General features: G+C 51.9%; 5 protein-coding genes and 1 long non-coding RNA gene across 12 annotated transcripts; 5 read left to right on the forward strand and 1 right to left on the reverse strand.

Annotated features, from left to right (window-relative positions):
* The first annotated feature begins 3179 nt into the window (after positions 1-3179).
* LOC123782404 (uncharacterized) lies at positions 3180-18251 on the forward strand. 2 transcript variants are annotated; one of them, XR_006776970.2, is made up of 5 exons: positions 3183-3339; positions 10515-10793; positions 11807-12800; positions 16978-17161; positions 17495-18251. It is a non-coding gene; the product is annotated as an uncharacterized LOC123782404 (long non-coding RNA). The 2 variants fall into 2 exon arrangements; XR_015722686.1 differs by lacking the exon at positions 10515-10793 and having other exon boundaries at positions 3180-3386.
* A 27115-nt stretch (positions 18252-45366) lies between these two features.
* CAPZB (capping actin protein of muscle Z-line subunit beta) lies at positions 45367-174522 on the forward strand. The gene is made up of 10 exons (XM_045782503.2): positions 45367-45488; positions 103884-103973; positions 132686-132807; positions 138455-138568; positions 156512-156653; positions 156961-157077; positions 168832-168897; positions 169582-169658; positions 170769-170881; positions 173703-174522. The coding sequence occupies exons 1-9, from the start codon at positions 45486-45488 to the stop codon at positions 170869-170871; spliced, it is 834 nt and encodes a 277-aa protein (XP_045638459.1). The 5' UTR covers positions 45367-45485; the 3' UTR covers positions 170872-170881; positions 173703-174522.
* A 2148-nt stretch (positions 174523-176670) lies between these two features.
* Positions 176671-193419, reverse strand: SLC66A1 (solute carrier family 66 member 1). 4 transcript variants are annotated; one of them, XM_045782471.2, is made up of 8 exons: positions 193350-193419; positions 190184-190352; positions 183134-183263; positions 182442-182529; positions 181785-181927; positions 181551-181643; positions 180871-181056; positions 176671-180296 (listed from the first exon to the last, which is right to left on the reverse strand). In XM_045782471.2, the coding sequence occupies exons 2-8, from the start codon at positions 190345-190347 to the stop codon at positions 180225-180227; spliced, it is 876 nt and encodes a 291-aa protein (XP_045638427.2). In that variant the 5' UTR covers positions 190348-190352; positions 193350-193419; the 3' UTR covers positions 176671-180224. The 4 variants fall into 4 exon arrangements, with proteins under 4 accessions (XP_045638427.2, XP_045638426.2, XP_087714861.1 ...); XM_045782470.2 differs by having other exon boundaries at positions 190184-190349; positions 193350-193390; XM_087858735.1 differs by lacking the exon at positions 193350-193419 and adding an exon at positions 188928-189177 and having other exon boundaries at positions 190184-190310.
* A 169-nt stretch (positions 193420-193588) lies between these two features.
* AKR7A2 (aldo-keto reductase family 7 member A2) lies at positions 193589-202110 on the forward strand. The gene is made up of 7 exons (XM_045781992.2): positions 193589-193971; positions 197478-197665; positions 197820-197924; positions 198617-198713; positions 198944-199043; positions 199658-199787; positions 200772-202110. Exons 1-7 carry the CDS (start codon positions 193635-193637, stop codon positions 200931-200933), a joined length of 1119 nt encoding a protein of 372 aa, XP_045637948.1. The 5' UTR covers positions 193589-193634; the 3' UTR covers positions 200934-202110.
* An 11887-nt stretch (positions 202111-213997) lies between these two features.
* LOC123782118 (aflatoxin B1 aldehyde reductase member 4-like) lies at positions 213998-222074 on the forward strand. 3 transcript variants are annotated; one of them, XM_045781993.2, is made up of 7 exons: positions 213998-215135; positions 217184-217371; positions 217526-217630; positions 218323-218419; positions 218655-218754; positions 219604-219733; positions 220723-222074. In XM_045781993.2, exons 1-7 carry the CDS (start codon positions 214922-214924, stop codon positions 220951-220953), a joined length of 1065 nt encoding a protein of 354 aa, XP_045637949.1. In that variant the 5' UTR covers positions 213998-214921; the 3' UTR covers positions 220954-222074. The 3 variants fall into 3 exon arrangements, with proteins under 3 accessions (XP_045637949.1, XP_045637950.1, XP_045637951.1); XM_045781994.2 differs by lacking the exon at positions 213998-215135 and adding an exon at positions 215169-215703; XM_045781995.2 differs by lacking the exon at positions 213998-215135 and adding an exon at positions 215731-216468.
* Positions 222075-237493: 15419 nt separating this feature from the next.
* LOC148107232 (aflatoxin B1 aldehyde reductase member 4-like) lies at positions 237494-243533 on the forward strand. Its single transcript, XM_087858534.1, has 8 exons — positions 237494-237752; positions 239804-239991; positions 240146-240250; position 240859; positions 240944-241039; positions 241274-241373; positions 241988-242117; positions 243104-243533. The coding sequence occupies exons 1-8, from the start codon at positions 237539-237541 to the stop codon at positions 243332-243334; spliced, it is 1065 nt and encodes a 354-aa protein (XP_087714660.1). The 5' UTR covers positions 237494-237538; the 3' UTR covers positions 243335-243533.
* The last annotated feature ends 9133 nt before the right edge of the window (positions 243534-252666 follow it).

The raw sequence follows: 252666 nt of genomic DNA on the forward strand, positions 1-252666 counted from the left end.
TGTGTGTGTGTGTGAGATTAGGGCAGGGGGACTATTGACTTGCTGCGGGAGGGTTGCATAAAGGAGGGGTTGGGGGTGTGGGCTTTGAATTGACCGGTTTGTATTGGAGAGGCATGCTGGAAGGCTAGTTGTTTACTGCCTCTAAGAATTAGCGAGACCTGGGAGGGGCAATCGCTCCAGGATTTGCAAGGCCCTAAGACGTGAAAGCATCGTAAAATACAGAAAGCGAAAATATGATTGATACACGAGCCTAACTCTGAACTCCAGCAGATCGACTGCTGTGTGTGTCGTGTCCCGTACACCCTGCCTGCTTTCACAGAGTTGTCGTGAGGACTCACGTTGGGTATGTAATACACATGTAATGCTTAGCACATTGCCTGGCACTTGGTAAGTTCTTTATAAATCACCGAGACTATTATGCAAAAGCCAAGAAGTAGGAGAGAGAACAAGGCATATTTGGACAACTAGGCAATGTAGCCTGGCTTTACTAAGGAATGCTGGGGAGTGTGGGGGGTGGGAGAGGCCAGGTCCTGGAGGCCTTGTTAAGGAGGGTGGAATTTACCCCGAAGGCAAAGAAGAACAACCAAAGAGTTTTAAACAAGGCTCAGCCTTTCGGAGGGCCCCTCTCCGCCTGTGGCGTGGAGAATGGATTTACCCCAGGACAGCACTGGAAGCGGTGTGACCACCGGAGCGGAGTGTTGTCTCCCCAGCAACCATTCAGCACTCCCAGTTTCCTTAGGGCTTCTGCCTCTCTCCTTCTCTCCGGCCCTGTGTCCGAGAGGGGGGGGTGGGGCTCTAACCCCCACACCTCCAGGGAGCACTTGAGCAACCCAGCGCAAAGTCCATCAACTCAGCCCACTTGCTGGGTCACTGTGATCGGGTCAATGACAGGTCCAAAAACAGGGACTGTCAGAACTTTGGCTCAGACCCCTAGAAAACGTGCTTTTGTGTGCAGAACTTGAACCTGAGAGGATAGGAGAGGGGGAGCTCCTGCAACCGCCGTGCCCCTAAAAGGAGAGAGCCCTGGGGGCACCTGGCTGACTCAGTGGGTGGAGCGTGCGGGGACTCTTGATCCTGGCGTGTGATTTTGAGTCCCACGTTGCGTGTAGAGGTTCCTTAAAAATAAAATCTTTAAAAAAAAAAAAAAAAGGAAAGGAAAGAAAGAGGGGGGAAAAAAGGAGAGAGCCTGGAGCTGCCGGAGGCATGACCTAGAACAGAAGTAAGCCAACCCCGTGGGAAACAGAAAATGAGTTCCAATGGCAACATCTGAGCCCTGAATCCAGCCTTGCCTGAAGCCATTTACCTCATAAAGTCAACTTTTGGCCAAATCAATTTGAGTTTGGTTGCTGGCTGACATGATGGAGATGAAATGAAAGGAAATGGCTCACTGCAACGCATTCCTGATGCTGACTAGGTCCTCAAGGAAGAGAGCAGCACAATCCTACCGCGGTGACTGAATGTTTGTGTCCTCGTCAAATTAATAGATGGCGATCTAATCCCCGATGGGACAGGACTTGGAGGTGGGATCTCTGGGAGGCGGTGAGGGCAGAGCTCTCCATGATGGGATTAGTGCCCTGATGACACATCTCAGGGAGCTCACTTGGCCCTCCCAGTGCAGGAGGGGGGCAAAAAGACAGGAGTATGTGAACTGGGAAGCAGGTTCTCACCAGACGCCCAGTTCCCAGCACCTTGATCTTAGACTCCCAGTCTCCCACCATGAGAAATAAATTTCTGTTGTTTATGCACGGCCCCCCCCCCCAGTCTATGGTAGTTTATTCTAGCGGCTCGGACATATTAAGACACCTACTGATGGTTTTTATTAGTGAGAAAAAAAAAGTTTACCAACCAAAGCACCCTCATGCGTTATCGGTAAAAGCCGGTACAACCTCCGCAGAGAATAAAAGTTAGGCCCTCGGTATTAAAACGTTAACGATGGGGCGCCTGGGTGGCTCAGTCCGTCAGTTAAGTGTCTGCCTTCAGCTCAGGTCATGATCCCAGGGTCCTGGGATGGAGCCCCACGGGGCTCGCTGCTCAGCGGGGAGCCTGCTTCTCCCTCCCCCACCCCCTGCTCATGCTCTCTCTCTCTCTCAAATAAATAAATAGAATCTTTAAAAAAAAACTTTAACGGGTATACCTTTTGACCCAGCAATTCAACATTTAGAGATAAATTCTACATACTTCCACAAGCAAGCCAACACAGAAAGATGCAAATAAAGCGTTACTAGAGCAAACATTCGAGATAACCCGAATACCCATCAAAAAGGCAGTAGAAAAATAAACGATGGAATTTCGATAAAATCAGAACTATCACATGCTGGCAACTCAGACAGCATGCACAGCCCTGTGCACAATGAAATATGATGCAAGCCTTTAGAAGGGCATATGAAGACAATGGTGGGTTGTCCATGACCTATCAGAGAAAAAAGTCACAAACTATGTATGTGGGATAATCCACTGGGGTCTAAGAACTTTATGTTTTAGTATGTGTTAGAGTACCCAGCACCCTGTCAATCTGGCCATCTCTAGAGAGTCACATCGTGGGGAAATTGACGTACCCTGTGTTATATATTCCTATAATGTTTTATTTTTCTAAGACATTTCTCACTTCCGGGGCGCCTGGGTGGCTCAGTCGTTAAGCTCAGGGCGCGATCCTGGAGTTCTGGGATCGAGCCCCACATCAGGCTCTTTCGTTATGAGCCTGCTTCTTCCTCTCCCACTCCCCCTGCTTGTGTTCCCTCTCTCACTGGCTGTCTCTCTCTCTCTGTCGAATAAATAAATAAAATCTTAAAAAAGAAAAAGTCATTTCTCACTTCCATAAGAAAAAAAATGATGAAGGTGAAATATTTTTGAAAAGTCCAGATATGTGTCCACCTCTGTTCTTATAACATTAAAAAGATACAGTCCACATGTGTCTACTTCTATTCTTCTAGCATTAAAAATGAAAAATAGCTCAGAATGCTCTAAAAACAATGATGTCTTTGAAGTAGATTAAGAGGAGGCTGGACAAATAGTTCAGCGAATGTATTTAGGGTCCTTCTCTCCAGGTTCTGCGCAAATGCTAGTTACGTCCTACAGCTCTGAGGAGAGCATGAGAATCAAGCCCTTTGGCATTGACAGAGCTCCAGAATTACCAGATCAAAAGCAAGAAGTCTGTTTGTGTGTTGACAAGCATCCAAATGTTTGGAAACAGGGGGAAAATGGACTGACCTTGCCCCTTCTTCATCCTGTTGTTTTGGCTTTGAGCAGGAAGTGCTTTTGTGTCCCATTTCAGGGCCTGACGTCTGACCGAGAGATACGGCTCCTACTAGCAGGAGAGCAGTCCGAGGGAATGAACGGACGGTGAGTTGGGAGGAAAGAGTGAATAAAAAGGGAACCATCTCTTGGCGGTAAGTAACGGAAAACGCAGCTCGAGCTGGCTTAGGCACCATGGATTGGCAAGTCCACTGACTTCAGATACGGCTGGATCCAGGGTGTTAATGGTATCAGAACCAATCTCTCTCTCTTTGTGTGAAACTTTATAGACAAAGGAAAAAAAAAAAACTTTATATAAGAAGGCTCTTCCCTAGCAGTGGCAGTGGCACCAGCAATCCCAGGCTTACATCTTGTTCTCTCGTAAAACCGCCAGAAGGGATCCCTGGGGGGCTCAGCTGGTTAAGTGTCTGCCTTTGGCTCCGGTCATGATCCCAGGGTCCTGGGATCTAGTCCCACAGTGGGCTCCCTGCTCAGCGAGAAGCCTGCTTCTTCCTCTGCCTGACGCTCCCCCTGCTTGTGCCCTCTTTCTCTCTGACAAATAAATAAAATCTAAAAAAACAAAAAAACCCACACCCCAAAAATGGCAGAAAAAAGATGCTCTATTTCTCCAGCAGTCCCATTGACTTAAATTGGTCCTGATTCTCTTTTGTCTCAATGGGGTCACATGGCCATTCTCAAAGCAGTCACTGCAGTGGGGGGATAAAACAGACTGACTAGTGTGGACTTGTCTGCGTGCCCCTTCTTGGAGCTCTTGAGAGTTAGGCTAACCAAGTCATTTGAACTGAGGGAGTCGGGGATGAAGGGTGGTGACTCCCAAGGAAAATCAGAAGAAAGAGAGTTTCAGAAAAACAGACATAAAATACAGAAGCAGCCAAGTGTCTGGATGGGCCTTCAGCTCGGTTTCAAATGCTATGAAGAAAAATAAAGCAGGGTCATAGGGACGAGAAACAGAAAATTGTTTTGACCCTGCTGTAGGACTCATCCCCCTTTCCCTGCTCTTGAGGCTTTTGGGGTTTAAAAAGGTCAAGGCCTTCAGCTTTTAGTTTTATAGTCTGGAAATTCCCCCAGTGTGAAGTGAGGGAAGTCAAGATCAACATTCCGAGGGTGGGGAAAAGAGGGTCATTTTCACACTCTCGGGGGCTTCAGGGCCCAGAGCTTCCCAGGGTTCGAGGGAAGCAGTGGCCCTTCCTGGGCCACGATTCTTCCATTTAACATCTATTCATCGAGTGCTGCTGTGTTCCAGGCCGAGCTCACGGTGACACGGTGGCCCTTGTGGAATTTACTCTCCGAGATGACACACGGACCACAAACGAATGAACAGTCGCGTATAACGTATCTGCTGGTGAGAGATGTTAGGACAAGAGAGGACAGGGTGAGGGAGATAAAGGTCACAGGGTAGTCGAGGACACCCTCCCTGCTGAGAAGACCTTTGAACAAGGACTGGGGGACTCGTGGGATGAAGGCCTGCCGCTATCTGAGGGAACAGAATTCTAGGCAGAAGGAAGGGCAAGATCAAAGGCCTTGAGGCAAGACAATGCTTGCACAATTGGAGGGATGGCCAGGAGGCCGGTGTGGCTGGAACAGAGGGAGTGCGGGGAAGAATGGTAGGAGGTAAGATCAGAGAGCCTGTGCGGTATGGGGACAGATCTCGCCCTGGTCGGCCATGGTGACAGTTTTGGCTTTGACAGAGTTGCATAGGAAGCCACTAGACAGCATGAACAGAGATATGATATAACCTGACTTGGAGTTTACAGTGAAATAAACAGTAGAAGGAATATTCTGAAAGCTGTGTGGAGAACAGACTGCAGTAAGCAAGGCTGGAAGGAGGGAGAAGGATAAGATAGCAGCTGTTGCAATGATGCAGGGGAGAGATGACAATGACATTGGCCGGGCTAGGGTTGCAGCCAGGAGAGAAGATTCTGGGCATGAGGCATGACAATGAATGAATGAGACAGCCGTGTCTACCTTGATGGGTCCTAAGACAATGATTGTGCTGTTCGTATTTATGAAGACTTTTGTAGACTTTGAGGCGATCAGCATCCAGCTCCCCCTTCCTCCTATTAGGACCCGAAGCCCCCTGTCTAGGAACCCACTTGGAGTCTTATAGGAGGGCTATGCCTGGCACCCTTGCCCACCCTTGTATATGAGGCCAAGAGAGCCCAATCCTTCCACCCTCTGTCCCACAGCATAGCGATGGGTCCAGGACTCAAGCTCGGCCAATGGACTAAGGATACAGAGAATGGAAAAAGGGGTTGGAAAGTGCAGACCCATCACAGAGGCAGCATGCGAACCTGACCTGTCCTATAGCATGACCTTAGCTGTGGTTTCTGCCACCCAGCCTCCCCCCAGGCAAGGCCACCCGTGCACTATACAACTTTGGGGGGCGTTAGTTCATTCTATCCTATGTTAGTCTACGGCAGGGATCAGCAAACATCTGGGGTAGATATTTCAGGCTTTGCAGGTCTTATGATCCCTGTGGAAACTAGACAACATGTAACCTTAAGAGTATTCTAGGGCCAGTTACTGTTCTCTGCAGTTCTGATAGAAGAAACGAGCGATGTGGTAAGAAAGAGGTAGTTCAGATGACACTTTATTTGCAAACGCATGTGGCAGGCAACAATCGGCCAGCAGGCTGGGGGCCCCAGGAATGGTACCAACATGCCCGCTGGGCTTCTGGAGCTCCCTTTGTTGCTGCTGATTTCCCAAGCCAGCCCTGCAGCTTCCTCTGGATTCAGCGAACCCCCATATCCTGTGTCTCAGTCACCTCAGGCTGCCATTACTAAGTATCATAGACTGGGTGACTTAAATAGTAGACATTTATTTCTCACAGTGCTGGAGGCTGGGAAGTCGAAGATCAAGGTGCTGGTAGGTGGGCTTCATTCTGAGGCCTCTCCTGTAGCGGGCTGGCATCTCCCCGTGGGCTCACACGACCTCTTCTTTGAGTACACTGTGGGTGGGAGGGAGCGCTAGGCATCTGGTGTCTCCTCTTATAAGGGCACAAATCCCATCATGAGGGCCCCACCCTCCTGACTTCATCTAACCCTAATTACTCCCCAAGTGCCCCCTCTCCAAATACCGTCACATGGAGGGTGTGGCTTTCGGCATATGAAGTTTGGGGAAACACAAGCATTCGGTCCCTAACATCTTTCTAATGTATTTTGGTTTTGCCTAAGCGAGAGTGCAGTTCTGTGGCTTGCAACCAAGAACCCTAAATGACGCAGCACTTCCTCCACTTGATTTAATTCCACGAGGCCCTCCGCAAAAGGGATAGCTCAAAGTCCCTCACTCCCACTGCTGGAGAAACCACTGGAAGCAGATCACAATGAGCAGGACTCATTAGTGTCATCTTCATTCATGATACCTCTGCGTGTTTAAAAGTCTCCTCACTGCATAGTTTTAACTTCCTACCTCTTTCTTAGAAGGTGGCTGGTTTCTTCAATTAACTGCAATGAACAATCACTGCCCCCAGAACGAGTTGGTTCAGGAACCAGCCTTCCTCCCCACCTCCTCCTCCCATCAGCGGCTTGGCTGTGCGAGCAGCGTGCTTCCTGTTTACAAAGAGATATGAAATATATTAGTTAAAGAGTCCACCCCTCATGCTTTGCTACTTCCTTCTGCTTCGCAGGATGAATTTCACTTGGCCTTGGAATTTTATTTGTCTTTGGAAGTCGTGGACTTGATGATGTTTGGAGATTTACGATTATTCAAGACCATCTCTGTAAAGTGCTCAGTCCACATGACTCATTTGTATTTTACGTTTCTTGACCCCACCATGTTCCAAAGAGGATTTCCTAAACATATATTGTGCAAAAGATTAAAAAAAAAAAAAAAGTAAGCAATGAAGCTGGGCCAAGCAAACATTAGGGGAGGGGATAAATCAGATGAATTAAAAGACAAAATAAAACACGATTTTCCTACACACATATCGCCTCAAATTCTGGGTAGAGGTTGCCTGCCTGGCTCAGTTGGTAAAGCATGTGACTCTTGACCTTGGGATCGTGAGTTCGAGCTCCACATTGGGTGTGGAGCCTACTTTAAAATAAATTTAAAAAAATAAAGTTCTGGGTAGAGGTTAGAGATGTGTTACGAATCTTGTTCTGAGCTTCCTGGCCGTCACAGCAAGTAAGGAAATACTTCTGATGTGGTTTTCAGATTGAAAACAAACTAATTACCCAGACAACATGGCTGGTTCTTTTTTTTTTTTTTTTTTTTTTGAAGATTTATTGATTCATTACTGCTGATGTGGTTTCAAGATTGAAAACAAACTAATTAACCCAGACAACATAGCTGGTTCTTTTCGTTTTTTAAAAAGATGTATTTACTGGAGAGAGAGAGCACGAGCGGGGTGGGAGGGGCAGAGGGAGAGGGAGAGAGGTTCTCAAGCGGACTTTGCCCTGAGCGCGGAGCCCACGCAGGGCTCCATCTCACCACCCTGAGCTCACGACCTGAGCCAAAACCAAGAGTCGGACGCCGAATCGACTGTACCACCCCCGTGCCCCAGCATGGCTCGTTCTAATTCTTTATACAGTAAGGGGAGTTGAATAGCTGCTTTTTTTTTTTTTTAAGACTCAGAAAACTGAAAGTTTTTAAGCCCAGGAAATGCTGTATATTTTTGATGTCTTCCAGAAAACCCAAGAAGCAAAAATTTCACTTTTCAAATCTGATAAATTAGAGCTGGCTGCTCTCACTGCAAAATAATCATTTTTCCCCCAAACAGTCCCTTTAAGACACTTAAAAGATACTTAGTATTTAAAACTTAAATAGCAGTAACATGACATGTTTAAGTATTTGCTTACAGATAGATTTCTATAGGGTCTGGTGGGACCTGAAAAGCCTTCCAGTTCATCCTTCCAGTCCAATATGGAAAGATCATTAACATTTTTTCAAATTGTAGTAGAAATCACATAGCATTAAATTTATCATCTTGATCGTTCTAAGTCTAGAGTTTAGTAGTGTTAGTATATTCACATTTGTTGTGCAACAGATCTCTAGAACCTTTTCATCTTACAAAACTGAAACTCTATACCCATTAAAAACTTCCCACTTCCTCTCCCCCTCCCCAGCTCCAGGCAACCACCATTCTAGTTTCTATTTCTACGAGTTTGACTACCCTAGGTGCGTCGTGTAAGTTAGAATCATACGGTATTTGTCTTAGTGTGACTGACTTATTTCACTGAACATCATATCCACCCCCGTTGTAGCACTGACCGGATTCCCTTTTTAAGGCTGAATAATATTCCATTGTATACATTACCACGTTTTCTGCGTTCATTCATTTGTCTTGGACATTTGGGTTGCTTCCACAACCCAAATTGTCAATAATGCTGGACTAAACACAGGTGTGCAAACATCTCTTTGAGATCCTGCTTTCAGTTCTTTGGGGTGTATACCTAGAAACGGAACTGCTGGGTCAAATGATAATTCTAGGTGTGCTGGGTTACACGTCTGCCTTCGGCTCAAGTCCTGATCCCCCGCATCCTGGGATCGAGCCTCTGTGGTGGGCTCCCTGCTCAGGAGAGAGTTTGCTTCTTCCTCTGCCTCTGCCCCTCCCCCTGCTTGTGCATTCACACTATTTTTAATGCCTTGAGGAAACTGCACACTGTTTTCCGTAGCAGCTGCACCATTCGAAACTCCCAACAGTGTACAAGAATTCCAGTGCCTCCACATCCTTGCCAACCCTTGCTGTTTGCCGTAAGACCATCAGGTTTTGAGGAACAAGGGAACAGAGACTAACACACCCAAGATTTTGTATGTGATGGATGGCAGAGTGCCTCAGCACATCGGCATTCCAAGGACCCTTCCGAGGTATCCTTCAGTTGTTCAAAGGAAACATTTCCAGGGGCCCCCGGCTGGCTCGGTCAGTAGAGTGTGCGACTCTTGATCTCAGGATCATGAGTTCGAGTCCCACAGTGGGTGTGGGGATTGCTTAAAAATAAGATCTTTAAAAAATAGTAAACATTTTTAGCAAAATAATACATTCATGGAATAAAAAGTGAATGGGATGAAATTCACAGATTGGGAAGGAAGAGATAAAACTCACTTTGTTCCCGGATGGCATGATTGTGTATGTAGAAAATCCCAAAGCATTGACAAAAGCCTTGAGGACTAAAAAGCAATTACAGCAAGGTTATAGGACACAAGTTAATACATACACACCAATCGCCTTCCTAGACATCAGCAACGAATAATTGGAATTTGAAATTTAAAATAGCACCATTTACATTAGTACCCCCCAAAACCAAATGCTTGGGCATAAAATCTAACAAAATATATGCGAGATCTATCTGAGGAAGATGACAAAACTCTGATGAAGGAAATCAAAGAACAACCAAAGAAATAGATATTCTTTGTTCGTGCATAAGAACGCTCCATATTGTTAAGATTTATCGGTTATTCCCAACTTGGTCTGTAGATTCAGTTCAGTCAAAATGCAAGCAAGTTACTTTGTGGATAGCGGCAAACTGAGTTTATATGGAGAAGCAAAAGAATCTGGGACTCGCCAACACAACATTAAAGAAGAAGAAAATCGGAGGATTGACATTGCCCAGCCGCAAGACCTACTATGAAGATACAGTAATCAAGACAGTGTGGGAGGTCCCCGGGTGGCTCCGTCGGTTAAGCGTCTGCCTTCAGCTCAGGTCATGATCCCGGGGTCCTGGGATCGAGCCTCGGGGAGCTGCTTCTCCCTCTTCCTCTACCCCTCCCCCCTGTTCGTTCTCACAAATGAATAAATAAACTCCTTCTTAAAAATCGAGGAAATTGTGTGAGGTAAGGGGAGAGGGAGTATATGGAAAAACTTTCTCTACTTCTGCTCCATTTGGCTGTTCACCTAAAACTGCTCTAAATAATAGAGTCTGTTAATTTTTACAAAGTGAATGGTCTTGGGGCGCCTGGGTAGCACAGCGGTTAAGCGTCTGCCTTCGGCTCAGGGCGTGATCCCGGCGTTCTGGGATCGAGCCCCACATCAGGCTCCTCCGCTGGGAGCCTGCTTCTTCCTCTCCCACTCCCCCTGCTTGTGTTCCCTCTCTCGCTGGCTGTCTCTCTGTCAAATAAATAAATAAAATCTTAAAAAAAAAAAAAAAAGGGAATGGTCTTGCAGCAGACAGTGCTATGTGTCTTCCCGGGAAGATCACATTTCCCTGTTCTCCGAGAGTTTGTTGGGCCCCTGTGTCTGAGTTCTGGGCGGTAGAATGGAAGCAATGCAGGCCATTTCCAGGCGTGGCCCTTCAAAATGTCCCTCTAGCTTTTTCTTCTTTTTGCAGTGAACTTGCTCCGAATGATGGGGCTACAAGACCAAAGAGGGCGAGCCAACCCACACTAGATTCTGGAAGAATGAGAAAAACACCCCACCTGTTGTTGTGTTGAGCCACAGATGTATTATTGCAACATAGCATAATATAACTGGACCAAGACAACCACCAAAAGGCTTACAACGAAACAAACGACAACAAAAGTAGCAGGTCCCCTGCCTCACCTCTCCTCGTTCTCCCTCCTAGTCCCCAGATGACCACTTGCAATGTTTCAGCAACTTCTTTGGGCATGTATGTCCTCACTTCTAAATATGATTTTACTTCTAACTTTGTATTTACCAATTTTAGGTATTATCTACGGACTTCCTGTTACAGCAAATGAGTTAGCATTCTTAAATCGTCAACAACCCTGATCGTCCCCTTCCCAACTTTGCAATGTGATAAATATGCCATTTGGGGTTAAATCTACATTCAATTTTTACATTATGCAGAACATGCAAATAAATGTAGGACACTGATGAGCCAGACAGTATAGTGGCATTATGTTTCCTTTCCTTTTTATTTTTTTTAAGATGTACTTACCGGGGCGCCTGGGTGGCTCAGTCGGTTAAGTGACTGCCTTCGGCTCAAGTCAAGATCCCGGGATCCTGGGATAGAGCCACAGATCAGGGTCCCTGCTCAGCGGGAAGCCTGCTTCTCCCTCTGCCTACCATTCCCCCTGCTTTTGCTCTCGCTCTTTGTCAAATAAATAAATAAAATCTTTTTACAAAAGGTTTGTTTATTTATTTATTTTAAAGATTTTATTTATTTATTTGACAGAGATAGAGACAGCCAGCGAGAGAGGGAACACAAGCAGGGGGAGTGGGAGAGGAAGAAGCAGGCTCCCAGCGGAGGAGCCTGATGTGGGGCTCGATCCCATAACGCCGGGATCACGCCCTGAGCCGAAGGCAGGCGCTTAACCGCTGTGCCACCCAGGCGCCCCAAAGGTTTGTTTATTTATTTATTAGACAGACAGATCACGAGCAGGAAGGGCAGAGGAAGAGAGAGAGCATCTCCAGCAGACTCCCCGCTGAGCGCTGAGCATGACATGGGGCTTGATCTCACGACCCTGAGATCACGACCTGAACCAAAATCAAGAGTCGGGTGCTTAACCAACTAAGCCACTCAGGCACCCCTACATTTCCTTTCTTGAACAAACTTTAATTTTATTTGTATCTGGGTTTATATTTGTCTCATTTTATTTTTATTTGCTTGTTGTTTTTTTTTTAATTTCTGTGTCACCAATTTTTTCCATACTTCTACAGTGGCTGTTTGTCATTCTTCCTTGCTGCCCAGATGTTAAAGCCTTCCTGTATTTGGGGAATTTCCCCTTAGGAGACTTGTGAGAAGCAGAACCTCCACCAGAGAAATGGAAGATTCTAGAAGCTCATTTTCTCAGCCTCTTGCAGCTAAGGCACTTAACTTGGACATCACCCATCAGATGCACACATCTCAATGGGTAACTGCTGGGTGCAGAAGCAGAAAATGCAAGGACCGTTTTCTTTCTTGGCAGAAGAAGTCACAGTGGGGCCGCCTTGCACGACAGCGGCAGTGACCTGTGCCGGGGACCCATCAGTGGCATCTCTGCAAGCTGCAGTGCCTGCTACTTGGGGACAACAGCGGCGTCATCCTCACTACACGAGCTGACAGCCTGGTGGAGGAGCTGTTTCTAGTCGGGTAGCTATGATGGACGTTCTCCAGCCCTCGTGGGATTTTACGAGTCACCTAATCCTCTTTTAATAAATTCCCTTTCTCCTTAAGTCAACTAGAGTTGGTTTCTCTTGGCTTACAGAGAAGAACAGCTAGCAAGACAGTTTTCCACACAGTCACATGCAGGGCCACCTTCCTGGGCGTGTGACCTGTGCAGGAGGCAGGGGGCCCCATTCTCAGAAGAGCCCACCCACTGGCTCGGCTTTCACTATTTTGCAATTCTTAAGTTTTAAGCAAGAGGCTTCTTCGTTTTTGTCTTGCACAGGGCCCTGCAAATTAGGCAGGCAGCCCTACATGCATGGAGTAGATAATGTGTGAATTTCCCTATTTTCCGGGAGATCTCAAACCCGGAGTCTTCTGCCCTCCTGGTCCCATCTGGAGTGATGCCCCGCACGGGGGTCTTGCTGAGTCTTGCTCGGGCCATCAGCTTGGAAGCTTCCCTTGCCTTGCTCCTGGGTGGGAGCCACTGTCTCCTGGATACTTTCTTGTTTTTCTCTCATCTGGGCGGAGCGCACCATCAATCACTTTCTGAGAAAAAGTGCATGCGAGGTAAGATGCTCCGAACGTTTGCGTATCTGGAACGATGTTGATTCTCCCTCACACCTAACTGACAGATCGGCTAGTTGCCGAGTTTTGTGGTAACGGTATTTTGCATGCAATATTTTGAACGGCTGTGTGCCTCCACCATCTAGCTTCTAATGTTATTTTTCCGAAGCTCGGGCCATTCTAATTCCCAAGGTTTTCAATGTGGCATGCTTCTGATTGGTTTTTTTTAGTCTCTCTCTCTCTGAAAGCTTTTTGCCCACAGATTTCCTAGGGATGGTCCTCCAACATCAAAACATATTTCTTCATACTTCAGAAGGTTCAAGCTGGGAATAATAATTACAGAACTTCCCTCTTTCTTTCTTTCTTTCTTTCTTTCTTTCTTTCTTTCTTTCTTTCTTTCTTTCTTTCTTTCTTTCATCCCACAAGTGATTTATTGAGCGCTTACTGAGTGCCGGGTAGTCTGCTGGGCGCTGGGCTTGTGAGGGTGGCCAGGGCAGACAGGGCTCTTGCTGTCGGTGGAGCTCGTGTCATCGTGAGCAGATAAGAACGTGGAAATAGATCATACAATTGCATATTCTGGTACTTCTTACAAAGAAAGGAGAGTGTTGTGAAAGTGAAGTATGAGGGTGGTCAAGGAAAGTCTCTCTGAGAACTGTAGGATGGGAAAGAGCCAGACAGGTAGAGTCAAGGTGGAATGTTCCAGGTGGAAATTTCCACAGATGCCGAAGTTCTTAGGCCAGTCTGGTGTTCAGGTGAGTCTGATTAGGATTCCTGTTACCTCTCGAGTCTCCAGTCTCATCTCTCGCTCCCCTCCAGCCCTTCTGGCTTCCTCGCTGTTCCTTGAACAAACTGGGTGTGCCCCAGCCTCAGGCCCTCTGCCGAGAAGGCTCTTCCCCCACCTATCTGCATGGCTTGTACCGTCCCCTCTTCAGGGCTCAAATAGCACCTTCTTGAGTGCATCTCTGGCTCCAGCGTCGAAACTGCAAACCCATCCCCCAGCATCTCTGCTCCCCTCTCTCTGCTTTTTCTTCCCCCTTAGTACTGATTCCCATCCAACATACTATGTTTATTTAGTTCTCTTGTTTACTGTCTGCCGTTCTTCACTAAAATATAAGCTTCCCAAGGGCAAGGGTTTGTGTGCATTTTATTTTATTATTATTTTTAAAGATTTTATTTGTTTATTTATTTGACAGAGAAAGAGAGAGAGAGCACAAGCAGGGGGAGCAGCAGGCAGAGGGAGGAGAAGCAGGCTCCCTGCTGAGCAGGGAACCTGATGCAAGACTCGATCCCAGGACTCTGGGATCACGATTCGAGCTGAAGGTGGACGCCTAACCGACTGAGCCACCCAGGCGCCCCTCTGTGCATTTTATTCCCCACTATATCTCCAGCAACAAAAATAATGTCTGGCACACAGAAGATTCCTGTTAAATATTGTTCTAAGTGAACGAATGGCTCTGAGTGGGAAGAGCTTGGCGTATTTGGGCACAGTAGAAGGTCGGTGTGTGGGACACGGTGAGCAGTTTGGGCACGGCCGGAGAGGAAGTTGGAGAGGTGGGCAGAAGGTAGCCCCATGGCCCTGGTAAGCCATGGGAAGGAGAGTGGATCCGAAGAGTAACAGAAGACCTTTCAAAAGAGTCGAAGCAGGGGAATAACATTATCCAATTTGAATTTTTTTTTAAGATTTTATTTTTTTATTTGAGAGTGCAGAGTGAGAGAGAGCACATGAGCAGGGGTGAGGAGGAGGAGGAGAGGGAGAAGCTGATTCCCCGCTGAGTAGGGAGCCCGACTCCGGACTCGATCCCAGGACCCCGGCATCATGACCTGAGCTGAAGGCAGACGCTTAACTGACTGAGCCACCCAGGCGCCCCAAGTTCAACACCTGCTATGTGCCAGTCACTGCAGACAAGGCCAGCACACAAAGATGAGTACACAAGATTGTTGCCCTCAGGGAACTCACGGTCTGCTGGGGAAGACAGGCAAACAGGCAAACCAATCAGTAATTAGAATCCAGAACAAAAGCAGAAGTTTACCCATGAGCCAGGTGAGCCAAGAGCACATAGCAGAAGAGAACAAGGAAAAGTTCCTTCCTTGGGGTTGGAGAAGATTGGACTGATTCAAGAACTACTAAGAAGTAGACTCAGCCGTGAGCCAAGTACAGAGACGAGAAAATCCCAGGTTGAGGACTTGGAAGAATTCCTCCAAGCTCTTGGTCATAACTTCTGAGGACTGGTGGGATCCAACTTATCCTCCTCTGATCCCTCCTGGAGTCCAACTGGAACAGTAACTACCAAACTGGACTTGAAATTTGAAGAAAGAGCTTACAAAAAGAGGTCAAGGCCCGTAAACCCATGCTCAGTGGGTAGCAGGGATCCTGAGACAAGAGTCAAGTGCAGATTTGTTGTCAAATCAGGAATCTTTTTACATTCTCCATCTATGCCGCCCTCACGTGGGTCTTGGCCACCATCCCCTCTTGCTTGGACTATCGCAGTGCCCCCCCTTCCCCAGCTCATGCGCACGTACTCTCTCTTTCTCTCTCTCAAGTGAATGAATAAAATCTTAAAAAAAAAAACAAACAAAAGACTGTTGAACTTGAGGGCCATAGCCACACTGGCCATGCCCTCCGGACAGCCTGATTGCTAAAGTCCTCGTCGTGAGCTAAGAAGAGCTGGCTTGTCTTTATCAACCTGGAGTTCTCGGTCTGCTCAGGCACAGACACTCTTTCCAGGCACTTTCCCACATTAGGCAGAGGCTTCCCCGAGGCAAAGGACTATCAGAGTTCTCTCCAGCGAGTGCAGGGCCTTGGCTAGGCAGGGGAAGGATTCTGAAGTTCTCTCTAAAAAAGCTGAGAGGGTTAGTTGCTGTTAGAACAACATGGCAGCTGTCAGTAAGGAAATCGTTTCTCTGAGATGGCTCCTCCTGAAACTGATATTATGTTTCTTCTAAATATGAGCTACTGACTGGCCTCCTTGTCACAAAGCCTGACTCTTTCTTCCCAGCTGGGGACCTGGTGGTGTCAATGCCCCTGAGGACTGGTGTGCGACACATACCACGATGCATCCCGCCTGGGATCCTAGGGAGGAAGAGGACCTTAATTAGTTGGCAGGCATGGTCTGGTCATAGCAACGTCACAGGGAAAGTGGGGATTCAGGCTTTCTGGAGACTGCTTGAACAATATGGAGAATGAATTGTCGGACGTTTCCATGAGCCAGGTGTTGTTAGAAAAGCATTCGTTCAACCTTTTGTCAAGAATATTCATGCAGGGACGCCTGGGTGGCGCAGTCGTTAATCATCTGCCTTCGGCTCAGGGCGTGATCCCATTGTTCTGGGATCGAGCCCCTTATCGGGCTCCTCCGCTGAGAGCCTGCTTCTTCCTCTCCCACTCCCCCTGCTTGTGTTCCCTCTCTCGCTGGCTGTCTCTCTCTCTGTCAAATAAAAAAATAAAAAAATAAAAAAGAATATTCACGCAAATGTTAGTATTAGTTATCTATCACTGTATAACAAATTATCCCCAAACATAGCAACTTAAGACAACACTTTTTATCCCATAGTTTCTGTGGGTCAGAAAATTGGGAGTGACTCAGACAGATAGTTCTTGCTCAGAGTCTCTGATGAGGTTGCAGTCCAACTGTTGGCTGGGGTAGCAGCCATCTGAAGGCTTGACTGGGTCCGGAGGACCTGTTTCCATAACGGCTTGTTAACAGATGGTTAAGCATCTGCCTTCAGCTCAGGTCATAATCCTGGAGTGCCAGGATCGAGCCCCACACCGGGCTCCCTGCTCAGTGTGGAGTCTGCTTCTCCCTGTGCACTTCACCCCCTCAGGATTTTTTGCTCTCTCTCCAATAGATAGATAGATAGATAGATAGATAGATAGATAGATAGATAAATCTTTAATTAAAAACAAAAGAAATGAGTCACTAAATTCGGCTCACAGTCAAGAGGAGGAAGGGAATTAGGGTCCACATTTTGAAGGGAGGGTCAGAGTTGGGGACATATTTTTCACCGCTTTATCCAGTCAAGAAGAAACAAGAAAATTGAAAGTCTTGAGGCTGCAAGGATTCCCACAGCCATTAGATCAAGGGAATTTGGCCTGAAGAAGTTCTGGATTGAGTTCTGGATTGCGAAGGATGGCAAGTCTGTTCCTTAATTCACTCATCCGTTCTTTCATCTTTTCATTCCACAGCCGTTCATTGAACATCTACTGTGTGCAGTTGGGAAACTGGACAACAGGCCAAAGGCTCATGAAGAGGCACATTTATAACTAAAGCAGTAATTGCTGACATTTATAGAGCACTTAGTGTGTACCCAGTGCTGCAAAGAGCTTTAGATCTACATATCTCATTTTATCATCCCAATAACCTTTTGAGGTGGGTACTACTATTATCCCCCATTTTATAAATGGGAAATCTAGACTCAGAAAGGCAAGGTCAGGTGCTGTCAAAGGGTAGAAGCTTATTCTGGTGGAGCTGTGGGCTGCAAAGCCAGTTCCTGGGAGCTCCAAGTCTGGGCTCTTTCTTCTAGACTCGCATAAGACTGAGACCTTTCTGTCCTGCTTCCTGCAGAAACAGAGTTATGATGGAAAAGGGCCCAGGGGAGCGGGGAGGGCTGTGGGAAGGGGAGAAATGATCGCTGGGGCCTGGAAGCTTTTATAAGCATGGATCTGCCCTGGCTGGTTGAAGAACACGTCCGAATCTCTCCAGGGGCTGCTGTGAAGATGCTCTGGAACTCCTGGTGAGCCTGATGAAGTGTTGCCGCACTGAGCCTGTCAGCCATCCGGCTCTTCCAGGGACGGCCCTCGTGGGGTCTGGACGCTCTGGACCCCGAGGCTGCAGCAAGTCAGTTCAGCCATAGCTCGTCGGTACGGGAGTCCTTACTGAGCATCAGTCACGTTGCTAAGGTTACTTGGGGCATCCTCCCGGCTATAGACAAATCCATACTATTTATCGTTCCCATTTTACAGAGGAGAAACCCGAGGCCGAGAAAGGGTGACTTGCCCGAGCCCACGCAGGTATCCAGTCTTAACGTGGGGTTCAGATTGTTGGGGAGCCCTAGTGGTTTAAGCCCAGTGGCCTGGGGTTATGGGATCCGCAGTGAGAGGTCCTGATTTTATGGGCACTCTTGCCTTGTGGGACCCTTCCTTCCATAAAAGCATATTAAACGTGATATTTTATAGATATGTTGGAATAAAGGTGAATCTAATCCAGACTGAATTCATTATTATATACTCTTTATCATTATTTTCGTTTCTCTTCTGATTGTAAAATAAATGAAAACGAAAACAATTTTGTGGACCCTCGAGGCATTACGGGCTTGACGCACTATGCGTCTTACGGCTGATGGAGAAGTGGGCGCTGTCTGGGCACGAGTCCTGCTTCCCTCACCTTGGCAGAGCTCCTGTACCTCTCCGTCCCCCGCTTTCCCTCCCTGGAATACAGCAATAAAGGGTAGCTCTATTATATACGGTGATAATGAAGATGAGGTGAAGTAATACTTGTAAAGCACTCAATAAATCAACGTTCATTGACGTTTTAATGGAAATATATTTGACATATAACATGGTGTAAACTTAAGGTGTGCAACAGGTCATGTACATGTCATGTACATTTATATGTAGGACTAGGATTGTCATGGTGGCGATCATTAGCACCGTTATCACGTCCCATAGCTGTCCTTTGGAATAATTAACTTCTAGTCTCCGAGCAAGTTTGAGGATTACAATGCAAGGTTGTTGTCTCTGTTCACTGGACTGTGCATTAGACCGTGCATCTCTAGGACTTATTTACTACTCATCGTAAGTTCGTGCGCTCAAACAATATCTGTCCACTCCCCCATGTTCCTTGAGATTGCTATTATTTTTTTTATTTGAAGATTTTATTTATTTATGTGACAGAGAGACAGCCAGCGAGAGAGGGAACACAAGCAAGGGGAGCGGGAGAGGAAGAAGCAGGCTCATGGCGGAGGAGCCTGATGTGGGGCTCGATCCCAGAACGCTGGGATCACGCCCTGAGCTGAAGGCAGACGCTTAATGACTGCGCTACCCAGGCACCCGAGATTGTTATTTTTAAGTACCTTGTGGTTCCACAGCTAGCAAGTGGTAGGGGTAGGAGTGTAGCCAAGTTTGTCTGATTACATAACCCCTAAACTTGGGGCATCTGGCTGGCTCAGCCGGAAGAGCGTGCAACTCTTGATTTTGGGGTTGATCTTCATCTCCGGCCCCACACTGGGTATAGAAATTACTTAAAAAACAACAACAACAACACAAAAAACCCCACTAAATTTAACCTTCTCAATGTAGCACAAAGGGATTTTTTTTTTTTAAAGATTTTATTCATTCATTCAACAGAGAGACAGCCAGCGAGAGAGGGAACACAAGCAGGGGGAGTGGGAGAGGAAGAAGCAGGCTCCCAGGGGAGGAGCCTGACGTGGGGCTCGATCCCAGAACGCCGGGATCACGCCCTGAGCCGAAGGCAGACGCCCAACGACTGAACCACCCAGGCGCCCCACAAAGGGATATTTTAAAGAATAAAAATGAACAGCCAGGGGCGCCTGGGTGGCTCACGCGGTTAAGCGGTTAAGCGGCTGCCTTGGGCTCAGGTCGTGACCCTGGGGTCCTGGGATCGCCCAGCATTAGGCTCCCTGCTCAGTGGGAGCCTGCTTCTGCCTCTCCCTTTGCGTGCACTCTCTTGCTCCTTCTCAAGTGAATAAATAAAAATCTTAAAAAAAAAAAAAATTGGACAGCCAGATGAAGAGACACATAGGGCAAAGTCTGGTAGGGTCTTGAGCACGGAGGCTTCTCCGGCCCCTATAGAGTCTGGGGTGCACTACTCTCCTGACGCTGGGATGCGTTCTGCTGGGAAGCTGTCCTACCTGGAGCTCTCTGAATCCCTTGGGTTAAGGGGGTTTTAATGGAGGCTTCATTACATAGGCACAATTGATTAAATCATTGGCCACTGACTGTTGAACTCACTCTTCAGTCCCTATCTCCTCCCCAGAAGTTGGGGGCAGGGCTGAAAGCTTCAACCCTCTAATCACGTGGTTGGTTCCCCTGGCAACCAGCCCCCCAACCTTAGGGGCTTTCAAAAGTCACCATATTAACATAAACTCAGGAGCCGCTGAAAGGGGCTTGTTATGAATGACAAAAGATGTTCCTTTCACTTTTATCCCTCTGGAGCTATTTCAGGAACTGGGGACAAAAAGCAAATATTACAATAAAAGATATTTCGATTGCTCTTATCACCTAAGAAATAACAAGAGATTTTGGAGCTCTGTGCCAGAGACTGGACAAAGACCAAATTTACTTCTTATTATATCACAATATCATAACATGTGTCTAGTTTTAGCCATGAAGCTCAACTTGAGGTTAGGAAAATGTGCCCTTCCCCCGGGGTTATGGGGTATGAGTAAAGAGGCAAAAGCCAGAAGTCAGAGTCCGTGGGCTTCAGCTGAAGTGCGCTGGGATAAGGGGTCCCAAGACTCCTCCAGGGTCTGGAGAAGAGCCCTCTCTCTCCATCACTTCCCAACCACCCCTGCTCCTTGAACCATACACGGAATTCTGGAGGCTGAACAATGGAATTCTTTTTTTAAAAATTATTATTATTATTATTTTAGATTTTACTCATTTATCTGAGAGACAGAACACACAGCAGAGGGTGGGGAGGGGCAGAGGGAGAAGCAGACTCCCTGCTGAGCAGGGAGCCCAATGCAGGGCTTGATTCCAGGACCCTGAGATCATGACCTGAGCCAAAGTCAGACATTTAGCGGAATGAGGCACCCAGGTGCCCCTGAACAATGAAATTCTGCTTTGAGGAAGTCACAGTGCTGAAATAAGCAACAAATCAGATCGTTACTCGTAGATTGACAGACTTGAAGACTGGAGGGGATCTTGAGCACTACCTACTCCCTGGAGTCCCGGGGCTTTCAGGAGATAGGAAGGAGGATCGGAGCTGGATTGTCTTGGGTTTGAATCCTAGCTCTCTTACTCTCTAGCTGTGTGACTTTTGACAAGTTACTCAACCCGTCTGGACCTCGATAGCCTCATGTAAACAGTGGATCATAATAACGCCTACTTCATAGGGGCATTAGGTGGCTTTAAATGAAATGTTAAATGAATTCATGCATGCGAGGCACTTAGAACAGAGCTGGGCATGCCGTAAATGCAATATGTGTTAAATTTAAAAAAAGAATGATGCAGTGGCCCAGCCAAGGGAGAGGCCAGGTCCCTGTCCTCGCTGCAGGCCGAGAAGCTCTGTTTTTATCTGTTTTCTATGTCGGGCTTCCTTGTAAAATGTCATTAAAAGGGAGAACAAAGGTGGACCACCCCTGTTGTCATATAATCCCATATTTTACAAAGGGAAACGTAGCCAGGACAGCTAAGTGCTCTGCCTAAGTTCCCGCGACTAATGAGAGGCGGGCGGAGCTGATGTAGGGGCTAGGGCGGGGCTGTTTCATCCACACTGCGCGTAAGAAAATGGGATTTGGGGGTTTTGTTTCCCTTGGAGAGTCTTCTGGATCTGTGTCAACAGCTCAACTTCACGCTGGCCGGCTGGAAAGCAGATTGTATTCATGAGCTTTTTACCCCTTTGTGGCAAAGGTCATTAAAGATGCCACATCAAGGAATTGTGTTCTCTTGTCCCTGAGTAGTGGGGAACGTTTTGAGCAGTCTGCGTGGTATTCCTGGGTGCTAGACCCTGCGCTAATATAGACTTTGGGCTTGGTTCCTCCACGGCCATTACATCCCTCTCCTGCTGATTAATAGCCGTGAGACTCAGGGAATTGATGCCAGCTCCAAGCCTCTGATTACTCTATGCAATCACGGCAATCCTGTGCCCTTTGCCAATGATTGGTTCCAGGACGGCAGGTCTGGGGCGATGCGGGTCCGTGAGACATCTGAAGGTGTTTGCCAGGTTCTCAGTCCTACTCATGGTGAACCAGAAACACCTCGTTCTGGTGTCAATGGGCAGCCCTCATGCAACCACGAAGAAGCCAGCCCAAGAACTAGACCACGTATGTGAAGTAGGGTAGAGAAAAATCCCAGAGTCCTGAATGCCCAGTCTGTAAGCCTCCACTGTCCAATATGGTGGCACCTAGCCCCATGCGGCTATTGGGAACACTTGCCATGTGGCTAGGCCAAATTGAGATGGGCTGTCAGTCTAAAATACATGCCAGATTTTAAAGACTTAGGATGAAAAAAAAGAGTGTAAAGTATCTCATTAATCATTTTTATATTACATGTTGAAAGGATAATATTTTGGAAATATCGGGTCAAGTAAAATTGTTACTAACATTGATTTTACTTGTTTCATTTCACTTTCATTAATATGACCTAGAAAACTATAAATTACATCTGTGGTCTGCATTCTGTTTCTATGGGAGAATGCTGGTCTCGACTTGCAGTTTTGTGAGCTGGGAGAATCTCACTGATGTTCTCCTTTACAAGAAAGTAAGAACATAGAAAAAGAATGTCTACGCTCCAGAACAGGTAATTCTTGTTCTCATTCTTTTAGCTGAAAGTAGAGGTGAAAAATTGGACGTTTTAATGGAAAATTTGAAACACACACAGAAGTAGAGAGAATAATGTAATGATCCCCCATCCCCCAGCACCAACAGTTGTCAACGTATGGAAGACCCTTTTTTATCTATACCCCCTCGAAATGTGCCGGGTTATCCTAAAGCAGAGCTCAGATGTCAAACCCTTCCATTTGTAAGTGCCTCACTACATATTTCTAAAAAACAAGACCTCTTGTTTTAGAAAATATAACTATAGGGGCGCCTGGGTGGCTCAGTCGTTAAGTGTCTGCCTTCGGCCCAGGGCGTGATCCCGGTGTTCTGGGATCGAGCCCCGCATCAGGCTCCTCCACTATGAGCCTGCTTCTTCCTCTCCCACTCCCCTGCTTGTGTTCCCTCTCTCGCTGGCTGCCTCTCTCTCTGTCAAATAAATAAATAAAATCTTAAAAAAAAAAAAGAAAATATAACTATAATACCATTAACACATTAGAAAAAACTTTGATATCAACTAATATCTAGTTAGTGTGCAGATTTCCCTGATTCTCTCATCAATGTCCCTTTATAACTGGTTCATTCAACTTGGGATCCACACAAGGCCCACGCATCTCATTTAGTCAATAGGCCTCTCAAGCCACTTTTCACCTCTCACCATTCCTCGATTTTTTTTATGCCATTCATTTATTTTGTACTGGGTTGGATAATCGCCTTCCCATAGTGTCTTTTACTATGTTCCTCCATCCCCTGTTGTTCATGTAAACTGATAAATAGATCTAGAAGACTGAGAAGATTCAGTTAGATTAAATTTGGGGGCAAGAATGCTTTAATGGTTATGCTGTCTGAAATGGTTCATTTTATACGTCAACTGTCAGTTTTGTTTGGGATGTGATTAACATTTTAATCTTTGAGTAAACAGATTGCCCTCCATAGTGTGGGTGGGCCTCGTTCAATCAGTTGAAGACCTGAACAGAACAAAAACACCAGTCTCCCTAAGCAAAGGGGAGTTCTCCAGCAGACTGCCTTTGGATTGGAACTGTGCCAGCAACTCCACTGGGTCTCCAGCCCGCCAGGCCATGCTGCAAGTTTGGGACTCACCAGCCTCCCTAATTTTGACAGGTAATTCCTCATAGTCAATTGATTAATACTATTGATTCTGTTTCTCTGAAGGAAACTAATACAGTGTCACAAAAATTTTTAAATAAAACGTTTTCTCCCATAATAAAAACAATACTTGCCTATTAAGGAAAACACCCCAAGACAACCACTGCTAACGTTTCAGTGTATTTTATTTCTGCGTTTTCAAAACTTTTTTTTTTTTAATACAGTTGAGGTCTTTCTATGTAATTTTGTCCTCTGCCTTTTAAATTTAACATTGTAACAAATTGCATTGCCTTATATTATGACTAACCTTGTAAACATGATTCTTTCCTGATTGTAAAATAAAAAATAATACATGCTTATTGTAGAACATTTGAAAAATACAAAAAAGTGTAAAGAATGCATGAAAAGTCTCCTATAACCCTACCACACACTATATGTTTTTGTAATATATTCTAGTCTGCTTTCTCTTCATGGAAACCATTACAATAATACATTTTTTTCTACTTTTTTTAACTTTACAATCTCATTAAGTATTCTTCAAAATCTGATTTTTAGATAGCTTCATAGTAAAGTATCATATAAATGTACCATGGTTTCTCTTACACGCACATTATCCTGTTTTTGAACTGTAAACATAATTTAAACTGTAAGTATATAACATACCCTAAGCAGAAATTTCATACGTCACCATTCCTCTCTGGTTGGACATTTAGGAAGACCCAGGAAATATTAAAAATGCCAAATGGTTTCTCCTTCCTACTGGGTTCCTACAAATCTGGTTCTTTTGTCCAGTTTACCCCCAACCTCTTTCTTTCTAATCCAACATTCCATACTCACTTAGCTATACTTGTCTTAATGTGCAGGATGTGTGAACGATAACAGCAGGGGATAAGTTGGACACTTGCCTGAAGATCTCGGGTCTCAGACTTTATTTTACAGGCAATGGAGAGCAAGCAGAGATCTTTGAATAACAGAGGGCCTTGAGCAGATCAGATCTGTTTTTCAGAAAGTTCGGTCTGGTAGGAAAAGCACAGGAGGTGCAGACAGGAGGTGATGAAGGCAGGAAGTCTAGGTGAGAAGTTTTTCCATTAAGTTCAATCGAGAGTCAGTGAAAAGTGCAATAGAAATAAGACAGATGGGAGAAAGACCTTGCAGAGAAGGAAGGGACAAGACTTGGTCATCAATGAGGAGAGAAGAATTTGGTAGGGAGGCCCCTGGCAATTGAGGACGGTGAAGCCATGTGAGTAAAACCCTGCCCTTACACCCAGCAGCCCCTGAGGGAGACAGCTAAAGTCTGCTCCCAGGAGGTTCCCTACCTTACTGCAGCCAGAAAATCACAAACAGCTGCACAGTCAAGGGGATGGTGTAAGACATCTTGCACTATTTCTGTGCTCTCCATGTGTACCTTCTCTCCCACTTGGCCTTTCTTTTTCATCTTCTAGCCCTCAGCTCCATCTGCCTAACCCCTTGTGATTAAGCCTAAGAGACCTATTTCTTTTTTTAAAAAAAGATTTTATTTATTTATTTTGAGAGAGAGAGCACGTGAGATAGAGAGTGAGAGCATGAGCAGAGGGGAGGGGCAGAGGGAGAGGGAGAAGCAGACTCCCCACTGAGCAGGGAGCCTGATGCGGGGCTTGATCCCAGGACCCCGAGATCAGGACCTGAGCTGGAGGCAGATGCTTAATGGGCTGAGCCACCCAGGCACCTGAGACTTATTTCTGTCCAACCAATATTGATAGATTCTTGTAGATCTTTGGGGCATTATGTTAAAAGACCTGCCTTCGCATCTCTTTCCAGGGTTGACAATGGGAAGGAGCAGAGAGAGTGCCGAGCCCGGAGAAACCCATTCCGCCACATACCCAAGAGAGGAAACTTATAAAGGACCAGGTTTGAAATTCACAGTGCTAATTTCCAGTCCATGCACTGCCCTTTTAGTGACATAGGTCTTGTCTGCTGTTGGACAGAGGGTGGCGTGGACATCTCAGCAGGTGATATCATTGTGGTGATCCAAGCAATAATGGGAACGATACTTGAGTCTCTGTTTTTTCTACCTATAATGGGGCCTGAGGATTACCAGTACTGCTGCAGCTCTCCTGAAGGTAAACTTTCTCTTCAAGATCAAGTTCTGCTTTCTGATTCAAGCGGTTGTCATCTTTGCCAAGAGGCTGTGTCTGGGGTGGGGGGGATCCTTGACCAGGTCCTCATCTTTGTCAAGGTGTCTGTTGGTGGAGAACATGCTTTTCTCTGGCTTCACGATTCCATGTGGTAGGACGTCCACTACACCAACCTCTCAGGTGCCCTTGGTCCCGTCTTACTGTTTCCCAGAGGAGGCGGCTTCCTTGATCGGTGGCTTTGGGAGAAGACACAGGGAATGCTTGGCTCAGTGCCGTCCTTCCTTTCTTCCCTCTGGCAACACAGGCTTTCTTCTGTTCCTCCACGGGTCTCCCCCAGTGTGGCACTGTCTCACATTGGGTGGCTAAGTCAGCCTCGTTCTGGAGGGAGGAATTAGACCCGAAGTCATACACCTAAAGCCAGCATCTCCATAATCAGCTCTATTGATCCTCAAATGATGATTTCATCTCTACCTACTTGATCCCTGTGTCTTCCCTTCCTTTTGTTCCAAATTCAAGCAGGGAAAAGTGGCATGTTATTTCTTGGGCTCTTCCCAAACCCCAACAGTCCCTGTAGAGACACATCTAAGATAATCAAATTAGAGAATTGGACCTCCCAATAAATAGAAATAACACATAATTCATTTTAAGTCTAACAACAGAGACAACACATAATTCATTATAAGCCTAGCGATGAAGTGATGGGATTTCGAAAAAAGTTGTGTTCTTCCAATCTGTAGCTAAAATATTTACATGGGGCCCTGGTGATATGCAGGCGGTGGTTTACAGAGCACAGCCTGTTCAAACCAAACAGTTGCTCTCTTCCTGATTTTGGAAACTCGTCAAGGAATCAGTGTTTACTTAGACAACTTGGGCCCCAAGCGGCTCTTGTGTAGGCTGGATTCTATCCAAGGAGAAGCCATGGCCCGGGAACATTCCTCCTTCTCCCCTGACCATTGAAACTCAGACCTCTCAGCTCTCCAGGGCCCTCTGGAGGGCATCCGGTCCAGCCTCCGGTCAACCATCCAGCCCCTCGGCTGGACTGTGTAGATGGAGTTCTGTTTTAGAATTGGCCCCTTGGCACCCAACCTAATGAGGAAGCCTGTGTGTGAATGTCTTATTCCTTTAACTCTCAAAGGATTCGACGTTTAATACATGGATGCTTTGAATTAGTCCGGTGCATAATGCAGGGGTGGGCCAGCTGTGGGAAACGGACCACGGAGAACTTAGGAGGGTCACGTCTGAGTGTCCGGGAAATCAAATCTACTATTTCTACCCAGAGTAAGAAAACGATAGCAACATCATTGAAGAACAACGTGTACAAGTATAAGGATCAACTGTAACGCACGGGAAAAGCACATGGCACGTTACCTAGGCTCTCGATAAAAGTAGTAATTGTTATCGATGCTCCCATTGAGATGATTCTGAAAATGAATGAGATCAGTATGTGGGTAGGCCCCGTGGCAATGATAATGGTGGGGTGAAAGTAGCAAATAGCAATTGTTTCTGTGTGCTCCAACCTTCTTTCTATTTGGCAACTACCTTTCCCCAACCTTAGACGGTTCGATCGGATGGTCACTCGCCCTGCCAGTACAGTGGTGGGCAATGACTGAGGCCAGGCCAAATATGGTACCGATCTTTCCTTCCAACGTGATTGGTCCCAGGACAGACATGTTACACAAGCAGGGCCAATGAGAATCCTCTGAGATTTGGAATCCTCCTCTCCCCCAGAGGTACATTGGTGTAATAGAAAGAGCGTGAACCGTGGTGTCTGAAGGTATGGATTCTGGCTCATGAAGTTGGGCAAGTTGTTTTTTTTTTTTGTTTTTTTTTTACTTCTTTGAGCCTCAATGTCTTCCTCATAGTATATAATGGAGTAAAACCTATCCTGCAGGGTTGTGAGGATTAACGAGAATAAAATACATACAGCGCTTGGCACATAGTGGACATTAATAAATGGCTCTGTTGAGAACATTCATAATGAAAAGCTATACTCTAACCATCCCCTCTCTCCCACCCTGCCTGATCGATCTTCACTCTGTAAAGCTCTTCCAAATAACTATAATTGGGAGACCCCCACCTTTTAGCGGGGAGGGGCCATCCTTAATTTTCCCTGACCCTTGAACTCTCTGGAGAGTACAGATGGAATGAGAGAGTAAAACCTTAGGATGAGAAAGTCATGGTCCAGCCAGTCCACTGATAGCAGGTGACCGGGGTTCAGAGTTCAAGAGATTGTGTTCAGTCCAGATCAGTGCTACCCGATAGAACTTTCTGCTATGTTAGAAACATTCTCTATCTGTGCTTCCCACTACGGGAGCCACTAGCTGAGTGTGACGGTCGAGCACTTGGACCATGGCCAGGAGACCAAGGCACCAAATTATTTTATTTAAGTTAATTTAAACTTAAACGCCCCCACGTGGCCACGGCTACCATGTTGGACAGGACAGCTGTAGATGGAAGCTGGCATTGGCAGACACCGAGGTGGGTGAGAATGATACCCGGCGCTTGTGTGGGCAGGAGCTCGAGCGAGAAGGGCTAAGACTTGGGAGCAGGTGGGTCTCCAGGGTTGAAACAGTTGGTAAAGGAAAGTCATCTATTTAGTTAGCAACTTGAAACCATGCATGCTGGTTTCTGGGCTCTGTGTGCCAAATGACAGGACTTCGGAAAACCGTGTCTGATAATTGTTTTGCTAATCCATAAATTACAAAGTAATTTAACCACATTGCAGAAAGATTAGTCGCTAGAGGGGGGAAACAATCCTTCCAAATCTCCCCACACAGTGATGATCATATTTATAGGTTTCCTTTCAGTTCTTTGCACCTGCACGTTGATAAGTTGTAATCTCTATGGACATATATTTTGTAGCCCACATCTTCTGTGTATCATAAAGACTTTTCTGTGTCATGATTATTCCTTGTATCATTTTCAATATTTGTAAAATATTCGACTGGCCATACTCACTATAATTCATAGGACCATCCCCTTATTTTTGTATTTTTTAGGATGTTTCCAATTTCCTTCGGAATGATGCTGGGACAGGCGTCCTGATGCACGTAACTCCCCAGTGCTCCCCATGTATTTTTATGCGGCAGGGGAGCATTAGCTGTGAAGGCAGGGGGACCTGGATTTAAATCCTGAGCCTTCACTGCTTGGTAGCTACGTGACCTCCGATGAGATCATCCATCTCCCTGGGCTCCAACTTTTTAATCTATTAAATGGGAACAATAATATCCACCTTTCTGGGTTGGATATTTGCAAATTGCCTCCCATACTGCCTAAGACTGAGGAGATGTTCAAGGAATTACAGCACTGTTATATATTTTAAAACTTATAAATAAATTTATATATATATAATGTATATATAAAATTATAAATAAAATAAAATTATTAAAAATAAATAAAATACAATAAATTCTAATTATGTTTGGGGTGCCTGGGTGGCTCACTCTTGATTTTGGCTCAGGTCGTGATCTCAGGGTTACGAGATTGAGCCCCATGTCAGGCTTCATGCTGGGCGTGGAATCTGCTTGAGATTCTCTCTCCCCCCTTCTTAAAAAAAAAAAACATATATATATATATAATTATTTTTAGGAAGTTCAATTACTGGTAGTCTTTATAGTCTAGCCAGAGGACCTCCAAATTTCGAGAAGTTTCCTGATTTGTTCATACTAATGAGTCTTTTGGCCCATCACCCTTGATCGGACCAGAATCCTCATCAGCTTGGATACCAGGAGATTATGGGACCCTGAGTAGGAACTGTGGGAAACTTGGGGAGGCGCTGGGGGAAGTTGCAGGATAAGCTAGGGAGGTGGGCGGGAGGGAGATCTGTCCCTTACCTACTAACCAAATGCACAATCCTCCCCTTCAGCTTACTTCCCAGAGCTCTTTTCTTCCCACGGCCATGGGTGGTGTGACAACTGAAAACAGGAACGTCAAACTGAGGGCAGAGGACGAATTCGGAGGTGCTGGTAAGTTGCACTTTCCTTCCGAAGTTGGCAGCTGTGGGCATACAGATAAGGCCCCTCCGGGGGGTTTTAGTCCCACCTGAGCTACCGAGAGCAAATCTTTCAGCCTCTGTGAGCTCCGTTTTCCTTGTTGGTTAAATGGCAAATAATAATAATGTCCATGTGGAATTATGCAGCTCAAATAATAAAGAAACAAGTTTTCCTCCCCAGGCACAGAGCACCTGCTGCGTACCAGGTTCCAGGGCGGGCGGTTAGTGAGCATGTCCTTATCCAGATGTCACAACAGTTCCCAAAGGTAGGCGTCATTATTTCCACTTTACAAGGAGGCAATCAGGAGGGCGAAGGCCCCTGCTTACCCCCCGGACTCCCCCTTGCTTTATAAACTGTAGAGCCCTGGACTGTTGTAATTTGTTGTTATGATTCTCTGGAGTTCTTCTCAGCCCGTTCCCTGGAGATTTCTGCTAGAAAGTTCTAGAGGACTGCACAGTGCATTGAGCACATTGATTTAACTTATATTTGTGGAACACCTGCTGTGTGCTAGGCATGGTGCTGGGGATTCAGCAGGGAACACCAGAGACAAATCACCCTCGAAGAGGATACATTTTTGTGTGGGAAGACTGATAAAGAAACCAAGAACAGATATGCCCTCTGATAAGTACTGGGAAGAAAAATTAAACAGGGAGTGTGATTTTATGTCCAATGGTCAGAGAGGGCTGTGTGATAGGGTGACGGTTGTGGTCAGCTGCAAGGGATTAGGGTCTATCTACAAGAACGTAATCCGTGTAAGGACAGACCCTGCGCTCTTGCTCATCCCTGCAGCTCCAGTCCCCCGCAGAAGTTCGGGTTCCTGGGAGGTACTCAGTAAATATTTGGTGAATGAGTGAATGAACAAGCAGCCGTTGTCTCAGATGTGCTGGGGAAATATCCACTTTAAGGTAGGCATGGGCTTTTCAATTCGGTTCCTACCAGCTGGTGCTTAAGGAGGACCTTCTGCGTGCCAGGCACTATTCTTGCCTCCGTAGCTGCACAAGGACCCTTTCCCTTGGAACTTCCCGTGTAGCAGAAGGGGGAGGTGTGGGGGGGAGAGAGGGAAGGAGAGGGAAAGAGAAGGCACCAAAGAGAATAAGGAAGAGCAAGGGGTTAAGTGCAAAGAAGAAGAGTTTCAGGGTCAGAAAGGAGTCAGCAAGTGTACTGCCTGACTTTTTTTTTCTTGGTGCAAAAAATAGCTAGTTCTGCTTTTTGGACTGGGACTCGCTGAGTCAGGGGTTCAAAGAGAACAGCATGAGGATGGGAGTGGCAGATGTCATCTGCGGCAGATGGTGATGCCCCAGGGACCAACTGTGGCCTTGAAGATGCTTCCCTCCACCCCCTCTGGCTCAGAAATCAAGGTCAGGGGCAGACAACCAAGCTCAGTTCCCTGGGGTCCCGATCCCAGCCTCTCAACCAGGCCAGCCCTTCCTGACAACATCACCCGTGTTCCACCCTTGGACTCCACACCAGGCTCAGCAGAGTCTCAGAGGCCAAGGGTGTGAGAAGAATCATCCCAGCATCTGTTATTAACCATTATTTCCATTCTTTTGGCCGAGCTCCCCCCTCGGCCCCAAAGACTCTGGGTCAGCGTTTCTTTCAGCACAAACGACCGATTTGCCCAGGCCTTTGTTCAGCCTCACAAAAGAAGAGGATGATTATTAAAAGAACAGATTTTGCATTCCATCTTTACCCCAGATGACATTGCCTTGATCCCTAAAATAACTCCAGATCTCCTGGGTGGAACTGGTTCGTTGCTTTTCATCTTCGCTATTTTGCAACTGTTTATGGAGACCATCACCATAGCGATATTATCAGAGCAGGTCAAATGAAACTCCAAACCCTTGGGTTGTTATTGGTTTTTCCTTTGTACCTCGGAACATGACTTTTTCACCCCAAACCAGCTCTTTCATTGCTTATGAGCACTTCAGTTCTCAGCTCCAAGTCAGGAGCAGCCCCTTCTGACCGATTCACAGAGGTGGTCCACGCTGGGACGAGGGCTGGAAGTGTTTGAGCTAAGTTTCCAAACTGGAAAACACATTTACCAGAAATCTCCTTTCCTTCAGATAAAACTTGGGTCAGAGATTCAGGGTGTTGAAAGAGGCACTAAATAAATAAGAATCTGAAGGACCTTCAGTGTTTGGTCCATGGAACATGGCTACAGAGTTCAACAAATAAACACAGCTGGTGCGGGGTGAGCCCGTACAAATGCTTATCTTCGCGATTATTTTTTTTTTATGATCATGATCTTGGGCAAAAGCCTTCATTATAGCATTCTTATGCCCTGCCGGTGGGGTTGTGAATTTGTATGACTTTCCTGATCGAGAACTTGGCAATGGGTAGGAAAGACCTTGACCATGTGCCCGTCCTTTGATGCTCACTTCTACTTGTGAGTTCTAAAGAAATAATGAGAGATGTGACCAGAGCAGTACACACAAAGACGTTTGTTGCTAATAATGGAGAAAAACTGGAAATGACCTAACTGTACAACGTGAGGGGGCTGCTTTAAAAAGAAATCATGATCTGTCCATACAATGGATACTAAGGCACCACTAAAAATCATGCCGTAGGAGAATCTTTAATAACGTGTAAAATATTCATGATGTGGTATTAGGTGGGGGGAAAGCAGGTTACAAAAATATCCCATTTTTTGCAAAATATTTATATATGTGCAACAGACCCCAAAAAAGGTTCGAAAGGATACCTTCTAAAAAGACAATGGCGATGGTTTCTTCGGTATTTTTCTTTCTTTTGTGCTTTTATCTGTCATTTTTCTACAATAGGCAGGTATTTCTGTAGCCAGGTGTTTAAAATGCTGTTTTGAAGAATCATAAGCCACCATACCTTTTCAAATCATCTCTCTGATGGTCCTACTGGGCAGACACAGAGTCTTATTCCCGGAGCTTCCTTGCATAAAGCTCATGAGATAGGAGGTCCTCAATGATCTCTTACTGTGATTGGAATAATGAATTCACTGTGTGGTCATGGAATCCACAAATCTTTAGCAACCATGGGTTTTCTGCCTACTTGGAGTTTAAGGTCGCAGATCTACAAGGTGACATAACTAGGTGTAAAATGTGTGGACACCATAAGACTGGCAAATGTGTTTATAAAATACCAAGACTCGTTTGATGTTTGGTGAGAACAGTGAAGATTGTTGCGGGGTGGGGGATAAAAACGAATAGTAGAACTCTGAATAACATACTATATGCCACGAGCTGACTGCTTATCTTATTTAAATCTCACAACAATTGTATGTGGTAGGTATGATACCCCCCTTCTCATATCTGCGGAAACCAGGATATGGACGTTCAGCCGCCTGACCTGTCAACATCACAGGGAGAAAGAAGCTGCATTTATTCCACAGAGAGCCCAGTTTATGACTGGAATGGTGGAGGTAGAAAGGGAGAAGTGGATGGAGAAGGAAGACCTCTACGTTTATGGCGTGGTCCCAAGAGACTTTTACCAGACTGGTTAACATTTAGTTTGCTGGCTAGGGAAATGGAGAATGATTTTAACTACCCACCTTTGGGCCCTTGGGGATGACGTTGCTATAAAAACAAGGATTCTAGGGTGTCCTTAGAGTGAACCTCACTGGCTTGTGTCAAGTAGTGGAAACTTTGCGATAATATATAGCACAAACGTGCCAGAGAGTAAATGATACAGAACCCTAGGGTCTATCCTTGTTATGATCACCACTCAAAACTTCTAGACACCTCTTTGTCTTGGGGTGATATGGAAGAGGGAGAAAGGCATAGGCTTTGGGGTGAGACAGAACTCTGTTCAAACCCTGGCTCACCATCCGTGTAGCCATGTGATCTTTGTCCCGCGCCCTGGCTCTACCTTGAGATACCGATGGAACCTTCCCACTTTCAGGGAAATCCTGTTTCAATTGGTCATCCCAATCATTTCCTGCTATATTGAAAGCTATCACGGGCAGCTCTTTAGACCTGTATTAGTCAGGATAATGCTGGCTGCTGAAACAAACAGCCCCCAACTCTTAGTGGCTTATGACCACATGGGTTTGTTTTCTCCCTGAGACAGTCTGATCGGATGTTTCAGTGCACTGTTCTGGGAGGGGATGCTGGCTTCTTCCACGTTGGCGTCCTCCCTCACGTCCTCTGCATTCGGCTAGCAGATGAACAGAGAGAGATTGAGAGCATGGCACAGGTCACCGGCGGCAATTTATGGCCGTGGCCGTACCTGGAGGTGGCTCAGGGCATTTCCTCTCACGTTCCATTGGACAAAACCCAGTCACATGACTGCACGCTCCCTCAAGGGGTGCTGGAAAACACAGACTATGTATGCACCCAGGAAGAAGAAGTGGAAAAGGTGAACGCGTGGCCTGCACATGCAGAATACATGCTGGGTACACATACACACAGGATGTACATGCACACAGGGTACATGTGCACACAGGGTGCACATACACACAGGGCACAAGTGCACACAGGGCACACATACACACAGGACATACATGCACACAGGGCACACATACACACGGCACACATACACACAGGGCACACGTGCACACAGGGTACACATACATGCAGGGCGCACATGCACACAGGGCACATGTGCACACAGGGCACACATACACACAGGACGTACATGCACACAGGGTACACATACACACAGGGTGCACATACACACAGGGTACACATACACACAGGGCGCACATGCACACAGGGCGCACGTGCACACAGGGCACACGTACACGCAGGGCGCACGTGCACACAGGGTACACATAAATGCAGGGCGCACATGCACACAGGGCACACGTGCACACAGGGCACACATACACACAGGACGTACATGCACACAGGGTACACATACACACAGGGTGCACATACACACAGGGTACACATACACACAGGGTGCACATACACACAGGGTACACATACATGCAGGGCGCACATGCACACAGGGTACACATACACACAGGGTGCACATACACACAGGGTACACATACACGCAGGGTGCACATGCACACAGGGCACACATACACACAGGACGTACATGCACACAGGGTACACATGCACACAGGGTACACATACACACAGGACGTACATGCACACAGGGTACGCATGCACACAGGGTACACATACACACAGGGCACACATACACACAGGGTGCACATACACACAGGGTACACATACACGCAGGGCGCACATGCACACAGGGTACACATACACACAGGGCACACATACACACAGGGTACACATACACACAGGGTACACATACACACAGGGTGCACATACACACAGGGTACACATACACACAGGCCGCACGTACACACAGGGCAGAGGGTGAAAAGTCATCCAGGTGAAGCCCAACAGAACTGTAATGGCAGCTGTCCAGGGAGTGCCGTCTGACAGAGAAGTCTGACAATCAGAGTTTCCCAATCCATATAGGTTTTAAATGGGGCCAGACCTTGTGGCCTCAGATCAAGTATATCTGATCCTGTCTGGCTGTTTTCAGCTGTAAAACAGGCAGCACCAATGAATGTTGGAAATGGACAACATCGCTACCGGCATTGCTCTGAGCCCCTGTGTCGAATCAGCCTGACGCACTGTGCCCTCTGCTTCTCTCCCTTGTATTTTGTTCCCCATGGACCTGCCTTCAGACTTGGTGATTCATTTTCCCTACTTTCAGTCACTTTACCTGCTGGGCCAGATACTTGCCATCACTTCTCCGCCTTTGAAATTTTTGGCCAAAATCTGGAGTCTTTCTGCCTATCATGGCATGAATTGCCTTAGATAAATAGGTCACCAGGTCTAGCCTGGTCCTAGGCGTCAACAGTCTCAGTAACGGTCCTCTTATGCTATGCACTCCATTGATTCCCTTGAACAAAAAAGAAAGATAACATTTGTGTTTGTTTATTTAGAAGGATTGAAGCTTGTGTTATTGAAGAGAATGTCATTTTTTTTTGAAAAAAATTTAAAGTCCTATATGAGGTTAAATAATGCTTCACGTGGCTCTGAAATTCTTTTCTTAAATGGTATCTTTGGAAAAGCAGGATTGTTTTATTTTAATCAGGTCTGATTTATTGGGTCTTTTGTAGCTAGTACACTTTGTAATCCTAAAATACTTTTGCCTACCAAATGTCATGAAGATTCTCTCATGCTTTCTTCTAGAAGTTTGATACTTTCAGATTTTTTTTTTAAAGATTTCATTTTTAAGTAATCTCTACACCCAATGTGGGGCTCAAACCCACAACCCTGAGATCAGGGGTTGCACACTCCTCCAACCGAGCCAGCCAGGCACCCCAGGTCTATGTGCATTTTGAGTCTATGTTTATGTATGGTGTGAGGTATGGGTCAAGGTTCATTGTTTTCAGGGTGCCTGGGGGGCTCAATTGGTTAAGTGTCCGATTCTTGGTTTCAGCTCAGGTCATGATCTCAATCCGTGAGATGGAGCCCCATGTGGGGCTCCAGGCTTAGCGGGGAGTCTGCTTGAGATTCTCTTTCTCCCTCTCCCCCTGCTTGCACGTGCGCGCACGCTCTCTCTCTCTCTCAAAGAATAAATAAATCTTTAAGAAAACGAAAAAGATTCATTTTTTTTTTACATGGATCTTCAGTTGTTCTGACATCCTTTATTGAAAACACTGTTCTTCACTGGTTGAATTACATTGGCATTTTCGTCAAAATTATTTGAATCTGTTTGTGTGGGATCTAACTTTGGACTCTTCTGGGTCATTGATCTGTGTGTCTATCCTCCTGCCAACGACACACTGTTTCAATTTCTGCAGCTGTATGGTAGGTCTTGAAATCACGTAGTGTACATCCTCCAACTTTTATTTTCCTTCCTCAAGATTCTAAGATCTTTGCATTTCTATATACCATTTTTTAAAAACCTGGTTGATTTTTTCCCTTATTTTTTAAAAGATTTATTTATTTATTTTAGAGAGAGCGAGGAAGCAAGAACGAGTGCAGAGAGGGGCAGAGGGAGGGGGAGAGAGAGAATCCTCAAGCAGACTCCCCATTGAGCATGGAGCGGGGCTTGATTCCTGGACCCCAAGATCATGACCTGAGCCAAAATCAAGACTCAGATGTTTAACCCACTGACCACCTGCGTGTCCCTCCATATACATTTGAAAACTGGCTTGTCAATTTCTAGGGGGAAAAAAACCTGCTGGGATTTTTAATTAGATTGCCCTCAATCTATGGATCATTAGAATGAACATCTTAACAATACTGGGTCTTCCAATCCATGAATAGGGTACATCTCTTTACTTAGCAACTTAATTTCTCTCAGCGATATTTTCTAGTTTTCAGGGTACACAGAACTTGTGCATCTTTAATTAAATGGATCCCTAAGTGTTTTTTGTGTTTTGATGCTATGGTAAATGTTCTTTTTAAAAAGATTTATTTATTTATTTGAGAAAGAGAGTGAGAGCGAGCATAAGGGGAGGGATAGAGGGAGAAGAGAATCGTAAGCTAAGCAGACACTGCACTGAGCATAGAGCCCAACGTGGGGCTCCATCTCACAACCCTGAGATCACGACCTGAGCTGAAACCAAGAGTCAGTTGCTCAACCAGCTGCACCACCCAGGCGCCCCAGTAAATGGTTTGTTTGCCTGTTTATTTATTTAAGTAATTTCTATACCCAATATGGCGCTCGAACTCACGACCCCGAGATCAAGAGTCATGCGCTGTACTGTCTGAGCCAGCCAGGTGCCCTGGTAAATGGTATTTTTAAACATTTAATTTTCAGTTGGTTGTTGCTCTGATTCATTATTCCAACATTTCACTAGCCTGGTCCCGCAGTCCTGCCACTACACCAGCTCCTACGTCAGTTCTGTGTCTAGTTTAGTTTTATTTGCAACACTGCAGTGTCTGATTGGAATGGGGGATGAGTGCTTTGGAGGAGTTGAGGTTTGCAACCGGAACAACTGCTTGGAGGTTCTCTGGCTCACCGTCTGACGGGCTTCATTCACAGAGTATCATGTCTCAGGTACTATGTATGCTAGTTGTCAGTGAGAGGACTCACAGCCTCTGCTTCAAGGAGCCCAGAAAGTAGGGAGGGCAAATTGCAAATATAAAAGCATTCAGAGTACAAGGTTTCCAGAGGAACACAGAGCAGGAGGCCCCAAACTCGGCTTTTGAGGGGATTCTCAAGGAAAACTACATGGAAGAAGGGTCAGCTTCAGACACACTGTAGAGGTCCATCCCAAGCATGGTGGGCGGCTGGCTGGCCAGCTTAATAAACTAAACATGAATTCTCCCAAATACGCATATAAAAAGTCCAACAGCTGGCCCACATGTGAGAGGCCTTTCTGTAACTCTGAGCAAGACCCCACAGATGGTCAGAATACAAATAGGTCTGGTCCAGCAGAAGGCAGCTGTGAGTTCTCCCAGGTACCTACTAGAAAAGCCAAAACAAAAGCCCTAAGATGATGGCGTCTAACCTCAGACTAAAATATCCTCTTGGCACTGACTTTGGGGATGTGTTAAAAAGAAGTGGATTGCTAGTGTCTGTTTACCTTCCCAGTTCTTGCTACATGTTCTTTCAAGATGCTAAGGGGTGGAAAAAGTTGATCTAAGCTGTCTAGCCAAGACTGCCTCCTCTATAAACCACACAGTGTTCTGTCTTCAAAGGAAATCAGGATTTTGTTTTGCCTGTTCCCAGTCCTGCTTAGGGTTCCAACGACAAGAAATCTCTGAGACCCAAAGGGAGCCTGTTTCACTGCTTGGCATGAGCTTACCCAGAATGCGTGGCTCTATGACCATCTTTCATTGTTGTTGTTGTTGTTTTCCTATTCCCCAGTATCCCTTTCCCTCTCTTTCTTTCTTTCTTTCTTTCTTTTTTTTTTTTAAGATTTTATTTATTTATTTGACAGAGATAGAGACAGCCAGCAAGAGAGGGAACACAAGCAGGGGGAGTGGGAGAGGAAGAAGCAGGCTCATAGCGGAGGAGCCTGATGTGGGGCCCGATCCCACAACGCCAGGATCCCGCCCTGAGCCGAAGGCAGACGCTTAACTGCTGTGCCACCCAGACGCCCCCCTTTCTCTTTCTTTTTGTAACAGTACCCCAATTTTCCCCCATCACCAGGGAAACAGTTCCCCTCCCCCATGATCAGGTCCCCATCCCTGCCAGCTTCAGGGGTGTGCTCATGACTGAGGCCAGGAGCATGGTTGAGATTGTCGAAGGAGAGGGCACAAAATAAGAGGAGAGAGCCCACAGTTGAGCCTCAAGGGACCCTGTCATTTAGAGGTTGTGTAGAAGAGAATGAGTCTGCAAAAGAACAGAGAAAGAACAGTCATAGAGGTAGGATTAAGACCAGGAGAGTTCCGAGATGTCATGGAAGCCAATGGAAGAAGGTGCTTCAAGGAGAAAGAAGTGACCAACAGTATCAAATTATCCTGGGGAGTCAGAGGGGGTGAGGATTGAGCAAAGTCCACGTGGTTTTGACATGGAGGTATGGTGACCTTGGGGGCATTTCAATGGAGGAGTGATGGAAGAGAATGGAAAGTTAGGAAGTGGGGAGAGGAAATCCTGACAGCTGTGTAGCTGTGGGAGGCAGGAGATGCTCGATAGGCTAGAGGGGGTGTGGCATTCATGTAGGCTTTTTCTTTTCTTTTTTTTCCCCCTTAAACATAAGATGGGAGACACTTAGGTATGTTTAAAAGCACAGCAATCACCTAGTCGAGAGGGAGTAGCTGAACAATCCGTGAAGAGACACCATGATTGAAGTGTAAGGTTCCTGCGAACATAGAATCCCCAAGAGGAAATATTGTCTACAGCATTTCCCAAACTTACTTGATGGACCAACTCCCTTCATGCAAGTTTATCATGATTATTGTTCTGCAGAAAGCACTGTGGCCCAACTTAGGGTAAGGGCCCATCTCCAAATTGATAAGTATGGCCAAAGCCAATCCTTTGGCTTCAGCCAATCAGGATTTCTCCCCTCTGGAGCAGGGAGTGGGCTCAACTCTACCCAAACTAAAGGTCTGAGAATGAGAAAGGGTTGAGTTGTAGAAAAGAGAGAGTATACATAAGTGGGAGATAGCCCAGAAGTGATCTCTGAGCCAGCTGAATGATGGGGAAGGTGGAATCACCAGGCGGAGTTCCTTCCTTCTGATACTCTTGGTAACAAGATCCTTGAATCCCACTGAAACTGTAGGATATTCAAAGAATGGGGTTTACCCCCGTTGTCTATAGAATTCAGCATAGTGAGGGGTTAAAAGCTGACTAATTCTAGGGTTCTCTTGTGTCTCCAAAGACAAGGTAAAACATCTAAAACCACTGTTAGTAATCCAAGAAGATCCCCAACTCAGGAAGCACGCCCAGGCTTGTTAAATCGGAGGTGATTTAGTTGCTGAGTGAGCCCCAGCCCCCTAGGATCGTGTGCCTTTATGAGCCTAACATTTCCAGCTGTGGGAACTTAATTGCAGAAGGAAAAAGAGAAGCCGTGTTGGGCAAGCTTCTGGGTAATACCTGCTTTCATGTGTCCCGATGAGTGTCACAAAAGATTCAGCATACAGTGGAAGGCAGTTTCTCTGAGATTCTCAGGATTGTTTCTTCTTTCCCTGGGTGATGGTACAATTTGGCTCGGGGCCTCCCTCCCACCCTGTCTGAATTCAGCAAACCCTCATGGACACCTACTATGCGTAAGTTGCCTTGCTATGTGCTGGGATGTAGTGGCATCATCTTTTGGCACCGACAAAGCACTTTCCTACGTATGACCTCAATTTAGTGATTCTCAGAATAGACTCTGAGTCAGAAAGACCAGAGCGAGGACGGATTCATCCATGCATTGTCTGTGTGACCTTAGGCAAGTCATTTCTGAGCCTCCACTTCCTTTCCTATAAAATAACAATAAAGGATTGTTGGAAGGAATCAGTGAGGCAATACATGGAAAGAGCTTAGCCCATAGTAAACACTCATTTAAAAGTAACCATGCTTTATTGGTAGTTCTTGGTCCATGTATTCACTCAATAATCCATCCTATGATGTCAATATGATGATCTCATTTCTTTGACCTCCACCGAACACCTATTATGTTCTAGGTGCTGAAGACCCATAGTCACCAAAAGTGCATTTAGATACAGAAAAGGAGGCATCAAAGGAAACTCAGAGGAGGCGAGACCACCAAGAGACGTGCATCAAGGAGAGTGGCCAATGCAGCAAGCACCAAGGGGTCAGCTGTGGGCTGAGACCGCATAGTGACCACTGGCTTCCGCAACATGGAGTTTCCAGGCGGCGGGTGGAGGCAGAAGCTGGACCCAGACTGATCTGAGAAATTGAAGCTGATGTGTGAACAGCAGACAACTCTCACAACGTTGTGATGTGAAGGGGAGCAAACAAATGGGGAGGTGGCTGTAAGGTGACTTGGGATCAAGGAGATTTTTGTTGTTGAAACTTTTTATTATCTTTTTAAAAAGATTTTATTTATTTATTTGACAGAGAGAGACAGCCAGCGAGAGAGGGAACACAAGCCGGGGGAGTGGAGGGGAAGAAGCAGGCTTCCAGCGGAGGAGCCTGATGTGGGGCTCGATTCCAGGACCCTGGGATCACGCCCTGCGCCGAAGGCAGACGCTTAACAACTGAGCCACCCAGGAGCCCTGAAACTTTTATTTTAGAATACAAGATATTGGGGTGTGTTAAGTGGGTGGGAATGATCCAGTATAGAGGGAGAAACTGATGATTAAGGAAAGAGGAATCCAGGGTGCGAGTGGAGACATCAGCTCTGATAGGTGCACAAACGCTTCATTCCAAAGCCGGAAGGCAGAGAACGTGGGTAAGGGGCAGAGCGGTTGGTAGAGCAGAGGGTTCTGATTGATTCTCTCGTGTCTGTGAAGTATGAGGCAAGCGCATCTGTTTCGAGTAAAGCATGAGAAGGGGACAGGGTGGAAGACTGAAAGGTCACCCTAGCAGAGGAGCAAGGGGAACTGAATATGGAGGGGAAGTCGAGGAGGATTGCTAGCCAGGGCTCATTTGGAATCTGTGGACATCAAACTAAAGTGACACTGGTCACTTTCCATTTCCCAGCAATGTTCAGATGTTCCGATGCAGGCCGGGTGTAGGAGAATAGCTGGGCTTAACCAGAGTTGCACAAGTTAGAGGAAAAGAGAGGGGCAAAGGCTTTCTGGTTTTTGCAAGGAGGCGAGTGAGCGATCATCACTAAGCTGGGTGAGGAGGGAAGTGAGCATGAGAGGGAGGATAAATACAAGGATCTGGCAGAGTCAATGATTTGCAGGGCTTGACGAGGTTGAAGAAATGTCTGCGTGGGGTACTAGAGTAATGAGGTTAAAGTCAGACTTGAGATATTTGAGATTGTGTTTTCTGAGACAGTGCAATTATGGGTGAGAGCAAGGCCAGGGTAAGACCATGGGAGTGGGTACCCGGGGTGGAAGGAAGGAAAAACTCATTGGTAGGGAAGAAATCAGTGAGGAGTCAATACTATTTCTGACGGATTATGTGTATGGATGAAGTCATAAAAAAATGTACAGGAGGGGAGAAGGTTAGTTCATGAGAGCAAAAAGGAGGAGTGGCAGGTGGAAAATACCATAGCATGAACTTCAAGGGGGGTTGGGTTTTTGAAAGAGGAGGGGAGGAGAAACAGTACTAAAAATATTTATGGTGCCTATCTGCCTACCCACAGCCCCTGGTAGGCAACCATGTTTAATGCCCATGGTCCCCGTGCGCGTGGCAACGGTTGAGTGGTCATGGGTGGCATCCAACCTGTGGGGACCCATTCTGTGGACCAGCCCGGAACCTTTCCAATGAGCTGTCATCGTTAACACATGAGATGGGGCCATTGGATGCTGTTGGGATTTGAACTACGAAACACAAAAATAATTTGCCGGTTAATAGAGCAAGCTGATGCAGAGAAAGGGACAGAGACCACCGGGATGGACCCCACGCAGGCTGAACTGTTGAGGGAATAGTGCTATAAGCAAGCTGAGAATGCAGGGCCACAAAGAAGGAACGTAGCAGGTGCATCCAAAGAAGCAGAAACGGGGCTGCATGAGAGAGATGGTGTAGCCTGCCCCTGGGCCCTAGTCTATAACTGAACTTTCAGAGCAGGGAACTTAACATTTCGAGCAGGGAAACAACGGGATCAGACCTAGGGTTATGCATGTGGGCTTTGGCTGGCTTTGAACTCATTAGTTAAGTGATCTCGAGCAAGGGACTTAACCTCTGTGTGGCTCAGTTCCCTCATCTGGGAAATGGGACGAATAGCACTGATCTCACAGTGAGGATCAGATGAGAATATACAGGTAACGCATTTTGAACAGCAAGGTTTCCTGTCAATCTTATTTTCTACAAATAAACGGTTCAAGAGTTCTTTCTTTCCCAAACCCTCATGCCCTGATCCCCCGGCTTCAAGGGGGGATACTATCTTCTCTTGGTCCTCTTCCTACCTCCCAGGTCATGCCTTCTCCATCTCCTCGCTGGTTCTTTACCACCTTGACCTCTTCTCTCTCCATTTACCTTCTTTTTTTTTTTTTATAAAAGATTTTATTTATTCGACAGGGATAGAGACAGCCAGCGGGAGAGGGAACACAAGCAGGGGGAGTGGGAGAGAAAGAAGCAGGCTCATAGCGGAAGAGCCTGATGTGGGGCTCGATCCCATAAAGCCAGGATCACGCCCTGAGCCGAAGGCAGACGCTTAACCGCTGTGCCACCCAGGCGCCCCTCCATTCACCTTCTAAGTGATCTCATCTAGATGTCTTGCACCCTTAAGTACCTTAAAATTATCATTAGCTGACAGTTCTCATAGCAACTCCAACCTCTTCCCCAGCTACAGACTTCCGTGTCCGATTACTTACTAGACATTTCCATGCCCATCTCCAATAGGCATCTCAGACAGAACTTGCCCCAAACTGACACTTATCCTCCCCCACCAAAACAAAACCAAACAAAAACAAACCCTGCGTCTCCTATAATCTTCCACAGACCAACAAATGGCAAATTCTTTCGGTGTTGATCAAGCTAAACATCTTCGCATCATCCCTGACTCCTTCCTTCTCACGCCCACCACCAAGCCATCAACAAACATCCAGAATGGGATCTTCCCTTGCCACTTCTGCCCCTACTACCCTGGTGTAAGCACCTTCTGCTCCCTGCTGTGTGACTTTCGGTGTACCGCTTCCGGCCTCTGTTTTCAGGATTAAATGAATTACTATTTGTAAAGTGCTTAACAGTGTTCATCACATAATGAACCCCATTTAAGTGCTTTTTAAGTAATACATGCCTTAAATAGCTTTCTACTGGCCCTACCCCTTACAGTCCCTTCGGGACACAGCAGCCTCCTGATCCTTCTCAAGCCTAGGCCTGATTCTGTCACAGCTTGGTGTCTTTCTGACCTTGGCTTCTGCTGGTCTCCTGCTCAATTTGGGCCAGCCACCTTGATCTCCTTGGCCCATGAACACACCAGGGACTGTCCCCATTGGGTCTGTGCCCTTGGCTGGTTCTTGTGCTTCCCTCTGATCAAATGTTACTTTCTAAAGTAGCCCTCTGTGGGGCCCGACTTCCCTAATCTGCCTGCCAATTCCCTCACCCTGAGTTTCCTCCACATCTCTCATCACCACCTGACACTATGTTTACTTAGTAGCTAATGGTATCCTCTCCAACTGTTGAAGCTCTGCAAAAGCATGGACTGGGACTGTCAAGTTCACTGCTCTCTCATTAGAGCCCAGAACAGTGCTCAGTACACAGCAGGTGCTCAATAAATGGTTACCAAGTGAAAGAATTCCTAAGTCCCACTCTCTTTTCTGAATTCCCATAATACAAGCCTTAAACACGTACTTGTACCGATTTTTATGCCAAAGGCAGCTTTTACTTGACTATGAGCTCCCTGAGGTTGGGGGCCTAGGACACGGCCCTGTGTGTGGTCTAATTCCGCCATTTGTGCAACCCTTTACAGTTTACAATCCCCTCACAGGTGACCTGATTTGATTCTCACGAAAGAGAGTGAGCAAGCCAGGCAGGGCAAGTATTATCAGCAAGGTCATAATCCCGGTTCTCCTGCCTTCTAGACCAAACTCAACAGCTATTTGTTGAATGGAGAGAGAGAGAGAGAGAGAGAGAGAGAGAAAGGTAAAAAAAAAAAAACAAAAAACACAACTTTGAGTCACTCTGTGGAGTGGGCAAATGGGCTGGTTCTCTGTAGCACATCTCGCAAACGCCTAGCATTTACTAATCCAGTTTTCTCATCTCTACCTGCGCGGTCCACACAGCTATCCTGCAGCAGGTAGTCTGGGAGCATCTTCCTGTGTTGTGCACCTCTGCTTTCTTTCGGTGCCTCGAACAGGGCCTGGTATATAGTGGGTGCTCAGTGAGGGAGTGGTGTGGCCCGAGACTCCTTTTTTAGAGATCGGGCTCAGGTGCAGCGACTTGCTCCCAGTTCCCCCGCAGCGCCGGGGACCCCCACCTTGGATTCGCGCTGCCGCTCTCTCCGGGATGGGCCGACCCGGCCCGGCGGCAGCATCAGTTCCGGGTCCGCGCGGGAGAGCGCGCGTGCACCCGGCGGGGCGGGCAGGGCCTGACCCCTCCCAGCCCCAGCGCCTTCCGCGTCCCCGCCCGGGAGGTCCGCGCGCACGGTCCCTCAGCCGCCCCCGCCTCCGCAGCCCCAGCGCCCGAGGTGGGGCGTGGGTGCGGGCGGAAGCTCCCCCTCCCCGCCCAGTCCTCGCGTCCCCGGCCGGCCCGCCCACCCCGCCGGCCGCCGCGCCGCGCCCCGCCCCGCTTGCAGGCCCCGCCCTGCACTTCCCCCTTCTGCGCTCCTCCCCCCGCGCCGCGCTCCATACTTGGCGATCGCCGCGGCCCTGCGCGCTCATTGGCCGAGAGCCGGCCGCGTGGGGGCGGGCCCGGGCCCGGCCGGGGCGGGGAAGGAAGGTGGCGGCGGCCCGGCGCGGGGGGAGGGGGGCGCTGACCCGGATGTTCACTCCTGGACACCCGGGGAAGTGGAAGCGCCGGGCCCTGCTGCGGGGGGGAGAGCCACAGACGCCGGGACCGGGACCGCCGCCGCCGCCGCCACCATGGTAAAGGCCCGACGTCACTCTCTCCTAGCCCCGAGGGCCCCGCGGGAGCCCGGGTCTCCTCTGCCCCCGCCACCCCCCCCACAGCCCCGGCCCGAGCAGGGTGGGTCCCCCGGGTGGGGGAGGGGCGGGGTCCCGGACCCAGGTGGACACCATCGCTGCCCAGGAGGGGGCTGCCGGCACGGGCAGCTGGGCTGGGCAGCGACCCTGCCTCCCTCTTCCAGCCCCCGCCCTTGGCTCAAGCTGGAGTCCCACTCTCCGCTTCTCGGTCAGGCGAGTCTCCCCCATAGCCCAGGCTAGACTCTCCTGGACCGGTGGTCCAGGCCAGGCACCCCCTCCGGTGACCCAGGGGTGGTCCTCCTTCCTCCTGCCCACGACCCGGGCTAGGTTCCTTTTCCCCATCCCCACGGCCGGGGTAGGCCATCGTTCCTCCCTCTAATGGCCCAGGCTGGGCTCCCCTCCCTGTGGTTCGGGTTAGGCCTCTGTCCCTCTCCGTCTCTTCTCCATGGTTTCAGTCTGGACCCCAGTCAACCCCTCCTCCAGTGGCTTCAGTCTAGATTCATTTCCTTGCTCTTCCGTGGCTTCAGCTCGAATCGTCTCTTCCCTCCTTGGCCTTAGTCTGGACCTCCCCCTCCTCCGCCCGCGGCCCTCGCTTGGACGCTAACCGCCCCCGGCCCTTCCTCAGACTTCTCAGCGCTCTTAGCGTAGCCTGCGTCAGCCCCTCTCTGTCCCGGGCTTTACCCTTCCAGGGCCCTGCTCCCTGCCCTGCCCCCGACCCAGGTGGTCCCTCCCCTCTACCCGGGGAGGACCTTTGCCGCCGGGAAGCGATGGGAACTCTCCTGCCCGGGAGGAGGGGGGGTAGTCCCGGGGCTTTCCCTTCGCAGGTGGAGGGTTGCCTCCTTCTGGGGAGGCCGCCTGGAGCGAGCGAGTGAGGGAAGGGCGGGCACCTGTGTGCCCGGAAGGCTGGAAGGCAGCGCGGCGCTCTGCGGGCCCTTTCTGTGGCCGCTGCCTCCTTGCCGAGGGTGCGGCGCCTGCGGGGCGTCGTGCAGGGGCCTGAGTGGGAGCCGAAGGATGAGGGTGGGGGGAGCCGACAGGACAGGAATGAACGCACAATCGCCCTTGTGAGGCTGCAGCCCTTGGGGGGGCCGCTGGGCCGCGAGGCCAACATACGGCCTGGACACGATGCACCGCAGCAGGCGCAGTCTCCCTTTCCCCCTGAACTGTCAGCTCGTGAGGGTTGGAACTGCTGATTATGGAGGTGCCTCGGATCAGGTGAGCCAGGCTGAGAGCGCGACGGAGCCAGCTAGTTCCAGTCGTGGTGTTTGTTTTGATAATGATGGCAGGTGCTCTAGGTTCTCTGAGTGGCCTGAGGTTTCATTTGGGCCTCCTAAGTAAGCCTGCCCTACCTCCACTTTGAGACTTTTGCAGGGCAGGCTCAGCACCCAGATTGGAAGGGCCAGAGGGCTTCTGCCTTACACAATCAAGGAACCTTTGGAGATGGGCTGACGGAGCTGGGACCATCCACCTGCTTCCCCTGCCCAGTGCTGGCAGGTGCCTGCATGTGAACTTTGGTCCCCGACGTGTTTTGAGGATCTCAGTTTCTTGTTTAATGAAGTGATGTGGCTACGGAACCAGAATGACTAATTGGGTGGCTAAGTTTTTTCTTGCTGCCTTCCTGTATATTGATTAACTGTGGCTTAGGCTAATGTTAGTGCTCTTGGACTTCTCCAATGTTTGTGTTGCCCGGAGGTGGCCCCGCCCCAGGCCTGTGTGGGGAAGTACTGTTCCGGCGAGGACTGTGAAAGCTGAGTGAGGTTTTATAAATTTGCTCTCAGGACAAAAGCGGGGGAACGTGGATCTGGCGGCTAGGTGGGACTGCTCAAGGCAGCATATCTGGCAGGGAGTGGCATCTTGGCTTAGCTCCCATTCTCCAAAGGTAATGGGAAATGCCCGTCATGACCCAGGAGGGGCACAGTGACATAGCATGCTTCTCACGAGTCCTGCATTTGGGTTTTATTTGGCCATTCTGAAAATTATGGAAGTGATGGAGGAAAAGGGCTAACATTTCTTGAGGACTGCTAGGTGCCTGGCACCGTGCTGAGCCGTCCACCTGTCCGAGCTCCTTTAATCGGCACAGAGCCCTTGGAGGTAGTTGCTATCCTCCTTTTACAGGTGAACAAGCTGCCGCTCAGGACCTGGAGTAATTTAAGGTGTTGTGCTTCCACCGACCAAACATCTGGCCGGCTCTAACCTCCATCCTCCCCATTGTCCCAGGCTGCTTCTGTGGAGGAAGATAGAAAGGACACTGTTTAGAAAACAGAATAATGGGGTACTCAGAGATGGCAAGGGAGCAGCAGCATTTACTGACTATTGGTTGTGTTCTGGGTCCTTTACGTAAGAGACCTCGCCTAGCAGAGCAATAGTTGGGTGGTGGTACAGGCATGTCTGGCCCCAGGCCAGGGCATGAGCTTGTTGAGGGCAGGGGTTTTTCTCTTGTGTTTTCTATGGCTGCACCCCTGGGGCCTAGAACATCACCTGGCATTGAAGGAGATGGCTTGGAGTGCTCTCTGTTGGGGTGTGTCTGTGTCGGTGAACTCAGCCACTTGGATTTGAATACCCATTCTCTCAGTAACTTGTTCTTAGTATCCCCTAGGCTTATAAGTAATTTCTGACTGCTTATTGTCAGATTGATCCCTCACATGGATACTGTAATAATCCAGACTAGACAGTTGGACTAGGACATGAGTGGTGGTGTGGGGTTGTATAATAGGTAAATGAATTAAGGCCACTGTGGTTTTTATTTTCAGTAGGTTTGATGGTAGGAAGACAGCTAGCTCTCCGTTATCCGTGGAGGGAAAAAGCAGTTTGAGAATCTGAAATTCACTGGACTTTGGAGTAAATTCCATGATTTTTGTTGGCATCAGTTAAGTGCACAGGCAAATGAAATTTATTTCCGTGCATTCCCTTAGTAGGTAACAGTGTTACCGCTGTCAGCTCTTTATGGTTTCAGAGCACTTTTCCTTACACAGCTGTAGCTTCTAACTCAGGAATGATTGTTCTAACTTACCAGTTCTGATTCCAGTGCCAGCTGATGGGGCCATAGCAGTGAAAGGACAGGCAGAGCCCCCTCATGAGTTGTCCCTCCAGCTCACAGATGGTTTCGCCCGACAGGCTGATCGGAGAGGCCTGTCACATTGTTGCAAGGTGAAACAATATAGCTGACGCTAATGTGTCTTGGCTGGGCTTCTGGTGTGGATGAGACACCGTTCAGCCCAGACCCTACACTACATACAGTCCTGTTGATTTAAACCCAACTGGCCTCTTTGGTGGAATGCTTGAAAAAGGTAGCCAACAATTGATAGCTTGAGGTTGAGATGATAAATCAGTTTGAATTCAGATAGTTTGAAAGCAGATATTCCTATTTATAGCTCGGAAGTCCTGTGCTGCTGTCACATTCCATGGGGGAGAGAAGAGGACCGGTGACTGACAGCCCAGGGAGGTGGAACCCGGGCAGGTACATAGACCATCGAGACTCCTGCTTCCTAGGCTGGGAAATGCTTGCCAGTAGGCAAATACAGAGGCGACTTAGGGTGTACCTGAAGCTATAGAAATATGTTAATTCTGTGTATATTAAGTGTCTTTTTTGCACAGCTTTATGTGTTGAGGACACAGTGATAAGCAAGACAAGGGTCCATCCCTCACAGCTTACATTGTTGGGGGGGGGATGTCACTTTTACCTACAATTTAAGGGGTAAGAGCCTTGTTTGATATGAGGGCAAGTCATTTGCATGAGATGTGGCAGGAGATTTAAGAGAGAGTGGGGGCTTGTGCCAGGTTTCACTCCCAGACCTTTGGGAGCGTGTCTGTTCTTCCCTCTGCCATAACCGTGGAAGCGAAGTGCACTGCACACCTGTTTGTCCCTTTGCACACCAGAAGCCCTCCTGCCTGGAAGTGTAACCTTGTGGTGCTGCAGAAGTCCTGCCCTCCTGACCTGGGTAGCTGCCATTGATGGAGGATCCACTGTGATCCAGAAACACGGCTTAGATGATAACCTGCTCCCCCATTTTACTTACACGGAACCTGAAGCTTGAGAGGTTGAGTGACCTGTGTGAGTGGCACGCCTGGGACTCAAAGCTGGGTCCATCTGACTCCTGTGTTGTACACTCACTCTGTGTCTTAGAAGCTGTGAGCAGCAGGGCCCGTAGTACAGGATCTGGGCCCATTGCTCTTTGCAGCACACCCCAGCAGTGAGAGTGGGGTGTGGAAGGCCAGAGGATGCCTTTGCAAGGTCGCCCACATTAGGACCAGCTGGAGCAATGCCATTTCTAAACCTAAGCTCTTGGAGAGTCGTGTTTCCCCGTAAGGAGGTGGAGATGTACGTTTTAGGGCACCAGCCCCGTGCGTGAACTCTGCCGGGGGCTTTAGCCTGCTGGATCTGTGCTTCAGCCCCGCCAGAACGGCTCAGCCTTAGGAGGGAGGCAGCACAGTATAAGCAGTTAGGACGTAGAGCCAGACTGCCTTGGGATAATAACAGGACCTCCTCGTAAGGCTTGTTTTGAGGATTAAATGAGATAATACATGTCAAGTCCTTCCAGCCTATCTAGCACATAATTATATATGTACTCACTGTTATCATCATCATCACCATATTACAGATGAGGTTCGAAGGGGTGTGTGGTGAGTCCCTCTGTAGCTGTTAAGTGGGAACTGGGTTTTCTGACTTCAGAGAGAGACTCCTTTCCTTCACTCCTGACTGCCTGCTGGAGTTTGCTTGGCTTTGGGCTGTGCCTTGAATGAAGAGCTTCCCTAATAGAGCCCGAGGCTCTACTTCACCGCCCCCCCCCCCCCAAAAGGCTCCCTGTACACGGGACACCGCGTGTTGTCACAGCCTGATGCTGTCTGTCTTTGGTTTGGATGCCTTGTCTGTGTCTGGTGGAGCCCCTTACGAACTGAGTCTTGGCCTCTTCCCAGGCTGGAAGAAGAGGGTCAGGACTGGGGACAGAGCATGTGAGCTCGGTCTGTTTGGTTCCCGCTAAGCACCCCACACCTTGCACTGGTCGCCTGGCGCTTGGTAGGTGCTTCGTCAACGCCAAGTGACTGCGTGGTGAGAGCTGAGAGCGGTTGCCCTTTGCTTGCTGCCTGCTCCGCGGAACATGGGCTTTGGAGCTGGGCGCGTGTGGGTTGGAGTCCTGCATCTGTCGCTCAGCGTGTGAGCTGAGGTGGGGGTTCTCATCTCCCTTGGCCTCAGTGTCTTGATCTTGTCTATCCTCATGAGGATAACATTTTTCAGTGATACCGGGAGAAAGATGGGGAAAATTGTAATGTACTTAATCCAGTGCTTGGCACACAGTAGATAGTAGCTATGATTATTATTCGTCTCATTCTGCGTACTGGAGAGCAAGGGACACAAATAGAAGCCATAATCCCTGTCCTCTAATCCAGAAAGGGACACAGGATGCATCCAAAAAGTTGAGTGCAGCAGGAAGGACATACTGTAGAAAAGGCTTCATTAGCATGGGGAACGTGTCTGCTTGGCCTGCGTTCCACTTCCTCCAGGAAGCCCTGCAGACCACTTCAGCCCACAGGCAGCTTGGGTGGGGGCTGGGTGTGAAGCCCTGGGAGACCTTGCCGAGGCAGAAGGACAGGGTGGGGTGTGCAGTCAAGGAGAGGCCATTCTAGGCCCTGCCTGGAACAAAAGCAAAGTTCAGGGGTACGGTCAGCCTTGTGAGTTTGGAGCCCAGCCACAGAGTAGACAGAGCGTGTGGGGGTGCCTCAGTCCCGGGAGTCCGTTGGGGAGCACCGGAGTTGCTAAGCTAAGGAGTTTGCATTTGATCTGGGACAGTGTGGAGCCAGTTAAATATTTGACGGGGCAGGTAGAAATTTGAGGAGGCTGGCGGAGTTGTGGTATTTCAGGAAGCATCATCTGGCTGTGGTGTGCACAGAGGCCCCAAGAGGTGAGAGGTGGGAGGGAGGCATCCGCCAGCACCGGCCTGTGGGGTTAGGGGGGTCCCAGCCACTGTGAGGCCATGGGTACGAACAAGAACACGTGGTTGAAAAAGATAAAGATAGGAAAGCAGAGTGAGATGCCATGATTTACCTGCTCTGGGGCTGAGGGGGACGCTTCTGCCTCCAGAGCTCCCTGGTTAGGCATTCTGATAGGATGCTTTATCATTGATGCAACTGCTGTTTCTGGTCGGTTTCAATCCTAGATGGTAGTGTCTGCAAAGCCTTGATATCCTAACAGCCGCGCAGGGATTTTAGTCTGGTTAGCCCGGCAGTCCGTCTGTATCAGTGGGTGGCACCCAGTTCTGCTCCGAGTACGCGGCCTTCGGCTCTGGGCAAACCACCGCCTAAGACTGCCCGTCGGCCAAGGCGGGTGGAGGCTCTGCGGGGTGGCTGGAATGAGATCAGGAGCTAGCTTTTATTGACTACTTTTTAGTACCCAGAGCAGTCCTTTGAGGCAGGTTCTCGCGTTAACCCAGGCGCAGGTGAGCGAGAACTTAGGCCTGCCTCCGTAGTCTGACCCCAGAGCCCTTGCTCTGGACCCTTGGTGCGCTGCCTCTAGGGTTTTTTTTTTTTTTTTTCCATCCAGCCGTTCTTTCCATGGATGCTCCCAGAGGCATCAGACCTAGTAGAGTATGAGTTTTACGTGGAGGACTCAGATGGAGACAGGGAAATCTAAGATTCTGACGGCCTGGGGCACAGGTGCAGACCCAGTGTGGTGGAAGTCCACAGCAGAAGGGCGTAAGCTTAAGGGAGCCACTCGCTTTCCCTTCTCTCTTCCTCCTCCTGGTCGCACCCCACGTCTTCCTGACATGTCTGGAAACCTGTGGAAGGAAGCCTTCCTCTGCAACTTTCTAGTGATAAGTCTCCAGTCCAGTAGCCCTGTTTCTTCCAAGACAGCAGCCTCAGTGGCTACCGTCGACCTGCCCCAGACGGGTTATTGTGAGGTTGGAGTGAGTGTGTGTGTGGCAAATGCAGCAGGAGTGTTGGCCATGACCTATTATTTTGTGAATCTGGGTGCTTGCTAGGTGGTGGCTTACAGAACCTCCCAGCCAGCCTGGAAGGCAAGTGTAGCCCCCCGTTCTGCTGAGAGCCCAGGGAGTAGAGTCCCCTGATAACGCCTGGCAGTCTTCAGGGCTTGCAGCCGGGTGTTTCTGGCCACGAGGATCTTACCACAGTGCAGACTGCCCCCGGCTCAGCCCCTGAACGTTCCCACCCACTGCTTGAACTGCTTGCGAAGGCTTCCTGTTCCAGTGCTGAACTCCTCGGGGGCCCTTCGAGCCAGGTCCTGCTCAGGGACGGTTGTGTTAGTATTATCTGGGCTTACTGTCACAGAGGCTTCGCTAAGATTCAGGCAGAGGACTCATTCAACGTTTACCATGTGAAATATCTGTAATTTAAAATATTCAGGTTATGAAAAGATGCTTTTTCACGTACTCTTTCTGTGGGGCTGCGTAGCAAGCAGCCCCCCCGTGGAATTGTGTGTTTTCTGGTGGTACCAAATGCCCTCCTCCTTATCTGTGGCCGTGGTCAGTGGATGGAGGGGAGGGTTCGAGGTCGGCTCGCTCACACCGATGTTGCTACACAAGGTTCTCCACGGTGAGGCTTTGGCCCTGAAGGGGTATGTCTGATTTCACAGGGACGGGCTTCCTGCAGATGTAGTTTTGTGCCAGGAAACTGGAAGGGGGAGCCTTGATCCACCACACCCTCCTGGTGAAAAATCTGATTTTAGGCACTGTGGCCACGGAAGGCCCCTTGAATTCCTCTCTGTCTCATCTTTGGCTTTGATTTTTTTTTTTTTTAAGATTTTATTTTTAAGTAATCTCTACACCCAATGTGGGGCTTGAACTTACAACCCCGAGATCTAGAGTCGCATGCTCCACCGACTGAGCTGGCTTTGTTTTTATCAGTCCTTTCCTTCTGTGCTGAGCGCAGCTTGTCTCCTCACCCCCGCCCCAGGCAGCAGATAGTCGCTGGGGCTCCATGTGGACCCATCACTGAGGAATGCACATCCCCCCACAGCAGGGGTTGGACTTGGCCCCTGTATGTGCTTTGGTCCTTGAGAATGTCCAACACAGCCTGTCCTTGCTTCCTTGCGTATCCTCCTGACAGCTCCTGTGTTCAGTCTCTTTCAGCCGAAGGGGGTGTGGACCTCTGGTCGCCCTGAGATTTGAGTCCTCCGCCTTGGTCTTCAGGAGTGTCCTTGGGCAGCGGGAATTGGAGGTGCCCGAGTTCGCAGTCTTCATCCCTTGGGTTATCAAGTGTTCCCTCCTGGGTTCTTCCTGAGTCTGGAAAGTGCCTGCCTTCTGCCGCTGTCTCTGCTGGATGCATACAGTCACCACCTTTAATTCTCTCAACCCGAACCCATGAGATGGTTTCCTCATTGCACAGATGAGGAAACTGAAGCTCTGAAAGGGTTACGAGCTTGCGGAAGGGCCCCCACCAGTTAGTGGCAGAGGTAACGTCCCGATGCGGGCCCTTCCCACTCCAAAGTGCGTGCTTAATGAATTCTAGAGTGGTCGGTAGGTCTTAGCCTGCCATCAGTAGGGTCGCGTCTTGGCATTTGGGGTAGGTCAGTGGTTCTTTGCGCATATCCTGGTGATTGTGACAGCCTCCCGCTGACCGCTGCTGGTGGAACAAAACCTTGCAGGATTTCCTTGGTGTTTTCCTGTGGAGCCCCGGCCCAGCCCTGGGCGCCGCACACAGTGGCAGCTTGCAGGGCCTCTGAGGGGAAAGAACGTAGTGGCCCATTTCAATAATTATTTGACCTTGCAGCTTCAGTGGGTGGCCGTCACGAAGCCCCAAGTTGTTTCTTATCCTTAGGAAGGAAGATGAACGATAAGTGCCCCTTCGGAGTGTGAATGCAATCTCAGCGTTCTGCTGTCCCTGGCACGCGGGCCATTGCTCCGGGGTGTTTGTTGAGTGGATGAATGTCTAGTAGGCCCTTAGTAAATGTGAGTGCCCCTCCCGCTTCTCAGTGTGAGACTCTCTGGCCACGCGGAGTTAGTGTTGGGCTCCTGCTTGTCAGTGTCACTGTAGGTAGAGGTGATGAGAGCGGAAGGAGCCGAGCAAGGCCCGCCTCCGAGATCAGGTCAGTGCGCCCTTCAGCTCTCCAGGCTGCCCTGGCATTGAAGGTTGTCTGGAGGTTGGCTGGAGGGCATGGTGGGAACCGTGATCCTAATGGCTCTGACCTTCGCTGGCGGCTCAGCACGTGGTGGGCGCTGAGCACTTGCCGCAGAGTCACACGACTGGCCTGGAGTTCCGGAATGATCCCAGGCAGTCAGGGTTCCCGAGTGCGGGGTGGTGAAGGGCAGGGTCTGGAGCCCGAGTTCTGATCCAAGCCTGCAGACTTGGGCAGCTCCCTTTCCTCCCTGCCTCAGTTTCCTTGTCTGTGAAATGGTAAGAATGAAAGCATTTCTGATGGATTTTACGAGGGTTAAATGAGTTAATACATGTGAAGCCCCACACGATAACATTATGGCTGTTATTAAATTAGTAACAAGATGGTGGTGTTATCAGTAACGTGGACGCTTCACGGGCTTTTAGAGCCAGAAGAGACATCAAAGTGGAAACTCTCTTTGCTTTGTGTTGGAAGGAGTGTAGACTTTGTGTCTCGGCTTATCTGGCAGGGAAGTGTTCCTTCTCCCATAGCTCACTGGAAACTCTTGTCAGTTATGGGCCTTGCCCTGACGCATCTGACTATCCGTGAACAAGTTGTTTGAAATGGCGCTTTTGTTCCAGGTGATAATAAAAGTCACTCTTCTGGAAAATGGCTGCGTTTTGTTTTGTTTTGTATTGTCTTATGGCACGAGTGGCTAACCCTGGAGTGCTGGTCACATTTGGTATCCAGGGCCTCGAGGGGAGCGGGGCATGGTGCTAATGGTGATGCTTGTCATTCCTACCCTCCTGCACCCCGCTCCCCCCCCCCCCACTGTGGTTATTTTCTGAGCCATTTTCTTCTCTTCTGAAGACGGCAGGGGTTCATGGGTGCTCCGAGCTTCTGCCAACCAAGGCCGCATTTGTGAGCTGCCACAGGCCTGCAAGACCTCACTGCCTCAGGGGCTGAATGTTTTAAGGGCAAGTGTTGATTTTAAGGTAGAGTGTTGGGGTTGAGGGAGAAAGGAGGCAAGATAAAAGAAAATGGGCGAGAAAACACTTGTTGGAAGGCAGCCTGGTAAGGTATGGTGGAAGGAGACTCCTGGCTCTGATTTCTGCTGTGGCTCTGAACTATGAGCTTCACCTAGTCACTTCATCGCTCTGAGCCTCAATTTCCTGATCTGTAAAATGGACATAAGAGCTGCCTCTTCGCAGGGTAGCTAGAGGATTAAGTAAGAGCAGTGTACATGAATACTGTAGCTCCGGCCGCCTGTGTAAGCATTTAACACAGTACTGTCTATAGGAACGTCATCGTTCATCATTAGCACCATTCCGTGGGGAAGAGAATTGGATCTAAAAATCCCTGTATTGAGGAATACCATCCATCTAAAAAGCAGTTGTAACGATCACACTGAGGGGAGGCCTTGACTTTCCGGCTGCCAGGGGCCTTGCTCTTGGACCGGACAGGCCTCTGCTCATCGGCTTAGAGGATTTATCATGCAGCGGACTTGTACTGGGCCAGCCCATGTGCTGAGCACTGTGGATACCATCTCATGTAATCTATACCATAGCCCCATTTTGATCGTGGCCCCCAAAATGCTTTGCAGATGTGGAAATAGGAGGCCTAAGAAAAGAGATGTCTTGTACAAGGTCACACAGCCAGTAAGGAGCAGAGGTGGCCTTTAAACTTGGTCTTCTGGGGCGCCTGGGTGGCTCAGTCGTTAAGGTCTTCTGGGGCGCCTGGGTGGCTCAGTCGTTAAGCGTCTGCCTTCGGCTCAGGGCGTGATCCCAGCATTCTGGGATCGAGCCCCACATCAGGCTCCTCTGCTGGGAGCCTGCTTCTTCCTCTCCCACTCCCCCTGCTTATCTCTCTCTCACTGGCTATCTCTCTCACTGGCTGACTCTGTGTCAAATAAATAAATAAATAAAATCTTTAAAAAAATAAAAAATAAATAAACTTGGTCTTCTGATTCCAGCTTCCAGCCGTCAGTACTCAGGGAAGGATGTTGTTTTTACATACAGAGGGAAGTCTTTATGTTGATGGTTTTAACCAATGTTCTTTAGTGCTTTTGTACATTTTGCAACTCTAAGCCAACTGTGTGTTAGATGGCTGCCCCTGGTTCTGCTTTGAGGACTTGGAGCGCTTCTTAAGATGCTACAAGAATGAGGGGCACCTGGGTGGCTTAGTCAGTTAAGCCTCTGCCTGCGGCTCAGGTCATGAATCCTGGGTCCTGGGGTCAAGCCCTGCGTTGGGCTCCCTACTCAGCGGGGAGCTGCTTCTCCCTCTCCCTCTGCTCGTGCTTGCACGCGGTCTCTGTCTCTCTGTCTCTCTCTCCCTCTCTCCCTGTCTCTCAAAGAAAGAAAGAAAATCTTTAAAAAAACAAAAAACTAAGGAATGAGCATGGAGTGGTTGTGGTTCTTCATTTAAAAGGGAGCCTTGTTTCCCACATAGTAACTGCTAACCTGTAGTCAGGGTTTGGAATCACTTTTGAGACCCTGAGCGCCCTATAGTCTTTCTTTCTGCCTGTCTCCTCTGTTTTGTGTACATCCAGGTGGACTCTGAAATAATGCAGTATGGGGATATAATAGCTGTTAGATATACGTATGACCAAGCTAGCATTTGAATTCGGGAACAACGTACTCCGTACCCTGGCTGTGTTACACCTGCCGCGAGGGCCGGAGATGAGCAGAGAGGCTGTTCTCGTCTGCCTACCAATAGAACCGATGGAATTAGTCCAACTCCAAGAGGTAAAAGATACTGAAAGAGGTTCTTGGCTTCAGAGAGCTGAGAGCGCTAGGCTGTGGATGGCAGCACCTGTCTGCAGGATGGGCAGGGTCTCCGTGGCCTCCGCTCGTGGTAGCCTCTATTCCTTTTTGTCTTATTTTGCGTTAGGTGATATGCCTGACAATGGGTCTAGTCTTCATGTTCTCTCAACAACCTTGATTTCTTCCTTCTTCCTTTAAATCGCTTTCTCCAGAAGTGATCACCCAGCGGTGCGGTGGAATCCCCTTGTCCTGTTGCCTCCCGTAAAACTGGTGCCATAAGGCTGTAAGGCTTTCTCTCCTCTTGGCCACAGACTGTGTGGTTTCTGAGCTTTCTGAATTCCAGATGGAGAGCACACGGGAGCATCCTGGGAATTTTCCCCAGGATCCTGCTTTTATTTTGATTCTGCAGTGTCTGTTTGGTACATATTGATTGTTGGGGAGGCATTTCTTGAAATAACAAGCAAGAACCGGTTGCCATGGTCCCCAGGGAAGGGCCCTCCCATCTTGTGACTCATTGGCAGAACATGGACACATAAATAGAGTGTTGGACCTCCATATGATGAGCTCAGAGTACCTTGTGAGCCATTGAATTAACTGATAAAATCCCAGGAATTGAATTCCGTAACATGCCGGAATCTCTCAGGAAAGGAAAGAAACGATTTCCAATCCTCAGGTGATGGGCTGTGTGTTGTAACAAGTACAGGCAGACTCTGAGTCAGCTGAAGCGTTCAGCAGGCCCTCAGAGTCCATAAGGAAGGCACTAGCATCTGCTACCTAGTTTACTTAGCACTTAACATGCGTTACCCTCTTTAGTTCCCAGATTTCTCCTAAGCATGGCATCCTGTGAATTTAGGACTTTATGTAAATCATATTTACGGAAAGTTAGAGACTTCATGTGAATTGCTAATAAATGACAGAGCCGGTATTTGAACCTGGCTGCTCTGACTTTAAAGCCTTTGCACGTAACCTCTGCCGTCGTGGAATTTTGCTGCTCATACAGGGCTTGAGGCTTGCCCAGATCCTACAGTAAACCACTAGTGCAATTGGGACGAGAGTCCTGTGTCTGACATGCTGGAATGTGGACTCTACCAGTAGGCTCTTGTCTTTTCTGCTGCAAAAACTTCACATTTGGAAACTCATCTTTGACCTTGCTCCTCCAGTGATTCGTGCAAAGATCCCACTTTCCAACATGACATTGTGAGAGAGCTTCATGGCAGTAGGGTAGACCAGCCCACAAAGCCAGTGCCCTTTGGACTAACACCTGGGTCCCTTTGATGTTTAGCTCCTACTTTGTTGCCATGTCGTAAGGGACCATGACTGCAGTAGCCAGGCTTGGGGCGGGGGTGGGGGGGGATGTCCAACAGTTGGTTGAAAAATGGTGGTACAGCAGCATAATGGTATATAATACAGCCATTAAAATGTGTGTGGGGATGTTTGGGTGGCTCAGTCCATTGGGTGTCTGACTCTTGATCTCAGGTCAGGTCTTGATCTCAAGGTCATGAGTTAGGGCTCCATGTTGGGCTCCACACTAGGTGTGGAGCCTACTTAAAAAAAAATGTGATAGTGTTGAGTAAAGCAAAGCACTGAATCGGTCTGTTCTGTCTGCCTAGCTCTCTAAAATGTTCACGTTAGAATTACCTACCTCCTTGGGGTTGTGAGGATTCAGTGAATGACTGGTTTGAGGGCCTTTACTGTACTATGTTAGTTGCTGTGAATAGTGATTATTTATCTGTATACACACATACGTATGTATGTTTTCCGCTCCTTAGAGTCACTTCCTTACAGTAAATCCTCCAGAGTGGGTTGTAGGGCTAAGGAGGAGGACAAGCGTTTTTCTCCCCACCCATTCTTCCTGTCACTTGGCCCTCCCAAGTGCTATCCCCACAGCCCCTAGCTGCAGGCTGCCCTCTGGGCGCTCAGAACTGACCCGTCGTCCTCCCTGCCTCACCAGCTTCAATTCCTCAGCCTGGCTTCCCGTTCTGGCTAAGCAGAGAGAGCTGCTTGCCTTCCTGCAGAAATGTCCTATCTAGGGTTAACCTCCCTGGATTTTGCTGCGTCCATCTCCATATTTGATCCGTTAATTAATTTTTCTTTAAATTGCCTCTTTTTTTCCTTTCTTTCTTTTTTTACCTGAAGTTATTTAAGAGGGAAACTGTCGTTACCATAAATGGAAAACCAGTATCCGATGCCCCAAGTAGGAGGTATACATGGAAGTAGACTCTAACTTCTGATATAAGAGGTGCTTACCTGTGGACCACCTAAAATTGGTGGCTGCCAGAGTCTGGCTGTTTTCTGCCTCTGGGCCTCCGCTTGCAGCATCCCCCACCCCCCCTTGCCTTCCTCCTTCTTCCAGTCCATCCCTCTTACCCTCCGGGGCCTGGCTCTGTCCCCTCTTGGCCACCCAGCCTTTTCTGACTACCACAGTCATCCTGTCTGCACACCCATTCATCCGTCCGTGCAGGAGTTTAACAATGCTCTGTGCTCTGCTTGGAGGTGGGCATCATTAAGGTACCTTCCGTATCTACACGGAGACCATTCAGAGAAGGGGCACAGTCTCTCAAAAGAACCTATTGAGTGGAAGATAATCATTGTGTAAGGGGGTGTGTGCACGTGCAGTGAAGAGAGTGTCTGGGGGGGGAGCACCACAGGGGTCTAGGGAGAAGCTTTTGCTGGAATGGAGATGAAAGGACTGATTTGCCAGGAGGACAAGTGGCGGGGACACAGCAGGCAGAGAGAACAGTGTGTGCAGGAGAACGTGGCATGTTCAGAGGAACTGGCAATAATTTAGTCGTTGGAGCCAGAAGCATATGGGTGGGAGGGTTTGATGCCACCCGGCAGGGGTCACTCGTGAAGGAGGCTCCAGTTTCACCCTTGTCCATTTCTGTGCCCTCTCCACACCCTGACCTGACTTACAACACGACATTGCCCTGTGTGGTTTACCAATAGTCTTTCCACCCTTGAGTAGAATTTGCTGGCGGTTCATTGCCCATCCCCCTCACCCATCATTATTAGCTGAGTGCCTCCTGTGCTCTGTGCCAAAAGGGGACTCCGCCTTAAAGAGCTCTCAGCCTGGTGGGGGAGACACATGGCCATCTAGTTGGGCATGAACACCAGTGGCAGGAGCCCTGGGAAGTTTCCTGAACCCGTTCAGGGATCCCTTTGGAATGTGACAGTATTATTTTTTAAAGTTCATAGTGTTTTTCCTTGTATTACGGAAGTAATGTGTTCATTATAGAAAAGTTGGGAAATACAGAAAGGAAGGGAAAAAGGTGGCCTGCTAGCAGCTCCGGTTAGCCTTTGGTGTTTTGCCTCAGTGTCTTTGTCTCTGCATGATTTTTAAAGGTTTCTCATGTATTGCATTCATACTTCTGTGTTATTTATAGGTCATGCTGTTTTTTCAATAATTTGCTTGTTATAAAAATGTCATGAACGTTTTAGATGATAAATATTTCAACTGGTTAAGACTGTCATTTGCTTAACCATTCCCCTATTGTTGGATAAGTAGGGGTTAATTTTTCCTTAATGTTGAGCTGCAGTGAGGGTCTTCATGCAGGACTTTTTTTTGGCCCTCCTTATTTGCTTACTGCATGCTATGACTTTGTTCCTGTTGGCGTGTCGGAGGTTGGAACGCTCTCCTTGGCCCTGTGATTGTATCTTGAGGTATGAACTCTCCCTTCGCGTGATTGTGTCCTGAGGTATGAAGTCTCTCCTTGCCCTTGTGATTATGTCCTGAGGTTTGAGCCCTCTTCCTACCTACGTACATACAGTCTGTTGCCGTTGCTTGCAGTTGTCATTCTGTGAAGTCACCATGAACAGTGCATTAGCAAATCCTGAACCATTGCCCCGGGAGAAATGCAGGCCTCAGTTCCTGGGATCCTCTGGTCGCAACATTTTCGTCATCTGATCAGTGCATAACCGGAAAGACAGATACTGCGTGGTATCACTTAAATGTGTCATCTAAACGAATAGAAGTGAAACTTAGTCGAACAGTGTTTGCCAGGGGCTGGGGCCGGGCGGAAATAGAGTTTAGTAAAAGGGCACAAACTTTCAGCTACAAGAGGGATGAGGTCTGCGGATCTAATGTGAAACAAAAGAAAAGAAACTTGTTCTACGTGTGTTTCTAGTTAAGGACACTTTTTTTTTTTTTTAAGATTTTATTTATTTATTTGACACACACAGAAAGCACACAAGCAGAGGGGAGGGACAGAGGGAGAGGGAGAAGCAGACTCCCCACTGAGCAGAGAGCCCCACGCGGGGCTCAATCCCAGGACTCTGGGATCATGACCTGAGCCGAAAGCAGACACTTCACAGACTGAGCCACCCAGGCGCCCCAAGGACGCCTTTGGATACAGTTGGTTCATTGATGTTGCAGTGACGACCAGCAGCTTGATAGCTCACGTCTGGGTGAAGCCCCTCCAGCGTACGCAGCCTCCTTGTGCACTAGGCTCGGGGGCCGTTTTTAGACAGCGACATCAACAAAGAGCAGAGAACTGTGGGAAAGGTGACACAAAAGAGACCACGAGAGGGACTCCAGCTGACGGTGCAAGAGCTGAAACCGGGAGGCAGAGTATTGCCTCGTTCTGCCATAGATCGAGCGCGTTGGGCAGCCCAGAGTTTTGCCATTCTGTGCATGTCTGGGAGTGACTGGAGGTGCCATGAGTAGTAACTTGGGAGTTACAGGTAAACTTCAGTGAGTAGGTGAATTTGCAAACTGGAATCCGCAGATAGCGAGAACCAGCTGTACGCACAAAATGTCGAACAAGCCTAGTATGTGGCCGTGCCGTGTCTACTTGGCGACATAGAGGTGGTTACAATGATGATGTTTTACTTTATTTTTATTTTTTGAATTCAGTTGGCCAACAGAGTACATCATTAGTTTCGGATGTAGTGTTCAGTGATTCATCAGTTGCGTGTAACACCCAGTGCTCATGACATCACGTGTCCTCCTTCATGCCCAACCCCAGTGACCCCATCCCCCCACCCACCTCCCCTCCCTTCTGTAACCCTCCGTTTGTTTCCTGGTGTCAAGAGTGCCGCATGGTTTGTCTCCCTCTCTGATTTATTCCCATTCAGTTTTCCCTCCCTTCCCCTATGATCCTCTGTGCTATTTATCTTCCACATATGAGTGAAACCGTATGATAAAGTGATGATGTTTTAAAAACAAGATTTTAGGGTTGCCTGGGTGGCTCAGTCAGTTAAGCGTCTGACTCTGATTTTGGCTCAGGTCATGATCTCAGGGTTGTGGGACCGAGCCCCACATTGGGCTCCATGCTCAGCGCAGCGTCTGCTTGGATTCTTTCTCCCTCTCCCTCTGCCCCTCCCCACCGCACTGATGTGCACGCTCTCTCTCTCTCAAATCTTTAAGAAAAATTAAAAATAAGATTTTAATAGAATTCTTCCACAAATTTTGATTTTTGTTGTTGGGAGGGGAGTTGTGGCGGAAAGCATACTTCCCGCAAGTATTAGATACATACTTTTTTAGAAATGACGGAATCTTTCTCAAAGTCTGAGAAGATTTGCGTGCTTGGTTGGGGGCTTCTGCCTGTTGGAGCGAGTCTGACTCCACTGTGATCATAAGACCCTTTATATCCCTGGTGATGTTAGATGAGCGTCTCATTCCTAGGACCTTTCGGGGTGGGTGGGTGCAACTCTGGAGAGCCTTGCTGTCCAGCAGTGTCTCCCAGCTCCACATGCAGCCTCTGACGCTGGTGTGGAAACAGAGGAGGGGAAGCATAACGAGGTATTTCGTGAACCCAAATTATACTTTAAACTAAAACAACCCTGGTAATTTGGGCTCTTAGCAACTGGGAGGCTCTGAGGGGGACTTCTGCCCCCGCACCCCGGGGAGTTTAATGGAAGCATGTGGCAAAACCGAAAGGAGGGTTTCTCTGAGGCCAGAGCCCCGGATTAAGCCTTCACGACGGGCTCAAGTACCAGGAGCAGAGCAAGGCTACCGTGACCACAGTTCTGGGTGGGAAGGCGGTTCGCTCCGGCTGGATGAGCTTGGGAGTGGGGGTGCGGCACGTGGACGCCCTCGGCTGCGGGCGCTCACTTCCTGTGTCAGAGCTGAGCTGCCCGCGGGGCTCCACACCTCTGTTCCTCTCACTGTTTCACCTTTTCCTCTGGTTGCTTGCGTTAGCCTGCTGCCACGGTGAGCCCGGGGTGGTGTAGGTTGGCTTTCCCTGCTTGGCCATCTACCAGCTCACGGTATTTTTATGCTACCTTGATCATTATTTAATGTTTTTCTTTAAATTGGCTGGAGCCTAACACCTCAGGCTTCTTTCGCCTCTTTCTGGGCAGAAACATCTCTAAGGTCATGTTTGAGGTGCTGGTTTCATTTTTTCGTGCGTGTTAAGAATCGGTAAGCACTGGATCCCATTTGTCCTTACCCCTCTAAAACCTTTCTCAGACCCTAGGGATCTGCACTGCACACGGGAAACGGTGTGGGGTATGGGAAATGGTGCAGGGGCAGAGGGCACGGCTCCAGGACTGTGGAGCCCTGAGTGCAGGTCGCGTCCTGGCCCCTGATGGGCTGTGTGATCTCCAGCAGGGGAGTTTTTTTCCTCGCTGCTGCTTCATATTGGACTGATGAGCACCAGGGTCCCTCCAGGCACCGTTCAGTGGTACCCCTGTGGTCTCCCAGCCCCTCAGACAGCCGCTCGGGACTCTGACCTGAACCCATAATTCATTTGCTCAGAGAAGGAGAGATTTAAAAATATTGCAGCTCAGGAACATTTTGTCTTTCCACGTGCTTCTCATTTTTATTTGGGTTTTAGCCCTCATGGCTTGTTGGCCAAGGAAGCAGCTTGGTCTGGTGCAAAGAATAAGGCCTTGGGGCCTGGCGGCATCCTGAACCCTTCCCGTCCTTCTGGCCTCCCTCTTGAGCATGGGAGTGGATGGCCCTTGCGGTAGGCCTGTCACATTGCGGAGGAGGCTGGGAGCGCAGAACACTGTGGTGTGTGATGTGGGTGTCATTGGTTAGTGTCACCTCTGGCCCAGGAACAGAGTTGTTCTCAGACACAGATGTCCAGGCCGGCTCCTGGAGCCAGACCACCTGGGTTTCTGTCCTTCCCCCTCCATTTTCAGCAGCGGGGCTAGTGTCCTATCCTAGTGTCTGTTGGAGGGTACACTAAATAAAGCAGGTGACATGCCCGCTGTCGTACCTGGCATGTGGTGAGGGCTGCAGGCATGCTGGCTTGGCGCCGGTGTTATTAATGAGTGACACCTGTCAGATGAGCTGCAGCACCTGGGGTATAGTAAGCACTCAGTAAATGGTCACTGTTATTTTTCTAGTAACACAGTGGCTGGAGGGCCGGGACAGGCAGTGCTGGCCTCTGGGAGGAGAGGAGATGCTGATTTTCTACATTAGACTCTGGTTGGACCTAGAGACTCACCACTCCCCCGCCCCTTCAAGATTTCCTGCGTGTAGCACACCGACAGTATATCAGCCCGACCCAGCAGAGCCAGTGCCCAGAGCTCTCCTCTGAGTCTGACCTTGAAAGAATGGTAACTCAGCTTTGGAATGAGCAGTACAATCCCAAGATTAAAAATAAAAGTCCTGCGTACAGTACTGTGTAGTGAACAGTCTCCCTCCTGTCCTTGCCCTCATGGGCCCGTCTCTTCCAGCCTGCCTCTCCTTCCCCGAATCCGTGGTCCCACAGCGGTGATAGTTCCAAGTCTCTCTCTGTTGTGTTGTGTTCATCAAGGCGTTATTTCCATGCAGTGAAACGCACCAGTTTTAAGTGTGCGATTTTATGAGTTTTGGTAATAGTCACGTAGCCACCACCACATCACGTTCCCTCCCCCTAAAAAGCCCCCTGTGCCCCTTTGCATCTCTCCCCCTGCCCCGACCCCACCCCATCCCTGGACAACCACTGGTCTGGTCACTTTGGTTTTGTGTTTTCTCTAAATTCATAGAAACAGAATCACAGTATGTTGTCTTTTTTTTTTTTTTTAAAGATTTTATTTATTTGGGGCGCCTGGGTGGCTCAGTCCGTTAAGCATCTGCCTTCAGCTCAGGTCATGATCCCAGGGTCCTGGGATCGAGACCCGCATCGGGCTCCCCGCTCAGTGGGAAACCTGCCTCCCCTCTCCCGCTCCCCCTGCTTGTGCTCTCTCACTGTCTGTCAGATAAGTAAATTTTTAAAAAATCTTAAAAAAAAAAAGGTTTTATTTATTTGAGAGAGAGTGCGCACAAGCGGGTGGGGGGGGGTGCAGAGGGAGAGGGAGAAGCAGGCTCCCCACCCAACAGGAGCCCAACTCGGGGTTGATCCCAGGACCCTGGGATCATGACCAGAGCCAAAGGCAGGTGCTTAACCAACTGAGCCACCCAGGCGTCCCCAGTATGTAGCCTTTGTATTTGACTTCTTTCACTGAGCGTGACTTTGTTGAGATCCATCCACGTTGTTGCGTGTATTGAGATTTTGTTCCTTTTGATTGCTGGGTAGAATCCTGTAGTGAGTCCATGGTGTGGGTACATCACAGTTTGTCCATTTACCGGTCCGTGAACATCTGGGGTTGCTTCCAGGTTTTTGATGTTAAGAATGACTCTGCTGTAAATCTTCACGGGTAGGTTTTTGTGTAGATGAGTGTCTTGTCTTAACTCATTTTTTTAAGCATTAACGAATGAATACAAGTAAATTCTTTCCTCCCCCCCTTTGTAAATGTAGAGGGTGGCGTATTGTAAAAATGCTTCTGCACTCTGGGTTTTGGTTTTAAAGGGCCTCACTGCCAGGTGGAAGGCTCAGATGAATCTTTAATTATGTCATATGTCCTAGCATCCCAGGAGCCGAGGGTGCCAAGTGGCCTTCCCGGCTCCTAGAGGGGGTGCCAGCTTGCTGGGACCTCAGAGAAGGTGATGGAGAGGGGTGTAACTGCTGAGAGGGGTCGCTTTCTGGGTCTTATTCCACGTTGCAGGTCCTCTTGCTCGGTGGACCATTGAAAGGGGCGAGTGGGAGGCTGTGCTGGGCTTAGGTGGGGTCACATGAGTATTTTGGCATTAGAATTAAATTGTAAAAGAAATTAGCTTATGCACTGAGCGTATCCTGTTGCAAAACTGCAGGCACTTAGCAGAGGCAAACTAACTGGGCTTTTGATGGTCCTTCTGTGTAAGTGAGCCTTGGTGAGTGGACCACTGACCTATTTTGAAGCGTGTTCAGTTTACTGATGTGGGTGGAGGACACTGTGCAAGTTACGTGTTTGCCCAGAACACATGTAATTAAACTGCTATTTACTTTTACCTGTCGCTGGTCCTCATGGCTGTCTCGATCCCAACACCCTCACTCCCGCAGTAATATATTGTTTGTCACTGTTGGAGGGAGATTAGGCTTGTTAAGAATATGCAGATTTGCATTAAAAAAAGAGAAGGCTAATGAGGTCTTTTCCTGATCTCCTGGTAGTGCTCTTAGCGGGCAGTAGGATTTAGGAAACCAGATCCACTGCGTGAGAAGTTAAACAGTGCTTAAGGATGTCTTCTGTCTTCTCAGCCGTGCTGTCCCCTGAAACTTTCCGTGATGCTGGAGATGTTCTGTATCCGTGCACCAGACACATGTGGCTCTGGAGCACTTCACATGTGGCTACTGTGATGGAGGAACTGCAGGTTTAGTTTTATTTAATTTCTAATGAACTTATATTTTAAATAACCAGGTGTGGCTAGTGGCTGCGGTATGGGGCAGTGCAGGTCCAGCGGAATGTTGACTCCCACTGAAACATTTTCTTTAACTTAAGACGTTATTCTAGATTATAGCCATAGGGCATGCCGTTCAGTGATTTAAGTGACTCCAGAGCAGATTGGGTGAGCACGTTGTTTCGTACGCGGTACTGCTCCCATCTGTGCGCCGTGCGGACAGCACCTTGGCGGCCGCCCTTGGAGGTGCAGTACTGGGCAGTCAGAACTTACCCAGCTCAACGGACCTTCCTTAGGTCTGTTTCCCCCTCTGCACTGGAGGGTGTTGGGCCGGATGGACTCGATTTTATGATTTGATCTTCGATAGCAATAGTGCTTATTTATTGACCAGCCCTGTGTGCCGGGCGTGGGATTCGAGGCACTAAATAAATGCGTTGTCTCATTTAAATGGAGCGATTTAATCTTTCTCCCAGGGAGACTAGTTTCTACGAAACTATCCTAGTTTCATAGATACGAACGTGGAGGCTCGGCGAAGTCGTTTACCTGGAGCTGTGTCGCCAGTTGACTAGAGTTCAGACTCCCACTCAGATCTGCCTCCTTCTAAGCTCGTTTTCAGTGAAAGCTTTATTTATGCCATGGCTATGTTACAAATAGATCTGTTTTCTTAAACATTTAAAACTTTTTTTTTTTAAACTCTTGTTTTAAATAAAAATTCCATCTGGTTTTTTAAGAGAGAGGCTTTCCAGCAGTGCTGAAGGTGGGGGTCAGTGGCTCTGAGTGTGTAGGAGTGAGGTGAGCAGGTGGTGTGGGCAGAGGCCCGCCCATCTGGCAAGCTTGTGTCCTCCTCCACGCATATCCATGAAAGGCTAGCTTTGAACACACTCCCACTGGGATCCCCGTGCTTAGCCCAGGTCAGGCAAAGCTCAGCCTCAGCCAGGGGCTCCAGGGAATGACTGCGGCCTGTGGGGAAGAGAGGAAGAGGCAGAGCTTGGTCCTAACACCCCCCCTCCCACCCCCGCCCAGGGTGCCATGAAGCAATAGAGACCCATGGCAGGGCTTGCTGTTGTAGAGTTGAAAGCTGACTACCCATCTGTGTACTGGCTGGCAACCTTGTTCAGGTCACTCCACCTCTCCAAGCCTGTGAGGTTTCACTCCCACACCCACCAGCAATCCTTCTGGAGGCTCTCCCGTGAACCACGCTGTTCTGGGTGCTGAGGACGCAGCAGGGGATAAAGGTCTGCCTTCATGAAGCTTGCATTCTGGTTGGTGGTGAGCTCTCCCACTCATCCTTGAAATAGGAGCGCTGATCTCCGTAAACTACCTCATGGGGTGGTTTTGAAGAGTAAATGAGATACCGGACTGACAGCTCCTGGTGCCTGTCTCCAGAGATGACTGGGTTTCCTCGAGGATCGTTAGCTAGGGCCTTGGCTGCCTGCAGACAGCCCTAGTAGCTATTCTGAAGGGCCAAACGCTCTTCAGCTAATCAGAGGGGCAGGTGAAGTGGCTGAAGTCCCCAGCACAGTGGTGGGCCTGGGGTTTCCCTCCAGGATATGCTGTGGCTTTCTCCTAACCCCTTTTCCCTTTTTTGGATAAAGAAATTCTGCCACATGGGAACTCCAGAGTAGAGGCTGGGAGGCTGAGTCAGGAGTGGTAGGAAGTTTCAAAAAGAAGGACATCAAAGCGTATCTCTCATTGTCTCTTTTTAAAAATACTTTAATTTCCTATGTTTCTCACTACAGAAGTAATATTCTATTTAAACACAGAAGCGTGTGACTTGGAAAGGGGAACCGTCCCTTAATTCCATCCTCCGGTACTGTGTGTTTGTCTAGATATCTTCTGCGTGTGTCCTAAAACCATTTTGAAAAATTGTGGCACGTCTGCATATGGCTCTTCAGTCTGCCTTTTTCAGTGTGCCTTCCTGTCCTTCAGATCCTGTTTTCTGGGCACAAGGGATCAGGGCACTTCGTTGAATAGCCTTGGTCTTGAACCAAGGCCAGGAAAGGGGAGCAGACATCCTCTGAGACACTGGCCTGAAATGTGGGTCCTGCTTGGAGATGGAGGCCTGTAGAAGGCTGGGCAGAAGTAGGGGAACCCAGTAGGGGTAGCCCTGTCCCCCCACCCCACACCCACTCCCACACCCTCTACAGAAAGCCACGGCACCTGACTTTGCATCCTGGGTGTTTCTGACCTACTGGAGGCTTCCTGCCGTCTGAATTTATAGCTTAAAAGTGCCATCTCCATGTGGTGGTAGGTGGAGAGCCTGCTGCGTCTTTCAGAATTGAGCTTAAATACGGTGAAATTGATGTTCATTGGCTGTTTTCTCTATCAGCTTGGCACGTCCTCTTCCAAGGATCTCTCCACATTTTCGGATTACGGCATTGTACAGATAGGCTGTCAGACCCATCAGCCCATTGGCCCACATGCGTGGAGGTGTTTGTTTCTTTACATGAAGAGGGGGTGGTGGCATAGAATAAGGACAAATGCTGTGAATGCCTGAAGTTATTAAAACTTAATAATGAAACTGTTAAGCTGAACCATATGAAATTGCCGTCTTTGTGGACCAGCAGTGGGTGCCTATCGGCAGTTTCATATGGTTCAGTCTCCTGAAGTTTCATTGTGAGAGGTTTGGATCGTAGAAGGAGTAATCACTTGTTAACAGTCTCGTTTTTTAGAAAGCCCTTTCATTTTTCTTGTGCATGTGGATTTTGATTAGTGATGGTCATAGGCCACATGTAGTGTTTTGTCTTCCTTTTTTAAAGGTTAATATGATCAGTGAGCTGCCCCCTCTCCCCCAATCTGTTAGAACAGCCCAAATCCAGACCACGGACAACACCAAACGCTGGTGAGGGCGTGGGGCAACCGGAACTTAGATTTGTTGCTGGTGGGAATGCAAATGGTGCAGGCCCTTTGGAGGAGCTCAGCGGGTTTTTACAGAATGAAACATACATTCCAGCAACCACGCTCCCTGATATTTACCCGAAAGAGCTGAAGAATTAGGTCCACACAGAAACCTGCACATGGGTGCAGCTTTATTCATGATCGCTAAAACTTGGAAGCCACCAAGATGTCCCTCAGCAGGTGAATGGCTAACAGACGGTGGTCCATTCCCATGGAACAGTACTCAGCGCTAAAGAGAAAGCAGCTGTCGGGGCACGGACAGACAAGGGAGCCCTCCATGGCACGTGTCACTGAGTGAAAGAAGCCAGTCGGGAAAGGCCGCGTTCTGGAAAAGGCACACTGTAGAGACAGTAAAAATGCCAGTGGTTGTCAGGAGTTGGGGGGCAGGAGAGGCTGAGACGGGGGAGCACAGAGGCTTTGTAGGGCAGTGGAACGACTCTGGGTGGCCGATACCTGGAGGTGAACTGTGGACTTCGGGTGATGACGATGTGCCGGTGCGGGTCGGTGCACTTAGAACTGCTCTGCGGGGCGTGTTGGTAAGGGGAGACTGTGCGTGAGTCAGGTGGGAAATCGGTGCCTTCCGTTCAGTTTTGCTGTGACTCGAAAACTGCTCTGAAAAGTGAAGTCCATTAAAAGTAACTTTGATGACCTAAGACCTTCCCCCCAAGAGCAAGACGTCTTCACAGCCATCCTTCCTTAATGGCGCCTTAGAGCAGAGCAGATGGACATGTCCGTCTTTAGGTTGCTTTCAGTTCTTTGCATTCTGAACGGTGTTATAGGACTGTGGTCCCTTATGCAGTTTTCCTCGGATTTGGATTCTTGTGTAGGATGGACCCCCAGGGGTAATATTAGTGTGTCCCGAGTGGGAACACTTTCCCAGCCCTTGACAGATACTGCCCAATTGTCTTCCCAAGGGGTCAGACCGAGTCATAATGCCACCAACAGTTTGCGGCTCCGTGTATTGCTTCCTTGCTGGGCTTGGGTGTTTTTCTCCCTAAATTTCTGATTTCATAAGCAACGAATTGTACCTCATTTTTCATTTGTTGGTTAGCAGGGTTGACTGTGTTTGCTCACACGTGTTTGCTAGTGGTGCGCTCAGTGTCACTTCTCCCCGCCAGTGAGGGTGTGTGTCTGCATGCTTACACCGAATTAGAGAATTACCGGTAAGGAGTAGTGTCAGAGCAGAGCCCCCCGAGTGTACACGGTGGCTTACACAGTGCCCTCCGAGCCGGCCTCCAAGCCATTGGTGGGGGATTAGAGGTGCCTAATTAGTGCGGATCAAGCTGGAAGCAAGCGCTGCAGCCTTGTCTGCAGTCCCTGGGGCCCAGTGGTGGTTTCAGTGGCATCTTCCACCTTCAGCTGTTCTATGAACTCAGCTGAAATTTGATCACATTACAGTATGGCTAAGGGGCCTACTTAGCCGGAAACCTCAGGAAATTCGAAAATTAAAGAGTCCATTAATCCCAAGGCCCCTCCTTTGGTGAAGGGCTCCAATTCCCCTTTGGTTTGCTTGATTTTCCTGCTGTGCTTTAGGTCCAACAAGACTTAGAGTGACAGCCTTTCTGTTGGAACTTCCTGCCTTTCTGGGGTTACATGGGACCCTTTAAAACTCCCCTGTTCCCTCCCCACACGACTGAGCTAATCACCAAGTAATAGTCTGGAATGCTGGTCATTGTTCCATTTCCTGGATGAAAATCCTCCTGAGCACCCAGTAAAGGTGAGTGTAACGACCCTCATTAGGGCCTCCTACCCTCCTGTGACCTGGAGGAGGAGAGATGACCTGTGCAGTGGTGTCCCTTGCCCAAGTTGTGTCTGAGACTAAGCACTCCCATTCCTTGTCCCTTTGAAATGTTAGCGGTTCTGTGCCATGTTTTAGATTGTGGTGGTCTGAGCAGTTCGGTGCTGTGGTAGACTGCTCCCTCCCCCTCCCAGGTTGCCCTTGCGGGCAGCCCCAGTGAGATGCTCTGAGGACGCCACATGGTTGGATGGGCTGATGCTTGGCCAGGCCGGGCCTGTAAGTTGGAGTCTCCTTTCTGTACCACGCCGTGGTGGCTGGCAGGGCGGGTCTGTGTTCCATTATCACCTCGGGGCGCCTGCTTTCAGGGGGAACTGAGGACTGGGATCTTGAGGCCGATGTCGGAAAGATGTTCCCCTGTGACGGCCTCTGCATGAAACGGAGATCTGTCGTGTGTGTGCACACGTGGGTGGCATTAGCTTCCTGCAGAGTACCTGATCCTGCCTCAGGTTCGCAGCTTACCCCCCTCTCAGAGGTTTTATTAGTGTTCAGAGATGATTTTTGTATTCCTTTTGTTTCTTTCTCAAAGCTCTTCTTTCTCCAGCCTGTTCCATTTACCGTGGTAGCAGATTATTTGGTTGCTCTTAAAGTTATGAGCCTTGCATTTAAGAACCCTATAAAATGCAGGAAATTGATCTTTAGTTTTCTCATGTGAACAGTCTGATACTGTGCTCTCTTCACGGCTTGGAGAGAAAGAGTCTGATAGCCTCTGTCAAGCCATGTCCGTGGACGTCGGAGTCATCCAGCCCTTCTCGAAGGCTTCAAGATGAGCGGCACATTCAGGCATCGGGGCTGCTTTCTCTCTCTCTTTCTAGCTCCTTGGAGAACAGGATGGCAAATCCAAAGGCCCTCTGTGGCGAGTGGATGATAGGAGCGACCTGCCAGGCCGAAGAGACCCAAGACATGGCAGGGCTGTGACGGGAGGGCACATGCTGTGGATGTCCTGCTTGTAGCGATAGACCGGTGTAGCGCAGGAGAAGCCACATGTGTCAACAGACAGCGGTCCCGGCCTGACACGGGCAGTGGGGATCACGGAGGGCTTCCTGCTCGTCTGGACTCCCGTTACCTGCTGGGCAGACCCGTCGGTGGGCACGCAGAGGTCCTTTGAAATTGGCCTCTTTCGGAGAATAAAGTTTGTTTATTGAGTTAGATTGTAGAAATGGGAGCAGACTGTCACCGAAGTCTCGGATCCATGAGACCCTGGGGGCCCCAGGCGCCCTCATGGGCACTTGCTGGCTGGTTTTGGGTGCTTTTGCCATGCTCCCCTCTCCTTAGCCGGGATTCAGCCCAGCTTTGGCCTTGGCCATTTTTTAGATGCCACCTGTTTCCTCTCTGCTCCGGGGTAGCCCTGCCTGCTCGACGCTCGGGAGGCGGGGTCGCCTCCCTCTGCCACTCTGTTCCTCGGAGCCCCTGTAACTGGCCCGTGAGGCTCGGGCGGGTGGCTCCTGTGGGCCCCGGGCTTCCTGGCTGCTGGGTCTGCAGTTCGGCTTCCTCTTCGGACCAGTTCCGTGAATTCACAGTGTGAACTTGGCCGCTCAGGCCCGCCTTCCTGTAGCGGGGCCTGTCTGTTCCTGTGGCTGCTGCTGACGGCTGCACTTTCACGCTGACGGAGCTTGCGGTGGGGGGCGTTTCCACCATCCACTTAGAAGAAGTGCTTCACCAAAAATGGTCTGCCTCTGCCTCGCAGTCTCTATGCTCCACTACTTGAGCGGTCACTCTGAAGTCACTTGGAGAAAACTGGGGTCGTTTTCCTGAAACACGTAATTGAAGGCTTTGGCGGTATGGTGAAGAGGGCAGGTTTGCAGCCCGGATCCCCCCTGGCGTGCTGCCGTGTGGCCTGGGGCAGCTTCTCTCCAATCACTGAGCCTCGCTGCTCACAGGGAATCACCACGTGTGCTCCACAGGGTCAGCAGGATAGAGCAGAGATGGGGCGTAAATGTGTAAGGTAGACAAAACCGTTAATAGTAGTTCTTAGTAATCTAGGATAACTTTCCAAAATAAAAGCAGTAGGAAACCCCCTCCAGATGTCATTTGCATGACATTTTGTGGAAAAGAGTTTCTGAAGATGAGGGTATGGCTATTATAGGGTGAAACAGGAGACTGTCTAGGACCAACTTGCTCTCTGGGGGGCCCTCTCCTGTGGCCGGTTGCCTCATTCCTTGCCCACCTGCGGGAGGCCTCCTCCTTGAGTGAGGGTGTGAGCTGTGAACATGCTGTCTTTTGTCCAGCTTTCCTAGCCACGGCTTCTCTGATTCCTTCATTTGTTTCTGAGCTTTCCTCTAGGACCTCTCGTGAGAGTGCCTGACCCTGGGGACACGGGTGCCACGAGCTCTCCGGGAGCTCCCCTCCACTTGGGAGACAAGTGTGCAATCCAGGGAAGCCGAAAGAGGCAGCACGTGCTGGGTAGTGGTCCACAGTGCGGGTGTTGGAGCTGGCTGCCCAGGTGTGAATCCCACACCGCCTCTCTGTTCCTCACTCTCCTCTGTAGAATTGGAATGGGGTGGTGATTTGGAGGACGAATTAATGCATCTCACATGCTCCTTGCTCTGGTCCCAGGAGGGGCACAGTAATTGTTTGTATTAGCATTGTAAGAGACATTGATTCAGCAAATAGTCACCCACGAAGTGACCAACACATAGTCCCTGCTTTGCTGGGACAAGACAGCTCATAAACACGAGCCTTTCCAGTCCTCAGTGCTGTGAAGAAACAGCCGGTGATGTGCTGGGCGGGCAGAGGCGGCGGGGCCCCCTCCTGTGGTGCCCTCCAGGTGAGGTGGTGACCGTGCTGAGAGGGAGCCAGCCCTCGGGGACGTGAGGGGGACAGCCGGTGCAGGGGTGCCGAGGTGGAGGAACAGAAGGCGGGTCGCTGCTGAGCTGAGCCAGGCAGGGCCTTGTGCATCAGGTTCTAGTCTAATGGTAGCAAAGCTTAGGGTTTTAAGCAGGAGCATGCCGTGATCTTATTTATGTTAAAAAAGGATATTTCAGCTGCTGCACAAGTGAAGGACTGTGAGAGGCAAGGGGAGAAGCAGGGTGACCACAGCTGGGAGGAGGCTCAGTGAGAGAGAGGGTGGTGCCATGGAAGTGGCTGGAGCTGGGGTTGGGTCAGGGTCCCAGGACGGGTAGGTTGACTCGATGCCAAGCAGAAGGCAGCTGGGGTTTGCCTGCATATGAGTGATGTTCACTCCCAGGGCTCACCCCCATCGGGACATGCTGACTGCGCATGCAGTGCTCTTGTCGCACCTCCCTGCAGCTTCTCACCGTCCAGGCTCCGGTCACAAGGTGGTGGAAGGCTCACTTGAGCCTGGGAGCCAGCTTGCAGCCTTTTCTGTTCTTGGTGCTCAAGCAGATAGTCATCAGTTGGTTCCGTGACTGTATTTGCCGACCGCGAGTCCAGTGCGGTGCCAGCCCTGGGCAGTACAAGAGTGACCAAGAAGGACGTTACCCTTGCTCTCTTGGAGCCTAGAGCCTACAGCCTAGTGAGGGAGACAGACACCAACCAGGTAGTCATGGTGCCCAGGAGGCATGCTGTCATCAGGCTGCAGTAGGGTTCTTGGGTCAAGAGGGTCAGGAGAGGCTAGGCCTGAGCTGAGGGAACAGCAGACCAGGCAGAAGGAACCATAATGTGCAAAGCCCCCTGGCAGGAAGTGAGTATAGGGAACAGAAGGAAGACCGTGGTGGCAGGGAGCAGGGTGGGAAATGAGAATGGAGAGGTAGGCAGGTCTCTCCTTTTAGCCGCCAGTGGGGGGGGGTTTGTCCTCTTCCTCGGAGACTTTACTTTGAAGGGTGTAGGCCATTGGGCTGTTTGCTTCATAGCCTTATTACTGGCATATAGTAAACGCTCAGGAAATGTTCACTCAGGAGAAGATAGGCTTTGGGGCGGGGGGGAAACCCGAGGTTCGATTTGGATGTGTTGAGGCCTCGTACTTGAGAGTCCTTCAGAGAAGTGGAGGCAACAGTAACCGGCCGATGGAGGGATGCGTTATTTGCTCATCTTCCCAAACGGTCATGTGCAGAAGTGTTCTCCCCTCTGGTCCTAGCCTGGTCACTGAGTAGCTGTGTGCCCTGGGGAGCAAGCGCTAGCCTCCCAGAGCGTCCAGGTCCTCTCCTGTAGAGTGGGGATGGTGTTGTCTGCCTTACCGCTTTGTCGGAGGGTCCGGTGACTAAGGTGGGAGCATGTGGCAGGCTCTTCGGTGCTGCGCACACGTAAGGTGGTATTAGTAGTGTTCTATCCAGTGTTAGAGATTCCTTTCTATCCTTCCACTGCATGTTAGTTGGGAGTGGGGGGAAAAAAAGCTTTCACGTTTTGCCAATTACAGGATTGTCCCCTCGCATTCTTAAAGGCTTCTTGTATGCTGTCTGTGGCAGTAAGTTCTTCTCTCTTCCATAGTCTTCCCTTCCCTGTTCTTTCTGTCCTCTGCACCTACTGCTCCCCCTTTTTGTGCCATGGTCCAGCCTACAGATCTCGTGGTGGCTTGTCCTTAGGAACTCGTGCTGACCTGGTGGGCATTTCTGAGCAGCTCAACTGCTGAGGTTGATGAATTTTCGGCTTGAAGTGTCGTTAAGGCTTTAAAGTGAAACAGGAACCGCTGGTAATAATGAAAGAAACTATCGTAGTCCCTCCGCATGGCGGATCTGGGGCCTATCGGCCTGCCCTGCGGGGTGACAGGAATTGAGAGTGATCATTTTTGCAAACTTGATGGTTCAGCAGGGTCTGCTGGGCACCAGATGAGAGCAGTCCTGGCATGCAGCACGAGGCGTGTACTAGCAAAGAGAGTTCTTACAAATAATAAACATCCCTTTCTGTGATCCAAAGATAAACATTAGAGGAGGTGTCAGTGGGGTTTTTCATAACCTTTTGTGGACTCTTGACTGGTCTCTTCCAAAACAAATGTGATGACTGCATTGGAGACACTTCTATTCCCTTGCCCCTTTATCCTGCAGAAGTGTGAGATTTTCCAACACAAGCCTCAGCATCAGCCGGCATTGCAGAAGTGTAAAAGCATAGTTTTTAAGGGTGTTTGCTTCCAAAGGTTCTTGTACCAGCTTGTCTTTTTCTGAACTCTGTTTTCTTGTTTGTGAAACAACCGAGTTGAACCTCGATAATCGCCCACGTGATCTTCCTGCTGCTTCAGGGTGCACCCAGTCGAGGCTGCAGAGACAGCCCTGAAGCGTATAGTAAGTACAATGGGCTTTCTGTATATCAGATCCACACTTTGAAGGACCATATAATGACCTTTTAAAATTTTTTTTAAGAAGTAACAATTCCTTGTACCTGTGATTAACCCTGGCAGGAAGTCTGTTCAGAGGCCAGGAAGGACTAGAGTGCTCCCATGTTTGGTCAGTCGGGAGGCACCATCAAATATGGCCCTGCTTCGAGATGCCTTGCTGTCGGCCTCTTTGGAAGCGCTCCAGCCTCGTTTTGTGAACGCACACTTGTTCTGCGCTGGTCCAGACTGTAATCCACAGCAGAGCCATCACTGTTACCCACCTGAAGTTGAGCTCTGGCCCACTTGGGAGAACTGGGACTAGTGTCCCCTGGCAGAGCATATGTTTGAAAACCGCCATGCCACTCTTGTTTGGAATCTGGGATGCCAGAGTGGCGACCACAGTCTTCTGAAGTCAGTTCCAAAGAATGGATTGCTCCTAGGTATGGCTGCAGGAGGAGAGGGCAGAGGCTTGCTCCCGGACTGTCAGCATCAATCTGTCTATGAACTTGGACTGAGTTAGGGACAGCTGGGGGGATAAATTGAACCAGGTGGATCAGGTTTCAAGTTGTGAACAAAGATACTGAGAACTGCCTGGTAATCATTTCAGTGTGAGGCACGCTCCCTTCTCCCTGGACCTCTGAGGAGGCCAAAATAGTTGAAAGGGGGCAGCTGAGAAAGAGGAACATGGTGATACCCTGTCTGTCTTCACCTGGAACTTGATCTGAAAGGGAAGTGGGGATCGTGGAAGGAGCTTGGGCCCTGGAGTTGGGCAAACCTGGTTCCAATCTTGGGTCGGCCTCTTCCAGGCACTGTGGCTCGGGGGGGAGCTCCTGAACCTCATTGTGTTCCTTTCACCTACCGGGGAGTGAGAAAGAATTGGCTCCGTATATGTTACGTGCCTAGTGGGGTGGGTGTCTAAAAATAGTAGCGGCTGTGGTGAATGAGACTTTGGGCCTCCCAGAAAGGGTATGATCGTTTTGAGGCCAGTCCTGTGCCAGGAGCGCCACCTGGCTCTCCTTTCATCCTGACGAGTCTCTGAGAGTGGTATTCCCATTGCATAGGTGAAGAAACTTGCATGTGTGGAGGGGGGATTTAAGTAACTCGAGTGCAAGTTTCGTTAGAACTGCCGGGGCCTGGGCCGCCTGGGTGGGTCAGTGGGTTAATCGTCTGCCTTCACCTCAGGTCATGATCCCAGGGTGCTGGGATCGAGTCGTGCATCGAGTCCTGCATCGGGCTCCTTCCTCAGCGGGGAGCCTGCTTCTCCCTTGGCCCCTCCCCGTTTGTGCGTGCACACACGTGTGCTCTCTCTTTCTCTGACAAATAAAATCTTTAAAAATAAATAAAATTTAAAGAGCTGCCGGGGACTGATTACTGGCGATCCCTAGTGCTAGCTAGCACACGGAAGATCTTTTTTCTTTGACTCAAAAATGATAATAGTCGTGGTCTCCTGATTTAGTAAATTGTAGAAAATTAGAAACAATAGCAAAGTATAGAGAAATAAGAATCATCTTAATCCCACTACTTAGACAAAATACTTGTTATTTTGGAGTACTTCTCTCTGGCCGTTTACAAGTGTTATTTCGTGTTCTAGTGGGTATATAAATAGATAATGCTGTGTTTCTATTCTGTTCTCTTCTGGGTGGCAGGATAGCATGGCAGTTAAAAACCTGGCTTCTGGAGGCAGGCTGCGTTCACCTTCCAGCTCTGCCACTTACCAGTTTTGTGCCCCTTGATGAGTTCCGTAACTTCTCTGTACCTCGGTCCTCACGTCTGTGAAGTAGGATTAATAGTGGAAGCTGTTTTATAGGCCTGTTAGGAGGAGCGAATGAATTAACACTAAGCACTTAGAACAGGGTCTGGCCCACAGAAATCCTTTGTCAGTAGAACGGTGGTTAAAATCATAATCACCGTTCTTGTGTATTGTTACGTTTCCTTTATAAACCTGATCTTAGCTGTTTCCTGACACGTCGCGTAGACCTGGCATGACTCGCACTGAAGACGTGCTGCTCCCTTCATGACTCGAGCGTGCTAGTGAAGAGCTCAGGCTCTTCAAGGGCCGGTGTCCCGGCGTCTCCAGTCCGAGACCAGATGCCAACACCGAAGCATCCCCTCCCCGTTTCCTCAGCTCTGGGGCCAGATTTGATTCACATCTTGTCAGACCAGGGCATTTCTTTTTCTTGGCTGTCATCAGAATTTCCAAGCCTCAAGACCCCACTTTGCTCTCTTACCCCTGGTTCCGGCCCTGGAAAGTGTGGCCTTTCAGTCCTGCTCAGTGACACACAGGCGTACTTTGTGCCTGTCGGCTGCACCTCGACTCCAGGGTCAGGAGGTGTGTGGCGGTGGAGCTGCTGGGGTTTCATCTGCAAATGAAAACCACCTGGCCAGCTGCTGGGGTCAGATGGAAGCCAGATGGGGGAAGTGAGGAGGGGGCCGCGGGCGGCCTGGAGCAGCGTCCGAGTGTCGTGGCATCTCGGCTCGGCTCGTCAGGGGCTTGTTTGTAACCCGGCATCTCTCCCGTGTCCACACGGGTCCAGGGGGCAGGGTTCTCCCACCCGGCCCACCGCCAGCCCGGAGGATGTGACCCCGAACCTAGAGAGGTGACACTCATGTCAGATCGACAGAAGAAGAGGAGCAACAGGTGGCTAAGTGGCCATCGGGCTGGAAACTGTAACTGTCAGGCTGAAGGGAGGCGGCAGGGAAAGTAAACAGCAAAGTTAACGGACCCCACATGGCACACGGGCGGGAGAGGTTTTTAGATGAGAGCAAGGCCAGTGATTAAACCGAGAGACACTGGAAACAGCCCCCCAGGAAATGTGTTGGCCAAGTAACAACGTGCTGCAGACGAGGGAGTAAAGCTGGTCTGGTCTCCAGGCCCCTTCTCGCGCGAATCATTTGCAGTCGAATGAAGGGGGGAAAGCATTTATGGAAGGCAAGGGATGGCAGAGCACCTCGCAGCATCCTTCAGTCTGAGTTGTCCCAGTTGCTACCTGGATTTGATTCGTGGTTCAGAGAGGAAGGAAGGGGGTGTTTTTACCTCTGGGCCTTGTGAATTAGGGAGGTTGCCGGAGTGGAAAGTGATAGGTTCATTTCATCGTCTAAACACTTGTATTTGGGGGCAAAAAGAGTAGAAAAATATTAATTAGACACCCTAACGGGAGGATGGGGGAGAGGCAGCAAGCCTGTTCAGACTGATTTACAGCCAAGGGTAGAAGTTCTGCCTCGCAAAGGAAAAACCCCCTCGGAGCTAGAGAGTGCCGGGAGAGAAGGGTGTTCTGGATGTTTGGAGCTGCCCCAGCGTGCCTTTCCCTGCCAGCCGCGCGGCTTGCTGCTGAAACCACGGGCCCTGCAGCCCCAGTCTTCTTTCTGTTTGATTACTTGGACATGATTTGGCTTCCCCTGTCTGTAGACCCAGGGCCCCTTAACGCTCGATTGGCTGGTAGGTTGGCTGGCTGTTAACTCGCTAAAAGAAAAGCCCACCCACACCATCCATGCCTGGGAGGTACTCCTGCGCCCACCGCTGTGGGATTGGAGTCTGCCTGTGTTAGCTCTGTCTCCCCCCCCCCCCCCAATTTTCCCCACTTTGAAGAAAGCTCTAGGATAAGCCAGTGACAGTGCCCTAATTAGAGTGCTAACATCACACCTGTTCTAACTCTGAAACGTAAAATGAACTTTGTGCTGTAACTGCAGTTAATCTCGCATTGTTTACGTGGCACCAGCCCATCAGCGCGGCACAGCATTCTGGTTGAGGCCACCAAGCAGAGGAGCAGAGGGCTTGTGAGCTCCTGCCTGAGCTGTGCCCTGGCCCGCCAGTTCTCAGCTGAGCTCTGCGTGGGCTGCTCTGCTCCTGACCTTGGGGTGGCATCCCGGGGGCATGTCTCTTAAAGGAACCTGCCAGCTAGCATCCTCTAGCTGGGCTGCTGTGTCTGCAGAGCACTCTTGGGAAGGCACGACGGTCTCGTGGCTCCAGCTTCCTTCTAGGTGGTGTCGGGCTCTCTCAAGGTCCTGTGCACAGTGACCCTGTTGAGGCTGAGGTTTAACTCTCCCACTTGAAGACAAAGCAGCAACAGCTATAAAATCCTTCTTTCTCAAAGGGCGATAGAAGTTTTACATGCTCTGAGCAGAGATTACTCCCAGGGCTGGGGAGGTTGGCACATCTCCTGGGGGGCCTGCTGTGACCTGGAGTGTGGTGGTTGTCATTTTTTGATCGGTGGGGTTGTCATCCGGAAAGCAGAGTCAGCATTAGAATTTTATGTCTGGAGAATAAAGCCTAGTTTCTACACAATACAGCCCCTAGAGGGTAAAAGCTAACGAAATCCACTTGGTGGATGGATCATGGATATTTTAGAGATTGAGGAATACCTCTATAAAAAATTTGGGAAGTTCAGAAAAACAGGTAAAAGGAGAAAAGGAATGACGTACTTTCCCTACCCAGAGAAAAACACTACTAACATTTTCATATAGTGTTTCTGTCCAGGATTTTGGCATTTTTTTTCCTTAGTTGAGATTAAATATTTATATCCAACTGTGCTAATTTAACACAGAATACGTCATTTTCCCATGTTTTAAAGGACTTTTTCTACAAACGTTGTAATGGCTACAGACTATTTGATCATTTTCCTGTTGTCGGCAAGGTTATTTCCAGTTTTTTTGCACCCTAACAGTGGGCATCTTTGTGCATACATTTGAGTGATTTCTTTAGGGTAGATTTTCCTAGGAGGGAACGGACACTTTAAAAGCTTTTGACACATAATTGCCAATTACTTTCTAAGAGGACTGTGCCCATTTCCACCCTTCCTGACACCCAGACCGTTCTGTTCTGTAGTCATTGTGCCTTTTACGTGATGCGTGCTCCTCTGCTCAGCTTCTCTTCCGCGTGGCTCATCGTCCTCTTACTCCTTTTCACTTTGGCCCGTTTCTGTTCACCTCTGAGTACTTCCAGGGAGTAACATCTTGTCGTGGCCGCTTTCACGTTTCTGTTGGATGAGAGCAGTGTTCTCAGTTCTCGTGCACACAGCACATCCTGAACCTCGTGTGGTGTTTGGGCCGTTGGGCCAGCGGTCCGGCCCAAGCCTCGTGAATAAGCCTCACGAATGGCTTCTCGGGGCCAGTTCTTCGCAGCACCCTGTGCACGGGGGAACTGACCTTGGCCCCCCCAGCTCTCGGTCTCACACATTCTCAGAGGAGCCTGTGTGTGCGGGAGGTGAGTGCCGTGATTCCTGAGAGGCCGCCAGCTTCCTCTGCTCCTTCCACGTGGTCGTGCCAAGTGCGGGGTGGGGGGGGCAGGGTGCGGAGCTGCGGGCTCTTCCCCCAATCCCGGCAGAGGCGGGGCCCGCAGTGGGGGGGACAGACGAGCCCCGCAACACCGTTGGCGCCTCTAGATCGGCCGCTGCCGTGTTTCGGGTGTTTGCAGCTGCTTTATGGAGGTATAATTTACATATCCAGAATCTCCCTGGTTTTGAGTGTGCGGCTCAATTTTGTACATTTTTTAGTAAATTTACAGAGTTGCAGAGCCATCACCACAATCCAATTTAACAACATTTCCATCACCCCCAGAAAGATCCCTTGCACCCATTTGCGGTTACTCCCCGTCCCCCCTCCTGCCCCAGGCAACCACTAATCTTTCCTCCTTTTTGGATGTTTCATATATATGGAATCATATGGATTGTTTTCTGAGGAAATTATTTGATTCTTGAAGTATGCGTGTTCTAAAACATCTGGAAAAAGGGAAGCTCCATGATTAGGGTTAGTTACCTTTGGGGAACGATGTCCTCTGGGTGGTGGGATCGCAGGGGTGCTTTGCACTTTCTGTAATGCTTGAATTTTTTTTACGGAGAACCTGTATCCCATTTACAGTCAGAAGAAAATGGGAAAGGGGCAAAAAGCACAGATTACAATTGTGGAAAATGCTAGAAAGTATAAGGAGGATGAAAAACAGTCCTGAGAATGCCCCCCTCGGGGATAAAGCTGCTTTTACTTTGGTGTGGGTTTCCCCCCAGTCTTCTCTGAGCGTATTTTTAAAGTCTAGCTCCCATATTTCCAGTGTCGTGTTCTGCTTGTCCGTACTGGCATCTCGGGGGCTCTTTTCTCACCTGACTGAGAACGCCCTTGAAACTTCTTGGTGGTGGTGTGGCGGTTCATTTCATGTTCACCATAATTTAAGTACACTGAGCACTGAGGTCGGTTTTCCTTTTGGCTACTGTAAATAATGTGGAGTGAACGAATGTGTAAAAGCTTCGTGTCAGACCTTCACAAAATCCCTGGGTTGGGGGTTTGCACCTGAAAAATAAAATTGTTTTTCTCCCAGTTTGCAACTGTTTTTGCAAAATTGCTTTCTAGATTTCTTCTCTGATTTTCACCTATTCCTTGAAGTTACTTATTTGGCTCCAGGGATGGGGTTTCGATTTCCAGGAGATGGCCCCTTTATGTCAGGTTGGGGTGTGAGGTGGACGGGGCAGGGAGGTGAATAGAAAAGCCAAACCAGGGCCTCCGAAGATGGCAGTGCCCTGGGGAGCCAGGAGGTAGTTTATCTTAGCAAAATCTTGTGTTTATAATGTGGATAGGGCTGAGGCACCTTGTGTTTTCTGTAAATAATCCCCTTTTGTTCATTTTTAGTTTTCAGTAAAGGTTTGCATGTGTATATGGGTGAGAAAATGTCTTAGTTGTTTTAAGAGGGTCGGTCCAGAGAGATTTTGGTCCTATTCAGGCCAGAGTTGCCAAGGGCTGAGGGGGGGTGGCACGGGGCAACCGTCTGTGAGGGCAGCTCTGGGAGCACACGGACTCTAAGAGAGGCGAGGCGCAAGTCCTTTGGCGAGCCGGAATCCGCACGGAGGTTTTTAACCTGGGGTGTTTGGGGATGGGAGGGTCTGTGAGCCCACCAGCTATCTCACGCACCCTGCCGCTCTGGGGAGGGGGGCCTTAGCTTTCATCACTTCATCTCTGGCCTCGCGAGGGGCGGCGCCGTGAGTGCCCCAGAGGGACTGAGGTCTTCCTTGACAAGGGACACCCACACTGCAGCCCCTGCATCTGCGCTGTGTGATCTCGCTCACAGGTCACCCAGCCTCTCCGCACCTCTCCTTGCTCCCTGTGAAGTGCCGGGCATGTTGGAGGCACTCAGATTCACGGGGGAGTTCTTATTTGAATTAGGGCTCCCAGAGTTTTTAAAGGAGCCATGAACCCGAAATTGACCCGAGCCACCTCATCTGTCTCTTCCACCCTAGTTGGGTGAGGTTAATGTGGTTTTCTGTTATACCGTGTCCTGTTTATTTTAAAATAAAAGATTAAAAAAAAATCCTTTTATAAGAGTAAGATGTACTTGTCGTAAAAAAGGGTGTAATTATTAGGTTTTTTTTTTTTTGTTTGTTTGTTTGTTTTTTGAGGGGAGGAAGGCCATGAAACCAAACCAGTGTTGGCTGGCTGGTTTGCAGGCATTTACCCTTCTGTGCGCTGAAGAAGATTCTTCCAGTGCAGTTGGTGTCGACTTAGTGACTGCTGCACAAGGGAGCGGTCGGTATTTTTATAACGTGGAAGGAGCCAAGCTAAAGGCAGAAGCAATGGAGCTTTCCTCAAACAAACCAGAGTTGCAGATTCTAGAGCGCCCGGTGGCATCTTTGCAGGAAACCAGTGAAAGCAGAGCTTACCAAGTTGAAGAGTTCTGGTGATTTTTGAGGACCCTGTGTTTTTTCAGTCCTTGAAGCGCCTGGCTGCTGCAGAGTTTCATGTAGGGCTTCCTTTTGCTTCTCCCTTGGGGGAGGGGAGGAGCTTCTCTGGCCTGAATGCAAGTGGGAGAAACTCGCCTCATGTCCCATAAACAGGCCTTGAAGCCTGCAAGAGCCTGGCTTAGTTGGCAGCTGGGGCTTTAATGCACGGGGGTGTTACCTGATATAAATTTGTAAAAAACAAAACACACAAAAAAACCCTTTTATTATGGAAAATTTCAAGCATATTATGAACCTCCATTTACCTGTTGCCCTGGCCAATCTTGTGTCCTCTGTGCCCACCCACTCCACCCTCCCTTAGCTTAAATTAGTTCGAATCAGATTATCTGGTTTAAGTTTAATGAGCAATCTGGGCAACCATTCTGAGAACAGAATTTTCCTACACTCTGTACTGAAGTCGGAACGAAGAGCGAGTGATTGCTGGCTTTTGTGTGTGTATGTGTTTTTTTTTGTCAGTTTAAAACCTTTATTTTATTTTATTTCAAGTTTCAAAACTCTCTAGCTCGGTGGCTCAGTCGTTAAGCGTCTGCCTTTGGCTCAGGTCACGATCCCAGGGTCCTGGGATCCAGCCCCACATCAGGCTCCCTGCTCAGCGGGGAGCCTGCTTCTCCCTCTGAATGCAGCTTCTCCTGGTCCTGGGAATATATCTGTCTCCCTCTCTGACAAACATAGTATCTTAAAAAATAATTTTAAAAAGACTTTAGTTTTTTTTGTGATGAAAAAATAATGCATGCCCCTTATAATTGGCAATCACAGAGTTTACAAAGCTAATAAAGCCCCCGACAAGGCCCCTTCTGGAGAGACCCACCGTGATGGTTTGGGGGGGCCCCTGTGCACGCCTCGCTTGCACTCTTGCACAGCATGAGGCTGCCACGTCCTTTGCCTTCTGCTCTGGGGCCCCCGTCAAGCCACCCCTCACCCAGCGTCCCCATTGCCTCTGACATTTTGGAACCTGAAGTGGGGTCTGAAGTGTGCGTGAGTTCCTAGTGTGTGGGGCAGGAGGGGTGAGCACACCTGTCACCACCCTCTAGTTGGTGGCTTGTTCTCTAAACACGTGATGGGTGCCCACCAAATGGAGTTAAATGACTGTGCTGCACCCCATTCCCACTGGGTTCACAGAGCCTTCCGCTTCTGCTTCAAACCCTGCCTCTCCCCGGGCTGGCTGGGCGAGACAAAACCGAGTCCCGGGGGAAATGTAGTGCTCCTGAGTGCACCTCCCACACTCCCTCTACTTCCAAGAAAAGCCCCCAAGCGGATGAACTCCTGCCCTCTGGATGTGGGGGAGGGGAGAGACCCCAGATTCTGGCTGGGACACACAAGCTGCTCGAAACCAAGAAAATGCATGACGAAGTACCTGGGATTCAGTCTTTCAGAGTTTCCAGACCTGCTTATTATTTATATTACATATATTTTTAAAGTTCATTAACTTTGTTGAAAGCATGGTTTTGTTTTGTTTTTTTTTAAAGATTTTATTTATTTATTTATTCAACAGAGACAGAGACAGCCAGCGAGAGAGGGAACACAAGCAGGGGGAGTGGGAGAGGAAGAAGCAGGCTCATAGCCGAGGAGCCTGATGTGGGGCTCGATCCCACAACGCCAGGATCCCGCCCTGAGCCGAAGGCAGACGCTTAACCGTTGTGCCACCCAGGCGCCCCGAAAGCATAGTTTTTAATATAATGTAAGAAAGTAGCCTGTCTTAAGGTTGACCTAGAGTAGAATTGGATGCAGTAATACCTGTTGGGACACTAATTCAGAGTCACTCTGCCGAGGGGACCTCAGCATGGATGTCTGTGGCCTTTTCCTCCTTACAGTGTTCATTGGTGTAAAAACCACGTGTCCTAGCAACGTGGCAGCTTGGATCCAGTGGTTGCCATCCGGAACAGCTGGCCCCAGGCTGGATTGGAATTCACCCTTGCACTGTGAGGAAGGCGGGACTGAGCTGCCAGGGTTGGATTTCAAGAGAAATGCTCGATGTACAGAAAAGAGCAAATTGTTTTTACATCATCTTTCCCAGCCTCTGTTTCTGACACGTACTCAGGACAAACGTATCTTTTATTAAAGCGTTTCCTGGATGATTATACCTCCAAGTACTTCCTAAGTGGTTTATTGGACTTGTCAGTAACGGCTGTGTTTTTTTACTTCAGCTGTGGGAAAAGTTGGTAGCACCCCCCACCCCGCCCCGCCTGGGCCTGTCGTGCTCTCTCCTGTCTGGGCACAGGCTGTGACAGCAGCCGGAGAGGCTGCTGAAGTACTTGCCGTAGGGCCCTGACTCCCTCCACCAACACCAGCACAATAAAACCGCTCCAGGTGCTGCATCTAACAGGAGTAAGATGGGGAGCGAGTGGCACACAGTGACCGCTCCCTGAGTCAGCGTGGCGGACCCGGGAGACGGCGGGTGGGGGTGGGGGTGGTGTCAGAGCTGGGCCTCGGGCGGAGCTGGCCCCGTGGAGTCAGGGCGAGCTGCCCTGTGGGCGAGGACGCAGGCGTGTGAGGGCCGGCTTCAGGGGTTCGAAGGGACGTCGCGTGGCCCGGACCTGGCGTGGCCTTGGCCTGTGGATGGGTAGGAGTTGCAGGTGGAAGGGCCGCTGTGTGAAAACAGGCTGGTCTGGGGCGGTGAGTTCTGCCCTCTGGTGAGGATCGGGCAGAGGCTAAAGGGGGTTTTGTGAGGGGCGGGGGACTCTGGGGTCACTAAAACTCTGACCTTCTGGATTCTTGAAGAACAGACCTTTAACTCAAAGGCTTTTACTGGTTGATGCCATCGTTTTCCCACATTAATACAGATGTGGATGGTTTTGCCGTATGGGAAAGAGGTTGTCTAAGGTTAGTTTTATAACTTTTATTCCTGTGGAATGGGGCAGTTTCTTACTTTATCTCACTTTTCCGATGTTTCCTACCTCCAGTGGGCTCCCCCAAGGCCAGAAGACCTCTTTCCCACAGGACTCTTACCGGGGATGTGACACCGTGTTCCCTATGTCTTTGGACTTCGGGGGTCTTGGGCGGGACGTGCTGATTTTTACGTCCCGCGGGAATGCATCCTGGCTGCTGAGTCGATCTGTTCTCCATCCCTGCTTGGAAACGGTTTCTACCCCTGCCCCCTTGCTCTGCATTTAAGGTTCCTGTGAGAATCAGCTAAGCCGTTTTCCCCAGTCGGAGGACATCCCAACGTTGACCAGCTGCCTGCGGGTGGCTAAGGGAAACTACGAGAAAGAGAGCGGGCAGTTCTTGCTGATGACCTTGAAGGCTGCTGAGGGCCTGTCAGCCTCTGTTGGGGGGTCGGGCAGACATCCGTGTTACTCCCTTCTCTGAACAACGCTGTGTGCTTGAGAGCTGACGTCCTCATCTGGACGGTCTAGGAGGTCCCTTCTTGTGCTGAGTGTCACTAGCGTAGGGCACAGAAAAATGGAAAAGGGAGCACAGCTCTGGGTCTGGGCCCTCGTTCTGTACGCAGGTGTGGGTGAGCCGTGTGCCCTCTCTGAGCTTCACCTCCCCGGAGAGCAGTGCGAAGTGTCGATGGTCACTTTTCCAGGGCCCTTGCTGCGCTGTTCGGCCCTGGGACGCCTGAAAAGGTCTCTCTTCACTCGGCCTGCTCTGGGTTTCCTTCAGCTTACTTCCTAATTGAATTTTCTCATTCAGACCTGCTTTCCCGAAGCTGTTGGGCAGCAGGGTACTTTTGAGGTGGTAGAAGCGTGGCTGGCTCTCTATTTTTTATTCTTTTCTCCCAACCTGATTGAGGTAGAATCGAAGTAGGCTAAATGGCACGTAAAGTGGACAGTTTGATCATTGCCGTTTGTCCTATAACACATAACATCTGCCTCCCCGCGCTTGCCTTCCTCCTGTGTCCGATCCTGCACTCCCGAGCTTTCCAGAAACCTCTTAGGAAGCAGGGATTCCAGCTGGCAGAGCTGTAACAAGTGTTTCCATAAGCATTCCCACGATCCTTTAAGTGAGGAGCGTGACCTCAGAACCATGTGCCCGTTCCCCTCCCCTGACGGAGGAGGAGGTGGGAGGTAAGAACAATACTGGGATGGCTGGGATGACTGTGCTCCCCGTCTGGGGCACGGCCGGAAAGCTGAGCATTTGTAGGCCATCCAAACACTGTCGTTCTCCTGGGATTCCAGGGTTAGGAGGGGAGAGTGAATTGATTTCTACCTTCACGTTAGAGCAGAGGGAACTCACAAAACAGCCCCCTCTGCTTTTCTGAGCTCTCCTGCGGTGCCTCCCATTCATTTTGGGTGTGGAACTCACGAACTAAGTATGAGAATTGGCAAACGAGGGGCACCTTGGTGGCTCCGGCGGTTAAGCATCTGACCCTTGATCTCAGCTCAGGTCTCGATCTCCGGGTTGTGAGTTCAAACACCACATTGGGCTCCTCTTTCTTGAAAAGAAATTGGCAAACTAAAGCAAAGATGCTTTCTCTTTGTGTAATGAAACTCTCACCAGTGAGTGTTCACGCTCGCTTTGCTGGGGCCCCTGGCAAACGGTTCCTTCAGTTTCCCTGAGCTGGTGGGATACAGGGGATTCCTAGCTTTCGAACACTGGAAGGGTGTCTTGCTGTGACAGTGCGTGGACTGAGTTCCACTGCCCTTGGGTTCAGTTCCTAATCGCTTCTCTTCCGTTCCGTACCAGGTTTTCGGAAGCCCGTGCCGAAGGGGCACACGCTTCTTAGGCTAGCTGACTCTGCATTCTGTGTTTACTCCTGTGACCAAGGGACAGGCAGTGACTGACATTACCGTTTATTTTCTTAGAAATTAGCGAGCACCCCACTGGAAACCTTGTTTAGGAAGGTGTGTCCCCCGGGCCTCGGGCGCACACCGTGTGGCTGTGATCTTTATCTGCAGGTGAGGAAGGGGCCGGCGCTGACTAGCGGTGACGAGGGCAGCTGCACCCCAGCCCCCCAGTTGGTCAGCACCCTGTCCTCAGATTGCTCCCTAGCCTGCTCTGAGGAGCAGGTTGTGAGGGCCTTTGGCCTGAGGCACAGTGACATTTCTTGTATTCATGAAGCACTTACTGACTTTAGGGTTTTTATGATAAGACTCTGCTTGTAATGAAAGCTCACGGTCGATTTATACGTCTGGATGAGAAACAGCTTTATCTACCACGGGATGGGAAGACCGTGTTCTGAGAAATCGAGCGTTCAGGTTCATAAAGAGCTGTCCTGTAACCATCCTTGGGTTTCCACTTCATGGGGGTCTGTGTCGAATTAGGCCCCAGCATCAAGCCTGAGCCAGCCCTGCTTTGACGTGAGGGGGAGGCCATGGGTCTGTGCAGGCCAAGCCCTGCCTGGTCCTCACGGTTGCCGCCGTGCTCGAGAAGCCCAAAGTCCAGCACTGTTTTCTAGAGGTTGGCAGAAGGCCAGAGAGACCTTGATTTTGAAATTTTAGATGCTGTCCTTTTATTTTTTTCCCCCTTCCTCTTCTCCGTTGACTTAACCTGTAAAGTTTATGGAGCAGTGACTATATCCCATGTATGCGCTAAGTGCTGTATACGAAATACGCCCACTTGATCCTTCCAATAACAGTATGGGGGATGTGACGTGACTGCCCTCCTCTTACAGCTTAGGAAATCTGAGGCCTGGAAGAGTTTGGTAGCTCGTCCAGGGTCCCGCAGCCAGAATCTGATGTGTGCAGAATTTGAATGCAGACCGCCTCCCCCAAACCTGCATCCTCAGCTGGAGTGCGACACCGCCTCCCTCGCTTGCCGCCCAGCTGGCAAAAGTGGGTGCGAAATAACCAGCTCCTCTTCTTTTGGAGACTTGAGAACCAGGAGGTCGCAGGGGTCCTTAGGCCGCAAAGAGAGCGTGGGGGCAGCAGGTGCCTGGGTGCCCAGCAGTCCAGGGTGGTGCTTAGGCACGCCTGCTTTGGGGTCCGAGAGACCTGTCTTTGCAGCCCTGCTTCAGCACACTTGCACGTCCCCCTCAACACGCTCCCTGGGGCACAGTTTCCACGTCTGACAGGAAGGCCAGCAGTGGCCTTCTGGGATTGGGTTTTCAGATTCAGTGAGATACTGGCATGTAATTGCTGAGAACAATACCGTAATGCGTGTTAGCCATTCCTGTAGATACATTTGAAGCCCACGGGTCCGAGCCCGCCGTGGTGTCACTGCCCAGGGGAGACTGGTCGTTGCCACTAGGGGTTGTATTGGTGGGCTGTGGGGGGCGGAGCCTGCTGGCGGTGCTGGCGCGGGGAATGGCGGTCACAGTTGCGCATGCTGTTCCTGGTCGTCAGAGAGAGATCTGGGATCTCGAAGTTGCTGCTTCCCTTCCTTTCATTCTTTCTGCTCATTGAGGGACGTTCAGCTCCTTACTCATCCACCACGTTTCTTGAGACGGAGCGTTGGGCCTTCGGTTGAGGGTGGAAGAGAAAGAAGATTTGAGCTTATGAAAATGTCTTGCTGGCAACAGACACACAAGCTCTAAGGAAACGTGTGTGTTGACGGAGGAGTAGTTTTCACTCCTACAGATCACTTTCATCTAGTCCAGAAGAACCAAAAGGAAGAGGCCTGGCCGTGATTTGATTTTCAGGCTCTTGTTCCAGGCTACCGACTTGCAAGCGTGCGTTTTCATTCCATTTAAGAGCGTTTGATTCTCGTGCGCTCTGGAACGAAATGCTGTGTAAAAGGGTGGTGATGGTCTCTTTCTTGATGAAGTACTTAATACATCTCAGGAACTGTGCTACTTTCTTCTCAGATACTTTCTCATGTGGTCCTAAAAACGGTACTGCAAGGTAGATACTAGGAATATTCCCATTTAACAGGTGAAGGAGTTGAGCCTCAGGGAAGAAGGACTTGTTCAGATCTTCTTTGCTCAGAAGAGGCAGGTGAAAGATTTACTCTCTTCTGTCTTACTTCCAAGGTCCTTTGTGCCAGCCACTGACTGGCAAGGTTATCTGTTGTAGGTCTTAGCTGTTGAAGCCAGAAGGACCTCGTTTTTAGGCATCTCTCTGCTTAGCTGGTCCTGACAGCCAGAAGGGAGGAGCTCTGAGACCGGTTCTAGATTAGATTTGCAAACTTAGCGACGCCTGGGTGGCTCAGTTGTTAAGCATCTGCCTTCGGCCCAGGGAGTGATCCCAGGGTCCCGGGATCGAGCCCTGCATTGGGCTCCCTGCTCCACTGGGAGCCTGCTTCTTCCTCTCCCACTCCCCCTGCTTGTGTTTCCTATCTCATTGGCTGGCTGTCTCTCTGTCAAATAAATAAATAAAATCTTAAAAAAAAATGATTTGCAGACTTATCACAGGCTGGTAACATGTTGCATCGTGCTTCACGAAGGTCACGAAAGCACGTGAAAGCCTCGGTGATGTGTTTGGGAGTGCTACGGGGCCAGCCGGACTGTTGTTGCAGGACTCTGTTGTGCTGTGTTGTGCCCGTGTTGGACAGGGTAGAGGCTGGTACCCTGATAAGAGCTGCCCTTGAGTTGCATAAGATAAGCAGAGGTTGGAGAGTCTTCCATTTTTATTCACCTCTGAAATTGGACGCCGGGAACCCAGGACAGAAGTGGGCCGAGTGCTCTGCTTGATGGTAAGCATCGTGTTCATCTTTTCCTCAGGCCTCCCTTTGGCTTAAGACAGAAGGCTACACTGCCCCCTTTCAGGTGAAATTCTTGGATTGGTGGAGCCTTTATTTTTTCCAAATCCTTTAAATCTTGCTTTTCCATCAAGATTTGTCTGTTTGCACCATTTGCAGGTCAGACCCAAGGTCTCCCCCACACCTTTGGAAGCCATGTATTCGTGTCATTGGTACAGACCTCATGGCGGAATGTTCAGTTTCATCCGGGCCATCTTAGAAATCAGTGTAGGAGAAGGTTTATGTGAATTGGCTGCTTCTGCTATGAAAAAGGGAATCTACTTTTCTTAGCCTTCATCAGTGAACGTGTGAGTGATGTTTTTCCTAAACTTCTCTTTTTTTAATTCGTATTTGGAATACCGTGACATTCTGCTTTAATCATCTTCAACTTTCATGAAAGGTTTCTTGAATTTTTTGTGACATCGAGGTAGAAATGGACAGCATGTATGACTTCCATTGAAGATGTCTCGGGATTGCCCCTAATTACGTGTCTAACTACTAGCTGACAAAGTAGAAGGATTAGAAGCTTGTTACGTGACACCAGTCAGGACTGTGCAGAGGCGGCGGCTGTAGACATCTGTGAAGCATTAGTGATCAGACAGTAGGTAATGGCGCCTCGCACATCTTCCGAACGGGTCCAGGAAACCATCAGCCAGAGAAACGGTCTGAAAAACCTGTTAGTGTTTTCAAGAAGTCCACCCATCGGTGATAGTGTTTGTGAGAATAGAGTCTATAATTTGAGGTGACAGGAGATTTCAGAATTTGGTTGTAGATAGACTTGTTCATAATTGGCCCGGCCTGGGAGAAGAGACTCACTCTAACTGATTTTGTGAGCTGGCAAGCCATCTCCACAAGTCAAAAAATCAAAATTTGATTTTTTTGTTTGTTTGGGTTTTTTAACATTCTCTAGAGAATGTTAGGTTCTGGGAGGCAAACTGGTGTGTGTGTGTGTGTGTGTGTGTGCACGCGTGTGCTGTCCTTCTCTTTAATTCGGTGCTTGGGATCTGGGACCAGTCACTTAACTTTTCTGAGACTTGATTTTACCTATCTACAAACCTGGGATGAGAGCATCTATCTCATGGAGCTGTGGTGAGGCTTTCCCAAAACCCACAAGTGCAGTAAGGCCCCTAAGTTTGGGTTCTTACTGTTCTTGATAAAGATGACTAATTTGGAAAATTATATGGATGATATAAACACCAGTGGTTTAAAACACCAGTGGTTAAAACACTAATGGTTTAAAACACCATTGTTCTAATAATATAGAATGGTATTAAAAGTAGCGATCTGGGGGGGTGAATCTATCCCCACTCTTGAATTTTGATTTAGGGTTACGCTGTAAGCAGACAGCACTAAACTGTAAATGAAGAGACTTGTTTTCTGGTCCTGGTTCATTTGCTTTTTAGCTACGTGATAAGTCTGAATTAGTTTTTGTAAGTCTGGGCCTCAGTTTTTCTCATTTTTTAAAAGAAGATGCTGATTAGATGGTTTCTAAGGCTCCCTTTAGCTAAACATTTCTCTGATTCTGTGTCTTAAACAATTTGGAGAGGTAGAGGGAGGCACACCCGAGATAAAATGCTCCACTTCCCCCAGCTGGCTCACCAGCAGAGCCAAGAGCCGTGCGTAAGGAATCTGGCAGGCCGCGGTCCTGTCGATTGTCATCTGACCTGGGGCGTTTCCCTGCGTAGACTCACTCCCTCTGCCGTGCGGGGCAGTCTGGAAGAGCAGGCAGAGGCAGTTGCCTTTGAGTTGTGTGTGGATCGGGAGCCGAGTGTCCGTGCATAGGAGAGCGGTCAGCAAGCTTGCTGGAGTGTGGGCAGCGGTGGCCGGGGGAGGGGGCGTGCAGGAGGAAGAAGGCCTTGCGGGGGGGGGGGGTGGAACGCCAGTGCACCTGTGCTTCCTCCCCTCGCCACGCCGGGCCTTAGCCATCTGGAAGGTGCTCCCACACTCGTGCCTCCTTCGGGACTCGATGGCTGACGCCTTGTTGAGAATTTTTGCCATTCCACCAAGTTTACCAGATAAACTTTGATCCCTGCAAACCGCCGTTGGAGGTTTTCGGACCGTACACACTGAATTGGTTATCCAAAACCTTTTCTTTTAAACCCACGCTGCAGCACAGATATGGCTCCACCTGCTGAGCTTGGTTCCTTTTGGATCTTCCACTCCCTGAAGGGGGATGTGTACGGGCAACATCAGCGGACGGCTATTGTAGTATTTGACAGGAGCCTGTGTAGGGGTTGCTAAGTTTGCTCTGGAATTAACGTGCCAGGGAGGGAGGCACTTGGAAATTCTCACTGCTGGGTGGGAAGTCAAGGTCGTCTGGGGACTCTGTGAGGGCTGTGCCGCTTATCTGCTTTCGAGGGCCTCGGAAGGGCTTGGGAACAGCAGTAAATACAGAGAAGCGGAACTGGTGGAGATACTCCTTGGTGCTGTCCTGGCCACAGGGCTTCAGAAAGAAAGCCGAACAAGGAAAGAACAGTACAGGACAGAAAAAAGAACTTTTTGGGGGTGAATATGGAATTTGATCTACTTTTTCTGTCTTTTGGCTCTAGGGGAGCCGTGGCTCCCCCGTTCTCCATCCTAAATGGAGGTGGGCGTGTGGGGTGGGAGTTGCGGGAATCTACCCTCCTTTGTTGGTGCTTCATGACTTGGAAAAGGAAATAACACTCCGCCTACCTTGCTAGAGACTCCTGGCAGCCTAAATGGAAAACCTGTGTCAGATGAGCAAAAAATCAGGGAGGAAAGGGCCCTTGAGCCCCCCTTGAGCTGTTGTGTAAAAGTCCTAGCAGATAAGCCATGTGCTTTACACTCGGGGAGGACCCCTGCTCTTTGTGGAGGACGGGCTGCGGGGCCAGACGCCGTGCCCGACACACTGCCTCACGCGCGCCGGTCCCGGGGGGAGCATCGGGAGGCCTGGGCTTCGAAGTTTCAAGAACCACGGCTCCAGGGCATTAAGTGGTGACTGACGTAGCTCCACCCTGCAGGTGAGGTGGGAGAATAGGAATTTTTATTGTTCCTAGAGCACATCTGTGCCTTCAGGGTCTTGGACTTCTTTGAGAAAAGCTGTGGACCCTTAGCTTGGAAAACTGTGTGCACGCTTGTACACCCCCCGCCCCCGCCTTCATGCATATACCCCTGTGTCTTCACACACACACACACACACACCTGCACACACACACACCCCTACTTACTCTCTCACACAGACATACACGCCCCACCACCAACTGTCACGGTGCTCAGAAGCTGTGAGGCAGTGACTGTACCCCATGTTAAGAACCTGCGATTTATTCCTTCCGTCAAAGTTGATCTTGTTTTGGTTTTGGTTTTTTAAAATAAGAACAGGTTTCCAGTTTCCGCATTCATAGTAGATTAGAAGCAGCATACCAGATGAGGAAGTGTGGCGCAGGGAAGAGCAGAGAACTGTAAAAGCAGGCGCAGCGCCACGTTCCGGGAATGGTTGCTCCTGATGGTGTCCCTCTGCCCGGGAGACACAGTTTAACTGTGCTCGCTGCTTCGTCCTCTTTGTGAACACGTGGACCCTGTAAAACACCTTAGGGGGCTTCCCATCTTTCAGGCTTCAAACAAAGTTGGTACTTGGGCTGTCGCCGGAGGGGCTCCCCGCTGCTCCGTGATCCCGGGAGGAGCGGCATGGCCGTACTTCTGAGTGGAGAGCCAGGGTGGTGTCATCCTTCTTTTCTGCTGCTGCTTTTTCCTGGCGGCCTTCTTTGGGTCACAGGCTCCTTGAGGGCAGGGACCGCATCTGACTAATCCAGCCCTGTGTCCCCAGTGCCTGCCCGTCACTCACACGGTTGCTCAGTGACTACATGGAGCTGGGTGGGAAACCTCTCACTGGGAAGATACGGGCTCACATCCCGACTTTGTGACCTCGCCACACTTTCTTTGAACCTCATTATTCATCTGTAAGATGAGTGGGCAGGACTTAGGTGACCTCGAAAGTTCTGTCCTGGAGTCCTAATAGAATTGTTTTAGAGCAGAGACTTGTAAAGGCACCGTGTTTCCAGAGTGATCAAGGTCACCTGGGCCCCACCACCGAATCGTTCGCTGTAAAATGGTTACGTGGTGGTGTGTGGTTTTCTCCCCAGTTTTTAGAAAAGGACATCGATCCAGCTGTGATGAAATGCAGGCGACCCCAGACGGTTGAAGGACGCTTGATCTTCCTCGAGGGCTTTCACCGTGGCTTCGATCCGCTTGATAGAGGGTGTCAGACTTTGCTTTGGGGGGGGGGATGTCAGCCAGGGGGAATGCTTGTGTTTGTGTCTGGCGAGCCATCTCCCTGTGTGTGTGGCCCGCACTGCAGTGTCTCTCCCGGAAGATTCAGCCAGAGGGCAGTCGGTCAGCGGAAGAAACACTTCTCTTTTTCTTAATGCACATGTGCAGTTTTCTGGAGTGACCTGCGGATGAGTTGTGGGCCGGTGACTCCTTCCCCACGTAGCCCCAGCACGGCTTGTTCCTGAGCCGCGTGGCAGAAGATAGGTTCGGCTTCTATGCGGAGTCGCTTGCTGGGTCACAGATCATACGAGACAGGCCGTGGTTCCCTTATCCTCCATAAATTTGTGGGAAATCACCCTGGGCTCCAGCGCAGTTTACCTCTGTGCTGTCCCTGAAGCAAGAACGTGCTAAGCCTCTCGGGAATGTAAACGAGTGAAGGTCTTGATGAACTTGAGAACAGACTGTAAGCCTTGAAGCTTTGGGTGGTTGTTTACGGATGGACAGATGCTATTAAGTGCAGATCCGCCTCGGCCAGCCACGAGAGCAGGCCAGGCAGGACTTCTGCTCAGAAATCCACACGGTTGGAGTTACTGCTTGTCCTTGAAATTATAAACAGTGTGTTTGGGAAGGGCACACGGAAACCGTATGCACGCTAATGAGGCTTCGGCGCTGACTTCTAGCAGGTGGGCCCTGCTGGAAAACGGAGTCCTCTCCAACTTCTTGGGCTTCCTCCTCCCCTTTCCAGTCAGTACTCTCCTCCTGTCTGCCCTGCCTCTTAAAGGCCCTGGCCCTCCCCCTCTCTCCAGCCAGATAGCCACCACCCTGGCTGCTGTGGCGGTTCCTCTGCTGGCTCTCCTGTCCCCAGGCCCCTCTCTGGCCAGAACGTCCCCCCCACAGCCACCAGAGACATCCCCCTGTATCAGTTACCAGTTACTGTTGCCAACTAGCAGAATCACCCCCGAACCCAGTGACTTAAAACACATGAATCATTATGTCCAGTGCTTTCTGTGGGTCAGCAGTTCAGGAGGGCCTTGCTTGAGGGGTGGTTCTGGCTTGGGGTCTCGAGCTGTTGCAATCAGACAGCTGAAGCTGGAAGAGGGGCATCTGGGGGGCTGGCTGAGAGTCTCATGGTCCCTTCATGTGGCTTCCCTGTGCGGGCTGGGTTGGGCTTCCTCACAGCATGGCTGCCATAGGGTGGTCGACCTGTTTACATTGCCGCTTGGGGCTCCAAGCCTGAGTGTTCAGTGAGCAAGGTAAAAAATGAATGGTCTTTTATGGCTTGGCCTCAGAAATCACAGATCATCAGTTCTGCTATTCTCTGCCGATGGAAACAGTTGCCAAAGCTCTCCCATTTCCAAGGAGGGGGTACGTGGACCCCACCTCTCAGTGGGAAGAGTGTCACAGTCGCTCCTCCTAAGAGCAGCATGCCGGGTGAGGGATCTTCTTATGGCCATTTTTGGACGATGTGATCTCTTTAACCTTCTGAGATGCAAGGCTGTTCCTGTCATTCCTCTGTGGAAGGATCTTTAGGGCTCCTAGTCTCTCCGAAGAAGCAGATTTTAAAGTTGTCAAGGCCAGAGAACATGGCACGGAAGGCTTACCTACAAAGGAGACACAGCTGCTGGGAGTTAGGGGGTCCTGGGCCTGGAGCCTGCTTAGAGAACTGCTGCCCTCTGAGCCGCTGGGGGGAGAAACCAGCCTGACTGTAGCCCCGTCACCTCCCCGAGCCGCACCTGCCTGCTCCGTGGGCCTTGTGTGCGCGCGCATCCCACGCCCTGCAGAGGCCACCACGCCCTGCCCCTGCCCGTGTCTGTATGCTCCTGGGCGCACGGAGCCAGTGATGACCCGCTCAGGTACCCTTCTCCTGAGACATCTTTGGAGTTTCCTCTATACCCCTTAGTCTCATCTCTACTGTAACTTTGTTCGTTTTTTGTGGCTAGGTGTGTTCACTTATTAGAGTTTGAGTTTATCACAGGTTGGGACATGTCCTGTTCTTCATTTCTGCCGAGGGGCTGAGTAAATTGTTTGATGAGGATTTCCAAATTGGTCTCTGCCCTTTTACTTCATTTAATAGGGCCGGGATTTACTGCATGCGAATGATGGATAACACTGGCAGGTGTCTGAATTCCCTAGGAGATTGTTTAAGCTGTAGTGTTTTACTCAGCTTATTATTCTGAAAAATTGTTCTGTTCTAGTCTGTATTAATGGTTGTTTTACTTGTTGTAGGGCGATTGAAGCAATTTGTGCTTTTACTTGAAGTCGTGTGAAAAACAAGCAGAACGTGAAGCTTTTCCAAACTTGGTTTATAAACACACGCACCCAGAACATCTAACCCGATCCTGTAGAGCCTCGCCAGCCTAAAGCGGGGTGACCGTCCCCTCCTTATTCTTTGATAGCCTGACGAAGACTCTTCCTTGCTTTTTTCCCCCCATATGAATTTTGACCACAGTGTAAGTTCCTGAAGACAGGGACTTTGTTTTATTCACCATTCAGAATCAAAAACAGTGCTTGTCACCTAGGAAACACTCAAGTAACGACTGAATGACTAATTGAATGGGAGCGAACTCTGGAGAGGGAAGTGAAATGGGTCATTCTTTTCCTATTTACCTTTCAGCCTGGAAACCACCACCCGTGGGCGGTAGATCTGGTGGAGGATACTGTCCAAAGGAAGGTCTAGGAGCAGTTCGGGCTTTGAAGGAACCATCCCAGGGAGAGTCCTTAGTCACAGGGTGACGGTCCACACAAGAACTAGAAAGCGGGTTAGGGGCGGGAACCAGGGCAGGGATCCCACCCCCCACCGCCCAGCCGCTCCATCACTGTCTTTCTGGGGTCACCCCTGTTGTTGCCTGTAGTTCTGGACCATCTGTGTTTCCTTCACTCTGGTGCTGTGCCCTGTCTGGACCCCTCAGGGTGTGGGATGACTCCCAGGTGAAGGGCTCCAGTTCACTCTAATTTTAACTTTTTACAAGCTGTCATCAAGCTTCACCATGTTGCTTTGCTTCTGGGAAGCCTTTAGTCATTTCCTAATTTAATGATAGATGTCCTTAGCGCTAGAAATTTATAAGGAAGCATTTCCAATTAGGATTCATTGGGATTAATGCAAAATAGGAGTTAGAACATTTTGCAGTAGTGTTTTTTTTAGTGCTCTCAAATAGATCCGGTCGGACAGAGGACTATGGGGGAGGGACCCTTTATGCCACCGGCACCCTTGGGGGAAGGCTGTGAGCAGCATACTGGTTTGGGGCGTGTGAGCAGGCTCCGTGGAAGGGTGGACACAGTATCTTTTCATGTTGATCTTTCCCCGAACTCGCTCTTCCTAGATAATACACTGTTCAATTTCTAGTTTATCTCCTCTGACTCCCTGTATGTTCTGGGTGAAGGTTTCGGTGTAACCAGGTTTACTTCCATCTCAGTTTGTTTTTTGTTCTCAGGAAGATTGTTATTAATATCCAGTTGAGAATACCTTTGAAGACCAGAAGATTTTAGGGGTTATGAGTGGTCTGTGAATTAGAATTATATATGAAGTGTTTCTGTGCATGTGCGGTTTTCTGGAGCCTTATTTTTGATCAGAGTCTGGGAGTCTGTAGTCTCCAGAAATGATTGTTTTACTTTTATTTTTATTTTTTAAAAGATTATATTTTTTTAAAAAGTAATCTCTACACCCAGCGTGGGGCTTAAATCCACAACCCCGGGATTAAGTTGCGTGCTCCTCCGACTGGGCCAGCCAGGCGCCCCCAAAATGAGTGTTTTATTTTTTTAGATTTTATTTATTTTATTTTATTTTTTATTTATGAAAGAGCGAGAGCGTGGGTGAGCAGGCGGAGGGAGGGAGAGAGAATCCCACGCAGACTCCCTGCTGAGCACAGAGCCTGATATGGGGCTTCCATCTCAGGACCTTGAGATGATGCCCTGAAATCATGAGTCGGATGCTTCACTGACTGAGCCACCCAGGTGTGCCCAAAATCAGTGTTTTGTTTTTTTTTTAAATATTTTATTTATTAGAGAGAGAGACAGCCAGCAGGAGAGGGAACACAAGCAGGGGGAGTGGGAGAGGAAGAAGCAGGTTCCCAGTGGAGGAGCCTGATGTGGGGCTTGATCCCAGAGCACTGGGATCACGCCCCGAGCCGAAGGCAGACGCTTAACGACTGAGCCACCCAGGTGCCCTCAAAATCAGTGTTTTAAATCAGGGTTTTCAGACTTGACTCTGGCATTTGGGGCCAGGTTGTTGGGGTCTGTCCTCTGTGCTGTGGAATGTTTAGAAGCATCCCTGGTCCCTACCCGTTAGATGCCAGTAGCTCCTCCTCCCCTGAGGACAACCGAAAAAATATCTCCGTACGTTGCCAGATGTCTCCTGGGGGTTTGTGGGGAGGGCAGAATCAACCCCAGTTGAGAAACATGAGTACACACCTTTTTTTTCAGTAGACATAATTTTTTAGAGTAGTTTTTGGTTCACAGGAAAATGGAGCAGAGAGTGCCCACATATTCCTGCCCCCACACATGCATGGCCTTCCCCACCAGAGTTACAGTTGCTGAGCCTACGCTGACACGTCATAATCGCTCAGTCCGTAGTCTCCATTGGATTCACTCTTGGTGTTGCACAGACTGGGGGTTTGGACAAATTTATTACGATGCACGCCCGCCGTTAGAGCTTCACTGCCCCAAAAAGTCCTGTGTGTGCTCTGCCTGTTCATCCCTCCTCCCCTTCGGCCCCTGGCAACCACCAGCCTCTGGCTGTGTCCATAGTTTTGCCTTTTCCAGAATGTCACAGAGTTGGAATCCTGCAGGATGCAGCCTTTTCAGGCTGGCTTCTTGCACTTGGTCATACGCGTTGAAGGTTCCTGCGTGACTTTTCACGCTCGAGAGCTCCTTTCTTCTTAGGGCGGAATGATATTCCAGCGTCTGGACGGCCCACAGGTGGTTCATCCACGTACCTGCCGGAGGACATCTTGGCTGCTCCCAAGTTTCGGCAGTTGTGAATAAAGCTGTTACCCACATTGGTGTGCCAGTTTTTGTATGGAAATAAGTTTTCAGCTCCTTTGAAAGGTCAATACCAAGGAGTGCAGTCGCTGGATCGTTTGGTGAGACTGTTCAGTTTTGTAGGAAGCTGCCACACTGTCTTTGAAGGTGGCTCTGTACCATTTTGCGTTCCCACCAGCAGCGAGTCACCGTTCCTGTTGCCGCACGTCCTTGTCAGCAATCAGAGTTCTGGATTTTGGCCCTCCTGATAGGTGTATAATGGGATCTCATCGTGGCTTTAATTTGCGTTTCCCTGGTAACAAACGATGCGGAGCATCTTTTCATATTCTTTATTTGCCATCTGTAAGTCTTCTTTAGTGGAGGTGTATGTTTAGGTCTTTGGCTCATTAGTTTACATCTTTTAACTAGTTTGGAGTCATTTAGGGTTTTCTCTTCTGGTGCAGTCATGGGGTGGGGTGGGGATACACAGCTGTTCATGGAGTTGGAGCACAGAGCTCCAGTTTGTAGCAACAGGAAAGATTTCAGGGTTGCGTTGAGTGGGGCAAATGTTATGAAATATATATATATATATATATATATATATATATATATATATGTATATGTATATTTTTAATGTTTTTGAAATATTTAAAACATGTATTTATATGCAGAAAATACTCCCAAATAACATACTGCTGTATATTAAAAATTTCACAGGTATTGAATCATTGCAACAACCCTGTGAAGCAGATAATGTCCCCATTTTATGGATAAAGAGAGACTCGGAGAGGTTAGGAAATTTGCCCAACGTTATAGTTAATGAATGGCAGAACTGGAAACTGAATGTAGTCGCTCTACATTCTGGAAGGCAACTCAGTTGATCTGTGTTCGCGACCCTTGAAATGGTGTGAAAATGCCTTCCCATGGCAGCAGGCCAGACCCGTGTCACCGTGGCATTGGCTGGCATAGAAGGCGTGGCGCCAGTAGGGGATTCGTGGTTGCTACGATGTTTCACTGATCAGAACAAGTGCTACACCATTTCCGGGGTGAGTGAGTGTGTGTTTCTTTGTAGGGCAGTAGCCACTTGGTTGTGTATCCCAGAATCAATTGTCCCTGATAACCACCTTCAACGGGGGGGGGGGGGGCAGGTTTGCTGTTGTTTCTTTTTAGAAAAACAGCCCGCTGTATATGTCCAGTTACCTGGGAACGAGATAGCCTCCAGTTAACTTGCTGTGTTAGTTCTTCGGTCGAGTACAGAGTGGGTCCCTGTCCCATAGCCTGTTTGTGGTGAATATCCCCGACGTGTAGATGGTTGTATTCGGAGGTTCTGGTTCATCACAGGCAATTGTGGCATTTCCAGGATTAGTTTATATTTTATGAAGATTCTTTGGCGTGTTGATTTGGGGCTTCTAAAAATTCTGAGATGGGTCTGGGCACACGAGCTGGAGCCTGTGATGGGCGGTGTCGGCTGCCTCAGGTGTACTTCTCAGGGGGATGTCCCGTGGTCTTCCTGCTCTGCCTGGGCCACCTTGCTCACCTTTCTTGTCATACCTCCTGAGGTCTAGCCTGTGCCACAGCCCGCTGGGCACTGAATTTACTCTCACTTTACCCGCTCCTTCCTCCTCCCCACCTCCATTATTGATCACGTATTGATGGTGACTGGCACGTGGTATCTCTGAGTAAGTATTTGCAGCCTGAATATCCAGTGAGGCGAGTCCTGGGGAGCACACAGTGGGGTCTTTGTCCTCCCGGGCCCCTGCGACAGCAGTGACCCCAGTTTGCCGCACTTGTCTGCTCTGCAGCTGGAGACACCTCTTGACCGGAGATGCTCCAGGTCTCAGTCGCCTGTGCAAGGGCCTGGCAGCTGGGGATGCGTCCCAGGCTTCAGCTGAGACTGAAGCACTTTAACTTCGGCGCGCATCTTGCCACTTGTTCTTTGCCTGGCTCTGTCCCTGGCCTGGAGTGCATCAAGGCACCTGGCCTGGTGACATTACCTGACGCGTATGTCCAGGGTACAGCAAAGGAGCATGCTCCTTTGCAGGGCCTATCAGGAAGTAACACATTTGCATCTCCGTGATCCACGGAATTGGAACAGGAAAGCCGAGGGGGCTTTCAGGTGTGGGTGGAACTCCGGCCCGCTTCACACTTTTTGAGTATCTTCCGGACATCGCCACTTGAGATAGATGTGCTGTCACATAGCCTGTCCCCCCGACCCCGCTCCGGAGAGTTGTCGGAGGGCCCACTGCGGGCCTGCTTGGTGTTAGAATACCCTGGGCAAGCTGAAACTGCATGCAAGGATGTGCTTTTTTTTTTTCTCCAGATTTTATTTATTTATTTGAGAGCAGATGAGCACGAGCTGGGGGTGGGGGAGGACAAAGGGAGAGGGAGAAGCGGGCTTCCTGCTGAGCAGGGAGCCTGACACGGGGCTCCATCCGAGGATCCTGGGATCACGACCTGAGCCGAAGGCAGACGCTTAACCAACTGAGCCACCCACATGCCCCAAGGTGCTTCTGTTGGCAAAATGACCTAGACGCTTCTGTTTCTCTTTTCACAGAGTGACCAGCAGCTGGACTGTGCCTTGGACTTGATGAGGCGCCTGCCTCCACAGCAAATCGAGAAGAACCTCAGCGACCTGATCGACCTGGTATGAGCTTTGTTCATAGGGTCTCACTTGGGCTGTGGCTCATACTTGGTTGCCTCTGTGTGCCTTTTTCCACACGGAGTTCCAAACCCAGAAGAGACCTTCCTCCACCACCACCACCACCACCACCGAGTTCTGGGAGTCCTCCCCGCGGTTGTCTCCCAGAGCCAGCTGGGTTGATAAAGCCCAAGATGGGAGCTCACAAGTTGATCACGCTCTGTCCCCTTGCCCCAGCTGCATGTTTTCAGTTTCTAGAAGCTTGCATTTCAGCACGGGGAGGAAGAGGCCACACACACCCAGCGGGCATTCAGCAGTGCCTGGTGCTAGGCTTCTTTCGTTTCTTTGCTGCTGCGCAGGTTCCTCCAGCCAAGACAACACAAAATCTACCCTATAAAATACCTCAGGGGCTTCACTTGCACTTTGACCGGTACAGAACACCAAAGTCAGCTGTCAAAGAGCTCATCACATCTATTATTTAAATATCTGTATATTTTTAAATTCAGAATGATTGGTCTCAGATTGATGCCTCAGATTAATATTATTTGAAATGCCTCAAAATATTTAAAATCCATTAAGCTCTGGAAAATACTGAAAAGAAGTAAGATAAACTAGAATCAGGCCCCAAGAGGCCAACTGAGTTACTAGCTTCTTTGGCCATTGTGTTCCGGCTCGAGTGCCAAGTCCTCTGTTGTGGTCGCTGCACCCCTGTCTCCTGGGATGTGATGGTCCACTGCCAACCGTGGCCCATCAACGAGGTGTCTTTTACGATAATGATTTGAAAACGTGTCCATGTGCTGTAGCGATGCCTTATTCCACCGTCTGAATTCAGAGCGATGGTACTAGGAGAAGCATTCTTGCAGGAGTCTCGTGTCATTCACAGAGAGGACTTCGCAGCCGTCCTCGGCCCCTCGTCGCCACCGTGCACGTGCTTACGGGCACCCGCGGTCCCCGTCGGGAGGCCGCCGGATTGGGGAGGGTGGTGAACGCACTAGTCTGTCCTGGTGACATTCCCACAAGGGAGAAGGAGGGGGAGGTTTCTTGAGGTCAGGGGCCCTGATGAGCAAGGCAGCCACAGGCCCTTGGGATGGAAGGGAGGAAGGCGGACTTAAAGACGCGATGGGTCCCGGCTGACACAGACATGTGAGGTGAGTGTGAAAGAAGAGAGGGTAGGATTGTGAGGCACACAAGCCTCTAAGTGTGCTGAGTGGGGTCAGAACCCAGAGGCAGGGAGGTGCCGTCAGCCCCGGCGGTGGACCGAGTGCGTGCAGGCCCCTGTGGTGAGGCCCCGTCTGGAGGGCAGTGGGCTCTCTGCTGCGGGTCCCTGTGGTGAGGCCCCGTCTGGAGGGCAGTGGGCTGTCTGCTGCGGGCCCCTGTGGTGAGGCCCCGTCTGGAGGGCAGTGGGCTGTCTGCTGCGGGCCCCTGTGGTGAGGCCCCGTCTGGAGGGCAGTGGGCTGTCTGCTGCGGGCCCCTGTGGTGAGGCCCCGTCTGGAGGGCAGTGGGCTGTCTGCTGCGGGCCCCTGTGGTGAGGCCCCGTCTGGAGGGCAGTGGGCTGTCTGCTGCGGGCCCCTGTGGTGAGGCCCCGTCTGGAGGGCAGTGGGCTCTCTGCTGCAGCTGCTCGCCGTTGCGCTGTGGGAGGACGGTCCTCTGTGACTTGTTTTCACACTTTTCTAGAGAAGCCGTACATTTGGAGTTTGTGAGACCTCCTGGTTTTTCAGCATCGGCCCAAACACGGGATGGGTTGGATCTGGTTTTGGACAGCATGTGAGTTGGGGAGAGGGGCGGGTTAGGCGGGGGGAGGGAGGGTGTTTAGCGAAAGCAGTCTTTGCTGGGAAATCGTGAGGTATGCAGTTGGACAGTTGCAAGGGGTCCTCGCGGCTCAGAAGGAGGGCTGAACTTGGGGCGGTGGTTATCGTCACCACCCCCCTCACTGAGCCTGCTGCGCACGGCGGTTCGCTTGCTTGGCCCGATGTGACTCCCAGCCCTACAAGGCAGCAGCCTGGGGAGCGCCGTATTACTTCGCGTTTCTCTTGGTCGGAGATTTTTGCTTGATTATATGTGGCAGAGGTGGGCAAAGGCTGAAGATATGATCCGATCCCTAATTGGGTCAGCGGCAGAGTCTTCTTTGTCTTTAAACTCAGCATGAAAGCATGCTTGGCTGAGTTTAAACCTGGCGTGCCAATTTAGCTATTACAGTATTTTAGAAATCAGCCAGAGAAGAAATGATGAGCGAATTTTTCTCAGTAGACCCTTCTTGGTGTTCGACAGGCTGTTGTGTTCTTATGGCAACAGCAGTGTGTTTTCTCTGCGATCCCCCCGTCACTGTCTCTCTCGGTGATGGGCACAGAGCTGCTTTTACGGGAACTGGTCAGCTGCTTCCTCTGCTGGGGCTGGGGCTTGGCAGGAAAACTGCAGCACTGACGGGGAGTGAAGGAGAACCTTGGGAGCTGTCTCTCACCTCAGCCTTACACCGGGTGCGCCCCCAGGTTGGCCCTGGCATGCGGTTTGCAGGAGGCCCCTTGGACCCTCGTCGAAGTACCACACTGGTCCTGTCCCTGAGAGGGGATGTGCTGTGGAGCCTCCCATGGGTTACCGTCAGAATGCACTGCTTTCCTCCTTGCGACTTTGTCTCCTGCAGAACTTGGCTGGAGACGGGGATGGAGGCAGACCTGGGTTGCGGGTTTGACCGCTGACAGTCGTCGAACCCCTGCTGTGTGCCTGGTACTGAGCTGGACGCTGTGGTTTGTGTTAGTGCTTCCGTTGGTTTTCATAATCCCCCTTGAATGTACATCGGACCACTTCACCTCTTTTGGATGATTTCAACTCCGAGGAAGAAGCCAAGCAGCACCAGGAGTCCCAGTTCCTTCTGCAGGGGTACCTCTGCGGGGCCCTTTTGCGTGAATCCATCACACCCAGAACAACAGATCAAATGCGGTGTGTCTTCCTGATGTGTCCGTCTGAACTGTTCGGGGGCAATGTGTTAAATAATTCATTAGTAATCTAAAATACTAAAAATCTGTTTTATGGAGAATAATTGAGCGTTCCTGTAATTAAAAACAACAGCAGCACTAGAGACCTGAAAGACGGCCCCTCCTTAGAGCCAGGCCACATGGGATTAGCAGTTCATTTTTGTCCATTGCCCCGTGGGTAGGGGGGTGCTGGAGAGGCGCCGACCGCCCCTCGCCAGGTTGTGTGGAGGCCAGCCTTGGGCCCCGTCTACCTCCTGAGGCTGAACAGGAGGCCATAATAGATTCCCATCATCCAGAATGGGCTGGGGAATCGGGTGTTCTCATTAATTTTTTAATTTGAACTATGATGAATGTCAGAATGGAAATGGAGCACGGCTTTTCACCGAATTAGGATCTGGTAAAGCACACCTCGTTAAAACTATACTGACATGCTTCAAAAGGCACTTTTTGATTAATGGCCTTGCTTCAAGGTCCTTGCTCTGCACTGTAGTGTATGAGGGGCTTTTGGGCTGCTTTTGTACAAGGTCCAATGACCACTCGTAGAAATTACTTCTTTCAGTGTTTTCCTTTCGTTGCTGCTATTTTTCTTCTCTTTGCCCTGGGAATGACGGTGGGGTGGGGGGTTTGTTCTGTTTTTAACTGGGTCTGCAGAATTCCTTCTTTCTTTTAAGAGTTGGTCCATGCCGAGTGTACCGCCGCGTCTCTGAAGTTCCCTCGCAGTTGTATTTCTTCCCAGAGCTGTGATTGCAGAAAACTCACACTATTCTGGGTCCATGTAGAAGCAGTGGGTCCAGGCCTTTGTTTCACGTAATCTGGGATCAGTCAGATGTTTTCAGAGCAGCAAATGCACTGCTCGGTGCAAATTGCAGTCATTCCTCCCGTGCTCACCTGCCTAAAATAATGAAAGGGAGGTAGTTGTTTTCAAGAAAAGTCTCCAGTTTTAAGCCTGACAAGAATGTTAGGATTTGCCAGCATTCTCCATGAAGGGAATGGCCACGCTTAGATGTTGGAGCCAGAGAACCGTAGGGGAATTTATCCGGTCCACCAGCAGTCCGGTTACGGAGTCGTATGAAAGAGAAATGTGGTGTGTCCTTGGCGGCCAGGGCAGGGCAGCCCAATTTATCATGCCAGATGAGCTTTCCTTCTTCTGTTTTTTTCCCAGCATCAGAGCTTTTGCTGCCTCGGGATTATGGTGCATGCTGGGATTGGTGGGAAGTGACCTTCCTTTGCAGACGGCCAGAACATCATTTTATTACATATTAATCCCGTCGTACTAGCGTGAAGCCAGCCGAAATCCGTTGTTAAGCCATTTCAAAAATACCCACTCGTCCGTGTGGGCCAACAATCCTATGATGTTTAGATGCTCCCTTGGCTTCCTGCACTTTGACCTTCTACGGCTTTACTCTGCACGCTGGCAGTAATAGCCGAAACTTGGCTGGGGTGTAGTTTGAGCCCTGAGCTGAGGAAGGAGTTTGTTTCTGCAAATTGGCACCCAGCAGGCCATCCGTCCTTTGCCCTTTTTAAGAGCAGACCAAAAATAGCCCTAAATCTGTTTAACCAGGCAGGAGAGTCTTTGCCTGCAAACGTTAGTCGTTTCATTTTTAATTCCTTCTCTCTTCTGTGCTGTAGCCACCCAAAGGTCCAGCTCGTGGGTGTCCCCCGGTGTTACTCAAGCCCGGGGGAAGGCATCAGCTGGGAAAGCCCCTGAGCCGTCCTGGCCAGGCCTGTGGGTTAGAGGTGGAAGAGACCGGGGAGCCGTTAGAGGTGCTTCGGCAGGGGAGCTGAGAGCGCGGTCGGTCTCCGTAGCAGCATATCCCTCTTCGGAGCAGCCAGAATTGCCCTCCAGAAATAGAAAGGGCCAGCTAGGCGTGCGGAGTTTCGTCCTGCCAGCCTCTGCAGGACCTGTATTGTGAATGGCTTGCAGAAATCGTCCACCTCTTAACAGCGTGAGGGCTGCCAGGAGCATGCGAGTCTTCAGGCCTGACGGGTCACAGAGCTGGGGTGCAGGGGGTGTACTTAGGCACTGGGAGCCCGGCAGATGAGCTTGAAGTCTCCAAGAACCTGCAGTCCATGAAGCAGCCGGGGGAGCCAAGCTCCACACCTTTGTGATTGCTGAAATGAAGGCTAATATTATATTTAACAGTTCATTAATATTGTTATCTGTCTGATTTCTGCTAAGCATTGCTACTCAGTTTTTCAGTCTTTAATAGCAGAACCAACGAGTTCTGGAAATTATTCTCCCAGTGGTAGCTGTGTGGAATGAAGCACCAAACCCCACTCTGTCCCCAGGTGATGAAGACGTGCTGGGCGTGGGGACCCAGGGTCCTGCAGCTGTGATGATCCAGTTTATCTGTGCTCGGCAGTGAGGAGGCTTGTGTTTTCTTTTCTTTCTTTCTTTCTTTTTTTTTTTTTTTAAAGATTTTATTTATTTATTTGACAGAGAGACAGCCAGCGAGAGAGGGAACACAAGCAGGGGGAGTGGAGAGGAAGAAGCAGGCTCCGAGCTGAGCAGGGAGCCCGATGCAGGGACTCGATCCCAGGACCCTGGGATCACTGCCCGAGCTGAAGGCAGAAGCCTAAAGACTGAGCCACCCAGGCGCCCCAGGCTTGTGTTTTCCTCCTGCCTGACTTGCCACTTACCTTCACCATTTACAAGTAGTCTCACATCAGCATTTTTTCCTCCTTTGTTTCAGAGGCAACATTTAAAAGGTCTTCTTTCTAAAGGGGTCTTAGCTTAAGTGGGTGAAAACTTAATGGATTCAAGCCCACATTTCCTGAGCACCCCTTCTGAGTGAGGCACTGTGCTCAGCCCTGGGAAGAAATGCAGCATTTATTCCTTGGCTCTCCTTCCACAGGAGAAAATGCCAGGATCCTAAAACTTGACCCCTGGTGAGAATGACCTTGGCTGGCTTCTCAGACCATTGGTCTTCACCGGTTCATCAGCTCCGAGGAGGGCTGTCAAAAGTTATTCTTTCTACAAGAATTTCACCTCTGCTGTTGGTCAAATACTCTTCCAGGTGCCGGCGATACGGGATGAAAGGCCTGGCTCCATAGAGCTGGCATTTAGTGGAGAATTTAGGGAAGACTTCTGGAAGAAGGAAGACTTGGCTGTGGCCGGCTTGGCGCTCTGTGTCTACCAAGCAGATACCCAGCCGGCACATTTGTTTGTCTTTACTTTTGAGTAAAGGTGGTCCAGGCTCTTTCATGGCTATGCCTAGCCAGCAGTGAGTGTCTGCCCTCCCCCCTGACTCTCTGCTGGCCACCTTTCAGCCGGCCTCTCCCTCTGTTCCTCAGGTCCTTCCCCCAGACCATCCCTGACAGTTGAGCAAATACACATCTTTGGAGTTTGGGGGGCAAATCCCAAAGTGGCTGCCTGGAGTAGAGAATTTTATGTTTCTTTTCTTTAAATAATTACATTCCAGTCTGTAACATGCCCACATGTAAGACATTTTAATACAAAAAGAATGCTTTCTGCACTGAAGCCTTACGTCTTGTTGAGGCTCAGGGAAGTTGGCCTTTTCCTGCCTGGGGCTTGGCGAGTGGGCCTCCCAGCTGGGCGTCTTCTTCCCCCTGCTGGGCACCCACGAGCTGAGGGTTCCCCACTGACACACCATGGACGCATGGGCTGGGGCTGGTGCGTGGTGGTTTTGGAGCCCTATACCAGACGCCATCCGCTGGTACCGAGGGAGGTTCCCTGTGGCTCTATGTCAAGGGTGGGGGGACTTGGCTTCCAGCTTCCATTCTCCCGTTCATCCTCGGGTCTGCCCAGGGTCTGCCGGGAAGTTTTCTCTCCGAGGCCGGATATTGTCTCTGGAGCAGGAGAAGGGGAATGGATCGAATAATTGGTAATTATGCAAAAGCCCCTGCACAGTCTCTGTTGCACTGATGTTTCTGAGCTTATCCTGAGCTTCCCTACAGGCGACACTGAGCGGCAGTTCCCATTTTACAAGGGGAAAAGCATTCCAGCCAAGGGCCTCCAGCAGTATTTTAATGAACTCCATTCCTTGGAAAGTTGTGGTGAGCCTTTTCATGCAAGCGTTTTTTGCTCTTTGAATGGACTGCAGCTGTGGGGACTAAAAGCAAGGGAGGGGAGAAAGCGGCCCCTGGACCGAGGTGCTGAACTGGCTCCCTGTTCCCTGCCCAGGGCTGCCCCTCCAGAGCGAGATGGCCTTCCATGACCCCAGCGTGTTGCAGAGGCGAGGACCCTGCCACCTAATGGTGCGGCCTCTGATTTGTGTCAAGGTGACAGCTAGGCAGCCCTTGTAAACGAGGACAGAATGGCGCGATTGGCTTGGAAGGGGAAGTGGGGCTCCCTGGGGTGCCCTCCCCTGATCTGCTCCCTCAGAGATGTGCCCGGGACGTTATTTGAAATTCTGATGAGATCTCTTATACTCAGAAGAATGGGCCCTCATTTGATCCAATTAAGAATGAGATGGATTGCCTCCGGAGCAGGCAGCCCAGACAATTAAAACTTGAAGCCAAGTGAACGAGGGAGAAAAGTACGGGGGCCATTTGCTTTCCTTTGTGCGCATGTGTTCCTTGGGGAGCAGGACTGTTTCCAGGGACCGGAATGACGTGTCCGCTGGTCCTGAGCAGTTCTAGAGCGGTAACAGAGATGACTCATTATGGCCAGGGGCTCGAAATTTTCCAAAACTAGGGTATTTGAAAGCAGTCTCCTGTCCCCGTAGCTGTCGACCACCCGGTTCACTTTTGTTGTTTTTCAGAGGAAATGCTAAAGTTCTAAAAAGAGATTTTGTGTTTGGGCTCAGATTTAGAATCTGACTCTCCCCTCTGTTCATTCTTCCTAAAGTCATTTTCAGTGAATGCCATGGAAAATAGTTCTAATGGAGACCCATCAGATGTTGAAACACTGATATATACAGGCCGCGTTATTATACATTTGATCTGTCACCTGGTTTAATCTTCTGAGCCACTCTGTAAGGTGAGCTGGCGCCTCCCCTTTTATAGCCGAGGATGTCGAGGATGTCCCATACCGGATGTGGGACCCAGGGGTGGCAAGGATGTCCCATACCGGATGTGGGACCCAGGGGAAAGTCGAGCTCAGCTGTTGATTCAGCGTGTCGTCCACTGGATTGCGGTCTCAAAGATGAAAACGTGATAGCATGTCATTTCTTGTATGTCCTGCTAGAATTCTCTTTTCAGGTGAAACTGTAAAAGAGATTTGTGATGAGGCGGGCTGGTGGCCATGGAACTTGTAAGTGCTTCAGGAGAAAAGCCTCTGTAAACTTCTCTTCCTTGCCTCTTTCGGTTTGGTTTCTGCTTGGCCCGGCTGTTGGGAGCAGTGGACTCAATGGGAATGGTGGTGCGGAGGTGAAGCCGTCAGTAACTGTCGCCCAGCACACACGCGCACGCACACACACTGTGCCCTGTGTATGTGTGTGTGCGGGCAGGGGGTGCGCTTTAGAAAAGGGTTCTGTTCAAACACAAGTAGTAAGCCACTATTTCTTCTTTCAGTTAATAAAGTAAATCTAGAAGTTTTAGGAAAAGCAAGTTCTTGCACTGCAAAAGCTGAAAGGCTGGGTCAGGAAGGTGACTGACTTTAAGTCAAATGTACCGGCATCAGCACACGACCCAGCATAAGGCACTTGGAGTCTGTAAGGCACCTGGGGTGGAAGGACAAGATCCCGTTGGCGGCAGCAGGACAGCGGGAGCAGCTGGGCATGGGCTCCCCGGGCGGCAGGTGGGCCACGTGTGACGGCCGCTGCGGAGCTCAGCCCCGGGGGCAGAAGTGAGTGGAGTCGGCCCGCTCAGCACCAGGCCCCGTCCCATAGGCGCTTAGGATGTATTATAAGTGACATTCGTGTTTCACTGGGAAGAAACAAAGGATTACTCAATCAGATTGCTGAAACAACTAAAAACGTGAGGGCGGACAAGCTGAGGATCTCTTGCTGGGCGCGTGCTCATCCCGCTCACGGGGTAGCAGGAAGCAGACAGGCTAGGAGCAGGAGGGAAGCCGCAGCGGTGTTTGGTGCTGAGACGGGGGAGGCCTCGGTCCTGAGGCGTAGAGACTAACGCCGAAAGGATGACTTATGACCACATGCACTTTTAACTTAAAAGCTGAAATAAAGTTAAATGAAAAGGCTGAGAACAAACTCTGAAAAGTATTTGCCACTTATGACAAAGAAGGTTCCTGCCTAAATCTTAAGAAAGTGCCTTCTGAGGCTGTCACTGTTGTACCCACCAGACTGAAGCAGCGGCAGGGGCCTGGGCATCTTGGCCAAGGTCGCCAGGTGGCTGTGGTGCAGCCAAGCTTTGGACCCAGGCAGTCTGACTCCATGATTCCCGGCCGCTGTGTGCGGACGGTCCACTAATAAGAAAAGTGGGAATACTTTGTAAGGACGGGAAGCCAGGTACACAGACAGGTGAGTCACAGAGGGAGCAGTGCACGTGTCTCGGACACATCCTCTGTGTCCTTCTCTGTGGGGTGCCCAATGAAACAGGATAGCACGGCTGGAAGAGTGGCCTTCACGGATGACTTGGCTTTCTGCTCAGTGGATGGATTGAATTTCTTCCTGGAGGCAACCTGCCTGTTGCCTGTCACGAAGTTGGTTGGCTCACCTTGGTTGAGCCTCTTGAGGGACAAAGACCGTGAGCAACGGCGGAAACGGGGCCCGCTGTGCTGTCTAGGAGCTTCACCGTCCATGGCGTCTCATTAAAGGTTCTGAGAACTCCTGTAGTTAAAAACAACATTTCCTTGAACCTAGCATTTTTCTAACTCACTGTCATGGAATCCACTTTGGAAAACATTGGTTTCCTAGAAAGGTATATAACCTGCATATCAAATGACCTGGATTCTAGACCCTTTTTGGCAATGGCCATAAGTATGATGTTAGCCAAGTTTACAACTTTTTTTAACTGTTAAAGTGGCATAGAGGGAACACAGCTTTCCTTGTGGTTTCTTCGAATAGCTGCTTCAGAGAACTTCTAGCTGCTTCGGTAGTGCAGGAAATAGGAGGATGGGAGGAAAGCACTGTGAACATGAAGCAGATCTTACCGGAAGTCAGGGACCCTGGGTTGTAGCGTTGGGTCTGCTACTAACTTCTTTGTGGTCGGCAGGTCTCTCTGGGTCTCGTAGTCTCCTCTGTGAAGTGAGGGCCAGATGGTCACAATCTCAGAACTTGAGTCCCATTGCCTAGAACTGAAAGATCATCACCGTGGATACCGTTGTGTTGATGTCACAACTTTCAGGATCCCCTTTTGCTGGCAGAAGTGGCATTGATTTCTGTCAGGTCTGTGACCGAATAACCTACCGGGTACGGTGAAAATGTGGCGAGGGCCGAGCAGATGGGGGCCTCTGGCCGATGCCCCCGGGGTTGGGCTCCCTTGCCCCTGCAGCTCACTTCGTGGGTGGAGCGAGGCTGGCTGGGACTTGAATCCCGTTCAGTCATCTTCCAGCTTTGAGAGCACAGGCAGGTCTCTTCATTTCCCAGAGTTTGCTCCAGCATACGAGGTGGGGGTAAGAAAACCCCATTCCTGGAGCACTTGGGAGGGTTTGTGGATGTATGTCACATGCCTACTGCATGACAGACAGGTGCTTAATACATGCTGGCTGATTCATTTATTACCTTTGCTGGCTTTCCGGGACCTGTTGCTAACCCCTGGGTTCTGGCAGCCTTCCCGTGTTTGCACAGGTGGACCGTCCCAGTCCTGACTTTCATGGGGGTTAGAACCCAGTGCACCATTGCAGGGCTTGGTGTATTTAACCTGGCAGGGCGGAGGAGAGAAGGCCCTCCAGTGAGGCATCTGAGACAGTCCTGAGAACCATTCCACTGCCTTCCGTGAACCCTGTCAGTGGGCATGCGTCTGACGGGATGGAAAGCAGGGAGATGCCATTGCCCTCGACCCTAGGGCCAGCAGAGGCGGTCAGAGACCAGTGTCATGGCCAGGAAGGACAGCTGTCATTCCGCAGAGTGGGATGATGTAGTGTCCTGCCTCCCATCGCGTCCTGGCAGAGGGGGGCTGCTGGCCCGTGTGAGTCTTCCCCACACCTTGCCCTGGGGGCTTTGGTGGGCACTCTGCTCCCTGCTTCAGCTCCCTGAGTTCATTTCTATTTTGGAAGCCCTGGTGGGGAGGCTAAACAAAGTGGCTGCATGGTGGGATTTGGGGGGGTGATGGAGCATGATCTGTCCAAGGACTGGGCGGCAGCTTCCACAGCCTCCCCGCTCACTCGAGCTCGTTGCCTTTGCTTCAGCCATCTACAGGTGCCACACAGGATGGACCACCTGGGACCCTCAAGCCCCCCCACCCCCCGCCGTGGTCCAGTTTCCTGCTCTCTGTGCCTCCACCTCCTTCCATCCCATCAGGATTGCTGCTCTCTTGTCCCAGCCTGAACCCCCATCTCTAATCTCCCCCCTCTCCGCACTGCCAGCATGAGCCCCAGGCACCCCCTCCCCAGCTCGAGAACCAGCCCCCAAGTCCACATCTGTGGCTCCTCTGCAGTTACCCAGCAGTGGGCCTCCCCGTTCCATGGCTCTTCCCCTTCAGCCTCTCCCGAGTCTGTTTCTCCTGGTGGGGAGGCTACTTTAGCACCTTGCCTGCTACTGCCTGTTCCTGCCCCGGTGCAGCAATATGCCTTTGAGGGGCCACCAGCCACGGTGTGATGTTCGGGCTGGGCTTGCAGCACAGTGCCCATTTATTTTGTACATTTCCTTGGACACAGGCTGATTATTTAATGATCTCCCCCCTCCCCATATACCCTTTCTGTGTAAGGTACAGAAGCCTGTTTTAGTATGCTTGGAGATGGAGCGCCTGTGAAATTCTTGGCTGGGCAGTTTTAGGGACCTGTGAGTCTGACACTGGGAGCCTGATAGGGGTGAGCACCTGGAAACTGGAAGGCCCAGCCGAGCCGGGCTCTCGTCTTCACCATGTCTGAGCTGGGTGACTTCTGAGCCATGGCTGCTTCACCTTGGGGGTGGGCCTGATGTCACTGCCCTTGGAAACTAGAGATGGTGTGTGTGAAGCTTCTAGCACGGTACCTGACTTAGAGTAAGTAGCCGTCTGCAGGGAGTTCTGCAAATGAATGGAAACTCTGCTGGTGGCCTGGTTTTTAGCTGATAACTGTCAACTGCCAGAGACTTTTCTTGACCCTTCACATACTCAGTTTCTTTAAAGCACACACCATATCTTAACAGATGAGGAAACAGAAAGGCCTCATAAGTTGGTCAGAGCCTCACCGCTCATTACTAAGTAGCAAGGTCGGGATCAACCCCAGGTCCGTCGGACTCAGATGCCCGGCTTCCTCCCGCCATGCTGTCTGTGCTCACTGCTTCTCCAGGAATAGCTACTTCCTTGTTGCTGCAGGTCCCCAGCCCATGGTGGGCTCTGAAGGCAGATATCGTCACAGTAATTAGCACCCGCGAGAAGTTGTTCAGTCTTCGCAGAGTGGAACTTTCCCCTTCCCGCATTGAAAGGACGGCCTCTTCTAGCCTTCCATTGTTAGAGATGAAATGCTGGTGGAGGCAGCCGTGGTGGTGATCGCGTGACCCCAGGTCTGCGTGCCGGCACCAAATAGCGCCAATGCCCGGTCGCTTTCTCTTAGGAGGGTGGGAACAGGTGCCTTCTAGCCCCCCCTAGGCTTCCCGTTACTTGCATTAAGGAGTCAGGGCTCTAGAAAAGGTGCAGGGGTGAAGAATAATTCCACCCTCCTTTTTTGGGTCACTGGCCCTCATCAGGCAGGACACTTTTTATTCATTAGTCAAGCGGTTTGCGGTTGCCGCGTTGCCACATCTGTTGCTGCCTTCCTGGGCCTGTTGCGCTCACAATTAAGGCTCATTAGAGACCCTGTCAATCACAACAGGCGCAGAACCTGCCTTTGAGAGGCCTCGCGAAGGGGCTGTCCCTGTGCCCTCCCCTCTGCAAAGGATCACCGACCAGATTCTGGAGAACGGGGAAGGACGGCGCTTGTAAAACTCCAGACTCTCAGGTCCTGGGGGGCCTGTTACCTCGTGTGTAATTGAAACCTTCATGCCAGGACCAGAATTGATGTTACAGATGGTGCTGGTAGGAGTTGTGTCAGATGGAGGCTTTGGAATAAGTATCTGACAGCAGGCCACTCGAGCAGAGATTCGGGGCCAAATACAGAAGAGATTTAATTATCGTTAATCTCCCTCTCTCCTCTTTCTGGAATGTGTAGGCACACTTAATTACTACTGACTGGAAGCTAAAATAACAGTCTGGGTTCAGAACGAAACCCTTTAGGAGATTTGCCCCAGGCTGGAAATGATTCTTCTTCCTACAAGTGGATTTCCCCCTCGTTCTGACCATGCCGAATGTAAGGAGGGAATAAGGGATGGTCGTCGGGCGCTGGAAAGTCGCTCACTGCTCCTTCCCCAGCATTTTCACGCCTTGTTCCATTGGCCTTCCCACTTTGAACTCTGCCTGCCGGGGAGTCCCACCTCCAGGCTGCCTCACTCAGCGGGGCCTGGCAAAAGAGCTGCCTCCGGATTCTGCACCGTTGGCGCCGAGGGGCCCTCTGGCTCCAAAGCACCTGTGGAATGTCCTGGTGCTCGTCCGCATCCCCATGGTGCACATGGTGCCTGGCCGCATCGTTGATGAGCCCGCCAGTAACCACCCCCCCCCCCCACGCCCCGTCCCAGACTCCGGGACGGAGGGCTCTCCATCTCTCTCTTCCAAGCCGAGTAGTCTGAGGAGGGAGAGGAAAGAGGGCAGAGGGGCCTTGAGAAGCTGAAATGTAACTCAGGAGGCCCAGCCCCATGGGGTCAGCGCTGCTGACCTGCTGATCTGCTAGGGTTTCCCAAAGGTCCTGTGCCCTGTGTTGTTGAATCTTTGCACATGCTGTCCCCTTTTCTGGGAACGCCTCTCCACACCAGCTCGCCGATCTTGCAGACCTCTGCTCGGGCCTCACTCCCCCACCCTGTCCCTTGGTCACCGCAGCCGTGGCACTCCCCTCTACTCTCGGTTGGATTAATTATGTGACTCTGACTGCCCACTAAGCTCTCTGATGGCAGGGATCTTGTCTGCTCTGTTGAGCTTTGTATCCCCATTGTTGGCACAAACGGACCCCCGGGGAAGGCACGCTCAGGCCCCCGTGAGTGCCAGAGCCTGCGCTGAAGCACTGGGTCAGGGTGGTGAGTGAGGGAGTATTTGTGTCTGACGAGCCCCCAGTCATGCGGGAGCCAGATATCTAGATGGACATCATGCAGGGGTTCCAGTGGAGAGGAGCACGGAGCTGTGGAAGCGGCGTGAGGGGCACCAAGCCCACCGTTGTGGTGGGGTTCAGGCAAAGCTCCTTGGAGTAGGCAAAGCCTGAGACAGAGTGATAGGAAGGGAGCTAGCTGGACAAAGGGTAGGAGCGGATGTTTCTCTTCTGATGAGGACCTGTGAGTTGATGCCTGGTAAGCCCTGGCCATTGGCTCAAGCCTCACAAGCCCCTTGCCCAAAAGCAGGTGATGAGTGCGCACTGGGTCTCGCTGAGGACCAGCTGTTAGCTGCCACTCAGACTTTCTAGCTGCGTAACGGAAGAGACAGCAATTATTTGCGATTTTAAGGTTAGAGCTAGGAAACGTGCCTCTTCCCAAAGTTGCTCTGCGAGCCTGCCTGCCTGCCTCTGGAGGAGCCCCGAACAGTTCAGTACCACCCGCCTTTGTCTCCTCTGATCTCACAGGCACCTCAGGCTTTCCAGATCAGATCTTTCAGGCGCTCTGTCACCTGGTGTCTCCCTCACAGCTCCGGCTGGTAACAGCTGCTGCTCTCAAAGGAACCCGGAACAGGCTCCAGCTGCCTGGTTTCCCTGAGCTCTTAGCTCTTAGGTTTTGGCAGAGAAAGGGGGCGCAGAGGCTCTGCCTTTGTTTCTGATCCTTGTTACCTCTCTTAGATTTGGGAACTTCCGTAACTTCCGGGGGGCACGGGGTGTCCTCCAAAGTAGAGCTAAAGCGCCTGTTTAAGAAGGCTGTGCCCCGTGCTGCATTGTCGTCACGATGTCCCAGGAAGAAGAGTTGAGACGTGGGGTGGTGGCTGTGTGGGGAAAACCACCGCCTCCCCCTTCGCCGCTTGGGAGTCAAATAGGCAGGTGTCCCCCCCCCCCCCCCGGATGGAGCTGGGGGATGTCATTTTTCTATTTCATTACAGATCCTCTGTCCACGTGCGGCATATTTAAGTCCATGAGAAATGCTTATGAAGGTGCCGTAGACATGCAAACAAGTGCAGTCCCTGGGTCTTGAGGGGCTTACTAGTCTTCCCTGGAATTCTGTTTCTGCCTTAAAACACCTTGACAGAAGAGCTTTCCTGTGTGCTGTGGGAGGTGCCCTTAGGAAGGAGCAGGTCCAGCCTGCCTCTTCCCAGACCAGGGCGTCGTCCTCTGTTGCTCTAAGGCACGGATCCCCAGAACTGCTGAAAAGGTGGCTGGAGACCAGACTGGGGCTTCACACTCAGTGAGAGTGTCAAGCAGAATGCGAACTTGTTGGTCACCCCGTTGGTTTCCACGTTCTTTCCATTCCGGAGACCCAGGGAAAATCGGCCAACGCTCCACAGGCTTTGCAAATCTTTCCCTAATTAAGGGCCGCCCAGCTGTATGCACGGCTCCTCTGCCTCAAATCTCTGTCCTTTTGTGTTTGTGTTTAAAACTCCATCTTTCCAAAAAGTTTGCCACTCAGCAAGTCTCCTTGCAAGCCCCCATTTTTGTTTGGGGAAGTTTTTTTCCTCTGGTTTCTGTTCTGCCTGTGAACGGGAAGTTCAGGTCTCTTTGGGGTCATTCGTGCAGGTGCTTTGTGGTCACTTTTGTTAGCCTTGCCGTGTGCATCTTGCCACAGCCCTGGGAGGGGGCAGTGGGTGTTCAGGCGTCCGAGCTTTTGTGCTCCTGGACACGTGAGGGACTCGAGTATCGTTTTGGTTTCCTTCTGGGAAAAATGAACAAAAGAGCTTAGTCCTCCCGTGGTTCTGGTCAGTGGGCAGCAGTACTCCAAGATCAGGGAAGTCGTTCCGGAAGACTCTGACTTAGGTCAGGATCAGGTCCAGCTGCAGGAGGCTGGGCTGTCCCGAGGTGAAGAAGGTACGGGGTTCTTGTCCTCTGGAGCCGGGAGGCATAATTCATCAGAAACACACAAAGACGCCTTCCTTGGCCTTACCTTGCCCGAAGTGGGGAGGGTCTGTCTGGCTTCTGCATTTGGGGGATCGTGTGGCATCCTGTTGCTGGTGGACCCCAGGGAGCAGTGTTACAGGTAACGTTTGGAGAGCGTTCACTGAGGAGGTCTGAAGAGCATCTCTCTAGGTGAGAAACACGAGACAGAAAAGTGAGCTGGACAGAGAGTCTGCTTCCCCAGGCCCCGGGGAGTCCAAAGGCGTTCCCTGCCTGAGAGCCGTGAGGAAGGCGTGCATAGCTTGGCGGGCACCGGCCCTGGGTAAGCAGTGCCTGGGTCACCCTGGAGCACACATCGGGTTCGGGGAGCAGATTCAGAGCACTTGAGAGCAGTGCCCAGCCTGCTTTCCCTGACATTTGAAGTAGGTCTGGGGCCTGGGCCGGGACATGGAGCAGCCTGCAAGTCCTTCAGGGGCCTGGGAGTTCTGACGCGTGTCCATCACCAGTCCCTTAAAGAGCCAGTGGTGTGCTCACTGCCGGTGACCAAATCTCTGGTGAATGAAGGGGACACCAAAGTTGGTGAAGATCCATGTCGTGGGCAGTAGGAAAGCCTGGGCTTCCCTTTAGCGAATAGAATCGGGGTAGGAGGCTCGGCAGGTGGGAGATCACTCCTGGACGAGAGCAGAGAGGGGGTGATGTAGGTTCTGTGTACAAATAGAGAAACTCCTCAAGGACCTGGAATTGGAACATGGAATTGATGGGCAAAGCCCATGCAGTCAGGGGCCTGTTCCTTCTCCCTCGGGCTGTGTCTGGGTCCTGAGGCCGGGCCCCTCGGGGCAAGCGCAGCTCTTAGTCACTCTTGGATCGCCCACAGTGCCTCGCTCAGTAGATGTTGTGTTTAGTTCTAGGAAGAACGTCACAAACTTCTGATGAGCTCAGAGAGCCACTTCCCGGAGCGTCAGAGAAGTACATAGACTGTCTTGAACTGTGAGACTTCGCAGGATCTTAAGGCTCAAACGAACCTTGCTGGTCATCTAGTCTAGTGGCTTTCAGACATTTCTTAAATCGGTGGAGCCCTCTTTCAGGCTAAATCTTACACAAAACTAACGAAACAGAGTGGTGGGTGGGCCTTCTTCCCCAGTCACCCTGAGCCCCTCCCTGCACCAGCACCCCCAGGCATCTCTTCTCTGCCTCGGAGAACCGAAAGACCCATCTGAGTCAGTTGGTCCATTTCAGAGACGAGGAAACAGCACCGTCGAGTGATCTGTCCCCGTTCACTATAGACGCAGGCTAACAATGCGCCCCTCCAGTGTGCTCTGTTAATTTATTCTGATGTGGGAAAGCTCTGGGTGGTGAGGGTCAGTGGTCCGGTAGCTACCGAATGTGACGTGAAAGGTAACACCGCCGCTGACCCCGATGCCCAGAGTCACTGCTTACGAACCCAAACTTACATTCTCGGCTGAAAACCCAAACTGGTATTTTTGCATTTGCGTTGAACTTGGGGTTCCCTGGATATACCTGTGGTCTCTCTACCTGGGAAATGCTCTCTTGATTCCCTGCTGTGTTTTAAACAACAGCTTTGTGGAGGTAGAATCCACGTACCGTAAAACTCACCCTTTGAAAGTGTGTGTTTCGGTGGTTTTCAGCGTATTCAGAGTTGCGCAGCTATCCGTGCCCCTGCCGTGCTCCTGTGACCAGGCGGGCGCCCCGTCTACACCTCAGTCCCGCAGGCTCCACTGTAACTTTGTACCACGCCCGCACTTCACTCTCTGTAACTCGGCTCGATGTTCGCTCCTCACATGTCTTGCCTGGACTGCCCTGCTCCTGCTGTCCTCCTGGGGGGCTCTGGGCGGCCCTCCTCTTCGTTTCCGTAGCACCCAGTGCCCCCTCTCCACAGCACAGTACGTGGGTACGTTGTGTGTGCCCCTCTCTCCTGCTTGACTTGGAGCTCCTGGAGGGTGGGAACGGTATCTAACCCCTTGTACAGTTAGGTGCGTTTTTACTTGTGGGCCAAAGTGGAGAAGACCTCTTGATCCTGAAGACCCAGCCAATGAAGAGGGCATAAGTGGAGCTGACTTCTCCCCAGTAGAGAGAATTATAGATTTTTTTTTTTTTTGTCCATGCCTAGTCATTTTCTGTGGATGACTCAGTGAAATTAAAACAAAACCTGATGAGACATCCATCCAGTGGAAGGAATCCAGTGGGAAACGTTGTGGCCAGCCAGCCAAGATGGTTTTATGCTAAGAGAAGGGAAAAAAGGCCCTGACTTGTTTTGCGTATGCCTCCCGTAACGTGGCACATCAGTGCTGGCCTCCAGCCCCGCTCAGACACACACGCAAGCAGCACGAACAATTCAACTTGAAAGGAACCAGCCGCATGGCTGGAATTTTGGTGGACTGTTAGGGTTGTTTACAAGTTTGTGGTCTTGAGAGTTTGGGGAGAATATGTGGTGGAAAGAGCCGGAACTCTGGCCTATGACTCAGTGGCTGCGTGGCTCTGAGCGTCTGCGGCTGCCTCACAGGGTCATTGGCCTCCCGGGGCGGCTGTAAGGATCCCCGCGGTGAGCTGCACCGGGGCCTCTGCAGGTGGCAGTGGGATGGCTTTGGTCTGCCTGCCCGCACCTGCTCTGGGAATCTCTCCCTCGGCCAGGACACCCGGGTGAATCTCCAGCACCTTGTCCCCTCTGCCGTGGCGAACCCTCCCGGATCAGCTGCGTTTCACCAGCGTCGCCCATCTGGCAGCTCGCTTCTCATTCAGCTGGCATGTGCCCTTTGTCAGATTTCCCTACCACAGTCTCATTTCGTGGATTTCTGTGCTGGCCCATTCACAGCTTTCAGGAAGGCTTGAACGTGCAGGCTTTAGACACGCGTTTTCTAAAGCCCGAGGCCCGGCCCAGACCTGAATGCACAGTGATGAGGAAGAGGGCTCATCCTTCCTTCACCTGCCACCGTGAGACCTCACCACTTGACTCTCAGGTGGCTGTGAGGAGGGAAGTTCGCGGGGACCCGATCATGCAGGACCCACTCTTGCCAGGCACTTCTCTCTGCCGCCGTCCAGCTGGTGATTCTTCCAGCGGAGATCTTTCCGCCCCGTGTTTGCTTGCCAGGCCGCGTGCTAGAGGCGGCATGGGCTGCGTGGCCGAGGGCTCGGGCTCTGCCCGTCCTCACCGGGGCCTCAGCCCAGCTGCTTCACCCCTGTGCCTCAGGGTCTTGCTCTGTGAGCAGGACTCGGCTGGGGTCACAGTAAGGCCGTTGCGGCCTGTGGGGCTGCCACGATGGTAAAGGGAGAGCACATGCGGTGGGCTCAGAAGAGTGCCTCGTGCACCAGAAGCACTTTAGAGAACATCTGCCACCACCAGGGTCCCAGCCTTTAGAGACGGAAATGAGGCTGGAGGTCCCCTCTCCCACCCCTGAAATCACAGAGCCTTTGTGACAAGATCGTGTTCTAAACGGGTGATTTCATGGAGTTTTCACCTGGTCTTTTTCCCAAAAGATCTAAAGTGAGTTACAAGAATGTAGCCAATGCAGGAATCCCGTAGCAACGAAGTCTGGGCAGGCAGGACCACAGGATGTCCGGCAAGAGGGCCACAGCTCTCTGTCCACGCTTGCCTTTGTGTTGCGGGCCGGCGCCAGCCCCACGGTGTCTGCAGGGTGGTCGTCCGCTCACCTAGGGCTGAGAACTCGAGGCTCCATCTGACTGGGGGGCCGGCGGTCGTGGAGCCGCAGTGCCATCCCAGGTCACCGCCGTCACTCTCGGGCGCGCTCACCCTCGCCCCCAGCCAGCCAACCCCCAGTCCCATCTCCAGGAGAGCCGCCGGAGAACATTTTGGGAGCCTGCTTGCCACGGGGTCTGCCTCAGACTTCCGAAGATCAGAACTCTGCCTGAGGGACCCTGTCGGCAGCACCGGGAGCCCTGCCAGTGTTAGGCCCCACCCCTGTCCTGAGGAGAGAGACCCTGTCCCGAATGGGCGAGGCCCACAGCCAAGGCCTTGTGGCCCGGAGGAGCATAGGCTGGGGAACTGCCTCCTCTCTGAGGCTTTGGGGCTGCACGGAAGAGACAGGGGTCATTTGGTTCCCGGGGGAGAGCAGCCTGGGTTGGGATGGACCATGCAGGACGTTGGGGCCCCGGGCTCCTGCCCAGGCTGCAGGCACCTCTCCGCACCGAGGCTGCAGCGACTTCCTTCTATCTGGTGACTTTTCGGCCTCTGGCTTCGTGAGGGTGTTTGTGTATTGTGCTCTGCTCCTCAGGGACAAGGCCTTAATTAAGAGGAGCAGGCAGGTTAGAAGGACCCTGAGTTCTCGACTTCCCTCCACCAGCGGAGGAGTCATGCCCCTGGCCAGGGAACGGTTAATTTAATTAGGCTCCAAGTGCCGGGTCCATCCCCTTCGGGGAAGCGTAAGATTACATGTGGACAACAGGGCCTTGTGTGTGCGTCTGTGGTTGACTCACAGAAGGCGATTTTAATTTTTGCTTTCAATTCGCCTTCCCTTTGTTCTGCCCCTTCCCGACCCTTCCTTTAGAAAACTGTTCTGGCCTCTTATTCCAGGCAGTGAGCTTCTAGAAGGCAAAGCTTTGGAGTCTTGAGTATGAATGGCTGAAACCCAGCCCAGGAAGTTCGCCTTTATTATTTGTCTCTGGGGTGGTTTGGGGCACCTGCCTAAGAAAAGGAAGCCAGGACTGACTTGTTTCTCGAGAAAGTTCTTTGTTGTTAATGGCATGTGAAAAATTTGTTTCTAAGTAGAATAAAATATTTGTTGATCAAAAATGAGTTCCTGGCGTTTGCCCTGTTGGCCAGCTTCATTTAGACCCTGAGGCCTGTGCCCCAGCGACCAGTCGTGTGCCTGTTGTGAGCCGGTACGTAGTCTGCTGTACCAGCCCCTTGCATCTGAGGTGCACACGGTTCATCGTATCGTAAGGTGCCCGAGATAGGGAAGTTGCTTCGTACCTTAACGTGTACTTCTGACGATATTCTCATTAATCATACATTTTAACCATTTACAGACATCTAATGAAGGAGACAGTCTGTACTTTCATTTGAAGAATATCATTCTTAGAGTCAAGATAGTTTAATTGGAAGAGGGCTGGAATACAAAGTGGGAGGGAGGGACAGCACCCCTGTCTGTGTGTGTGGGGGGGGGTTGGGGGTGGAGGACCGAGTAGCCTTTGGTTCAGCAGGTGCGAAGTGCCTCTTTCTTGCCATGCTCGGTGCTGGGCGATGGGCGCAGGGTCCCTGCTGAGGTCCAGGTGTGGTTAGAGGGTTCCATGTGGGCAGGGAGCCCCACAGCACAGTCTCTCCCCACTGCCAGCTCCCTGTCCTGGGGGAGAGGGGGTGCCGCAGAGCCTCTGTGCTGGCTCTTGTTCCCATTACGGCACCCCCCTCTTTCCTGTGTCATCGCTGTGCCACCTCCTAGGCCACCGAATCCTCACAGGCCCACCCTTGACACCAGGGTAGCTCCTTGTGCCTTGTCGGTGTCCAGTGGCTGGAGCTTGCTTTGGGAGAGCAGGCTGTGTGTGCCCGTCTTGTCCGCCACTGTGTCCTTGGCACCTGGCACATCCCTGGCGTGGGTACTCAGCGTGCACTGAGCAGAGTGAATTTCTCTTTGAGGCGGTTACTGTAGCCCACATTTCTGAGGTTAAGGAAGGGTACACTCAGCCAGGAAGTGGCAAACCAAGGATTTGAACTTGTGTTTGATTTCAAGGTTGGTGTTTTCCAGAATGCCACACCGTAGATTGTTCCTGATACCAACATGTGTGTCACTACGAACACTCTCTTTGGTCTTCTGTTTCGTTTTTGTGTTGTTTTATTTTTATTAGAGAAAAAGGGGGAAGGTTTGTAGCCTTAGAAAAAATAAAGGGAGGGGCGCCTGGGTGGCACAGCGGTTAAGCGTCTGCCTTCGGCTCAGGGCGTGATCCTGGCGTTCTGGGATCGAGTCCCACGTCAGGCTCCTCCACTGTGATCCTGCTTCTTCCTCTCCCACTCCCCCTGCTTGTATTCCCTCTCTCGCTGGCTGTCTCTATCTCTGTCAAATAAATAAATAAAATCTTTAAAAAAAAATAAAAAAGAAAGGGAACAAACCCAACTGTAAGCAGAGACCTCTGCTGGCTGCGGGGAGCTCCGGCATCGTGACACTTGGCTGCGGGGGGGGGGGGGGGGAGTGGGGCCGGCCAGGCCTCTGCCCAGCCACGATTTCAGCAACATTACTCATCCGAGTGTGCGACCCAGTGAACAGGGTCTGTTTTCGATTCTTATCTCTCTGGTGGCGGGCTTGCAGCCAGCGGGCAGATCAAAAGATGGAATGTGTTCCTTTGGCCATTTTTTTTTTTTTTTTTTTTTTTTTTTTAAGAAACCGAGGTACAAGGGTGCACCTCTTAAGGACGGGGGTGCCGTGGATCGGATTATCCATGGAGTTGAACTGGGCTGGCTTTTGTGCTTTTTTAAGGGTTCATCTCAAGTTTCTTTTTCTGGTTGAACAATTGTTTTCAACATTAATAACTAATGGAGAAGGGGAAGAGGCGAAGTAGAACCACATGGCGGCACAGACATGAACCTCGCTTGTGGCCGGAAACTTCTGATTTGTATCTCTTTTCATGTGATCCGCTGTTGGGTTAGATGGTAGAAAAAGCCTTCAGTTTGGGGCAACAGCAAGGGTGGATGTCATTTTTTCTTAACCGAGCGGTTCTGTATCTCACGTGTCCTTAGACCGCTGGCAAGTAGTGCTGCGGCTTGGGGCACGTTCTTTCCGAGGCCCCAGCTTACCCTCCTTGAAAATAGGGTTCTCTAACTGTTCTACATCGAGAGGTGTTTTGAAGGTTAAAGGAGGTGATGGGGGGAGAGGTTGTAGTACGGTGCCTGGCGTGTGCGGCCTGTGACACCCTGCTGGTCCTTGTCCTCATCATTGTTAAAGGATCACCTGTGGCTGGGGCTTAGGCCGTCCCTCCGGGGGGTTTTCCCTCCCTGTTGCAGTTTACTTCATTCCCCTTCCACCCTCCTCCAGTGCCCACCTGCCCCCCCCCCCACCGGGGAGCCAGGTGATGGTGTCAGCACCTTGGGTGTAGAGGGCAGGGTACTTCCTGCTCCCTGGGCTGTGGCCTCAGAGGAGTTTGGGGGCAATGGAAATGAATTGGTGGAGCCCTAAACCCCACCCCACTGGGACGGCGCCCTGGCCAGGGCAGTGTCGTTTACTGTTCCAAGTCCCCCCAACAGCCTGGACTGATCTGACACCTTCGGTGTTATCCGAGCATTCCTCACAAAGGCTGTTAAGCGGTTCAGATGGGCAGTTTGGACAGAAACCATCCGGCCCTCGGGTGTCAGCACCAACCACGCGTTCTCGCTCAGAGGCCGTGGAGCTGATGACACACGCACCCCAGAGTGAACTCTCGGCTTGTTTGGACCTGTCCTTTCATCTAAATTGCTCTGCAAATTCATGATCCTTGAGACTTAATGTGATTTCTTCCACTGTTCTAAGCACTTGACAGGACTGAGTGGGGGTAGCCTTGGGGGTTGAGTGTCTGGACAGTGCCGGGAACTAATTGACGACAGAGAGAAACTGCCTTTATTCTGAATTTATGGTAGGACCTCCAGTCAACAGACGTGCCGGAGGCGCCCCCCCCCCCCCCCCCCCCCGCCGGCGTGTCGCTGGGCTGGGTCTAGGGAACGGGACTCTGCCTCTCTGGGCTCAGAGGCAGCACTCAGACTCAAAGAATGTTAAGTGGCAAGGAAGGAGAAAAGTGACAGCTGATGGCAGGATTAGAGCAGCCATCCCGAAAGCATTCGGGATTCAGTTGACATCAGTGTTACTACAGGAATTCCTAAGAATTTGGCATCTTGGTAAAGAAGTCGGAGTTTGGGCTGGGTTCTGAAAGGTCATAGGATTTGAGAAGAGAATGGGGATGGGTTGCCAGGTTTAGCAAATAAAAACATATCCCGCGTATTTGAGATTCATTGTGTATCTGAAATTAAAAATTAACTGCCCGAGCCTGTATTTTCTCCAGCAAACCTATAAGGGAGGGTATTTTTAGGCAAAAGAACACATGTGCTGACTTGCGCGCTCAGAGAGCCACGAATGGGATGGGGTGGTGCTGGGAGGCTGCAGGCAGAAGTGGGGGGTGGGATGGCGTGGGAGTACGATTGGTGGGTGGCGCGCCAGATCGTGACTAATGCACCCTTGGGCAGCTGCTCTGGTACAAATCTGTGGGCACGCCATGTCATCCGCACTCCCCAGTCCCCATGGTGACAGTAAGGTGATTCTTCCAGAGCACTTTATCTTCGATCAAAAAGGCAGGACTGATGGAAGGGAATAAAATGTAAAAATATGGTCCAACTTGGAAGTTTACGCAAAAGGTGAAAACTGTACTTGCTTGGGTGAAGAACCGGCCAGCCGTGTCACGTCCCAGGTGCTTTTCACAGAAGGACACGTCCTCGCTGCGCCTTCAGGAGTTCTCTGTGGTTTTCTGCACGCTGCCCTAATTTTGTGGTGACACGTCAGATGTATGTGCTTCTGGGGTTGGTTAGTACCTGGCCGTGGACTTTAAAGCCCAGTCGCAGATCTTCAGGGGTGGCTGGATGTGGGAGCTCGGGTAATCTCACCGCTCAGAGAAGCTCATGCGGGTGCTTTCCTGAGGCCTGCTGCTCTTGCCCCAAAGTGGGCATCGGTGGAGTGGAAGTCAGCTGTGCCCAGACCTCATGGGATCGAGAAGTTTCGTGGCTGGAGTAGGAAAGGGAGGCTGGGCAGGCTGTGGGGGGCGTCTCTGGAGGAAAGCTGGTACCGCAGATCTACCCTTTGCACCATCGCCTTAGCTCGGTGCTTCGAAGAGCATGAGTTACACAGTGGGAAGAGTGGGGTCTCTTCCGGTTCCTCCACTGACCTGGAAAGTTACCCTGGTCTACTTGGACAGGCGGGGAGGGCTGGATCCCATTTTCTAGACCTGCCACGTTTTTTGAAACTTTTTTTTTAAGGCGGTGTGAGGGGGTAGAGAAAGAAAAACAAGAAGAAGAGTAAGTCGTTGGGGTGCCAACTTTTAAAACAAAAACCAAGTAAACCTATCATTTCATAAAATGAAGGGCATCTTACTATCCTGCCCCCCAAGTGGCATTCTCCAGATAAAGGATGAATAAGTTTAACTCTATGAAGAATTTTATGTCATTCTGATTATAGTCTTTCTCTACCTGAAGTATTTCGCCAGAGCAGTGGTGTTCGTGACACAGACCAGCAGCAGCGGGTCTCCAGCGTAGCTCTCCCACCGCGTTTGACCCATGAGCCGCCAGCGCAGAGGCTAGAACCCAGTCTCTTAGTTCCCCGTCTCGCCACCATTGCTGTGCTGCTCGGGGTCACGTGGTAATAAAAACGCAGGACTTTAATTAAAACACCAGTTCTCTTTGTCTTCGGGCTTCTCCACCACATCGTGATTCATATTTGAGAATATCCGGTTGGAACCACAAGTGAAGTTGGTCACTGGTGTCCATCACAGCTCGGTTCCTGACGACCAGCTCTTCTGATACAGACCCTTGCTGCACACTGGTTTATGAACTCACAGCTGCTGGTGTTTGGGGGGCTCCACGTTGTAAAATGCCTCGGCCCCGTGCGCAAACACGGAGCCCTCCCTGTGCGGCTGGCACCACTGCCGTAGGCATTGGGCTACGGCCGCGAAGGAGAGCCAAGTCCCCGCCCATGCAGGATCCACATTCTAGGGAAGGTGGGGGAGAGACGACAAAGAAATTTAAAACTCCTTTCAGTCAGTATAAGTGCCAGGAGGAAATTATTGACATACTTTTGATCCGTGGATTAATCTTTCGGACAGCGGCACAGCCGGCCTGTTTTATTCCACATCCCGTAATCTGGCAAGGTTTCCCCCAGCGGGTGGGGAAGGGGAGACCGCTGGCCCCAGGCAGAACCGGGGTTCAGAAGAACCGGATTCGGAAAGGCCCGTTTTTAGCCAGTGCCTGGAGCGGTGTGGTGAGCTCAGGGGGGACCCAGACTGACGTTGCCGTTGAAGACTCGAAGACAGCAGGTGATAGTACAAGGGGGGGGCGGTGGCGTGTCGGTGTCCGTTACTGGTGTGCTTGTATCCCCCCGTGCTGGGCGCTGGACTGGATGCCAGATGCATGGTGTCAGTGATTCCCCAAATCACAATGAGTTGGTTTTGTTCTCCCCACTCGACAGATAAGGAAGTCAAGTCTTCTCATAGAGAAGTAAAAAGGACTTGCCCGAGGTCATAAGGACAGGAGGGCGCACTCAGAGCCTGTTTGCATAGCCTCTGCCACCATCCAGGATGAATTCGGCCAATAGTGCCAAGGCCCCAGCCGGTTGGAACGGGGTTCTAGGCAGAAGTCAGGGCCCAACAGATAAGCTAAGGCAGCAGCCCAGCAGAACAAATGGTGATAATTCAGGAGAGGGCTTGTGCGATAGGCCAGCAGAGGGGTGCTCAGGGCGATTTCACCAGGGCCTACGGCTGGAAAGCAAGACTACTTCCAAATCCCAGCTGCCTTGGGTGGAAGCTACTAACGTCTTCCTTGTCTTGGCCAGGACTTGCTTCCAAGCTCTGTGGCCATTGGTTGCTAAGCAGGGAGGTTATTTGCGACCTTAAATGGGAGGGGGTTATTTGCCACCACAGTGCGCCTTTGGTGTTCACTGTCCCTCCTCTTTGCTATGAAGTTACTGTCAGAGGAGATTTCAGTCTCCACTGCTTGCTTCCTGCGTGGGCCTCGGGCAGCTTAATAACTCTGGGCCTCAACTGTCTACAGTCTGTAAAATGGGCGTAATACATGCCTGCTTCGCAGGATGAGTGTGAACTCTCAGGTGGACAGTATGCCATACGTACAGGCGTAGCATAGGGGCGTCTGGGTGGCTCAGTCCGTTAGGCAGCTGCCTTCAGGTCATGGTCCCAGGGTCCTGGGATCGAGTCTTGCATCGGGCTCCTAGCTCAGCAGGAAGCCTTCTCCCTCTGCCTGCCGCTCCCCCTGCTTGTGCGCTCGGTCGCATGCATGCTCGCTCGCTCGCTCTCACACAAGTAGATAAAGGCCTAGCGTAGTGCGTGATGCACAGCAGACGCTTGGAAATGGTAGGGGGGTTCATGTTCTCATCACCAAAACTAACTTTGAAAATAACCCCATTTTGGGGTCCCTGGCTGGTTCAGTTGGTGGAGCATGTGACTCTTGGTGCAGGGTTTTGAGTTCAAGCCCCATGTGTGGTGTAGAGGTTACTTAAAAATTAAATCTGTAAACAAAAGAAAAAATAGCCCTGTGTGTGTGTGTGTGTGTGTGTGTGTGTGTGTGTGTGTGTGTGTGTTTGGGGGACGGGGACACGGGTGGCCGTCGCAGGTGTCCGGGTATGTGTGTGGGGGGGAGACGGGGACACGGGTGGCCGTCGCAGGTTGTGTCCGGGTATGTGTGTGTTTGGCGGACAGGGACACGGGTGGCCGTCGCAGGTTGTGTCTGGGAGTTAGTGGTGCACACATCCCTTGCGGGGCTGATGACCTGCGCTGGCCCGTGGAGAGGGAACTGATGGTCTCACTGAGGCCAGAGCTTATGTGAGACAAGGTGTCCGTCCTCCAGTGGCGCCAGCCGGGGCCTCACGAGCTGCTTTGAAGCACTTGGGGCTCCCCAGAGGGACCTGGGGACAGCCACGGAGGCCGGGTGGTCTGTGAGGTGGCGGTCGCCCTGCCCCCACCTTTGTGGAAGCGGGCAGGCTCTGCGGGAGGAACACAGAACTGCCCTAGCAGTCTGCCCCCCGCTGAGAGGCTCTCGTGGGTATCTTTGCCGCATGATCTAACTTTTCCATTTGGAAGGGCTCTTGGTGCAGTTGGCAGCCACTGGCCTGGTAAACGATATGGTGGGGCCTCCATAAACCCAGGGCCATGAAACGAGTAAGTCAGCACATTGAAAATACAGCATGGAAGTGACTCAAGCCCAGAGGAATCTGTTTCTGAAAGCGCTGCCGTCCCTTCCTGGAGTATTTTGGTGGAAATGGATGTTTGAATTGGGAGGAGGAGCCCAGCAGCCTGGTTACTGGCAGGGCCGTGTGTCCAGTTCGGCAGGATTTGCTCTAGGAGTCGGGCCCGCCTGTGGCCCAGGCACCCCGGGCCGCCCTCCTCCTCAGTGACACGGCTCCGCGTAGGTCTGCCTAAGGTAAGCCAGCTGCAGCTCAGCGCCGTGCGAGGCTGCTGTGACGCTGCCTTTGGGCAGGTAGGGTCGACTCTGCGAGCCAACCTGGTGATGCTTGGCTGGGGGCCTGGAAAGTATTGGAGACTCCACCCAGCATGGGAGCCTGTGGGAGTTCTCCAGCACGGACGGGTTATTCTCCGAGTTCTTTGGATTCCTGTGCATTTCGAATGTTTACCTTCTTCTCGGGACTTGAGCTCGTGCTTTGCCCACCAGAGACCAATACCAAGCACATACGTACTTCAGTGTCCCAGACCACCCTGGCGACCAGGTAATTAAAGCCGCACGCAGATTTGGAAGGAGGGCTGTGTTGGAAATCACGCTCCGCTGTAATTCAAGAGCAGGCTTCTTTATGGAGGGACACAGTTGGTGTCAGACACATGTGGAAAAGAAAAGAACAGGCCCGTGATTCTGGCAGAGTACCAAGGGCCAGATGTTCCGTGTGCTGACCGGGATGTGGCTCCAGTTGCCATTAGCCAACCTGGGTCGGACGTGTTGTTCTAACCCCCGGTTCTGTCTTCTCCTTTCTTTCCGCCAGGTCCCCAGTCTGTGTGAAGATCTCCTGTCTTCTGTTGACCAGCCCCTGAAAATCGCCAGAGACAAGGTGGTGGGAAAGGATTACCTTTTGTGTGACTACAACAGAGATGGGGACTCCTACAGGTGAGCGCCTGGCCGGAGCCAGGAGCAGCCGCTGCCGCCCGGGACCACTGAGCTCTGGCAGTCTGACGGCCCACCCGCCCTCCTCTCTGTCTTTCCTCCCTTTGTCCCTCCCTCGTGCCCTTCCTCCATCCGTCCTTCCAACCAGTCCCTGTTTGTGGAGTGCCTCCTGTCAGCGCTGGGGACGCAGCTGGGGACAGGGCCCCGGTCCTGGCGGAGCCTCCAGGCTAACGGGAGAAGGCCGTTGGTACAGCACAGAGGTTGCAGGGTATGGGGTGTGCCCGGTATGGGGATCCTGAGCACGAGGACGGCCTGTGTGGGCAAGGGACGCTTGAAGGAAGCTTTGTCCGACAAACACGCAGCTCTCCTTTCTCTTCCCATCGCCGAGCTGAGGGCTGTAGATGACGAGGCTGCCGTCAGTCCCTGCACTGAGCGACCTCTGCTCTAGACCAGGACACGCAGCTCGTGGCCGATGACCGTGTGTTGTGCTTCACGCCGCCAAGGCCAAGCTTACTTGGAATTCCAGGAGAGCACAGAAGAGGCTGGGGAAACTCCAGGCAAATTTCCTGAAGGCGGTGATGTCCGAGCTAGGTTTTTAAGGGTGTCTAGGAGTTCTTCCTGTTAAAAAAGATCGGGAATCCCTAACTAAGCTGTCCCGCGCTTCTGTGATGGATTGCTGTACTCAGGGCCTTGGAGAATGGGGAGCAGTGCGGTCGGCTCTAGGTTTATTTAGAGGCCCCAGAACCTGTGCTGAGTCTTCAAGCTTCAGCTTTGTGTTCTTCTGGGGAAGGGGGCAGAGTCTGAGGGGTGGAAGCAGGGACGTCGGTCGACGTTGGCTCCAAACCAGCACGGCCCCCTGTAGCAATGAGGCCTTTGACAAACTACTTGTTGTCTCTGGTCTTTGTTTCCTCACGTATAATCTGGAAATAAGGGCATTTGTTCTTTCAGGAGAAGGTGCAGTCACATCTGTCAGCATGTACTCTGTGTGCGGGGCACGGGTCCCTCTTCTGGGGAGCTGCAATCCCAGTGAGGAAGCCAAGTCGCCAGCAAATGCAGAAGCGATAGAGATTGGGAAAAGTGAGTCAAGAAAATAAAAAAGGACGAGGGGAAGGAGAGGCGGCACGGAATGTCAGGGAAGGCACTTCTGTCAGTGGTAACACGTGAAATGGGACTTGAAGATGAGGAAGTTAGGTCGTGCACGGTCTGAGAGAAGAGCCTTCTGGGTATCAAGTCCCCGGCTGGTGCTGAGATGGTCGGGCTCAAGCTTGGCAGGAAGACCGGAGTGGGAGGTGAGGTCAGAGGGCGCAGCAGGGCTGATCGTGCCCGGCCTTGAGGACGCAGCACAGAGTCGCCGGGGGTTAGAAGAACTGATAACACGTCAAGTGTTGAAGGGCACCGAACTTGGTGCGAATTACAAAGATTTCATTAGTACTGACTTTTCGGAGAGACCGGACACATGTTTTATAATCGTATCCCTTTGCCAGCTTCAAATGGAAGTTAGGTCAAGGATAGATTTGGGCCTCAGGCAGACCAGAGACCCGAGCGAGGTGGCGAGCAGTCGTCGGACATGAGGTCCGTTCTGAGAGCCGAGCCAGCAGCGGCGCACACGCATGGACGGGGGTTCGAGGGCAACTGCAAGGCTTCCGGCCTGAGCAGCTAGAGGAAGCCTCTGGGAGGAGCTGGTCTGGGGACGTTTTAAGCCCAAGGTGTCCGTTAGATGGCGGTGGAGAGGTCAGTAGGCTGTGGATAGCCCTGGGCTCCAGGAGCGGGGGCAGGGTGAGGGGGAGACACGCAGGTGGTGGGCAGCCCTGGGGTAGGTTGGCTTCCACGCGGAAGGGCCAGTCACTGTGCAGGTCGTGGGCAGAGAGGTCTGTGGTCTGATGGACCAGGCCACATGCCAGCGAGGGACAGCTGGCCCCTCTGGGCACAGGGTTCAGAGGCAGCTTCCCGGAAGAGGCGAACCTTGAGCTGAGTTTTGCTCACTCAACGTCCTCATTGTATTTCTTGTTTCCACCTGAAAACTCCAGTTCACTGTGTACGGCAGCTGTTCCCCAGCAGCCCGTGGACGACTGGAATTGTTTCCATACCCAGTATCCGTGCCCGGGCTGGCCTTCCCAGGACTTGGTGCCCGCAGCCCCTCCGGGTTGCCCCGCCGGCTCCCGCATTCCTGGGGCACCGCCAAGGGGCCTGGGGGGACCTCAGCCAAAGAGGAGCCCAGGGTGTCAGAGCACAGGACTGTTCTTTCCTTTTTCCCCATCTCAGTGTAAAACTTCAAGGTCTTCTGATTCTCTCCACACATTTCCATCCTAACTGTGTTTGATCGTTTGCTTAAATAAGATCCTTATGGCGTGACCATTGCCAGCAGCACTGTTTGAAACCTGTTAGCTCAAACAAAAAGCATTCTCTGAGGGAAATGAAAGGCCTGACTTTTGAAATCTAACCGTTCCTGTCCATCTGTCTTTTTTCAAATGGCCTCCATTTAAGCTCTTAAATGTGTTCTGAGTGCTCCTTCCACTATGAATATTCTGGGTAATGTTATGATTTTTTCCCCCAGCTACAATTACCCCGGCTCCAGGACTAACGGCTTCAAATGCTGTCGTCTGTGAGCCAGGAGAAATGTGAGTTACAGGCTTCTTGAAAATTCCAGGCCCCTGGTCTGCAAGAGAGATGGGCTCTTGTGTCTAATCAGGTCTCCCCTACATGAAAGCCAGTTGGAGAGGGTCTTCCAGGCCCACAGGAGGGCGAAGGCTGTGTAGCTGGGAGAACAAAGGTCAGACCTTGGGGTGTGCTGAGAAGTCCTAAAGGGGGCTCATGAGGGGGGCCTTGGCATCTCTTCCACTAGCCTCTGGCAAGAGCAGGCCCCAAGGCTAGTGTACGAATCAGTGGTGGTGGAGACGGCACCCTTCCGCTGAATCTTTGTCTCAGGATCTGCTGGGAGGCCTTTGTTGTTGTTGTTGTTAAGTGGTTAGGTAGCCCTCAGAAAAAGCAGAAGGTGGCTCCTTCTCTGTTGGTTTGGAAGACAACGAGCAGAATCCCCTTGGGTCTTTCTTTCCTACCCTGTGCCGTAAAGCTTTGGCCCATCACCAGCGCTCAATGCCCGGGAGCTCTGTGGTCAGTGCTGGGGGGGGGGGCGCAGACTGTGCGGGCTCCTTCCCCATGTGCCCCTGCAGCCTAGGGGAGGGAGGGGCAGGGCTGTGGGAGCTGCAGGAATCCATATCCATATGGGAGAGTGAAGTCCCGGGGGCAGGGGTGGGGGAGCTTCTGGGGGAGGTGCAGGAATTTCTTCACCCTCTGGACAGCTTTTTTAAATGAGTGTGTGGTCGAATGCCGGGCTCTGTTCTAGGTGCTGAGCAAACGGTGGAGAACAAGACAGGAAAGACTGACCCTCTTGGAACTTCTGTTCCAGAATTGGTTGCCTGCATTAATTCAAATGAAGTAAAATTAAAAATACAGCTCCCTGGTTGCACTAGCCACATGATCTCAAATACTCAGTCGCCTCCTGAAGCTAGTGGCTGCCACTTTGGACCATGCCGATACAGAACATTTCTGTCCTGGAGGAAAGGTCTCTGAGGCAGCACAGTTTTGGGGGATGAGGAAGATGGGTTATAACAATAAGAACAGATATATTAGCTGTGCTCTGGAAGGGAGAGCCCCTCGGTGAGGATGTGAGGGTGCCTGGTATCAGCCTCACACTTGCCCCCTAAGCCAGATGGGTCCTGGCTTATCGGACGACTCTTTCCTGTGCCATGTGCCCAGTCTAGGGTGATCGTAGAGCTGGCTACTGGTCATGGGGCAGAAGGGAGCATCTTACCCCGTTTTCGTAAAGTCTCTGTGCCAAGTGAGGAGAATGGCGAGGTGGAATGATTGGCTTGGAAAGAAGTGTTTCCAAAGGCTCCTTGTGCTTCACAGTAGTCAGGGCTACTGCTGCCTAGAGCCCCTTTTGGGAACCAGGTGCAGTGACTCTTTCCCTGCTCACCCTTGGCGGCCCAGCAGCTGAGAGAGCTGGGACCTCTGCGTGGAGGTGGCTCTGGGGAGCGGCTGCCCAGCTTACTCTGGTTCCGTACTTGTGATTGCTGATGTAGGTGCCAGGGGCGGGGCGGGGGGGGGGCACCGGTTCCCTAGAAGGAGGATGTTTGTGCACGGAATTCACAAAAATTGGGGTTCTGAAGACGGTGATCCCCTTTTTCCATAACATCAATCCCAGATTGAAAGGTTCTTTTGAGCCTTCTGTGGGGTGAAGTTTGCTTGTCAGCGAGGGAAACAGGAAAGGCGGTGGAGACGTCGAGGGGTTTCAGACCATCCAGGAGTGGGGAAGGACTTTGTCCACGGCCCATGGCACCACCGCCACCCTCCATTCCTCTCACCTTTTCCTTCTCGTTCTTTCTCTGAACTCCACCCGCAGGAATTAACAAGTATATACTTCCCCTAGAACCCCCATTCCAGTACTCTCTGTCATTAAATACTTTCCTGATGTGGCAAAATAAATTTTTTTAGGGGCGCCTGGGTGGCACAGCAGTGAAGCGTCTGCCTTCGGCTCAGGGCGTGATCCCGGCGTTCTGGGATCGAGCCCCACATCAGGCTCCTCCGCTATGAGCCTGCTTCTTCCTCTCCTACTCCCCTAGCTTGTGTTCCCTCTCTTGCTGGCTGTCTCTATCTCTATCGAATAAATAAATAAAATCTTTAAAAAAAAAATAATTTTTTTTAATGCGGCAAGTCTTTGGGCTGGAAAAAGAGAGGCTGGTTCTCATTACTTAGCAGTTTTTCTTTTTTCTTTTTTTTTAAGATTTCATTTATTTATTGAGAGAGAGTGTGTGTGTGTGCGTGTGTGTGTTCGCACAGGCACACAAGTGAAGGAACGGGCAGAGGGGGGGAGAGAGAATCTCAAGCAGACACTCCACTGAGCGCAGAACCCGACGTGGGGCTCGGTCTCACAACCCTGAGATCACAACCTGAGCCAAAACCAAGAGTCGGACACCCAACTGTCTGAGCCACCCGGGCGCCCCACACTTAGCGGGGCTTTGTATGTGCCTGTGGTCTCAGATGGGAAGGCTGTCCTGTTCCCATGGAGCATAGGACCCCTCAGGTTTTCTCAGGGGTAGTCAGCAGGTACCTGCCTGCCTCTGTGACCCACAGCGCTCTTAACCCTTAGCTGCCCAGGGAGGTCTTTGGGGTAAACGTTTATCCAGAGCTGCCAGCAGAGGGGCATCTGGTGATCGGTACAATGGCGAAAACAAAGGGAAATTAGAAAAAGGGTGAGAAGCTGTCTCATCATGGACAGTACATGCCCGGCTCAGGTGTGGGCACCTGGTGTGTTTTCTCCTTTGCTTCTCACAACAGCCCTGAAGGTAGCAAATGGTAGCCTCGTTTTACCTGCTCGGAAAGACAGGCTCAGGGGAGTCAAGAAGACACTTGGGGAAGTACACAGCTGGTGAGAGGTGCTGCTCGAGGTCCGCGCCCAGTCCTGTCTGCCCCTGAGCCCTTGCTCAGCAAACCTCAAGAAAGCCGTGTTTGTTGCAGGGCCCGGAAACATCTTTGCTGAGGGTAGTGGCTCTGCCGCTGGAGTGTCCGACAGCCGGGCTTGGGCTCACGGCTCACTGGCCGTGTCTCCTGGAATGGCTGGTGTTATTTCCTTCTCCTTCCTCCCCTCCAGGTCACCGTGGAGTAACAAGTATGACCCTCCTTTGGAAGACGGGGCCATGCCTTCTGCTCGGCTGAGAAAGCTGGAGGTGGAAGCCAACAATGCCTTTGACCAGTATCGAGACCTGTGAGTTACTTCGTCCCTTCCCGCTTCAGCTCTCGTGAGTTCGATGAGTAAATCACAAAGGCCGGTGTGTGCAGGCCGAGCAGCCTTCCTCGAACCTGTCGCCTGGCTCACCTAATGAATTAAAACTGAGCACTGACGGCAGGATGCTTGGCGTGAGCCTGGTGACCGGGTCAGTTAGGAGGGGCCTCGGCGGTGGAACGCTGCCGTGCACAGACCTGCCTTGCAGGCCCCACGTCGCACTTCTCATAATGGCAGGTGCCCCTGGGCCGGCACCTGCTGTGTATCAGACCCAGTGCCACGTGCCCTCTGCGCGTCCTCTCAGATCCTCGCAAACACTGTAGCTATTTTACTCCCCATTGTTCAGATGAAGAAATTAAGGTTCAGGAAGATGGAGGCATTTGTCTGAGGGAAGAGGCAAAGCCAGGAATCAGTCAGGCCTGTCTGTCTGCAGAGGCCCCCCTGTTGTTACTGTCCTGCATGCCCCGGCCAGTCCTAGCTGGAGCTCAGAGGCCCCTGCCTCCGTCGAGGCCTTGCCCTCTCTGAGCCCCCGTGTCTCTGATTCCTGAGGTCTTTAGGGCCTTAGCCCCTGTCTTGGAAAGTATTTTTGCTGGGTCTGCTTAAATCCCCACCTCTCTTCTCTGCTTCCATCCGGTCCTGCCGCCCACCATACCACTCAAGAGTGACCACTTACATAGCTGGCAGGGAAGGGCTCTGGAGATGGGCCCCTGAAGCATTTTTCCCCGAACCAATAGAATCCCATGGTAAAGTAAGTTTTGCACTGAAAATGGAGCACAACTGTAAAAGACACAGAACTCCCCCTGTCCAGACTCGGTCGTTTCAGAGAGGGGTCCACAGACGTTTCTGGGAAGGGCCAGACGGCAAGCTGAAAGTTCAGGCTTTGCGGGTCATAGAAGTCTCTGTCATTGACTCTTAGTGTTTTCTTCTTGTAGGTATATTATCCTGTAAAAACGTAACCCTCCCCCCAAAAAATAATAAAACATAAAAACCACCTCTCGAGCCTTGAGGTGGGTGGGATCTGGCCCTGGGGCTGTCATCTGCCCACCTGGACTTAGGATCTAGGCAAGAAAGTGGAAATGAAGAGCAGAGCCTCTGAGCTGGGGGACCGCTGCCCGGAGCTGGTGGCGGCACCCGCGGTGTGGGGGTTCAGGACTCCGTTTTGCAGACTGTTGGAATGGCCTTCCAGATCATAGCAGATTTGGTAGAGCACATTTCATGAAGAATTTCTTTTAGAAGCTGGTTCAGGAGGAAAAGTGACACTTCTCAGCCTGACACGAGGGCAGAAAACCCCATGACGCTGAAGCAGACGGATGAAATACGGAAGCCCGGCCCTGAGGAAGCGCGATCACACGGTCCTCCACGTTTCTGTTGGCCCTGAATGCGTTGCCGTGTGTTTCGGCATTAGCTTGGGTGTGGGTCTCATGCCAGGAGTGTCTGTACGTTACCTCTCATCCCTGCAAGAGCCTTGGGGAAGACCAATGAGGAGACCGTGGGCTCCCGACACTCAGTGACTTGCCGTAGGACGTGGAGGCAAGCAGCTAGGATTTGAGTCCATGTTTGCCTCAAGTTACCGATCTTCACAGTTACAGTCAGTTAAAGTAAGTCGCGGTGTTGAACGAGCCCTCCCGTCCAGAACCGTGGTGTCAGAGACCAGCTGCTTGTGCAGGGAGGAGACGCGAACACATCGCTGTCCTGTAGTTGGCTCGTGGTGGGACCCCGGCTGTTCTGCGGGAAGCCAGTCCGGCTCTCACATAAGAGCTCCCAGGTGGAGTCCGCCTCGTGTTGCAGTGGTAGGATTGGCAACGGAAGGGCAGCGACGGTCAGGCGGTCCCCAGCCAGTGCCTTTGTTGGCACTGTGCTCCCAGCCTAGTGGTTCTGCTTAACTCGTGTCATCTCCGGGACAGCCCATGTGCCCGGATCGTCCCCGTGCTGCAGGGGAGGGGACAGATTCAGAAAGTAGAAATCCCTCACCCAAGCTCACACAGCCAGTGAGTGGTGGACCTCACCCAACTCGCAAGTCCAAAATCTTCATTTCTTCGACCTGCACTGAAGGTGCCCACCAAGTACTGGGGGTGCAGCCTTGAACATGGCAGACCGTGTCCCGCCTTCTGAAGTGTCCGCTGTGGGGAAACGCCGCGTGGGAACAGGTGCTACGATGGATGGCGGGATGGAGAGTGACTTACTGCTTTAAGTGGAGCAGTCGGGAAGGCCTCTCCACGACGTGACCTTGGAGCTGAGGTCTGATGCCAGGAGGCCGGCCTTGCTGCGGGCCAGGAAAGAGTGGCGTGTCAAGGCTGCTTGGGGCGGGAGCCTCTTGGATTCTCCAAGGGTCTGCGTGAGAGTGGTTCTGATTTACATGTAAGGATTTGACTTGCGACTTCCTGAATGAAGCAGTTCAGACGTGTGGCCTTTGTACTGGCCTTTTGGGCCAGCCCTGGGGAAGAGCCCTGGTCTCGTCTTTGACTTCTTTCTTCCTCCTTCCTGTGTCTCTGGTGCCCATATATAGTGATGCATGGTCATCGTAGGGGTGTCCCTTTTGTGGAGCCTTGATTGGCCAGGGTGGTCACCCCACCCAGGTATAATGAGGCCCGGGACTCGCGCTCGAGCATAGTGAGGCGTGGGACTCCCTCCCTAGATGTGTCTCCTTATGGCCCCGCCTGGAAAGTCTCCCCTTCCTGGGCACATGTCCACGTTGAAGGCGGTGGATGTCTGTGAGCCTGTGCTCACCTCTCAAGGGGAGGGTGACCTGCTGGGGGGTTGGAAGGGGCTGACAGGACCACTGCCCAGCACCCAGGTGGGAGAGAGCAAACCGGACAGGCCCAGAACCTGAGGTGCTCTGGCGGTTTGTAGGCACGGAACACGGTTCAGAGGACGCCCATCTGTCCCCAGCAGCATCGGTGTGCTGCTGCTAGTGGCGAGCAGAGGGTTCAGGGACTCCGGGTGTTGGGAGTGCTGGGAGGCCCACACCTCCCCATGTGACGGCAGCTTCAGGCCACCGCAGGGGTGGTGGTTAGAGCCGTCACGGGGGACCCAGAGTCCTGTTTCAAACCACCCACTGTTATCAGAGTACTGAGGACACTCTCTCCCGAGACCGTGTGTGGGGAACATTTTCCCAGCTGGACCACACATGATGAGTTAAAATGAGACCCATTTCTGGACTAAAAAATTATGAAAATAAATCCTTTTTTTTCCTTCCTTCTGTCCTTTTTTCATTATTTTTTTTTACCATCTTGGTACATTGCTCACCTCCAGAAGTTCTCATTCTCAGTGCCCTGAGTTGTTGGCCACATTGGTGACTGTGGTATGGGGCCCAGAACGTGAGCTCTTCCTTTCCTTGTGGTTTTGGAGCAGAGGGAAGTCAGCCGGGGGTAGAAGGCCGTGTCTCTGCCTTGAGCACAGGCCAGTGGTTACCTGGGTGTTCTAGGGACCAGATTGTCCTGTAGGATGAAGGGGCAGTAGATCACGCCTTACCTTTATCCTTCATCTCTGCCCCTCCCCATTAGAAAGACACATTCCAGGGGTGCCTGGCGGGCTCAATGGGTAGAGCCTGGGACTCTTGATCTCCGGGTTGTGAGTTCGAGCCCCACGTTGGGTGTGAAGATTACTTAAAAATAAAATCTTTAAAAACAACAAGGCAGACAGACACGTTCGATTCCTGTGGGAAGACTCATTTGTTGTCACCCCCAGGGAATGAAGCCACAGAGCTCTCCTTCCGCCTGTCTTTCTGTCGCTGGCAGAGGTCATTCTGAGGGGGAGGCATTCCCCCCACACTGCCTTGTGTCGCTGGCTCTGATTCTGAGCTCTGCAGGAGGAGCTGGCACGGTGGCCTGCATCCCGGGCCTGGCGAGAGATGCCCAGAGCCTCAGGCAGACCCATCCTGCCAGGAAGAAAAGGGAGTGCTGCCACCATGAGCACGGAACAGGCCCGCCATTGTGCCCAGGAGGACGAGACGAGTACGGCTGCCATCTCCAGGGCACCCCCTTCCAAACGGGAGCTTGGCCTGTACCCACGGGGGTGGAGGAGTGTGAAGAGCAGACCCATCCCCTGTGCGAACCTGGTCTTTGATTCCTGATGACCTCAGATGTTTCAGATTTCTTCGATTCCAGTGGGTCACAGAGTTAGGACTGGGCTTGCCTTGTGCTTGACTTCTTGACCACTGACCCTCTCAAGTGTGACTGAAGCTGCCAGGCTCCGGTATTCGGGCTCCAGTCCTCCTGCAGTGAATGCTTCGGGGAGCTTCTGGCTGTATGGACTGCTGGTGGGAAGGGCCCTCACTGTGCTGGGAGGGCCACTGAATTCGGCTCAGAGGTTTGTCTGCTTCATCCTCTGGAGGTCTGGAGATTTTACATGTACACACGCACGCACCAGCAAAATAAAGGCCTCAAGTGCTCTTTTGTACCACCTCTCCCCACTGCCACCCCCACTGGCTTATGCCTTAAGACGGGCCTTGTAGGGATATTTTGTCATCCGGCAGACCGGCAGACGCCCCTTTCTCCTGCTGTCGTGGGCCCCTTGACCATGTTCCTCCTGCTGATGGTCTGTCTCCTTGGGACGGTGAGTGCTGGAGACTAGAACTGAAACGTGATCAGGCCAGGCATCTAGAGTCTCCAGGCTTTTCCAGAGATGGAGTGCTTGCTGTGTCCCCAGGAGCCGGTCAGAATGGTCACAGGGAGGGAGCTGGAGCCAGGGATGGGTGCACCTGCTGGCCCTCCACTTGTAACTCCCGTGGGGGCGTGGCACCCCCTCCTGTGCCTGCACACCCCTTTCCCCCCATTGCAGAACAATGTGTCCTCCTTTGGGGTGTGGGAGGAGGCGAGTCGGGGCCCCTTGGAAGCCGGTCAAGTCCCTGCTTGCCTGACTATCCACAGCTCCCTATGTTCTCCTGAGTCCGTCCCACGTTTATTGATGTCCTTTTTTGCCATCATCAGTGGCAGAAAGGGCCTGTGGTGGCAGCTTTCCCCGGGAGAGTAACTGTCCAGCAACTGTTGATTACACCACCCAAGCAATCCTGGTTTTAGGTTCAAATAGTTTGTTGCACGTGCTTAGGGACGGCAAGCCTGTTCTGCGGGCCGGCTAGGTGGGGTCTACTCTCAGGCCATGCTGATTCCTCACTCACGTTCCCCAAGCCCTCCCACTCTGGTCACCAACGTCCAGGCTACTCGATTCTTCTCTGCCAAGCCCCAGTGTAGTTTTCTACCTCTGAGTGTGAGCCCGGCTCAGTCCAGGGAATACCGTTGGAACATACATGGTGCCTGGGGAGTGGGGAAAGGTAGCAGAAAGGGGAGGCTCTTGGGTGGCTGGCTCATGGGATTGCTTCATGTTCTTTCTTAGCAAAGTTGACTGCTTTTTTAGGCCCAAGCCTAGGGTGCCCCATCAGTCGCAACCCCATCACTTGATCTGCGCGATGCAGCTTTCTCGGGAGAGACTCAGCACTGGGGCCTGCAGCATAGGGTGGGCGTTTGGTGCTGCCAGAGATCTCGCTCTTGTGGTATGAGCCATCAGTTGGCTGCTGTGAACCCCAGGATCAGTGCTTTGATTTTTTGGGTTCCCAGGGAAATGTTCCCAGCTCTGGCTTTCACATTGGGTCTCACTGTTGCCTCTGTCGGCCTGGATTCTGCTGAGACCAGATGTTCCAACTGAAGGGGCTGGCACTGCTTTCATCCAGAGATGATTACTCCCATCTGTGCCAGACATCTTGCCCTGTGCTCTGCAATCCTTGGCTCTTGGCTTGCAGCAGATAATACCTTAAAACATGCGGTTGCAATTTATTGGCCTTATAAGTTAATTTTAGTGGGTGTGCAATTGATTGAAATCAAAGCTTAATGAAGGCCAGAGTCTGGGGGGTGGAAGAGTGGGGCGGGAAGGTATTTTGTGTTCTTCCCTTGCTTCGGGTCTGAGATAATCTTCAAAAGACTTAATTAGCTTTTCTAATCAACCCTTCTTGTCTGGAAGAAGTTTACAGAATGAAACAAGGCTGGCGTCCCTGTGGCAGTCCAGAAACCCACGAGCCTCTCCGGGAGCAGCCAGGGTGCTTGGTGGATGGGCTTGCCCCCAGCTCCCTGCCTTTTCTCCCCTCTCTGGAGCCATGCTAGGATTGTGGTTATTTCTGCCTCTTCCTCCCATTCTCCTTCCCTCTGTCATTTGACATTTGGGCAACACTGGCTCTGGAAGGGCAGGGCATCCTTACTCGTGTGTGAAAAAGGTTCATTGCCGTGGTTTCGGGAGTCCTTGAAACTCCCATGTTCCCGGCTACCTGCCCAGACCTTGTGCCCTGGGCCCCTCGGGTGCCCCCGTTCATTGGACGTCAGCATCGGGCCTGGGGAATTTCAGTGTGCCTGTCCTGGTAGGAATTGCAGATGGCCTTGGGACCTTTTCTGAACAAAGGGGAGCAGCAGAAGCAGGGGCAGCAGGTAGGCGATAGTGGGAGGAGCTGCTCAGACAGGAGGTGGAGACGCCCCAGGAGAAGTCTCAGGCCCACCCCTGTCCAGACAGCTGCAGAGTCAGGAGGAGCTGGGCCTTGAAAGGGCCTGGACTTCATTCTCTCTTCCTTCAGTGAGCCTACTTGCTCACTGACTCTGGGCAAGTAAGTGAACTCTCTGAGCCTCTGTTTCCTTAATCTGTTGAAGAGGTAGCCTTGCCGTCTTAGGGGCTGGGGGGGGAGGGGCATTCCGCGGGATGCCGCTCGCGAGGCTTCTCTTGCACTGACTCGTCATGTCCACTTGGTGACCTTTGAGCTGTCAGAAGGACAGGATCATTCTCGTTTTGCAGTCGTGATCCTGGGGATGTCTTATGTGCTGTGCCCTTATGGCTGTGCATACGGGGTGGCTTGGGCGCGGACGTGGTGAGGTCGCGGGCTGCATCGTGTCACCCGCCCCAGTGGACGGCTGTGGGTTCGGGTTGGGGCTCTGCTACCAGCCCACCGTGACATCTCCAGTAAACCCTATCTCGAAAATGCACCAAAGCAGTTCCCATCTGTGGTGACGGGCACGTGTTTACAACCGTGGCGCAAACACTGAGAACCTCTCGTGCTCTGAGCACGGGGCACAGTGGGGAGTGCGTCGGGGGCAGCCCCTGCCCTCGCGGGCTCATGTTTTCACAGGGCTTGAGGTGCAGGTGTGCCCAGGAAGAAGGGAGCAGACAGAGTGCGCAGTCTGGGAGGAGCTGGCAAGGACCACACCCAGGCATGGAGGCTGGGAGGGCCGGGGAGCCTGACTTCAGGTGGGTGTGCCCATGGCACAGGACAGAGTTCGAGTAGCCGGTGTGGGACTCCTGCCCTAGCAGCGCTGGCCCTTGGCTAGTGTCCAGGAACTTGGCTTTTGGAGGGTTCCTACCGTTCCCTGATAAGAATGGCTCATGATGCTTAAACTCTTTGCACAAACACTGTGGTGTATGCCGAACTCCTGCTTCCCTTCTGGGAGCCTGGAATTCTGCGATGTGTTCTGTTGAGGGCGCTCTCGCAGTAAAAGCTAAACTGGTCGCGGAGCCTGCTGGGCGTCCCTGTAGACAGCACCTCACACTTGCTGGGGGAATGAAGCGCATCCTGTGTGACCCCTCGAAGAGCCACAAGCTCTTGCAAACTTGTGTCTGGTTTCCTTGGGACTTCTCCCGCGTGCCTTTGGCTGCTCCTGCCTGGTCTCCTTCCACTGGAACAACTCCTAGTGGCAGGACTCTGTGCTGAGTCCTGTGAGCCTCTTAGGGAATCACTGGACCTCGGGTGGTCATGAGAGCCCGGGCTCAGCCGTGGAGCCTGGCAGGGGCGGGGGGAGCACACGGTGGAGGCAATGCTCTGAACAGTGGGAGTCACTCGGTGGTCCTGAGGTAGTTCCCAGGCTGTGGGGTCACTGAGTCAAGGCCAGAGTAGGGTGTGAGCAGCAGGGAGAGGGACCCAGGCCCTTATGAGGCATGGGCTTTGGGTGTCCTTCTCAGTGCATCAGGAAGGGCCTGGAGGGCCCCAGGGGTACATAAGCCAGTTCTGAAGTGTATCCTGAGAAACTGTCCATGAGCAATTTGGAGGCTGGATTAGAGAAGCCGTAGGAAAGATCCGCCCCAGACTTCCCTCAGTCTGGCTGTCGGTCCTTACTACTCGTCCCTCAGTCTGGCTGGGTGAAATCTGTAGCTTACGGTCACCCAGTGCTTCCCAGGACCAGGTCTTCGGAGTCACAGTCCCCCCCCCCCCCCCACTCCCGGAAGGCACTGAGCAGCAAGGCGTAAAGCGGTGGGAGATCGTTCGGGAAAGGTCTGGAGCTGGATGAAGCCTGGGCCATTTGGTTTGGCACATCTGCCCTCCATCCCTCCTGCAGATAGGTCCGAGTGGCTCATGATGCAGAAACCTTTGTGTTCCTGCCCAGAGGTGCGGGACCTCTTCCCAGGTAGGAACGTCTCCAGAAGGCCCTGCGACAGGCCCCATGTGCCGCACGTGCTGCCCTCCAGGGACCGCCGGCGAAGACAGGGTCTGCGTCTGGCTTTCTACTTGTCGGCAGCGTAATTAGTACTTGGGTTTTCACATGTATTATTTGTATCTTCAGTCATGCGTACAGAGGGCCTCTGAGAACCCGCCCCGCCTGCTGTGGGACTCTGGCTTGCCACAGCCTCGGGCTTGTGTGAAAGTGCTGGAAGCGCTTCATGGGGAAACCCGGGGTCCCCCTCGGTTGTGCCATTTTAATTGACTAGGGAGACAGGTCGAGACGGTCCAGTCTGCTTTCTGGGGGCTGCGGGAGGCTGAGCTAGTCTGCGTCCTGCCCCCACGGTGTTGAGTTTCAGCTCTCCCAGCCCACGAGACCACCGCTCCTAAGCAGAGGTGTCTGCCGCGGTTTCTTGAACTCCTAAAGGGAGGGTCTGGACGAGCCTGCAGGCCAGTGATGGGACCCCTTCTCCTGGCATCCTAAGGCTGCAGCTCTGGGTTGGGTGGCCCTGGTATGCACCGTCTGACTTTCATCTGCTAAAAGAAAAACGAAAAGCAGGAGCGTGCAGAAAACCATTTTGTCAACAAACACGGTCCCCCAAATCAGCATCAGGGACTCCGATTCCTGCAGAACTCTTGGCTTCTCGCAAGCACACGGCACACGGTCACGCTTTGGATTGTGCAGTTCCACGCACTGGGGTGCCGAGCTGCCTCCCAGGCTCCTGGCAGACCCGTCTTTTCTGGGAAGCTGCTTGGTGCAGGCATTGAGGGTTCAGCCGGCAGGCCGTCGCTGCCTCATTGAGGTGGAGGGACCCTCCTTTGCAGGAGTCCCAGCGCAGGGTGCTCAGTGTTGGGTCCCACCCCCTGGCCGCTCAGTGTGCTTCCTTCTTTGTTCCCCTGACTTTCTCCCCCACCTCGAACCAGCATGGCTACAGCGGCACAGTTACATGTGTGTGTCCGTACCTGCGAAATTCAACCTCACAGGCTGAGCCGGGGCCCCTGAGCCCAGCTGGCCACCTGCATGGCTGCAGTCCTCCTTGCATACAGGGCCAGCCAGACGCCAGGGCCAGTCCCATTGGCCCTCTTCTCGGCTGTGTGGCTGGGGCACGTTTCTTTCACTCTCTGGGTTTTGGTTTTCTTAACTGTAAAATAACATATTAAAAGCTTTTGACACAGAATGCATTCCCATAAATGGCAGCTCTTGGGTGAGAGTGGTGGGCCTACATCTCCAGAAGGCCTGGATCATTGACAGTCTCGAGTCGTGGGCCAAGCGGGCTGGCAGGGTCGTCGCAGGGGGTCCAGAGAGCCAGGGGACAGTCGCGCTGGCACCAAGCATGGATGACTCGCTTGGATCTCAGAGCCAGATCTGCAGCCCCTGCAGCAGCTCCTTTGTTTCTAGAGAGGCCTTCGTGGTGTGTCTGCAAGTAAAAAAAAAAACTATAAAAACCCCATGAAGGGGCTGTAAAGGGCTACAGCCGCGATCCAGATGTCACTTCGACGTGCAACTGGCATGAAAGCCACACGTGCCTAAGCCGATTGGTATGCTTGCTCAGGGGATCATCTCACCTGTGTGTCGTGGAAGGCATTTCTGCAGAATACCTTGTCCCATGTCCATGGGCGGACTCGGACACGTTCCACAAACCGTGGTGAAGACACACAAGGGCAGTTGGGTCTCAGCACGCATCTGCCAGCCCAGAGCCAAATGCCCACCTTTCTCCATTTTGTGCAAAGCCAACGGCACCCCTGAGGAAGTGGGGATGAGACCATGCTCACAGGGTAAGCGAGACCTTGCTTTCTGTGCGCGGCTCCGAACAGGCCACGGTTAGGAGGAGAAGATCTGCCCCTGTTGGCCCAGAGAGAGAGAGACCTGGGGAGACGGGCAGCCACCAGTGGTTGCGAAGATCTGCTCTGTGCCAACACTTCTGCTCTGCTCTTTCCCACGTGCTTCCTGCCCCCTCTACGAGGTGGTCTCTCGGACACACCCGAACGGAAGCTGGGACACCGGCTGGCAGGGAGAGCCCACAAGTCCCACACCCTCAGAGTCGTGGCTGTCAGCCTGCCTCCTGCAGCTCTCTGTGGGCTTTCCAGAAGCCGCACCCGTCGGGCAGCACCCACGTCCGCCTGTCGGACAGGGAGGACGCTTAGCCTCTCAATCGTGGCTAGTTTGGAGCCAACGAGAAAGGAATGTTGGTCTGCACTGCAAGGAAGGAGGCCAGGTTTTAGATGCCTCTCCGAGCAAATTGGAGGTTTTTCTTTTTTCCTGGACTGGAACTGAATTGTTCCCACCTGTGGGTACCAGGTGCCTTTTGGGGTTGTAAGGATGTTTAAGGATGACCAGAAAAAAGAACTGCTGGTAGCTGGGAACTTGAGCTTCTTTTTTAGGCCGGGAGGAAACAAGAAGGTATTGTTCTGGGGCCAAACCTGAGCCGCTGGTGGAACGGCTCTGCCTCAGGGTTTTCTTCTCCTGTCTTTGCCATAAACTCAGTCCATGAGCATGGGAGTTTCTGTTTGAACGAGGGCCCACGTGACCTCCTTGTCACTGTCGTGACCAAGTGCCAGGTGCAGTAAAGAGTGTCCCTCAAGTCTCACTGCTGCTCCTCGGCGAGACTCCAGAAGCACAGCAGACCATGGATGTGACCCAAGGACACAGAGTAGGGAAGGAAGAACCTCACGGAATCTGACAGCTTGGGACATTTTAAGGGACAGTCTTGCTAGCTCGCAACAGGATTCCAGAAGGATTCCACTTGTTTGAGGTGGACCGATGCTAAAAATGTGTAGTCTGAACTCTTCGTCTGGCATTTCAGCCAGCGCAACCTCATGTGTTCCCTCTGGCCGTCCCTCATCCACCGTGCTCTCCAGTCAGATCTGAGGCCCTGGGAGTTCCCCCCTTGAGACCGTCCCCCAGCTGGAAAGAAGTGTCCGGACCATAGGCATCCTTCCAGGTTGACCATCCCTTTCTCCACGGAAGCCTCGCTCCAGCCTCCAGGACTCCCTGGTGCCGCTTGGAGAACCGTGCGCTCAGCGTAGAAGTCGCTTCCGTCCTCGTCCGGGTAGCACCCTACTTCTGGGTATATTCCCACGTGTGAGGATCTCCAAGGAAGGCTGCTTAGATAGGACCCAGACGACAGACTCTGAATCCCCCAGAATACATTGAAATGGTGAAGCCATGACTCTGAAAGTTAAGTATAACAGATCTGAGTGGGAAATGGTATTCTCAGGTCCAGGGTACCAGGTTCTTAAAAATCTAGGATGTGGAAGACAATTTTATGACAATACGTTAACGAAGAAACATGGCGTTGGAGATTGAGAGCAAGCTTATCTGTGTCAGTATGAGCGAGGCGTGGCAGCCAAGACCACTGCATCAGCCCCGGGCTCCCGAGGGGAGCAGGCGCCTCTCCCCGAGAGGTGTGCTGGTCTCCGCTGCACGCATTGATTTCTGTACTCGGACCCTTAACGGAAGAGGGTAACCAAGGTATGGGGACTTAAAATCCTGCGTTATGAGCAATGGTACAACAACAGGAAGGCCAGAGAAGAGAAGTCTTGGCGTTTATGTAATATCTTTATTATATCTTTAGATATTGAAAAGGACCACGTGAGAGAGGGCATGACGTTTTTATCTTGGGTGGTTCTGGCGGGCAGTCGGTGCAAGTTTTCACTCCAGTCCAGTGAGAACTCTTTGAACTGCTTAAAAAGGAAAACGATGGCCTTGGTAAAGTAGTGAGTTCTCTGTCACTGGAGGTATGTAAGCAGAGTTTTGACCAACTTGATTAAGGTGTTAGTAATTGCTACTGTGGTGCTCAGGGTCTGCCTCGCACAGGCCCTGCTGCAGCCACTAAATCCCGGGCAGTCTGAGCTTGGAAAGACCCCACTGAGCCTGTGACCCAGCTCCTTCGTTTTGCACCACACTGGTGCCAGATTAATATTTCTTGCCTTCCTCTTGGCGTGTTCAGTGAAGCTCCCTCACACTTCAGCATCTGGGGGCTTACCTTATAATGCTTCTGACTCGGCTTGGGGGGTTGGGGGTGATGATGGCCTGGGCCTCCGTGTCACACATGACATTGCACCGCCAGGGGGCCACGTCTGCTCCAGCCTCCTGGCCCAGCCCACGTATGACAAAACGACCACGTCTGAGTGAAGCCCGCCAGGGCCGGCTCCCAGAAGCTGTGTCCTGGCTGTTGTTCTTCTGGTAGGGTCGTGGCACGTGACTTCTCATCTGCTGGGGCCTCTGTCTTAGAAGCATGGATCCCGCGCTTCTCCCCAGAGGACATTTGAATGGAAGGAGTGAAAGCCGATGATGTCACAGTCCATTCCAGTCCCATCTTCCCTGTTCCGTGTGCAGCCCGGTGTTGGCCGGGACTGGGGATTGGGTAGTGCCCGCTCACAGCTCACATTCCCAGAACAAGTTTCCATGCTAGGTCTCCACGCACAGCCCGGCTTCGTTCACTCCATAAAGCTTCGGGAGCCGAGATATTGTCTTTTCCTTCTTTCTTTTGTGAAGTAGGTCATTTTGAGTGTAAAGTGTTATGTTTACCCTCTTCTCCCCCCCCCCCCGGGAGGTCCTGCGGTTGAAGAGTTATGGACACAGAATCCATATCCGTGGCTGTGACATGATTCAAGAGCAGGAGTCATTTTCCAGGAGAAACGATGCTGAAGTCTGAGGACAGGAGAATTAACTGGCACGTTGGCCTTTTATCTGGTCCACGTTCAGGGATCTGACGGTAGAGTGTGAACTTGACCGGATGCTTCCCTGTAATTGTGCTGATACAGAGTGAGCCCACCTGCCAGTCTTGCCGTGTGTTCCTGGCTCGTCCAGGGCAGACGTGTCTCGTGGGGCCCCGCTCTTCTGGAGTTTACGGAACCTCTATCTGCCTGTTGTAATCGAGTACTAGTTTTCAGATGGCCTGACTTATGGAGCCAATGCACAGCGGCCCCGTCTCCTTCGAGCCAGCTGTCTGAATTCTCTGCCGTTCCATTTGCCTTAGGAAACCTTCACCTTTGGCGCACCTGTCTGACCCCGTCGGTGGAGCCCGGACGCTTGATCTCAGGGTCGTGAGTTCAGGCCGCGCGCTGGGAGTAGAATTTATTAAAAAAAAAAAAAATCACTTAAATAAATTAAAATATTAAAAAGAAAGAAAGAAAGAAACAGCCCTCACCCTTACTGGAAAAGTCTTGGAAGCCACTGGGACTGCATGTGGTTGAAGGGGTTTGTTCTTCAGTGAGTGAGACCAGCACAGTCTGATCGGGTCTGTCCTTCTCCCCCTGCTGGTGTTCCTGGAACTTCCCAAAGCCCCACGGCCTCATGGGTCAAGACTTGCCAGGGTGGCTTCTCCAGTCTCCCTGCAGACTATCCCTGTGTCATCCAGCTCACAGATCATTCACCCTCTTCACTGGCTGTGGGTTTCAGGCCTAAGAAAAGCCTCTGCTCTTGTCTTTGGGCCTCTGTGTTTCAAAGTTCTCAGAGCTGCCCACTTGACCAGAGAGCTCACTGCAGGAAGTCAGGGCCTTGCCTCCTGCGCTCACACAGCAGCGTCGTGGCAGTCGTGTCAGTCGGTGCTGGGCCTCTCCTCCCTCCCTCCTCCCTTCTCCCTCCTCCCTGGATGGTTGGGGCTTTTGAAACGACCAGGCTCTGGCAGAGCCCGGGTAGGGCCGGGTCGCTTCCTCTGCAGCCTGCTCCCCGTCCGGGCCGCACTGGATCGTTCATTCCCATTGACGTGAAGGCCCAAGAGTGGGTCGCTGGCGATGGTAGAGCCACCTTATTGAAGTGGCATGTTCGCATTTAAACAGTATTAATACTATTTGACTCATTAAATATACAAAGGCCAGTTAAAGTGCTTCCATGTGTGTGCTGTTAGTTCTGGCCGGTGACTTCTCAGATGGCTTTATGTGGTTTCAGACAACATTTTAGCACATTCTTAAAATACCCACAAAAGCCTTTATGTAAAAACTCATAAATGTGAACCACATAAAAATTATTTTTTTCCTGTTTCATGTCATTATGATCAAAGTACAGTAGGTAAGAATAAATTTTCAAAAACTTGTTGAGGTCCCTCTTTAATTAATGCTTCACTCGCAGAGCAAAGCCGTAAACCATGTAATGGGGGGCTGTCTGTATGCCCCGCAGTCACCCCACCACCAACCTGCTCACCACGGTCCTGACGGCACTTGTTGGAGAGGCTGGTGTTTCTGGGAGATCCTGAACCGGCCCTTTCTGATGGCGCAGTCCTCCGCTCCCTTTGTCTCAGAGCGTCAGGTTGAGACTTGCTGCTGCCGCGGTCCCTGGAGATGCCTTTTGGTGAATGGAATGCAGGGCCCTTGTTGAATTGTGGTGGTGTTGGGGCCCTGCCTGCAGAGCCCGGGTTTGAGCACGTCCGCCTACCCCGATAAGGAACACCCCGACAACAGGAGAGGGAACAGATTCAAAGTCAGATCAACAGCGTCGCCTCCGACTCGGCTGCCATTCCTTTATTACAAGTCCGATCGACCGTCAGGATACTACCCAGTGGCATGCTACCTCGGCTATGAAAAACAATTACGGAGATCGTGGGCTCCCTGGAAAAGCGCTGAGGATTCTGTGCCAAGCACAGAGGCTGGACTCCACGCGGCACCGTGGCTGTGCCTGTCGGTACATGAAAGTTACGCATCTGGACAAAGACTGGAAGGGGATTTGGAAAAATCAGATTTATGGGAGAAGTTGATATACGGTACTGTGGGCTAATCTTTCAGTTTCCCTGTTATATTTATAACATCCTTACAATGAATTTCTTAATTTTGGAGAAGAGAAGAGCAACCCATGTAGAGGTCAGAATTAAGTTTGCATTTTGCCCTCCTCTGGCTCCAGCGTCTTGGAACTGTGGGCCCGGTCAGTGTGGCCCACAAAGGAAGTGGAGGATGCCAGGGAGAAGCTGCCTGGAGTGGGAGCTGGGCCACCGGCTGGGGCGTTGGAGTGGAAACGGTCAGTTCCACCTTATGAAACATGAATGTGGTTGTTTGATTTTCTGGAAGAAAACCAACCTAAGGGATGGGACTGAAGGGATCAACTGTAGGCTGCCTGGTCCTTTGGGGCTGGTCTCCAGGGGTTATCGTCAAGGGCTGTCAGGCCCCCGGAATCTCTCCCGGTTCCCTTCCGGGGCAGCCTGGTCCGCTTTCCCTGCTTTCCTAGCACACAGCGTGCGGGACCTTGCACCGGACCACCACCCCTGTCCGGTCATGGGGATCAGGCCACACACTGTGGGGGGCGGAAGGGGGAGAATGACCGCTGGGCGTCAAGCCTTCACTCCTCAATGGCCAACGGAAAGAAGGGATGGTTGGCCCTTTCTTCACACCCGCACGAGAAAAGCCACGGTTTTTAGAGCTGTTTCTTCCCTCTTGATGTGGGGCTGCGCTCCCTACAAGCCGACCAGAGGGGAAACCGAATGTTAGAACCCAGCTCTCTATCCCCAGCAGGACTGGGATTAGCGGGGCTGCTCTTCCCTAGGTGCTGGTGTGACTCCTAGGGAACTTGTGCGCTGAGGGAATCCCCAGAACTGAGAACAGGCCAGAGAGGCTCCCCCAGCCCCCTGATGTGAGCTTACCCCAGCATTGCAGGAGCTCTGGTCTAGAGGTGGCCAATGGTTCTCCACCTGTCCCGGGAGCATTCCAGCGTGGCCCTACAGAAAGAGGTGGGGCCGCAGGTCCTGGACCTAAGTAAGTACTTTTCTGCTCCCCCCTCCCCCCCCGCCCAGAGAGTGGGGTTATGGAGAGCGAGTTGGCATTAGAGAAGGAGCCTTCCTGAGTGGGGTGTCTGAGTGCCCATCGTTGCGGGTTTCTTGGCGGTCACCTAGGCTAGCACTGAGTTCTGTCCCGCCCCCCCTCCCCCAGTTAGGTGTGTGTGTGTGTGTGTGTGTGTGCGCACACGGGGTCTGTGTTGCACTTGCCTGGGGCTGGCTCCTCGGCGTCTGCTGCCTCAGCCCTGGCTGGCCCGCCCTCCCCTGCCTCCGGGGTGACAAGGGGTGTGAGGGTGGGCAGCGGTGTGAATCGCCTGGGCCAGCTTAATCACCGTGGAGCCTGCAGGGACGGAGAGGCAGGGACAGGATATGGTGGTCACGGCAGGCTGGAATCCCAGCGGGAGGGTAGCAGACCTCGTGTGCACCCTTGGGGCCCCCAGGGGCCTGCAGTGGGCTGGGGCTGTGGCACCCTACAGCTGGAGGCTGTCGTTCTCACGAGGAAAGGCTGCTTCCTTGTGCTCCAGTTGTTACACTCTGGTGTGTATCACCCACTGACTTCCGTAGCAAAGCTTTTTAGTTTGAAATGGTTTCAGATGTATGGTAAAATGACCCCCCAAAAAGTACAAAGAGTTCTTGTGTACCCTTCACCCACATTCTCTACATATTAGTGTTAACCATGTATATTTTTATTATGTAACAGCTGTACTTGAAAATTCACGGACGTGTTTATTTTTAGCACTTATTTTTGTTATTAAAACCAATGATAGTTTTTGGTCAGATTATTTAGTTTCCTGTGTTTTTGTGTCTCTCAACAGTCCTCTAAAGTAGGTATTACTGTTCCTACTTTGTAATGAAACGAAAGCCCCGTTCAGACAGTTGGTACCTGGTAGCACCTAATAAAGAGTTGGTGGGTGGGGACGTGTGGCCCCGGCTGGTGATGGGGGGCTGGGGCCCGTGCTCACACAGACACCGGCCCTCCCGGCGGGGCCCAGAGCGTGCCTGCCGCACCGTGGATGCCGAGGTTAATTGGGGTCAGAGAGGCCACAGACTGGCTGGTAAAGAACGTGCTAGGCCGCAGAGACGCGTGTTTTGCAGCGTTCCGGGGGGTCGTCGGCAGAGTTGGAGGCCCCACACGGCAGCTGGTGACCCGCCTGTGCCCCGGCAGCCCGGCTCTGCCACGCTATCGCCTTGGATCTCTTGGATTGGGGACCCTGGCCTGATTTCCTTTTCTCCTTTGGCCTTTTGTTGCATTTGTTCTTAGTTAGGAATTTTTCCATATCGACTCAGACCTGAGTAGGGAGCCCTGCCCGGAGCGCAGCTCTTTGTCTCCAGCTGGAGGGTGGCGGAGCTGCTCCAAAAGACCGATCGAAGCCCGGGCTTGGGGGGCTCGGGACCCTCCCCCTGTGAAATAGCCATCCCGAAAGGTAGGAATGCCGAACAGTGATGACTGCTCAGTAGTAATGACCCCCACTGATCATCCATTCCACGTCACACACTTTCCTGGATCCTTCCTCTGGAAGGAACCTGCAGCCTGGAGAAGTTTCGTAAGCTTGCCAAAGGCCACAGAGCTCGAGTTAGTGGCAGGGCTCACACTCCAGTTCATCTTTAGGACTCCCGAGCCCATGATCTTTCTGGGACCGCTCCCCCAACCAGCAGGTGCTCAGGACACGTGCAAGAGTCAACTCTGGAACCATCCCAGGGAGGGAGGGTCCTTCATTCCAGACACATTCAGATGAAGCTTGGCGGAAGGAACCCCTGGGCTGCTGATCTGTAATCTGACAGGCTTAACGTCTCATGGGCACGTGCGCCTGTTTCCGGCAGGTATTTTGAAGGCGGCGTCTCATCTGTCTACCTCTGGGATCTGGATCATGGCTTTGCTGGAGTGATCCTCATAAAGAAGGCTGGAGACGGATCAAAGAAGATCAAGGGCTGCTGGGATTCCATCCACGTGGTGGAAGTGCAGGTACGCCTCCCCGGCAGGTGTTTCTTGGGCGCTGGGGGGCTATGATGTGTAAACCCTGGTCACTCCTAAAAATGCCCCAGAGCCAGTTAGATAAAGATAAGTCAGGATTGCGGTGGTCACGGGCGATAAAGATCCCGCGACTGCAGATTCGGTCCCTTCAGAGACCGGCCGGGGTTTTGCAAGGTCGCGTCGTGGCCCCACATCTAAGGAAGGGACATGCGAGAATGACCCCAAGTTCGGGGGCCACGTCAGGCTCTCCGCAGCTCAGGGTCACGGCTGGGGTTCTGACCGCTGTCTCATCCCGCAGGAGAAATCCAGTGGCCGCACCGCCCACTACAAGCTGACCTCCACCGTGATGCTCTGGCTGCAGACCAACAAATCCGGCTCCGGCACCATGAACCTCGGAGGCAGCCTGACCAGACAGGTAGGGTGGCCTGTGCCAGCCCCAGACGGCGGTCCGGGGCCGGCCTCTGTGTCTGACAGGGTCTCCCCGCCGGAGATGCAGAGATTCGATCTTGGACGTTTTATCTTTGGGTCAAGGTATTTACATCAAAATGCTTCTGGGACGTTTAGGACAGACTCCTGATTACGTTTAAAATGAAGGAATGTCGTCCTTGTGACTTAGATCCCCCATGAGGACCCTTGATCGCAAGTGCCAGAAGTAAAACCCTGCCTTTAAGCAGAAATGAAAACAAGGCAGTTCGTGTCACCGAGAGGTTCGGGCTTCATGTGGTGTGACTGGGCCTGGGACGTCAGGACTCCGGGAGCTCCACCGCAGGGCTCCCGGCAGCCTCTGGCTTACATCTTCTGGCCCCGGGCAGTCCTGGGGGAACAGCTTCTCTTTCAAAATTCGGTCTGCTCCAACCCCAGAAATGTCTCCCTGGCCTCAGTTACTTGTGTCCATCGCAGAATCGTTTCCTCTTTTTCTTTTTTTTTTTTTTTTTTAAGGTTTTATTTGTCAGAGGGAGCAGCACGCGCATGAGCAGGGGGAACGGCAGGCAGAGGGAGAAGCAGGCTTCCCCCCCGCCGCCGCCGCCCTGAGCAGGGAGCCCAACATGGGGCTCGATCCCAGGACCCTGGGATCATGACCTGAGCAGAAAGGCAGACGCTTAGCCAGCTGAGCCACCCAGGCATCCCCGCAGAATCATTTCCTGAGGCCGAGAGGCATGAAGCGGTTTGACCAGAGTGCGAGTCATATGACTGCCGGGGTGGTATCAGTGGAAAAGGGGTCGGGTCCCTGTAGTGAAATCCACCTGCTTTCCCCAGGACTGGGAGGGGTGCCGTGGGCAGGCGCTGGGCACCGGTGGAGAGGGGCTTTGTGCAGAGAACTGACGGGCGTTATCTTGTAAGTGGGGGCGGGCGGTACGTGGAGTGACGGCAGAGCCAGGGGGTGGGCAGCAGGCTGCTGGGGGATGGTAGCCAGCGTCTCCAAAAAGGAGAGAAAAGGCCGAAATAAAAGCTGAGGACCTGGAAGAGGACGTGCCCACCTTAAGCATCTCAGCGGGTTTGCGGGCCTTCTCGCAGTGACGGGTCAGCGGCAGGCACGGGGTGGAGCCTGCTGTCCTGCTGGGCGCCGGCCCCACACGGCGCCCCGGGATCCTTCAGTGTGGGTTCGAGCAGGACGCCTTTCAAACTCCGCACACTTGTTCCCCTCGTGAAGAACAAGCTGCTTTAGTCACAGGATCTCGACGCTGGAAGAGTTGAGAGGTCACCTCCGTCTCTAGTCTGGCAGAACGAGGGGGCTCGCCCGTTCCTTTCACATCAGCCTCCAGTAAAGGTCCCAAGTAGCAGCGTCCTCCAGGTGCCCAGGATGGCTTTGGCTGGCACCCCCACCCCCTCTCTTTCCCATGAGCCCCCTGCAGGGTAGGGATTTCTCAATTCTCATGCGGTCGGTCTTCTTTAAGGTGAGATTTTCCATCTGTCCCCACAGTTTGACTTTCATCGCTTCTCCCTGGACAGTTGTGTTGACTCTTGGTTCCATCTGTCCAGGTGTTAGCCGTCCCTTTTGGGTTAGTTACTTGCACGCTAAGTGAGATGACTCTGTGGCTTCATGTTGGCTCAAGCCCGGCTGTGGAGCCCCTAGCCGGGCTACCAGAGACTTCCTCAGATGGAGGCATCAGTCTGATAATCACGTTTCTTAGGCTGCTTTTTCTTTTGGGGGACCTTGTTGGACCAGCTCTAAATCCACCATCTGCATTGGGCTTCACATTTTCAAAGAAATGCCCTTGTAGTAATCTGTGCTTGAACACCCACCTGCCCCTTCCATCCGGCTCCCTGCCTCCGTGGGACCAGGGGGCTGCAGACGTGGCCGTGGCTGCTTTCTCCTCACCCTCACCGGGGCGCACCCCCTTGCTGCGGCTGAGGCCCATCTCGTGCTGGAGGAGCCGGGACTGGGCTCTGTTTCCCACACCTGGCCACGAACTGCCCCTCAGGCCACGTCTGCCAGCCTCCTTCCTTGGCAGCCTAAGGGCGTCTGCCTTGCTCCCTGCAGCCCCGTCCCAGGCCTTCAGCAGCACCAAACAGCTCATTGGCCATGCAGAGATCTTTGGCCCTACCCTGACCCCCCAAATTGGGATCTAAGTGTAACAGCATTTCCCAGGTAATTTCTGTACACATTGATAATCGACAGGTGCTCCTCTTTGGGGTTCTGCACCCCTCCCCCCACACACAGTTCTCTGGGCACTAGCGGGGTGTCCTACAGTTCAGCTTCCTCCGACACTGTCTGCCTGAAGATGGCATTGGATCCCACAGGTGAAGGGCTCAGTCCCACAAGACTGCCCCCTGACCCTCCCACCACGGACCTCTTCAGATGCCAGTCGTAAATCCAGGGTGTCCCCTGTGCTTCTGACCGAGTAGCTGCAAATCTTCTGGGGTTCAGTTACTTTGCTAGAGTGGCTCACAGAAACTCAGGAAACCCACAGACTCCTTAGATTGCCGCTGTATGACAGAGGATGTCAAAGGATACGAGTCAGCAGCCCAGTGAAGGGATACATCGGGTGAGGTCTTAAACAAAGGAGCTTCTGTCCTTGTGGAGTTGGGCTTGGGGCCCAGCATGGTGGCACTTGGAAGCATTCTTTGAAGCCCCCTTCTCTGCCTGGAAATCGGGGGGGGGGAGACCTGGGCCACCAGCCCCCATTTAGGAGTGCTTTCCAAAATCACCCTGTTAACATGATCCCAGTGGTGGTGGGTAGGGACTCATGATTAACAAGACCCCACAGGCCACCTGGGTGGCTTTGAAGTGACTTCAGGAACTGAGGGCAGGGGCGCCTGGGTGGCTCAGTCATTAAGTGTCTGCCTTCGGCTCAGGGCGTGATCCCGGGGTCCTGGGATTGAGCCTCGCATCAGGCTCCTCCGCGGGGAGTCTGCTTCTTCCTCTCCCACTCCCCCTGCTTGTGTTCCCTCTCTCGCTAGCTGTCTTTCTCTCTCAAATAAATAAATAAAATCTTAAAAAACAAAAAACTGAGGGCAGGAGGCCAAATGTTACACCCAAAGATGGTCCTCTTGTGACTCAGGAGGTTCCAAGGCTTTTGGGAGCCATGAGCCAGGAACCATGCACCGAGACCAGTATACGTGAGAAAGGGGTTTTGGTCATCTGAACGAGTATGTGTACTTCTTACGAATCGGGATGTCCCAGCTCCTCCATGCCTCTCACCAGTCTTTTGCTTCATTGTTCTTAGCAGCCCATGTCCAAGGTGTCCCCTCCAGGTGTGTCTCAGGTGAGCTGGGAGCTGCTTCCCCCAGAGCAGACTTGTCTTACCTTCCACTTCAGATGCCACTTGAAGCATCTGTGTGTAGGACCCTGAGCCCCATCCCAAGGGACAGTCTTCTCCTGGTGCCAGTGCCGTGCATTGGGGTGTTTCTGTGTGAAGGGAGGAGAAAGCACAGACCCTTGAACACCTGGTGTCCCCAAAGTCCGCCTTGGCCCCGCACAGCATCCTGGAGAACGTCCGCCAGGGGGAGCCCTCCCCAGGCCAGTAGTGCCTGACCTCACTGGGGTTCCTTTTGACAGCAGACATCTTTTTATTTTTAAGATTTTATTTATTTGTTGGAGAGACAGCACATGAGTGGGGGTTGAAGCAGAGGGAGAAGCAGGCTCCCCGCTGAGCAAGGAGCCCGATGCGGGGCTCAATCCCAGGACCCTGGGATCCTGACCTGAGCCAAAGGCAGATGCTTAACCGTCTGAGCCACCCAGGTGTCCCGACCAGATATCTTTGTAAACGAGATAAAAACTCAGAATACTTGCGATACCTGTCGTATTTGGTAAAAGGAATAGATGGTGAGAAGGACGTATTTAGTGACTCAGTGGGCCTGGAGCCTAGTCACGGAAGCGTGGCGTGCCTTGGAAAGAGTGCGGAGCAGGTATTTGTCCACACACCTGGGGTGCACATCGGAGCCTTAGACTCTCTGTGCAAAGCCTTCGCTGCCTCCGCCGAGTCAGAGCGGCCCGGAGCCACCAGGGATCTTGGGAGTCCCCGTCGCTGGCCCCCCGGGCGGGGCTGTCCCCACACCTCTGGGAGCCAAGGCTGATGATCACGGGGGCAGAGCCCATTGTTCTGCGTGGGCCTGGGCCCTTGTCCTCCAGGAGCCGCTGGCCAGGGAGGGCAGCCGAGCCCCCAGGCAGTGAGTTCTCCCACAGCTCGCCTCCCCCACAAGCTGCCGCCCGCCCCGGGCACCGGTGGAAAATCCTAAATCTGTATCCGGAGACGGCTTCCTGCACCACTTACCGCTCCCAGCTGTTTATAATTCCACTAGTTGACGGCGACCCGGACAGATATTTAATCCCCAGCCTTCCTGGTAGTTTCGGTCAGAGCCGCCAGCCCACGGACAGGGTCTGGTCCGGCTCACCGCGAGCAACATGTCCTGCCAAGCCACGCGGGCCGGTGAGGGGCCGTCCTCAGCACACCCGGCGCGGCTGCGGGCCCATTTGGACGGCCTGGTGCTCTTGGGCTTGGACGGGGAAATTCGTGCTTCTGTCATCCTCACAGCCGGTCACATAACTCATCTGAGGGGCATTAAAGCTTGGGCTGGTTTCCAAGGTAAGTAACTGTGCAAGCAGAGGCAGGGCGGCAGCGGGGGTGCAAGTCCCCGTTGATGAAGCACGGGTTCCGAGCACACGGGAAGTGCGGGCTGAGCTGTGTGTCCCAGAGGAGCCTCGGAGAGACGTCCGGTTGTCTCGGATGGGAGACGAAGGGTTCCAGGCAAGCTGAGCAAACCCACGATAAAGGGTGAACATGCAGGGGGGCGGGGGCGGTCCGCGTACTTAGATGTGAGCAGGGTGGGTTCCCTTTCCCACGTAACGGTGAGGAGACCGACGTTCGAGCCCTGAAGTGATTTCCTCACGATGATTTATCTAGTAGGAGGCCGAGCCAGGGTCTAAACCCAGATTTGTCTGTCTAGAAAAGTTAGGCTTCTTTCCTAGCACACTACATCTTTTTGCTTTTTGTCCGTCCCCTGTGCCTGGCATTCAGTAGTAGTAACTAAATATTTGCACGGAAATGCACGGAGCATTGAGCTCCGCGCCTAGGACCCCACCCTGTGGGCGCCTCTCCGCCTCCAGCACCAGGCCGTGTGCGCAGCGGCAGTGGGCCCAAGGCCCAGACACAGACACCCTGAGTGGGGAGCCTCGTGGAGGGGACAGGCCTCCCTGGGAGTGCAGCAGTCCCGGCCTAGGGTGCCTCCTTCATCTGGCTTTAAGGTCGATTCTTCTGTAGGAAGCAGGTTGGCCGCATGAGACACGCTTATCACCAGAGGTGGGGAGCCTTCTAAGATGTTTAGTCAGTTGAACAATCTGATTAGATCTGTTTTCAGAAAATGGGTCTGTGGGCTCCCGTGGAGGACATGTTGGTGGGGGGCGGGGAGCTTGTGAGAGTCCTCCAGGAGCGAGGTGACTCGAGCCAGATGGAGGCGGCCTGGGACAGCTGGAGGGGACAAGCGTGCAGCCAGGAGGGTAGTGCGTGAGCTGGAGGAGGGCAGGGCAGGAGGGGACAGGGAGGGAGACATTTTGGGGAGAGCAGGCAAGGCGTGGGTGACCCTCCACCGCGCGAGCCACGGGATCCTCTGGAGGCGGCTTCCTCATTTGAGCTCCTCCATCAAGCAGTGCGCGCAGCGACCGGACCCAGGCTCGCGCTCTCTGGAAGCTAGGCCTCACCACAGCCACACACACCGGCCCCGCGTCAGCAGACACCGACCCTACAAGCCGACCTGGCCCGTGATCAGGAGCGCTCCGCCGCAGAGGCCCGCCTGGGTCCCTCCTTGGGGCATGGGCTCCACGCTCCCTCCACTTTCCTGTTCCCCGCGCCCCATCTTGAGAAGGGCTGGGGCTCTCCCCAGGGGTCCCTCCCCAGCTCTGGAGGCCTTGCCTTCGGCTCTCTCCTCTCCCGGTGGAGGTGGCTATGAGTGCGAGTACAGGACGTGAAGAGCTTTCTTTAAATTGTTGGTAAATTTAACAGTGACCCGGGAATTGAGCCATATGTCACCACTGGTCGTGACACCCAGGCTGCAGAGGTGCCCCCGTGGGCTCAGACCAGGTGCGCCCCAGCCTGCACGCCCTCGGCACCCTCACCCATTGTCTCCCCTTTGGCCCTTTCTTCCCTCCACTCCCACCTCGCAAGGTCTCCCTTAGGGATGTCGGCCGGACGGCGAGGCAGGTAGCTGAAGTGTTTTGGCAAATCCATGCAGCTGGGGGTCTGGGGAGGAAGGGTGTGCAGCGGTCTTTGCGGGAGCTCCTCACAGCCAAATCCTACAGTCCTTCCGGGGGGCGGAGGCGGACGGAAGGTGCCCTTTGGCGGACTGCCACCTAGGCCCCAAGTGGAAGGCTGTGGAGCAAGTAACAAGTGTTGCAAGCCAAGTACCAACATGTTGAAAAGGAAGTTGCATTGAGAGGTCACTTCTCCTGCGTGACAGCTGGAGACGTGAGAAAGTGACGAGACCATAAATCTCTGGAAGGAGACCCAAGGTTTCCGATCCGGGGATGGGCCCTGCAGATGTTCGTTTGATATTTTTTTCAGATTCTAAATATTTAGAATCTTTGGAATGTTTTGTCGAGTTGGGGGGATTAGGCCGGTCCTCTGCAAGCTGAGCCCTCTCCCCTCTCCCACGTAGGCGCCCCGTGACAGAGCTTCACGCAGACTCCAGCAGAGCCACCTGCCCATGTGTCGTGGCAGGGAAATCCTCTTTGACTTGAGCTTGGCGCTTAGGCCAGGCGAGGGGATACGTTCTAGTGTGGGGAGGAGGCCCGCAGCCGTCTCCCGGATGTAGGGGAGTGGGGCCTGCGGCTCAGGGAGTGCTTTCTTACTGGGGGAGGCACAGCTGCAGCCCGCTCCCTGTGTGCCGGGAGGTGGCCTGCACTAGGGAGGAAGGTGGAGAGGCTTCAGCATTGGGGCTTCTAGGGACAGGCCGGAGAGGAAGGGACTGGAGATCCGAGGGGGCCCCTGAGGGGGGACAGAGGGGGCTGAGACGGGGATGGATACTGTTCAGAATTTCCAAGCCCAGTCTGGATTGTGGTTTGTCTTTGATTTTTCTGGTGAAGTATGTGCATGAATGTGAGCAAACGGAGAGGTGTCATGGAAGAAAACAATCAGAATTGTCCAGGGACGGCTGGGTGGCTCAGTCGGTTAAGCGACTGCCTTCAGCTCAGGTCAGGATCCCAGGGTCCTGGGCTCCTTGTTCAGCAGGGAGCCTGCTTCTGCCTCTGCCTGCCTCTCCCCCTGCTCGTGCTCTCTCTCTCTCTCTCTCTGACAAATAAATAATCTTTAAAAAAAAAATTGTCCAGACATGGTTCAGTCCTAGGCTGCTCCCTTCCCAGCTGGGTGACCTGGACAGTCCACTTCCCTTCTCCGAAACTCAGCATTTTCACTGTCAAGTTAATAATGCCTATTCGGAGAAGTTGTTGTAGAGTAGAAATAAAAAACCACTTGGACTCCTGGTCTGCACTCAATAAATAATAGCTATTTCTGCTACTACCACATAACCTTATAAAGCGGGGACTTTTCCGTCTTCTAGAATATATGTCGTTTCAGGCTCCATTACAATTTCCCTAAACTGGGCAAACCGAACCTTCCTTGAGAGGCTGTCCAACTACTGTTTTCTGACTTGACAGAGGTTAAGTCCTGGCCTCCAGCCCAGCTCTTACCCGGAGCACAGGTCAGTAACCAGGAGGACAGGACCAGAGGATCCCCGGGAATGGAGCTGCCATTCTGCCAGGCCCCGTCCTGGGCATCGTGCGAGTGGAGCTCATTCAGCAGAAGGCAGCGGCTGGGAAGTAGAGGCCTAGGCAGGCCAAGACGCTCGATGAGCTCCAGAGCAGGGGCTGGCTTCCCTCAGCTGCGCCCCCCCGCCCCCGGGCTGTGCCTGTTGGAAAATGCCGCAGAGCAGCGAGAGAGACTGTACCCCCCCTTCTGAGGAAGACGGCCTGCTTTCCAAACACTTGCCGTGTCCTTCCCATCTCCAGGCCACAGAGAGGAGGAGAGAGGTGCTTGGTGGGGACGGGCGGGCTGGGCTCTGACTCCAGACTTGGTTGGAACCACCTTGTGGAACATGTGCGGCCACAGCACATAAAAATGTTCTCCTCTGGCAGCCGCTTTTATAAGGATGTAATAATATACGCATTGCAAAAATAGGCCTATTTTTGGTGGGTCAGCGTTTCCAGCAAGCTGACCCTGACCAGGTGTGGAGGGAGTCAGCAGGGGTGTGGGCAAGGGGGCCGTGGAAACGTGTGTGTGTGCCAAGGCCTCGGCCTGCACCCTGGCCCATGTCTTCCTTCCCTGGTCCCTGCCAGGCCTTCCCTGGGGTTCAGATCCCCTGCCATGAGCTTAGGGACCCCTAATGCCCTCCCAGGGAGTCCGTCTCCTCCTAGAGGAGACCAGGCCTCCTCACTTTTTCCTCTACCCACCCCCACACCTACCCCAGACCTCTTCTACCTTTGGGCGATGGGCGGTTTCACCACTTCAGCTCATTGGAAGCTTAATTCTGGAGCACAAAGATGGTACCCAAGAGGTTAGATTGCTGGCGTGACTTTATTTACCCTGATGGCCCAGAGCCCTTTGCCAACAGCCTGGTCCTCACTTTGGGCAGTCAAGTGCTCATTTAAAATGGGGCCCTCGGTGGGGCGCCTGGTTGGCTGAGTCAGTTAAGCGTCCAACTCTTGATTTTGGTTCAGGTGGTGATCTCAGGGTCTTGGGATCGAGCCCCGTGTCAGGCTCTGCACTCAGCGCTGAATAGCCAGTCTGCTTAGGATTCTCTCCCTCTCCCTCTGCCCCTCCCACTTGTGTGGTGTGTGCGTGCGGGCGCGCAGTTTCTCTCTCTTTCTCTCTCTCTCTCAAATCTTTAAAAAATAAATGAAAACTAAAATGGGCCCCCTGTGAGCTCAGAGCCTCGTCACTTCCCTGAGGTTGCCAAGAGCCTGCCCACTGCACTGAGCTGGGGAGGCGGGAGACTGCTCGTTGGGGGAGGACAGGATTCGTCTGGGTCAGATCCCCCCCCAGGCTTCTCCCTGCCCGGGAGAGCGGCTTCTCTGAGCTGCCGTCCGTCTGGGCACGGGAACCATTTCCACATGGGGGGAGGAGCACCCAGTCCAAGTGTGTTGGTGTGCTCCCAGCTTTTCTCCAGCTCGCGCACGCTCTGGCCGCCTTGCAAGGGCAGATGTTCCAGCTGATACTGTGGGACGGCTCCAGGCAGGGTATTTAGGAAACCTAAAGTGGGATGTGAGGGTGATCTGGCTGCGACGTCTGTCACCCCATTGATCGCCAGGGTTGATGCGGCTGATCTGGCTGGCTAGGCGGGTGTCCCCTTCCTCCCTCACGGCTCCATGTGCGTCCCTCCCGAAGCTGCGCGCTCGGTCGAAGAGGACGACCTTCCCCGATAGAGGAGGACCGTTCTTCGGTCGAGGGTCTACGAGTAGCTGCGCCCCCTGCTAGAACCCCCAACAAGCTCTCGAGGAAACCCGAAATGGTGGGGACTAGCTGTCACTGCTGAGTTCAGGAGCACTCTCGCTGCTGTTTTGTAGGGACCCGCGTAGTCTCTGAGGATCAAGACTCCCCAGGATCGCTGGCTCAAGGGTGTGGGGGGCAGGGCACATACCCCATTCTTGCCCATTTTTTGGGGTCAGGATGTTCAGACCTTTCAAGCTCTCCCCATGGGCCTCTTCAAACCCGGCACCTAAACCGAATCCAGCCCTGCAGATGTGGCTGGGCCCGGCGGAGCAGAGGGGCCGGTACCCTCCTGAGTATCGGAGCCCCGCCGCGGCCACACCATCGTGGGATGGGGCCGGGAACGCTGCCCCGACCGGGCACTGGGCACCGGAGCTGCCCGTGACGTTGTGTGAATGCCTGTGGCTGGACGCTACGTTCTCTTCAAGCTTGAGATCCTCTCAGAACCGTCCGTGTCTTGGTTCCCGTTCTGTGCCCGGTGAGATTTGTGTTTGAGTCCGAGAGGGTGATTCGTGCTTGCCCCAGCCAGCTGAGGTGGGAAGAGCACGTGTGCTGTGATCTGAGCAGATGACATCCTTGAGCTGCCGTCCCTGGGTTGAAAACAGAGTTCTCCTAGAGACTAAGTAGAACGGGTGACTCTGCCCTTGGCCGTGCTCCGCGGCACCCACGTTCCTGGGCTCTGATCGTTGGGACCCTCGCTGCGGTCATGACACCAGGATGCCGACAAGGCTCACGGCTGTGCCTCCTTGAAGTCCCGCACAGGCAGGCTGGCTCGGGGCCAGGAAGGAAGCCTGCAGGCCAAAGAGGCCGCTCCAGGAACCCGGCATCCCAGCCATGGCCGCGGGGCACTAGGTGGGAACCTGCCCGCGTGGTCCCCTGGCGGAGTTCTCTGCTCCCCATCAGAGTAGGACGCTAGGGGTTCCAGCAGAACTTGTTCACGATGAGCCCCTGTGGCTTCCTAGATTAGAGATGGCTGGTTTTAGATGTGCCAACAGATGAGTGTAAACAGTCCCATCAAAACTTGTGCGGCTCACTGTCAGACCCGTGTTTCATTTCCGACTCTCATCTTCCTTGTTTCGTGAAAGTGGGGTCAGCCTCTGTCTTCCTCGGGCATTCCGGCACGTCCTGAGCACACGGCCACTTCTCAGGGATGGCTGACTGCTGCACGGAGTCAGACTTGTCCGACCCTGAGAGCCTGTTATTGAAAGTGGCTTGGGTTTCTCCTGCCATCTGCTCGCCCCTGTGGGGCCTCATCTCTCTCTTTACTGGGTCTTTTCTACCGTTCGTGGCCTGACGACCATTCTCCCTGATAGAGAAGTCAAGATCGGTGAGAAGCAGCAGCAAAGCCTTTGACCTCTGAGCCACCGCCATGCTCCCCGGGCAGTCGCCCTGAAGCCCGTTCACCTACTGCCTCGCCCGTGCTTTCTCGACGCGTCTCGAGTCCTCAGCTCTGGCTGTCTCGATACTACCGTTCCTAGCTTTCTGTCCTGTCTTCGTGAGGACCCGTTTCAGCGTCCGTGCTTTATTTCAGCGGCAGTTCCGTTCCCTGGCAGCGGGCACTTGTGCGCTCACCGCTGTCCCGGGCACCCCGCAAGGTGTGGACAGGGGAACCCCTCCTTAAGGAATCGACCATCTCGTGGGGGAAATAAGCCTGATGCAGAGGGAGAGGTGGGGGGGTCCGTATCTCCTGCATAAGGGCGCAGGTCAGGAATCCTGTCCCTCTCCCTCCCCCCACCCGCTGCTTCTTTTTAATACTTTCAGTAAAACTTTATCAGAATTTTAATAGTTACGATTCTTGGGTCAGACGGGCCCTGCCCGAGGCTCGGATTGTTGGGTCCCACCTGCTCCAAAACCCCACTTGGTCACAGTGTAGGAATCTGGGTTCAGTTTCTCCTGTTCAGGGTGTCCCCGGCCGGGCGGCCAGCCCCACAGGCTGTGCAGTCAGAAGGCTCCGGCCCAGGCTCTGCCCTGACAGCCTGTGGCACCGGCAGCGAGGCGCCTCCTACCGACCCTCAGTCCCGTCTCTCGGGGCCTCTGGGCCTCTGCTGGCCGAGCTGTGGAGGCCCTAAAGCTGCAGTCCCTGCGTGCGTGGGTTTCGCTGCTGGACAGGCGGCCTTGTACCACCCGCAGCTGGCTGCGCAGCGGGCAGCGGGAGCCACAGGCCGTTCGCACCCCACAGTGCTGGGGGCAGAGGCTGCCGGTCGCAGGGAGTGCCCGGCCCACTGATGTGGAGGAATGTTCTTATCTTGCAGATGGAGAAAGATGAGACCGTGAGTGACTGCTCCCCGCACATAGCCAATATCGGGCGCCTGGTAGAGGTAAGTGGGCCTCTGGGCTCGGGGTCGCTCCCACAGCCTGTGCGGTCCTGTCCCTGAGGCCTGGGTGCGGCCTGCTGGCCTTCTCCCTGGCTGCTTCCAGCCCCCTGGCAGCCAGCAGCACCATCATCGCTTTTGTCGTGTTTCTTGGGTTTTGTCCTGGGCACGTGCTCTGAGCCTCCTGATGGGAATACAAGCAGGGCTCAGCTCCCAGGCCACCCCATCTCTCGCCCCCCCAATGCGTGCTCCCGGAAGCCTGCTCCCCCAGCCCACAGAGTGCCAGCAGAGGCCTAAGCTCAGAAAGGAAGCACCCCCACAAGGCCATGGGCTCAGGTTGCAGCTGCCTCTGCCTTCCCTTGGCCCCAGTCTCTGGAAGAAGGGGTGGTGCTCTCCGGCTTCAGAGAATTGTGCCCAAAATTGGTGGGGGGGACTGCAGGGTGGTGATGTGGTTTAGACCGGCTCCTATCATGGTCAGTATTGGCCGCCAGTCCCTGAGTATTGGCTTGTGGGTGCCTGAAGCCTGGGAAGTGCTCAGAATGCAAATTGTAGGGGGGGGGGGGTGTCTCCTCTTTGCGAGGTCCTGCGCCTCCCCCCTGTGGTCACCGCAGGGACTGCAGGGGTGGGATGCAGGAGGGTGTGGGCCTTGGGCCTCCTCTGCCATCCCATCTGACTGACCTCCCTTCCCAGGACATGGAAAATAAAATCAGAAGTACGCTGAATGAGATCTACTTTGGAAAAACAAAGGACATCGTCAATGGGCTGAGGTAACGTACCCCAAAGCATAAGCTTTGGAACCAAAAGATGCGGATTTGAATCCTAGGTGTGCGGCGGGATAGTTACAAGGCACTGGGCCTCAGGTTCCTCATTGGTGCGACCGGCTAGAGTACCCCCTCATGGCATTGTCAGTGCAGATTCGGGAAGGTCAGACACCTCGTACGTAGACGCTGGTTGCTCCCTTGCTGTTTTTGTTTCCTGGGGGACGCTCACTTGGACAGCCATCGGTGCCCTCGTTCCTGCAGCCCCCGGCTACTCTGATGGGCCTCCAGGGCTCTGGTGGCCATGGCCATGGTCCCCAGCTGCCACTCCCCACCCATCTCGTGCCCGCGGTTCATTGGCCCAAATGAAGGCTGAGAAGGGCTCTCTGGGTCTTCAAAGTCCACGGGGGACAGAGCAGGAAGCCAGAGCCCCTTTGGGGGAGGCAGGAGAGGCATCTGTGGGATGAGCAGTGGCCATGAAAGCGAAGGGCTCATGCAGGTGCCACCCACCTGGGCTGTGCGACCTCTGGCCAAGGGCTCCTCTCCATGGCCCTCATCCAGTCCTGGAGGCAGGCCGGCTGCACGGGTCAGATGGGATAGCGTCCGCCCAACCACTGGGTGAGGCCAAGGTCTGGTGCTCCACCCTCAGCCTCCAGGCCCTGAGCCCCCGTTCCATGTGTCAGTGTCTCCTTTTGGGCCAAAAGCAGAGGCAGGGAGCCTCTCCGGGGCAGCGGGGGGGGCTGCCCTGACTTGTGAATTCCCCCAGGAGACGGATTTCTAGTCTCCTCCTCATTACAGTTTAAAATAGCAAGAAGCCCCCTCTGGATCTCCATCTTTCCAGTTTCCTGCCCGCCCGTGGGGAGCTCGGTCTGGCCCCTGGTGGGTTTTAGTCCCCCCGCTCTGGCAACCTCGCTATCCTCTGGTCACTTGGGGCCAGTGCACCGGCCTCCGCACACTCCCCGCAGGGGGGCGGTGGTCATGAGAACCTCCAGCATCCAGCTCCGCAGCTCCCTGCCGTGAAGACACTGCCGTCCCTGCATCTCTGGCGGCCACCCGCTCCTAGGTGTGTGTCGTCGCCCCCCTCCCCCCGCTGCACTCATCTCTGACCACTCTCTGTAGATCTGTTGACGTAATCCCCGACCACCCCAAGTTTCAGCAGCTGCAGAGGGAGCTTTCCCAGGTGCTGACCCAGCGCCAGACCCACATCCGGCCTGAGAACTAAGCCAACGCAGGTACCCTGCCTGAGAGGCGTGGCACCCTCCCCGCTAAACAGGACTCACCACCCCGCCGCTGGCCCCGGACCGGCTGCGGCCACGCGGTCCTTTAAACCACCACTAACCCCCGTGTGTCGGCTCACGGCCGTGGGCGGCCACGTTAACGTGTCGACTCGGCCCTGTGTAACACAGACCCGTGTCACGTGTGTGCTGTGCGTGTCTTGCACTCCTGGCAGGGCTGGGTGTGGGGCAGAGGGGGGGTTTGGCTCTGGCTCTGGAAGAAGCCCGGTCTGGGGATTCACTCTGCCTCTCCAGCAGAAGCCGCTGGTCAGCACCGCTTGGAGCGGCCGCGGCGTAGGGCTGTGTGCCCGGCCTTCCACGTGGCCACTGCCTCCGGACAGCCTCTCCGAGTCCGCGGTCTGTCAGCCGGGGCCTCGGACTTCCCCACCCAGCATCCCAGAGGCCACAGGAGCCTTCTCAGTGGGAGATGGACTGTTGGGGAAAAGGACTGTTCAAAGTGGCTTTTGAAAGGGGCGTATCCCCGAGCCCGAGGGTAGAGCACAGAGTGGGGCTGAAATCCCCCCGGCCGGGCTTGCTGCATCCCCGCCCCCAGCGGCTGCTGCTAGAGCTGCTTGGACCCGCATAACCTTCTGTCCCTAACACGCTGCAGCCGTCCTCTTAACCGCCTCACGCTGATGGAAGGGAAATAGTCTTGCTTGTTGAGAACAGCCGAGAACCACGACGTGAGCTTGCACAGACAGAGGCGTATGAAAGCCGTCGGCATCCCGGGAGGGGAGGGAAGCTGTTTTTGATCGAAGGTGCTTGGAAAGCCAGCAGGGCAGGGCTGTAGAGCCCAGGGCTAAGGGATTTATGCCGAGGCCCAGGGACTGGCCCCTTGGGGGCCTCACCCAGAAGAGGCTCAGCAGGATTTCCGGGGTGGGGGGCATTTATGGAACCAGGTGGCTGGTTTACTCTACATTCATGGTACTTCACGTCCATCTGGCCTCACGTCAGGACCATCACTTTCCCATCACAGCAAAAGAAAACCTCCTTTTTAAGGCAGCCACAATAGTGCAGTTTTTTTCCCAGCCCCTCCGCTTTTATGGGAGTGGGGGTTCTGAAGTCTTCCAGATCCCTGTCCTCGGTCAGTCCCGTGGCCACCACTGGAGGCATTCCGGCATAAGCACCCCCTGCAGCCGTGGGCAGCTGGCACTCCAGGGGTCCGGGACACGTCCTCCCTCCCGCACGGAGTTAGCACTTCAGGCACTGGTCTGACGTGGCTTGGCAGTGGCCTTTCCAAGCTCTGTTCCCTAAGTGAGTGTCTCGGTCCTTATACCTCCAAGCCATTCTATCGTCTCTTACCTGATTCTCACTGTGGTTCTAACTCTGGACCTTTGTCCCTTGTGGGGGTTGAGAGCCGGGCACAGCTGTGCTCAGCTCCTCCTTCCCGGAAGAGCCAGCTTCCACGCGGGCGGGAGAGCTGTGCGAGCTGCCTCTTCTTTCCACCGGGGGCTTTTCCAGAAGCACGTGGTAAACTGGCGAAGAAGCGAAGCCAAGGGCTTCAGGGCTGGTGCTGACCCTTCCTTTGGCCACCGCAGAGCCGGGGCCATCCAGGGCAGGTGTTCAGAAATGTTCAGAAAGGATGGCACTCGTTGGGAGGGTTTCTAGTGGCACAGGGATGGTCTTGTCTGCACCCCCCTCAGCGCTGGGAGGCCACTTCCCATGAGTTTTCTGGGATTCCGTAACCAGAACTCAACGTGGGATGTTCTTTTTCTCCTGGCTACTGCTTCATGTTACTTTCCCCATTTGGGGAAGTTGAGGATTATTTTTTGGCCCTTCCTTCCCATCCTCCTTCACGGCCGATGCGCATGGAGCTTGGGGTTCCCATGGGGCCTGGTGTCCACAGCTTTCCTGCCAGGCAGCCTTCGCCCCTTCTGTCCCCTGCTTCAGAGCTGTTGGAAAGTTCATGAGTCGTTTAATAAGTCCTTGGTTGGTCGACATAATGGGTCAGTTGGACAGTGACCGTTCAGGCCATCGTCAAGGGTCATTTCCCTGAGCCTCCGCGTCCTTGTCTGTGAAGTGGGGACACCAGGAAGAGCCCCTCCGGGGTGCTGTGGGAGGGAAGGAGGAATGTGCGGGAAGCAGTCCGTAAGGCCCCGTGCACAAGCACACACGTCTGCGTGTCCCCGCAAATCCTGGGCCTCCGATCTCAGTCCCAGACTGCCTCTCGAAATCCAGGCCCAGGGATTTTCTCGGCCAAGTTCGCAGCTGATGGTGCCGCACGGCTGGAGGCTGAAAGCGCCTGCTGTTCAGGCGCCGCCCCGGCCGTGACCCCAGTCCGCTCTGCTGTCCGCAGGTTCGCCGAGTGGGCTGCCTCTGCACCCTGCGCTTGGGGGTGAGCAGTGGGCGCTTCTGCTGGGCAGGGGTGTGGTGAGAGGGAACTTGATAGCAGGATCCCTGAAGCCCAGAGGGTATTCGCTGCATTGCCCTCGGAAGCCCAGAGGCCACCTTGTGCTTCGGGCTGACCTTGGGACGTGTCCCAGAGGAGTGCATTAGGGTTCTGGTGGCTCCAGCCAGGCCCCCCACCCCCAGCCCGGTGCAGAGGTGAGCGCCTGTCCGGGTGGGCTGTGTGCCCGCCGGTGGTGCCCGGCGAGCGGCCGAGGGTGCAGATCTCGGGCGCTTGGCCCTCGGCGCCTCTCCGACGCCGCTCGCGATGGCGTCCGCCCGTCACCCAGGGAGGCGGCGGGAGCCAGCCGCGCACCAGCGCCGCAGCGCCCCGGGCCTCGCCGCCGCCCCCTGCCCGCTTCGCGCACTGATGAGCTCTTTTCCTCCCTGGCAGGTCTGTGCAGACTTTCGCAGACAAATCAAAGCAGGAAGCTCTTAAGAACGACCTGGTGGAGGCCTTGAAGAGAAAGCAGCAGTGTTAGAGCTCGGCTCCGCGCTACCTGGGCACGCCACGCGCTCCTTAGATCCCTTTCTTAGAGAACTCGTCTTCTGCTCCCCTCCCTCGCCCCCCCACCAGGTCACGTAACACCGGCTTCGCCGAGCGCACAGCGCCATCTCCCTAAGAATAAAGCCCAGTAAACACCCTCCGTCTCTGAGGCCTCCTTCCCACCACGTTTTGCTATCAAAACGCCCCATATTTCCACAGAGACCGTGTGTTTTCGTTTGCCCCAACCTCCCCGTCTGCCCCCCCCCATTTATAGGCATAAAATACAGTCCGCCTCCCCTTCCTTCCCACCTTTTTGTTACATTGGTGTAAAAAATGTAAAACAAAAAAATTTTATGAACTAACTGTGGTGTGTGAAAGAGAGAAGAAAAACTGGAAATCTGATTCCACGTGTGTTTGGGAGTTGCTTGGGGTTGGGGCTGGGGGGACAGGGGACAGCTCCGGGAGAAAGGGGGTGGCTCTCCGCGTTGTCCTGCACAGACTGAACCCTGTCCCACGGAGACCACGGGGTGGGGGTGCGGGGGTGGGGCCTGCTGACCGTCTGCTCTTCTGGCCAGGTGCTTTTCTGTCAATTTTTATGGAATGCGAAAGGAGTTTTTTGTTTTATTTTGTTTTTTTGTAAAGCTTAAAAAAAATCTACATCTTATACTTGAGCTTCCATACTTAAAAAAAAAAAAAAGAAAAAAAAATAAACAGAAACTGGGACGCAGTTGGCAGTGGCCTTGTGTTCTTTCTTGCCCGCCTCACTTCGCAAGCGTGCGTGGCCTTGGCCGTGAGGGCTGGCCCCAGGATGGCCCTGTAGAGGCCCAGGGGGGATTCGGGCAGAAGCAGGTGGGACCCGCAGGGTGGTGGGACCTGTGCTTTGGGCGGGGAGGAGAGGGGCCCTTGCAGAGCCCAGAGCTGCTGCTCGGCTCCCCAGTCCATGCTCCCCAGCCCCACGCGCCCCGGAAGAACTGTCTCCCCATGTCACTCTGTCAGTCTGGGTGTGGGCTCCCCGCATGCCCCACCCCCTCTTCACAGCCCTGGGACACAGTCCCTGCTCTCCTGGCAGGAGCCGTGTGGCCAGCCCAGAGGGCTCGCACTCTGGGGCAAACTATGCCCACTTAGCACCCCTGGGATGGGTGGTGGTCTCGAGAGCGTGAGGGCTCAGGTGGGCAAGCAGGGCTGTCTCCAAGGCCCTTCCGCCCCCTCGCTGTGGTCTTGACAAGTGAGCCCGTTGGAGCCCTTGTGGAGGTCCTTCTGGGGCCCCACATGCCCTGGGTCCAGACTGTGTCATTCGTTCGCATTGATTAAGCAGCCACTGTGTGTGTGGGGAGCGGGCATTGTGGACTGGGCCTCCCTCGTGCCACCCCTCCAAGTGCACACACGTGGGCCCTCCTCCCCCTGGCACGACCCATGCCCAGCCAGTTCAGTTCTCGCTGGACAGACTCCAAGAGGGAAGAGTTTCATTCGCACAGGGAAGGTTTCCTGCAGAGGGACAGAGGGACAAGCAGACTCCACGCTGAGCCAGGAGCCCAACGTGAGGGCTCGTTCCCAAGACCCCAAGATGGTGACCTGAGCTGAAACCAAGAGTCGGCTGCTTCACCGACAGCCCCCCAGGTGCCCAAAGCTTCCAATTTTTAAAAAATAAAGTATGTCTTATTCTAAACAGTAAGTTAAATAAATGTTAAAAATTACCTATCATAGAAGTGAAAATGCTTATTTTCTTAATATAACTAAATATGTAAAACCTTCAGCAGGAAAACCAGATTACTTAATCATACCTTGTCAGGTTGTTACTTTAACCAGAACCTACCTGCTTCGCTACAAATATTTGGAGTGAGGGCAACTCTCTTTTCCACCCTCGGGAAGCGGATGATCTCTTAAACAGGCAACTTCTTTACAATGAGTTGGTGCTATTTTTGTTTCATAAAAACTTTGGTTATAATTTGCATCACCAACACCGCAATTCACTTTCTTTAAAAAGATCGAGTTTGGAATATAAACATTTTATATAAATTCATAATTCAAAGAAATTAAGTTTCTAAAATATATTGAAATGTGGTACAAATAGTTTTTAATGCTTTACTTTTAATTTTCTATTCTTAGTTACTTTCTATCTTTCAAAATACTCATCCAGGGGCGCCTGGGTGGCTCAGTCGGTTAAGCGTCCGATTCTTGATTTCGGCTCAGGTCATGATCTCGAGGTCGTGCGACTGACCCCTGCATCAGGCCCTGTGCTCAGCATCCTGCCTGTCCCTCTCCCTCTGCCCCTCCCCCCGCACGAGCACTCACTCTCAAATGTTTTTAAAAAATGTTACTTCATAGACATACTCCTACCACTGTTCTGTACCTTCTTTATGCAACTTTTTAAAAGTTTTTTTTTTTAAGATTTTATTTGAGAGAGAGCGACAGAGTGGGGAGGAGTGGGAGAAGCAGGCTGACCACCGAGCCCAACACATGGCTCTCGAAGCTCCATCCCACGACCCTGGGATCATGACCTGAGCCAAAGGCACACACTTAACCGACTGAGCCACCCGGGAGCCCCATCCCTAAAGTTTTTATCTAATCTCTACACCCAACATGGGGCTCGAACTCACGACCCCAGGATCGAGTCACACGCTCCACCGAGCCAGCCAGGCGCCCCATCTTTGAGCAGCTTTTCGATGTAAATGCTCGATTAGTGCTTCCTGGAATGAACAGACTGTCGCATACATACAGATCTTCGACCTGTCCAGTGAGTGAAACCCTTCAGTTCCTCGTGCCTACTGCCATTGGGGTCACTTGTAATGACTGGAAAGGAGTCGAAACGTTGCACGATGTAGTACGTTCTTACACCCGTAACTTCCCACGCACACTTAGTAAATCGCTCGCTTGATCTTTTTTCAAATGGCTTTATTGAGATAGAATTCATACACCATACACTTCCATGTCGACTGTGCAAATTCAGTTCTGGGATTGTGCGTTACGTGCCTGTCTCCTTCACCAGACTGAGGGCTCCTTGAGGGACAGTGTTTCGGGCATTCACTCACTCAAACGTTTACTGAGCACCTACTGTGTACTGGTGAGCAGGACAGAAGCCTGCCCGTACGGTGGTGGGGGTGGGGAAGCGCTTATGAATAAAAATCCTCTTACGGAGCACAGCTGTGCTGGGCGCAGAGATCCCCGTGGGTGGCTGTGTCCTCACGGCTGCCACAGGGCCAGGGGACTGATAATAGTTTTCAGGTGAATGGGGTCAACGGGCAGCAGAAGGCACGTCCCACTCCCGCCACGGGGCTAACACTAACGTGGGTCAGGTTAGTGTGTAGAAGTTCCGACAGGCAGTTAGGTCTCAGCACCTGGCTGGCTACCCAGCGGCCTTTGCGGTCCCTCCATTCTGCAACGGTGAAAGCCAAGTCCATTGGCAGAAGAGGTAAAGAGGGGAGTGAGCTGTGGGTGGCTCCCCTTTCTCAGCTTTGGGGAATGAAGGCCATGTCCACGCTGTGGCTTAAAAAAATCCCAGGTTTGCTGAATAACCCTGAGCTGGGAGGGCTTGGGGCCACATGCTGAGGATGGGCACGCTGGGCCCCTCCTCCTGCTTTGTAGGAGACTGCCACCTGCCTGCCAGCCAGCTGTTCCTGCCCCCCAGGATCGGGGGGGGGGGCACTGGGCCCAGGCACTGTGCGAGGCGTTTGCATACATGGCATCTCAGTCCATAGTTAAAATATGAACCGCCAAGGTAGGGCTCTTTAGGGGTGACTGGCCCAGCCTCCTGCTCCCCATGAGTGTCCAGAGGGAGAATCCCTCCGGGACAAAGACAAGTGACAAGTGCGGGCCCCCTTTCTTGGCTGAGGTGGGGCCTGAAACCTAGATGCAGACCTGCACTGAGCCCGCGTGTCAGGAGGGAGGACGGGTCTACAGTGGGGTCTACGGCGGGAGCGCTCATCCGTTCGGGCCACCCCTGGCCTGCAGCCAAGTCCCCGGGGAAAAGGGAAGTCCACCGGAGCACCTCTCACTTCCGTGACCCCACCCGCCTGCCCACGGGGCCCCGTCAGTGCGGTGGGACTAATGGACCCGTCCGCCGGGGGCTGGGGAGGCTCGGCCCCGGAGCAGCTCGTGTGGTCATCGTGCACCAGCCCCTCAGCCAGTGCCAGCGCCGCCGCGTGAGCTCCTCCACCACCACCACTCCCTCCTCCATCGGACAGGGCGCTCCCCGGCCCGTGCCACAGCCATCAGACCCGGGGCTCCCCGAGGAGGAAGGGATGAGGTCACCCTCCCAAGGCGAGGGCTTCCGGGCAGGGCTGTGACGTGTCAGCTCTTAGCCAGGCAGCTGGGGCCTAGGCTCGCACTTGGGGCTCTTGCTGCCATACTCAGGGAGCCCCCCGGTTACCATCCAGCAAGGTCACAGGCCTGGGTGGAGCCAGACGCTGGCTGGCAAAGGGCACCTGAACCAGACCCAGGCCAGAGCCAGCTGGGGCCCGGGGCCTGGGGGCACCTTCGCCTAGGACGGGGCGGGGGGCTGGGAAGTGGGAAGGGAGGAGGGATGGAATGGTGTTCGAAAAGCTGCTGGACCTCGAGCAAGCTGCTTGATCCCACAAAGCCTGTTTTCCATCCGTAAACTGGCCATCCTAACCACACCTACCCCGTAAGGGCCCAGCCCAGCCCAGCCCTCAGCAAGCGCTCAACAAACCCCATCCCGGGGTACACACAGGGCTCCACGGGGCTACGCAGGCATGACCCAGGATGTGCGCGGGGGAGACTGGCCCGACTTGGCCTCACTGCCCACCTGACCCTGAGGCGGCTCTCCCTGGTCTCCCCGGACCCCAATTCCTGCCTTCTCTCCCCCTACCTGCTGTGAGCCACTGCCCTGGCCGCGCCCCACGACCCTGTCCACACTCAGCCTGGCTTTCAAGCGGCCCCAGCTCCAGGCCTGTGCACACACCCTGCCCCTTCCCAACTTGCCTCTGCTTTCAGGATTCAGCTCCAGGGCCCCTCCTCCATGAAGCCTTCCCTGCGGAGTCTCCTCATTCTGATGCCACTTTGTACCTTCTGGTCAAAGGCCTTACCCCCAGGGCCTGGCAGCTGTGTTCCCTCCATGAGGACAAGGACCAGAGCCGGGTCACCCCCCTCCCAGACACCCAGCACAGCCTGGGCCGGTGGAGGCTGCCCTCCGCCAGTCTATGCGGCACCAAACCGGGCAGCGGGCCCGGCTGCCGAGCTCCGTCCTGTCCCCGGGGCAGGAAGAGGAGATTCGGAAAGCCTGAGCCACAGCTTCTCTCCCTGACCGACCCTCAGGCAACCACAGGGTCAGGGCCAACAAGTGGACTCAGAACGGGGCCTGGGAGACAGAGTGAAATTGGGGCCCAGGACTGGAGCTCAGGGCTGAGCCCCGTCCTCCTCTCCTCCCTTCCCACTGCTCTTGCACCTCCTCCTGCCTGCCATGCTCCCCACCACTCCTATCTCCAGCTCATCCTTCTGCATGGCACCTCCTCCAGGAAGGTCTCCCTGATCTGCAGGGAGATCTGGACGTGCCTCTGCTCCAACTGAAAATTATCAAAGCTAACCTTGACAGAGTGCTTACTACATGCCAGACTGCGGGGCTAACCTCCTCTAATTACACCGTCTCATGAGGACATACATCCCATTTCACGGATGATGCAACTGAGGCACAGGCCCGCAAAGAGGCAGAACCGAGATCCGAACCTTAACTATTCTGCTGCTTCCTGAGCACAGAAGGGCCGGGACCCTGTCATTCTCGCTGCTGTATCCTCACCCCCAGGCGTGGGGTCTGTTACAGAGAAGCAGGTGAGAAAACCCGAGGTCCCCCGAGGCCGGACAGTTCGCTCCTGCTCGGCTCTGCCATATCCCAACCTTGAGGCCCCCACCAGGGACCCGGAAGCTGGGGCCCGGATCCCTGAGCGCTGCTGCTGCCCAGAGCAGCCCGGACCCCGGCACCTCGGGGAAGGAGCAACAGGAGGAGGCCTCGCTGGGCGGGTACCGTTTACTGGGCAGTCTGCAGTCAACAGGGCAGTCCTGGGAACACCTGGCTGCCGCCGCGCCCCGGTCCAGGGGGTGTGCAGGCAGATGGAAGGAGGGGACTCGAGGGGCGCCCACTGCCTCCCAAGGGGCCGAGGTCTCAGCTGCAGCCCCTCCCTTCAGGCTCCGAGGGACGGCAGCCTCGGACTCTGGGGTGTGTCCCAAGGGGGTGGGGCCTGGCCCCGGCGCCCCTCTCGCTCCCGGCTCCCTGAAGAGCCAGGCAGTCAGTCAGGGTTCCTGGAAGTTGCCAGGAGGTTTCGGAGGTCGGGGAGGCAGCTGGGCTGGGCCCTTCAGGTGACCCCGGCTTCCTCCACGGCCCAATCCAGGGTCAGCAGCACCGTGTCTGCCCACACTTGTCCCTTCCTGGGAGCGGCATCTGGAGGTTCCCCGTTGTCCTGGGCTTGGCCTGCGTCCGGGTCAGCTGGGGAGGAGGGGCTGGCGCTCCGAGGAGGTGGCGGTGTCCCTATACACCAGAAACTGTATGGAGATCTGGAGGGGCCAACGTCAAGGCCAAACGGAGCAGAGTCTGGGACGGATATGCTCTTCCCTCCCTCTCACCCTGTCCCTCCCCGACAGGCCACCGTCTCAAGCTGCAGCCCCTCCCTTGAGGCTCTGGGGACAGCTGCCTCCCCATTCCCGCTTGCACTCCGCTGGCCTGGAGGGGCCCATTTCCCCCTATTCCTCAGGGCCTTTGCACAGGCTGAGTCGGGACCACCCCTCCCTTGCCGTTGCCTGACTCCTTTCTTCTCCTGCCGGCGGTTTAAATGGCACTTGCGGGGGCCTTCGCTGAGCTTCTACACCAAGACAGCCCCCGGCGTGACACCGGGCAGGTTTTCCCCGCAGTGCCCAGCACCCCCGCGCAGTGGGTGCGACCGCCTCCTCGCCGGGCTGGGAGCTCCCGGGCCACTCCGTGCTTGCTCCCTGCTGATCTGGTGCCCAGGCGGGGTGCCGGGCACACGGAGGTTCGCTCTCAGATGCAGGGATGGAGGGGGAAGCCGCGTGCGGCGAGCGGAGGCTGCCACGCACCCCCCGCCCGCGCCCGCGCCCCGCCCCCGAAGGATACGACGGTGTCGAGCAGCAGCACGCCCAGGCTGCCCACCAGCCAGGGCAGGTGATGCAGCAGGTAGCTGCCCTCGCTCTGGCCCGCCTCGGGGTGTTTGAGCAGCACGCTCGCCCCGTACAGCGCGTTCCCCAGCATCACCAGGGCGAACAGCGAGTAGGAGATGCCCTGTGTCGACTTCCTCAGGAACTGGGGGTAGGGTGGGGGTGGGGGGGGTCAGAGGCCTCAGACAGGGCTCCCGTCCCTCTGCCCCGTCCCTCTGCCCCGTCCCACGGGGCCTGCTCTGAGCCGGCGTCTCACTGTGCGCCCGGCCAGCACGCCCACAACCCGCCCCAGGTCCCCGGGCACCCGCGGGCCCAACGCGGCTTGCCCTCCGGCCCCTCCGGCCCCTCGCAGCCCCGCCAGCCTCCCCGGCACCACCACGCCCCTTTCTCCCCTCTTCTCAGGATGATGGGCTGAGCCCCTGGCCTCCACCTGACCGCTGCTTCTCTGAGACACACACAGGACACCTGTGCCCCTCAAGACACCTGTGCCCCCTCGTGCTCACTTCCCAGAGGAGCAAACTGAGGCCCGGAGTCCCGGATTCACTCGCGCAAGCCAACTGGGAGTCTGAACCCAGACCTTGGGCACCAAGACCCCACACCTTGCCCCGGGGGGCCCACCCGCCCCTGCCCGAGGCTCACGTTGGTGCGGATCTGAGGCAGGCGGGACAGCAGGTACAGCACGCTGGAGACAGAGCCGATGACGAAGCCGATGACCTCCTGCTGAGTGAAGGGCTGAGAGGGCAGGGGGCTGCTCAGGGGTCCCGGAGGGGCGAGAGGTGCAACGTGACATCCCAGGCTCCCTGGGAGAGGGCCATGCCCTTGGGACGGGCCGGTCCCCACCCCGCACGCCCCCGTCACACACCCACACCTCACCTTACTGCCGGGCTCCACGGACAGGAGCGTCCGGCCCCGGAAGACCTCCCTCGGGGCAGCCGCAGGGCCAGCGCTCCTCAGCAGCGGGACGGCACACGCCATGCCCGAGACGAACAGCAGCACGGAATTGATGGGGGCAGACACTGGACAGGAGACAGGAGGGAAGCCGAGGTCAGGTATCAGTGGCAGCAAAGAGACCACGACTGGAGTCCTGGCCTTGCCCTTCGGGGGCTGTGTGACTCTGGGCAAGTAACCTAACCTCTCTGAGCTTTAACGCCTCATCTGTAGAAGGGGTGTCTTAAAGGCACCCTTCTCCTCGGGTTGTAAAGGAGAGATGAGGGCGGGGGGGCAGGAGGGGGTCACCCAGAGCACAAATGCTCATGAGACAGCCCCACCCCCAAGTGCCTCCATCTGCCCTCGACTCCCGCCCCTTCTCAATCTTCGGGGGCAGCAGAGACCTGAGTCCTTGTCCTCATCTCCTCAGCTCCAAGCCCAGGGCCAGGTACAGAGGAGCAGCTGAAGCCACGTTTGCGGAATGAGACTCAAGAGGAGGGAAGTCCCTGCGGTCCCGCCCGGGGGTGCGAGCTGCCCTCCGCCTCTAGCTCGCAGCCAGAGCCCGACGGCGCGGCGGGAAGGAAGCCGGCTCCCCACACTCACACGGAGAGGGGCGCTTCTTAAACTTGTAGTGGAAGTAGAGGGACAGCATCAGCAGGTCCGCCAGCACGTAATACACCGCCGTGTAGGTCTGCGAAGCAAGTGGAGGTTGTCAGCCGCCGCGAGGCCCGACCCAGTTCACCTCTCTGACCTTCTGTCTCCTCCTCTGTGTCTACCCGGCAGGAGAGAGCAGGCCGGCGCAGGGCCCGGCCTGGACACAGGGAGGAGAGGCGGCAGGCGCTCCTGGTCGGGGCAGAGCGGGACTCAGAGGTTAAGGGAGGGCTCTGGTTTGGCCCGGCACAGGAGCCGGTAAAGCCGTACTGTCCTGGTGGGGAAGACGATGGGTTCCTGACTGGGATTCCTGGCCCCTGCCCAGCGCCCCCGCCCCACAAGGGAAACCTTTCCTCCTCTGGGGCCCCACACCCGGGCAGCTCAGTCAGGATCTCAGCACCCCGAGCCAACCTCCGGTTTGATGTGCCCATGTTGCAGCCAGAGAAACTGAGGCCCAGGGAAGGGTACCAACCAGCCGGCTGTCACGCCGCACGGCGGGGCACAGGGCGCTCTCTCCAGCGTGGGGCCGTCACTAGAGGCGCAGTGGGGCCGGATACAGGAGCCAGGGCGCCCCCACTGGCCGCCTCGGCGCCTCTGCCACGGTCGTCCGGGCCGCCCGCCCCTGCGTCCCCTGTCGGACCCACCTGCAGGGGCAGCTGGTCAGCGAGGAAGGAGCCGATGAGGTTGCAGGAGTCTCCTCCGATCCAGCCCAAAAGGAACCACAGGGACAGCGCCTGGTCCATGTTGCCCGCCCTGCAGGCCTTGATGTACTGGCTGCGGCAGAGGGAGAAGACGCGGGCTCAGGGCAGGAGCGGGGCCCGGCCGGGAAGCAGGAAAGTCACCTGCGAGCCCAGGGGGCGCCCCCGGGAGCCTTCTGTGCCCTTGGCGGATTCCTAGCAGCGCATTCCCTTGCAGCCAGGGAGCTCCGGGGCAGGTGCGCCTTTCCAGAGTCATCCACAGCATTCCTCAGCTTCCCCTCCAGAGCACCCTCGAGTCCCCCAGTGGGGACCTGGAGCTGTGTGTCAGGCCCCAAGAACCATGTCACGGGGACCCTGCACTCTTTCTTCTCTGGAGGGGCAGCGGGGGGTGGAAGGGCGGGGGCGGTGGCAGGGAGCCGCGGCCTGGCACTGCCCTGTCTCCAGGAGTGGTTGATGAGAAGATGGGCCAAACCACAGCCCGTGACCTTCAAAGGGCAATGAGGCAGGACGGGCCACGGCCCCCAGAGCGTGGCTTCGGATATTCTGGTTGTTTTCTCAAAGGCCAAGTGTCAGCAGGAGCTCAATGCTGACCAGAGGCTCACAGCACCTCAGGCAGAGTTCTGAACCTGAAGACCCCCCCGAGGGCAGGCCTGTTCAATGATGCTCGTCCTGGGGGACTGGGCAGGTCAGGGCACACGGCCACCTGGAGCCAGGATCACCGCCAGCCCCTGAGCCAGCCCCTCCCTCTCCAGGCACTCTGAACTTTCATAAGACCGCCATTTACGCTTTAATTTGCAGTTTAATCCTCTGTGTGCATTTCTTTTATTTATCATTATTATTTTTTTGAGGGGAGGGGCAGAGAGAATCTTTTTAAAATTTTTATATTTATTTATTTATTTGAGAGACAGTCAGAGCACGAGCAGGGGGAGGGGCAGAGGGAGAGGGAGAGAGAGAGAATCCCAAGCAGAGTCAGGGCTGAGCTTGGAGCCCGATGCCGGGCTGGATCTCACGACTGAGACCATGACCTGAGCCAAAACCAAGAGTGGGCGGCTTAACGGACTGAGCCACCCAGGTGCCCCTCGTCTGTGTGTTTTTAAACAAAACGGGACTCAATGGCACCTCGCCCCCCCCCAATACCAAGTCAGAAACTGAGAACGCCCGCTATGGCTTGGTTCTTCCCACGGCCAAACTTCCTTCTCCTCCCGAGGAGACATCCGCTCCCCACCCCCCACCCCTGCTCCCACCCCCCTCACCCCGTCCACATGCCTTTCTGCCTCCTATCCCAGCCTGGTTCCCCTTGAATCTGTCCTCCCTCTCAAGGATCTTTCCAAAACCCCAGGCTCGCCACAATCATTCCGAGCCTCTGCTGCGCTTCAGGGAGGCCCCATGGCCGAGCACGGCCTTCCGAGGCCCCCAGGGCCAGCTGTCCCCCTGCCCCCTCCACCAGGACTCATTTCCCTTTCTCCAGACTCTTCATCGGCAGGCAGTCAGCCCATTCCCTCCTCTTCCTCTTTGTCTTTCGTGGCTCAGGACATATCACTTCCTCCCCACGGCCTTCCCTGACACGAGCTCGCCAGTGTCCTCTGCTTCCTCCTTTGTAACACGGGACATCCCTGTCCCCCCTGGACTCAAGCCTCCCGAGGGCAGGAAGAGTGTCCAGCACAGGCCTGGCACCAGGGAGGCCCCTAATTAAGGTCTATCCTAGGGCCCTTAAAGCCCCTTCTAGGACATGCGACCATAAATTGCAGGGAAAGTGATTTTCTCATACCCAACGAAGGCTGAGTCCTGAGGAGGGGCAGGAGGGTGGCTGCCCTTCCTGCTGTCACCTAGGGGCTCTCTCCCAGGCCCCTGACGCTGCTCACTGGTTAACCAGCCAGGCTCAGGCAGGGCCAGCATTATGTCACAGCAGGAAGGGGAAGCCTCGGCCAGCTCCTCAGAGAGCCCCACGGCAGCTCTCAGTCTGGAACAGGGCGTCTCTCTCCCTCAGCCTGCATCGGTCACCCACACCTGTCCAGTCAGCCCACAAAGGGTGTCTCCAATGCCCCCTGATACTGCTGCTTGCTAGATGGCTTACACGGCCTCCAGGGTGGCCTCCCTGCCTCCAGTCTCACTCCCTGTCCCTCCAGTCCTTCTTCCCTGTGACTCCCAGACTGCCTTTTAAAGGTAGTCAGAATGGAAGCTCTGCAAAGGCAGGGATGGCCTCTGCTGTGTTTACTTGCAACACACCTACTACGGCACTGGGAACAAGCTAATCCAATAAAAATGTCAAGTGCACAACGGGGTACTAGGATAATTCCATGGGGGGATGACAGTCTCTTAAACACACAGTACTGAGCCAACGGGATAGCTCCATGCAAAAGAGGGAGGCTGGACCCCTACCCCACACCACATACAAAATACAACTCAAACTGTTATCAAAGACCCATTAAAAAGAAAACCACAGGCCCAAGATGGAGTCACTTAGGCCAAATCACCGAACAGGGGCTTAGTAACTAACCGAATCGCATTTCGACCTCGCCCAGGAATGTAGTCTTAATCGGTCAGGAATTTTCTGGTCAGTAGCAATGATGTAATCTGTCACATGGGCCCTCTCCATCCCCCACAAAGGAAGATGAGATCATCTACTAAGACCCCCCTGCAGGGAAGTGAACTCGTCTGATATATCCTTTTTTTTTTTTTTGCTAATAATTTCTTGCCTCACCTTCTTTCCTATAGAAAACCCCCATTTTATACAACTCCTTAGAACATCTCTCTATTCGCTAGACGGGCCGCTGCTCACTTCACGAATGGCTTAATAACACCAATCGCGCCTTCCCGTGAAGCCAGCAGAATTTTGTTTTTAACAGACCTAATTTAAAAGCTAATTTATTATATTGTGATTTATAATAAGAAACATAGAGGTGCCTGGGTGGCTCAGTCAGTGAAGTATCAAGACTCTTGGTTTCGGCTCAGGTCATGATCTCGGGGTCCTGAGATCGAGCCCCACTTCCGGCTCCACACTGGGCTTGGGGCCTACTTAAGAGCCTCTCTCCCCCTCTTGCTCTGCCCTCCCCTCAAAGAAAGAAAGAGAGAGAGAGAGAGAAAGAAACAAACAGACAGACAAACAGACGTATCTTTGGTCTTCACCCCATCGCTGGCAGAAAGTTCCCAGAACTTTTGGAATTTCCTAAGTGATTTGCGCAATAAAGGTGCCTTTTGTTAGTTAATGAGGTGACTTTTGGAAAGCCTCTGGGTCACCTAAAGATGAGGGCTCGCTGCCCTGTGATTAAACCTTTTGAACTTTCAGTCCGACCCCCCCCCACCTCTGGGGAGGGGAGAGGGGCTGGAGATGGAGTTCAGTCGCCAATGGCCAAGGATGTCCTGAATCATTCCTGTGCAGTGAAGCTTCCAGAAGCCTCGAACGGACAGGTTCCGAGAGCTTCTGGGTCAGTGAACGCGCGGAGGTTCAGGGAGAGGGTGGCCTGGGAGCGGGGCCGGAAGCTCCGTGCCCGTCGGCTTCCCTGGGCCCGAGCATCTCTTCCAGCTGCCTGTTCCCTGTTACACCGTTTCGCATAAACCAGTGATCCGTGAGTCAAACGTTTCTGCCTTCCGTGAGCTGCTCTAGCAAACTAACCAAACCCGAGTGGGGGGTGTGCCGGGACCTCCGACCTATGGCTGGTCTACACCTATCAGAAGCAGAGGGGACAACCTGAACCTGTGACTGACATCTGGAGGGGGAGGGGCCGTCCCGTGGGACGGAGCCCTCAACCTGTGGGAGCTGATGCCGTCCGAAGTAGACACTGTCCGAACAGCGGTAAAAGCTTGGCTGTGGGGAAAAAATACACACGGACGCCGGCGTCCGAATCAGGCACATCTATAAAACTGTTAGAGGAAAAGATAATGAAAGAAGGCTTGACTACCTCCACTTTGACCTCAAACTTTCTATACTTTTTTTGTTGTTGTTAAGCAGGCTCCACGCCCAGCACAGGGCTTGAACTCACCACCCTGAGATCAAGACCTGAGCCAAAACCAAGAGTTGGAGGCTTAACTGACTGAGCCACCCAGGCGCTCCTTGACCTCAAACCTTCTAACTGATGAAGTTCTTCTTTCTAGCTTATGCCTTAACTCAGGCAAAAGACCCCGTGGGCAAAGCGTCCTGGGAAGGGAACCGAAACTACCCACTGAAGCAACAGGGACTGCCTGGCATCCGGGAGACCCGCACCGACGGAGCCCAAGACAAAGACCCACCTGACTTCACCGCCCCCCCCTGCGTGCACGCACCAAGCACTGTCCCACACTTCCCTCATATAATTCTGGAAGTATTTTCAGCACTTGGGAGACGGTCTTAGAAACACCAGTCCGTGGTTTTCCCGGTGTTGGCCTCACAGAAATAAATCCCTTTCTCGTTTCACCACCACTCATGTCTCTGCCTTTGGATTTTGTTCAGTGGCGAGGGGCTGAACTTGACCTGGCTGGGCTCCCCCAGAGCCAGGTGCTCCTGCGTCCCTGTGTCCCAGTTACAATCGGGTAAATCTCTGTTACTTGGATTAGGCGACGACGTTTTTTAGATAGGACACCAAAAGCACAAGGAAAAACGAAAAAAGAGATAAACTGGACATCATTCAAATGCAGAACTTCTGCGTTTCAAAGGACGCAAACAAGAAAGTGAAAAGAGAACCCACAGAATGGGAGAAAATATTTGCAAATCGTGAGGCTGTTGTATCCAGAATGGATAAAGAACACTTACAACTCAGGGGCGCCTGGGTGACTCAGTCGGTTAAGCTCAGGTCATGATCTCAGGGTCCGGGAATCAAGCGCCCCATCGGGCTCCCTGCTGGCAGGGGGGCCTGCTTCTCCCTCTCCCTCTGCCCCTCCCCGCCATTCGAGCACGCTCTCTCTCTCTAATAAATACAATCTTAAAAAAACGAAGAACTCTTACAACTCAACAACAAAAGGGCAAATAATCCGACTGAAAAATAGGCAAAGGATCGGAACAGACCTTTTTCCAAAGAAGATAAACAGATGGACAAAAATCACATGACAAGGGGCGCCTGGGTGGCACCGCGGTTAAGCGTCTGCCTTCGGCTCAGGGCATTCTGGGATCGAGCCCCACATCAGGCTCTTCCGCTATGAGCCTGCTTCTTCCTCTCCCACTCCCCCTGCTTGTGTTCCCTCTCTCGCTGGCTGTCTATCTCTGTCGAATAAATAAATAAAATCTTTAAAAAAAAAAAAATCACATGACAAGCTACTTAACATCACTAGCCATGAGGGAAATACAAATCATCAACTACAGTAACCCTTCCGGCCCATCAGGGTGGCTATCATGGAACACACAGAAAATACGCATCGATGAGGCTGGGGACAACCTGGACGCCCACACGTCGCTGCAGGGAATGGAAAACGGTACAGCCTCTTTCGAAAACAGTCTGACAGCTCCCTGGTAAAAAAGACCACCACAGGCAGTGCCCGGCTGGCGGGCTCAGTCTGGGGCACACGCGACTCTCGATCTCGGGGTTGTGAGTTTGAGCCCCACATTGGGTGTAGAGATTACCTTAAAACAATAATAAAATCTTTAAAAAAAAAACTATATATATATATAAAACCAGAGACCCCAAACGACGTCACTAGGGCTAGGCCGAGTCATGAAACCAGGGCTTAATAATGTTTTTTAAACATCCTTAAAAGATTAACCAGAGTTACCCTCTGACCCGGCAATTTCACTACGTAAGCATATACCCAAGAGAAGTCAAAACACATGTACCCACGAAAACTTGCACACGAATGTTCACAGCAGAAACAGACCATACGCGCACCAGCGGACGCGTGAATAAAACGTGGTATGTATCACACAGCGGAACATGACAGCTACAGCACGGGTGAGTCTTCAGGACGTTCTGTTAAGTGAAAGAAGATGGTCTTTCACACGCTCTACGATCCCATTTACAGGAGATGTCCAGAGTTGGCAAATCCAGGAGACGGGAGGCAGACGGGTGGCCGCCAGGGGCTGGGAGCTTCGGGGGAAAGCAGGAATGACTCATTTGTTTGGGGGTTTCTTTTTAGGGTGATGAAAGTGTTCTAAAACTGATTATGGCATCGGATACACTAAAAACACTGAATTATACATGGAAATGGGCTAATTATATGGTATGTGGACTCTGGCCATAAAGCTATTTTTAGAAAATGCTGAGCTCCTGATTAAACCCTTATCTTTCTCCCTCAGGATAAAGAGCCCGTTTCCTAACAGTGGAGAAGCCTCACATTACAGGGCCCATGGTGACCTCTTCGACCTCACCTCTCCCTGTGCCCCTGACCCCCATACACTCTGTCCAGCCATGGGATTGTGCCCAAAGGCCCCGAGTCCCGTGCTTTACATACACTCCTTTGTGCCATCCTCACGGCCCCCCCGGGAGGCCGGGAACAACATTCCCATTTTGCAGATGAGGAAGTAAGTAAGGAGCAAGCCAAGTGACTCTCCCAGGTCACAGTGTGTCCCTGTCCCTCAATCACAGCAGTGGTCACACGATCTTGCAATCACCGCTCGTCCACCCGTCACCAGACTGTCACAGGACAAGGGCTGTGTTTGGGGCACCTCAGCCCTCCCACCCCTCCGCTTCTTCCCTTCTTAGCTGTGCAGCCTAGAGCAAGGGACTTAGCCTCTCCGGCTTTCCGTTCCCTCCTAAGTAGGGACAGTAACTGTACCTATGTCACAGGGTCATGGGGCTTAAATGAGGTAAAAACATGCCAAGTGCTCGGAACACGTAGCGTGCACTGAACAAACAACAGCAAGGGTTAATACTGTTACTATCATCTGTGTGTCGGCATTGCCCAGCACAAGGTGGGGCCTAGAGGGGGCTTCAGGGCAGGGCCCTCCAGGGTGGGCTGGAAATCAGTGAGTGGGACTTGTGGAAAGAGTACGTGTAGCCTTGAGTCTGGAGAGGCCCAAGGCGGGTCAGGCAGACCCTCCCCCAGGCGGTGCCTGAAGCCATCGCCGCAGCCCGCACCCCTGCCACTACTCACGGGAAGGTGGATGCTGCAAAACAGATGATGGAGATCAAGCCCAGGCCCACGCTGGCCTCGTCCCAGCCGTCCTGGGCGCATTCGCCGAACACGTCCCATATCCACTGGCGGGAACCATTGGGGCAGTCGGAGAAGTTGCCGAAGCCCAGCTTCTGCCAGACCATGGCTGCTGCGGGATGGAGGGAGGGTTGGACAGGGAGAAGAGAGAGGGGGCCTTTAGCCTTGGCAGGTCTGGATCCCGTGCCCCGCCCCCAGCTACGCCCATCCCCGGTTTTATCGCCCGGCGCAGATCAAGTCTCTGAACCCGAGGGCACAATGAGCTTGGAGCACAGAGATCGAAGCACACGTGTGACAGACCAGCGGTGCAGGGGCAGCACGGGGTCTGCGGTCAGGGACAAGGGTGTTCAAATGCCAGCTTTAGGGGTGCCTGGGTGGCTTGGTTGGTTAAGCGTCTGTCTTCGGCTCGGGTCATGATCCCAAATCCTGGGATCGAGTCCCACATCGGGCTCCTTGCTCAGCACGGAGACTGCTTCTCCGTCTGCCTGCCGCTCCCCCTGCTTGTGCTTGCTCTCTGACAAATAAATACATAAAATCTTTATAAATAAATAAATAAATAAATTTAAATTAAATTTTTTAAAAATGCCACCTTTAGCACCCGTCAGTGCTGCGACTGGGCAAGTACCGCAGCCTCCCTGTGGGTCAGTTCCCTCATCTGTAAAAGGGGTGATCACAGTGCCTCCTTCATAGTCGTCCTGACCCTTACATGCATTCATACAGTGAACCCTTGGCTCACTTCCTCACTTCCTTACAGCTCTCCAATGTTTACATTGTTTCCGATCTCATTTTGTAAGTTCCATCTGCAGACCAGGCCCCATTAAGTACATCTGTCATTGAAAGTAGGACTGTCCATCAACACGGTCAGAGCTGGCAAGTGGAGAATTCTAAGGGCAGGTGGGATGAAACGCATGTCAGGAAGGCTCTGCCCCCCCACCCCCCACCCCCACCCCGTGCCTGAGCAAACGCATGCTGGAGACTGTTGTGAAGGATAAGAGTCCAGGAGCAAAACCACCCTGCGGCCACTCTCTTCCTCCCTTTGCACCGGGTTAGGGAGAAAAGGAAGTGAATACATGCCCAGTGAGGGAAGGGGGCATCTGGAGGATTGTAGCTTGGCTCACAGGGCCCAGAGCACGGGGTGGGTGGTCCCTGATCTTGCACAGGGCATACACACAGCTCAGGACACTCTACGACACGCTCTGGGGGCTGCTGCGCATAGGGCCCATCATCTGGAGGTTCTGAACCAGCTAGGGAGCCAGTCTGGGCCCCAGGCCTGGCTTCTGGGAATGGGCCCACCTCCTGGTCAAACAGCGCAGTGAGGATGGATGTCCAGGGTTGCAAGAAAGCTTGACTGCATCCATAGGCTTGACAAGGGCCACAGCAGGGGTGCGTGCCTTGGAACCACGGAGGGCACATGCTCAGAGCTCAGGCTCAGTGTCTCCGGACTTCAGATCAGGGACTTTGGGTTTAAGAAGCAACCCCAGGGGCTCCTGGCTGGCTTAGTTGGTAGAGCATGTGACTCTTAATCTCAGGGTTGTGAGTTCAAGCCCCATGTTGGGTATAGGGATTACTTTAAAATCCTTTAAAAAAAAAAAAAAAGCAACCCCAGCTGATTCTGATGCACGCGGCCATGCACTGAGAAAGCCTACACTGGAGAAGGCATCTCGGGCCACACCCAAGCTTCTCTCTCGGATCCCAAGCTGAGTCAGGGAGATGCTTCCCACGGAAGTGGCAGGCCTCCAGGCTTCTGCACAGGTGGTCTCTTAGGAGTGTCCTTCTCCCCCTGGAGGGCCTGGTAGGGAGACACCGTTCTAACATGCCCTCTCAAAGACGCCTTGCCAAGCCTGGCTGGATGACACCTGTCACCTCTTCCCTTCCCCTCCTTCACATATCTGAAGAATGCTTACTACACTCCTCAGCTACTCCTGCTCCTCAAGGCCACACCTCCCCCTTCACCCTACCCTGGCCGTGATGGACCCTCAGGGCCAGCAGCACCAGCCGCACAGTGAAGGTTCAGACAGTGCTGGGGAAGAGAGAGAAGACAGAGAAAGAGGGAGACAGAGAGGGAGGAGAAGGGGAGGGCAGGTCAGGAAAGGGAAGGAGGGAAGGGGGGAAGGAGAGGAAAGAGGGGAAGGGGGAAGGGGGGAAGGGAGGAAGGGAGGAAGGGAGGAAGGAAGGAAGAAGGAAACTAGCTGTGAGCTCAGATAACCTAGGTTTGAGGAGCGAGCACTCTGGAATTGACCTGCCTAATGCCCACAAGTATAGAACTCCAGGGCAGGTCACTGAGCCTCAGAGTTCCAATCTGCAAAATGGGGGGATAACCTACGTACCCACCTTCGAGACCGACTGCAGAATTAAATGACTTAATCCAGGCCAAGGGATTAGAATGGCGCCTGGCACAGATTAAACACTCAGTAGTAATAGCCAGGGATGGCTATTACTCTACTTTGGTTGTAGCGTGTTCCTGCACTACCCTCCCCAAATCACAGGCGCAAAGCAGCCTTCGGTTAAGTGTTGCATGGACAAGACCCAGTCCTCACACTTTCAAACCCAGCTCCCCATGTACACACTTCAAAACTCGTCCCAGGCATAAGTGGGGAGAGGGCTATCTGGGCTCCCTGCAGAATGGCTCATGTGGAGGGGAGGAGAGTCCTCGCTGGTGGCTACCATACACTCCAGGCCTCCGGGTCGTTGGCCACCTGGTGACTCAGGGCAGCGCGGGCCGCCTGTTTGGCGGGGATAATGACAGGGCAGCTGCTGGGGTCAGCGCTCAAACGCCGAGAGGCCCCCTCCCCTGCCTGCCCCGGGGAAAACAAAGCCGTCGGAAACGATGGGGCCCGTCCCCCGGAACCAGGAGGTGAAAAGAAGACCCAGACCCCAAACCCTGGTCAGGCTGGTCCGAGAGACCATACTCGGGAGGGGGACGTATGCACCCGAGGGGCCACCTAATCCCGGCCCAGAGCCTCGTCTCCGGATCTCGAGCCCCAAGGAGGGGACAGAAGCCTAAGACGGTCCAGGGGCTGGAAGAGGTTGTTGGAAAGACGTGGCAGCGACGCCCCAGAGTCCCGACCCGCAGCCTTCGGGCTTGCCCCCAGCCTCACACCCGGCTCACCGCGTCAGGATCCGCCGCTGGTCCCGGCTTCTGGTTTCAGTCTGCACAGCCTGGATCAGCTGACCCGAAGCCCCGCCCCGCCCAGTCCCTGAGCCGCGTGGCTCCGCCTCCTGCGCCGCGCGCGGAGGGGGCAGCCCCTGGGGGCGGTGCGAGCGGTGCGAGCGAACCGAGCGTGCGCGGTGGGGCGGAGCGCGGCCTGTCCCTGCTCTCTCACCGCCTCCCGGCTCCTCCCCCGCGGCGAGGTGGGCGGGACTCGAGGCGACCCAGGGCGCAGGCGCCGATCGCATGCTGCGTGTGTTGTCTCGCGCGGTGACCCGGGGCACTTTTCGCTGCGCCCGTCGTCTCCCGGCGCCCGAGCTTCGCGCCGCTGCCACCGCCACCATCATGTCCCGGCCGTTGTCGCCTCCGCGGGCCGCCTCCGGGGCCCCGGCCCGGCCCGCCACAGTCCTGGGCACCATGGAGATGGGGCGCCGCATGGACGCGCCCTCCAGCGCCGAGGCCGTGCGCGCCTTCTTGGAGCGCGGCCACACGGAGCTGGACACGGCCTTCATGTACTGCGACGGCCAGTCTGAGAGCATCGTGGGCGGCCTGGGCCTCGGGCTGGGCGGCGGCGACTGCAGAGGTAACCTCTACCTCCCTGCGCTCCGTGCGGCGCCCATCCGGCCCCAGCCGTGGCCCGGCCGCGGCCAGGACCGACGGCTTCGGCCCCTCTCGGGCGCTGACCGCCCCCTGGACCCCTCCCCCCTGGTCCTTAGGCATCATGCACGTGTCGCCCCGGACAGCCAGACTGCTTTGTCCTGACCTCCTTCCCCTCCGCTTCTCTTTCCCCTGGAGTTGCAGTTCAGGAACCCCACTCCACCCCTGAGTCTTACCCGGAGCCTGGTCTAGTCTTTCGCTTCCTCCCGGTCTTGCTCTCTTGGGGCACCTCTCTGCGGGAGTGGTCTCCAGAGCTATGAAGTACCCCCTCCAACCCTACCAGGTGCCCCAAACCGCCCCTCTCTCCTTCGCCTTCACCTCCCATGGCTCCCTGAGTATCCTCTTCATCCTGGTCTTTCATTAGTCGCTAGACTTTGCTCTGTTCAGTTGGCAGTACCCTGGCTCCCAGAGAGAGCTGCAACTAGGTCACAAACCGGGCTGGGGGATCAGGGATGGTATGTGGGGAGTGGGGAGGTTTGCTGTGGGGCTAAAGGAGGGAGAGTGGTTCCAACCGACCTGCAGGGAACTTAAGAGTCTAATGGGTACGGTTGAAGCCCAGAAGAGGGAAGAAGCACTTTTGAGGAATTTAGGGGTCAGGGAGAGGCACTAGAGAAAGTTCAGAGCACACTGGAGCTGGGCCTTAAAGGACCGGTCATAGTTTGCTGGGAAGACAATGGGAGAAAGGGGCATCAAAGGCTAAGGGCCCAGCTGTGTGCCGACCAGGTTTGGAAATGCAGCGTCTGCTATGTGGAGGGACAGCCGGTAAGCAGGTGCGGCTTGAGTGGAGGATGTAGGTGCGTGGCGAGGACTGTCCCTCATTAGCCTGATGCCATTGGAAATGCCTACGAGGGTGCCTGGCACGTGGTGGCAATATAGGAAAATGGGGTTTGGAGCCAATGGCCAAAAAAGAATTCTTTAGATTCTTGAGACTTCTTCGGTGCAAAAAGATGGTTTTATCAAAGTACGGGGACAGGACCGGTGGGCATAAAGAACAGCACTGGGGTTGTGATGGGTGACTTATCATATTCTTTCAGGTTGGGAGGGCGTTAGGGACAGCACAAGCCTCCAAGGCATTTTGGAAACAAGGTTTCCAGGACCTTGAGGGGCTCGCTATTGTTAGGAAAAGGCCATGGGGCACCTAGGTAGTGCACTGGGTTAAGTCGGTTGGTTTCTTGAAGTCATGACCTCAGGGTCATGGGATTGAGCTCCATGGTGGGCTCCGTGCTCAGTGCGGAGTCTGCTTAAGATTCTCTCTCCTCGCTCTGCCCCTGCCCCCTAAAATACATAAATAGAGGTGCCTAGGTGGCATAGCGGTTAAGCGTGTGCCTTCGGCTCAGGGCGTGATCCCGGCGTTATGGGATCGAGCCCCACATCAGGCTCCTCTGCTATGAGCCTGCTTCTTCCTCTCCCACTCCCCCTGCTTGTGTTCCCTCTCTCGCTGGCTGTCTCTATCTCTGTCAAATAAATAAATAAAATCCTAAAATACATAAATAAATCTTAAAAAAAAAGGAAAAGGTCATTTATTTATTACTGTTTAGTAAAAACTCAGTCATGAGACCTTTCAGATGTATATCGGCGGGACATATGCTTGGAGGATGATTGCCAGCATGTATCTTAAGGGGATAGAGATAAAGGAAGTTTCCAAAGGAATTTTTATTATGTCAAAGTAAACATACAGGAACCCCGGGGCAGCAGGGGTAGTGGTCAGGCTAAGATTATCTCTTGCTCTAGCAAAGTATTAACATCAAGGCCCCTGAGTTCCTAGAGGAATGTCCCTCTGCCTGTTTCAAGGACGTGTCAGGAAATTCAATTTTTTTCTTTTGCCTTTGTTTCCCGCATCCATGGGGCCCAGTAAATGTTCACTGTTATTTTTACTACCGTCCTCTGCTGCTGCTTTTCTGCCCTTCCCAGCTCTTGTGCCAGAACCCCTCTGGGTCCTCCTTAGATTCGGAGCTTGGTAGATCTGGAGGAAGCTGTCTCTCAGACCCACCCTTCCTACTTAATCCTGCTGCCCCCTCATTAGTAATGGAGATGTTGTTGCTGAATTGGTGTTTCTCCTCCAGCCCTTCCTTGCTTCCTTCATTGAGTCCGGGCACTCACCGAGCGAAAGTCCGCAGGTTGGACTTGAGGCCCAGGTCACAGCAAGAATGCAGAGGATTTGAGAATTGCGGAGATGTGGAGAAAATGTGCACAAGCAGCTGTGGGACTGGTTCTCTCCCACATCCCAAGTGGTCATGGGCCTCCCCTCTGACCTGCTGAGTTGCCTTTGCCAGGTGCGAAAAGTGCAAAATCCAGACAGCCAGTGTCCTTGATAGCCTTTCGCAGCCGCCTGCGTGGCAGAACGCTACCTCGTTCTCATGGGGATTGTGTCTCAGCTGTGGGTGTGTGGGTGTGCACGCTTCTCTGAGTTTGAAGGGCCGGGCGATCGATAACCAGCTTCTGCTCGGTTTGCCTTGCAGGGGAAACCTGCAGTCTCTCAGATTGGTCTCTGCCCACAGCGCCTGTTTGGGCAGCCACATCTCTGCAGAATTCTCCCCGCAGCCTCTTGCCTCCCCGTTTCCAGGCCTGCCCCCTTGAGTTCCCTCCCGACCACAGACACAGTGAACGTAGCTGACTTTGGTTGATGGGATTTGAAAAAAGCATTTGCGATTAGGTCTCTCACCCTTCTCTTGTCCCCTGTCCCTCTGCTCCCTGCTTGGAGTTGATGCTCTTACAACTCTCAGTTGCAGGAATGGGTCGCCATGTATTGTGTGTGTGCACCCTTGTGACTCGGCCCACCTTCCCAGGCTGTGGAATATGCTTCCTATCCTTCCTTCTTGGCCGGGACTCATTCTTAAGAGACTTGGCTCCGGGATCATCCCCATAGGAAGCCCTCCCTGGAATTCCCAGGATGGCCACACCCCTCTACTCCAGGCTCCCTCAGCACTGGGGCTTTTCTCTATGGCAGTTACCTTATCGTAACATGACCTTTAGGTTATGAGCTCCTGGAGGGGAGGGAGCAAGTGTGCCTCCAGGTAAAGCCTGGCGCAAAGACTAATACTAGTGATTATAACAGCGTGAACATAGAAAACTTAGTTTTTGTTTGTTTTTTTATGATTTTTATTTATTTGACAGAGAGAGACAGCCAGTGAGAGAGGGAACACAAGCAGGGGGAGTGGGAGAGGAAGAACCAGGCTCCCAGCAGAAGAGCCTGATGTGGGGCTCGATCCCAGGACGCTGGGATCACTCCCTGAGCCAAAGGCAGACGCATAACGACTGAGCCACCTGGGCGCCCCGAGAACTTACATATTTAATGCTCACGATCTCCCTATGAGGACAGTTCTGCTGTTATACCCCCGTTTTACAGATTAGAGACTTGAGGCTCAGAGAACCGAAATAATTTAGGCAAGCTCACATAATAAGCCTCGTAATCATTGCATGCTCCCCTAAAAGTGAAAATCGCCACCAAGGCCAATCCATGGGATGGGAAGTCGCTGAAGCCTGACAGTCTGCGGGCCCAGCTGGAGACATCCCTGAGGCGGCTGCAGTGCCCCCGAGTGGACCTCTTCTACCTGCATGCCCCAGACCACGACACCCCCGTAGAGGAGACGCTCCATGCCTGCCACCAGCTGCACCAGGAGGTGAGGCCACCCCCCAGCTCCGGGAGAGAGGAGGCAGCGGGGTAGTCCCAGAACAGAGCCGGAGACAGACCCCACTCCCAGAGGACCCACCCCCCTCTCCCCTTTCCAGTGTCCTGGGCGGTGGTAGGTTCTGACCAAGGCCTCTCCCCTGCAGGGCAAATTCCTGGAGCTTGGCCTCTCCAACTACGCCTCCTGGGAGGTGGCCGAGATCTGTACCCTCTGCAGGAGCAACGGCTGGATCATGCCCACCGTGTACCAGGTGAGGCCGGGGCTGCAGGGCCCATCTGCAGGGCTGCTGCTGATCCCCAGTTCTCCCGGCCCATGCCTGCCTCCTCTCCAGCACAGCGCCTCCCCTGCTGACAGCCTGGGATGCCTCCCAGTGCACCTGTGGCTCTGGCCTGGCTCCCCTTCCTGCCCGCGTGTGCTCCTGGGGCCCTACCTTCCTGCTTCCTGCCTGTGTGTGCGCGAGCCTGGTCCATTCTTCCCTTGCTCCGGGCTAGCCCGAAGTGCTCAGGCCTCGCTTAGATGGCTCGTCCCCTGGAAGCCTTTCCCAATGCCCCAGAGGAGCCTGTGATCTCAGGCCCTACTTCTCTCCTGTTCATTCAGCAAACGTTTGGACCCCTGCTTGGTGCCGGACACCGCTTGCAGAACTTACTCGTGGAGTCCGAGTGCTGCTTTCCTTGATTGTACCTGTGGCCGCCCTACCTTGCTATTCGATCTCTCAGGGCAGGGGCCTTGTCCTGTTGGTGTGTGGATGGAAATCCATGTGCAGCGCCTGGCTGGTGCTCAGAAATGTGGGCTGCATGAATGAATTTTCTTTTCCACCAAGTAGATGCCCCGATTGTGAAGGTCCTAAGGATTGTTAGGGTGTGAACTGCGGGCTGTGCCAGGGAAGCTGTGGGGTCCCTTCCTTTGATACGGGCACACCTGCAGCTGGCCTTCTATCCGCAGGGCATGTACAACGCTACCACGCGGCAGGTGGAGACGGAGCTCTTCCCCTGCCTCAGGCATTTCGGACTGCGGTTCTATGCCTACAACCCTTTGGCTGGTAGGGGCTGCTCTGGGGGCGGGTCCGCTGGGATGGGAGGCCATTCCTGGCCCCGGCTCTGCCTCTTCCTGACCCGATAGAGGGCCGGCCCGGGACCTGGGAAGCAGGGAGGGGTTTGAAGAGAGGCTGGGCTGTGTCCTCCATCCTTCCTGGGTAGCCCCCCCATCGCCAGTCCAGAACAGCCTCTGGGAGCAGGGTGGGCCGCGGTTCTGATGGGTGTCCCCCCGCAGGGGGCCTGCTGACCGGCAAGTACAAGTATGAGGACAAGGACGGGAAACAGCCCATGGGCCGCTTCTTCGGGAATAACTGGGCTGAGATCTACAGGAATCGGTGAGTGGGGGATGGGCTGCGTCAGGATGGGTGGGATGTGGGGTCCACTTTATCTGACGTAGAGAAATTCTAGGCGCCTTTCCTGGTGGTTCTGGGTCTCCCCTGCTGTCTGGACCCGTGTCTCTTGATTCCTGCAGAAATGACCAATCTCGGCGGTGTTTCTTGTTTTCTTGGGAGCTCTGTGAGCGAACAGGGACCCGTGGGTCTCATGCCAGGTCTTCCGAGGCCTAGCGCTTCCCTGAGAAGTGTTTACCACTGGCCAGGAAGGAAGGAGTGAGCCCTGGATGCAGGCTCAGGAGGCCTGGGGCGAGTCCTGCCCACCCCACCCCACCCCCGGATTATTTACCTTTGCTTCACTCGGTAAAGGGAGGGCAGACAGTTCTTAAGAATCATAAAGAGATGAAAGACGTCTTAGAGGTGTTTGGTGAGGGTCACCCACCTGCCTCCTGTGCCCAGTGGTTCTGCTGCCCGATCAAGCCGGCCGCTGCAGGAAGGGCGCTGGGCCCCCCACTCCGCAGAGTTGGGTGGGCACAGCTCTCATGCTTGGCTTTGTGGCTCTAGCCCGGCGTGACCCCGGGTTATTGACCCTTGTGCCACTCCCTTCACCTGCCCAGCTTCTGGAAAGAGAACCAGTTCGAGGCCATTGCCCTGGTGGAGAAGGCCCTGCAGGCTGCGTACGGCGGCAGCGCCCCCAGCATGACCTCGGCCGCCCTCCGCTGGATGTACCACCACTCCCAGCTGCAGGTGAGCCGGCCGTTCGGGGGCCCTGCCGCCGCCCCTCGTAGCAGAGCCGGAATCATTTACCTTGACGTGATTTCTAAGTCGGATTTCATTGTTTTTTTCTTGTTTTTGTTTTGCCCCAGCGATTTTGTTTGGGGGCGTCTGGCTGGTTCGGTTAGTGGAACATGTGACTCTTGATCTCAGGGTTGTGAGGTCAAGCCCCATGTGGGGCATAGAGCGTATGTTAAAAAAAGAGAAAAAGGTTTTATTCGTAAGTACCCTCCACACCCAGTGTAGGGCTCCATCTCCCAACCCCAGACCCAGAGTCGTGTGCTCCCCACTGAGCCGGCCAGGCGCCCCACCGAATCAGTTCTCCCCTCTGAAGTCTCTCCTGCTGACAGAGCTGACGAGAGCCCTTCCGTTGTCCTAAGCTCCTGTCTGAGCGCCAGGCCCCGGATGAGGGCTTCGCTCACATGTACTTAGTTCTCCAGCCCTATGAAGTGCCAGTGCCCCGGATTTACAGATGAGGACATGGCTTCACACAGCTGTGCAGGGGGTAGAAAATTGCTCAAAACCCATTAGCGTTACTCACACTGCAGTGGGAGTTGGGGTCCCTCTCGCTCTGGCGTCCCTGGTCTCCCTAGCTACAACGTCCCACCCGCATCAGCCTGACGCAGTTCCCAGTGTTGGACGCACAGGGAGTAGTTTCTCAAACAACCGGGGCTAAGTGCCTGACATAGTTTCTGATTCCTGTAAGTAAGCCAAGCGTCACCCAGCTGAGCGGCCGGGCTGCGCTCTGAGCACAGGTCTGTCTGAGGATGAGCAGAGTGACGGCAGAGGGAAAGACGACAGGGTTTGAGTCACATGGTTAAAATCACTGAAGGCATCCCAGGTTCCTTATAGAACTGTATTCGGCATAAATAAACATCAGAGCCTGGGTCTCGGCAGGGGCAGGGCTGGGAGGGAGGATGTGTGGCTGGAGTCACACCTGGCTGTCTCCCCTTGCAGGGTGCCCTCGGGGACGCGGTCATCCTGGGCATGTCCAGCGTGCAGCAGCTGGCACAGAACTTGGCAGCGACTGAGGAAGGGCCGCTAGAGCCGGCCGTGGTGCAGGCCTTCGATCGGGCCTGGCAGCTGGTCGCCCACGAATGTCCCAGCTACTTCCGCTAGGGCCAGTCCTGGCTGGGGCTGCCAAAGGTTTCTTTCTCTCCCGTCACCTCTTCTACTGACGGGTCCGCCTTAACTCGATTTAACTAACCAAGAAAATGCTCTTTTTTGATTGTCTGGACCGATGCGATATTTTTCTAGATTCCGTCCTGGCTCGCAGTTGGCTTCACAATGTGTAGAGGCTGGGGCTGTGGTCCACTTGGGCCGTTCCTGTCTGAATAAAGCAGGCACGTGACCGGCCTGGGCCCTCAGTGAACCCCACGAACGTGTCTCCTTTACTGTCTGCTGCCTATTCTCATCTGCCCGGGGCTTACTGCCAACGGGGCAGAACCACGAGCTGCAGTCCCCAGAGGGCAGGGGCAGAGCCTGAGCTCTCAACGGCAGGGCTGAGGTGGCCGTCGCTCTGCTGCGCACAGAAGAAGGAAAGCAGGCCGTGCACCTGAATATACTTCTCTTAGGCAGAATCACCTGGAAATAGAGGCACTTAGAAGTAGAATCCTTGGGGCCAAAACCTACCATTAGCGTCCCCACCAAGAAGAATAAGGTTACTCCTGGGCTCCTCCTGAGATGCTGTGTGACACATTTAACAGACTCTGTATTTCGGCGGCAGCTTTACTCCTGTCCTGGTGAAAGCCTCCTGTCTCCTTGTCATCTGTAGGACTCTCAGCCTTGCCCTGGGTCTCCTGCTGCTGGAGGTGGAAAGGTGGCATGGCAGCCAAGGTCCCCATTTTCCTTGGCAACCCCTGATTCCAATCACGGGGGCACCCAACGCTGGGGAAGAAAAATCCCAGGTCTCATCGCTGCTTGGTGACCATTCCCAGTGCAGAAAAATCAGTCTAGCCCTGGGCGGGGGGGCATGGGTGTGGACCAAGTGGGAGAAGTCAGCTTGCTTATCTTAAAATGAGGAAGGAGGCTCAGCTTGGAAATGTCAGACCAGACCACCAATCAGAAACACTGTCTGTTCTAAGAAATGTCCCGTTTGCCCTCTAGAGGGAGACACCTTGCAGACAGAATTTTATTCTCCACAGCCGTCGCCCTCTCTTGTCTTCACAATAAAATGCGTTCTTCCCTAAGCAGGATGGAGTATCAGTTTCCATTCACAGTTAGCTATCCTAAAATCAAGTTGCTTCAAATGACAAACTCCCACCAAATTCAGATTAAAGATTCAATGCAATCCCTATCAAGTCCAACTGGTTTTTTGTTTTGTCTTTTTTTTTTCTTAAACAGAAATTCATAAACAAATCCTAAAATTCATCTGGAAATTCAAGGGACACAGAATAGCTATAACCTTATATATGAAGACTAAGTTCTCTGATTCTTGATTTCAACACTCACCAAAAGCTAGAGTAATGAACACAGTGTGCTAGTGGCGTGAGGGTAGACGTACAGATCAATGAAATAGAACCGAGAGTCCAGAAACAAATCTTTCTGTGTACTTTCAATTGATTTTAGAGAGTGGGTCAAGAAAATTCAATAGCAAAAGATAGTCCTCAACAAAGTAATCTGGGGTAACTGGATATCCACATGCAAAAGAATGAAGTGGATCCCCTTCCTCACACCATCCACACTCATACAATGAACTCTAGGATTGTAGACCTAAATGTCAAAGGTAAAACTATAAAGCTCTTAGAGTATAGGAGTAAATCTTCACGACCTTGGGTTAAGCAATGGTTTCTTAGATGACACCAAAGTCACCAACAACAGAAGACAAAAAAGAATTATATATTATCAAAATTTAAAAAGTATGTGCTTTAAAGGATGCCATCATCAAAGTGAAAAAGGTGGGACGCCTGGGTGTCTCAGTCAGTTCACCGTCTGCCAGGATCCCGGGATCAAGTCCCACATTGGGCTCCCTGCTCAGTGGGGACCCTCTACGCACCGCTTCCCCGCTTGAGCATTCGATCTCTGTTTCTCTCTGTCAAATAAATAAAATCTTTACAAAAAGAAAAGTAAAAAAGCAACCTAGAGAATGGGAAAAAATATTTGTAAATCACATATCATAAGGAACTTGTATCTACAATATATAAAGAACTCTTAGAACTCAATGATAAAAGATAGAAAACCCAATTTTAGAAACAGGCAAAGTCCCTGAATAGACCTTTCTCTGAAGAAAGTAGACACAGGGCCAATAAACATGTGAAATGCTGTTCAACATCATTACCCACCGGAGAAAGGAAATGAAAACCACAGCGATACCACTTTACACCCACCAGGATGGCTAAAGTAAAAGACAATAGCAAGTGTTGACAAGGGTGTGGAGAATTTGGAATCTCCTGCACTGCCGGTGGGAATGTAAACCGGTGAAGGCACTCTGGAAACAGTCTGGCATTCCTGAAAAGATAAGTCCTAGAGTTCCCGTATGACCCGGCAATTATATCCCTTCGGTATACACCCAAGAGAAGTGAAAATTTCACCCAAAAATCTGTATGCAGATGTTCGTAGCAACGATAGCCAAAAAGTGGCAGCAGCCCAATGTCCGTCAGCTAATGAATGGATAAATACAAGGCGGTCTGTTCATACGATGGAATAGCAATAAAAAGGAACAAAGTAAAGAAGCATGTACCATGTGGACGAACGTTGAAAACATGCTAAGTGGAAGAAGCCAGTCACAGTGGACCTCCTAGCGGATTATTTGGTTTACATGAAATGTCTGGAACAGGCAAGTCGACTAGACAGAAAGTCATTTAGTGGGTTCTGAGGGCTGGAAGGGGTGTTGCAGGAAATGGAGAGTGGCTGCTAATGAGGTCAGGGTTCTCCTGGGGGGTGCTGGCACGCTCTAGAACTGTGACGGTTGTACAACTCCCAATACTCTAAAAACCATTGAAGTAGACAGTGTATGTGTAATGTGAGAATCGTGTCTCAGTGGGGAATGCTCACCTGCTCCCACAGTCTGAGAAGTGACCTTAGAGCTGGCGGTGGAGTCCCCCGAGGCCAAAGCACCCACACTCTGGTCGTTGATGCTGATCGTCAGCTGCAATGCCAGCTGCTTCCAAGTGGTACACTTACACGTGACCCCGCCATGTAGCCTGGGCTTCCTCAAAGCGTGGCAGCTGCCTTCTGAGGGCAAGCATCCCAAGAAAACCAGGCAGACGTCATAATGCCATGTGTGTCCCATCTTTGGAAATCCATAGCATCACTCTTCCCTCATGCGGTGAGTGCCAACATTGTGTTGTACAAGAGAATATGAGAGAATAGACGGTCATCTTTGGAAGACCACCTCTGCCACGGGGAGCAATGTTTCTGAGTGGTCAAGTCAAGAGGATGAGCCTTTGAACTGGCCCGGAGACCTTCAGTCCCGAGTAACCCCATTAGGGATGCATTCTCCAGGTCATGTTCCATCTACTAGAACTTTCGGTAGCACATCTCACACATGTTCCATGGTTGCTTGAATTCAGCCATTTGATACCTGATGAGCTTTTTCAAATGACAGAGGACGAGAGTTAGACCTGGAAAACAGCACATACTTTTTTTTTTTTTTAAAGATTTTATTTATTTTTTCGACAGAGATAGAGACAGCCAGCGAGAGAGGGAACACAAGCAGGGGGAGTGGGAGAGGAAGAGGCAGGCTCCCAGCAGAGGAGCCCGATGTGGGACTCGATCCCGGAACGCCAGGATCACGCCCTGAGCCGAAGGCAGATGCTCAACCGCTGTGCCACCCAGGCGCCCCCAAAACAGCACATACTTAACCTCGAACTCTCTCTCTCTCTCATAAATAAATAAATCTTTAAAAAAATAAACTGGACCTTCTACATGGCACAAGTTACATCGTAATCTCCAGACAGTATTCTACAGCAAAAATTAGCAATTCTTTCAAGATGCTCGTGCCAGTTGTCTTAGTCTGTTCAGGCTGCTGTAACAAAAGACCACAGATGGGGTGGCTTAAAACTACAAATATTTTTTTCTCACAGTATTTGGAGGCTGAAATGTCCAAGATCAAGGGGCCAGTGTATTCAGTCTCTGTGAGGGCTCTCTTTGTGTTTTGCAGACAGCTGCCTTTTGACTGGCTATCCTTCCATGGTGGAGAGAGAACTCTAGTCTCTTGCTCTTCTTATTAGGTCATCAGACACATCAATGGGCTCTACGCTCATCACTTTGGTGAGGGAGCAGAGGCTAGCTAAGGACAAAGCACAAGGTGACACCTGCAACCCCCCCCCCAACTCCTGGGTGGGATATGTGTGACATTCTTCCAGGAAGCTCCCAACTGTCTTTTTTTTTTTTAAGATTTTTTTTTTAAATTTATTTGAGAGAGTAAGATAGCACAAGCAAGGGGAGAGGAAGAAGAAGAGGGAGAAGCAGACTCCCTCCTGAGCAGGAAGCCTGATGGGAGTCTGGATCCCAGGACCCGGGGACTATGACCTGAGCTAGAGGCAGACGCTTCACCGACTCAGCCACCCAGGAGCCCCGAAGCTCCCAACTGCCTTAATGTTATTGCTTTACTAGAGGGAAAAGCAACCATCACTTGACATGGCAAGGCCTCCAGGATCTTGTAGGTCCTCTTTAGCCTATGGCCTTCTTTTGAAAACCTCCCTTTTTGCTTACCTCCCCCAGCCCCATAGTATATAATCAATTGCTTCTCACAAGCCCACTGCAGCTCTTGCTGCCCACCGTGCTTTCATAAAACCACCATTTTGCACCAATAACATCTCAAGAATTCTTCCTTGGTTGTCCGCCCCAGACCTCACCCCACTGAACCTCACCTATATTCTAAAACCACATCATATGGCACCCACATGTGGATCGTGGGGTTTTTTTCATCTGGACTCTGAGCTTCGGGGCAAACTTGGTGATTACTTTCTCTTCTCTTCCTTTACTCTGCTTTTAGGGGCTCTTCAAGGAGTCCGGTCTTCCTGCAACACTTTCATTGCGATAGGTCAGGCTGCCATCCTCTAGCCTGTGGCTACTCTACGGGGAGGAGAAAGCCTGCCTATTGGGTGGAAATCAGTAACATGGCCGGGATGGTAATAAGACCCAGAAACTTGATGCCCTCTCTTTACTTCTGTCCTTCTACAAGGTCGTCTGTCTTGGGCATGGGACAGCCACCTAAGTCACCAGGACGGCTGCCAATCTTAAGACTCCCATGTGAGGTTTCCTCCTGATTAATCTCATGGGATACCCTTCACATCCCTGCTCTAGCCACTTGTGGCCACAGGACCTCCGCTAGGAGCAGTGGAAACCAGTGCCCAATGGAATTACAACCCAACCGGGGATGTTTCCTAGGGAAGTTGACTGTAAAGACTACCTGTGTTGTAATGTCACTTAGAACCATGATGGATTTCTATCTTTACTGTTTTCCGTCAATGTCCTCTACTAACTACTTAAATTACAAAATTGGGGATGCCTGGGTGGCTCAGTTGATTAATCATCTGCTTTCTGCTCTGGTCATGTTCCCAGGGTCATGCGATGGAGCCCCGCATCGGGTTCCCTGCTCACCGGGGAGCCTGCTTCTCCCTCTTCTGCTCATGCTCATTCTCTGTGAAATAAATAAATAAATAACCTTTAAAAAAAAATAAGGTTAAGGGGCGCCTGGGTGGCACAGCGGTTGAGCATCTGCCTTCGACTCAGGGCGTAATCCCGGCGTTATGGGATCAAGCCCCACATCAGGCTCCTCCACTAGGAGCCGGCTTCTTCCTCTCCCACTCCCCCTGCTTGTGTTCCCTCTCTCGCTGGCTGTCTCTGTCAAATAAATAAATAAATTCTTTAAAAAAAAATAAGGTTAAAAATAATAATAAATTACAAAGTTGGGTAATTTCCATTTAAAACTTTTTCTAGTGTTCTCCATGGGTTTAAAATGGTAAGGTGATAACGCAGCTTTCATAGCATAAGACGGCATGGCACGGTATCTCAGTCCATTCTCAAGGCATCCATCCATAGCCTAGGATGCGATCGGGAAGGGGAGGGATGACAGCACCCATCCTATGGGGGCTTTTATGGCAGGAATGCCTTTGTGGTGAGGGAGGATGGTGATCAATAGTGATTTCTGTTTGAGGGACGCCTCTGGTAGCCTTTGACACACGGACCCTCTGACATAGGCTGCATGGGACGCCACACAGGAGGTGGGGTATTTGGTAATGGACCTTCTTTACTTTTCTAGGAACATGGCCTCAGTAGGCTTCGTCTTTGGGTCCCAAGGACTCTTCCTTGGGGTTACTTTTTAACCCACTGGAAACAATTTGGATTGCAAAATTTAGAAGGACTGCTCTGCTGTAGCACTGCATGGCCTCTGTGGGGTCTGTCAGTTAGATCTCTTCTGCAGGGAATGGGGCAAATAGAAGTGCCCTAGGTCCATCCAGGCTTTCAGGGCTCTAACTCAGGACCCAGACCTAAGGGCCTCTTGCAGAGCGTGTTTGGCTAGTAAAACTCCCTGCTGACATATTGGATGATAATTATCTAAACAGGCCTCCTCCGAGTAAACCCAGGTTGCTGCAGGAAACACAGGCCACCCCAGACAGAGGGGATTCTTGATTCTGTCTCTGTCTCTCACTGTTCTTCCTAAATAGATGTGGGGGCTTCTCCCTCACTCATTTCCCGGGTTAATGGCTATAACTGGAGCCATCTGTGGTTAGTCTACCTCAAGACGGGCACTACAAGGAATAGTCCCAAACAGCTGCCAAAACTCCCTTGGTTTCAGGGAAATTCCGTCTTCTCTGCCCTGACATGACCTGCCTAATTCCACTTGTTGGCAGGAAGACATGGTGTCCATTCCTCTGTTGGAGCTTATGAGCTCTAGAACCAGGAACCTCTGCCTTCCGGCCGCACTTCACCTCTTCTGCCTCCCCTGCTCCCCCGTCCTGTTTCGGCACCTCCTTGGGTGCGGCCTGCAGAACTGGCTTCTAGACCATCCTCGGTGCCTCAGTCACCACGGCTCCTTCTCCCCTCGCTGTCAGGGAGCGAAGAAGAGCACCCCCTGGACCTCACACCGCCCACTCTAGATTTCCCCGTGAGTGTCTCAGGTAAAAATTGACATTGGGGAGGATCCAGGTAGAACATGTCAGTATTTAAACTGATGTAAGTTTATTGGTTTAAGATAGACATGTCTTCAAGGGTATCAGCATGAAATGTGAAGCTTTGATTGTACCAAGATTTTCTGAGGGTCAAGTAAGCTCCGTTATCTCTGTTGCAATTTGTTAGCCATAAGATGGCTAAAATGATGGTTAATCTTGTCTGTCTCTAAGTTTTCATGGGCATTTGTTAAGATAGCTTTCAAAGGGGCGCCTGGGTGTCTCAGTCAGTTAAGCAGTTGCCTTTGACTCGGGTCATGATCGTTGGGTCCTGGGATCAAGCCCCATTTCCGGCTCCCTGCTCAGCGGGGAATCTACTTCTCCCTCTCCTCCAAGCCCTCTGCCTCCTGCTCCTGCTCGTGCTCTCTCTCTCTGTCACATAAATAAATAAAATCTTAAAAAAGAGAGAGAGAGAGATTGCTTTCAAAGTCTTTGCTACCCTGAAACTTTGAAGTTTTCCTTAGATGGTAAGTGGGATGAAATTCTTTGGACATGAAGGTCTTTTCCAAAGAGGATAAAAGGCTAAAGCATTGAGTACTGGACGTAGGTTTGTGCTTTCGACTACTTATTGCAGAACACTAAGGATATTTGAGTCTGTAGATCGACATGCTTTGTGCTTAACTGAATCACAGATTTGCCGTCTAAACACGTTTGGTGTCACAGTTCACAGCTGGTTACTACTTCATTTTCACTGGAGACCCAGGTTCCAGGAGTGCAAAATTCTGCTAAGTGTAATTAAGACTGATGGAAATAAGGGAAGCAACTCTGTGCAGGAAACTAAGAGACATGTTACGGAAGATGTGAGGAATGGGAATGCATTTTTGTTGAAGGTGGAAGAAGGTAATTTTGTCCTAAATCTGATGGTTGTTTGGAGAGAAATGGCTTGGGATAAAATCTGAATGCAGAAGAAAGCTGTAGAAGGTTTGTGAAGGGAAGTCTTTGGAAAGGAATTCTAGGTGTGCTCAGAACGGACTGAGATTAAAATAAAGGGAATTTTAAAAGTGCAGTGGTGTAAGACTGAAATTCTCACTCTGTTCAACAGACGTTTTCTTGAATTGGAGCAGCCCCTGGCCGAGAGCTTATACTAAGGATGTAATAGGAAAACACGTTTGTGACCCTGCGTGCTTTAGCGTAAATGTCAGAGCTCCATCAGTTGGGAATGCACGGCTTGCTCAGGGTGGAACGCTGCCCTTCCCAAAACTCCCTCAGATAACAGCGGCCAGGAATGCCTGGTCCGCTAAGGGCAGAACACGGCCCCAAAGAAACCTGGTTGCTCTTGACAATAGCCCTTGGGGTCTATAGAAACACATTTAAGAATAGGCCTCCTTGCTGATCCTTACAAGATCTAATCCTTTGACCTTCCCCGGGATGTACTACTTGTCACTAGGCTCAGGAGACTCCCCTTGATTGTCTTTGAATGTTTACCACCAATAGATACGCAAGATTGCAGCTGTTCAGGGCGATCGCACGCTTTGCGGTGTCCCCTGCACCCACCCCTGAACCCACACTTTCCTTCAAAGCTAACCGTCTGCCTGGTCATTCTCCTGAATCATGCCGCGGCTCCGTGGGCAGTGTCGGGGCGTTGAATCAGTGCCCTTCTGTTGATAAGAAAATGTGAACAAAGGTTTTTCCTTTTGCCTGCCCAGAAAACCAGTTTCAATGCTATGTCCTTATCAGGACTTCGATTACTTAGCTAAAACTTCTCAGTGTTAAAGGAGTCAAGTTTTGCTACCAGGTATCACGCTACATATTTGCCTTTGGAATCTCTTTTGTCACCTGGGTTACAGAAAAATACATTTTGCGTCTTGTAATGATCTGTAATCCTCTTTAGGCGTGTGCTTAACAAATTTTTATGAGATGTTTATAACAAACGTCCCAAGATTTAAATTGTAAATGAGGTCTCCTTGACAAATTAGATCTTTTTATTTGGTCCTATAAGTTCCTCTGCAAGTATTGTTAAACAACTGATAAGCTTTAGGTTACATTTCAGTAAATGCTGTAACTATTCTAGAGAGGATATGAAGTTCCTAACGTTTCAATGTGCTCTGGTGTAAGGCCATTACTTAATATTCTCATGATGGAAGTGTTACGTGTCACAGAAATAACCGGATGTCCTTGCCAGCCATAGTGTCACCTCTCATCAGATGTTTAACCATGTCCGTTTTTGAGCTTTTGTCATTTATAGTTACTGTTCTTATTCTCTGGTAAAATAGTTCATCTTCAAGGAGGTTCCTCTAAGGGACTTAGAACAAATACAGGTTTTTGATATCTTTAAAATCCTAAAACAGGTAAGAATTTCCTCACTAAGAACTCACTAAGGCTGCATTGAAACAAAACGAGAATAGTAATATGGAAGTAAGTGAATTGAGAGAAATGACAGTTTTTTGGTAAGTCTTGGTTGAAATCTGCTGATTCTCTAATGTTTGCTCTTCCAGATTAAGGAAACTTTGTCTTAAGATATCTATGACTTACAAAAATGTGATAAAATATTCATTTGTGGGAAGCCTGGATGGCTCAGTCGGTTGGGCATCTGCTTTCTGCTTGGGTCATGATCCCAGGGTCCTGGCATGGAGCCCACACTGGGCTTCCTGCACAGTGGGGAGCCTGCTTCTCCCTCTGCCTCTCCCCCTCCCCCCACTCGTTCTCTCTCTATCTCTCAAAAATAAATGAAATTTTAAAAAATATATATTCATTTGTAAACAAATTGAAGCATTTAACTTTTCTCTCTACCTGAATCCTCTGAAATGCAAAAGGTCTCAGTAAGTATTCTTTCTCCCATGGCAACCATAGTCATTTTCCTAAGTTCGGTTAGAATCCCTTCTCCTTGTAACAGGACGCCATTGGAAACATTGGTCATTTTACCAAGGCTTTGACTGGAATGCCATATGTGAGAGAGACATGCATAACCTCAGATATGACCAAACAGCTTTCAGGAAGGTTGACTTTATGAAACCTGGAGCCATAAAGCCCCTTGGAAATGTTGGCCTGAGACCTTGCTTCAGAGCTCCCAGCAGCCGCACCAGGTGAGTAGAGCGTGTTGCTTCCTGGCAGGTGCAGGAAGCTCGGGATATACTGGGGACGCTGTGAGAAGAATCCACCCAAGTCTACAAGGATTGCAGGCATGTCTGATGGCGAGTACCTGCCTTGGCTTCTGGCCTGGAGAGGCTACTAAGAGTTAACCCTAGAGATTTCTTACAAAAAGTTCCAGGAAGGGCGCCTGGGTGGCTGGCTTGGGTGACTGCCTTCAGCTCAGGTCATGATCCTGCATGGGAATCTGATTCTCCCTCTGACCCTCCTCTCATGTGCAGGCTCTCTCTCTCTCTCTCTCTCTCTCTCTCAAATAAATAAATAAAATCTGGTAGACCATGGTAGACCAGAAAGTAGAAACAGATAAATCCGCCATGACAGTTAGAGACTTCAACATTCCTCTCTCAACAACTGATAGAACTCGTGCCCAGAGAATCAGCAAGGATACAGAACTCAGAGGGGCCATCAACCAGCAGGATCTCCTCAACATTTATGGGCCAGTCTACCCAACAACTGCAATAGCTTCACCGTATCAATGTCAGTACTCAGGTTATGCTATTGTATATGGCTCTGCAAGATAGTACTTGGGGAAACTAGGGGAACCACAGAAAGGGTACGAGGAATCGTTCTGTGTTATTTCTTACAACTGCATATGAATCTAAGATTACCTAAAAGATTAAAAATTAATTAAAACTTACTTCTCATTTAGAAGTACTCAGAAAGGTTATACATGTCGGTCTTGTAGTCCTAAAACCTGTGTTTAGAATGAGCACAACATAATCTCAGACTGAAAAACTCTATCTTCATTGATTTAGGAAAAGATCATTAGTAGACGAAACCGTAAGAAGAAAGATTGGCAGGGAACATTATGTGGAGGGAGCGGGCTGACATCCCATGAACCCACTGCTTGATCCCAGCATTCCTAGGAGTGAGTCAGCCATGCTGTTTGTGCCTCCCTGGTGGGATGCATCAGGAAGTACTCAGCACACTGATGAAGTATTCTTTTCTTTTTTTAATTGAAATTCAATTAGCCTACATTCAATATGTCACTGATGAGTTATTCTTAAGAAAGAAAAGAAAAGAAAAAGAAACTAAGCTAGAATGTGATCTAGCCATTAGCATGAGCTTCCGTTTATAGGAATTATGAGGGGATTAGAGGAGCAAGTTGAATGAAACTATGACTTCGTAAACCGTATGTGGGACATACTGCAGCCCAATCAATGGGTCTCTTCACCAAGCAAATATAGGACCAGTGGTGGGGGGTGGAGGGCTTGGAGGGGCTGTAGAGAAGGCTGAGACTACTGAAGTTTTTTTTTTTTTAAGATTTTATTTATTTATTTGAGAGAGAGAGACAGAGACAGACAGAGACAGAGAATCATAAGCAGGAGAAGAGGCAGAGGGAGAGGGCGAAGCAGATTCACTGCTGAGCCGGGACCCCAATGCAGGGCTGAGTCTCAAGACCCTGAGATCATGAGCTTAACCGACTGAGCCACCCAGGTGCCCCTCTTTGTCCTTATGAAATGTTCCTGTTTGGCTTTGGTAGTGTTCTGAGACCTACTTTGATATTCATATAGACATTCCAACTTTCTCTTACTTAGCTTTGTCAAGGTAAGTCTTTTTCTATCCTTTTACTTTTAACCCATCTCTGTTTATATATTTCAGTCAGTTTTTAATTACTTACTATATAGTTGGGTTTTGCTTTTTGAGCCAATCTGACAGCCTCTGGCTTATTTCATGGCGGTATTTGTATCATTTGTATTTAGTGTAATTATCGAGACGATTGGGCTTAAACCTATCTTGCTATTTGTTTTCTGTTGTTTCTTCTGTTCCTTGTTCCTTTTTTTCATATTTATCTGCCTTTTTTGGTTTAATTCGGGTTTTTTTATGATTGACTTTATCTCTACTATTTCCTTTTTAGCCACACCTCTTTGTTTTATTGATTCGGTGGGTGTTTTAAGGTTTATCATTTACATTTTTAACTTAGCACAATGTACCTTCCAATCATAGTACACCAGGCCACGTACACGTTAAACAGAATACTGCCTGGTCATTTCCTGTGTACTATAGTTTTTCCTCTCCTTTCTTTCTTTCTTTCTTTCTTTCTTTCTTTCTTTCTTTCTTTCTTTCTTTCTTTCCTCTTTCTTTTGTTCGTTCTTCTTCTTTCTTCCTTTCTTTCCTTCCTTCTTCCTTTCCTTCCTTCTAAGATTTTATTTATTTATCTGTCAGACAGAGAGAGAGAGGGAGTGTGAGTGCACAAGCAGGGGCAGCAGTGGGCAATGGGAGAAGCAGGTTTCCCCCTGAGCAAGGACGCCTATGTGAGGGCAATTCGGGACTCGATCCCAGGACGCTGGGATCATGACCTGAGTGGAAGGCAGACCCTTCTGCTGAACCACCCAGGTTCCTGGTGTGCTATTGTGTTCATATATTTTATTTCTACCTTTGTCGTAAACTTCTACCTTTGCATAATAAATAATACATCGTTAGTTTTTCCTTGAAACAGTATCTTTTTTGATGTTTGTATTAATATGGAATTTACATCCTAGTTCACCCTTTTAAGGTTACAGTTCTTTTTTCTATTTTAAGTGTTATTTATTTAAGTAATCTCTACACCCATCGTGGGACCCGAACTCAGGGCCTTGATCAAGAGTCACATGCTCTCCGGATGGACGCAGCCAGGTACCCCAAGGGTATAAGTCTGAACGTTTTGACTAAGGTATAGAGTCATGTCATCACCACCACAATCAGGATGTAGGAGAGCCCCATCACTCCCGAAACTTTAAGTGATCCTTCTGTGCTCCTACCAGCAGCCCCCGGTAACGACTGCTTAGATTTCGGTCTCTCTAGTATGGTCTTTGCAGGAATGGCATGAAATAGAACCATACACTCTGCTGAGCAACAGTTCCGATTCCTTCCTGTGACTCTGCTGATCAGTTCATTCCATCCAATGAACATACCCCAATGTCTTTATCCATTCTGCCGTGGAGGGACATTTCGGTGCTTTTCAGTTTTTGTCTATTACAAGCAAAGCCTCCAAGAAACACTGGTGTATAGGTTTTCGTGTGAACATAGGTTTTGCTGAGTCATATGGCAAGTTTATGTTTAACTTTATAGCAACGCAATGATCTTTTTAAAGGGTCAAAGATGAGGGGAACCTGGCTGGCTAGGTCGGAGAGCACGTGACTCCGGATGTCTGAGTTGTGAATTCAGCCCCATCTTGGGTGTAGAGATTACTTAAATAAACAAATTAGAAACAATGGTTAAAAATGAAAGTTTTAGATTTACCCACCTTGACCACCCCCAGCACTTCATTTTGTGCGCGTGTAAATTCAGATTCCCTTCCGTCTAAAATACTTCTGGGAGAGTGAGCGTTTGCTACTACCCCTGTTTGAGCAGAGTATGTTGCCTTCTTTTTGGAACCGGGTTTTCGCTTGGGTACGCGTATTCCGAGGCTCTCAGTTCCTTGTTTTCATCCGTTTCATTTTCATGCCACAGGGACGCGGGCTGGAGCCTCTGGCAGGTCCCCACTGGAGAAGCAGAGTGGCCTCTGGGAGCGCAGGGTGTCTGGACAGCTCGAACCAAGGCCTCCTCGCAGGACCTTTAGCACTTAGAGAACCCCCCTTCCCAAGGACCCCGGGACCCCGGGACGGCGCGGCCGAGGGAGGGGGAGACTTGGACGCGAGGTCCCTGGTGTCCCAGCCCTCAGCGTTCGGGAACGCTCCCACTAGCGCAGCTCCGCCTCCTGTGGCTGAGCCAGGCTACCTGCCAGGGAGGCCCTTGCAGCCCAGAGAAGGGAGGGGGCGGGGACACACTGTCCCGCTCCCTAGTCCCACCCGCGCTCCGCCCCCAATGCCGGTGGGCGGGGCCGGGCCCTGCTTTAAAGTGGCTTTGGCTCCTGCAGCCTAGTGCCTCGCGCCAACCCTAGAGTTCCACCTGTGGGGCACCGATTCCTCTGCTGCCGCCGCCACCATGTCCCGGCCGCTGTCCCCCCGGCGCCCCGCCACCGTCCTGGGCACCATGAAGATGGGACTCCGCATGGACGCGCCCTCCAGTGTCGCGGCCGTGCGCGCCTTCCTGGACCACGGCTACACCGAGCTGGACACGGCCTTCATATACGCCGACGGCCAGTCCGAGACCATCCTGGGCGGCATGGGGCTCGGGCTGGGCGGCAGCAACTGCAAAGGTAACCTCTACCTTCCCCTGCACCGTGCGGCGCCCACCCGGCCCCAGCCTTGGCCCGGCCGCCGTCAGGAGCCATGGCTTCGGGCCCTCTCGTGCGCTGACCTCCTCACAGCCGCGTGGACCGCCTGCTCCTTTGGCCCCATGCACGTGTCGTCCCGGACAGCCGGACAGTGCTTTGCCCTGACCAGCCTTTCCTCTCCCTTTCCCTTCCGAGGAGGTCTCCCAGGACCCTCCCTCAGCGACGTCCCCCTCCAGGTGCAGTCTGGAACGACTTGGTTCATCTTCTAGGGGGCACTGAAAGCGGTGGAATCTGGCGCTGTGCAGCCCCTGCCTCCTTCCCCGCCCTCCGCAGGGGCCCCTGAGGGCCTGATTGGCTGGAACCCTGCCCGTACTGTCCTGGCATTCCCTGGCAGAGCGCTGCCCGGATCCGACTTGGGAACCTGTGGGGCATCTGCTTCCTCCTTGCTCTGGCCCTAGACTTTGCTCCCTTGTGCTTCCGGGTGCTATGCTCAGTTGGCAGGGCCTCCCGCTTTCCGCGGGTGGCAGCGCCAGGGAGCCGCAGGAGCACGGTGGGCTGGCATGGGGGAGTGGGGGTGGTAGGGGATCTAACTACCCTCTGGGCTAGCCTCTGAGGTCCTAGAAGGGAAATGGACAGGAACTCACTCTGCGGAGCTCGGGTTCTAGAGAAGGCTGGGGAAGCCGGGAAGAGGGAGCACTTCTGGTGGGGGGACATTGAAGAAAGCTCCGAAGAGGGAACATTAGACATTGAAGAACTGATTGGTTTGCCAGGAGGAGGAAGAGGAGGACAGGCGTTAGTGCTGTGGGAGTAGGCGGTGGGTGTGAGATTTGATAGTGCCAGGGGTGTTGGAACAGGCAGATAGAGCTAAATGGAGGGTTTGTATAAGGGCAGGGGTACGTCCATCACCAATCTGATGCCATTTGAAAAGGTTCGGCAGTGCCGGGCAGTTCCCTAAAGTTCAGCAATGTCGGCTGTTACTGTTAGGATTACTAGCAATAATAGTGTTAGCACACGGCACCGTCTCTCCCTCCGGCTCTTACCTGTCCTCTGCTAGAGCCTGGCTTGGTTTCTCCTGTGATTCACAGCATGCTAGATCTGGAACAGTAAGAGAATGCCTGCGTCTCAGTGCTCGCCCTTTCTAGATCACCGGGCTCCTTCTCTGACCACTCTGGGTCTTCTTTCTCAATGTCTTTTTTTCTCCAAGCCCTCCTTCCCTTCCCTCCTTATGGTCAGAGCTAGTGGGGCCAAAGTCCTTGACCTCAGCTGCGAAGTTTCATTCACATGAAGAAGAGGTGGACGAACGGAACAATTCCAAGTGAGCGGTCCTGCCGCCTGCTCCTAAGTCTCAAGCAGTCAGATGACTTGCCTGGTGTGCAGGGAGGGCCACATTCCACGGGGTGCTCTCAAGACCGTTTCCATGGGTCTGTGGCCCTTCTCTCCCTCGGGTACCCCCTGACCCTGAAGCTCTAGATCCCTGGAATTGCAGGCATGGCTCCTCGTCTTCACCCTCTGGAATGACCCTCCCACCCTTCCTCAACTGGCAGCCTATGACTTCCCCCTGGAGACCAAGATTCAGATTGTAAAGAAAGCCTTCCCTGAGCTTACAGCGGGTCTCCCGCCTCTATGTCCTGGGCTCCCCCAGCACCTGGTGCATCCCTGCCTCACTTACTGTCATGTAGCCCCTTAGACAGTGAGTCCCAAAGGGCAGGGATCGCCTGTTGGGTCTCCCACCCTTAGGGCCTAGTAAATAATGCGTCGTAGTGATGACGTGAGCGATGATGACAATGAACACGTCCATTCACGTTCTGATCAAGCCTTGGGACCAGCACACAAAATAGTACCATGGTCACAACCAATTTATAGTTGAGAGGATTGAGGCTCAGAGAGGTTGAGTAACTTGGTCAAGGTCACAGAACTAGTAATGGCAGAGCTGGGACAGGAACCCAGGGCTTTCTCTTAGTCATTACTTACTCTCTCCAGTGTTTGGTAAACTGCCCTGAACTCTCATTTCACTCCCCGCCCCCCCAAAGTGAAAATCGCCACCAAGGCCAATCCACTGGGTGAGAATTCACTGAAGCCTGAGTGTCTGCGGGCCCAGCTGGAGACATCCCTGAGGCGGCTGCAGTGCCCCCGAGTGGACATCTTCTACCTGCATGTACCAGACCACGACACCCCCGTGGAGGAGACGCTCTGTGCCTGCCACCAGCTTTACCAGGAGGTGAGGCCGCCCCCGAGCTCTGAGAGAGAGAAGGCAGCAGGGTAGTCCCAGAGCTGAGCCAGGGACAGAACCCACTCCAGGGGTCCCCACCCGCCTCTCCTCTTACCAGTGTCCTGGGCGGCGGTGGGTTCTGACCCAGGCCTCTCCCCTGCAGGGCAAGTTCGTGGAGCTTGGCCTCTCCAACTACGCCTCCTGGGAGGTGGCCGAGATCTGTACCCTCTGCAGGAGCAACGGCTGGATCATGCCCACCGTGTACCAGGTGAGGCTGTGGCTGCAGGGCCCGTCTGCAGGGCTGCTGGTGATCCCCGGTTCTCCTGGCCCATGCCTGCCTCCTCTCCAGCGCAGCCCCTCCCCTGCTGACAGCCTGGGGATGCCTCCCATTGCATCTGCGGCTCTGGGCTGGCTCCCCTTCCTGTCCTCCTGTGCTCCTGGGGCCCTTCCTTCCTGCTTCCTGCCTGTGTGCGTCAGCCTGAACCATTCTTCCCTTGCTCCCGGCTACCTCGAAGTGCTCAGGCCTCGCTTAGATGGCTTGTCCCCTGAAAGCCTTTCCCGATGCCCCAGAGGAGCCTGTGATCTCAGGTCCTACTTCTCTCCTAGTTCATTCAGCAAACGTTTGGACCCCTGCTTGGTGCCGGACACTGCTCGCAGAACTTACTCGTGGAGTCCAAGTGCTGCTTTTCTTGATTGTACCTGTAGCCGCCCTACCTTGCTATTCGATCTCTCAGGGCAGGGGCCTTGTCCTGTTGGTGTGTGGATGGAAATTCCATGTGCAGCGCCTGGCTGGTGCTCAGAAATGTGGGCTGAATGAATGAATTTTCCTTTCCACCAAGTAGATGCCGTGTTTGTGAAGGTCCCAGGATTGTTAGGGTGTGAACTGCAAGCCCTGCCAGGGAAGCTGTGGGGTCCCTTCCTTTGATACGGGCACACCTGCAGCTGGCCTTCTACCCGCAGGGCATGTACAACGCTACCACGCGGCAGGTGGAGACGGAGCTCTTCCCCTGCCTCAGGCACTTCGGACTGCGGTTCTATGCCTACAACCCTTTGGCTGGTAAGGGCTGCTCTGGGGGCGGGTCCCCTGGGATGGGAGGCCATTTCTGGCCCTGGCTCTGCCTCTTCGTGATGGGGTAGAGGGCCGACCAGGACCTGGGAAGCAGTGAGGGGTTTGAAGAGAGGCCGGACCGTGTCCTCCATCCCTTCTGGGTCATCCCCTTCCCCCCCTCCCCAGTCCAGAACAGCCTCTGGGAGCAGGGTGGGCCGCGGTTCTGATGGGCGTCCTCCCGTAGGGGGCCTGCTGACCGGCAGGTACAAGTATGAGGACAAGGAGAAGAAACAGCCCGTGTGTCGATTCTTCGGGGAAAAGTATTCTGAGATCTACAGAAATCGGTGAGCGGGGGATGGGCTGCGTCAGGATGGCTTGGGTGCTGGGTCCCCTTTATTTGACGTGGAGAAATTCTAGGCGCCTTTCCTGGTGGTTCCGGGTCTCCCCTGCTGTCCGGACCCGTGTCTCTTGAGTCCTGCAGAAATGACCAAACTCGGCGGCGTTTCTAGTTTCCTTGGGAGCTCTGTGAGCAAAGGGTGACCCCCGGGTCTCATACCAGGTCTTCCAAGGCCTAGCGCTTCCCTGAGAAGTGTTTACCACTGGCCAGGAAGGAAGGAGCGAGCCCTGGATGCAGGCTCAGGATGGCTGGGGTTGAGTCATGCCCACCGCACCCCACCCCATACTAGTAACCTTTGCTTCACGAGGTAAAGGGAGATCAGGCAGTTCTTAAGAACTCATAAAGAGATGAAAGACGTCTTTGATGGGGCGCCTGGGGGGCGCAGTTGTTAAGTGTCTGCCTTCTGCTCAGGGCATGATCCCAGCGTTCTGGGATCCTGCCCTGCATTAGGCTCCTCCACTGAGAGCCTGCTTTTTCCTCTCCTTCTCCCCCTGCCTGTGTTCCCTCTTTTGCTGGCTGTCTCTCTGTCAAATAAATAAATAAAATCTTTAAAAAAACAAACAAACAAGCAAAAAAAAACCAAAGACACCTCTGAGGTGTTTGGTGAGCCCCCCCCCCCCACCTGCCTCCTGGGCCCAGTGGTTCTGCTCCCCTATCAAGCCAGCCGCTGCAGGAAGGGCGCTGGGCCCCCCACTCCGCAGTGTTGGGTGGCACAGCTCTCATACTTGGCTTTGTGGCTCTAGCCCAGCGTGACCCCGGGTTATTGACCCTTGTGCCACTCTCTTCACCTGCCCAGCTTCTGGAAAGAGAACCACTTCAAGGCCATTGCCCTGGTGGAGAAGGCCCTGCAGGCTGCGTATGGCGGCAGCGCCCCCAGCATGACCTCGGCCGCCCTCCGCTGGATGTACCACCACTCCCAGCTGCAGGTGAGCCGGCCGTCCGGGGGCCCCGCCGCCGCCCCTCGTAGCAGAGCCGGAATCACTTACCTTGATGTGATTTCTAAGTCAGATTTCATTGTTTTTTTCTTGTCTTTGTTTTTGTTTTGCCCCAACGATTTTGTTTGGGGGTGTCTGGCTGGTTCGGTTAGTGGAACATGTGACTCTTGATCTCAGGGTTGTGAGGTCAAGCCCCATGTGGGGCATGGAGCCTATGTCAAAAAAAGAGAAAAAAGTTTTATTCGTAAGTACCCTCCACACCCAGTGTAGGGCTCCAACTCCCAACCCCAGACCCAGAGTCGTGTGCTCCCCACTGAGCCGGCCAGGCGCCCCACCGAATCAGTTCTCCCCTCTGAAGTCTCTCCTGCTGACAGAGCTGACGAGAGCCCTTCCGTTGTCCTAAGCTCCTGTCTGAGCGCCAGGCCCCGGATGAGGGCTTCGCTCACATGTACTTAGTTCTCCAGCCCTATGAAGTGCCAGTCCCCCGGATTTACAGATGAGGACATGGCTTCACACAGCTGTGCAGGGGGTAGAAAATTGCTCAAAACCCATTAGCGTCACTCACACTTCAGTGGGAGTTGGGGTCCCTCTCGCTCTGGCGTCCCCGGTCTCCCTAGCTACAACGTCCCGCCTGCATCAGCCTGACGCAGTTCCCAGTGTAGGACGCACAGGGAGTAGTTTCTCAAAAAACCGGGGCTAAGTGCCTGACATAGTTTCTGATTCCCGTAAGTAAGCCAAGAGTCACCCAGCTGAGCGGCCGGGCTGCGCTCTGAGCACAGGTCTGTCTGAGGATGAGCAGAGTGACGGCAGAGGGAAAGACGACAGGGTTTGAGTCACATGGTTAAAATCACTGAAGGCATCCCAGGTTCCTTATAGAACTGTATTCGGCATAAATAAACATCAGAGCCCGGGTCTCGGCAGGGGCAGGCTGGGAGGGAGGATGTGTGGCTGGAGTCACACCTGGCTGTCTACCCTTGCAGGGTGACCTTGGGGACGCGGTCATCCTGGGCATATCCAGCATGGAACAGCTGGCACAGAACTTGGCGGCGACCGAGGAAGGGCCGCTGGAGCCAGCCGTGGTGCAGGCCTTCGATCAGGCCTGGCAGCTGGTCGCCCAGGAATCTCCCAAGTACTTCTATGCCGACGAGTCCTGGCTGGTGCTGCCAAAGGCTTCTTTCTCTCCCGTCACCTCTTCAAGTCTCAAATCCTGACCAGTCTGCCTTAACTCGATTTAACTATCCAAGAAAATGCTCTTTTTTGATTGTCTGAATCGATGCAATATTTTTCTAGATTCCGTCCTGGCTCCCAGTTGCCTTCGCAATGTGTAAAGGCTGAGGCTGTGGTCCACTTGGGCCGTTCCTGTCTGAATAAAGCAGGCACTTGACCGGCTTGGGCCCTGAGTAAATCCCACGAACGTGTCTCCTTTACTGTCTGCCGCCTATTCTCATCTGCCCGGGGCTTACTGCCAACGGGGCAGAACCACGAGCTGCAGTCCCCAGAGGGCAGGGGCAGAGCCTGAGCTCTCAAAGGCAAGACTGAGGTGGCCGTCCCTCTGCTGCACACAGGAGAAGAAAAGCAGGCCGTGTACTCTGAAGTATACTTCTCTTAGCCAGAATCACCTGGAAATAGAGGCACTTAGAAGTAGAATCCTTGGGGCCAAAACCTACCGTTAGCGTCCCCACCAAGAAGAATAAGGATGCTCCTGGGCTCCTCCTGAGATGCTGTGTGACACATTTAACAGACTCTGTATTTCGGCGGCAGCTTTACTCCTGTCCTGGTGAAAGCCTCCTGTCTCCTTGTCATCTGTAGGACTCTCAGCCTTGCCCTGGGTCTCCTGCTGCTGGAGGTGGAAAGGTGGCATGGCAGCCAAGGTCCCCATTTTTCTTGGCAACCCCTGACTCCAATCACGGGGGCACCCAACACTGGGGAAGAAAAATCCCAGGTCTCATCGCTGCTTGGTGACCATTCCCAGTGCAGAAAAATCAGTCTAGCCCTGGGCAGGGCTGTGGGGTGTGGGCCAAGCAGCAGAAGTCCGCTTGCTTATCTTGAAGTGAGGAAGGGGGCTCCGCTTGGAAATGTCAGACCGGACCACCAATCAGAAACACGCTCTGTTCTAGGAAATCTCCCCTTTGCCATCTAGAGGGAGACACCTTGCAGACAAAATCTTATTCTGTACAGGAGCAGTCGCCCTCTCTTCTCTTCATCCACCATAGAATGCGTTCTTCCCTTAAGCAGGAAGGTGTAGCAGTTCCCATTCACAGTTAGCTATCCTAAAATCAAGTTGCTTCAAATGACAAACTCCCCCTGAGATTAAAGATTCAAGTCCAACTGGTTTTTTGTTTTGTCTTTTTTAAAAACAGAAATTCATTAACAAATCCTAAAATTCATGTGGAAATTCAAGGGACGCCCAATAGCTCTAAGCTTAAATAAGAAGACTCTGTTCTCTGATTCTTGATTTCAACACTTACCAAAAGCTACAGTAATAAAGACAGTGTGGTAGTGGCGTAAGGGTAGACGTACAGATCAATGAAATAGAACCGAGAGTCGAGAAATAAACCTTTACACGAACTTTCAATGATTTTAGACAAGTGGGTCAAGAAAATTCAATAGCAAGAGAATAGTCCTCAACAAAGGAAGCTGGGGCAACTGGATATCCACATGCAAAAGAATGAAGTGGATCCCCTTCCTCACACCATCCACACTCACACAATGAACTCTAGGATTGTAGCCCTAAGTGTCAGGCTAAAACTATAAAGCTCTTAGAGTATAGGAGTAAATCTTCATGACCTTGGACTAGGCAATGCTTTCTTAGATGACACCAAAAGCACCAACAACAGAAGACAAAAAAGAATTAGACATTATCAGAATGTAAAATATGTGTGCTTTAAAGGATACCATCAAGAATGTGAAAAAGCTGGGAAGCCTCGATGTCTCAGTCAGTTCAGTGTCAGTCTTCAGCTTGGGTCATGATTCCAGGGTCCTGGGACCATGTCCCATACTGTGTTCCGTGCTCAGTGGGGAGCCTGCTTCTCCATCTGCCTGCTACTCCCCCTGCTTGTGCGCTCACTCTCTGTCTCTCTGTCAAATAAGTAAAATCTTTTAAAAAATTACAGAATGTGAAAAAGCAACCTAACACAATGGGAAAAAAATACTTGCAAATCACCTACCTCATAAGGAATTTGTATCTATAATATATAAAGAATCCCTACAATTCAATGATAAAAGATAGAAAAACAATGGAAGAAACAGGCAAAGTCCCTGAATAGACCTTTCTCTGAAGAAGATAGACAGGGCCAATAAACATGTGAAATGCTGTTCAACATCATTACCCACCGGAGAAAGGAAATGAAAACCACAGCGATACCACTTTACACCCACCAGGATGGCCCAAGTAAAAGACAGACAATAGCAAGTGTTGACAGGGTGTGGAGAATTTGGAATCTCCTGCACTGCCGGTGGGAATGTAAACCGGTGAAGGCACTCTGTAAACAGTCTGGCATTTCTGAAAAGATAAGTCCTAGAGTTCCCATATGACCCGGCAATTATATCCCTTTGCTATACACCCAAAAGCAGTGAAAACTTCACCCAAAAATCTGTATGCAGATGTTCATAGCAACAATAGCCAAAAAGTGGCAGCAGCCCAATGTCCTAAGAATTCTTTCTTGGTCGTCCGCCCCAGACCTCACCCACTGAACCTCACCTGTATTCTAAAACCACATCATATGGTGCCCACATGTGGCACTTGGGGTTTTTTCATCTGGACTCTGAGCTTCGGGGAAACTTGGTGATTACTTTCTCTTCTCTTCCTTTCCTCTGCTGTTAGGGGCTCTTCAAGGAGTCCGGTCTTCCTGCAACACTTTCATTGCGATAGGTCAGGCTGCCATCCTCTAGGCTGTGGCTACTCTACGGGGAGGAGAAAGCCTGCCTATTGGTTGGAATTTAGTAACATGGACGGGATGGTAATAAGACCCAGAATCTTGACGCCCTCTCTTTACTCCTGTCCTTCTATAAAGTCGTCTCTCTTTGTCACGGGGCAGACACCTAAGTCACCAGGACGGCTGCCAATCTTAAGACTCCAATGTGAGGTTTCTTCCTGATTGATCTCACGGGATCCCCTTCACATCCCTGCTCTAGCCACTTGTGGCCACAGGACTTCCGCTAGGAGCAGTGGAAACCAGTGCCCGATGGAATTACAACCCAACTGGGGATGTTTCCTAGGGAAGTTGACTGGAAAGACTACCTGTGTTGTAATGTCACTTAGAACCACGATGGATTTCTATCTTGACTGTTTTCCGTCAATGTCCTCTACTAACTACTTAAATTACAAAATTTGGGGTGCCTGGGTGGCTCAGTTGGTTAATCGTCTTCCTTCTGCTCAGTTCACGATCCCAGGGTCCTGGGTTGGAGCCCTGCATCGGGTTCCCTGCTCAGCAGGGAGCCTGCTTCTCCCTCTCTTGCTCGCGGTCATTCTCTGTCAAATAAATAAAGAAATAACCTTTTAAAAAATAAGGTTAAAAATAGTAATAAATGAGACAATTGGGTAATTTCCATTTAAAACTTCCTAGTGTTCTCCATGGGTTTAAATAGGCAAGGCGATAACGCAGCTTTCAGAGCCTAAGACGGCATGGCACGGTATCTCAGTCCATTCTCCAGGCATCCATCCATAGCCTAGGATGTGATCGGGAAGGGGAGGGATGCCCGCACAGTCCTATGGGGGGTTTTATGGCCGGAATGTCTTCGCGGTGAGGGAGGATGGTGATCAATAGTGGTTTCTGTTTGAGGGACGCCTCTGTTCGCCTTTGACACACAAACCCTCTGCCATAGGCTGCGTGGGACGCCATCTGGGAGTCGGGGGATTTGGTAATGGACCTTCTTTACTTTTCTCGGAACATGGCCTCAGTAGGCTTCGTCTTTGGTTCCCAAGGTCTCTTCCTCGGGGTTGCTTTTTAACCCACTGGAAACAATTCAGATTGCAAAATTTAGGAAAGGACTGCTCTGCTGTAACACTGCATGGCCTCAGTGGGATCTATCAGTTAGAAAGGGACAAATAGAAGTACCCTAGGTCCATCCAGGCTTTCGGGGCTCAGACGTAAGGGCCTCTTGCAGACCATATTTGGCTAGTAAAACTCCCTCCTGACATATTGGATGATAATTATCTGAACAGGCCTCCTCCGAGTAAACCCAGGTTGCTGCAGAAAACACAGGCCATCCCAGGCAGAGGGGACTCTTGATTCTCTCTCTCTCTCTCTCTCTCTCTCACTGTTCTTCCTAAATGGATGTAGGAGCTTCTCCCTCACTCATTTCCCAGGTTAATGGCTATAATTGGAGCCATCTGTGGTTAGTCTACCTCAGGACGGGCACTACAAGGAATAGGCCCAAGGAGCCACCGAAATCCCTTGTTTCAGAGAAATTCGGTCGTCTCTGACCTGACATGGCCTGCCTAATTCCAATTGTTGGCAGGAAGACATGGCGTCCGCTCCTCTATTTGAGCTCATGAACTCTAGAACCAGGAACCTTCTCTGCCTTCTGGCAGGACTTTACCTCTTCTGCCTCTCCCACTCCCTGCTCCCATTTCAGCACCACCTTGGGTGCGGCCTGCAGAACTGGCTTCTAGACCATCCTCGGTGCCTCAGTCACCACGGCTTCTTCTCCCCTCGCTCTCAGGGAGCGAAGAAGAGCACCCCCTGGACCTCACACCGCCCACTCTAGATTTCCCGCCAGTGTCTCAGGTAAAAACTGACATTGGGGAGGATCCAGGTAGAACATGTCAGTAATTAAACTGATGTAAGTTTGTTGGTTTAAGATAGACATGTCTTTAAGGTTATCAGCATGAAATGTGAAGCTTTGATTGTACCAAGAATTTCTGAGGGTCAAGTAAGCTCCGTTATCTCTGTTGCAATTTGTTAGTAATAAGATGGCTAAAATGATGGTTAATCTTGTCTGTCTCTAAGTTTTCATGGGCATTTGTTAAGATAGCTTTCAAAGGGGCGCCTGGGTGTCTCAGTCAGTTAAGCAGTTGCCTTTGACTCGGGTCATGATCTTTGGGTCCTGGGATCAAGCCCCATTTCCGGCTCCCTGCTCAGCGGGGAATCTACTTCTCCCTCTCCTCCAAGCCCTCCTAGCCTCCTGCTCCTGCTCGTGGTCTCTCTCTCTGTCACATAAATAAATAAAATCTTAAAAAAGAGAGAGCGAGAGAGAGAGATCGCTTTCAAAGTCTTTGCTAACCTGAAACTTTGAAGTTTTCCTTAGATGGTAAGTGGGATGAAATTCTTTGGACATGAAGGTCTTTTCCAAAGAGGATAAAAGGCTAAAGCATTGAGTACTGGATGTAGGTTTGTGCTTTCAACTACTTATTGCAAAACACTAAGGATATTTGAGTCTGTAGATCAGCATGCTTTGTGCTTAACTGAGTCACAGATTTGCCCTCTAAACACTTTGGTGTCACAGTTCACAGCTGGTTACTACTTCGTTTTCACTGGAGACCCAGGTTCCAGGAGTGCAAAATTCTGCTAAGTGTAATTAAGACTGATGGAAATAAGGGAAGCAACTCTGTGCAGGAAACTAAGAGACATGTTACGGAAGATGTGAGGAATGGGAATGCATTTTTGTTGAAGGTGGAAGAAGGTAATTTTGTCCTAAATAAGATGGTTGTTTGGAGAGAAATGGCTTGGGATAAAATCTGAATGCAGAAGAAAGCTGTAGAAGGTTTGTGAAGGGAAGTCTTTGGAAAGGAATTCTAGGTGTGCTCAGAAGGGACTGAGATTAAAATAAAGGAATTTTAAAAGTGCAGTGGTGTAAGACTGAAATTCTCACTCTGTTCAACAGACAACGTTTTCTTGAATTGGAGCAGCCCCTGGCCGAGAGCTTATACTAAGGATGTAATAGGAAAACTCGTTTGTGACCCTGCGTGCTTTAGCGTAAATGTCAGAGCTCCATCAGTTGGGAACGCCAGGCTTGCTCAGGGTGGAACGCTGCCCTTCCCAAACCCTTCAGATAACAGCGGCCAGGAACGCCTGGTCCGCTAAGGGCAGAATGAGGCCCCAAAGAAACCTGGTTGCTCTTGACAATAGCCCTTGGGGTCCATAGAAGTATGTTTAAGAATAGGCCTCACTTGCTGAATGTTACATGAACTAATCCTGTGACCTTCCCCGGGATGTACTACTCGTCACTAGGCTCAGGAGACTCCCCTTGATTGTCTTTGAATGTTTACCGCCAAGAAATACGCCAGGTTGCTGCTGTTCGGGGCGATCGCACGCTTAGTCGTGTCCCCTGCACCCACCCCTGCCCCATGCTTTCCTTCGGAGCTCAGCTGTCTGTGCCTCGTCCTTCTCCCGAATCACGCCGCGTCTCTGTGGGCGGTGTCACAGAAAGTGGCGCCCGAACAGGGACGCAAAGAGGGACCTGAAACTACAGCGGAGACAGAGCTCGATGGATGAAGCAAGGCCTTGGATGTTTCCTGCTGGTGTGTCAGGGAACTTTCAGCAGGTTTGGGTAATTCCTAGAGCACAAGTAATTATCGCCCTTATGTCTGGCTTTTGAAGTATCTCCTGAGAGCGGGAGGAGTTAAGGTTAGCGAGGGCAAACTTCTGGACTTCCTGAAAGGCATAGAAGAATACCGTTCATGGTTTCCCACGCTACGGACATTAGATCTGCAAGCATGGGGAAAAGTAGGGCATGAACGTGAGCAACAGCATGCTCGAGGAAAGTCTATTCCCACCACTATTTGGTGGACGTGGTCCCTGATCCGTTGTGTCCTGGAACCACTTCAAACTCGGGACTCAGAGAGTGACACTGAACTTGAGAGTCTTAACGCCAAAGATGAGTCCCCAATGGGACCTGATCGTGCTGTCCCAGAAGGAGGAAAAGTCAAACGTGTTCCCCCTCGTCTTCCTCCCATAGAAATGGATGGCTTTCCACGGCCACCGTTACTTACAAAGAGGAACAGTAGTTTCCTCTCACGAGAACAGGCAACAGCTGCATCATATAGGGAGCCATATCCGACCTCGCTTTCGGGGTTCAAACAGCCTTGCTCCTGCCCCAACAGCAAGGAGAGTCCCATGCTCTACAATTCGCATTGCCAGCAACCTTAAGGGAGCCTGTGCCTCCCGGGGTAGATCCTAACCACCCGGAAGGAATATATGAAGCCACGCACGAACCGTTTCCCTTTAAGGTTCTCAAAGAGTGAAGACAGGCCGTTCCAAATTATGGCATTAATTCGCCCTTCACTATGGGCCTTATTCAGGGCGTTGCGGAAGGCATCCGATTAATTTCCAGGGACTGGTCCTTGGTAGTGAAGACGGTCCTGTCCCCCGGGGAATTCTTACAGTTTCGTACGTGGTGGCGAGACCATGCAGAAAGTGCTGCAAATTATAATCGAGCTCATTACATCCCTCACTCTCTAGAACAACTGATGGGGGTGGGACCTCGGAGTCAAGTGCAGGAACAACTGCAGATCACCAATCAGGCTACAGAAGAGCTTCGCAGATGTTGCCTACGTGCTTGGGAAAAAATGGAGTCTAGATCTCCTGCTAATGCCTCTGTTCAAAAGATTATTCAAGGAGCTAGGGAGCCTTGTACAGAATTCATAGGGAGATGACAGGAAGCTGTCAAAGGACAGATTAATCACGTAGAAGCTGCCAACACTTCATTACAATTTTCAGCCTATGAACGTGCAAACGCGGATTGTAAGAACATTCTCGCTCCTTTTAAAGGAAAAGGCACTCTCACTGATTACATCAAATCGTGCCAAGGTGTGGGCACCGAGACCTACAAAGCTGACTTGCTGGCTCAGGCCATGGCAGCCTTAACAACAAGTACTTTCAAGGGACAGCGCTTCAGAGGTGGGAGAAGCGGGCATACTCATGCCCAATGCCGTCTTAAGAATAGAAATAACGATGGGAAAAAACAATCGAAATAATAATTCTTCCAGTCTTTGCCCCCCAATACTCAGTTTCAAGGGTGTTACCTACAGACCACCAAGATCCCACTGCCAGGAACCGAGACGAAGATGCCCACAGGGGTCAGATCAAGAAGCTGACCCAGAAAGCAGAAGTGCTGCCTAATGAACAAGGCCCTGTTACCCATGGTACTATGGCTGCTACCACGATGGACTTATTGACGGTAGCCGTAAGTATCCCACGCTGCCCCACGGCACCAGCCACCAATTTTACGTATTGGGCCTATGTACCCAATCCCCCTCTTATGAGGCCAAATGAACGGGATGATGATGCCGCCCCTGTATACTTTAATGGATCTAAACGGATCCCAGGGATAGCAGACCCTAGGCTCCCGATTTTCCCTAAAGGAGAAGGACAAGAAATATCACATTGGGCTTTGATACGAGACCTACGTGCATCGGCCGTTACAAAAATTGCTTAAGACCATTAAACCGAGGACGGCTGGTGACCTCTCCTGGAGACGTTAATTCCTCCAGAATACAACTTCCTTGGATATCTCCTGTGGGCTTTGCCTACAATCTGACCGAGGAAAACATTGAAATCCCAACGATTCCTAAATGTAAATCAGCCAGAGTGTGGTTGGATGGAAGGATTCAACCCAATTGGGAGGAATGTAGAGCAAATCATCCCGGTGCATTGATTAATGATTCCTATGGAGTAGTATGGGACTGGTCCCCTAAGGGGTCCGCAGTCTCTAATTGCACCGGGAGACAATGCCCTCCACATCAAATCTTACAATGGTATGCACTTAAGCTTACCTCCATTTATACTATCTCCAGTGGTCCCACAGGATGGCATGGGGACGGGGTAGCTGCCCCCTCTTCTTTTTTTTTTTTTTTAAAGATTTTATTTATTTATTTGACAGAGATAGAGACAGCCAGTGAGAGAGGGAACACAAGCAGGGGGAGTGGGAGAGGAAGAAGCAGGCTCATAGCGGAGGAGCGTGATGTGGGGCTCGATCCCATAACGCCGGGATCACGCCCTGAGCCGAAGGCAGACGCTGAACCGCTGTGCCACCCAGGCGCCCCAGCTGCCCCCTCTCCTTTTGTGAACTACTGCAAAAGACAAAAACATGTATGGAAACGTGCTGGGGCTCAGCCCCCTATTAAGATGTGGAATGATACCTATCTTAAAGATGAAAACTCTATTTTCAGCTTTCAAATGGTTGATAAGGACGATATTCAAGCTTGTGTGAGAGACCCATATGTGTTGGTGGTAGGACCCGTTAAATTGGATATGTCTCAAAAAGAGCTTTTTTGCACAAATTGCAGGTTATATGCCTGCCTAAATCGTAGTATAAATACCGACCAATCAATTATCGTAGTAGCATGAAGGAGAGTCGGAATATGGGTACCCATTGAACATCCCCGTCCATGGGAGAGTTCTCCGGACATGCATGCCTGGCTAGCAGTCCTACATAAGTGGGTCCGACGCTCAAAAAGGTTTCTAGGACTCCTTATTATGGCCATTCTCGGCATTCTTGCCATCACCGCCACAGCTGCGGTAGCAGGAACAGCATTGCCCCAAACAGTACAAACGACAAGTTCATGCAAGATTGACATCACAATGCCAGCAAGGCATGGAGTCAACAAACTATGACTGATCAAAAGATAAGTGAACGACTCAGATCTAGAATGTACTATGACATATCAGGGAAATGGAATACGAAATATTACATTGCACATGCGCCTTCTTTGTGACTGGAACGAACAACATTTTGTGTTCCTCCCTTTCCTTACAATGCAACCGAAATTCATTGGGAGAAATTTCGAAGACATCTATCTAATCATTATGGTAACAACTTAACTCTTAATTTGAAACAGCTACCAGCTACCGTTCAGGGCATTACTCATACCGACTTATAAAATGTACCAGGCTTATGCTTGGCGGATAATATTGATGGGCACAGTCCCCCACATCCTTTCCAGTGGTTGAACAATAATGGTACTAGCCTTCTAGGAGCTCTACTATTACTTTTTATCTGTTTGTCATATGCTTAGTCCTGAGATGCGAAAGAAAAGCCTTCTGAGGAGTGATGGAACGCGGAGTGGCCAAGTCCGCCTTCCTGCTTCTACAAAAAGAAAAAGGGGGAAATGCAGCAGCCCCTGGCCGAGAGCTTATACTGAAGATGTAATAGGAAAACATGTTTGTGACCCTGTGGGCCTTAGCATAAATATCAGAACATGAGCAGTTGGGAACGCCCGGCTTGCACTGGGTGGAACGCTGCCCTTCCCAAAACCCGCTGTGATAACAGCAGCCAGGAACACCGGGTCCACTAAAGGCGGAACGCGGCCCCAGCGGAAACCTGGTTGCCCTTGTCAATGGCCTGCAGGGTCCATAGAAACACGTTTAAGAATAGGCCTCCTTGCTGATCCTTACAAGATCTAATCCTTTGACCTTCCCCGGGATGTACTACTTGTCACTAGGCTCACGAGACTCCTCCCCTTGATTGTCTTTGAATGTACACCGCCAATAAATTCGCGAGGTTGCAGTTGTTCCGGGCGAGCGCACGCTTTGCGCTGTCCTCAGCACCCACCCCTGCACCCACTGATTTCCTTCAAAGCTAACCGTCTGTGCCTTGTCATTCTCCCGAATCACGCCGCGGCTCCGTGGGCAGTGTTGGGGCGTTGAATCAGTGCCCTTCTGTTGATAAGAAAATGTGAACAAAGGTTTTTCTCTTTTGCCTGCCCAGAAAACCAGTTTCAATGCTATGTCCTTATCAGGACTTCGATTACTTAGCTAAAACTTCTCAGTGTTAAAGGAGCCACGTTTTGCTACCAGGTATCACGCTACATATTTGCCTTTGGAATCTCTTTTGTGACCTTGGTTACAGAAAAATACATTTTGGATTTTGTAATGATCTTTAATCCTCTCTAGGCATGTGCTTAACAAATTTTTATGAGATGTTTATAACAAACGTCCCAAGATTTAAATTGTAAATGAGGTCTCCTTGACTCATTAGGCTTTTTATGTGGTCTGTTAAGTTCCTCTGCAAGTACTGTTAAACAACTGATAAGCTTTAGGTTACATTTCAGTAAATGCTGTAACTATTCTAGAGAGGATATGAAGTTCCTAACGTTTCAATGTGCTCTGGTGTAAGGCCATTACTTAATATTCTCATGATGGAAGTGTTACGTGTCACAGAAATAACCGGATGTCCTTGCCAGCCATAGTGTCACCTCTCATCAGATGTTTAACCATGTCCGTTTTTGAGCTTTTGTCATTTATAGTTACTGTTCTTATTCTTTGGTAAAATAGTTCGTCTTCAAGGAGGTTCCTCTAAGGGACTTAGAACAAATACAGGTTTTTGATATCTCTAAAACTAAAACAGGTAAGAATTTCCAGAACTCACTAAGGCTGCGTTGAAACAAAACAAGAATAGTAATATGGAAGTAAGTGAATTGAGAGAAATGACAGTTTTTTGGTAAGTCTTGGTTGAAACAGTGCTGATTCTCTAATGTTTGCTCTTCCAGATTAAGGAAACTTTGTCTTACGATATCTATGACTTACGGAAATGTGATAAAATATTCATTTGTGGGAAGCCTGGATGACTCAGTCGGTTGGGCATCTGCCTTCTGCTTGGGTCATGATCCCAGGGTCCTGGCATGGAGCCCACATTGGGCTTCCTGCTCAGTGGGGAGCCTGCTTCTCCCTCTGCCTCTCCCCCTCCCCCCACTCTTTCTCTCTCTCAAAAATAAATTAAACCTTAAAAATATATATTCATTTGTAAACAAAGTGAAGCATTTAACTTTTCTCTCTACCTGAATCCTCTGAAATGCAAAAGGTCTCAGTAAGTATTCTTTCTCCCATGGCAACCATAGTCATTTTCCTAAGTTCGGTTAGAATTCCTTCTCCTTGTAACAGGACGCCGTTGGAAACATTGGTCATTTTACCAAGGCTTTGACTGGAATGCCATATTTGAGAGAGACATGCATAGCCTCACATATGACCAAACAGCTTTCAGGAAGGTTGACTTTATGAAACCTGGAGCCATAAAGCCCTTTGGAAATGTTGGCCTGAGACCTTGCTTCAGAGCTCCCAGCAACCGCACCAGGTGAGTAGAGCATGTCGTTTCCTGGCAGGTGCAGGAAGCTCGGGATATACTGCGGACTCCGTGAAGAAGAATCCACCCAAGTCTACAAGGATTGCAGGCATGTCTGAAGGCAAGTACCTGCCTTGGCTTCTGGCCTGGAGAGGCTACTAAGAGTTAACCCTAGAGATTTCTTACAAACAGTTCCAGGAAGGGCGCCTGGGTGGCTGGCTTGGGTGACTGCCTTCGGCTCAGGTCACGATCCTGCATGGGAATCTGATTCTCCCTCTGACCCTCCTCTCATGTGCAGGCTCTCTCTCTCTCTCATATAAATAAATAAAATCGTAAGAAAAAAAGTTCCAGCAAAGCAGATTCTAAAAGACCTATGTGATCAATTATTCTTCTTGCTGAGCTTATGTAAATTATTAGGCCAAGTTTGTTAAAACTGAACTTGTTTTTCAAACAAATTAGTCCCGATTTGGCTGCCTCTGATTAAAAATGAGGGTGATTACAGGGAGAAATTATGTTTCAATAACACATCTTTGTGGATGTTAAATTCTAGCTCCGAATGTCTTTAAAAGAATGTCGTTTGCCTAAGCTAGTCGACTTGAGATAAACTTCAGAGAAATTGCCACAAGAGTTCATGTATAAACAATCTTCTTCCTTGTTATTCTGTGGGGATAATAACAGGACCCCATGGGCATATGATTATTTACGATTAATCCTCAACATTATATAACTCAGCTACCAGCTTGGCCAGGTCTGGGTAGCTCGGATGACAAAATCATTCCCTAAAAGCCAGAGCACACCCCACTCCACAGGGTTAACTGTGAACTTATGGAGAAAATGGATGACCCCACTTTCCTTAAGATTGCCTTGGAGAATATACTTGGGGATGCCCTTACCTCTTGACAAGTTTTCTCCCACTTGCCAGTGATTCCTTGTAATTAGGACATATCTCTCAGTGGGGAGTCTGCCTGAAATTTCTCTCCCTCTGCCCCCCCCAAAATAAAATATCTTAAAAAAAAAGAAAACAACAAAAAAAGAAACCCCATGGTAGTCGAGAAAATAGAAATAGATAACCCGCCATGACAGTTAGAAACTTCAACATTCCTCTCTCAACAACTGATAGAGCTCCTGCCCAGAGAATCAGCAAGGATACAGAACTCAGAGGGGCCATCAACCAGCAGGATCTGCTCAACACTTATGGGCCAGTCTACCCAACAACTGCAATAGCTTCACCGTACCAATGTCAGTATCCAGGTTATGCTATTGTATATGGCTCTGCAAGATAGTACTTGGGGGAAACGAGGGGAACCACAGAAAGGGTATGAGGAATCGTTCTGTGTTATTTCTTACAACTGCATATGATTCTAAAATTACCTAAAAGATTAGAAATTAATTAAAACTTACTTCTCATTTAGAAGTACTCAGAAAGGTTATACATGTTGATCTTGTAGTCCTAAAACCTGTATTTAGAATGCCCACAACATAATCTCAGACTGAAAAACTCTATCTTCATTGATTTAGGCAAAGATCATTAGTAGATGAAACCGTAAGAAGAAAGATTGACAGGGAACGTTTTGTGAAGGGAGCGGACTGACTACCCATGAATCCACTGCTGGATCCCAGCATTCCTAGGAGTGAGTCAGCCATGCTGTTTGTACCTCCCTGGTGGGATGCATCGGGAAGTACTCAGCACACTGATGAAGCATTCTTTTCTTTTCTTAATTGAAATTCAGTTAGCCAACATACAATATGTCACTGGTGAGTTATTCTTAAGAAAGAAAAGAAAAGAAAAAACTGAACTAGAATGTGATCTAGGCATTAGAATGAGCTTCCATTTGATAGGAATTATGAGGGGATTAGAGGAGCAAGTTGAATGAAACTATGACTATGCAATCCTAATGTGGGACATACTGCAGCCCAATCCATGGGTGTCTTCACCAAGCAAATACAGGACCGTTGGGGGGGGGGCAGGGCTTGGAGGGGGTGTAGAGAAGGCTGAGACTACTGAAGTTTTTTTTAAGATTTTATTTATTTATTTGAGAGACAGAGACAGAGACAGACAGAGAGAGCATAAGGGGAAGAGGCAGAGCCAGAGGGAGAAGCAGATTCCCTGCTGAGCTGGGAGACCAACCCAGGGCTTAACCCCAGGACCTTGAGGTCATGACCTTAACCCACTGAGCCACCAGGTGCCCCTCTTTGTCCTTATGAAATGTTCCTGTTGTCTTTGGTAGTGTTCTGAGATCTACTTTGTATTCATATAGACATTCCAACTTTCTCCTACTTAGCTTTGTCAAGGTAAGTCTTTTTCCATCCTTTTACTTTTAACCCATCTCTGTTTATATTCTTCAGTTTTTAATTACTTACTATATAGTTGGGTTTTGCTTTTTGAGCCAATGTGACCACCTCTGGCGTATTTCATGGCGATATTTGTATCATTTGTAATTAATGTAATTACTGACATGATTGGGCTTAAACCGATCTTGCCATTTGTTTTCTATTGTTTCATCTGTTCCTTGTTCATTTTTTTCATATTTATCTGCCTTTTTTGGTTTAATTCAGTATTTTTTATGATTGACTTTATCTCTACTATTGCCTTCTTAGCCACACCTCTTTGTTTTATTGATTCGGTGGGTGTTTTAAGGCTTATCATTTACATTTTTAACTTATCACAATGTACCTTCCAATCATAGTACACCAGGCCACGTACACGTTAAACAGAATACTGCCTTGTCATTTCCTGTGTACTATAGTTTTTCCTCTCCGTTCTTTCTTTCTTTTTATCTTTCGTTCGTTCTTCATTCTTTCTTCCTTTCTTTCCTTCCTTCTTCCTTTCCTTCCTTCTAAGATTTTATTTATTTATTTATCTGTCAAAGAGAGAGACAGGGAGTGTGAGTGCACAAGCAGGGGAGCAGTGGGCATTGGGAGAAGCATTCTCCCCGCTGAGCAAGGAGCCCGATGGGAGGGCAATTTGGGACTCCATCCCAGGACGCTGGGATCATGACCTGAGTGGAAGGCAGAGGGTCCTGCTGAACCACCCAGGTTCCTGGTGTGCTATTGTGTTCATATATTTTCCTTCCACCTTTGTCGTAAACTTCTACCTTTGCATAATAAATACTACATCCTTAGTTTTTCCTTGAAACAGTATCTTTTTTGATGTTTGTATTAATATGGAATTTACATCCTAGTTCACCCTTTTAAGGGTAGAGTTCTTTTTCCTTTTTTTAAGTGTTATTTATTTAAGTAATCTCTACACCCAAGGTGGGACCCGAACTCAGGGCCTTGATCAAGAGTCGCATGCTCTCTGCACTGAGGCAGCCAGGTACCCCAAGGGTACAGGTCTGAAACTTTTGACAAAGGTATGGAGTCATGTTATCACCACCACAATGAAGATGTAGGAGAGCCCCATCACTCCCCGAAACTTTAAGTGATCCTTCTGTGCTCCTACCAGCAGCCCCCGGTAACGACTGCTTAGATTTCGGTCTCTCTAGTATGGTCTTTGCAGGAATGGCATGAAATAGAACCATACAGTCTGCTGAGCAGCAGTTCCGATTCCTTCCTGTGACTCTGCTGATCAGTTCATTCCATCCAATGAACATACCCCAATGTCTTTATCCATTCTGCCGTGGAGGGACATTTCGGTGCTTTTCAGTTTTTGTCTATTACAAGCAAAGCCTCCAAGAAACACTGGTGTATAGGTTTTCGTGTGAACATAGGTTTTGCTGAGTCATATGGCAAGTTTATGTTTAACTTTATAGCAACGCAATGATCTTTTTAAAGGGTCAAAGATGAGGGCAACAGGTGGAAGAGCATGTGACTGCCGATGTCTGATTGTGAATTCAGCCGCATCTTGGGTGTAGAGATTACTTAAATAAACAAATTAGAAACAATGGTTAAAAATTAAAGTTTTAAGGCCCTCAGAGGGGAGAGGGGGATGGGGGAATGGGATAGACCGGTGATGGGTAGTAAGGAGGGCACGTATTGCATGGTGCACTGGGTGTTATACACAAGTAATGAATCATCGAGCCTTACATCGGAAACGGGATGTACTGTATGGTGACTAACATAATATAATAAAAAATCATTTAAAAAAAATGAAAGCTTTAGATTTCTCCACCTTGACCACCCCCAGCACTTCATTTTGTGAACGTGTAAATTCAGATTCCCTTCCGTCTAAAATGCTTCTGGGAGAGTGAGCGTTTGCTACTACCCCTGCTTGTCTAAACGGAGTCTTTATTTTGCCTTCTGGTTGGAACCGGGTTTTCGCTTGGGTACGCGTATTCCGAGGCTCTCAGTTCCTTGTTTTCATCCGTTTCATTTTTGTGCCACAGGGACACAGGCTGGAGCCTCTGGCAGGTCCCCACTGGAGAAGCAGAGTGGCCTCTGGGAGCGCAGGGTGTCTGGACAGCTCGAACCAAGGCCTCCTCGCAGGACTTTTAGCACGTAGAGAAGCCCCTCTCCAACGACCCCAGGACCCCGGGACGGAGAGGCCGAGGGAGGGGGAGACGTGGACGCGAGGCCCATGGAATCCCACCCTCAGCGTTCGGGAACTCTCCCACTAGCGCAGCTCCGCCTCCTGTGGCTGAGCCAGGCTACCTGCCAGAGAGGGGCATGCAGCCCGGAGGAGGGAGGGGGCGGGGACACACTTCCCCGCTCCCTCGGCCCACCCGCGCTCCGCCCCCAATGCAGGTGGGCGGGGCCGGGTTCTGCTTTAAAGTGGCTTTGGCTTCTGCAGCCTAGTGCCTCGCGCCAACCATAGAGTTCCACCTGTGGGGCACCGATTCCGCTGCCACCGCCGCCACCATGTCCCGGCCGCTGTCCCCCCGGCGCCCCGCCACCGTCCTGGGCGCCATGGAGATGGGACACCGCATGGACAAGCCCTCCAGCATCGCGGCCGTGCGCGCTTTCCTGGACCGCGGCTACACCGAGCTGGACACGGCCTTCATATACGCCGAAGGCCAGTCCGAGATCATCCTGGGCGAAATGGGGCTCGGGCTGGGCGGCAGCGACTGCAAAGGTAACCTCTACCTTCCCCTGCACCGTGCGGCGCCCACCCGGCCCCAGCCTTGGCCCGGCCACAGTCAGAACCCACGGCTTCGGGCCCTCTCGTGCTCTGACCTCCTCACAGCCGCGTGGACTGCCTGCTCCTTAGGCCCCATGCACGTGTCATCCCGGACAGCCAGACAGTGCTTTGCCCTGACCAGTCTTTCCTCTCCCTTTCCCTTCCGAGGAGGTCTCCCAGGACCCTCCCTCAGCGACGTCCCCCTCCAGGTGCAGTCTGGAACGACTTGGTTCCTCTTCTAGGGGGCACTGAAAGCGCTGGAATCTGGCGCTGTGCAGCCCCTGCCTCCTTCCCCGCCCCCCGCAAGTGCCCCCTGCGAGCCTGATCTGCTGAAACCCTGCCCTTACTGTCCTGGCATTCCCTGGCAGAGCGCCGCCCGGATCCGACTTGGGAACCTGTGGGGCATCTGCTTCCTCCTTGCTCTGGCCCTAGACTTTGCTCCGTTGGGGTTTCGGGCGCAATGCTCAGTAGGCACGGCCTCCCGCTTCCTGCAGGTGGCAGTGCCATGGAGCCGCAGGAGCACGGTGGGCTGGCATGGGGGAGTGGGGGTGGTAGGGGATCTAACTACCCTCTGGGCTAGCCTCTGAGGTCCTAGAAGGGAAATGGACAGGAACCCACTCTGCGGAGCTCGGGTTCTAGAGAAGGCTGGGGAAGCCGGGAAGAGGGAGCACTTCTGGTGGGGGGACATTGAAGAAAGCTCCGAAGAGGGAACATTAGACATTGAAGAACTGATTGGTTTGCCAGGAGGAGGAGGAGGAGGACAGGCATTAGTGCTGTGGGCGTAGGCAGTGGGTGTGAGATTTGGTAGTGCCAGGGGTGTTGGAACAGGCAGATAGAGCTAAATGGAGGGTTTGTATAAGGGCAGGGGAATGTCCATCACCAATCTGATGCCATTTGAAAAGATTCGGCAGTGCCGGGCAGTTCCTTAGAGTTCAGCAATGTCGGCTGTTACTATTAGGATTACTAGCAATAATAGTGTTAGCACACGGCACCGTCTCTCCCTCCGGCTCTTTTCTGTCCTCTGCTAGAGCCTGGCTTGGTTTCTCCTGTGATTCACAGCATGCTAGATCTGGAACAGTAAGACAGAATGCCTGCGTCTCAGTGCTCGCCCGTTCTAGATCACCGGGCTCCTTCTCTGACCACTCTGGGTCTTCTTTCTCAATGTCTTTTTTTCTCCAAGCCCTCCATCCCTTCCCTCCTTATGGTCAGAGCTAGTGGGGCCAAAGTCCTTGACCTCAGCTGCGAAGTTTCATTCACATGAAGAAGAGGTGGACGAACGGAACAATTCCAAGTGAGCGGTCCTGCCGCCTGCTCCTAAGTCTCAAGCAGTCAGATGACTTGCCTGGTGCGCAGGGAGGGCCACATTCCACGGGGTGCTCTCAAGACCGTTTCCATGGGTCTGTGGCCCTTCTCTCCCTCGGGTACCCCCTGACCCTGAAGCTCTAGATCCCTGGAATTGCAGGCATGGCTCCTCGTCTTCACCCTCTGGAATGACCTTCCCACCCTTCCTCAACTGGCAGCCTGTGACTTCCCCCTGGAGACCAAGATTCAGATCGTAAAGAAAGCCTTCCCTGAGCTTACAGCGGGTCTCCCGCCTCTATGTCCTGGGCTCCCCCAGCACCTGGTGCATCCCTGCCTCACTTGCTGTCATGCAGCCCCTTAGACAGTGAGTCCCCAAGGGCAGGGATCGCCTGTTGGGTCTCCCACCCTTAGGGCCTAGTAAATAATGCGTCGTAGTGATGGCATGAGCGATGATGACAATGAACACGTCCATTCACGTTCTGATCAAGCCTTGGGACCAGCACACAAAATAGTACCATGGTCACAACCAATTTATAGTTGAGAGGATTGAGGCTCAGAGAGGTTGAGTAACTTGGTCAAGGTCACAGAACTAGTAATGGCAGAGCTGGGACAGGAACCCAGGGCTTTCTCTTAGTCATTACTTACTCTCTCCAGTGTTTGGTAAACTGCCCTGAACTCTCATTTCACTCCCCGCCCCCCCAAAGTGAAAATCGCCACCAAGGCCAATCCACTGGGTGAGAATTCACTGAAGCCTGACAGTCTGCGGGCCCAGCTGGAGACATCCCTGAGGCGGCTGCAGTGCCCCCGAGTGGACATCTTCTACCTGCATGTACCAGACCACGACACCCCTGTGGAGGAGACGCTCCGTGCCTGCCACCAGCTGCACAAGGAGGTGAGGCCGCCCACGAGCTCCTGGAGAGAGCAGGCAGCAGGGAAGTCCCAGAGCAGAGCCAGGAACAGACCCAACTCCAGGGGTCCCCACCCCCCTCTTCCCGTTCCAGTGTCCTGGGCGGCGGTGGGTTCTGACCCAGGCCTCTCCCGTGCAGGGCAAGTTCGTGGAGCTTGGCCTCTCCAACTACGCCTCCTGGGAGGTGGCCGAGATCTGTACCCTCTGCAGGAGCAACGGCTGGATCGTGCCCACCGTGTACCAGGTGAGGCCGGGGCTGCAGGGCCCGTCTGCAGGGCTGCTGGTGATCCCCGGTTCTCCTGGCCCCTCTGCCTGCGTCCTCTCCAGCGCAACCCCTCCCCTGCTGACAGCCAGGGATGCCTCCCAGTGCACCTTAGGCTCTGGCCTGGCTCCCCTTCCTGCCCACGTGTGCTCCTGGGGCCCTTCCTTCCTGCTTCCTACATGTGTGCGTCAGCCTGAACCATTCTTCCCCTGGTCCCGGCTACCTCGAAGTGCTCAGGCCTCGCTTAGATGGCTCGTCCCCTGAAAGCCTTTCCCGATGCCCCAGAGGAGCCTGTGATCTCAGGTCCTACTTCTCTCCTCATTCATTCAGCAAACGTTTGGACCCCTGCTTGGTGCCTGACACCGCTTGCAGAACTTACTCGTGGAGTCCAACTGCTGCTTTCCTTGATTGTACCTGTGGCCGCCCTACCTTGCTATTCGATCTCTCAGGGCAGGGGCCTTGTCCTGTTGGTGTGTGGATGGAAATTCCATGTGCAGCGCCTGGCTGGTGCTCAGAAATGTGGGCTGAATGAATGAATTTTCCTTTCCACCAAGTAGATGCCGTGTTTGTGAAGGTCCCAGGATTGTTAGGGTGTGAACTGCAAGCCCTGCCAGGGAAGCTGTGGGGTCCCTTCCTTTGATACGGGCACACCTGCAGCCGGCCTTCTACCCGCAGGGCATGTACAAGCTACCACGAGGCACGTGGAGACGGAGCTCTTCCCCTGCCTCAGGCACTTCGGACTGCGGTTCTATGCCTACCACCCTTTGGCTGGTAAGGGCTGCTCTGGGGCGGGTCCACTGGGGTGGGAGGCCATTCCTGGCCCCGGCTCTGCCTCTTCCTGACGCGGTAGAGGGCCGGCCAGGACCTGGGAAGCAGTGAGGGGTTTGAAGAGAGGCTGGACCGTGTCCTCCATCCCTCCTGGGTCATCCCCTTCCCCCCCTCCCCAGTCCAGAACAGCCTCTGGGAGCAGGGTGGGCCGCGGCTCTGATGGGCGTCCTCCCGCAGGGGGCCTGCTGACCGGCAGGTACAAGTATGAGGACAAGGACAAGAAACAGCCCGTCAGCCGCTTTTTCGGGGATAAGTGGTCTGAGGTCCACAGAAATCGGTGAGCGGGGGATGGGCTGGGTCAGGATGGGTGGGGTGTGAGGTTCTGCTTTATCTGATGTGGAGAAATTCTAGGCAGCTTTCCTGGGGGTTCTGTCCTCCCCTGCTGCCCGGACCCGTGTCTCTTGATTCCTACAGAAATGACTAAACTCGGCGGCGTTTCTTGTTTTTTGGGGAGCTCTGTGAGCAAACGGTGACCCCCGGGTCTCATACTGCGTCTTCGGAGGCCTAGCGCTTCCCTGAGAAGTGTTTACCACTGGCCAGGAAGGAAGGAGTGAGCCCTGGATGCAGGCTCAGGAGGCCTGGGGCGAGTCCTGCCCACCCCACCCCACCCCACACTAGTAACCTTTGCTTCACTCGGTAAAGGGAGGGCAGGCAGTTCTTAAGAATCATAAAGAGATGAAAGACGTCTTTGAGGTGTTTGGTGAGGGTCCCCCCACCTGCCTCCTGTGCCCAGTGGTTCTGCTGCCCAATCAAGCCGGCCGCTGCAGGAAGGGCGCTAGGTCCCCTGCTCCGCAGTGTTGGGTGGGCACAGCTGCCGTGCGTGGCTTTGTGGCTCTAGCCCAGCGTGACCCCGGGTTATTGACCCTTGTGCCACTCCCTTCACCTGCCCAGCTTCTGGAAAGAGAACCACTTCGAGGCCATTGCCCTGGTGGAGAAGGCCCTGCAGGCTGCGTATGGCGGCAGCGCCCCCAGCATGACCTCGGCCGCCCTCCGCTGGATGTACCACCACTCCCAGCTGCAGGTGAGCCGGCCGTCCGGGGGCGCCGCCGCCCCTCGTAGCAGAGCCGGAATCACTTACCTTGATGTGATTTCTAAGTCAGATTTCATTGTTTTTTTCTTGTTTTTGTTTTTGTTTTTGCCACAACGATTTGTTTGGGGCGTCTGGCTGGTTCGTTTAGTGGAGCATGTGACTCTTGATCTCCGGGTTGTGAGATCAAGCCACATATGGGGCATGGAGCCTATGTCAAAAAAAAAGAAAAAAGTTTTATTCGTAAGTACCCTCCACACCCAGTGTAGGGCTCCAACTCCCAACCCCAGACCCAGAGTCGTGTGCTCCCCACTGAGCCGGCCAGTCGCCCCACCGAAGCAGTTCTCCCCTCCAAAGTCTCTCCTGCTGACAGAGCTGATGAGAGACCTTCTGTCATCCTAAGCTCCTGTCTGAGTGCCAGGCCCCGGATGAGGGCTTCGCTCACATGTACTTAGTTCTCTAGCCCTAGAAGGGCCAGTCCCCCAGATTTACAGATGAGGACATGGCTTCGCATAGCTGTGCAGGGGGGTAGAAAATTGCCCAAAACCCATTAGCGTCACTCACACTGCAGTGGGAGTTGGGGTCCCTCTCGCTCTGGCGTCCCCGGTCTCCCTAGCTACAACGTCCTGCCTGCATCAGCCTGACGCAGTTCCCAGTGTTGGACGCACAGGGAGTAGTTTCTCAAAAAACCGGGGTTAAGTTCCTGAGATAGTTTCTGATTCCCGTAAGTAAGCCAAGAGTCACCCAGCTGAGCGGTTGGGCTGCGCTCTGAACGCAGGTCTGTCTGAGGACGAGCAGAGTGACGGCAGAGGGAAAGACGACAGGGTTTGAGTCACATGGTTAAAATCACTGAAGGCATCTCAGGTTCCTTATACAACTGTATTCAGCATAAATAAATATAAGACCCCATGTCTCAGCAAGGGCAGGGCTGGGAGGGAGGATGTGTGGCTGGAGTCACACCTGGCTGTCTCCCCTTGCAGGGTGCCCTCGGGGACGGTGTCATCCTGGGCATGTCCAGCATGGAGCAGCTGGCACAGAACTTGGCAGCGACTGAGGAAGGGCCGCTAGAGCCGGCCGTGGTGCAAGCCTTCGATCAGGCCTGGGAGCTGATCTCCCACGAATCTCCCAAGTACTTCTACGGCGACGAGTCCTGGCTGGGGCTGCCAAAGACTTCTCTCTCTTTCGTCACCTCTTCTAGTCTCAAATCCTGATGAGTCTGCCTTAACTCGATTTAACTAACCAAGAAAATGCTCTTTTTTGATTGTCTGGACCGATGCGATATTTTTCTAGATTCCGTCCTGGCTCCCAGTTGCCTTCGCAATGTGTAAAGGCTGGGGCTGTGGTCCTCTTGGGCCGTTCCTGTCTGAATAAAGCAGGCACTTGACCGGCCTGGGCCCTGAGTAAATCCCACGAACGTGTCTCCTTTACTGTCTGCCGCCTATTCTCATCTACCCGAGGCTTACTGCCAACGGGGCAGAACCACGAGCTGCAGTCCCCAGAGGGCAGGGGCAGAGCCTGACTTTCAACGGCAGGGCTGAGGTGGCCGTCGCTGTGCTGCGCACAGGAGAAGAAATGCAGGCCGTGCACCCTGAATATACTTCTCTTAGCCAGAATCACCTGGAAATAGAGGCACTTAGAAGTAGAATCCTTGGGGCCAAAACCTACCGTTAGCGTCCCCACCAAGAAGAATAAGGATGCTCCAGGGCTCCTCCTGAGATGGTGTGTGACATTTTTAGAAGCCTCTAAATTTCGGCGGTGGCTTTACTCCTGTCCTGGTGAAAGCCTCCTGTCTCCTTGTCATCTGTAGGACTCTCAGCCTTGCCCTGGGTCTCCTGCTGCTGGAGGTGGAAAGGTGGCATGGCAGCCAAGGTCCCCATTTTCCTTGGCAACCCCCGACTCCAATCAGGGGGCACCCAACGCTGGGGAAGATAAATCCCAGGTCTCATCGTTGCTTCTTGACCATTCCTAGTGCAGAAAAATCAGTCTAGCCCTGGGCAGGGCTGTGGGGTGTGGGCCAAGCAGCAGAAGTCCGCTTGCTTATCTTGAAGTGAGGAAGGGGGCTCCGCTTGGAAATGTCAGACCGGACCACCAATCAGAAACACGCTCTGTTCTAGGAAATCTCCCCTTTGCCATCTAGAGGGAGACACCTTGCAGACAAAATCTTATTCTGTACAGGAGCAGTCGCCCTCTCTTCTCTTCATCCACCATAGAATGCGTTCTTCCCTTAAGCATGAAGGTGTAGCAGTTCCCATTCACAATTAGCTATCCTAAAATCAAGTTGCTTCAAATGACAAACTCCCCCTGAGATTAAAGATTCAAGTCCAACTGGTTTTTTGTTTTGTCTTTTTTAAAAACAGAAATTCATTAACAAATCCTAAAATTCATGTGGAAATTCAAGGGACGCCCAATAGCTCTAAGCTTAAATAAGAAGACTCTGTTCTCTGATTCTTGATTTCAACACTTACCAAAAGCTACAGTAATAAAGACAGCATGGTAGTGGCGTAAGGGTAGACGTACAGATCAATGAAATAGAACTGAGAGTCGAGAAATAAACCTTTACATGAACTTTCAATTGATTTTAGAGAAGTGGGTCAAGAAAATTCAATAGCAAGAGAATAGTCCTCAACAAAGGAAGCTGGGGCAACTGGATATCCACATGCAAAAGAATGAAGTGGATCCCCTTCCTCACACCATCCACACTCACACAATGAACTCTAGGATTGTAGCCCTAAGTGTCAGGCTAAAAGTATAAAGCTCTTAGAGTATAGGAGTAAATCTTCATGACCTTGGGCTAGGCAATGCTTTCTTAGATGACACCAAAAGCACCAACAACAGAAGACAAAAAAGAATTAGACATTATCAGAATGTAAAATATGTGTGCTTTAAAGGATACCATTAAGAAAGTGAAAAAGCTGGGAAGCCTCGATGTCTCAGTCAGTTCAGCGTCTGTCTTCGGGTCCTGGGATCAAGTCTCACACTGGGTTCCCTGCTCACTGGGGAGCCTGCTTCTCCATCTGCCTGCTGCTCCCCCTGCTTGGGTGCTCACTCTCTGTCTCTCTGTCAAATAAGTAAAATCTTTTAAAAAATTACAGAATGTGAAAAAGCAACCTACACAATGGGAAAAAAATACTTGCAAATCACCTATCTCATAAGGAACTTGTATCTACAATATATAAAGAATCCCTACAATTCAATGATAAAAGATAGAAAACCAATGGAAGAAACAGGCAAAGTCCCTGAATAGACCTTTCTCTGAAGAAGATAGACAGGGCCAATAAACATGTGAAAAGCTGTTCAACATCGTTACCCATCAGAGAAAGGAAATGAAAACCACAGCGATACCACTTTACACCCACCAGGATGGCTAAAGTAAAAGACAGACAATAGCAAGTGTTGACAGGGTGTGGAGAATTTGGAATCTCCTACACTGCCGGTGGGAATGTAAACCGGTGAAGGCACTCTGGAAACAGTCTGGCATTCCTGAAAAGATAAGTCCTAGAGTTCCCGTATGACCCGGAAATTATATCCCTTCGGTATACACCCAAGAGAAGTGAAAACTTCACCCAAAAATCTGTATGCAGATGTTCGTAGCAACGATAGCCAAAAAGTGGCAGCAGCCCAATGTCCGTCAGCTGATGAATGGATAAATACAAGGCGGTCTGTTCATACGATGGAATAGCAATAAAAAGGAACAAAGTAAAGAAGCATGTACCATGTGGACGAACGTTGAAAACATGCTAAGTGGAAGAAGCCAGTCACAGCGGACCTGCTAGTGGAAGATTTGGTTTACATGAAATGTCTGGAACAGGCAAGTCGACTAGACAGAAAGTCACTTAGTGGGTGCCGAGGGCTGGAAGGGGTGTTGCAGGAAATGGAGAGTGGCTGCTAATGAGGTCAGGGTTCTCCTGGGGGGTGCTGGCATGCTCTAGAACTGTGACAGTTGTACAACTCCAAATACTCTAAAAACCATTGAAGTAGACAGTGTATGTGTAATGTGAGAATCGTGTCTCAGTGGGGAATGCTCACCTGCTCCCACAGTCTGAGAAGTGACCTGAAAGCTGGCGGTGCAGTCCCCCGAGGCCAAAGCACCCACACTCTGGTCGTTGATGCTGATCGCCAGCTGCAATGCCAGCTGCTTCCAAGCGGTACACTTACACGTGACCCCGCCATGTAGCCTGGGCTTCCTCAAAGCGTGGCAGCTGCCTTCTGAGGGCAAGCATCCCAAGAAAACCAGGCAGACGTCATAATGCCATGTATGTCCCATCTTTGGAAATCCATAGCATCACTCTTGCCTCATGCGGTGAGTGTCAACATTGTGTCGTACAAGAGAATTATGAGAGAACAGACGGTCATCTTTGGAAGACCACATCTACCATGGGGAGCAATGGTTCTGAGTGGTCAAGTCAAGAGGATGAGCCTTTGAACTGGCCCGGAGACCTTCAGTCCCGAGTAACCCCATTAGGGATGCATTCTCCAGGTCATGTTCCATCTACTAGAACTTTTGGCTAGCGCATCTCACACATGTTCCATGGTTGCTTGAATTCAGCCATTTGATACTTGATGAGCTTTTTCAAATGACAGAGGACGAGAGTTAGATCTGGAAAACGGGACGTACGTAATTTCAAACTAAAGAAACTGGCCCGTGGTGTATAAAAGACTGGAGAGGAGCGCTCTGAGGTGGCTCCGTTGGTTGGGCATCTGCCTTCGGCTCGGGTCATGATCCCACATTGGGCTCCTTGTTCAGTGGGAAGCCTGCTTCTTCCATTGCCTCTTCTGTTCCCCTGCTTGTGCTCTCTCTCTCCCTCTCTAACAAACAAATAAATAATAACAAAAGAAAGAAGGAAAAAGAAAGAAAGAAAGAAAGAAAGAAAGAAAGAAAGAAAGAAAGAAAGAAAGAAAGAAAGAAAGAAAGAGAAAGAAAGAAAGACTGGAGAATGACGTGGAATAGATGTTGTATAGTCGAATTAATGTGGCAGAAAGATGGCTACTGAAGCTAGAGGCTGGTGGGAGGGCATCTGGGCTGATATCCTCACAAAATTCCCATCTGGTCTGCTTGTTAGCATCACCCGTGTTGAATGTGGGGGTGAACATTATCAGTGCCTCAAATCTGCATTCTGAATACCTTTCAGAAGCTCATAAGGAAGGGCAATGGGAGGAACCACACTACTGAGGAGAGAGTACTTTTCCACTCCATAGATCTTTAATTTAACAGCACTACTTTTAAAATGATATTATTTTTCATTTACTTGAGAGAGAGGATGAGTGGGAGGAGGGGCAGAGGGACAAACAGACTCCCCACTGAGTGAGGAGCCCTATGCGGGGCTCCATCCCAGGACCCTGGGATCAGGAATTGAGCCAAGTCTGATGCTTAACTGACTGAGCCTCCCAGGTGCCCAGGACTATTTTTAACACAACACCGTGGTGCGTCAAAATTTGTGTGTGCTCGTTGCAAAACCACTTCCATCTTTGATGTTGAACTTTGTAACTGAATTTAAAATAGCCTTCACAGGGCACCTGGGTAGCTCAGTCGTTAAACGTTGACTTTGGGGGCGCCAGGGTGGCTCAGTCGGTGAAGTGTCCGACTCTTGGTTTCGGCTTCAGTCATGAGCTAATGAGTCCTGGGATCGAGCCCATATCCAGTGGGGAATCTACTTGAAGTTTCTCTCCCTCTGCCCCTCCTCTCACTCCTGTTCTCTCTCTCTCATAAATAAAACAATCTTTAAAAAAAATAAACTGGACCTTCTACATGGCACAAGTCACATCGTAATCTCCAGACAGTATTCTACAGCAAAAAATAGCAATTCTTTCAAGATGCTCGTGCCAGTTGTCTTAGTCTGTTCAGGCTGCTGTGACAAAAGACCACGGACGGGGTGGCTGAAAACTACAAATATTTTTTTCTCACAGTATTTGGAGGCTGAAATGTCCAAGATCAAGGGGCCAGTGTATTCAGTGTCTGTGAGGGCTCTCTTTGTGTTTTGCAGACAGCTGCCTTTTGACTGGCTATCCTCCCATGGTGGAGAAAGAACTCTAGTCTCTTGCTCTTCTTATTAGGACATCCGTCACATCTATGGACTGTACGCTCACCACGTTGGTGAGGGAGCAGAGGCTAGCTGAGGACAAAGCACAAGGTGACACCTGCAACCCCCCCCCCAGGGTGGGATATGTGGGACATTCTTCCAGGAAGCTCCCAACTGTCTTTTTGTTTTTTTAAGATTTTTAAATATTTATTTGAGAGAGAGTAAGAGAACACAAGCAAGGGGAGTGAAAGAGGGAGAGGGAATTGCAGACTGACCACTGAGCAGGAAGCTTGTTGTCGGTCTGGATCCCCAGACCATGGGAATTTGACCTGAGCTGATGGCAGACGCTTCACCGACTCAGCCACCTAGGAGCCCCAAAGCTCCCAACTGCCTTAATATTATTGCTTTACTAGAGGGAAAAGCAACCATCACTTGACATGGCAAGGCCTCCAGGATCTTGTAGGTCCTCTTTAGCCTATGGCCTGCTTTTGAAAACCTCCCTTTTTGCTTACCTCCCCCAGCCCCATAGTATATAATCAATTGCTCCTCACAAGCCCACTGCCACTCTTGTTGCCCACCGTGCTTTCATAAAGCCACCATTTTGCACCAATGACGTCTCAAGAATTCTTTCTTGGTCGTCCACCCCAGACCTCACCCCACTGAACCTCACCTGTATTCTAAAACCACATCATATGGCGCCCACATGTGGCACTTGGGGTTTTTTCATCTGGACTCTGAGCTTCGGGGAAACTTGGTGATTACTTTCTCTTCTCTTCCTTTCCTCTGCTGTTAGGGGCTCTTCAAGGAGTCCGGTCTTCCTGCAACACTTTCATTGCGATAGGTCAGGCTGCCATCCTCTAGGCTGTGGCTACTCTACGGGGAGGAGAAAGCCTGCCTATTGGCTAGAAATTAGTAACATAGTCGGGATGGTAATAAGACCCAGAAACTTGACGCCCTCTCTTTACTCCTGTCCTTCTATAAAGTCGTCTGTCTTTGTCACGGGGCAGACACCTATGTCACCAGGACGGCTGCCAATCTTAAGACTCCAATGTGAGGTTTCTTCCTGATTGATCTCACGGGATCCCCTTCACATCCCTGCTCTAGCCACTTGTGGCCACAGGACTTCCGCTAGGAGCAGCCGAAACCAGTGCCCGATGGAATTACAACCCAACTGGGGATGTTTCCTAGGGAAGTTGACTGGAAAGACTACCTGTGTTGTAATGTCACTTAGAACCACGATGGATTTCTATCTTGACTGTTTTCCGTCAATGTCCTCTACTAACTACTTAAATTACAAAATTGGGGGTGCCTGGGTGGCTCAGTTGGTTAATCGTCTTCCTTCTGCTCAGTTCACGATCCCGGGGTCCTGGGTTGGAGCCCTGCATCGGGTTCCCTGCTCAGCGGGGAGCCTGCTTCTCCCTCTCTTGCTCATGTTCATTCTCTGTCAAATAAATAAAGAAATAACCTTTAAAAAAATAAGGTTAAAAATAGTAATAAATGAGACAATTGGGTAATTTCCATTTAAAACTTTCTAGTGTTCTCCATGGGTTTAAATAGGCAAGGCGATAACGCAGCTTTCAGAGCCTAAGACGGCATGGCACGGTATCTCAGTCCATTCTCCAGGCATCCATCCATAGCCTAGGATGCGATCGGGAAGGGGAGGGATGCCCGCACCGTCCTATGGGGGGTTTTATGGCAGGAATGTCTTCGCGGTGAGGGAGGATGGTGATCAATAGTGGTTTCTGTTTGAGGGACGCCTCTGTTCGCCTTTGACACACAAACCCTCTGCCATAGGCTGCGTGGGACGCCATCTGGGAGTCGGGGGATTTGGTAATGGACCTTCTTTACTTTTCTCGGAACATGGCCTCAGTAGGCTTCGTCTTTGGTTCCCAAGGTCTCTTCCTCGGGGTTGCTTTTTAACCCACTGGAAACAATTCAGACTGCAAAATTTAGGAAAGGACTGCTCTGCTGTAACACTGCATGGCCTCAGTGGGATCTATCAGTTAGAAAGGGACAAATAGAAGTACCCGAGGTCCATCCAGGCTTTCGGGGCTCAGACGTGAGGGCCTCTTGCAGACCATATTTGGCTAGTAAAACTCCCTCCTGACATATTGGATGATAATTATCTGAACAGGCCTCCTCCGAGTAAACCCAGGTTGCTGCAGGAAACACAGGCCATCCCAGGCAGAGGGGACTCTTGATTCTCTCTCTCTCTCTCTCTCACTGTTCTTCCTAAATGGATGTGGGGGCTTCTCCCTCACTCATTTCCCAGGTTAATGGCTATAATTGGAGCCATCTGTGGTTAGTCTACCTCAGGACGGGCACTACAAGGAATAGGCCCAAGGAGCCACCGAAATCCCTTGTTTCAGAGAAATTCGGTCGTCTCTGACCTGACATGGCCTGCCTAATTCCACTTGTTGGCAGGAAGACATGGCGTCCGCTCCTCTATTTGAGCTCATGAACTCTAGAACCAGGAACCTTCTCTGCCTTCTGGCAGGACTTTACCTCTTCTGCCTCTCCCACTCCCTGCTCCCATTTCAGCACCACCGTGGGTGCGGCCTGCAGAACTGGCTTCTAGACCATCCTCGGTGCCTCAGTCACCACGGCTTCTTCTCCCCTCGCTCTCAGGGAGCGAAGAAGAGCACTCCCTGGACCTCACACCGCCCACTCTAGATTACCCGCCAGTGTCTCAGGTAAAAACTGACATTGGGGAGGATCCAGGTAGAACATGTCAGTAATTAAACTGATGTAAGTTTGTTGGTTTAAGATAGACATGTCTTTAAGGTTATCAGCATGAAATGTGAAGCTTTGATTGTACCAAGATTTTCTGAGGGTCAAGTAAGCTCTGTTATCTCTGTTGCAATTTGTTAGTAATAAGATGGCTAAAATGATGGTTAATCTTGTCTGTCTCTAAGTTTTCATGGGCATTTGTTAAGATAGCTTTCAAAGGGGCGCCTGGGTGTCTCAGTCAGTTAAGCAGTTGCCTTTGACTCGGGTCATGATCTTTGGGTCCTGGGATCAAGCCCCATTTCCGGCTCCCTGCTCAGCGGGGAATCTACTTCTCCCTCTCCTCCAAGCCCTCCTAGCCTCCTGCTCCTGCTCGTGCTCTCTCTCTCTGTCAAATAAATAAATAAAATCTTAAAAAAGAGAGAGAGAGAGAGATCGCTTTCAAAGTCTTTGCTAACCTGAAACTTTAAAGTTTTCCTTAGATGGTAAGTGGGATGAAATTCTTTGGACATGAAGGTCTTTTCCAAAGAGGATAAAAGGCTAAAGCATTGAGTACTGGACGTAGGTTTGTCCTTTCGACTACTTATTGCAGAACACTAAGGATATTTGAGTCTGTAGATCAGCATGCTTTGTGCTTAACTGAGTCACAGATTTGCCGTCTAAACACTTTGGTGTCACAGTTCACAGCTGGTTACTACTTCGTTTTCACTGGAGACCCAGGTTCCAGGAGTGCAAAATTCTGCTAAGTGTAATTAAGACTGATGGAAATAAGGGAAGCAACTCTGTGCAGGAAACTAAGAGACATGTTACGGAAGATGTGAGGAATGGGAATGCATTTTTGTTGAAGGTGGAAGAAGGTAATTTTGTCCTAAATAAGATGGTTGTTTGGAGAGAAATGGCTTGGGATAAAATCTGAATGCAGAAGAAAGCTGTAGAAGGTTTGTGAAGGGAAGTCTTTGGAAAGGAATTCTAGGTGTGCTCAGAACGGACTGAGATTAAAATAAAGGGAATTTAAAAGTACAGTGGTGTAAGACTGAAATTCTCACTCTGTTCAACAGACAACGTTTTCTTGAATTCCAGCAGCTCCTGGCCGAGAGCTTATACTAAGGATGTAATAGGAAAACACGTTTGTGACCCCGCAGGTTAGCATAAATGTCAGAGCTCCATCAGTTGGGAACGCCAGCCTTGCTCAGGGTGGAACGCTGCCCTTCCCAAACCCTTCAGATAACAGCGGCCAGGAATGCCTGGTCCGCTAAGGGCAGAATGAGGCCCCAAAGAAACCTGGTTGCTCTTGACAATAGCCCTTGGGGTCCATAGAAATATGTTTAAGAATAGGCCTCACTTGCTGAATGTTACATGAACTAATCCTGTGACCTTCCCCGGGATGTACTACTAGTCACTAGGCTCAGGAGACTCCCCTTGATTGTCTTTGAATGTTTACCGCCAATAAATATGCCAGGTTGCTGCTGTTCGGGGCGATCGCACACTTAGTCGTGTCCCCTGCACCCACCCCTGCCCCATGCTTTCCTTCGGAGCTCAGCTGTCTGTGCCTCGTCCTTCTCCCGAATCACGCCGCGTCTCTGTGGGCGGTGTCACAGAAAGTGGCGCCCGAACAGGGATGCAAAGAGGGACCGGAAAGTACAGCGGAGACGGAGCTCGATGGATGAAGCAAGGCCTTGGATGTTTCCTGCTGGTGCGTCAGGGAACTTTCAGCAGGTTTGGGTAATTCCTAGAGCACAAGTAATTATCGCCCTTATGTCTGGCTTTTGAAGTATCTCCTGAGAGCGGGAGGAGTTAAG

The sequence above is a fragment of the Ursus americanus genome, chromosome 33, assembly GCF_024610735.1.
Source record: "Ursus americanus isolate L20-20 chromosome 33, mUrsAme1.1.p, whole genome shotgun sequence".
In the NCBI taxonomy this organism is placed as follows: Eukaryota; Metazoa; Chordata; class Mammalia; order Carnivora; family Ursidae; genus Ursus; species Ursus americanus.

Coding starts and splice junctions, on each gene's coding strand:
- CAPZB (XM_045782503.2), top strand. Junction 132,808..138,454: donor AGAGATGGGGACTCCTACAG/GTGAGCGCCTGG, acceptor CCTCCCCTCCAG/GTCACCGTGGAGTAACAAGT. Junction 157,078..168,831: donor GAGGCAGCCTGACCAGACAG/GTAGGGTGGCCT, acceptor CTTATCTTGCAG/ATGGAGAAAGATGAGACCGT.
- LOC148107232 (XM_087858534.1), top strand. CDS start 237,539: ATGTCCCGGCCGCTGTCCCCCCGGCGCCCCGCCACCGTCCTGGGCGCC. Junction 239,992..240,145: donor GCCACCAGCTGCACAAGGAG/GTGAGGCCGCCC, acceptor TCTCCCGTGCAG/GGCAAGTTCGTGGAGCTTGG. Junction 242,118..243,103: donor ACCACCACTCCCAGCTGCAG/GTGAGCCGGCCG, acceptor CTCCCCTTGCAG/GGTGCCCTCGGGGACGGTGT.
- AKR7A2 (XM_045781992.2), top strand. CDS start 193,635: ATGCTGCGTGTGTTGTCTCGCGCGGTGACCCGGGGCACTTTTCGCTGC. Junction 193,972..197,477: donor GGGCGGCGGCGACTGCAGAG/GTAACCTCTACC, acceptor CTCCCCTAAAAG/TGAAAATCGCCACCAAGGCC. Junction 199,044..199,657: donor GCTGAGATCTACAGGAATCG/GTGAGTGGGGGA, acceptor TCACCTGCCCAG/CTTCTGGAAAGAGAACCAGT.
- LOC123782118 (XM_045781993.2), top strand. CDS start 214,922: ATGTCCCGGCCGCTGTCCCCCCGGCGCCCCGCCACCGTCCTGGGCACC. Junction 217,631..218,322: donor TCATGCCCACCGTGTACCAG/GTGAGGCTGTGG, acceptor TTCTACCCGCAG/GGCATGTACAACGCTACCAC. Junction 219,734..220,722: donor ACCACCACTCCCAGCTGCAG/GTGAGCCGGCCG, acceptor CTACCCTTGCAG/GGTGACCTTGGGGACGCGGT.
- SLC66A1 (XM_045782471.2), bottom strand. CDS start 190,347: ATGGTCTGGCAGAAGCTGGGCTTCGGCAACTTCTCCGACTGCCCCAAT. Junction 182,530..183,133: donor CTGACCAGCTGCCCCTGCAG/GTGGGTCCGACA, acceptor CTTGCTTCGCAG/ACCTACACGGCGGTGTATTA. Junction 181,928..182,441: donor TAAGAAGCGCCCCTCTCCGT/GTGAGTGTGGGG, acceptor TCTCCTGTCCAG/TGTCTGCCCCCATCAATTCC.